Genomic DNA, 253,368 nt, shown 5'->3' with positions numbered 1-253,368 from the left:
AAGGGATAGGAAGAACTCAGAAGCACAGCACTTACCTCTCTTGGGTCCAGAGGAAGGAGAGGGAATATTATGGAGCCTGTAAGGAAACAGAATCCATGCATAGCAGATGCCTTGAGAGAAATGATTAGTCACCTTTGGATAAGGGTCACAGCCAGCCCAAGGCAAGCCATTCCCCTTTTTCCTTTCAATCCCCTTTAACTAAATGCATCCTGAAGCCAGGAACATGGACCCCTATAGGGCAGCCTCAGGAAATGGGAGAAGGATAGAGAGCGAATCCCCAGGAGTAAATGTAAATTATCTAGCATCTCTGGATTTCAGAAACACAACAGAATCCCCTTCTACCTCTATAACTGATCGGTCCCTCACTTCTTCCCCAGATGGTTCTTAAACATAATCATCTCCCAAGTCTGCACACTCAAAGTGCTCCTGCCTTAGTTAGGTTTCTGTCAGTATAACAAAATACCTGAGATAATTTACTTTAAAAAAAAAGTAAAGGTTTACTTTGGCTGTGGTTTTATAGGTTCTAGTTCATGATGGATAGGCCCTATTGCTTTGGGGCCTGTGGTAAGGCAGGGCATCATGGCAATAGTGCAGGGTAGAGCCATACTGCTCATCTTATAGCCAGGAGGCAAAGGAGAGAGAAAGAGGCCAGAGTCCCACTATCCCCTTCGAGGGCACACCCTCGGTGACCTAAGGACTTCTCACTAGGCTCCACTTATCAACAATTCTGCTCCATCCTAATAGCACCACCCTTGAACTCCTGGGTCTTAGGGAGATATTCAACATTCAAATTATAGCTGCTCCCTCTCAGTCGTACTGATGGATTTAATTATTATCACTATGAGGATTCTGGGAATATAGTCCCAGCTCTAAACTAATCCAACTGCCTGCTGAAAAACTAGACTCAGATGGCTATCAGTACCTTCATATCAAACCCACACTCTCAGCTCCACACTGCTCATCCTCCTACCGATACCAACATTCCTCCTGTTAGTCATTCTTACACATTCAGTCTTATACATAACCTTCCTCTAAGCCCAGTGCTCTAAAAAAATAAATAAATAAAACTTGATAACTTCCTCTTACTTGTCTAGTTAGCAGAGCATAATTTTTGTAGCTTGTCATTCTTGGCTGTTTCCATGAGTTTCCAGCTCAGTTTTTCATTCCTTTATCATGCAATTACCCTGTACATAGTCTGTCCTCTACCTAGAATTCCACTGGTGACTGTCCTTATTAATGTCTTTGCAAATGTTTTCTCAAAAAATTAAAATTAAAAAATAAAAGACAGGCTGGGGTTGCAACTGACTGGTAGAGTGCATGGTCAGCATCCACAAGGCCCCAGGTTCAATCCTCAGCCCTGAGGGAAAGAAAAGATGAAAAAGGGCTGAGCGCGGAGCCCGGTGGTGGAATACTTGCCTAGCACACACAAGGCCTTGGGTTTGATCCAAAGCACCATAGAAAATAAATAAATAAATATATTAAAATAACATAAAACTTAGCAAATATTTTCTCTGTGCATGAATTGGCCCTTTTCTCCATCAGTTCTCCAAATTCTCTGTGCTTAAAATCAAAGCATATGCCACAGCACTCTTCCCTCCAAAGATCTTTTATATTTTACAAAGTCTTTCTGGATTTTCTTTAACTGCATAGGATCTTTTCCTTTTTGAACTCCTAAAAATTTGTCCGCTCTTTTATTTTACACTAGCCTATAGAGTATTTCTGTTTTTCATCTTACCCTTATATTATATTATAAGCTTCTTAGAAGCATGGCCTATACCAACTTTTTTCCATTTTATATTTCCTACAATAGTAATGTAGGGTACTTCACAGAAATATTTTTAATTTTTCAGCCACATTAAAATTTTGATTCATGATAGTTTTTTTTTAAAAAGAAAGAACTGACTATATTATACACTGTCCAACATGACTATATTCCATGTGTGATTCCCCCTGGCAGAAAGGTGTGGAGTCTCACTGTCAGTGTGGTCTCTTGTTTACAATGAGGGTGTTTGCCAGAGCATGTGTTTTAGTCAGCTTTTTCGCTGCTATGACTAAAATATCTGACAAGAACAATTTTAGAGAAGGAAAAATATATTTATGGGCTCAATTTCAGAGATCTCAGTCCATAGATGGCCAACTGCATTCCTCGGGGCTTGAGGTGAGACAGAATATCAGGTGAAAGAGTGTAGTGGCGGGAAGCAGCTCAGGATATCACATCAGAAACAGTTTCCACTCGCCAGATTCAAAATATATACCCCAAAGGCACACACCCCCATACCCACCTCCTCCAGCTACACCCTACCTGCCTCCAGTTACTACTCAGTTAATCCCCACCAGGACATTAATTCACTGATTATGTTAAGGCTCTCATAACCCAATCATCTCACTTCTAAATGTTCTTGTAGTGTCTCACACATGAGTTTTTGAGTAACACCTAATATCTAAATCATAACAGCATGTCTCAGTCTTCTGACTCCTTATTACCTTCCCTGTCAGATTAGTAAAAGATAAAGACCAATGAGAGTAGTATATTTTATAAATAAAGCCTCTTGCAGCTAAATAATGTGTATAATATATGTTGAAGAAATGAATGAGTAAATGAAGGAGTTCATGTATATTGTCTTAGTTCAGGAGCTGGGGATATAGCTCAGTTGGTAGAGTGCTTGCATCACATGCACAAGGCTCTGGGTTCAATCCCTGGCACCACACACACACACACACACACACCAAATACATATGAGTATGTATGTATATATATATATATATATATATATAGAGAGAGAGAGAGAGAGAGAGAGAGAGAGAGAGAGAGAGTCTTTGTGCTGCTATAACAAAATATCTGAGACCAGATAATTTATAAAAAACAAATTTATTTCTTTCATTTCTGGGGGCTAGGGGTCCAAGATCAAAGTGCTGATAGGTTCAGTAGACAGAGCCTTGTTGCTGTATCTTTGGATGGCAGAACACTGTGCCCTCACATAGCAGCAAGGACAGAAGGACAAGAAACAAAACGTTCTCCATCAAACCTTTCTACTACAGCATTGATTCATTCATGAGGGCTCTTACATGCCTCCTCAATACCGTGAGTCCTAACACTGTTGCATTAGAGATTGATTTTCTAACACATGAATTTTGGGGGACATATTCAGACTGTAGTACAAATCATGGCTGGTACTAGGCATGTTTTCTCATTATTGTGGTTGTACATGATGCGGAATTACATTGGTCATGAATTTATATATGAAGTTAGGAAAGATATCTCTGATTCATTTTACTTTCCTATTACCACCCCATCCCTTTCCTTCATTCCCCTTTGTCTAATCCAATGAATTTCTAATCTTCCCCTCCCTTGTTGTGTGTTAGCATCAACATATCAGAGAGAACATTCTGCCTTTGGTTCTTTTGGGACTGGATTATTTCACTTAGCCTGATAGTCTCCAGATCCATCCATTTACAAGAAAATGCCATAATTTCATTCTTCTTTATGGCTGAGTAATATTCCACATTTTTAAAAAATCCATTCATCTGTTGTAGGGAACTTGGTTGGTTCCATAGCTTGGCTATTGTGAATTGAGCTGCTATAAACATTGAAGTGGCTGCATCACTGTAATATGCTGACTTTAAGTCCTTCGGGCATATGCCAAAGAGTGGGATAACTGGGTCAAATGGTATTCCGTTCCAAGCTTTCTGAGGAATATTCATACTGTTTTCAGGAGTGGGTGCACAAATTTGCAGTCCCACCACATCCTTGACAACATTTATTGTTGCTTGTATACTTAATAATTCCATTCCGACTGGAGTGAGATGGAATTTCAGTGTGGTTTTTAATTTGTATTTTTCTGATTGCTAGAGATGTTGAACATTTTTCATATATTTGTTGACAATTCGTATTTTTTCTTCCTCCCCCTCCTCCTCCTCCTCCTTCTTCAGACCAGGGATTGAATTCAGGGGAACTTAACCACTGAGCCACATCCCCAGCCCATTTTTGTATTTTATTTTAGAGACAGGGTCTAGCTGAGTTGCTTAGGGCCTTGCTAAGTTGCTGAGACTGGCTTTGAACTGGCAATCCTCATGTCTCAGCCTCCCAAACCACTGGGATTACAGGAGTACCCCACTGTACCCAGCTGTATTTCTTCTTCTGTGAAGTGTCTGCTCAGTTCCTTAGCCCATTTATTGATTGGGTTATTTGTTTATTGGTATTAAGTTTTTTGAGTTCTTTGTATACCTGGAGATTAATGCTCTGAGGTGCTGGTGGTAAAGATTTTCTCCCATTCTGTAGGCTCTCTGTTCACGTTCTTGATTGTTTCCTTTGCTGTGAAGAAGCTTTTTAGTTTGATACTATCCCATTTATTGATTCTTGATTTTACTTCTTGTGTCTCAGAAGTCTTATTGAAGAAGTTGGTTTCTAAGCTGACATGGTGGAGAGTTGGGCCTACATTTTCTTCTAGTAGGTGCAGAGTCTCTGGTCAAATGCCTAGGTCCTTGATCCACTTTGAGTTGAGTTTTGTGCAGGGTGAGAGATAGAGGTTCGATTTCATTCTGCTACATATGGATTTTTGGTTTTCCCAGTATCATTTATTGAAGAGGCTATCTTTTCTCCAATGTATGTTTATGGTGCCTTTGTCTAGTATGAGATAACCATATTTAGGTTGATGTGTCTTCTATTCTGTTCTGTTGATCTATGTGTCTGTTTTGGGGCCAATACCATGCCATTTTTGTTACTGTAGCTCTGTAGTATAATTTCAGGAATGGTATTAGGATGCTTCCCGCTTCATTTTCCTCACTAAGGATTGCTTTGTTAGGCAGAATTGAAAATAAGGACTTGGCCAGATATTTACATACTCTTGTTCATAGAGACATTGATTATAGTAGCTAAAAAGTAGTAGCGTCCAGATATCCATCAATAGATGAGTGAATAAACAATATGTGGTATATACATGCAATGGAATATTTTTCAGCCTTAAAAGGAAGTGATATATGCTACAATGTGGAAGAATATTGAAGAAATTATGCAAAACTAAATAAACAAGACATAAAATGATGAATATTGTATGATTCCACTTACATAAGAAATCTAGAATAGTCAAATTCATAAAGACAGAAAGTAGAATAGCCATTCCCAGGAGACGAGAAGCAATCACAGTCAGTTATTGTTTAATGAGTACAGGGTTTAAATTTGGACGGTGGAAAAGTTCTGGAGAAGATAGTAGTTGATGGTTGCTCAGTAATGAGTATGTACTCAATGGTACTGAATTTTACTTTGAAACAGTGGTTACAATTGCAAATCTTTGTATATTATATCACAGTAAAGAATTCTTAAATAAGAAGTAGAAGTGTATTCATCAGTTTTGTAAATGTTGGAGTATAATAATTGTATAAAATATATGTAGAGAAAACCTACATAGTTTGTGGTAACCAGAATAAGTTTCAAGCTAAATAATGATAAAGGAGTTCTCCATGTGCATATAGGGAATTTCCTAAATTTTGGTCACTAAGAAAGATCTGAGCAGCACTCTCTTATTTTGTTTCTGGTGCTATTACAAATACCTGAAACTGGGTGATTTATAAGGAACAGAAGTTTATTTGTCTCATGTTTCTGGAGGCTGGAACTATAAGAGCATTGGCTTAGTGTCAGTTCAGTGTCTAGTGAGGGCCTCTTTGTTGTACCATAACATGACAGAGAGTCTCACACTTCAAGATAGAGGGAATAGAGAGTCATGTCACCCATTCACCCAATACTTAATCCTCAACAACAGCCCCCAAGTGGTCATCTAACCTATAAAACCCTCCAGTGATAGCAGATTCACTTCTTCCTAGAGCAGTCTATTCCATTTCTGGAGAAGATTTCTAGAGAATTAGTTTTTATTATGGCAGCCTCTCTTTAATTTCACATTTACACATCCGTTTTCAGTCCCAAACTTCGAACCCCAAACTCATTCTGTCATTTGTACTCCTTGTCAACCAAATGTTGCTAAAGTCACAAAAAAAGTATCCATTGGGTCTTCTCCAAATCTGAGTTATTTGCTATTGGTTACCACTCTTAGATTCATACTTTTTGACAGCTTATCAAATTTCCCACTGTGGCTAAAACAAAACTTTATATACTTTCTCAACACTATTCGTATCCCCAAATTCCCAAAGATGCCCTCACTTCCTGTATGTATGTTTGTTTGCTTGTGTGCTTAGTAGATAAGCCTGCCTCTCAAGTCACTGTCTTTTCCACCTCTACATGTTTCTATTTTCACCAATGAAGATGATAATCATGATAAGCATCTATTGCCAATAAATGCCCCATATTTTTTTTCAGCCCAACAAATTCACTGTGTTCCTCTCAGCTTGTCATGTCTCTTCACATTGTCATGTTGCTTACCTATTCTTTCTCCAATCTTTACCTTTTTTAATTGCCCCAAATCATTCTTATCGTAAATCTCTTATATTTAAAAACAAGATGCAAAAGAAAACAATTTTCAATCCCAACAATCACTCTATCAGCTATTCTTTCTCCCCTTTCCTTACAAAACATGTTTCTGGGAGAAAAGATGTATTTACCCATATTAGCATCCTGAAGCTCTTCACCCCTTCATTGTATACTCTCCAGCTCCACCTCTGGCTTAGTGTTGATATCATGCTCTGACATAATGCAAATCCCCCCTTCTGTGACCTCTTCATACAATGTTATATTTCTTCCTACACCTACAATGTGAACCTTCAAAGTTCTGCCTTCTTTGAACTATATAAGCTTTGACTGAGATGTGTTCACCTTAAAGCTTTCATCCTATTCTAAAGTGTTCTAGGGTCTGCTGCTGGACTCATCTGTCTAGCTAGGCGGAAAGTTGTATGAAGGCTCATGTCCCTCCTTGTACTTAGCACATGAAAACAATATCAATAAATACTTGATGAATACTTTTCAACATTTGAGAAATTTACAATATTTTAAGTAATAATGAAGCCATATAATAAAAAGGTATCTGAGTAGCCCACCTCCCTTTCTCCAGTTTTCTCTCTTTCTGTACTTCTTCTCTTTCCCCTCTACATTAAAGAGAGTTTTGATAGCTGATAAAATTTGTGTGAGAAGCGGGAAGTGGTGGTGCACACCTGTAATCCCAGTGGCTCTGGAAGCTGAGGCAGGAGGATCACAAGTTCAAAGCCAGCCTCAGCAGTAGCGAGGCACTAAGCTACTCAGTAAGACCCTGTGTCTAAATAAAATACAAAATAGGGCTGGGGATGTGGTTCAATGATTAACTGCCCCTGAGTTCAATCCCTGGTACCTTCACCAAAAAAAAAAAAAATTGTATAAGAAATCATAATGAAGCCAACTAAAGCTTGCTCAATTTTTTTCTTCCTCTTTCTGGGGTAGTGTACATTTAATTATTCATTAAATCATATTTGGGTATGTGCATGTTATACATAAGTAATGCACTCTTGTTATAAGGGATTCTTACCAAACAAACTAGAACTGAAAGCCTCCTCCATGCTTCTTTAGAAGAGCTAACTGCCAATGGCGGGTTGATGGCTATGTTTCAAATTATTTCTTCTACTCATTTTTTACCTTCAACAAAAACATAAACAAAGATTTGCTATATAAAATCCTGATCAGGATAAACAAACACAGTAGCCATCTGACTTCCTGTTTGTCTTTCACTTTGATTTTTATCTACCATGTCCTTTACGATGCCATGACTCCTGTTTATTGCTGCTAACTCCTTGACACAGAATCCTCATGAAAGGTATGTATCATTCTCATTTTTTACCAAATATACACACATGTTCAACATCTTTCCTCTAAGTGGGGAAATTTATAGCAAATTGAAAATGCTGCATCAGTTCAAGTTTTCAGAGAAGCACTGAAGGACCTTAAGCAAGTACATTTAGCTAAACTGAGCAACAGCAAAATGATCATTTCTGGGGACGATATGACTCAGGAAAATGTAAACTGCAATAAATAGTCTCAAAATTATGATTTTGTCACATGAATGTGATATAAAATTCATTTTAATCATAAAGTGGCTCATTTGCATATGCCCCTATTAAAGTATAAGGCACTCTTCTAAGCACATCACATCCATGATGTGATTTAATTCTCAAATGAACCCAAAGAAGTAGGTGCTGTTGTTGTTCACAGCTTATAGATAGTGAAACTACCCACAGTAAATAGTAGATCAAATAGTCAAATTCCGGTCTGTCTGACTTCAAAGCTCTCATTCAATTTCTTCAATAAATATTAATTGAGCCAGGCATTGGAAAATAAGCAGACAATGGTCCATGTCCACATGGAGTTTACAACCTAGCAATGGAGATAGACATTAATCATTTAGTAAAATAGATAATTATTTGAATTAAAATTGTGATATACACCATGAAGAAAGGGTAGAACATATTCACTTATATATTCCAAACTCCTAGACAGTTTAGATATAAAATATAACTAGATAGTGCCTGTTTCAGATGAATGACAAATATTGGTTGAATATTGAATAAGGATTTTGTGAAGGGACATAATGGGGACTCAGTCCTATCTCAGTGGAGGCCAGGGAAGGCCTTCTGAGAAGATGAGACTTGAAGGATGACTTGAGCTGACTAGAAGATAGGAGAAGCTTACAGGGAAGGGTGTTTGAACAGCCCGACAGCAGTGCTGGAGTCAAGGCAGAACCTTGGCAGATGAAAACAGAAAGTGAACCAGAGAAGACAAGGCCCGGTGGCTGGGTGAGTGTGAATGGCCTGAAACGAACTGTGGAAGTAGGATGAGTTATGCTCATCCAGGGTCATAAGAGTGATATAAATATTTTTATCTTGATTCCAAGGGCAGTGGGTCACCAGGGAGGGGTTTTAACAAGGGCAATGTCAGCAACAGCTTTCCATTGATGTTGTAGCCCAAGCGTGGTCATCGAGGAGGTGAGCTAGTTACCAACTGCAGCAGTCCAGACCTGCACAAGGCTGAGGGCAGTGGAGGAGGCAAGGGAACAGATGACTCATACTCAGCAGTTGACTGCTGGGACCTGAAGAGTAAGAGGGATGAAGCGTCAGTCTGCATGCCTGTGTCAGTTATCTATTGCTACACACAAATCACCAAGTATTCCAAAAGGTAGTGACTTAAAACCATTATTTCATAGCATCTTCAAAGGTCAAGAATCTGGGGGCAGCTTACCTAGTTATGGTGCTGTGTCTTATGAGACCATAGTCAAGCTGTTGGTGGGTGTTGTGTCATCAAAGTCTGATCCGGGGCTGGAGGATCTGCTTCCAATCTCACTTGCATGGTTGTTTTCAGGCCTCAGTTCCTTACAGTGTGGGTCTCTCCATGGGGCCAGCTGGGCATGGAATTTGGCTTCCCCCATGTGAGAATCCAGGAGAGATTTAGAGAGAGGAGAAAGGAGGAGGAGGAAGAAAATAAAGAAACTTTAGAATTTATCTCAGAAGTGACATACTATCTCCTCTACCATATTCTACAGGTCATGCTGACTAAATCTAATACACTTAGGAAGGAACTGCTCAAGGATGTGAATACCAGGAAGGAGGAGGGCATCACTAGGGGCTACCTCCGAGGCTAGTGACCACCACCATGTAGTGATGCTTTCAAGTGAGGATAATTTGTGAAATTGTGTGTGTGTGCGCATGTGTGCGAACAGTTTTGCTTATTTTCTTACAAAGTGGCAGTTTACAAAGATGTATACAGGAGTTAGGGAGACCACAGAGATAATGCAAGTTATTGGAACACTGAAGAAAAGAGACTCATGAAGAGGGGCAGACATAGCGAGTGATGTACTCAAGCCAGGTCATAGGACATATGGGAGGGAGCTGAATGTTAGCATCTTTTACAAACTGTATTCAATGATGTCACATTGGTACCCTAAAGTCAGTTACGGCATATCAGGAATAGTATCTCATGGAAATAAGCAAATACTACAAATCGGAACTTTTTTTTTTTTTCTGCAGACCCAATTCTTAAACATTGACCAGCATACCACTGAACACAACCAGGCTGAGGCAACTCCTAAGGGAGGTTAGCAGAGAGAAATCACACCCAGATCTCACTCTTAAGATTGAGGGAGGACCAGACTCATCCTGGAAGCCAGAGAACGCAGGAGCCCCTGAACGCAGGAGCCCTTATACACTCTATACAAACCAACCCCTGAAGCAGACAGCAAGCTGGAAGAGGATTCTGCTAGAGTAGATCAAAGCAAAGCAAGGCTCCCTATCAAGATGACTCTCCAGCATCTCTAGCAAGCAACTGTAGACAGTGACTCAGTTAACTGAAAGAGAAACAAAGTATCATTTGCCACAATATCTCTTAATTATACTTTTTCTATTAAATACATTTCTGAGGATTGAACTCATGCCTGCTATATTAGTATTCAACCACTAAGCCACATCTCAGTCACCTAATTTTTAAATTATTGTGGTACTGGGAATGGAAGCCAGGAGTGTTCTAATTCTGAGCTACATTCCTAGCCCCTCTTATTTTATTTTTGAGACAGGGTCTCACTAAAGTGCTGGATCTGGCCTCAAACTTGCAAACCTTGTGTCTCAGCCTCCCAAGTATCTGGGAGCCTAGTTATATACTTTCTTACCCACCCTACTCACTCTTGATTTCCCACATCAATGGTAATAAATTTGGCAGACAGTGGAAAACACTGGATTTTCTAGTTTGGTCAGTGAATGAGGTTTTTGTTGTTGTTTTTTGGTAAACAATAGAAACTAACTCTGGCTAAGTTCAGAGAGAATTTATTGGAAAGATATGTGACAGCTCTCTCTCTCTCTCTCTCTCTCACACAAACACACACAAAAAAAAAAAAAAAAAAAAGATCCAAAGAATGATGTTTGGAAAGGACAGCCCTGCATTATTTAAGTAGTAATTGATGATCTCAGGATCATTGTTGAAATAAATCCTGTTCCATTTTTTTAACCAGTTCTTGAGTTACCTTGTTCAATGTACTATCCCTAGAATAAAATGTGATTGGCCAACTTCAGCGTCAGAGACCACTTGGCAAGATGGCAGCAGGGTTCCTTAACAATGGTCCCACTGAACTGCCACAAGGAGGAACCAATAATTCCCTAGCAAGGAATCCAGAGCCCTCTTAGGAGCAGGAGGCGGAATGCATGCTGGGAAGCCAAGGAGCAGCAAATGTCCACTGCAATCTAGGATTCCCATCACTCTGGGGTCCCTCCTGAGTTAGGGGTGCGGGGTAACTTTCAGACATTAATATGGAATTAATTCTTCTTTTAAAAACTCTAGGCATAACATTACTAGTTCAGAATGCCAACCAACTTGACTTTAAGAGGGTAACATTTAAAAATTAAAATCAATGATAATTTAATGAATGTGGGAACTAAAATAAATAGGAAACTGAAAGAAAAGCTGAAATGCACTGATGTTTAAGATGAAAATAAAACACCATTGTTTTGTCAAATCTGGTGACCACACAAGTGTATTCAGTAACATTAGGAATGATTGGAAAACTTAGGAGTTAAAATGGAGACAGGTTATAAAGTGTTATGAGTTTGGAGGAGACTTTCTGGTGTACCTTGGTAGTAAATATGGGTTAAAAGAAAATATTTGGCCTTTAAGGACATGGCTCCCCTGACCTGCAGTGTTCTCTTCACTCCTCCAGAATCTGCTGACACCTTCAAGATTGGGCTCACCTGTCTTCTTCTCTCTGAGCCTTCCTGGACCAAATCCAGCCCAAACCATGATTAAATAATGCTTCTTGTCTATGTCAAGCATTTCATATTTCCCCAATGTCCCCTCAGCTTGTTATTTATCTTTTATGTATATATCCTGACCCTCAACCAGGGCCAAGAACATTGGAGGCAGTGTCTCTATCTCATGATGATAAGCTGGCTCTTGGAAGTTTGATGTAACCTTTTCAAAACTTGGTCTTCCTTCCCTTCTGGTTGCTCTTCTATTTAAACCTTGAAAATACTGACTTCAACAAAGGTTTGTCCCTCTTTCCCCTTTTTCTGTCTCATAATGTTATCTGTGCTTTCATAAGGTTAGTGACAAAATACATGTCAAAGCCCAGGCAGGACTTAACACTCAGATGTTTGAGGTTTTTTTTTGAGGCCCTTCTCACTACAATCATATGCACACCCCTATAATGGTTACTACTCTTAACAGTGCTTGCCTTGTGCTACTGTTCTTCCTCAATGATCTCATCAACTTGGGCAGTTTCAACAGTGATCTTTTAGGGAAGGATTCTCCATCCGCCTCCAGCTGACTCATCTCCCAACCCCAGTCCCATATTTCGAACTGGATGTTCTGTAAACATCTCAAACTCAGCACATCCTAAATCGAACCCATTCCTCTGTGTAAACCTACTTCCTTTTATTGAAACACTTGATCTCCAGTCAGAACTGTGCTAGATGTGGCTTATGCTTGAAGTCTCAGCAACATTTCCAGAATGCCCCTTCTCACTCTTCCTCAGCCATGACTGGTTGCCAAGTCCTGGTTGGATCTGCCATTGTGCTGCAGATGTTCCATTTCCTTTGCAGCCCCATGTTCAGCCTTCATTAAATTTCAATTCAAAACCTGATAGAACATCCTGACTTGTCCCTCTATCTCTGTCCCCACCTCAACCCATGTTCTACAAGGTTACCAAAATCCTTTTCCTGAAACCCTGATAAGATCTTGTCAAACCTCAGTACCCCTTCTCCCTTGACATACATAAAGTTTTGAAATCCCTCTGCTGTGCCATGTAAACAATCCAACTATCTACAGTTTGTAGCCCAACCAAAGTTTCTCACCTTTTCTGTAGTCCCCAAACCCAAAACCACCTTCCTTATTTCACATTCCAGAATAATCTCTTTATCATTACACAATTAACTTTGCTAAGTCATTCCTTTGTTTTGAGCAGTCTTACCATTCAGGATCTTCCTAAGACATCTTATGAATTTTAACAGTTAAAATTAATTATTCCTGTGGGCTGGGGTTGTGGCTCAGTGGTAGAGCACTTGTCTAGCATGTGTGGGGCATTGGGTTCAATTCTCAGCACTGTGTATAAATAAATGAACAAAATAAAGGTCCATCAGCAACTAAAAAAATAAAATAAAAGTTAATTATTCCTTTTATTAGTAATAACTATGAATTATAAATAATTTAATATGTGCCAGGGATAACATTTTCCCCAGGTTTCTTATTGGTGCATTATAATTGTACATATGATGGGATTTGTTACGTATTCATATATGCACACAATACAAATATAACAATATAATTTGGCCAATCTCACTCCCCAGCACTTCCATCCTCTCTTCCCCCCCCCTCCCCTGTCCCTTTCCTCTACTGATCTCCATTTTATTTTCATGAGACTTCCCCACACACCACTACCACCACCACCTTTCTTTTACTTGTTCTGCTCTAGCTTCCACAAAGGAGATAAAACATATGGCCCTTGACCTTCCGAGTTTGGCTTATTTTGCTTAACAAAATGATCTCCAGTTCCATCCATTTTCCTGCAAATAACATAATTTCATTCTTCTTTATGGCTGAATAAAATCCTATTGTATATATATATGACACATTTTCTTTATCCATTCATCCATTGAAGGATACCTAGGCTGATTCCACAGTTTGGCTATTGCGAATTGTGCTGCTATAAACATGACTTTGCATGTATCACTGTAGTATGATGACTTCAATTCTTCAGGATAAATACTGAGGAGTGGTATAGCTGAGCCAAATGGTGGTTCCGTGCCTAGTTTTTTGAGGAACCTCCATACTGATTTCCAAGTAGTTGTACTAATTTATAATCCCACCAATAGGGTAAGTGTTCTTTTTTCTCCACATCCTCTCCAGCATTTATTATTATTTGTATTCTTTTTTTTTTTTTTGTACCAGGAATTGAACTCTGGGGAGCTTAACCACTGAGCCACATCTCCAACCCTTTTTGTGTTTTTATTTTGAGACAGAGTCTCACTAAATTGCTTCGGACCTTGCTAAATTGCTGAGCCTGGCTTTGAACTTCTGATTTTCCTCCCTCAGCCTCTGGAGCCGCTGGGATTATAGGCATGTGCCACCACGCCTGACTTAATTTCTAGGTCTATATCCAGTTGATCTTTGTGCAGGGTGAAAGATAAGGATCTAGTTTCATTCTTCTACATATGGATAGATAACCAGTTTTCCCAGCACCATTTGTTAAAAAGGCTGTCTTTTCTCCATTGTATATTTTCGTGTGCCAGAGACTTTACATATGTTATCACATTTAATCGGGATCATAAACCAGCAAGTAGGTATCACAGGCCATGGTCCTTTATCCAATGCCATGAGGCCAGCTATGCTTATGAATTCAGAATGTCTAATTTTAGAATTATAATAGAGTAGTAGTTGTCTTGGTTTCCCTATCTGTAAAATATGAGCTCAATGTTTCCCTCATGGGAATTTTGTGAAATAAACAATGTATTCCTTCACAGAAAAGTCTAACCAAATGCCCTTTTAAATGCATTTTTGGGGTTTCCTTGACTGTTAAAATAATACTGGCTTGTGAATAATACCTTATCAGGAAAATAAATGGATCTAACTTTTGCAGTTACTGAATATGTGACAGGAAAGCAATTTAAATGGTGGTAAGCACCTTCATTTTGTTGGTGGTGTCTCCTTGTCTTTCTTCATTTTTACTACCTTCTGCTAATTGCTCATCAACCCTTTACTCAGCATTTCCTATCAAAAGCACAGAATTCTACTGGAAGAAGAATGCTTTCTTCAGTTTTTTGGCCTATCTTACTATTAATTCATAATTTTCTCTGGAAAAATTGTTAGACAATCATTCCTTTCTAATCTGGCAAAAACACTTCATGAAAATTATGCTAAATTTCAGGAATTAAATACAAAAACCATGAACAAATCCTTTCCCTTAATTCTTCCATGGGTCTAGATGCAGAAAAAATCAATGATTTTAATGCTGAATGCATCACAGTAGCCAAGACATGAAATCAACTGAAGTGTCCATTGACAGATGAACAGATAAAGAAATATGGTATATACACACAATGGAATATTACTCAGCCATATAAAGAATGAAATCCTGTTATTTGCTAGAACATGGATGTCAATGGAGAATATCGTGTTAAGTGAAATAAGCCAAACACAGAAAGACAAATAACACATGTTCTCATTCATAAAATGTTGATCTCATAAAAGTAGAGAGTAGAATAGTGGTTGGTGGATGATAGGAAGGGTAGGAGAGACGGAAGATAGAAGAAGATCAAATAACAGTTACTAAAACACAGTTAGATAGGAGGAACAGGTTCCAGTGTCCCACAGCACAGTAGGGTGACTGGTTTACAACAATTTATAATGCATTTTATAAAGAACTAGAAGACAATATTTGAAGTTTCCTTCCACACACACACAAAAAAAGATAATTATTTCAGGAGATAGAAATGTCAATTGCCCTGATTTGATTATTTATTATATTGGATTATCCCACTACCCCACAAATATGTACGGTTATTGTGTGTCGATAAAAAATTTTAGAAGATAAATAAGGAAAAAAAAGAAGTTAGTGCTGAAAGGGACCTTGAAGTTCTATTGGTACCTACGACCTGAGTTTACTTATCTGTTCTATTTGGAACAGGGAACTGATGTGACCTTCTCAAGCCCACACAGTTAGTTGGTGAAACAACACAGGCCAGATATCAGCTTCTTCTACCTACCCAAGCAACCACTGATCTGCTTTCTGTCATTACAGATTCATTTGTTTTTTTCCAGAATTTCAGACAAATGAAATCATATGGTATGTGTTCTTTGTATCTGGCTTCTTTCATCCAGCATAACATTTGGTTTTTTTTGGTTGTTGTTGTTATTTTCTTTCTTTCTTGTTTTTTTTTTTCCAACCAGGAATTGAACCCAGGGGTACTTAACCACTGAGCCATATCCCCAGTCCTTTCTATATTTTATTTAGAGACATGATAATTTGCTAAGTTGCTTAGGGCTTTGTTAAGTTGCTGAGGCTGACTTTGAACTTGGGATCCTCCTGCCTCAACTTCCCAAGCAGCTGGGATTACAGGCATGTGCCATGGTACCCAGCTTTTAATTGGTTTTTGAGATAGAGTCTCATTATGTTGACTAGTATGGCCTCAAACCCTTGGACTAAGGCAGTCCTCCTACCTCAGCCACCTGAGTAGCTGGGACTACCGGTGCATGCTACTGCACCTGGCTTCACCCTAATTATTTTAAGATTCACCCACATTTCTGCACATATTGGAAGAGTATGCATTTTTGTCCTTAGGTAGTATTTCATTTTAAAAACATACCACAACTTATTTAGCCATTCTTCTCATTTTATAGCTTTTTAATAATAATTTTTAAAATTAGAATAATTTCTCCAACTTTTTCTTTGTCAAAATTATTTCAGTTATTCTTGGTCCTTTTAGAAACTATTTTTGTCGATTTTTATTTTTAAAAAAATCTTGTTCAATTCCTAGTAACCACCAAGAAAAGGAAAAGAAAAAAATTAACCATCACATTTCTGAAAAGAAGTATTTGGAAACTTTTGATTTCAAAACTAAAAGAGAATTAAAGCCCTTCATTTGCATTCAATGAAGCAATGATATCCAGAGATGTAATGGTTTGATCTAAAATCACATACATTTGTCCATTTATTCATTCACTTAAAAATTCAACATTGAGAATTGAGGATGTATGTAATTCAGGGGAAGAGTGCTTATTCAACATGGGAAAAGCCCAGGGTTTCCTCACTAGCATCACACATTCTCAAAAAAATTCAACATTCATTCTAAAAACATTTACTAAGTGCTTGCTTATCAAATACCTGTCATACAAACTAAATAAAAACTTAAAAACCCTACTGAATTCTACATTTAAACATGTCAGTGTTGTGTTACATAAATGATACTTGAAATAAAGCTGTTTTAAAAATAATAAGATCTGCTGGGCACAGTGGTGCGTGTACACCTGTAATCCCAGTGGCTCTGGAGCCTGTGTCAGGAGGATCAGAAGTTCAAAGCCAGCTTAGACAACTTAGCAAGACCCTGTCTCAAAATTCAAAATAAAAAAGAAATGGTCATGTTGCTCAGTGGTTAAGCACTCCTGGGTTCAATACTTGGTACCTAAATAAATAAACAGCAAGATCCATTTCTTCCCATGAAGTTTAGTGGACACATGAGGTAAGCAAAAACAATTACAATAAAAAGTGAACATGCTGTCACAGACCTGTGTGCTTATCCACTTAACACTGAAGCATCCTGGGACTCAGGCCTTGGACCTCTTCAACTTGTTTTACTATGGCCACTCTCTTCATGAGGTCACTTAGTGTCATTGCTTTAAAACTCAATTGAATTTTATTAACTCCAAATTATTTTTTTATCTCAGTAGATCTCTCTCACACAAACTTGCAGCTCAAACAGCCAAGTGACAATATGACTTCTCTGCTTTAAAGGATAAAAAGCATCTCAAAATCATCATACCCAAAACCAAATTCCTGGTCTTCCCCTCCAAATCTGCTCCTTCTATAAATTTCACCATCTCAGTTGCATCTTTTCTAGTTGCTCAAGCCAAAAACCTTGGCATCATCTTTGATTTGTTTCTTTCTCTCATTGTCTACATTTAATCCTTCATGAAATTTTATTAGTCTACCCTTAACATACATCTAGAACCTCACCACTTCTCACTACCTCCTCTTCTGCAATTCTGGCCCAAGTCTTTATCTTGTTGGATTATTGCTCCCCCCGCACCACCACCCAATAATTCATATTCTCTAACAACCAAAAGGAAACTTTAAAAACATAGCTCAAATCAAGTCAGTTCTCTGATCAAACCCTTCAGTGACTTCCCATTTCACTCCTAGTGAAAATCAAGGTCCTCTCAGTGGTCTCCAAGACCTATAAAATCTGGTCCACTATCTCTATCCTTGAACCTCTCTCTGATCTGCTCCACTGTTCATATTTCTGCTTATTCTCTTCCATCCACCCGAGCTCCCTTGCTATTCTTCAAATATTACTAGTAAGCACCTATTGAAGGGCCTTTGTATTTTATGTCCCCTCTGTCTAGAAAACTTTTCAGCAGATAGCCCCAGTGTTCACTCCCTCACCTTCTTCAAGTCTTTGCTCACACGTTACCTTCTCATTGAAGTCTTCCCTGACCACCCAATTTCAATTCGTATCTCCCTTAGCCCACACATCTTCCCCTGGCACTTCTTCTCACTTCCCTATTCTATTTGTTCCTCAAGCAGTTGTAGTCTCCAAAATACTACATACATAATTTACTGTGTATGTAGTGAAAATCAATTTATCTTATATTATATTTCACTGTGTTTATCCCTACAGAGGCCCATTACATCTTGCCTATTTTGTTTACCACTGCTTTCCAGAATCTAGAACAGTAGACATAAAATATTTGAGTGGGTGAATAAATGTGTCCAATACTCTCAGAAAAGGAAATGAATGGTTTTCTCTGGAACTACATCAGGGTGTTTTTTTACCACTTTGGGGAGGGTGGTGGCTAAAAGGAGGGGAAAGGTTGCTAGCTTGTAGGGAAGAGTTAACTGTAGAAGTTGAACTGAGCTATGAAGGATGATCAGCAACTTTCCAAACAATATAGAGAAAGGCATTACAGGTAGGTGGAACAGTGTACACGAGGCTGGGATATTTTTCAAAAGTACGGCGTAGTGAAGAGTTGAGTAACACATTGGGCAAGTACAGAGCAGGAAAGAGAATGGGTGGGACAGACAAGGGTATAACTAGCAGGAACACTACTAGGGAGGAGCACTAGTAGGCAGCCAGCACCACCTCAGAAGGCCTCTGCCTGTACCCAGTCTCCCAACTTCCTCTCCACTGTCTTGTCTATTGCCCCATACAGTCTCCCTTTTCAGTCTAAAACTTACCTTTCTTTTAGGTTTTATGGGTTGATGTCTTTACTATACACATTTTGTGATCCCAGAGAGTGAGATTTAAGGACAATAGTAAAAATAGGCATATTTGAAAAATATGAAAAAGATTTATACTTTGAAATAGATTATAAATTTTTGATTACTCAAATCCAAAAGACTGAAGCAATTGAAACTTAAAAAGAAATGACAGTTGGTGGTGGCCTGAGTCAGTCTATTTTCATCAATTTTAGTCTGTAGTGGGGAAAAAAAAGCCACACAGGATTGTGGAAATAGATGTAAATTTGGGGGGGATTGAAAAATGTCTTTCAAAGTCTTAGGCAATTGATAACTGACAAACTGAAATTTATCTTATATTAATTATTATGTATTTGCACTATTAAGTAATGAGGAGTAGGAAATTATTGCAAACTGATTATGAACTGTAATGTTGTTCTTTTTATTCTTAAAACTACTCTAATTCTCTTTATTTTTAGTGGTAAAGCAGAAGATCTTGTGCCTTTTTATTACATTAAAAGTAGACAAAATGTACAGAAAAATTATACACTCATTGGTTCAACCCACAACCTCAGGGAATGCCCTTTTTGAGGTGGAGAATTCAGTGTGCCTTGGGTTAGGATACAGAGACTCAGAGCTGAGAATGGGAGCACAGAAGGAAGAAAGCAAAATCTCTGATTCAGGCAGGCAGCAATGAATTTGGGGAGAAAGGCACAGTGTGAGGTACCATATTCCAGGGGGTGGACAAAGCCCAGGAACCAATGGAAGTGAAGACAAGCATCAGGGGAAGCAGCCTGCTACAGAGACCTGTGCTCTGGTCTTGTCCAAGGACAACTTGAGAGCTCTAAGATGCCACTGGTGGAATGTTCCAGTCTCCTGCCAGGAAAAAAAAAAAAAGTATGGGAGATTTTCACCACATATTTGAAGTATGGAAAACAAAGAAGTTTTTCTAAAACTATCCTAGGAGATCGTATTAAGAAGATCTGGAAAATAATATCAGAAGCCTTTGAATTTGAGGGAAAAATAGTATAAAACAAAGTGTACATTTCTGTACACTTCTAATTGAACTAGAATTCTAATTGAAAGAATAATTAAATTGTCAATAAATCCTTTTGTGATCTTAGTTCCAAGTTGATAAGCTCTTCTGGTTTTATTACTCTTATAAACACCTGGCCAAGGTAGGCAATATCTATTTGAGTCAAGATCTATATTTCCAGAGTAGACAAAACCAAGTAAATAGTCCTCTGTTAGGATTCTTTCCTAAAAGAGACTTAAAGGGTATTTTGTTTTGTTGGCCTGGATAAGCAACTGTCCATCTATATAATACCACAATAATTTGTAGATAAGATAAATCATTTAGTGTCTCTATAGAATAACAAATCATGATAGTTCCTTTTTCATGTCAACATAGTCTTGATAACAGACGTTGGTGGAGGCAAAGCAATTGATACATTAGTCCCACTTGAAGAACAGGGAAGCCAGGTGCAGTGGAGCATGCCTGTAATCCCCGCAGTTCAGGAGGATGAAGCAGGAGGATCGCAAATTCAATGCCAGCCTCAGTAACTTAGCAAGGCCCTAAGCAACTTAGTAAGACCTGTTTCAAAATAAAAAAAAAAATAAAAAGGGATAGGGATGTAGCTCAGTGGTAAAGCACCCCTAGATTCAATCCTCAGTACCAAAAACAAACAAATACAAAAAACAGGAAAGAAAGCAAGAGAATTGAGTATATGACTTTGTCACATGGGTGAAGTGTGGTGGTTTGGAGGACTGAATGTTTGCCTTATTCCAGAATTTCTACAGCATACGCAGGATTCCAGCAAAGGCCTCTCCAGATCTGACTCACCGCTTGGGAAGGCACTGCCCACCTCTTAGTATCATAAATTGTTTAGTAAACCAACCATTCCTGAAAGCAAAAAGTTATAAAATTCTGTAAAATTTGTCTTGAGCTCTGAATGAATATATCCAAATAAATATCATTTATTAAGGGAATGCAGTAATATATGACAGTCTTCAAAAAGTAAAGCTCAGCTGAAGCTTCAACTTGTTGCTTGTTTGGCATTTGAAGAAGTCAGAGAAGAGACAGCTTTTTGCTTCACACCACTCACCCTGGGACAGGCAGGCTGCCTCCTGGGAGAGGGCTTCTAAGGCCACTCTTTCAAGCCCATAACTGATTCACCACATCCTGCCCCCTGGAAATGGGGCACAGCCATGCTTTGGCACATCTGCCTTTTTTGAATGCTCCTGAAATGTTAACAGCTGCATCTGGGCTTGCCAAGAGGATGCTTTCCTGACACAAAAGGCCTTTCATTACAATTTTCAATGCCATGTGTGATATTTGAGTTCTTCTATTTTTTTTTCTATTACTCTTATTCTTGAGGGTGCTTTTTGTTTAGAGCACTGTTTTTGTTTACAGCACTGGTTAAAACTTGGGGATTGCACTGGAGGTGTAGTAGTGATAGAGCACTTGCCTAGAATACATGAGGCCCTGGATTTGGTCCCCTAGCATCACAAAAACAAAACAAAACAAAAAACTTGGGGATGTCTTTTCCTTAGACCTGAATTATTCTGTACACACAGACAGATGTATAAAAGTACACTAAATATACCTTTGGAATGAATGATCTTCCAGATGGAAGGAGAACACCTGAGCAATTCAATACAAACTGACATTTTTAATAACTGACATATGATATCTTATGTTTTAGTGTTGTGTCCTTCTGATTTCAAATACTGTTTCTTAAAGGAAAAAGGAATTTAGGGAGATGAAAAGTTTATCATCCTTAAGTGTATGCTTTAGGGTTATTGATTTATTCACTTCGTACCCTTGGTGAGAACAAAGGAAAGAGAATATCAAGCTTACTTAGAAGTTGGCAGGGGTTTTCCCTCTTAACATTTCAATACAATTCATTAGGACAATAGGGAAGCTTTTCATGAAAGTTGTATCTTTGGGCTTAATTCAAGTTCTTCTATCTTAACATGCTGATTACTAATTCCCTCCTATCCTGTCATGTAGCTTTTGATTGGTGACTCCCTGTCAAAAAGCAAATAGAAGATCAGGTTGGTGGTGCATTGCTCTGCAGAATCCCAGCAAACTCAGGAGGCTGAGGCAGGAAGATTGCAAATTCAAGCCCAGCCAGCAATTTAGGGAGACCCAGTCTCAAAATAAAAAATAAAAAATATTGGGCTGGGGTTGTGGCTCAGTAGTAGAGTGCTCGCCTGGCATGTGTGAGACCCTGGATTCGATCCTCAGCACCACATAAAAATAAATAAGTAAAATAAAGGTATTGTGTCCAACTACAACTAAAAATAAATATTTTTTAAAAAATGTAAGGTCAGGCAACGGTGACCAAAAGGAGGCAGATTTTAAAAGTCTGCTGAATGAGGCTTTATTGAGATTTCACTCCTGGCGGAACCCTAGACCAACAGAATGGGTCTAAGGAGAAACACACTGGGGCTTGACTGGACTGGAATTTGTATTGGGCTTAGGGCAGAAAGGGAGGGCTTGGGCCAGGAAAAGGGGTTTTTAGAGTCCCTTGTTCTACTGGGGTTGGTGGGGGAGGGTAGCTGGCTAAGATCCAGGATTAGCCAGGAGACCCCGCTGATGGACAGGCGGTTCTGTCAGTGCCTGATTGGTGGTTCTTTCCAGCCCTCTGGTTGCTTGGTGCTTTGTTCCTTAGCCACCTCCACCAACCTAACAAAAAAGGCTCAGTGGTAGAGTGCCCCTGGGTCCAATTCCTAGTACAGAGAAAGAGAAAAGAAAGAAAAGGAAAAAATAGAGAGCTGGATATAGTGTTGCCTACCTCTAATCCTAGCTACTTAAGAGGCTGAGGCAGGAGGATTTCAAGTTGAGGCCAAAACTGCTTTTAAAAAAGGGCTGGCAATGGAGCTCAGCAGTCAAGTACTTGGCTAGCAAATGAGAGGCCGTAGGTTTAATTCCCAGTACCATTAAAAAATAAAAGAAAGAAATTGGAAACAGATTTCCTAACAGTAAAGTTATGATGTATCTAACACAATAAATCATATTCCTAATTTCAAATTATAGTTTTGATCAAAGGGGAAATATCACTGTATAAATTACTGTTTCCAAAATACAATGTTTTAATTAATTTTTTGATTTTTATTTATCTATAAATATTATTTAGTTTCTGATAATGTCATCTTAACCATATACTCATGTTATGCTTTTTTTTTTTTTAAGTGCTGGGGATCAAACCCAGGGCCTTGCATATGCTAGGCAAGTGCTCTACAGGTTTAGACTGTAGTCTAAAACTGAACTACACTCCCAGCCCTTTTTAGCAGATAGAAATTGAGGATCTGTCAACAAGGATTTTATTAGGCTGGGGATGTGGCTCAAGCGGTATCGCGCTCGCCAGGCATGCTGCGTGCGGCCCGGGTTCGATCCTCAACACCACAAACAAAGATGCTGTGTCCGCCAAAAACTAAAAAATAAATATTAAAATTCTCTCTCTCTCTCTCTCTCTCTCTCTCTCTCTCTCTCTCTCTCTCTCTCTCTCTTAAAAAAAAAAACAAGGATTTTATTAGATAGTGGGAGAAATCAAGTGGACCTATATGAAGACATCTCAACAAGTGATGTTCCACATTGTAGTAGAGGTCATGACTCAGGCTTGCTTCTTCAGGACTGTGACACTTATTTCCCCAGTTGCTGAGAGTAATGGTGACCTGCAGCCTTCAGCTAAGCCTCGTAAAACTGTTCTCTCCCAAAGATGGCTGCCATGCCTCAAGTCATGCTGCTTCCCTGAAAGCAGACTGTGTCCAGCAACTGGTTGATGAGAGGCTGTAGTCCCCAGCCTAGAGAAAGGGTAACTCAGAGGGAACATTCCAGCTCTAGGCCCTGTGGGATATGGTACAGTTTCCACAGTTTAACTCCTCCCTCTGCCCATTCCTAATTCCTTCACTTCCCTACAGGTATTGACCCCAGGGCACTTTCCATTATATTTTCTGTTTGCAAATCTCTGTTATAGGGTTTGATTGCTGGGGGAATCCCAGCTACAACACCTTCAAATACTTACAAAACAAAATTGAGAGGCCCAGGAATCAGTCTTGCTACCACCACCTTAGTTTCCTCTCTCAACTTCCTCAAAAAGGGTTGGTTGGATCAGATCTCCAAAGTAACATAAAAGTCTAATGTGTCACAATAATCATTCAATCTGGATTGCTCTTCTAAAAATAACTACTATCAACTGAAAAGAATGCAGAATCAAAACTCAATAACTTGGATTCAGTTTCCCAAATCAATTACTAATCTTCTTGGCAACATGAATAGAATTCCCTGCAAATATCCATTTGACAACAGAAGAAACTGAGGTAAATCATCTCTATTCTGAGTTTAATTCCACAGCCTTCAGTTTCTTTCTTTCCTCTGTGCTTACAGGAGCCAAGTAAATCTATTCAAATATCTCATTGCCTTGTGGAACCTGGTCAGTAGTCTCATAGATGGTCAGTAGAATCCATCTGGAATCAGATATCTCAGAATCAACCTATACTTTATTAATATGCTTAAATGATGAAATATTAAAGGAAGAAAGGACTTTAGTACAATTTATAAAGATAATATGGAAAAATTGTAATGAATTTGCTAAATGAAATAAATCCACTAATTATAATACACAACTCCCCTGCTTAAAGTCTCAAATCCTTGGAGTCTTATTTTATCATCTTAGATTATTTTTTATGATGTAGATATTGTTAAAACCATTGCAATACTTGTTCTTAGCAGGTGTCTCAAAACAAATTAAACCATATCTGACAGAGGCACATTGTCAGTTGCTGCTACTAGCACCAGGGTATGCTTCCTGTAGTTTTTGGTTTTTTGTTTGTTTGCTTGTTTGTTTGTTTGTTTTGGGGGGAGGTACCAGGGATTGAACTCAGGGGCACTCAACCACTGAATCATACCCCCAGCCCTATTTTGTATTTTATTTAGAGACAGGGTCTCACTGAACTGCTTAGCACCTCGCTTTTGCTGAATGAGTTTGTGAATCTCCTGTCTCAGCCTCCCAAGCTGTTGGGATTATAGGCATGTGCCACTGTGCTTGGCTACTTTTTGTTTTATAATGATGGGTAAAAGTTGGGTCCTGTCCAGAAGAGGCAAAGATGCATGAGAAAATGTGTTGTCTCTCCATTGCACATGCTGTATCTTCTGCCTAGAACACTCCTCCACCACTTCTTCATCTGGTCAGTTCCTACCACTATACACATCCCCAAAACTCTCAGCTAAGACATTACATCCCTATAGAAAAGCTTTATTGATGCTGCAACATGGGTGAGCAACCTTCCACAGTTTTCCACAAATGTCTGCAGGTCCTTAGTATATAGGGCTTTGTCTGTCTCCTCGCACCGATTGGACTTAAGATCAGGATGGTGGCCCTCAGCTCTGCTGCCTTAAGCACAGTGTTTGCTACATAATATGTGCTCAGTATCTGGCAAACAAATATTGGCAATCTTTACAAGCCAAGAAGATTTATTTTTGAACAGCTGTGCCAAACTTTAAGAAGCAAAGATATGTACAGACCACAAATTATCATCTTAAAAGAGTATAAAAAGCCAAACTTTATTAAATCCCTCTTTCTCCCCGCCTAGGTACTAAAATGTTTTGAAAGTTACATAAAAGGAAACAAGTAAGTTAAATGGTGAGAAATTAAATGTCAGTGTTATCTTAGTGAGGTAACCATGGAGCTAGTAACACTAGTTCAAAAAGCCGAACAGACAACTAAAAGATTAGACTCGTTTTTACACAGCATCATCAATTTTACTCCTTTATTAAACTGTGGGGGAAAAGATTAATTTTTTCCACATCAGAAGTATTTTATAGAATATCTTTTAAAATGATAAAGACTCTATAACGGCTCTGGTTGTTATGAAAAAGTAGACATTCAAGACATTCATCAGAGTTAAGTGAGTGGTTTTGGTTAATGCTGGGGATGAATTGCTATGATAATCCCCACTGTGGTTTAGGGTTACCTAAGAATCAAGTGTGTGGGCTTTCTTTGGACCACGTTACCATGTCAACCTGAACTTTCCTCCAGCATGCAGGGAAGACTTAAGGAAGAATGGGTAAAAATGGTTCCTATTGAAGGAAAAGGTTTCATATTTCCTTCCTTGCTTCACCTGCTTTCTGACAATTCTTGATATGCTCCTCCATGTAGTTTGCCATCTGCTCTGCCCTCGCATACACAGCCTCTACCACCCATCGCCAGGATCCACCTGCTTTCTCCCCACCTGATTGCAGAAGCTGGTACACGTTCAGCCAACGAGGCCATAACCATCAGGGTAAAAATGATCCAGGACATTTAATGGGTAGTCTAAGCAAGACTATTAATATTTTGATAGATGAAGCATTTTTCTTTCCTTTTTAAAGTTTATTTATTTTTGTGGAGCCAGGAGTTGAAACCCAGGGCATTGACAAGTGCTAGGCAGGCACTCTACCACTCACTGAGATAATCCCCAGCTACATCATTTCCTTGGATTAAGATGAAGTCCTAATCCAAGGAAATGAATTCCCAATTTTCAAAGTTTCAGGAATCAGTAAGCAAGTGGTTCTGGGACTCTGCCCATGGCAGCTGTCTACTCCACCTACTTAGATGGCTGATGTATCTTGGATCTTAGTCTCTATTCAACAAAAAACAAAAACATTTTTTCAACAAAAATTTGCCTAGGGTTGTGGCCCTTAAAAATAGTACAATCATATGTAATGCTTTGAAAAAAATCACAATCATGAAAACCTCAGGGTAAATCATTCAAATACTTCATATAATCTGACACTATCAAACATTCATATGGTCACAACCTCCCAATCCCTAAGTCAGAGTAAAGGGAAAGCATTTTTGATTCGAACAGATTTTGCTCAGCTAAAATAGTCCTGGAAAAAATATCAGCATTCAATCAAGTTTAGACAAGACTTTTTTTGGTGGTGGTTAAAGATTGTTGCAATGGTTTCCTGCTAGGCTTTCTTGCCCCTTTCCAAATTGTTTACAATTACCCCTCCCTCCCCAGGGGCTTTGGAGTGAATCATCAACTTTTCTTTTTCAAGCACAGTGTTAAATTAGGCTACAGCCTGGAACCAAACATTTGTTCTTACAAGCATTTCTTTCATGTCATCAGCTGTAATGGAAACCAGAAATTTAGTAGTTAGGCCTTATCTCCAGCAAAGCAGAGGCAGGGCAGGAGGCCTGCAGATCCACTGTTGTATACCACTTAAAAAATCATATTTAAGGATTGAAGAATTAATGCTAAAATAAGATTTAGATTTATATGAGGACAACCCTTGTTGGGTCCCCTCTCGCCCCAGGATTTCTGTTTCTATGCACACTTGAATAAATCCTAGTCTTATACTTGCTTATTGTTAAAGAAATGAAATAAACTTACATGAAAATTAATCATTTATTTTATGCAGAAGAAATGTATATTATTTATATTGAGTAAAAAGTGAAAGACAACTTCCTTGAATCTCAGTCTTATATCATATGCCTGCAAAGGTCATCCCACACATTAAAATAAACGGTGTTTTTCAAATTCCAGCTTCAAGAAATCAAAAGATGCTTTCAGTCCATTTTTAATTTCAGGGAGAAGAAATTATTGAATGTAAGAATACATAACTATAATAATGACTACCATTAGTGGTATACTATTATGAAAATCAAGCCTTTATCAAAAGATATAAATGAGATGGCATATATAAAAGCACCTACCATCATTCATAAATCCATTCATCCATTCAATAAACAGTGCTATCACTCTGTCCCTATGCTGGTGACCCGGCGTGCAGTAGTGCACAAAACATACCAAAGACCCTGGTATGTGGAGCTTCTATTGCAGAGAGGGAAGGATGAGACAGATTATAAACAAAATACATCAACAAATAGAGTGGGGCTGGGGATATGGCTCAAGTGATAGCGCACTCGCCTGGCATGCGTGAGGCACTGGGTTCGATCCTCAGCACCACATAAAAATAAAATAAAGAAATTGTGTCCACCTAAAGCTAAAAAATAAATATTAAAAAAACCGAATAGAGTAAGTTATATGATGAAATGCTTTAGAGAAATAGAGCAGGGAAGGAAACTGCAGCGTGATGGGGTAGGAAGGAAGTTACAATTTCAAATAGGACAGTCAAGGAAGGTAGTGTTTGAATGAGGCCATGAATGAGATGTGACTTTGAAGGATAAGAGGACTCCAGGCAGAGAAAAACACAAGTGCAAGGGCCCTGAGGTAGGAATGACTGGCAGAGCAGTGTAAGTGCAGGATGAATAGGGGGAGGGTGTTCTGAGAGCAAGTCTTTGAAGTAAGCTGGGGGTGGGGACAAGCAGGTCACATAAGGTCTTTAGAGCATTGTGAAGCTTTGGCTTTTACTTTGAACAAGGTAGGAAGATTTTGAACAGAGAAGTGACATGATCTGACTAAGCCTTTAAGCAGCCTATTTGGATGCTGTGTTGCAAACAGGTGTAAGAAAGGCAAGGATAGAAGGAGGCAGATAATTGACACTGCAGAAATATTCCCTTTGTTATAAACTGTATTTTACCCTTAAGTTTCCTCTTTTTAATTTTTTTTTGGGGGGGACAACCAGGAATTGAACTCAGGGGCGCTCAATCTCTCAGCTACACCCCCAGCCCTATTTTGTATTTTATTTAGAGACAGAGTCTCACTGAGTTGTTTAGCACCTCACTTTTGCTGAAAGGAAAAAGAAGGTTTACTGCTTTGCTAGGAATAGCACAGGGGACCCCTGTCCCAAAGGCTGTGATTTCTGCCCATCAGCAGGAACAGGGGGCTTTAACAGATGACTCAAAGGCTATATTCCATGTGTTCTGTGTCTGGAGTTGTAATTCACTTGTTAATTTGGGAGATGGTCATTTCTGAGATCTTCTGGTTCCATCCAAAGTCTGGACTACTTTGTTCCTCTGGTGGGTGTGTACTCAAGCACAGATAAATCTGCCTACAATGGGAAGGAAATGTAATCCTGTTTCCCCTGAGATTAGGCAGAGGGAGAGAGGAAGACAAAGAAACCTGTCCATTTCAAAAATAAGTTGCAGTGGCAGAGCAGTTTTTGCTGAGGCTGGCTTTGAACTCACAATCCTCCTGCCTCAGCCTCCCAATTACAGCCATGCACCACCAAGCCTGGCTTAATTTTTTTTTAATTAAAAATTTTTAAAAAATTTAAGTTCCCTCTTTACTTACTCCACCTTTTAAAAATTTTATTTTCTTGTTCTTTATGTATTTGTAGTTGTAATATATTCATATTTGTAAGCAAAACAATTGCATTTCTTTAAAACACTGAATAAGGTTCAGACTTTTCACCATTAAGTCAAACTGGTTTCTCATTTGATGTTTTCTTTTCCTTAATTTGGGCAAAGGATTAAAAGTTTATTCTCCCTGAGAAAAAACAAATAGGCAGAGGTAGATAAGAGTAGCCATAACACTAATGGGAAACATTTTTAAGCATCTCTATGTGCTAAGTACAGCACTAAGCTTTCAACAATGAATCAGTTCATTGGATCTTCACAAAGTGCTTGCTGGAGTTAGTACCATTTTCATACCCATTTTCACAAATGAAGAAAAGACAAGTTAAATTACTATTTGAGGCCAGGTTTGGATTGAAACAGAAGCCATGAAGCTCAGAACCTGTGCAGTTGACTGTAACTCTATCTTACTGTATAGCATGAAGAGCAATATTTGTTGGTCAGGAGTATCCTGACTGCCAGGAGTAAGCAGAGTCTATTGCAGAATGGGATGTAGAGTGATTAACACCCCTCTAATGCCTCTGTACTAGTTAGTGAACAAATGGCCTCTCTGTTTGTAAATCAGCCTTTCGTGAGTTTGGTTTGCTTGAATCAGCCCCAATCCCTCCCCTATATCCCACATCCACCTCAGATTCCACTATTACTCCCTGATCCACCTCCATTGACCAGAGTTTTCATGAAGCCCCCAGGGTGGACTATGATGACTACCAAATCCTGCACCAAAGGGCCAGCTTGCCTTCTCTGTACACCACAGTTCCAAGCAGACTGTTCTAAGTTGTTTACAGCACAATACAAATTTATTTGGGGAAAAGCTTTTAAGTTATTTTTTATGCCATGATTTTGATTTATTTAGGTTTCTCCCGCCTAATTGAAGAAGCTTAGGACATTTTGGTACATAAATCTGATTTGTCATTTTGCACTCTTGATCGGTTACAGCTCAGGAATGTGGGGTTCCTATCTTATTTGCCATCTGACACAGGGGAAAGTGAGGTGGTAGACGTGTATATTTTATTTAGTTAATGTGGCATGGCTTCAAGATTTATATCTTGCTTTAACTTGGTGAGAAAAATGCATTTGGAGTTTAAATAAACTGACAACTGACTCTATTGGAAAACTATAAAAAAAAATTTTTTCAGGTTGGGTGCAGTAGCACAGGCCCGTTGTAATCCTAGCTACTTGGAAGACTGAGACAGGAAGATGGCAAGTTCAAGGCCAACCTGGACAACTTAGCAAGATGAGAGAAAGAAAAGAAGGAAGGAAGGAAGGAAGGAAGGAAGGAAGGAAGGAAGGAAGGAAGGAAGGAAGGAAGGAAGGAAGGAAAGAGTTGGGGAGATAGCTGAAAAGTGCCTCAGGTTTGATCCCCAGTATTGAAAAACAAAAAGATTTTTCAGCTTCTTTTTCTTTTTTTCTCTCTTCTCTTCTTCTCAGGTCTTTGCCTTCCATTGAATTCCTTAGTACTACTTAGCAAATTATTCTTCTCAGAAAAACGTTGATAAATATTTATATATATTGCATATACTTTATGTATCTAACAGCAGGTGTGTATGTATAGCAGACTTCTTTTGTTTAAAAGAAAAAATATTCTGCTCGCTAATAGAACTTAGTAGCTGTTTACAGAAAGAAGAAGGCAGAGGATAAGGAACAGTGGAAAAAAGGAGATTTTATTCCATTGTTTATATCACTCCCCACCTTTAGAAATTTGTACAGTAATTGTAAACTATCTATTCAAGTTTGTTAATTGATTTACTTTTAAAAATAAATTACTCCTCTCTTATGTAGGGTCAAAAGCAGTATATCATTTATGTAGAAATAAAATGATAAACTTCACTGGATAAATGTTGCTTTAGAAAAATATTCCTCACACACAGCTGGGTGCAGTGGCACATGCCTGTAATCTCAGGAGGCTGGAAGGTTCAAAGCCAGCCTCAATGACTTAGCGAGGCCCTAAGCAACTTGGCAAGACTCTGTCTCAAAATAAAAAATAAAAAGGACTGGGGATGGGGCCCAGTGGTGAAGTGCCTCTGGGTTCAATCCTTGGTACAAAACAAAACAAAAAAAACTTGTTAAAGGACTGGGGATTTGAGCGGTAGAGTGCTTGTCCAGTCTGCTCAAGGGCCTGGATTTGATCCTTTCACCAAACCGTTGCTGAAAGCTCAGTTCTGTCCCTGGTGCCAATCCGATAATGAGAACACGTTTTGAGAAAAAGGAAAAAGAAGGTTTACTGTTTTGCTAGGAATAGCACAGGGGACCCCTGTCCCAAAGGCTATGTGATTCTGCCCATCAGCAGGAACAGGGGGCTTTAACAGATGACTCAAAGGCTACATTCCACATGTTCTGTGTCTGGAGTTGTAATTCACTTGTTAATTTGGGAGATGGTCATTTCTGAGATCTTCTGGTACTATCCAAAGTCTGGACTACTTTGTTCCTCTGGTGGGTGTGTATTTAAGCACAGATAAATCTGCCTAAAATGGGAAGGAAATGTAATCCTGTTTCCCCTGAGATTAGGGAGAGGGAGAGAGGAAAACAAAGAAACCTGTCCATTTTAAAAATAAGTTGCAGTGGCAGAGCAGCAAGGGCTATATTCAAACCAATAAGTGGACGTCTGTTACAAAACGACAACAACAAAAACTTGCCAAATGAACCACTTTCCAATAAATATTAAGCCACTGTTTAGTCCATTTTCTGTTGCTATAACAAAATATCTGAGACTGGGTAATTTATAAAGACTATTAGTTTATTTGGCTAATGGTTCTGAAGGCTGGGACATCTAAGAACATGGTGCTGACATGTGCTCTGCATCTGGTGAGGGTCCTTCTACTGTGTCATAACATGGCAGACTACCTTATATGGTGAGACAGAGCAAGCTAGCTCCCTTTTCCTCTTCTTAGAAACCCAGAGTGATATCCTGAGAGCTTACCCTCATCACCTCATCTAATCCCAATTACTCCTCAAACTCAAAACTCCAGATACTATTAACATATAAATTTAGAAATTAAAATTTCAATATATTGAATTTGAAGCATAAACCATAGCAGTCATATTCCAGTAGAAATTAGAGCAATATATTCTAAAACATAATTTATTATTATTATTATTGTTATTATTAATTTTGGTACTGGGGTTGGAACCCAGGGGTACTTAACCATGGAGCCACATCCCCAGCCCTTTTTATTTTTTATTTTGAGACAGGGTCTTGCCAAGTCACTTAGGGCCTCGATAAATTGCTGAGGCTGGCTTTGAATTTGTGGCCCTCCTACCTCAGCCCACCAGCATGCTGGGATTATAGTCATGAGCCAGTACGCCTGGCCTAAATTATAATTTTAAAAGATTTTACAGTGATGCCATGTTTCTTCATCTTACGTCAGTAACAGCAAAATACAAATATGGTAGCAAGTACTGAAAGACATTCATTACTAAATGAACACAAAGTGTTACACTTAGTGGTGGCCAAACTTTGGAAACATTACCAAGAAGTGAAGAAAAATGCAAAGATATTATAATCAACATCATTTTTTAAATATCTGATGAGATAAAATAACAAATATAAATATTGTCAAGGAGAAGCCAAAATTATTATTTGTACATGACATTATGTACTAAAGAAAATAGAAGAATCCGCCCCATCTATTAGAACCAATGTTAGGTGGGCAGTAGCAGACTGTTTACAAGTTAATTCATTAGGTGCTGGCATGCTAGGTATCTACATGCAAAGAAGGAAGTTGGACCCCTACCTTACACCATCCACAAACATTAACTGAAAATGGGTCATCAACCTAAAAATAAGAGTTAAAACTACCAAACTCTTAGAAGAAAACATAGGAGTAAATCTCTGTGACCTTGGATTAGGCAATGGTTTATTAGATATTGCACCAAAAGTACAATAAACAACAACAAATTAAAGGAATTCAACCAAGAAAGTGAAAAGATAACATATGGAACAGAAGAAAATATTTTCAGATCACATATTTGATAAGGAATTCTAACCACTCAAGAGTAAGAAGACAAAAACAAATAGCAAAGGAATGAAATAAACATTCCTCCAGAAGATACATAAATGTCCAAAGAGCACATGACAAGATACTTGCTAGGGTATGAATATTTGTATCCTCTCAAATACATAACATGAAATTTAATCCCCGTCCAGTGGTGTAGGAAGTGGGGCTCCTGGAAGTAGGGCATCTGGAGTCCTCAAGAATGGGTTCAGTGCCCTTGTAAGAGTCATGAGAGAACCCTTTTGTCTTTCTGCTATGTGAGGTCATAGTCAGAAGTCACCATCTATGAAGACACGAGACACCAAATGTGATGTCTGGACTTCCCAGACTCCAAAAGTATTTCTGGGACTTATAAATTGCCCAGTCTCAGGATGTGATAAGACAATGCTTGTTCTGTCTCAACTCCAACTATGTATTCTGCAATTCAGTCGTGACCCTGATGTCCAAAGTTAACACAGACCCCACAGTGAAAGGACACAGTTCCCATCAGACTGTCCTTACATCAGATACCAGCCACACTAGGACTCCCCGTGCCACCTGCACTTCTCAATAACTGTCTAAAAATTCAGAGCTTTCCATGATAATTACTAGATAATTCACTAGAGTGACACACAGATCTCAAGAAAAAGCTATATTTGTGATTACAGTTTTATTATACAGATCAGGAATAGGGATCAGGAAAGCTGAGGAAGAGATAAATAAGGAAGAGGAAATGGAGGTCACTGCTAATGGGTGCAGGGTTTCTTATTGGGGTGATGACAATGTTCTGTAAGTTGATAGTGGCAATGTTCTATAAGCTGATACTTATGAACATTAAAAACATTGATACATACACTTTTGAGGGGTGAATCTTATAGTATGAAAATTATATGTTAAGTTTTCATTTAAAAACCAGTTGTGCCATGTGCAGTGGCGCACACTCTAATCCCAGTGATTCAGGAGGCCGAGGCAGGAAGATTACAAGTTAGAGGCCAGCCTGAACAATTTAGTGAGACTCTCAACAACTTTGCAAAACTCTGCCTCAAAATAAAAATCCAAAAATAAAAAGGGATGGTGATGTAGCCCAATACTTCAAAACAACAAGAACCACTAACAAATAAACAAACAAAAAAATAAAAACACCATTCATCAGGTTAGGTAAGAGTTAGAAAATATAATGAAAAAAAAAATCCCACTTAATAAGAATTGGGGGCTTCGTGTGTAGCTCAGTAGTAGACCACCTACCTATCATGTGCAAGGTCCTATGTTCATTCCCGAGGTAGGGAAAGAGAAATTGTATGGTACATTCTATTTAGAGGGTGGGGTACTAGGGATTGAAACCAGGGATGCTTTATCACTGAGTCTTATCCCCAGTCCTTTGTATTTTTTACTTTAAACAGTGTCTTGCTAAGTTTCTGAGGCTGCCCTCGAACTTGTGATCCTTCTGCCTCAGCCTCCTAAATTGCTGGGATTACAGGCAGGCACACTGCATCCAGCAGAAAATATATACTATTAAAAGAACAAAACAAACAAAAAAGGATGAATTGAACACTAAATCTGCAGGCCTATAATAAATGGAAGGCTAAACTATGTTTCTGGATGTGTGAGTGTGTGTGTGTGTGTGTGGGGGGGGGGGTTATGCAGGCGTGTACGCCTTTGCCCTCTGTGCTGAGTATCAAACCCAGGCCTTGTGCATGCTAAGAGGACACTTACTGAGCTATACCCTCAACCCTTCTGGATATTTTAATTCTGTGAAAAGTAAATTTTTTCTATATTAATGTATAAATTTAGTGGTATCTTAATTAAAATCCCAAAAGAATTGGGAGGGGGACAGAAAATATGCCAAAATTGATAATAAATATACCAAAGAATAGACAAGGCTGGGGTTGTGCCTCTGTGGTAGAGCACTCGCTTAGCACATGTGAGGCGCTGGATTCGATCCTCAGCACCACATAAATAAATAAAGGTATTGTGTCCATTTACAACTAAAAAATATTTTTAAAAAAGAGTAGATATGTAAGATGTAAGAATAATCTACATTTTGAAAAAGAAAAATAGATTTAAGCACTAAAGATAATATGGTTTTTTAAAATATAGAGATATGTTATATGTTATATAGTTATAAAACTATACGAATTAAATGTATTATACAGCATGGGACTCACAGAACAATCACAATTAAAAGTTCAGAAACTGATTTAAATTTATTTAAGAATTTAAGGATAGCATTTCAAATGAGGAGAGAAAAGATGTATTATGACATATCTCCTAATGTTTAGGCAATTGGAATAATTGCCTAAACATTAGGAGAAATACGGAGTCCTACTTAAGAAATATAATCCGAAGTTTGAAAAGTTAAAAATTTTAATATAAAAAATTTAATTAATGCATAAATTCCTGAGAAAAAATATAAAAATATAAATTCTCTTAGATTACTTATACAGTTATTAGCATAGAAAATCTTTTTTTTTCTTTTTGCAAAGCAACATAGGCCAGAAGAATAAAGAAAAATATATTATGCATTTGCCTGGCATGGTGACGCTCACCTTTCATTCCAGCTACTCAGGAGATTGAGGCTAGGATCTCAAATTTGAGGTCAGCCTGAGCAACTTAGCAAAACCTTCAGCAACTTAACTAAGCAAAGCTCTCTGCCACTGACTGAGCTACAGCCCTAACCCTGGATTTATTTTTTTGAACAAAATTTTATACTAGCACAAATAAAATTCTTCATTTTATATTTTATTTTTGTAGCATGATAATGAAGATGGACATTTTAACAAAAATGTGTATGAGGGTTTTACTAGCTTTCCCCAGGGCCTCTCGATTCTTTTATTTTGAACTAATTCTCTGGAAACAACTCTGCTGTCACCATCCTTCTAGATGTTTCTCTGTAGCTGTAGACATCTCCATCTCCATTTTGATATCTAAGAGTCTTGTCAATCTTAACCCGTTATGTCATATAATCATTTATATAGGACACCTATTAAAAAAAAAAACTTAAATTGAGGGCTGGGGCTGGGGCTCAGTGGTAGAACACTTACCTAGCATGTTTAAGGCACTGGGTTGGAGCCTTAGCACCACATAAAAAATAAATAAATAAAGTTAATATAAGGGGAAAAAAAACTTAAATTGAGCAACAAATTTACCACTTAGGGTCACTTTGAAATAAATGTTTTAGAGTTCCACATTTTTTAAAAATTGTTGTTTTGTTTTTTAATGGACCTGGGGACTGAACCCAGGGGATCTTTACCTACATTACCTGCCCTTGTGTTTATTTATTTATTTGCTTGTTTATTTATTCATCCATTCTTTTTTAATGCTATTGTATTTTTTATATTTTTTATTTTATTTATTTATATGTGATGCTGAGTATCAAACCCAGCGCCTCACACATTCTAGGCAAGTGCTCTACCACTGAGCCACAACCCCAGCACCCCCATTCATTTTTTAAAGAAAGTCTTGCTAAATTGCTAAGACCAGCTTCAAACTTGTGATCCTCCTGTCTCAGCCTCCCGAATCACTGGGATTAGAGGTAAGCACCACTGAGCCCAGCTTATATTTCTATTGTTTTAAGAAAAAAATAGGTGAATGCATATATATATGTATATATCTCATATCATATCAACTGTAGGTTATGATTTCTAACCTATTTTAATGTTCCTGTGTCAATTGCATTGAAATAGTCACAGAATTGAAAACTTGGGACTTAGTGGGTTCATGCGTTCAAAACATAACCTCTTGATCCCAGTATTCCCCACCCCTCTTCCCTGCCTCCATCCTATATTCTTCTCTCCTACATCTGCTCAAGGTAAATATCTACAAGTTATCCTTGGTTATTTTCTCTCTTCCACATACTACATCCAATCCATGAGCAAGTCCACTGGCTTTGCACCTGGAAACCACTACCAAATTCTTGCTCCCTCCACCACTGCCTCCCAGGACCAGCCCTATCAGCTCTTGCCTGAACTACTTTAGAGGTTTTCCAAACACACTCCCAGCTTCTACTCTTCGTCTCTCTCTTTCTCTTTTTTCCTGTGTGTGTGGTGCTATGGATCAACCCCAGGGCCTTTCACTTGCACATGCTAGGCAAGCACTCTACCAGTCCCAGCTTCTTCGTTTTTTCTCTATAAACATGTTTATTGGGCTGGGGCTGTGGCTCATCGGCAAAGCGCTTGCCTAGCATGTGTAAGGCACTGGGTTCAATCCTCAGCACCACATAAAAATAAATAAAGGTCCAACAACAACTAACAAAATACTTTTTAAAAAACATGTTTATTTGCTACTGAAAATTAAAATAGTATACCAAAATTTCCTTTTATTGTGATTCAAATTTTTAAAAAACTAGAAAACTAATTATTTGCCCTAATTATTATGTTCCAGTGAAACTCCCCAATGTTTCTCATTCTTTCCCCATAAGTTATTTTGCTTAAAATTCTTGCTGTTGAGTTTCATATCACTCAACCTCTAAAACACAGGGCCATACTTGAGATTTATTGGGCAACTTCTACTCTTATGTTCTTAAAATCCACAGAGCAGCCAGGGTGATTTTTAAAGGGATATTTTTTATTAGGTACAACATTTACATGATCCAGCACTCAACACACTATAGAAAAATAGAAGAGAAGTCTTACACCCCCTCCCACAATCCTTACCTCAACCCTCTGATGATAATCGTGTCCATCTGTTTTTTAATCCTTTTAGGGTGTTTAAGGCAAATACAAGCATATATAAACAAATTTTCTCCCACCTTATTACACAAAAGATAGCCTACTACATACACTCTTCTGTATCTTGCTTTTGTTCACTTACCAATATGTCCTAAAGTTCTTCCACATCCACACATGGAGATCTTCCTGGTTTATTTTTACAATTGCATATCATACCATCATTTATTTAATCAGGTCCCTTTTACTGAACATCACATTGGGTCCATCTTTTTTTCTCTGACAAATAGTGCAACAACAAACAACTCTGTACATGTATCATTTCATACACCAGGAGATGCATTTATGGGAGAGAATCACAGAAACATAATTACAAGATCATATATTTTAGTGTGAAGAATGAAAGATTTAGAGATAACTCTGATTGTTACTTCCTCTGCTTAAAGGCCTCCAAGATTTCTCATATTGATCAGAATGAAAAGGATTAGTGACACTCACAAGGCCCTTGTCTACCTCTTTGATGTCATCTGTTAAAAGAAAAACTTGAGACAAATTAAATTTAGCAGATTTTATTTGAGAAAAGAAGTGATTCATGGATGGGGCAGCAGTCTGGACCAAAATTAGTTGACAATGTCCCACCCCACCACTGTGTAGGCTATAATTAAAGCCAGAAAAATGAGTGACATACAGAAACAGCCTGACTAAATGGTAAATGCATTTGGCATTTACCTTATCCGTGGTCATTTTTTGGCAAGTTTCAGCCTCTGGTTGGCTGGAGGTTCAGCTGCTATGATTGGCTGAGACTCTGCTACTTTTTGACAAGAGTCTACTTCCTGGTTAAGTTATAGTCTGTTTACATATCAAGTTAGGTTAGGCCTGCTGAACACTGCAGCATGCACCTATAATCTCAGCTGCTTGGGAGGCTGAAGCAAGAGGAATCCAAGTTCAAGGCCAGCCTGGGCAACTTATTGAGACTCATCTCAAAATAGAAAGAGTTAGAGATATAGCTCAGTAGTAGAGGCCTTAGGTTCAATTTCCAGTACTGCATAAAAAGCAAAACAAAACAACAAACACATCAAACAACAAAACCTTTTAGGCCAAACTTAAAATATAAACCGCACATAAGTCTTTTCCCCCTTTTCACTGTGGAATAAACATATTAGCTTTCCTTCATCAATATCATAGAATTCTGTACCTTTTGAAGATGGGCAGTTTCACTTGGTAGTTGATTTGTGTTGCATTTGTGCTGCATCATCAATGTGTATAAAAATTCAGTCATCAGCTAGAGATCTGACAAAGGAGCTGACTTGGAAGGGAGAAAGCAATGCTAATGTTTAATGGAAGTAAGTGTTTGGATTTTATAAGCAGTCATTTGACAAGTAAACATATTTAGGTTATGATGACTTCCAATCTTCTACACAATTTCAAATATCAAGGATTCTGATAAGGAAAGCTGAGATACCGTGGACTCTATCATTCTGCTGCATGGTGACCATGGATCTCTGAGACATAAAGATAAAACACTATCCTTCTATAGAAAGGTTAACAAGGTCAGGAAAGAGCATTGGGCTGGAAATTGCAAGTCCTGGGTCCTCTTGCAAAATCTGACACTAAGTAAATTGTGAGGGATGAGACAAGTCATTTAATCTTTTCCTGCTTCATTCTATTGTCTGAAAAGGAAAAAAAAAAGGAATTTAATCATGATTCTTAATTTTTTACTTCCAGTGGATTTATTTTATTTCTCCCCTCATTTCCATATATTGAGAAATTTCTTTCCTTTCTTTTTTATATTATTTGTTGATTGATTGTTTCTGGGGATCGAATCCAGGGCTTTGCACAAGATAGACAAGTGCTCTACCTCTGAGTTACACTCCCAACCCAAGAAATTTTGTCTATTAAAATATGCTCATTTACTACATCAACTAATGTATGATCATTAGTTAACATGATTATTGTTCATTATTAACATTTTAATTGTTGATAAAGATGTACTATATATAATTTTAAATTCTACTTAGCATTAACAACCAATTGCCATTGGTTGAGCTGGTGTAATAATATCAATCAAAGCAAAGAAACTAAGTTTTAACTGGGGTGGTTTTATCCTGTTTAATTCCTAAAAATTGAGAAGATGCACATTAGGAATCTGGACCCAATTGAATATAAATTTCCTTATGAGTCTGAGAGTCATGTTTTTTTATATTTACATTTTTTCCATTATTAAAGTGAGATTTTGTATAATATTTTGAGCTAGCCTTATGTGTTGTCCTAAATTCTTCAAACATCTTATCTTTTTATATTTACATTTATATTCGCATTCATATCTAGTTTGGTGGTTTTCAGGTGAAAGAGTGTCCTGGGGCTCAGCAAAGTGGGCGAGGAGCAGAAATGGGCATGAAAAGGAGGAAACTTAGTTCTCCCAAACCCACTTTATCTAGAGCAGCCTTTGTTCTATGTATTGATCTCTGTTTATGATTTTCTTTGAATAAAGGGTTTAAGGTATTAAAAATAATTAGAGAAAATGTAACTTAACAGTTATCTAGATTAGGAAAATGAGACTTAGAAATGTTAAGCAAAATTTGTCTGATTATAGAGATAAACGGCAGAATATTTACTCAGTCAACAAATATTTGTTGAACACCATGGAAAAAAAACTATAAATACAAAACTTTGATATTATCTTGATTTTCTGTTTTGGTTTAAAAATCCTATGTGAGTCACCATGGTATCTGATCAGAAGTCTTTAAGATGTAAAGCTCTTGTTTTCATAAATCGATAGAGAATTTGAATTGACATTATTTTGTTAGTACTGTTCATTAAAACAAGGAAGAGAGAATAGGAAAATATTTGCATTCTGGTAACTGAAGGAGAGTAAACAGAGGAAGAGCCCTGCTAAGAGACAAGCCAAGCAGGGCGCAGTGGTGCATGCCTGTAATCCCATCGGCTTGGGAGGCTGAGGCAGGAGAATTGCAAGTTCAAAGCCAGCCTCAGCAACTTAGCAAGGGCCTAAGAAACTCAGCGAGACCCTTTCGCTAAATAAAATATAAAAAAGAGCTGGAGATGTTGCTCAATGGTTAAGCACCCCTGGGTTCAATCCCTGCTCCCCGGTACCCCACCCTAAAAAAAAGAGACAGGCCAGATGGGTAAAAGATCTTGCTTCAGTTTCAATCTATGGTGGCTTTGTCAATAATTGTCACATTATTGTTCTTATTGGTATCACAGGGGAGCAATCAGGAGCCCTACTGCCACCCAAGATTAACCTTGAATTTTTTGTTTCATTTCTAGGATTAATCTAATTTATAAGATACACTTGCAAAAGTCAATTTGTTGGATTTGTTCAATTCAAGCTGTTAATAAATTCATTGATCATTAAGATAATTTACACACACCTGGGTTTTGATAATGTTCTCTTATTAACCTGGAAGCTGCAGATCCCTGGGTTCTAGCTTTCTCTTTTTAGACTAATTGAAAAAAGGGATATCTATGATAGATTCAAATACAAACCCTCATTTTTTTCTTAGCATTGGTCAAGAGCCAGCCTTTTCTTAGGCATTGAGGATGCAGCAGTAAACATGTTGGAAAAGCTTCCTGTTTCCATGGAATAGAATTAGGTTGCTACAGATTGAACCCAGGATCTGATGCATGCTAGGCAAGTGCTCTACATTCCTCCACCTTTTAAAAATATTAGTTTGAAACAGGGTCTTGCTCAGGCTGGCCTAGAACTTGCCATCAAGTTCGACTGCCGCAGCCTCCAAATTGAATTTTCAAGTATGGCACATGCCCATCCTAGAATTGGGGCTTTTGATTTCTGGTGTCTTGATTTGCTATTTCCTCTACACTGTGTAAAGGTGAAGGCACATTCTACCGTTCTGCAAGTACCTGTCATTACAGAATATACTTACATCTTCCCCACATAACTTATTCATTTATTCAACAAATATTTATTGAGTAGCTTCTATTATCAGACTCTATGTTAAGTGCTAAGCATCCTGATATGAATTAGCTCTCAGGGAGCTCACAGACTTATGGGAGATTTGTACACAAATTTCATATCAGCGTAACCCAGGAAAAACAAGGTAGCGACATAATACACAACAAGAGCAGATTAACTCCCTCTGGTATGATATTCAAATTTGGATTTGAAAGGTTAGCAGAGTCAGGCAACCAAAGATACGAGGAATGGGAATGGCACCCTGGAAGGTACAGAGGCAAGAGAGAACCTGGCATGTTCTGAGAACTGGACACTGTCTCATATGGAAGGAACACGAAGAATGAGGTTCAGGAGGCAGGAAATTGATGGGCTTTCTATGTAATGGTGTCTGTTTTCTTTGTGAAATAAGAGACTACATTTTTTTTTTTTACAATGAAGGAGGCAGAGCCCAGGTAGGAACTTTGAAGGGAGACTTAAAAGAGCTCCTGCATTGTTTATAAAATAGGATTGGGACAAAGTTAAAGGAGTCTATCAATAGAGGAACGGTTTAAGAGATTTCAGTCCACTCACATGGTGGATCGCCATGTTGTTGGGGGGCAAGGCAGGTGGGGAGAAATGTACTAATATATTCTGGTATGAAAAGATCTACAAGATATAAATTGTTTAGTGGGAAAAAAAGCAAGATCGGGACTGTGTGTGCTGATCTGTTTTGTGCAAAAGGTGATAGGAGAAAAATAATATTTCCTTATAGGCATAAAATATCTCTGGGAGCATACACAAGGAACTAATAGCTTTGTCCACAGGTAGAGAAGCTGGATGGCTGGGTGATAAAAATGAATTAAAATGAAATCACTAAAATCTTCTAGATAAAATTTTAAAATTTTTAGAAGAATAATTTCTAGGAACAATAGAAAATAGGTGCTGGGTGCAGTGGCACACTCCTGCAATCCCAGTGGCTCTGGAGGCTGAGGCAGGAAGATCGCGAGGTCAAAGCCAGCCTCAGCAAAAGTGAGGCACTAAGCAACTCAGTGAGACCCTGACTCTAAATAAAATACAAAATAGGGCTGGGGATGTGGCTCAGTAGTTGAGTGCCCCTGAGTTCAATACCTGGTACCCCTCCCACACCAAATAAAATTAAACAGAATTTGACTTCATGACTATGTTCCTTGGAAACCTTGTACTTAAGCCTAAGTTGGGTAGGCATAAAAGGAAATATTTCTTTTCATTAGGGGTTCCTATTTAGAAAAGGTGACTTGGTTGATCATGGGGACTAGAGTTAGAAAATATCTACAGAAAAACCAAGACTGCCCATTTGGCCCTTTATAGCCAGGGTCTCAGCTAGGTTCTCTTCGCTGTATTAGCCATATTGCTTTGGTTTATAGCAAAGCAGCACCTCAAAAAAGATTCTATTTGTTTTATTGCATTTGTTGGTACCAAACTATTGGTACAAGGTGAGTTAAAAACAGAACTCTGCTCTTTGGGATCTAGGAAACTCAAAAGACCCTAATTACCACATAATACGTTAACAAATAATAACAACACTGACTTTTGCATGTGGATTGTTGTCTTGGATTCATTATTTTGTATTCACACCCTTTTATCGACAAAGAAATATTCCAGGTAATCAGCAATAGGCCTATGAAGTGTGGCATTTGAGCCAGATAATGTTAGCCAACAGCAATACAAGGACAGCTAAACCATGGTCCCTGTCATCTGGGACCACACAGGGCAGGAGAGAGAGAAAGAGAAAATTAGAATAAAATGTGATCTCTTAGAGAGGCATGAACAGAATTCTATGGGAAGTGAGGCAGGGGTCACTTGTCCTGGAAGGCATTAGAATGGTTTCATTGAGGAGAAATTATGCAAACCAAGTCTTAAATGAGGAGTCAAAGTTGAGGGAAGATAAGAAGGGTTTGGAGCTGGAGGCGATACTTACGGGTACAGAACTCCCCTAGCCTGAAAGGCTCTGGATTTAATCCCTAGCACTGGGAAGAAAAAAAAAATAAAAATAAATAAAAAATGTCTTTGTAGGCAAAGAGGATCCTGTTTGCAAAGGCTCAGAGCCCAAAATAACACGGTGTGCTCATGGCATCCCGAGAGTTTGATCTAACTCCAGCATCAGGTGTTTTCAGGGAGTGGCAAGAATCAGGCTGGAAAAGCAGGTTGGGACAGGGTTATGAAGTACCTCATGTGTCTGTTAACAAGTTTAGACTTTATCATGCCAGCAGAATACCATGTCTCAGCGCAATGAGAAGATCTGCCGTTGCTGTCCAACCCTTTTCAGGTAGGCTGTCCTTCCCTCAGCCTCCGTAGTTTTGCAGAAGGATGATAAGGAAGGCAGTTTGCAAATTTGGCAATACCTTCCCCATTCTTCCTTTGTTTTCTTCCTCCTCATCTAGTTACTAGTATCTGTGACCATTCTGTCATAAGCTCTTTGGTCTCAAATGACCCATGGAGACTGCACTTACCTGTTAAGGACTTTGTATACAATGTCTTGTTCAATCCTGAAAACTGCCCTGCGAGGTTGTGTTCTCATAGGGTTCTCAGTAACAAACAGCAGGTAACTTCAGAGAAAAAGAGTTTATAGGATGCTGTCAGGCAATCTCAGCAAAGTGGAGGGAGCCAAGAAAAGAATCAGAGCACAGAGTTAAGATTCCATCTCAGGAACAACTACCCAGGACAGTTTTTATGCCCAGGACACAACAACTGCTATGTTTCTGGACCCTCCTGCCCACCACAGAGCCTTTCTCAGTTTCAAACTGACCATAGTACCTTTGCATGTCTACCCCCAAGTACAGAGAGGTGGTATCAACTGACCTGGCCTTACTGCCTGAGGCAGACAGAGGAATGGCTTGATTCACTCGTATCAGAAAGGATGTTCAGATAACAGAAAACAGAAACTGACAAATTCTCACTTGTGTACTATTATTTTCTGCATTTTTGTGGATAAGGGAATAGATTTAGAGTAGGTAGGTTAGTTACCCAAGTAACACAGATAGCCAGTGGTGGAGCCAGGACTGGAGTCCAAGTCACTTTGTCTGCAAAGCCCACGCCGTTATGCAATCAACTGCATTCCCTTCTCTAACCCACTCTGGCTACATTTCCCACCCACGTGCTAGTCCAGCTCCCATCATCTCGTTTGCATTACTGCCTCCTACCTGGTCTCCCTGATTTGTGCTCCCCCATCTCAGTTCATTCTCTACCCAGTTGCTAAGATAATATTTTTCCGGTACCATCTATTTCATGTCAGTCTCTTGTTCAAAAAAAATCTGTGACTCATACCTTCAAGAACCTGCCCTGACTAATATCATTCCATGTTGATCTCTCACTCAGTAATCAGTCAGATAATGCTGCTGCTATGCCGTCACAGATGTGCAACTTATACTATACTATCTTATACTCATTAATAGTCTCTAGTGGCACATTTATATGTGACTTCACCCAGATCATAGAGCCCGTCTTCTGCTGCTTTTGCAGCTATGATGGCAAATAGTAGCATCTGACACTGTGACTGTCTCCTCTCCAAATGCCAAGAATTTTTGGATGATGATGATGTTGATGATGATGATTTTGGTACCAGGGATTGAACCCAGGGGCACTTAACCAGTTAGTTACATCCCAAACCTTTTTATTATTTTATTCTGAGACAGGGTCTTACTAAGGTGCTTAGTGCCTTGCAACGTTGCTGAGGCTGGCTTTGAACTTGCAATCCTTCTGCCTCAGCCTCCCTGAGCCACTGGGATTAAAGACATGCATCACCATGCCTGGCTCATCTATATATCTATATATCCATATATATGTCTCCACATTTTTTTTTGATACCAGGGATTGAACTCAGGAGCACTTGACCACTGAACCACATCCCCAGCCCTATTTTGTATTATATTTAGAGACAGGGTCTCACTGACTTGCTTAGGGTCTTGCTAAATTGCTGAAGCTGGCTTGGAACTCATGATCCTCCTGCCTCAGCCTCTAGAGCCACGGGGATTACAGACATGTGTGCCATGGTGACCGGTGGCTCATCATTATTATTAATATTATCAATATTATTATTTACAGAGCACTTCTTTTTACTAATTCATTATTAGTTTCCTTAAAATTGCCCAATTGCTTCTTGTGTTTCTGTCATATACATCACACCCTAATAAGAGTAAGTGTATTAAAAAATTGATAATGATAATAATTTTGTTTCATGTTTTAGGAATGTTTGATTCTTTACCCTTAGACACTGTTAATTGAGTAGAGGTAAAAGCGGTATGCTTTTCTCAGAGCTGTGAGGTAAGAGGAAATAGTACGTAGAGTATGCTCCCCTTTTATCGTTTAGATCTTAAAATATCCCCCAAAGGCTATATGCTTGATCCCCAACTGATGGCGTTGTTGGAAGGTAGCAGAAACATTATTAGGATGTGGGGCCTAGTTGGAGGAAGTAGGTCACAGGGGGTTTGCTTTTGAAGGATTATGTTGTCCCTGGCCCCTTTTCTCTCTCTGTCTCTCTTTCCCTTTCTCTCTCTCAGCTTCCCTGCCTCCATGATGTGAGCAGCTTTGTTCCACGACATGTTTCCTGCCATGATGTTTTGCCTCACCAAAGGCCCAAAGGAATGGAGCCAAGTGTCCATGCACTGAAACCTCTGAAACTGTGAGCCAAAACAAATCTTTCTTATTTAAGTTGATTTCCTCAGACATTTTGTCATAGCAATGAAAATCTAATATGCCCCCCCCTTCTAATTTGGAATAATAAAAGTAACAAGCATGGAGCTTAATGTGCACTTAGGTGATCTGGTTGACCAAGTTACCAGCTTGAGGTTTCTATAAGGAAGCCTCTTGCCTGATTTCTGCCTTTATATAGCAGAGGGCATTACTGTCAATAATAATTCCCTACATCCTCAAAGACCTTTAGATTCTTCCACATCCATACGAAGGGGACCACAACTAGAGAGATGCTATTTTATTTCCAGTCTGTCTATATCCCAGTCTTCAATTTATTTTTTTGAGGACTCTTTCTTGAGTATATGATGTCAGAAGAGGTCACACATACACACAGTGAACACCACTTGGTAATTAATACCTCCAGGAGAACTAATAAAACCCACAATGTATTCAAGGGATACTTGTATATCCTCTGGTCATTTCATAGGTGCCAAGGATAAAGATAAATATGACAGGGTTTCTGTCCTCACAGAGTTAGCCTTATATCTGATGAGACAAATCTGTCCAACAAGCAGTTGATAAATGATGGGTGAAGGCAATTAATCAAATCCGTCCCAGGTATAAGAATGACACATTGGCCAGGCACAGTGGCACACACCTCTAGTCCCAGCTACTCGGGAGGTTGAGGCAGGAGGATGGCATATTCAAGGACAGCCTAGGCAACTTAGGAGATTCTGTCTTACAATAAAATAAAAAGGAATGTAACTCAGTGTTAGAGTGCCCCTGGGTTCAATCCCAGGCAGAGGAAAAGAGTGACACATAGGGCAGGGGTGATGGGGGTGTAGCTCAGTGGTAGAGTGGTTCACCTGGCACGTGTGATGTCTCTGGCTTTGATCCTAAAAATAAAAATGAATGACACACAGATGGGAGTGACCTGTTCTATTTGGGGTGAGAGATCCCAAAAGACTATACAGAAAATGAAATACTTGCGCTGGGATTGAAGGAGCAGTGAGAATTTTCCAGACCTCCTCACACCCTGCATCGGTAAAAGACCATCCCAGGGCAGGGAAATAGAACATTGCCTTACTCAGCTCTTTAGCTGTTGTAACTTAAGGACCGCCCCCCCCCCCCACTGCCCCGGCCCAAGGACAACTGTAAAGGAGAAAAAGGTTATTTAAGGGCTCATGGTTTCAGAGGTCTCAGTCCATATACAGCCAGTTCCATCATGGCAGAAGAGTGTGGCACAGGGAAGCAGCTCACATGATGATCAGGAAGCAGAGAGTGAGGCCTCCACTTGCCAGATACAAATATATACCTAAAGCCACACCCTAATTCCCACCTCCTGCATCCACTCAGTTAATCCCTATCAGGGGATTAATTCACTGATTGGGTTAAGACTCTCACAGTCCAATCATTTCCCCTCTGAACCTTCCTGCACTGTCTCACATGAGAGCTTTTGGGGGACACCTCATGTCCAAACCACAGCAATCATGGACAAGAACAGTAAGTAGTTTGGATTCTGGAGTTGCTTGTTCAGCATCCATTCTCTCTTCCCCTCCAAGTTTCCCATCCAGAGAGTTTAGTATAACTGACCTCATTCCCAGTGTCAGGATGGGCCCTGATTGGCCTCAGCTAGTCAGGGTTGTAAACCATTCTCTTTGCCACAGCTGGTTCTCAGAGGCATGTCCTTGGGGACTAAAGCAAATTAGCCATGGTTTGCTCAGGAATATTAGTTCAGGGCTGGGTATGTCCAATCAGAAAGAAGCTAGGGCTTTGGTTTGGGGAAGAGACAGGCTAACTGCAACTGGGTGTGGAAGAGAAAGCATGGAACCCCCAAGAGCTGCTGCTTTTCATTTTGTTACCACAAGGGAAGCTAAACAGATGAGAAAGATGTCACAGAGCTTAGGGGACTGCCAAGAAATGGAGCCGATGACCTGACCAAACTCTGATGAAGTGGCTGCTGGTCTTCCCTTCTTAAACCATCAAATAGAATGACTTGCAACTAATTCATTCTACTCGGTGCCATGTCACCAATGCAGGGTATGAGGGGTAAAAGATGGGGAATGGGACTGCAGAGGGGAGGGGACTGTGGGCCAGATGATGAGTGATCTAGAGACGTGGAAAGCTCTTGAAGGCTTTTAGGTCATGTTAGGAAGTAACATACTCTCACATGGTTTTAGAAAGATAACTCTAGTAGTCATGAGGATGGCTTGGAGGGAGCAGGGCTGGGGACAGTGAGTAATCTAAGTCACATTTCCTTTCCCTTTGGCACCACCCTCAAGAGTTCCACTTCTAGCTCTTTTTTTTTTTTTTTTGCACCAACATCAAAGGGAATTATCTTTTTTTAAAAAAAAATTAATTCATGAATATATGCTATAGGATATGACTCTTTTTTGGATTTTTTTTTAACCCTGGAAGGAAAGATGTATGTTTTAGAATCCCATAGGCTTTTTCTGGGATTTAATATAGAAGCTCAAAGTTTGCAGTATACTACCTGGTCACTAATAATATCTTGGCCTATTTCTGGTTCTCTGTAGGACTCAGAATTTGTTCTATACTCTAGCCGAATTCTTTTTCCTTACTTGTCAATACGGTTCTTTTTTTCCCCCTAATTGTTTTATAGGGTTTTGTTTGTTTGTTTGTTGTTTTTGCCCCCACCCCTATTCTAAGACACAATGACAGTTACAGAAAAAAATATATATAACACTAAATCCTTCAGCACAAAAACCCCTTTTCCCTTGGTATTTGCTGCTCTTGAGGGAGATTAATCTGATCCTAACCAATTTTACTCAAGAGGAGGCATCTTTGGTAACAAACATTAGTCCTCTTCTCTTCTACCTCTATATGATCTGCAAGTAAATTCTATTGATATGAGAAACACAGGTAATGACTGTACTTTATTTCTCTGGAATCTGTTCTGCAAAGATCCTAAGATTCCGTCTGTCCACGTATTTGTCATTAGTGAGCTCCCTCTTCATGCCCTGTGCTGTACTTGACGCCAAGGGAAGTCCAATAGGAGGAGAAAGATGGGTCTCTGTTTATAAGGCATTTATAACATGGAGTCTGAGGATGAAAAATGATTTTCCTAAAATCATGTTGTAAGATCTAAGCATATACAATGACAGCTGGGTCATTTGTAGGATGGCTATGCTGTGTTGACTTTTGAAGCTTATGAAAAGTTTACAAAAACTGTCATCAGATATATCCAAAGAATTCTGGATGCTATTCTCTTAGGACTCCAGTGATAACATTAGAATTTTGGTCATTAACCTCTCTGGCCTTCAATCCTAATCCTAGAGGAGAAAGATGAGATCATTTTTGGTTCAATGAACCATTTATCTCCCTCATGTGTACAAATTTTAGTGTAAAATTGAACAAAAACCAGGAACTTGTTGAAAAATATGTTATCCTCAAAAGTTGTCATAAAATTCAAATTGTCCATTTCTTAGTCAAGCAACTGCAGTTATATTTGTTTGCTTCCAAATGAATAAATCATTTTGCTGAAATGACAATATATCTCACACACCCCTCCTATTTAACTATTCATATGGGCAATCTTCATTCTCCTTAGGTCCCAGTTAATTCCTTCATACTTTCTATTAACCATTGTTGATGCAGAACACTTATAGCATCCCTGACCAAAAAATTAGGCACTACAAACTCAGTATAAACCTGACCTTGTTTTTAAACCAAATGCTTGTCACACTAACTCTTCCTCTTTGCTTGCTCATTGTGCAATAGAGCCTGAGGCCCTCAAACTTGAGAAACAACTGCTTTGAGCTCTGCCCTTGACTTCACAAGAGCTGTTAATCTTATCCAGCACCCAGCATACTCGCTGGCACATAGTAGGCCCTGAACAAATATTTTGGCGGTGGGGGGGGGGAATATGAGAGTGAATGAAGATAATGTTTATGGCATGATGAGTTAATTTGAGTTTCCTTGAACTAGACCAAGGACTTGAATAGATATAAGACCCTTGAATGGCAAAATGAGAAGTGGAGGTTTTCAGTCATGCTTTCAGTTAACCAACATTTTTTAAAGCCACTATGTTCTAGGAATAATAGATTCCCTTCCTCTTGACCAAACACACCTGTGTCTTCCCAGCTCTGTGTCTTCTAAGAAGCAGGCTTCATGGGCCTCTCACTTTAGCCCAGTTCAGGAAATGGTATATGGGAGGGTCTGTAGTAATATGGAAGTTGCTAGTAATGGGAAAGAAAAACAAAGAAGGAACAGAAATGAAAACTCCCTTCCTTCCTTCCCTCTTTTTGTTCACTATTTCACACTACTGCCCTTTCCTTAAGGTTGGTTTTCACTCTCACTTTATTCTACCCTGCTCTGCTAGTTCTTCTGAAGAAAATTCTAGGACAGTTGATTTTATGATTCCCCCCCCCCCCCAGAACTTGGGATCGAACACTCAGGGCCTTGTGCACACCAGACATGTACTCTACCTCTGATCTGCATCCTTAGCCCCTCCTCTGAAATTTAAATAAACCTAATTCTCATTCATTGCTGGTGGGAATGCAAAATGGTTCACACGCTTTGGAAGATAGTTTGGCAGTTTCTTATAAAACGGAACACGTTCAGTCTTACTGAACATCCAGCAGCTATGTTCCTTGGTATTTACTTGAATGAGCTGAAATCTTAGGTCTGTACAAAAGTCTGCACATGCATGTTTATAATTATTTTATTCATAGTTGTTAAGACTTAGAAGCAACTAAGATGTCCTTCAGGATGCAAATGGATAAATAAATTGTGATACATCCAGACAATCGGAATACTATTCAGTACTAAAAAGAAGTGAACTTTCAAGCCATGAGAAAACATGAAGGAAGCTGGGTGTGCTGGTGAACACCTGTAATCCCAGGGGCTCAGGAAACTGAGGCAGAAGGATAACAAGTTCAAGGCCAGCCTTGTCTTACAACTTAGTGAGACTCTGCCTCAAAATAAAAATAAAAAATAAAAAAGGGCCTTGGATGCAACTCAGTGGCAGAGTGTCTGCCTAGCATCCATAAAACCCTGTGTTCAATCCCCAGTTCTGCTAAATAAAGAAATAATTTAAAAAATAATGTACATTTAAAAAAAATGGAGCTGGAAGTGTTTAGCTCAGTGGTGGTGTGTGTTTAGCATACTCAAAATCCTGGGTTCAATCCCCAACACCAAAAATAAATAAATATAAAGAAAGAAAGAGAGAAAGAAAAGATAGACCTTATTGCAGTCCTTTGTATGTATGGAGACTATCTTTGGCACACACTTGCCTGATTTAGGGAGAGTGGGGAAGACTGAGGAAGATTAAGAGAAAAACCTAGCAAAAAATTTGTGCCATCTTTCAGCACACGTGAGGAGAGGAAAAACTACAAGCCACTGTTTTGTTACTCTATGGGCAATAGAAAAGAAACACTGGTCTGGTTGTGAACACTCACTAACAACAGTAGAGAAGCAAGCAGTTTGGCTAGTACTCTCCAAAGTGGCAAAGAAGGAAATGAGAGAAAATGTGCCACGCTTGGAGGCCACACCCTTCGTACTGCTCCTGGTCACTCATTCTTCCTGCGCCCTTCAGTGGATTTTTCAGGGTTGTGGTTCTCAGACTAAGCATGAAAGGTCATGCGTTAAACTCACATGGAAATACATTATTAAAAAAATCAGGTTCTCAAGCTAAGCTCCCAGAAGACTAAATTCAATAGTTCAGGGAGTGGATACAGAAATCTGCATTTTCAAAAAGTCCCCAGGCATTGTGGTATGAAGCCAGACTTCAGAACCATAAAACCTTGTGACTGCTGCCAAGAAGGGAATGGGAAAGGAGGAGGAAGACAAAATGGAAAGATGTTTTCTGATGTTCCTGGTTGTAACTAAAAGATGTTCTTCCAGGGAAACAGTATTCATCAAGGTAGTTATATACCAAGGGGCTGTTGGTTCTGTACTGCAGGGATTTCGTGAGATGTCTGAGAGCTACCAACACACACTTGAGTCAGCAAGAATAGTCACTCAAGTTTAAAACAGTGAATTCTAAAAAAATAGCCTACAAATACAGATGGAGGTTGCCTATAGTTTTCCATTCTTGGATATGGTCTGGCCCAGACTTGTGACCCAGTTCTGATCATTAGATTCCTCCCTTGGGTTGGGACGAACTTATGTCATCCCCAACCCTTTTCTTTGGTCTCCTACTGTGGTACTCTTCTAGTTCCTTTTCACCTTTTCTTTCTTCTTTTGGATACTTGCCAGACACTGGGTTTCTTCTGTCAAAAGAATGATCTTATTTATGCTTTACAACAGTTCTGTAAGATTGGTGCTGTGATTATCCACAGCTACAGATGAAGAAGAGGGGGTTCCAAGAGATTAAGCGATTTGCTGCAGGGTACCCTGTTAAGTGCTCTCCTCCTACCTTGTACCCTGGGCTCAGAACACCAGCTCCTTCAGCCCCAGGGCCCTGCACTGCTTTCTTAAGTTGTCACCACACATTTGAATCTTGCACTTGAACCTCAGCCTGGAGGTTGGTGCACAGCTGTCTGTCAGATGTTTTTCTTTTGCTGACTAAAGGAACACCTCTCAGGGTCTCAGTACACTGTCTGTTCCTAGATTCCTCTTCTTGTGGGTTTCATCAGATGATGTCAGGAGCCCAGGAGCCCTATGCAGCCTTCTATTGCCAGACTAGGTTGCTGCAGATACACCAGAAAAATGCATGCTGTTTACTACTAGAAAGGGCTTTGGAGTCTGTTGTAGGTTTTCTCTCCCTGTCTCATATTCTTCCCTAATTAGCCTTCCAAGGGTGAGGAGTCTATCTAAAAGAAGTCATCTTAGTCCAATTATTAAGAATAATTCCCTTAATCCACCTCCTACCTCAAAGCTCCATCCACCACTGGAGCAGCAGCACATCCCCCCTCCCCCTTTCTGTTTCCTAGATTAGAGGAGTCCAAACTGTGACTTGTGTAACTGGTCTGTGAGAACTTTCTTGCGGTACTTCGACAAGCATCATTAGGGTAAACATTTCCAGATCCTTAACATTTAGAGGTTCTTTTCCCTAAAATCTATTTGTGTGAGGATGGGCCAATGTTTGCATCACATATCTTTTTTTTTGGTACCAGGGATTGAACTCAGAGGCACTCAACCACTGAGCCACATCCCCAGCCCTATTTTGTATTATATTTAGAAACAGGGTCTCATTGAGGTTCCTTAGGGCTAATTTGCTAACACTGGCTTGGAACTTGTGATCCTTCCACCTCAGCCTCCCAGGCCACTGGGATTACAGGCATGAGCCACCACCCCAGCCCATTTCATATCCTTTACCCACTCTAAAATGTACTCTGATGCTTTGCTCTAGGTTAGAGAAGAAAGCTTCCTCAGCAACAACAACAGAATACTAAAATGTTGATTTGGGGAAAATTTTGATGCTTAATGAGGCAACTTACCCTATAGAGCTTTCTGATGTTTTAGTCTTTTAGCTTTTCTATTAAGGGTATTTTGGCTCTCCTTGAGATGTTCTGAATTTAAAAATAAAGGAGAGTGGTAAAAGTAATGACAATTTTCGTTTAATGATTTTGCCTCTTCTATTATCAAAGAATGCATCATTCTGGAAGGAGAGAACTATGAAAGCAAAAGGAAGTGACCTGCGATTAGAAGATGACATGCTCAAACATCTTTTCTCATGCATTTTACAATTTTTTTCTTTTTATATATGACAGTAGAATGTATTTTGGCAAATCGTACATACATAGAGTATAACTTATTCTATTTAGGACCCCACTCTTTTGTGGTTGTACATGATGCAGAGTTACCCTAATCCAATTTTTTTCTTGGTGCTGGGAATTGCTTGTGTACCATAGGCAAGCCTTCTACTACTGAGCCGTCCTCCCAGCCCTTTTTTGCATATTTAAACTGAGCAGCCTTTTCAGTTACTCTCAATACTTGTCCCTAGCATGAGTCCTTAACTAGAAAGAAAAAGACTGCAGAGAAACCCAAGTAGACAAAATTAATTCTTCTAATTATTTTCTGTACAACAAGAATATTTTCTGGTACTACCAAGTTTGCAAAGTACACTGAAAAACACCCACTGTTAAACTTATTTTTTTTTCAGATTTAGTTACTGTTATTCAGTAAGATGGTTATAAATTGTTCATCAAATCATGAAATATTTATGATTAATTATAAAATGATTAATATTTTCTACTTCCTATTAGTAAAAAGCATATTATTATGCTAGTTCCAGAATATTCACTTTTTATTTTGGTGGTGCTAGAGACTTAAGGGCCTCATATATTAAGCATGAGCTTTACCACTGAGCTACAACTCCATTCAATCAGACTAGGTCACTTTTAAGAAGTACGTACCTCACTCTTTCATTAAATCTATGAAAAATTTGATTATGATTTCTAACCAAACTAATGGACTCACTTATGATTTTTATATTTGATTCCTATTTAATTATTCTCAAAAGTTCAACATCAAAGTTCAACAGATACACAATTATCATACATTTTATTGCTTGTTTCACAAAAGTTTATTACTCAAGCTACACATTATATTATACAATAATAAAAGCAGCTGGGCGTGGTGGCACACACCTGTAATCCCAGGGGCTGGGGAGGCTGAGACAGGAGAATTGCAAGTTAAAGGCCAGCCTCAGCAATGGTGAGGCACTAAGCAACTCAGTGAGATCCTGTCTCTAAATAAAATACAAAATAGGGCTGGGATGTGGCTCAGTGGTTGAGTTTCCCTGAGTTCACTCCCTGGTACAAAAAAGAAAAAAGAAAAAAAGCCATATTGGTTTATTATATATCTTAGCAAGTTATTAATAATTGATTAATTATATTAGAACTACATTGTAATCTTGACATTTAATTATTCATCTTAAAAGATAGATTTCATTATTTTTACAATATTTCTCAAAATATAGATTAAAATTTATTTGAATAGAAAAATGAAGGCAGAATTTTTTTGACAAAGTCTAATTTACCTGATTGACTTGACAATATAGCTTGATAATTAGGCTACATGCTACACTTTTTCCATAAAAATCTACAGCTCTAACATTTGGAGAAAAATTTATAGAGATATGTAATAAGATATAAACATTATATTTAAAAATGCAAATTTACCCATTTATTTGAATTTAAAAGTCTAAATTTTCACATTTTCCCCCTCAATATATAGGGCTAAACAAAGTGCCTCTAACTGAAAGAATGGCATGTAAAAGGAATAGTGATATAGTTTTGTACAAGTCTCAGAGATTGAGAAAATTACTTACTTTATGGATTGTATAAAAAATTCTTCCACAGGATAAGATCATAGCACCTTAATTTTAAAACATCATTGATTTTTAAAACAGCAGAGGGGGAAAATAGCAATAATAAAATATTAAATAGTAAAATACATTACTAAAAGAAACCCATAATTGCTGAAAAATATGATAAAAATAATAAATATCATTAAAAATCCTTCCACAATTCAAGTATTTTCCAGTATTTTACTTTCAATAAGATTGTTGGAAATGCATCAGTCAGCCATCAAAAATAGGTTTGGATAATAGACACCATAATTCACATAGCATAATTTTTACCATTTAAAAGTGTATAATCCAGTGACTTTTAGTATATTCAGAGTTGTGCAACTACCACAACAATCAATTTTAGAATATTTGTTTCATCCCTATAAAATGCTGGTACCCCTTAAGCCAAGGTCCTCAACCCTCTTTATCCCCACCCCCTACACACACACACACTGGCAACTGCTAACCTGATTTCTGTCCCTATAGATATGCCTATTCTATAAATCCTTTAAGACTGGTTTCTTAGCATATTGTTTTCAAGGTTCATCCAGGTGGAGCATGTTATCAATATTTTTTTTTCATTCTACTTTTTTTTATTGTTGTTGTTAATACCCCCATTGTACGGATATATCACATTTTATCAATTGACACATATTTGGGTTTCATCAATTTCTTGGCTATCAGGAATAATGCTGCTGTGGATATTCAAATGTTCAGGTTTTTGTATGAACCCAACTTTTTCATTTTTCTTGGGTATATATCTAGAAGTGGAATTGCTGGGTCATATGGTAATACTATTATTTACCGTTTGAAAAATGTGAGATTGTTTTCCAAAGAGGTTGCACCATTTTACATTTCTAACTGCAGTGCATAATGGAGATCCAATTTCTCTACATCCTTGTCAACATGTTATCTGTATTCATTCTTGTACTGTTCTGATGAAATCACAGCTGTCCATTTTCTGTGGAGAAAACTAAAAAGGCTGTATTGCTTCGGAATTGGAAGACAGGACTAAGAGCAGACAGGTCTGAGTTCAAGTCATGGGGCAGGGCGGGGCTAAAGTAACCTTGGCCTAGCCATTCAGCTTTCTAATAAAAAGAGGAGCCTGACACTTCAGATGGTCTCTAAGCTCTAAGATGCCTGTACGAGAAAGTCTCTTTTCCTATGCTTGGTGCACCATTAAGTCGGGCAACAGCCTGACCCAGGGAGTAGCGACGTCCTGCTCAATTAGGACTGCCCTTCACTTTCCAACCTTGGAGGCCAGTCCAAAGCTGAATTGGCCAATAGCTCCGGAGAAGCCGAGCTCCCTAGGCCCGGATCGCTGAGAAGTGGATGACAGGTCATTCCAGGACAAGGAAAGGAGGCTCCAAGAACTACAACTCCCAGGAGTCCGTGGGGGTGCTACCCAGAGGCCTGAGCCAGGTGCCCGCTAGGAGCACTAAGCAGCCACCCCGCCGCGCTTCATTGTTAAGACCACTGAGCCAGGTAACCCGAGCGCATGCCCAGTCACATCCCAACTAGCTCGGCTTCTTTCCTTCCTTCAGGCATCTTCTTTTCCGGTACTGCAGAAGCGCATTACCCGTTCCACTTCCGCCCCCTTGTCAGGACATGTGGAGAGGGCGGGGACTCTGGCAAGCGCGTTGTCAGGGGTGTATACCCGCGCGTTCACGGGCGATTTAAGAGGGAGGGGACTAAACTTTGGGTGTGGAAGGTTTGAGACCGCGGTGAACGGACAACGCATGCGTCCGAGCAGTGCTGCCAAGCTCCAGGAGTTGGAAAGGGGCGGGGCGGAAATGCGCTGTTGGGCTGACGCTTGCGCATTGGCCACCAGTGCCCCGCCTCCTTTTACAGTTTTCCCCTCCTCCTACACCACCCTCCCGGAAGTGGAGCCGCCCTCGCGCCCACCAGCGGCCACCTCTGCGGCAGACCCCGCCCCCTGCCCCGCCCCCTGGCTCTCCGCCCCCTCTTCTGGTGGTGGCTCCCGGTGGCATCCCGGGTAGTGGCGGTTTTGGTGCCCGAAGCCGGGAGCGCAGAGTCGTTCCCGGGCGAGGCGGCCAGGCTATGATTGCGGGTCCCCGGCGTCCCGCTCCGGCCAGCCAGCGTCCCTGTCTCAGCCTGTGCCGGTGCCCGTGCCCGAGCGATTTCCTCAGCCCGGCCCCGAGGCGCGGTTGTTGGCGGCGCCCCTGGCGCGCCCCCTCCTCCGATGGCGGCGGAAATCCAGCCCAAGCCGCTGACCCGCAAGCCGATTCTGCTGCAGCGGGTCGAGGGGTCTCAAGAGGTGGTGAATATGGCTGTGATCGTGCCCAAAGAGGAGGGCGTCATCAGTGTCTCAGAGGACAGGTACGGACTGCTGCCACTTGGTCGCGAGGAAGGCGGGACGGGCCGGCGGTCCCCGAGCGCGCGTGCCTCCACGTCGGCGCGAGTGTAGACAAGCTTTTCCAAGTTTTATTATAATACGCATCCTTGTAGTGCCTGTGTCCACCCGTAAGCTGCTGCATCTGTGTGGCTCCGCGAAGCAGAGACAGGACCCGGTCGTGCGCTCTGGCCTCATCCGCGGCCGGGTGGAGCCTGGGGGATCCGGGATGACCCTTGAGCTAACGGTGCGCCAGACACCGGACCTCGCTGCAGCTCTGGGCACGGGTGGGTTAGAGAGAGAAGCCGCTGGGGCCTGCAGGTGTGTGCCTAGGGAGGATGCTCCGAGCCGCCACCACAAGATAAACTAAAGATTTGGGAGTTGTTCTCTGGTACAGTTCTTAGGGCCCCAAACTGAGAAAGCAAATGCCAGTGCTTTCTCCTAGACATTCTCCCCTAATCCATACTTCCAGGACATCTTACCCTGAATTCAGGGAATATTATAAGTTGTGGAAAGAGTAACTTTGGGCTTCTGCGTGGTGCCTGCTCTCCTCTTATCTCTTCTAGCTTAAGGGGAAGCGCCTAGAACTTGCTGTGGACCACTGCTGCAAATAGCTTTTTGAGTTCCTTCCCTTTGCTTGCTTCCTTTATTTTTGCTTAATTTTGCTTAATTTGCAGAAGTGGAGCTGGTTGTTCTGCCTTCGTTAGACTCCTTTGCATTGTGTTTTTACTTTAAGTTAATTCCCTTTAGTATGCAGAAATGAGGCTGAGGAAGGTAATTTCCACAGGAATGCTGCTTGAATATTATAGTTATGGTAATGTATCTGGAAGTGTTACTCGGATGATATCTCAAACATTCTAAAAATGTAACTTTGTAGAGATACAGGCAAGGATTTTTTTTTTTTTTTTTGTACCTTAAAACAGTAGTTAGGTCTTCTTAATAGAAGTTCAAATTATGCTGATGTAGAGAAAATTTCTCCCATGGTGGCTTCTGCAGTTGCACAGGTAAAGCAATAGTGTTCATTATTCTCTTTATGTTGATTTCAGCACTTTGTTTATAATGTGGCCTTAAAACTTTTGCTTGATAGATATGTTATATCTAGTTAAACTCACATGTGTATTATACATCCTAGTTTTCATCATGGCTCATACAAATGGCAGCTAACTCATTTCCCATCAATATCCAGTGGAAAACATTATAAACATACAGTCTGCAATGAATAGAAGAAATTCAGTGGCTGACTGGAATACATGATATAGGAGCCTTTTAAAATTCACAAACAGGTCTTAATAAGAATATCTAGTTTTTCCATAGGGGCAGAATTCTATTAAAAGAGATTGCTTCTGGACCTACAGATTCTATCTCATAGAACTATTTTATGGAATACATTCAATAAAATATATTGATGTCACTTTCTCACTATAGATTAAATTGATCAATTCCTAACTATTGTAAGAAAATTCTAAGTAAATTCATTGAAATGAGTATGAGAAGGAGAAAAGTAGTTAAATCTAAGCTCCTTTAATACTAGTTTTGAAACTTTTGATTTCCATTCCACTGCATTTACCTTAAAAGAAATAGCTTTAATGGTGTATATTTCAGAGTGTTTGGAGAAGCTAAAATTGTATGTATGGAAGAAGCTGTAGAATCAATTTCATTTTGATTATAGGATAAGAGAAACACAGTGTTTAGCTATATTTTACTTTTCACTTTCCTAGTTTGTAATGTAAAGAATAGAAATTATTTTATCAGCATTACTATTAAATAAATAAGATCCATACAGAAATCCAGTATTGTTATTTAAAAAAAAATTTTTTTTTAGTTGTAGTTGGACACAATACCTTTATTTTATTTATTTATTTTTATGTGGTGCTGAGGATCAAACCCAGGGCCTTACACGTGCTAAGCAAGCGCTCTACCACTGAGCCCCAGCCCCAGCCCCTATTGTTCTTTTTTATATATTTTATTTTTACTCAGATTGGCAAGTCTGCTGCTTTACGTTATGCATTCAAGTCTGAAGACAACTGTAATTTAGAGCTGTTTCACTTACGGTTTTTATTAAGAAATTGATCTATATTCTTGCTTTTCAAAAATCCACTGTTAATGTCACCTGATATAATACTAAAGATATGAAGCTAGAATATTAATGTTCATGAAAACCTATAAATCCATGACCATAACTACTTCAGCTGGTAAATAGTCATCTTCATACTTGAATTATAAGGTTAAGCTACAAATAATGTCATACCTGAACACTGAATGTCTTATAAGTTCTTATGAAACCCTGGTTTTCTTTTTGACCTATGATTCCCTAAAAAAAACACTTAACATTTTCTGTTTTAAACAGTAATGTATATACTTCATGTCTATTTTATCATCTGTGAGTTCTCTAGGGAGTTGTGTGGGTTTATTCACTATAGTATCTGTAGGGCCCACACAGTGGCACAAACTCTAGGAGTTCCTGGATAAATGTTTATTGTTTCAGTGTAGTTTTTAGTTTTTTTTTTTCCCCCTGTGAAAGTGCTAAGATGTGGCGTCTTAGCTGTTGTAGACATTTAATTGGTATTTGTTGAATGAATATTTTGATGACCTACAAAAACCTTATACGGACAAATGTACACTGTGGGAAAAGTGTTGGACTGGGAGGCTTTAAGGTACCTTAAAATTCTGAAAACCCACACATTACTTCATTTATTCCATCAACAAACATTTGAGTTCCTGTTGTGTTATAGTCACATGTATACACAATGATGAAAATGACAAAGTCTTTTGGGATGGTCCCAATACTAATTAGTGTGGAACATTTTATAATAATATTGTTTAATGAAACTCTAAGAGGTAGTATTGAAAGGAAATTTTTCAGATGGGGAAGAATGGCGGGATTCCATAGTCCTTATTGTCCTCTAAGTTTTACTTTCCTTTGGAGGATTATTTCATTTGGATTACCATTTTAACCCTCAGTCAGTATCTTGGGATAATATTACTTAAATTTTCAAGCTCAAGAATGGATGAAAACTATTACCTTCAAGTTCACTTTAGAAAATTAGGACAACCTGGAACTTTTATTGTTATTAAAGGAGGAAACTTAAGGGAATATAAGAACTATAAAAACAATTTGATACATGAGTAAAGATTTCTGGTACTACCATAACACAGAGCCTATTCCCAGAACTCACTGCCCTTTTCTGAGTTTGTTTTGGTTGTAACTATGGTCTATTTTCAAAGGATGCACCAAACTTTGGGTTCCTCATTTCCTAGCATCTTTTGGACTGTCTTTTCTGAGTAAATGCCATTTTACCATTCTGTGCTTAAAAACTTTATCTCAGACATCTTTGCCTTGTTTTGGTTAAGACATATGCTTGTAGTTTATCTGGGTCTTCCTTGTTTAGTGGCAGACTCTTAAGTGATAAAGCCAGGAGGGACTTCTCTCCAGGTGGGATCCAGCCCCATTCAGACCTTTATCTTTATTTATCTTTATAAGTTCTTTATTTGCTTGTCTTCACACAAGACAGCAATCTTACCATTCATACAGAGAGTTTCAGTAACTAGGTAGTTTCTATTGGACATTTATGGGAAATTTTTCTTTCCCCAGGAGATGACATAGTGCTCTGAAGACAGGTACAGAATTGCCTTCTGGAATTGCCAAAAAAAATCTTCTCTGCTTGTGGTAGTTAGAGAAGACCAACAATCTCTTGCCCATATGGTCCTTGCAGGATGAGTGGGAGTTCATATGAAAAAGCTGGGATAATGGAAAGCAGTAAAATGCTAGGTAGAGGGGTCAAGAAAACTCCCATGTATTGAGAAGCATTGGAATGAGTTGATGATGACTGTAGACTGGAGCCATGTTTGTTTGGAACTTAGCTCAGCATTGTCACACTTTGAGCAGTGTGGAAAATCAGTGTCTCCAGGAAAGTAATTGGGTGCAAGGGTGCAGAACTTTTTCTGGAGAGTAGGTACTGTGAAGGGAAATGTTCTGAACCCCTACAGTAAATAAAAGGGGGTCAGATTTTCATCTTTTTTTGTTTGTTTTTTGGTGGTATAGTGAAACCCAACCCAAGAACTCATGCATGCTAGGAAGTGCTATATCACTGTGCTGTAGCCCTCAGATTTTCATCTTAATTGAAGGAGATCTGATGCTCAGTGCCTGGCATAAAGGAGATACGAAGTATATGTTCTTTTAACAAATCAAGAAACAACTGTTTGAATTGAAATGGGCTTGAGGCAGATGAGTTTCCATGAACAAGGACTCGTCAATTGAGCTTGAGAGAAATTTAGCAGCTTGCCTTGGGATAGAGATAGGCTGGAACAAGGAGGGGGTTGGATATTTTTCTCTCTCTATGGCATTTTGAACTACTATGATTCTAAGTGGCCATGCATACTTGACTATTTCTTGAAAAGATGTGTTAAAATTTCATTTTATCTTATAAATCTTGATAGTATTGGTTCATTTACCATTCACACTTCTTTTCATTGTGAAATTGTACTTAATTCTCTGCTTTAACTATTAGTTTCACTAATAATTAGATCTTGGCTCAATTAGTTTAGCGTTTGATAGAACTTTATGCACCATGTATTTTATAAGTTTTGCATAAATTTTTTAAGAAAGTAAGCATAGTTGTGAAATTGAGGACTTCTTGGAGTGACAGAGTGAGGTCTCTGAAGTCAGCAAAATTAGAGCCCATCTAGATCATCTAGATTAAATTTTGAGTGTGTGGAATCTCTAATGATATAAAATTAATAAATTTTCAACTCTGTATTTGAGACTCATCACTTAGCATTAATAATTGCGGGTTTCAAGGTTCTGAAGAGGGAACTTACCCCAAATGGTTTTTGAAAATCAGACTTTATTCTGAATTCAAGACATGCTAGTGAATCTGTCTTGAGACAGAATGCTTGTTTACCTTCTCTAAAGGTCAGCAAGAAATTTGACTTTTTTTTTTTTTCCCCCAATGGACCTTTATTTTATTTATTTATATGTGGTGTCGAGAATCGAACCCAGTGCCTCACACATGCTAGGCAAGCACTCTACCACTGAGCCACAACCCCAGCCCAAATTTGACCTTTTTTTAAAAGGAAAGATTACCGTGGGAAAGCTTGTTTAAGGAGGCTGAGTGTTGGAGGAATAGCTTGAGGTGATTCCAAAGTTCCCAGTGGTTCAGCATTTGTCACATATGTGTTATTAAAAATGATTCTATGCAGGCTCTCATAGATCTCATTCAGTCTACATTCATATTTGAATATTGCAACACCATGAAAAATGTCAGAGTAGCAATTCTGACACTGACACTCCTAGAATGAGCAATTCTCTGATTACAACATACTGAACAGTTTATATCTCAGGCCCTACAAAACTTATATTGAAAAAGAAGAATAGATAAAAATCATAGATTGAAAGTAGCGGATAAGATTTAAGTAGCCCAGTAGCCTGGAAGAGACTTCAGAGAGGTAATCTTTTCCAAGCAAACAAAATTTTTTAAAAAGGGAAATCTGGCCAGGCGTGGTAATCCCAGTGGCTTGGGAGGCTGAGACAGGAGGATCGTGAGTTCAAAGCCAGCCTCAGCAATGGTGAGGCTCTAAGCAACTCAGTGGGACTCTGTCTCTAAATGAAATACAATATAGGGCTGGGGATATGGCTTCCTGGTTGAGTGCCCCAGAGTTCAATCTCCGGTACCAAAAGTAAAAAAAAAAAAAAAAAAAGGAAATCTGATATATTATTTGCACAGCATTTTCCCTGGCTGTCTGTTTTCATTTTGCATTTGGCTGTGAGAGACATTTTTCTGTTTGTTGTTAAGAATCATCTTGATGTCATTAAAAATAATAAAAACATTTTGTGGCATTTAGAAATCAATAAGTAAATTGTGATTTAAGACTATTATAAGTAGTGATCTGTTGATATCTATGCCACTAAACAAAATTACATACATTTACCTGAGAAGAAAATGACCGTAAGACAAACTTTTCTTCCTAGTTATATCATCAGAATAGAAAAAATTCAGGAGGCAACGCTATTATTTTTATATGAATAGGTCTCCCAAGGAGAATGCTACAGTTAATCTAGAAATTCCCTAGCACAAAAAAAACAAAAAACCAAAGACCAAAAAACAAACAAAAAAACATCCTTGTGCAGCTTTAGCAAGCAGATTCTTTAACTAACTTTTTTTATTTTTGTTTCTGCCCTAATGGGGATTGAACCCAGGGGTGTTCTACCACTGAGCTGCATTCCAGCCCTTTTTATTTGTTTTATTTCAAAACAGTTTGCCAAATCTGGCCTGGAAATTGCAATCCTCCTGTTTCAGCCTCTAAGAAGTTGGGATTGTAGGTGGGCATCACCATGCCCAGCTTTTTTTTTTTTTAAAGGGCAAATGCTTAGTGGTCCAACACTTAATTTAGTCGTTAATGAAAATTAATTCAGAGGTGTAGAAACCAACCAATAAGACCAAAAGAGAAAAAAAATCATCTACTTGACCTTGGCAAGAAGTGCTGCTTTGTGCTCTCCAGTGGCTTTAATTTAAGATTCTTGGAAAAGAATTGGGACTAGGAGTCTCAGCCAGCTCTACTCTGCAGTGACCTTGGCATTCATTTCCTAGGGCATTTCATTGCTCAAACCCTCAGTTTCTTCATGTGGCAAAATAGTGAGTTGGACTTCATAGCACAATGATAAGTGTACATAGGGACTACATGAGTGTAAAGTCTCCGTAACTACGTCATCCTGCTATGTGAAGTGGAAGAAAGTGTGCAGAGTGCTTATGTGAAACTGTCCTTCTTGGCTCAGCCATAAAATGATGCTTCCAGAAGTCTTTGAATGGCAGTAGTTATTTGTTGCTGGATTTTAACAGAAGTATTAGTTTTGTACTAGTGCCTGATACCCAGTTGAACTGGATTCACTGCATTCCTGCTTCTAGATGAGTCCTTTATTTTCAAGTACTAAGCAGTTTAGCTCTGGATGGTTTACTTGCCCCGCATTGGTGTGTGGGTTGTCAAGAAAATGCTTTGGAAATTTTTTTGACTGCAAATCATAGTTAGAAATCTATCTGATGTTGTTACCTAAGACCCACATACTGTCACACATATGCACATGTATAACTGAAACAAGTTTTATGAAGTGATAGCCTTTTCATGTGACATGCACACTGAAGTTTGCTGTCCTTTTGTAGCCCATGTAAAATTCTAGTTAAAATCCTTTTCTTCTGGGTATGGTGGTGCATGTCTGTAATCCCAGCAGTTTGGGAGGCTGAGACAGGAGGATTGCAAGTTCAAAGTCAGCCTCAGCAATTTAGCAAGGCCCTAAGCAACTTATTGAGACCATGTCTCTAAATAAATAAAATACAAAAAATGACTGGGGATGTGGCTCAGTGGTTAAGCTCCCCTAGGCACAATCCCAGGTTACAAAAAAAAAAAAAAAAAAAAAAACAACCCAAAACTTATCAATTAAATCATAACACAATAATGGGTCATGCATTAGAGGATATAGTGCATATAGTACATTAGAGGAACTGTTAAAGTTTTGTGCCTTCTTTTTTTTTCTCTATGTAGTTTTGGTTTTCCAGAAAATGGAAATGTAGTTTAACTTGGGGACTGACACCCTACTACCTTACCCAACCCCTGGCCTGCCCTGCCCTTTTGAAATTCCCACTGTGGTTATAGAATTGACCCAGTCTGACTGGAGGCCTCTATCCAAGTCAGGAGTTAACTATTCTAAACCTTTTCAGATCAGAGCCAGAGAATTCACAAAAAAACTAGGACTGCAGCAAAACTTAGTTGTTTGGCTGCATTTTGGCTTCCTGTGATATGTTCATTTATTACTGATTAAAACTTGAAAAAATGATGTATCTCATCTAAATTATGCATGTCATTGCTGACTTCTGTATGACACTCATTTTCCTTTGACTGGACAGTTTATGGAGGTACTTGAAAATATTATGTGTTTCTATTAATTTTTAATTTTTTCTTCTCTTTAATTTTCTAAGGATCAACTTAAATTTTAAGATATCATAATAATTCCTTTGGAGAATTGTTTACATTTTAAATAAAGATAATATAACCACAGTGAAGAATAACTGCTTATAAACCTCTCAGCATAATGCCTGTTAATATCATATATTACCTCTAGTAGTTTTTCTGATGCAGTTTTAAAATGTGATTTTACATAACTTATACTTTTAAATTCTTGTACCCACTTAAAATTGTATCAATAGCTACCTAATTTTTACTCATCTTTTAGGTAGGTGTATATTTTTCCTTTCCTCCAGTGTTTACTCATATTTATTTAATGCTTGGACTATATATACCTGTCCCTGGATCTCTCATCATGAGTGAAGTTTAGACTATATTCAAAGAATTTTCAATATAATGAATATGTTAGAATCTATCCATCCCATATTGTTGACGAGTTAGATCATTTTCAATTTTATAAATGCTATGATAAACATTATTAAGCATATAGACATCCTCCCTCCTCAATTAAAAAAATTTATTTTGGAAAGATTGTAAGAAGATTGCCATATTAGTTTTCAGAAGGCTTGTGTCCCTTTAAAATATTTCTAGTAATATGACACATGAAAATATTCATTTTGCCACACATGACTAACCATGGATATTATTTTTTTAAGTTCTTCATACTTGTTTAAAAATGGTGGCATTTCATTTATGTTTAATTTCTCTATTTTGACTGGCTACTGAATGTTTTTCTGTTTGTTTGTATACAAAATTGTTTTTCCATTTGTGAATCATCTGTTCCTGTCCTTTGTCTATTTCTCCATTAAAGTCTCCTGGCTCTCCTTAGCAATTTCTTGTACATATAGTCTATACATAAAGTAAGACTGTTGATCCCTATGCCTGTTGTATATCCAGAGAGATTTTTTCCACTTCTTTGCCTTTTATTTTTTATATAGAGAAGATTTACCATTTAGTTCTCTGTCTTTTTTTTTTTTTTGCTACCAGGACTTGAATCCAGGGATTCTGGGGGCACTTATCCCCTGAGCCACATCTCCAATCCTTTTTTATTTTTATTTGATAACAGGGTCTCACTAAGTTGCTGAGGCTGGCTTTGAATTTGTGATCCTACCGCCTCAGCGTCCCAAGTTGCTCAGATTATAGGCATGTGACATTATGCCTGACTCTGTCCTTCTTAGTAATAGAAATTTGTTCCATCACTCCTAATTTTTAAAAGAATTCTTTCCCCAGAGATTCATCAAGTATTCATTTTCTGTTCATCATAGTTATATAATTTGATGAAAAATAACTTTTTAATTTATTTGCAGTGCATTTCATTGTGTGGCATAAATTGGGGATTTGTCTAAATTTGCTGTTGATTATTTGAACATTGCTTATTGAATGGTTATGTTTTCTTTTGTGTGTATTTTTGAAACTACCTTTAATCACAAAATTAAGTTCTCATAATCTGCAGGACCTAACTTGGCCTCTGTTGTATTTTACGAATCTCTTTGCCCCTTTTAATACTAGTTCTACAATTTTAATTATTGTAGCTAATGAGTTATTCTTGACTGCTTGCCATTATGTGTCTGCAATAATAGCCTGAATCTCTCTGACATGGTCAGTAAGTTAATGGGAAATCATTTGGCTTCAGACATTGGCTCTTTTCCAACTTGATGATTTCACAGATCCATTTTCCACATTGGGAATAGTGATTCTTCTGAGGTTGTAAGAGATAATCTTCCTACAGCATAGACGGTGCTCAGAAAAGTTTGTTTTATTCTTTGTTTATGATCCCAACACGCCTCTGGGTAGGTAAGTTTTTCTGTTGTGGTTCCAGTAAGGCTTGGCTGTTCTGAGTTACCTTGGATATACAAAGATTGAGCTTTTGAACTTTTTGTTTTTCACAGTCAGCCCTTTTTTGTCTTATCTAGATTTACAAAGGTGAGGTTAACTCCCTCACCCCCCTTTTTTTTAATGCTTATTTTTTAGTTGTAGTTGGACACAATACCTTATTTATTTATTTATATGTGGTGCTGAGGATCGAACCCAGGGCCTCACACATGCAAGGCGAGCGCTCTATCGCTGAGCCACAACCCCACCCCAACTCCCTCATCTTTTTATCACCACTTCTTAAACCTGTCCTGGGAAAGCCAGTGTTGTAGGTGGGCGCTGTATTCTTGGCAGCCTTCTCTGTCTCCATTTACTATCTTGCCTGAAATAGTGTGCTCATTGTCCCCACAGGGCTCCTGGATGGCAGGTGCTTTATCTTCCATGTCTTCTATGGAAATAAATTTAGGGAGAGAGAAAGCTCTAACTAAACTTCAGTTGGAAGACTGAGCATTATAAATAGGCAACTAGACTTCAGTCCACTCTCAGATTTTGTGTGGTCCACACATAGTATTGTTATTTTTTTTCTACTTAGTTTATTTTTTATTCGTTCTTTTTAGTTATACATGACAGTAGAGTATATTTTGACATATTTATATAAATGTGGAGTACATCTTATTCTAGTTAGGATGCCATCTTGTATTGTACATGATGTGGAGATTCACTGGTATATTCATATATGTACCTAAGAAAGTTATGTCGGATTCATTCCACTGTCTTTCCTATAACTGTCCTCCGTCCCTTCCCTTTATTCCCCTTTGTCAAATCTACTGATCGTCTATTCTTCCCCTCCCCACCTTGTTGCATGTGTAGTGTTTTTAGTTTTGGGTTTGTAGGCAAGGTTTAAAATAATGGATTTCACATAAAAATCCAAATTGCCTGTTTCTTTTTTGACAAACTGGAAGATGTAGCTATGCCAGGCTGTGAATCCCCCTCCCTTGGACCCCTTGCTTTTTCTCTAGCCACTTAGGCTAAAGTCATCCTAGTCTGGCCGTAAGAGATATAACCTGTGCCACCCAGCGTGCCTACTGCTAAGAAAATGGCACATGAGACCCACAGAGTCTTCTCCAAGATCTAAAAGGCTTCCCCTTTTATGGAGTAAGTAGTTAGAGCTTTTTTGGCATTTTGGAAGAAGAAGAAGAAAAATGAAATATCAGGAAAGACTGTTTCTAAAAGTCTAAGTGCAGGTGAAGGGAGGAAACACATACATTAAAAATTCAGACACATTTTATAACAGTTCCTGATGTTATACTCAGTAAATATATAAATAAAGGTATGCATTGGTAAATTAGGGCTGGCATTTACCCTCCCTGTTTCTTCTCTGGAGTCTTTGTTTGGGGCTGGGCACTGGAGTCTGGGAATCCTGGGTTTGACATTTAGTGCTGCCACTTACTAGCTAGGGGATCTTAGGCTAGTAAATCTTCTCGGCTGTAAAATGGAAGTTAAAATAATACCTACCTCAGAGGATTTTTCTGAGTGTTCAGTTGTCCCACATTATAAAGGGTTGGCACCGAGCTAGTCTGTTGGTGTTCCTCCCCTTTCCTCCAAACTCTGTTTTTCTAATTCCTTAACTACTGTCTTACCTAATTCTTCTTTGTTCTTTGTCTTTAAATCAGTCCTTGTGTGCCCTTTTCCCTTTTCCTCCCCACTCTTACCTTGTAAATCAGTACTTCTGGAAGAGTCCTCAGGCATCACACTTGTTCAGTGACCTTTTCCTTCATCAGTCCTCATCTGGAAATGACTTCGTACAATTTTTAAATGTAATTTTATTTATTTTTTTGCAATGCTGGGGATTGAACCTGCATGTTAGACAAACGTTATGCCACTGAGCTGCACCCCCAGCCCTTCTCCTAATAAATTGCATAATATTGTGAACATATTTTCTATATCATAAGGTCCTACAAATGTTAGGGATTGTTATTATTTAACTGATCATAAATATGGAAAATGAAAGCACATGTTTCTATCTTCATTTGGAAAGTATTTATGGATGTAATATTTAAATACATTGAAATTCTAATTTTAGAAAAACTTAAAACTACTTTGTTGTTTTTTATTTCCTAGATCTGGATTCATATTTTAATAGAGTCATCCCATGCCTTCCTCTTAGAATTTCATTAATCTGTTTTAGTGTTTATTGACCTTGTTGAACTTTGGAAAATGCTACCTGTTTAACATTTTAGAGGTTGATTTTGTTAGGGGAAAATGAATTGGGAATGGTTCATTTATTTCATTATATTTTTATTTTTGGAATAATTTTGAATGTATAAATGGAATGATAAATTCTCGTTGCATTTTAAAGTTTAGATTGTTAAACAATTGGCGGAATAAATACTTTTTCTTCAGAAGGTAGAGTTAAATTAGGAAGGTTTCTTAGACTTAATTTGAATAGTTAATTGAAATAGCATGCTGTTTGGATGGATTAAATTGGCAAGGAATTTTGGTTGCAATTACTTCTCTTATTTATTTTTCTTGCTGAGCTTCCATTTGGGAAGTTTCTGTTGTTATCAGACATGCATGATGTAGATCTTTGAGCTTTGACTGGATAGGTAAAGGTTGAAGAAACCAAGTTCACTCAATGTGAAAGGTTCTAAGTAGCCTAGGGAGAGGATGAGGCCCTGGCAGGTGTTCTTGAAGGTTCCTGAAGCATGTGTGGATGTGCCTGCAGTTACAGGTGCAGTTTCTTCTGAGTGGACTCCTCCCTCTCCCTATTTTAAGTTTTTTGTTACTTTTCTTTTTAACAGTGTTCTACCTCACTCTTTAATAATTTCTAATGATTAATTTTTAAGAGTTGCATTCTTGAAGTATCAGTATCAGTTTTGAACCCAGAAGAACTATATGTGCCCCAAAATGTTGATCCATTAGGTGAACAGAAGGTTTATTTCTTGAGATTGCTGTATATATTTCTTGAGATAGCTTCCAGTGGTCAGAGACACTTTTCTAAGTGTGCATAGTTTAATTGAAGCTTTTGCATTTTTGGATTATTTATTGCCAAATAAATACTGAGAAATCACATTCTTGAGCATCAAGAACTAAATTTGAACTTGAAGACTGGAAACAATGAACAGTTTTTATATTGCATAAATATGAAGTTTGTCCTTTTGGGGATGCTGCCCTGGTCAGTATTTTCAGTGCTCGGAATTGCTTATTTCTGCTTCTCCAAAACTTTCAATTACAAAATTGATCTGTCTGTTGCTTTAGTTGCAGACTAGTCATCCTTATATATGTGGGAAAATATGAGGTTAATGCTGGTGACAAATGCTTGATGAGTCAACTGGCAGAGAGAATGGGATTGAAATGACAGAAACACTTAGTTACTTGAAATGGAATTTAGCTAGGATATTATTAAATTGAATATTAAATAATCATAGTTGAGAAGAAATATGGTTTGCAGGTTACAACAAGTTACTGTTTAGTAGTTCATGTCCCATGGGGATTAATTAATCCATACCATAAGTGAAGTTCTAAATATTTGAATAAAAAAAATCAGGTAAAAATAGGTAAGATACTGGCAGTTACATCTAAAAAACAAATAGCCATGCTTTTAAGTTGATAGTACATGCATATGTAAAATTCAAAAGGCTGTGCTGAGAAAAGGCAAGCTCCCTCTCTCATGGGCTTTAAGGTTTTATGAAAGAAAACTGATAGGACTTGCACGTGTTCTGACCTGCGCCCTGGTGTAGATCTCTGTGGGCATTTCTGTTTTAACAGCTGCAAATTTTTTACTTAAAAAACTGCTCTGGGGATTAGCAATGCTTGTTGGTGTCCATCCTTCAGTAATCTCCTGCTCCCCCTCCTTCTTCCTGGTTCCTTCACTCTCTTCTCACTCTCCCCCATCCTCCTCCTTCTCCCTTCTCCATCTGCTGATAGCTGCATTCCCTCAGCACACTTCATGTGTTTAATTATTTATCTTCCGCTCTGGTGTTCTTATCACCCCCCCCCGCCCGCACCCCTCGAGTCTTCTAGCTTAGGATTTAAACCTAGTAGGCAAAATTGGAGACATATATTGGAGGTTTGCATTGTGTGAGAGATTGCTGTGAGGGAGGAAGTCACTGTGTAAAAGCATTTGTCTTCTAATGCTGTAGAGTGTTGGAGTCTCTTAATTCAATACAGAAACCAGTTCTTGAATTTCCTGGCAAGAGTCTCAAGTATCTTGCAGAATCTGAGGTCAGGGATGCATGTGAACCTTAGGAATAGAAATAAAGACTGGAGTGGCGCACAGTGGCGCACTCCTGTAATCCCATTGGCTCAGGAGGCTGAGGCAGGAGGATTGCAAATCAAAGCCAACCTCAGAAACTTAGTGAGGCCCTAAGCAACTCATTGAGACCCTGTCTCAAAATAAAATACAAAAAAGGACTGGGGATGTGGCTCAGTAGTTGAGTGCACCTGAGTTCAGTCCCTGGTATAAGGAAAAAAAAAAAAAAAGATTGGAGCACACAGAGAACCAAGGAGTCCCCTCCCCCTGCTACCCATTGGGTCCCCTGTATCTGCTTCATTCTTGTTTCTCTTAGTCACATTGACTTCATATTTTTCTTTCTTAGTCCACATGGCAGAACATGGCTGCCAGCTGCATTGAAATATCACATGTTACAGAATCTAGATAAGCATGGAGACACTGATGTTGAGTTCCCAGTCCTAGTTCTAGAATTCCTTAGGAAGGGACTTGGTGATCCAGCCAAGGTCAGCTGTCCACTCTGGGCTGTGATCAGAAGTGGGTCATGTTGGAGGAATATGGCAATTCCTGCTGCCACCTATGGATGGGGAGAGAAGGGAAGGGGTGAGGCAAGCCTCAGAAAAGGGATATGGTCCAGGAGGTACACACTGCTAGGCTCTGTGGGCATGAGATGCCTGTGTTCTTGTAGCTTGGTTATGTTGGTTGTTGCTCTGGTATCAGCAGGATAATGAATACTGACTCTTGCTTTGCTCCTGACCTTCATTGCTGTTTTTCTTGAAATCTCCTTTTGTAGCACTTGATATGTTCAGGTAGCCATTTTCTCCTATTGTGGATTTGACGTGTGGTCTACTATTTTCTTGTAATGACTATAAAATGAGGAAGGGTAGGTGTTTTACCATGAATGTATATCAAGCAAAAGCCATTATTATGTGACAGATACCACTCCTGTGTATACCACCTATGATAATCATATTTCCCAAACTCCAAATCAGAACACATGGATGGATGAACTTATTAAATTGCATTTTGTGATACATTTAACAAACAAACTGAAATTTTTAAAACAACATGAAACTAGGCTGTCAAGCATTATGGGCACAGTATATATTCTGTCTCAAGGAGAAGACTCAGAAACCTCAAGTTTAATAATACTTAATAGCAAACTTTTTCTGAGCATATACTGTGTGCCAGGCACTGTGTTGAGCACTTTATGTGCTTTTTAAAATTTTTTTATTTTTATGTATTTTTTAGTTGTAGATGGACACAATATCTTTATTTATTTATCTTTATGTGGTGCTGAGGATCGAACCCAGCGCCTCACACATATAAGGCAGGTGCTCTACCACTGAGCTATAGCTCCAGCCCTTATGTGCCTTTTTTTCATTGAATCCTTAAGGTGATTTTGTGTGTCTAGTATTTCACTCTGATTTTAAAGATGAGACAGATGGGAACAAGAAGAGGCACCATGGGGAAGTGGACTACATTGCTCTTCCATTCGCTGCTCTGTGCTTTGCTACCTGTCTATGATACTCTGCGGAAGAAGGTTCAGAAGGTCAAGAATGGAGGCTCCGTGGACATAACATTGTGTTGAAATTTTGAGGGAAAGCTAACAAGTCAGCTAACCAATCAGGATAGACACCACTAAGAAATCCCTTTTATACTCTTGCAACTCCCTTTTTTACTGGCTCTGAATTCAGTATTGGTGTTACAAAACCATAGTTGGGACTATGAATTACATCAGGAATGGCTCTGCATTTAGTGTCAGGTAGTAGGTTTTTTGAATGAGGAAAGCCTTCTAGGCTGCACTGGACCTTTATCAGTTAGATGTAATCAAGAAAAGAATTGATTTTTCTCACATACCAGAACATGCAGAGATAGGTGGTTTTCATATCTTTCTGTTCTACCATCGCTAGTATGTTGCTTTCATTCTTCTAGTGACTCTATGGTTGAAGATGACTCTTTGACCTTCAAAAATCACATCTGGCCATAAGTGTCACAAAATGGGGACATTTGTTTGTTTATTTTTAATTTTTTAAATTTTTTTGGTACTGGGGATTTAACCCAGGGTCATTTAACCACTGAGTCACATCCCTAGCACTTTTTAAATGTTTTGTTTAGAGACAGGGTTTTGTTGAGCTGCTTAGGGCCTCTCTGAATTGCTTAGAGCTTTGATAAGTTGCTAAGGCTGGTTTTGAACTCATGATCCTCCTTCCTCAACCTCCCAAGCTGCTAGGATTACAGGCACACACCTCATTAGTTTATTTATTTATTTATTTTAGCTGAATACAATGACAACAGAACAACTTGGAAACTGGGGAAAGTACTTATAGATAGTCCCTGACTCACTGTGATTTGACTTAATAATTTTTTTACTTTATGGTGGTGCAAAAAGATCTACATTCAGAAGAAACCATATTTTGGATTTTGAATTTTGATCTTTTGCTGGGCAGCTATATGCAGTACAGTCCTTTCTTGGAGCAGGGTAGCTCCAAGTCAGCTAGTGTGAATCACAAGGTAATCACAAGGTAAATAACCACTACTGTACTGTGCTCCACCATTTTGTAGATACAGGTATTCGATAAATTGCATGAGAACACTTTATTATAAGCATTGTGTTAGATGATTTTGCCTGACTCTAGGCTAATGTAAGTGTTCTGAGCATACTTTTAAGTAAGACAGATATTTAATAGGTTAGGTAAATTATATGAATTTTTGATTGGTTGTATTTGCAATTTACCATGGGATTATTGGTGTGTAACTCCATTGTCAGCCCAAGAGAACCTATAGATTGATCTCACATGAGGCCTTTAGCTAGAGGAACTCCTGTGTATACTTGGACCAATGCTGGCTTCTAGGTTTCAGCAGGTTTGTCTCCAAATGGGTCCCATTTGAATTTCATGCCCTGAAAAGTGATTATAACTTCTCCCTCTCCCCAACTCTGCCTTTTTTGGTTGTGTTGTGAGACTATCTTTGCTATTTGGAATCTATTCCCAAATTGGATGGAATGTTGTAATCTAAATCTGTATATCTGGGTACCTGTATATTCTTGGGTTCTTAGATGTAGGCCTGAGACTTCAGTAATTAATGTATTTGTATGTTTTGGCCGAGTACCACCCTGAACTTCATCAGTTAATCTGTCAAATAGAATTAACAGAAAGTTGGCCAATTCTTGACAGCCTTTAAGAATCACCAGAATTCACTCTGTTTTCTTCTTATTTAGACAACAAATATTAAATTGCCAAAAGATTTCTAGGTGTTAGCCATTGTATTTCTAACAGTATTTTCATTCCAGAACATCTGGAGTAGAAGTTCCTTTGAAGGGGGTCAGCCTTCAGGGTTGCTTGGCCCAGTCTGGAGCATCTGGAGTCTGTAGGCTGAGTGCTGTTTCCTGGGAGAAATTTGTCTAGCTACTTTAAAGGACTGAAAAAGGATAGAAGTCACCTCACTGGGGATACTTTTGGGTTTAATGTTACACATACAATAACAAAATCATCAACCTGGCCACATTTTCTCAGTGATATTTTGAGCAAGATAACTGAAGGATATTTTCTTTGCATTATAATGTAAATAATTTGTCCACAGTTTAAACCACAGAATTGTTCTTGGGCTATTGGCAAGCATTGTGCTGTGGTTGAAAGAGCTTTGGAGAAGGATTTTAGGACCTGAGTTAAAACCACTCTGCTCTCACTTATTCTAAATCTTTCTGAGGGTCAACTTCCTAAATTATAAATCAGGAGAATAATATAACCTTCTTCATAGATTTTTGAGAAGAATTAAGTGAAACAATGGGTATGAAAATTCTGTTCTGGTGTGTGTGTGTGTGTGTGTAGTACTAGGGATTGAGTTTGGGGTGCTCTCCCACTGAGCTACATCACCAGCCCTTTTTAATTTTTATTTTCAAGACAGGATCTCACTAAGTTGCCAGCCTGGCCTTGAACTTGAGCACTCCTCCTGCTTCAGCCTCCTAGTAGCTGGGATTACAGGAGTGTTCCATTGCTCTCTTGAAAGGATTTAAGTTATAAGTGTTGTGAGACCTATGAAAAGTCTTTGTGAAGCATTATTAGGGGTTATAGACTGGTCACAGGGTGAAAGGCAGGTAACATAAAGGAGTGTGGTGGCATATTTTGCCTGTGTCAGAGACTGAAGAAGAAGTGGGGATTGTGGCATACTGGAATGCATGTTTGCTCTGTCAGAATGCAGAAACAGTGTCTCTAGATCCCTGGATTTTTCCAGAAGCGCTAGAAATCCAGATTTTCATGTGAAATCTTTTTTTTTTTTTTTTTTAATATTTTTTAGTTGTACATGGATGCAGTCTCTTTATTTTGTTTATTTACTTTTATGTAGTGCTGAGGATCGAACCCAGTGCCTCATACATGGGAGGCAAGTGCTTTACTGTTGATCCACACCCCAGCCAACCAGAAAATCTTTTGATTTTAAAAGTTAGTGCAATTTTGTTTTAAACATTTCACATCAAGCATAATGTAATAACTAGAGCCAGCCCTTTGTGTTATATATATTAATTTTTTAAAACAATGCATTCCGATTTATAATGTTTATTAATAAGGTTTTCAGTTATTTAGAAAAGACATTTTTATTAGGGTCGCCTCCGTCATCTTGCCCCCTTAGAAGTTTCTGCTTCATATTTTCCTCTGAAAGGTATTCTCTGAATGTGCTGAGAAGAACATATCACTATGAAACTGATGCGGAGAGGCCATTTTAATAGTTAGGAAGCAGCCTAAGTCTTGATTTTTAGTTAAGAAACGGAATGTTCCTAAAGCCTTAGAAAAGGGGAGTTTATTATGAGCTCACAGAATAACTCCAGGAAGCCAAGGACAGAGGGAATGGGGCTAGGCCTTAATGAATGCCAAGACTCTGGAACAGAGATACTTGAAGACTGTGTGGAGTGATGCTATGCAATTATTTAAGTTTAAATTTAAATTGATTAAAATAAAAAAATCCTTTAGTGGCATCAGCCATATTTCAAGTGAAATAAATGTATTTCAAAGAGTTATGAGGATTAAGGGATATAATATATAAAGATGTAATAAGGGGCCTGGTAACTAGTAAATAATCAATGGATGTTAGCTCTCATTATTAGAGAGATATTAGAAAGATTTTCACCTTTCTACCCATGAAAGATGAAAGTTCAGTATTGAATGATAGAGAATCATGGTGGATGTGGATTGTGCAAATATGAACAATTTTTACAAAATATGTATGATTAAACCAAAGGACATTCTGTCAGAAATTTATGAGAAGAAAACAACTTTGATGTAAATGAAGAAGCTGTACTTTACAGTTATTACTTGTGGAATTCTTTGCAGGGCATTGTAAATATTCGTGTTAGGAACTAAAGTTACATAACTTATTGGAACCAGAACTCTCCCAGCATTTTTTCATGGTATATTGTTTCCAAAATGACTTTTTTTTTTCATTATTACTCTGTAAGGTTTTTCTTCTCTTTTATTTTGGTATGAATTGCAAATTTTCATTTATTTTTTTTTTTAAAATCCGAAAGCATAAAGCAGAGAGGGCAAAAGGTAATATTGGGTTGTGGACCAACCTGGATATTTCTGCTACTCAACCACTCACTGTGTGACGACTTCTCTCAGAAGTCATTTAAAAAATGAAGTCATTTTAAAAATGCATCATAGTCCTTGTGAGGATTAAAGGACAGAAGGAGTTTGTATGTATGTATGCTACAATTTTTAGACATTAGAAAAATGTGTCCATTCAGATAATATTTGCAATTGAAAAATTTATATGATTTGGTTTTAGGGGGAATTTTGGGTCCCTAATTCCAGGTGCAGCATCAGGTATGTTTTTGTAAGCACTTATATGTTAAATTAATATTCCAGGAATTTATGGACTATTCATTGGAGACAAGATTGCCTGTAGATAAGACCATCATTCCTCTTGCTTATTTACCTTAGTGCTGTATCTAGGTCAAGTGTTTTTTATAACTAGATAATTGGGAAACAAACACTGTAAATGATAGCTTTGTAATAATCTAGAAACTGGATTTTAAAGCATCAGTGTAGAAAATTACCCTTCACAGTGGCACTGGTATTGGGTCTTTTGTTAATAATTATATTTTGTTTCTATCAATTGAATGTGAACAGGAAGGTGAAAAGGCCCAAAGTAGAGTATTCATAATAACACATTCAAAGCATTGACAGTTGATCTTGCCAAAATTATAGAAAGTGGATATAAGAACTAGAAACAGTTTTGGGATTTTTATTTTGAGATTTGGGACATTTAGTGTTAGGATAAGCAACCCTCTGTGTAGGATTATAGCTCCTGGGACATCTATATTTAAGCTATTCAGAAAAAAAAATAAAGAGTTTAGCTTATATTTAAGGACACAGAAGATATTTTAGAAAGAGTTCCATAAAAGTGATAAGGGCTGGGAATTCGGCTCATCAATAGAGTGCTTGACTAGCATACATAAGGCCCTAGGTTTAATCCCCAACATCAGCAAACAAACAAAACAATTAAAAGAAAGAAAATTACAGTGTTCAAAGAGTCTTCTGTTTGTTACCTTGAGAATTCACACAAGAGATTGATTCAGTGTGCTGAGACGTCAAATATATGCATCCATTATATGGTGCATTAACCAACCCAGTTCTCCATCTTTAAAGGCTAAATTTATTCTAAAGGGAATTCCTCAGAGAATTTGTGTGTGTGTGTGTGTGTGTGTGTGTGTAGTACTAGGGATTAAACTCTGGGTTCCTCTACTTCTGAGCCACATCCCTAGCTCCCCCACCTTTAAATTTTTTTTCTTTTATTTTTAATTGGTGCATTATAATTGTACTTAATGGTTGGTTTCGTTGTTGCATATTCATCGGGCATACAATATAACAATATAATGTGGACAGTATCATTCCTCAGTATTTCCCCTTTCCTTTCTCCCCAGTCCTTTTATTTTGAGATAAGGTCTTGCTGAGTTGCCCAGGCTGGTCTCAAACTTTGCAATCCTCTTGTTTCAGCCTTCTGAATAGCTGAGATTATAGGTGTGTACCACTGCATCTGGCTCCTAGGAGATTTGATTTAAGAGTAGCCCTGAAGGTCTACTTGTAGTTTGTTCTGTTTTGTAAACAACCCCAAAGGAGTTATTTTGAATCAGTGTTAATTGTTTAAAAATGGAATTGAATCGTAGGTGCTTATAATTCTTGTTTTTTGTCTGACTTATACCCAAGTCCAGAGGGTAACACTAAAATGGCAGTGACAAGTTCCTCTGTGTGAAAGGCATGATGATTTCTGGGTTTGGGGTGATGAATGCACAGGGCTGGTTGTGCATAGACAGAGAGGGAACATTTCTCTCCTCAAATAGCTGAGAGCTGGGTATGTTCTCTAAGTTGGATTCTGGATGGTGTATCATCATTGCTGTTTTGTCCCAAATTTATTTGACCTTCTTTAGCCTAATAGTCAACTATCTTAATTCTTCCATTGGCGATTTTGTTGTTGTTGTTATTGAGATGGGTTCTTTCTGAATTGCCCACCCTGGTCTCTAGTCATGGGCTTGGGTGATCCTTCTACTTCAGTCATCCAAGGAGATGGGACTCAGGTATGTGTCACTATGTAAAAGGTCAGTGGTGATTTCTATGAATAGAAATTTTCAGGGATTTTGGGAGTACTAACAAAGTTAAAGATGAAGGCTTAAGGGGAGAGTAATAACAGTTTGCCAATTGATTCCCATTTAATTTGTTGTACATATTAATGGAAACAAAGAGAATAACTTTGTTGACACAAAGTAATGCTTTCATACTGTCCTCTACTTTAAACAGATATAGAGATAAGTTGGTATCACCTTGAGTGATTATGTCTAAAATTAAGTAAAGTGAATATCTTAAAATCCCTGCCGAGTGCTCATTTATTTAGGAAATTTATGGTTTTCCCCTAAATAAATGTGCAAAAGTAAGGCATTATGTATTACTTACTATTATATATTCATTACTTATTATGTACACATAAATGTGTATATGTATATATTTATATATGTGTGTGTGCATATATATGTATATGGGTATATATATAATATATATATAAATAATGTGATCAATATCATTCCCCAGTATTTCCCCTTTCATTCATATACATATATTTATATATATATATATATATATATATATATATATATATATATATATTGAACTTACTAGAGGAAATTTTCCTAACTAGAACCCGTTAGAATTCTCTTAAATAGATCCTATTTGAATTCTTGCTTATGCACATAAACTATTCTCATTAAAAAAAAATTTTTTTTAGTCGTATGTGGACACAATACCTTTATTTATTTATTTGTATGTGGTGCTGAGGATCTAACCCAATTCCTCACTGGGTTCACCACTGAGCTACAACCCCAGCCCAACTATTCACATTTTTAATCTGTGTACTTTTGTATCATTTAACTCATAATTTGCAGATATGAGGAACAAAGTTGTTTGCATCCAGTAATGTTACTTACCTTGTTTTGGTGAGGATTAGTGTGAAAGTAACATACTACTTGTAAGATTCCCAGATAAAAGTAGAAAGTCAGATCTACTATTTACAGAAGGCAATCGTGGAAAACATATATTGTGGGTTGTTCCTACGACTGATTCTCTGGTTATCTGTATTTTGATTGCTTTTGGACTATAGATATCAGTGCTATTTTAGTTTCTGCCCTTTGCAAGAATCATTTTCAGAAATGATAGCTGAAATATGGCTCTGCCTTTTGGCTTTAGCCCAAAATTGGGAGGAAAAGACAATAGAGGAATCTGGTTAACTATTCCTTTGTTCTGTTGGTGAATACCTGTCAATTTTTTTTCTAGATTCATAATTTTATTTTTAAGTGGTATAGAAAAGTACACAAAAACCAAAGTTATATAATTAATTTAAAATTATATGTGTTCTAATTTGAGTTCAACCTCTTGGTGATTAAGAGTGCTTGTCTTCAGGGGCTGGGGCTGTGCCTCAGTGGCAGAGAGCTTGCCTAGCATTTGTGAGGCACTGGTTTGATCCCTGGCATCACATAAAAATAAACAAATAAAATAAAGGTATTGTGTCCATCTACAACTAAAAAAATAAAAAATAAAAAATAAAAAAGAGTGCTTGTCTTCAAAAGCACTTATATAGGTAAGTGTATGGTATAAGAACCAACTGCTTGCTATAGTATCCCCAGTGCCTAGAATAGTGCCTGATACATAGTAGATGCTCAGAAAATATTTGTCAAGTGGAAGTCTTAAGTGTACAATGGTTTTATAACCTATTGCTGATGCTTCATTTGCTCAATCTGTGTATATTAAAGAATGCATATATTAGTAGTTCAGACAATAATTTACTAGGATTGAATGATGGTCATTATAGTTTGCTATTTGTGATTTTTAAAAAATTATTCTTTATTTTCAGTGAATCTATTTCAGCATGGTGATTTTGCTGTCAGGCATTTTTTGCAGTTTTTTTTTCATGCTTTATCATTTGATCACAGTACATATATACTGTGGTACTGTGTAGTAACAGGTCCCCAACCCTGTGGATTATCTGCTCAGTTGTCTACTTCATTCTTTCTGGCTGGTTGAACCCTAGTTTTGTTTAGGTGCCCACTCTGGTCCTACAGGACTCAGGACAAATCCTGATTAGTCCAAGCCTGTTATAGTAAGTTCATTTCCTTTGCAGGGAATTGGTTTAGGAGTAGGCACGTGACCAGCAACATGAGGGGAAGGATACTGGGGATAAAGGGAGGAGGTACAGGCTGCCTCCCAGTTTGAAAGGGATTCACTCAGAAAAAATGTTTTTCTGCTGCTTCTAGTCTTGACTGATTGTGACCACCTGGAGCTGCTATAGTAGTGTCACAACTGGGAGGAGAGGTAGCCTGGAAATAAGTTGACATGCTTAATTGGCAGAAAAGAGAGAAGAACCAGCTATCAAATTAGCCAACCTGGAAGTTGCCTTACGGCTTGACTTCTAGTTACTAGAAAATGAATTTTCCTTATTTCAGTTGAGAACATCCTATTTGGTATTGGCATCATTATTGCCATTTTACAGTCAAGGACACCGAGATATGTAGTGCTTTAACTGGAATGCTCATCAGTTGACATGAATTTCCTGTTGAAGTCAGGAGAATTGAAACATGAATACTAATTCCTAGTCTAGGGGCCTCCTTGTTCCACTTTGTAGCTTCTTCATAAACAACCTTGCTGCCCTATGTGGGAGGAACTGGGTTACCAAATTTAGATATTTGCATTTGAAATTAATTTTAGACAGTTCCTAATTTTTGGTGCTTGGTTACCTGTGACAGATATTGCTTCAAATTTCTGCTTTTCTGAATGTGGCTGACATAAATTAAAATGAAATCCTTTTACAGATAATTTTTTTCACTGTTTTCCACATACACATTTCAGAAAGTTTGTTAAACTCTGCCTAAGCTTATAGATATATATTTCAAAAAGTGTATTGAATTCTGAGAATTGATATGTGCCATTTGTAAAATGAAGAATTAAAATAATAATTGCCTACCCCATTGGACTAGATGGGAATAGGGACTTTATGGCTGGCTTTGGAGGCTGTGTTGATCCTCTTTACTATGGAAAGTTTATTGTTGACATGATATTTTATGTGCTGCCATTCTTTGTTGACTTTCTTCTCTGTCTTCCATTAGAATCTTCTCTCCATCTTCCTTACCCATTGTGGGTAGAGGAAAGACTGTGATCAAGAGCATGTGGTACATTCCTTTGTATTGCAGAGGCAAATCAGTTCAGTATTCAGTCGGAGTAAAGAAGTTTTTTATTCATCGTTGAAGAATTTCTGTTAAAAAAAAGTCTAGTGCCACGTGAAAGTGACTTTGATGGGGGGAGGTATTCTTGGTGGAAAACAGTGGTGGCTGCAAAGATGACTGTGATAGTCCCCAGCTTCCTGGAGCTTGCTGTTTGGGAACAGGGGACTCCCAGTTGCCTCCTTTTCCAAGCTGAAGCAACTGCCATGTTGGCTAAGACCTCTGTCCAGGGCAGAATCTGCTCTTCTTTGGGCCCTTTTGCCCCTTCTTAAGGGTTGGAGGCTGGCCAGCTGGAGTGAGGGCTGACACAGGGCTAAATTTTGCAAAACTTCTCCCCTAGAAGCAAGAGTGGTTAAATAGTTCCCTCAGCTTGTTCTTTTCATTCCTCATCTAGTGAAGTACTTTGAAGATTATGATCTTAGTGACGGGACTTTCATTTTGTACCTTCTGGAATATTTTCTGCATTGGAAATTGTTTAATGACAAAAAATTTAAAAATTCAATCTTGTGTAATTGTTAGGAATCCCTCATCAGTGCTGGGGTTGTGGCTCAGTGGTAGAGCACTTGCCTTACATGTGTAAGGCACCGGGTTCGATTCTAAGCACCACATAAATGAATAAAATAAAGGTCCATCAACAATAAAATTTAAAAAAAAAAAGAATCCTTCATCAGATGTGATTTTTGTTTTTCACCGAAAAATCTTATGTTCTTAAAAATTTGTCATAGCTAAAATAAACCATGTGGTATCCTAATAAGGGTATTTTCCCCCCAGTGCTGGGGATTGAACCCAGGGCCTTGTGCATTCAAGGCAAGCACGCTACCAACTGAGCTATATCCCCAGCCCCTGATGAGGGTAATTTTAAAACCAAAACTATACAGGTGACTCCCATATGTTGCTGATTACTAACTTCTCCTTAAGGGTGCTCTTGAATTTCTGTTTGAATGCTTAATGGTTTGACTTCTCGTTTTTGAATTAAATACATCTGTGAATGGAGAACTTGCCCTTCAAGCCAGTATAATTTTTCTTTGAGAACTTATTTCAAGGCATGAAATTGGAAAGGGTGTTTTAAAATCTATATGAAGATGTTGGGTGAATCTCTGTGTGTAGTTTAAATAATACATCTGCTTCAAGGAACAGAAAACCTGACTAACAGTGTCTCAAACAAGGGAAGGGGGTTATTTTCCTCTTGTAACAAGAAGTCCAAGGGTGGCTCAAAGAAGCCATCAGAGACCCAGGCTGCTTCTGTCTCTCCATTCAGCTATCCTTAGTGATCTTGTCACTTTGAAGTCTCATGGTGGCTGCTCTCCAGGCAGCATTGCATCTGCTTTCCAGGCAGGAAGGAGGCGGAGGGCAGATGGCAAAAGGCATGTACCAGCTGTGCCTGTTCTCTTTCAAAGAGCTTCCTGGAAGCTCAGTTCAGTGACTTCCGCTTACATCTCATTAACCAGAACCATGTCATTCTGTCACCCCTAGCTGCACACAGGCCGGGAAATGTTGTTTTGGATGGGTACATTGTCTCTCTGAACATCATTGGAATTCTATTGGAAAATATTTTGAAAAAAATCGTGTATCTCTTGTCTCTAAACCAATGGAACTCAGGAAGAATAAAATAAATGAATGTTTATTGAAAACCCACTACACACTGGGGGCCGTGTTGGTTGTTTTTGAGCAACTTAGCACTTAGACAGGTTATCTGTACATTGATGTAAAAGAATAAAGTGAGCTCAGGGTAGAGGTAAGGAGCTTTTAAAAAAAGTTCTTGGGTTGGGGCTGGCCAATTGCCTAGCCTGTGTGAGACCCTGGGTTCGATCCTCAGCACCACATAAAAATAAATAGATAAAATAAAGGTATTGTGTTTATCTACAATTAAAAAAATATTTTAAAAAAGTTCTCTTAACAGACACAGTAAGCTTGTGGTTAATTTAAAGGACCATTTCTTAAAAACCAGAAACTATAATGGGAAATTTTAACAAGTTTAACCATATTAATTAAGAAAAGGTCTATGTGTTGAAAGTCAGAATTCATAAGTGATGGCTTATAGAAAAACTATTTGCAACAAAGATTAAAAAGCCTGAATATTTATAATAAAAGTCACTATAAATACATAATTAAAAAACCCCTAACTTTGTTAAAAAAATAGGTAGGAGATAACTTTCCAAAGAAAATATAGAGATAATTTTTAAAAAGTTGGAAATAAATAATTAAAGAGAGAAATACTGAAATACTACTTTATGATTCCCATCCAGCAAATATTTTTTAAAAAATTGTTAATATCCAATTTTGTAAGACTCTGAAGAGAAAAGACACTTTCATATACTGTCAGTACTACCATATTTTGGAGAGCAGTTTGGCAATCCCTATTGATTTGAAACATAACGTACCATTGACCTCAGCCAGCCCATTTATTGGGATAGATTTTACATACATGCTACCATGGGTTTACATGGTGTTTACTGTAGCACTGCAATTAAAAAAACAAAACAAAACAAAACAGGTAGAACAAGCTCAAATGTCCATCAGTAGGGACATGGTTAAATTATGTCATGACCATACAGTATGATTATTAACTTCGAAGTTGTCTTCAGACTGTTAAATATGACCATCTGTAGTGAGTACACTGTTTTTGTGGTACCTCTTAAAAAAAAACAAGCTGTGTATATAAAAGAATTTGGGCAAGAGGTATGGTTATTATTCACCTTAATTGGCTACTAATGGAATTGTTTTGCAAGGGTGAATTACTGTTTTTTTTTATGAGGATGAACCATTAACCAGCAATGACTTTATTTCAAAGAATTTTTGAAAATTAAAATATATATATTTATGACTCTTAAAATGTTAAAATGCAAATAGTGATTTTTATGACTTGTTGCTGGGAGAGAATGGGGAGCAAATGGTGTGTGAGGCAAGAAAACAGTCTGGGTTAGTAAAGAACCTAAATTACAGAATATTCGAAAAGAAGGGCTGTCTTCTTTCTTTCCACTACCTACTCGTCACCTGTGTCAGTCAGGATGGGGTGGATTAAAGTGCAACAACAGGCAACTCCCAAATCTCAGGGTCTTAATGCCCCAAAGATTTATTTCCAATTCTTGGTCTGTGATTCTTCACTTATCTGTGACACAGCTGACAGAGCTGATGGGTTAAGCCATCCTCCATCAACCTGAGCATTACTACTCACCATGACAGGGAAAGGGATTTGGGAGATCCTACACTGGCTTTTTTCAAATGCATTTCCAGCTTTCTCTCCTTAGCTATGTTTGTAGGGTTTAGCTAAGTGTCCGTTATGAGCAAGGAAATCTTTTTTAGACAATCCAACACTCAAGAAGTCAAAGAAAGGAGTTCTTCACTTATTGTGATATCTCTCATTTAGTAGAAAGTTGTCCTTATCTGGACATCATAAAGTTCCTCCTCCCTCTGATCTTCTTTCTTTTCTTTTCCCATAATACTTTCATTCTTTTTTATCTTGACCATACTGTTCTGCCAGGAGTGAGCAGACATTTCAAGACAGAACTTTCTCCTAGAATCCAGGAGGTAGGAAATCCCTCCTGCCATTTTAATAACGTGGTGGGTTGAGTTTCAAGAGATTTCAAGAAATGTGTCCATAGTTTGATTCCTTTGAGATACAGGCAGACTTTTAGGTGCTGAAATTCTGTGCTAACTTGTTGACTTACTGGTTTTATTTTTTTTTTTTATTTTAGACATCAAACTGAAAAAGCTCTTTAAGTATTTGCCATACTTAAAGAAACATGTTTATAAAAGATGAAGGTGGCCCATGTGTTTGTACTTATTGTTCATTTCACCTGCAATTATTCAGCAGTCTTGGTCTGATTATAAAGAGAGTAATCACACCTTTGTTGTTATAGACATGTACTTTAATGCCCAAATTTGGGATGTCTCTACAGTACCAGGGATAAGCACTCTCTGAATAGATTCAATAGATTTTCGTGTCATTGTCCTCAGCCCCTTGTGCTTAGTGTTACATTTTGGTAGCACTTCCTTTGAAGTATCAGATCAGTACAGAGAGGGCAGGAAAGAGAATTAGCATTTTTGTTTTTTGAGGCCTGACTATGTGTTAGCACTGTTATTATACATCTTACCTCATTAGAAGTTTGCTTTAGGCTAATAGATGGCCTAGCTCCTCACATTAGTGGCAATGCTACTGATAATAAATGGTACTTTTCTAATCTGTTTCAGCTACTAGCTTCTGAGCTTCTTGAGGATGGAGATTATATCCTGCTCTGATGTATATCCATAGTGGTGTTGCTTGGTGCGTAATCTGTAAGTTACAGATGTCCCTTGACTCATGATGGGGTTATGTCCCAGTAAACCCACTGGAAGTTGAAAACATCTTAAGTTGAAGATGCACTTAATCTCCCTACCCTACTGACTATCCTAGTTTAGCAACACAGCACGCTGCAGAATGCCAGTTGTTTACCCTTGTGATCTGGAGGCTGACATGATCTTGTGGCTGACTCTGTCTCTTGGCTGAGTCAGAGCTGCAGTCCCTGCTGCTGCCCAGCATCCTGGGAGAGGATCAGACTGCATGTTGCGTATCTCTGGCCCAGGAAAAGACCCACATTCAAAGTAGGGTTTCTACTGAATGCATCACTTTGCACCATTATAACACTGATAAATCAGGGATCATCTGTAGTTTTAATGAATGTCTATGTGAATGGATGAATGAATGGATGAGTGGACTTAGAGTCAGGTGTACTTCCTGGTCCTCAATCTGGAGAACTTTATCATTCAGAAATAATTAATGGATTTTGAAAATGATGGATGAATGTTTGAAGAGTTTCCTAATTGGTGCAGTGCAGTTTGTTACCTTGTGTAAAGTGAGCCTGCTTGTACCGGTCATTCGTGACACCATCCCAAACCCTCATTGTTAGTATATAGCATCAGACTGTGGCTGATGAACTCATATTCCCATCGAATGTTGCTGGAATTTCTCTGAACACAGAACATCACAGTTCTAGAAGAAGAAGGCTTGCCAGTGCAAAACAATGAAGGCTTAGAAGGCCTCCTCCCTGCCTGTCCCCATCCTGAATCCTGGAGGAGGGAGTGTGAGGAGGGAATGGGCAGTGCCACATACCTTTCATCCAGCAGCAATCACAAGACTGCTGGAGCTTATCCACCTTCAGTGAGGCTAGAGGAGTGAACAAAATGTGCAGTGCCTTTGGCTGGTGTAAAATGCTATTACTGTGATGGTGAGCTACAGAACTCAAAGTGGGACAAAGCAATTGTACCTTTTTATTTTCTTTTGCATACAGAGGATTAAACCCAGAGATTCATACATACTACTACTAATAAGCAAGTGCTCTCCCATTAGTTACATCCCCAACCCTCACTTTCTTTCTTTGACTCTACTTTGTTTTTGGGTACCCAGAGGCTTTTAACCATTCAGCCACATCCCCAGCCCTTTTTTATATTTTATTTAGAGGCAGGGGTCTTGATGAGTTGTTTAGGGCTTTGCTAAATTGCTAAGGCTGGCTTTGAACTTGAAATCCTCCTGCCTCAGCCTCCCAAGCTGCTGGGGTTATAGGTGTGTGCCACCAAGTCCAGATTCTTTGACTCTACTTTTTTTCTCAGCTGTGTCTTTTGTCTCATTGCAAGACCTACTTCTGCCATCTCCCCAAACAGGTAAATATAGAACTCCAAAATGTGTTTAGTAGAGATTCCTCTTGCCCCTTTCAAAATTAGATAATGGAAGTAAAGCCCTCCAAATAAGGTTGGGGAGTGTTTTCCTAGTTGTATATCATATTGTGAGCAATCAAAATAAGGGTCAGAATAAACAATAGTTACTTATGGAACACACAGGACAGAGAGAATGATTCCTTGTTTTCTAGTCATCTGGGCTGATCTTCCCTACAAGCTCTTTCCCAGCACAGATATACAGGGAGAGAGGCAGTGCTAACAGGCTCATTGCAATAAAATTAGTCTGATACAATCATTTCAGTAGCTTTTAGGTAAACGCTCCTTTTTTAAAATGACAGGTGCCCAGATTCTCATATATCCTCTCCCTCCACATTCTTCGCTAAGATGGTAGATATTTGGATGAGGGGTGTGTGTGTGTGTGGGGGGGGCTGCAATCAGGAGACTATGGGTGGATGGACTCCATTGACTTATTAGTGACTTCTGGATCCTTTTTGGTTCAGCCATGGAACAGCTGCTCTGGCCTGTGGCCTGGATTCAAGATCACTGAGCGATGACATGCCTCCCTGATGCCCTCTGCTGAAGACTCCTGCTGGCTCTTGCCTGTCCCCATCAGGTCATGGCTGCTGATGCTCCTGGTCAGCTCCACTCCATTAGCTCTTGCAGCATGTTTCTTCCCTGGGTTTCTGTTATTCTGCTCATTCCTCATGGTCCCCCCCCCCCCCCTTTTAGCTTCACTGCTCCCCTTGCCTTTGTGGACTTCAGGCATCCTGGCTGAATCTGCTCACTCCTACCTGCCCCCATTCAGGCAGGCTTTTGAATCTCGTGGAAACAAAAGCCAGGGCTGTAGAGGAAGGATAAATAAACTGCAGCCATTGTTCTGACTTTGCTGTAACATTGGGTTTTCTTTGATATGGCTGACCAGGAGGTGGTGTGGTACGCCCTGCCAGGTAATCTTTTCCTGGAATCTCGCCATAGCAGATGCCTTCTGCCCTCAGGATTTCTTTCATCCTGAGAGTGAGCACAACTTCCAGAAGGGAAGGGTAGACACACTTCTCTCATCCACTTGCTCCCCTAGTTCTGGCTTTTTCCTTCCTGTTAGCATCAATGATGAAGTTAAAGAGATTTAGGGAAAAAAAAAAACAACACATTTTCTTATGAGTCTTACCCTAGGCTTCTCTCTTCCTCTTCCCTTCTCCAGCATGTGGTAGTGGAAGCCTTGCCTAGGCAGATGAATACCCTGCATAGATTGGGGGTTGATTGTGTTCAGTACACATTCATACCTTTCAAAAATATTTTCTTATTAGAACTGGAAGAATTAAAGGGCATTGATTACCTGGGAAAGTCAACCTAAAAGCATGTAGGACAATTTTGAATTGAAGATTCCAAAGGACTTCATACATTAAAACAGTTTTGAGAAATAAAATAGAAGCTGCCTCAGGTCTCTGAGTGAAAGTTGTGTGTGTGAGTGTGTTGGGGGGTAATACTGGGGATTGAACATAGACCTTTGTGCATTGAGCTACATCTCCAGCCCTTTTTAAAATTTTACTTTGAGACAGGGTCTTGTTAGTTGCCCAGGGTGGCCTTGAACTTGTAATGTTCCTTCCTCAACCTCTTAAGTTGCTGGGATCTTGATGTGACTCCATCTCCAGGCCACTTTCACTTTGCTTATTTTAAATTATTTATTTATTTTTAGTTATTGATAGACCTTTATTTATTTATATGTGGTGCTGAGAATCGAACCCAGTGCCTCACACATGCCAGGCAGGTGTGCTATCACTGAGCCCCAGCCCCTTATTTTACTTTAATTTAGCCTATGTTCAACAAGTATTAATTGAGTCCTTGACTTTGCTCTGGGCACTATAAATGAAGAACCTTGCCATCGTGGAGCTTCTATGCTTCTACACAAAAATGAAAGTCATGATCAACAAGTGATAAGCACTATGGGGGAAACAAAAACAGAGAACGGAGAATCTAGGTAGGAGTGGGGAGATGGTGACCTTTCTACTTTTAAAAAGGAATGGCCAGTGTACTTATTACTTCTCTCTTTGTTCAGTATTTGAAAAGAAATCTGAAGGAGGGGAGGAGGTCAACCATGATGTTATCTGGACATGAATCTTCTGGCAGCAGAGTCCTGGTGTTCAGCAGGGAGGCCTGTTGCCCTGGAGGAATCAGAGGGGAGGAGAGTGCTGGGAGGTCAGGGGGATGTCACAAAATGAAAGATGATGTGTGGATCATTGTGAAGATTTAGGCTTTTATTCTGGTAAAATAGGGAGCCAGTGCAGAGTTTGGAGCTGAGCAGCACTGAGGTTTCACTTGTTTAGTAGTCTCCACTGACCCTTGTGAGAATGGACCAGGTCTGGGCAGGGTGGAGGTGGTGAGGCTAGCAGCTAGAAGACCAGATAGGAGAGGTGAAGGTGGCTCTGACCAGAGTGATGGTGGCAGAGGTGGTAAGGCTCAGAATGTATATACTTTCATAACTCAAACTTGACTTGGCAACTTCTGGTCAAGTTGTGGTATTGTGAACTACTGTATTTATTTGGTCTTTCTCTCATTTCTTGGCATACAATTGCTAAAACCCTGGGAATCTCTCAAGTGATAAGAATGTCTTGTTTGCTAATGGAATGGCTGGTGGTTATGGTTTCCTATATAGTCTCAGGATGGAGGCTGGTCACCAAAGATGAGATGTGCCACACCTAATCCATATTGGTGGATCCATCCACTGATTAGGTTAAGCTCTCATAATCTGGTCATTTCATTTCTGAATGTTCTTGCACTGAGGACTGAGACTTTTAGCCCCAATCCTGAACTTCCAAGAGGGGCTAAAAGTTAACTAGATCACCAGTGGTCAGTGAATAAACCAAACAGTCTTATGTAATGAAATCTTGTTAAAAACCCAAAGAAATAGGTTTCAGGGGGCTTCTGGATTGTAGAACATGTGGAGGTGCTTAGGTGCCTAGGGGTGGCATGCCCAGGGAGGCAGGGGACCTCTGCATGTCAGCTCTATGAATGCATCTGTTTTAGTCAACTTTGTGTCTCTGTGATCAAATGACCTGACAAGAACAATTTAGAGAAGGAAAAGTTTAAAAGTTTATTTTGGCTCACAGTTTCAGAGTTAGCTGACTCCTTAGCTCTGGGCCCAAGATGAGGCAGAACATCATGGCAGAAGGGCAGAAAGGTGTGACAGAGGGAAGCAGAGAGCTTTGCTCATCAGGGACAAAATATCAACCTCAAAGACACACCTCAGTGACCTCCTTCTTCCCACCACACCATAATCCATATCAGTGGATCAATGCACTGATTAGTGTAAAGCTCTCATAATCTAATTATTCCACCTATGAACATTCACACATGAGCTTTTGGGGGACACTTCGTATCTAACCCTAAAAGTATCTTTCCTATCACACTGTTCACCTGTATCCTTTGTAATGTCCTTTATAACATATGGGCAAAAATGAAGTGTTTCTCTGAGTTCTGTGAGTTGAATTAGCAAATTAATTGAACCAGAGGAGGGGGTTGAAGGAGCCCTGATTTTTAGCTGGTCCTGCAGAAGCACAGGTCATAACCTGAAGCTTAGGACTGGTATATGATGGAGGGAAGTGGTTTTGTGGGACTCGGCCCTTAATCCTGGCATCTGTCACTATCTCCAGATAGAAAGTATTGAAATTGAACTCAGCTGGTGTCTGCTGGAGAATTGTTTGTGATGTCAGAAGTGTTGTGTTGCATGACTGTGAAAAGAGTATGAAATACACTTTATTGTTTTCCTGTCTTAATAACTTAACACAAATATATTCTGGCTATACAGCATTTAAGCCATACACTTTCCTAGGGTGTGGTGTTTCCTTTTTAATGAAGAGGGCATGTAGGGTTGGGGTTGTATCAGGGTGGTAGAGAACTTGCCTGGCATGCCCAGCACCACACACACACACACACACACACACACACACACACACACAAAGGGCATGCACACAGCACTGTGTATGTAAATATTTGGGGGTGCAAAACACTTGTTTCTTGAATTTTAACTTGTTTTCTTTTAAAGCTGGAAAGAATGTAGCTATTCTTAGCCCCAGTTATGTAATAAAAAGGAGTACCTTTGTCTTAAAAGTAATACATCCTTTAAAAATTATTGATGTTTATAATATTCAGAGCAAAATTGGTCTGCTATGGTCTGCCTGATCCTAGGCAACTACCATTAAAATTTGGTACCTGTTCTCAACAAGAATCAATTAAAGGAGTCTTCAATTTGGAGGTTTTCAGAAGTTCAATACAAAAATGGCAGTCATTTATAGAAAAAGTCTCTTTGGACTTGAGAGCTAAGCAAAAATATTACTGAGGCCAACTAAAATCATGTGGAATTCAGCCAAGATTATCTCAGAGAGCTGCTAGCCCTGGCTGGAGGTGGAATGCTGACAGGGCAGGGGTGAGAAGCTGCCAGGCCTGGAGAAGGAAACTGGTATCACTGGAGGGTATTTTCACCTGATGCAGCATTTAATACTTAGTACTCCAGCAAGTTACTTTTGTTTGGTTTAATATTGTTATACCTTATTTATATATTGATAAATAAGTCCAGATAAAGATTTTTAGGAAAACCTTCTATCACAGTTGTGTTGCATTCCACCTGATTAAAACACTCAAGGGTCACTCCAGGGGAACTGGGCTGCATGAAATAACCACACAAGAAACAGAAATACCTTTTTCTTTGGGGGTGCTGTGATGACTCCTCTGACCTTAGGGGTCCAGAAAGAGCGAGTGTGTGCATGCTGACCCCTTTTATTGAGGAGAAGCCATTCAAATGAGGCCAGGGTTCAGGTTTCAGGGGGCTGAGTCTAGCTTCTTGATGACATCTTAGATGTCAGCAGGTTGACTGACATCTAGGAAGGCCACACCCAAGGGCAGAGTAAGAGAAAGGGACACACAAAGGGCATTTCCATAGAGCATTCTATCCCAAACAGGGTAAGGGGTAATATCACAAAGGAGCAGGTGAGAGTAGCTCCACCCATGGGGCTGTAGGAAGGCATGCCCATGCACAAAGACACATTTGGTTGCATTATTTCTACCCTCAAGATCTGGGCTACCTTCTTCAGCCACTTAAAAGTAGCCAAATCACCAGGGTGACCCATAGTGCCTCAAACCAATCAGGAGGGGACACATGACTTGAAGGCCTCCCACACTGTTGGGTGGGCCAGAGCACCATGGTAGCCGGGTGTGACCTGTGCCTCGCCAGTGGTGTGTCTCCCAGTGAGGCTCAGAGCGAAGACAGATGCTGAAGAGAAAAGAATATTTTAGAATTTCACTTGGAGTCTCATACTCTTCAGTGAGGGAATGAGATCCAAGTTTGTCTTTAAAACATAAATGATTCAGAAATAAGGCCCGAATCTTCTTCCATTATTAAGTACTTTTGGCAGTGTTTGTACCCTAGGAAGAAGGCACGGTTTGAGGTAATACTAATACGGTTCACATTCAAGCTTCTCTTTCTGTTATCTGTGAGTCTTGAGCAACTTAACTGGCCAAGTGGCAGTTGTCTTCTTTGGAAAAGAGGGTTTTGAATATCTACGTGTCAGAAGCGTGGTAAGGATTGTACCAGGAAACACACACCAGAATACCAGAGCAGCTTCTATTGTGCAAGGCTCAATAAAAGAGCTCCTTCCTCTTTCTTCACCAGTGGGGCTCAAAGCATTAAGTTTGATGGACAGTTAGTATCTTAGATGTTTATAATTTGTGTAGTTTCATATATGAAGTATGTTACACTTAGTGGATTACATGGTTAATGTGGCAGGGCCTAAAACAAAATGAAATAAATCTAACAAAAATTTTATGTTATTTAATCTTTTTGAATACACTTGGCTGTTTACAAGTCCTGTCTTTAATGCCCCCTGTCATGTTAGTGAAGACAACTGCAGTAACAAAACAGGCAAACACTAGCTTCCATTCCTTGTGGGAGGAGAGAAGGATGAGCTAACAGAGCCTTTGATGCACCGCACATGCCGATTAGCTGCTTAACCCTATGCATTGCATTTAAGTTTTTAATTTTCCTTTTCCCTTTCTTTTCTTTCTTTCTTTTTCTTTTTGTGATACTGGGGGTTGAACCCAGGGCCTCATGCTAGGCAAGAGCTCTACTCCTGACCCCACCTTGCACATGATGTTCAACCGAACGGAGTTTTCTTACCAGAAGATTTCTAATATCTAGAGCCTTAGAAACTGATTGACCAACATTTCAACATAGGGTCACAGCTTTGAGATTGAGCAACAGGATACATTGTTGCAGGGTTCAGACCTCTTTTGAAGATGATATCTTTGTGTGCTGCATGGAGCATTTCTTTCTGCTATATATGTTTATTTTGATGGCTTTAAATTGTACAGTTTCCTTGGGTCTGAAATGAGGAGGTTGAATTGATTATTTCTTGGATGTTCCTCCACCTTTAAAATTGAAAAGCTGAGACCCAAATTTTTAGTTTTAAGCTGGAGAAGACAGACTTGGTCACCTTCTCTGAAACCATTGAAATAAGTGCTGGTCTGCTCATGGGAAGTGGCTCAAGCTGTTCTCTCTGAGTGGAGAAGGTGAACAGAAGGAAGTCACTGGAGCACACTAAATGGATGGTGTGGGCTTCTTCCAGCCTGCTCTGGTTCCTGAACATTCATTTTGTCTCCAGTAGATTCAGGAACACAGATGGTTACTGGTATTAATTAAATATTGGAAAGATTGAGCTCCTTGGGAATTGATGCAATATATGGATTTGTTTTAATATTTCTGAAGTATGATGCATGCTACTGGGGCCGACTGTATTTAAGTTTTCCAATTTAATGTGACTGTGGGATAGGCCCTGAAATGATTAAAGTTTCTAAGTTCTCATCGCAAAAGACTTTGTCTATTTTAAGTTTCCTTATTCATCTATAAGGTCTATTGTCAGTAATGAAAAAAGGCATGTAAAATGCTTGGTGACCTGTTTGGTTTATACTAGTGTTACTCTATAGGTAGAGGATACTCATCAACAATACCGTGAGCTTCCTTTGGGTGGTGGAGAATTAGTGAACTTCATACAGACACAAAACAAATCACATATAAATCAACCTGAATGAATCCTAATTGGGAAACAAGGAAAAAATACCTATGACATTATGGCCAAGGAATAATTGAAGCCCTCCCTTCCTTCCTTCAGTCGGCACATCTCTTTTAGTTCACACACACAAACACACATGCCGCAGTCTGGCTGGGCACAATTCAGGAGCCACTTGTCAAAAGAAACAAACTTTATTTTTAGAACCACACAGGCCAAACAAAACAGCTCCTCAGGAAAAACCTTCAGAGCCCAACTGCCACCACCAGCTTCCCACCAGCCTCTCAACCACCCCCACTCCTTCTGCTCTTGAGGCCCATTGGCTGGGTCGTGTGGGTGGAGCCAAAAAAAGTCCCCCAATGAGTAGCTCCTTAGTCTGAAAGGGCCGGGAAACAGCCCAATGAGCATCACCGCAGAGGAGCCAATCAGCTAGAAGTTGCTGGGGCCGCTGTGAGCCAATCATCAGCTGGCAGTCTGAAAGTTTGCTGGGGCCCCTTCGGCTGTGACTCTCAACACACACACACACACACACACACACACACAGTTTTCTTTTATAGTTTATACAAGTATTACATTCTTATGAAAACATGAAGAGTATAAGAAAAAGTATAAGAAGCAGATTATTAGAAACTATCCTTGATCATGCCATCTTGGTGCGACCACTGTTAGCAGCTTTCACTCTTTTTCTTTGATGTTAGTATATATCATATTTTATATACAGTCTTAAAAGCCTGGTATTCATATAACATGATGTCCCTCAAACTGTGAAGGCAACACAGTGGAAATATGGATTCTCAGTTATTAAGAGATTGAGTTACTCAGCCACTCTGGAACCACCTATCTTCTAGTTCTTATTTTTAAATTGTATCTTTTGTTTAAATCACTTAAGTTGAATATTATTTGCAGCCAAACAGCATCATAAACTGTCTTTAATTTATTAATTATTCCCAGATGTGAATGTTTTACAGATGTGAATATGAATAAACATCTGCAAGTAAAATTTTGGAATCAAAGATGATACCCTTTCTGTGTGTGTGTGTGTGTGTGTGTGTGTGTGTGTGTGGTGGGGGGTGCTGGGTTAAACCCAGGGTCTCATGCATGCTAGACAAGTGCTCTACTACTGAGCTCCACCCCAGATCCCTTTTTTTGAGGATTTGCTCACTTTTCCTGCCAGCTCATCATGAGACTTTAAAATATTTTTTATTTCTGTGAATTTTTTTGTAGCATTTCTTAGTTTTCTTTTTAAAAGTTTTCAGCTTACCACAGTGTCTGAAATGTTCTTTTCTTAATATACACTTTTTGAACAACTATGGCTGTCACTTTTTTACACATTACTTCATTTAATAATCCAGGAAGATGGTGGTATTTTGCTTTTTCACCCAGTTTGTGAGGCTTCTTGTTTTCGAGGGACATTTAACCATCAGTGATAAGAACTGGATGTTCTTAACCCTGGCATCTTGTGTTAGGTTTTCAAATTGCTGTGTTTTCTTATTATTTACCTTTTTTCTGAGTTTTGTTTCACTTTATAAGTTTCCCTTTTTTAAAGAAAGAAAAAAATTTCTGTATGACTTGAGCTATAATTTTTGTTACTCTTTTATTTTATTTTTTTAAAGAGAGACAGAATTTTTTTAATATTTTATTTTTTTAGTTTTCAGTGGACACAACATCTTTGTTTGTATGTGTGCTGAGGATCGAACCCGGGACGCACGCATGCCAGGCGAGCGCGCTACCGCTTGAGCCACATCCCCAGCCCCACTCTGGGACGTTTAAAATTTGAACTTCTTATGCAGTTGAACAGTATTTACGGAGTCCCCCAAAGCCTGATGAGCACCTCAGCTCCTCTCTTCCTTCCTCCTCCTTTTCTTCCTTTTATCTTTCCTTCCCTCTTTCTTCCTTCCTCTTATCTCCTATATTTTGTTGAAATGAGAAATATTTGTGCATACTATTTTCTTTTACAATACCCTCCTTTGAGCATCCTGTCTGAATAATTTCAGCCCTTTAGCATGCATTATTTTAGGCCACTCTAATTTTTTAGCTTTATTTAATATTTTTTAAAAAATATTTTTGTTTATAGATGTACACAATATTTTTATTTTATTTATTTATATGTGGTGCTGAAGATTGAACCCCTTGCCCCATGGGCACGTGTTAGGCAAGTGCTCTACCACTGAGCCACAACCCCAGCCCTTGTTAGCTTGAGTATGCCTGTACTTTTGTGTGTCTTTCTTGATTTTCCCTTATTTATTTATTTATTGCTTGATTGGATAGCCTCCCTTCCCTAAGAATATTTTTCCAGCTGGGATAAACAGAAAATATATTTTTGTGTCCTTTTATGACTATTAACATATTTCTTCTGCTTTATGGTAATAATGGTTACAGTATTGATAATTTAGTTAAATTTAAAATTCATAGGTCACACTCCTTTCCTTGTAGAGTCCTACAGATCTTACTGTGGTCTTTTATCCCTTAGTATAGTCTTGTTGGAGATCCAGCTGTCTATTGGATTTTTTTCCTCTTAGTCATTTACCAATTCTCCTGGGGTACACAGATCATTTTATGATGAATTCTACTAAACCCTGAGTGGAGTAATACTTTGTCTGAAATACTCATTCTTTTTGTTGTTGTTGTTGTTGTTGTACACAATACCTTTACTTTATTATTTTATTTTTTTATGTGGTGCTGAGGATCGAACCCAGGGCCTCACACGTGCTAGACTTTACCACTGAGCCACAACCCCACGCCCAAGAAATACTCATTTTTAAGTTCTGTTTTTCCCATTATGTATTACTTCTCCTTTACTTATTATTTCTTATTTTTTCCCCTTTCTTTTTGAAATTCCTACTGTATAGTGCTGTGATTCAATGTCCCCTCAAAACACATGTTAAAATTTCATTGCTATTGTGACAGTACTAAGAGGTAGACCTTTAGAAGTGTTTTTGTTCTGAGGATTGCACCTCAAGAATGAATTAATGCTAATTCAAAACGAGTTTGAGACTGTGCGTTCAATCTCTTGCTCTCTCTTGCCCTTCTGCCTTCCATCATAGGATGACACAGCAAGAAGGCCCTTGTCACAGGCAGTCTCTTGATCTTTCTTGGACTTTACAGTCTCCAGAAACATGAACCAATAAATGTGTGCTCATTGCAGACTACCCAGTCTCTTGTATTCTGTTAATAGCAGCACCAAGCAGACTACAACCCACATGTATTTGATCTATATGTTCAGATGCTATATATATTTTATACTCTTTCTTGTTATTCCCTTTTCATCTTCCTTTATGATAGCTTTTGTGTTAGTGAGGCAGAGTCCCTTTGAATCTCCCTGAAAATGTATACTTAAAAAATTGCAAATGTATCTTGTTTCTTGCAGTTATGCTAATTATTCAAATTTCCCCACATCTCTTAAAATACTGGGTCTTTTCTCCTGTCTGGTCTGCTAGCTTCTCTGTTTGCTCATCTGCCAAGTGAGGTCCTCATTGGTTTAAAATTGGTAACTGAAATATGCTCTGTCAGAGATTGTGTAGGTCATTGTTCAGTTCTTTTCCAGGCAAAAATGGGGGTAGATTTATTGTAATTTTTTGTTGGCAGCTTAGAGTTCTAATAGTTTGTGTAGGGTAGGGATGGGGCTCTAGGCAGTGGGAGACAGCTGCAGGCAGAGCATGCCTTTGTTCAGAAACAGTGTCCCTTTTGTGTCTGCCTTGGCCACTTGAAGCCCCCTGGGCTAGTCTCCCTTTCCTCCTGGATGGTTGCCTGGAGCAGAATTGCCAGCACAGCTGGTTCTCCAGCCTTGGTCTTGTACCCAGCTTCTGCTCCAATGGAGGAGCTGTCCCAAGACTCTGAAGAGGGGATCCTGGTGGACATGGCCCCTCAACATATAGTGGAGTAATTGAGTTTAAGCTTGAGTCTGATGGCCATTGTGTTCCAGTTCTGGCTTTGCTTCTTATTGGCTTTAAAACACTGGTCATTTTGTTTAACCTCTGAGGGAAGGTTTTCTTACATGAGTAATAATATTGAAATTTGTTGAAGAATGCAAGCACTTAGTAGGGTGTCTGGCTCTCAGCGATTGATGGATGGCAGTTTTTATTGTTTTATTGCTGATCTGGAACTGGCTGCAGAGTAGGCTTTCCACTCAATATGCTCCTTCCTGAACCATTCCCTGATGATTCTAGTCAAGGGTTCAGGTTTATGGATAAGGGTCTTGTTAGTGAGCTGGTCTGTAGTGGAGAATTTTCCTGTAGTGGAGAATTTTCCTATCAAATTAGTTGTGTCATCTTATCCAGAAATGATGACACAAGAGAGTCAGCTATCTGCATCATCTTGGTTGCAGAAATTCATGTTATTCTTTAAAATCACCTGAAATTTATATTAATAAATGGGGTGAGGTAAAGTTCCACTTTTGAACCAAATAATTAAATGATGAAGGCAGCCCCTTTTATTGTATAACTCATCCATTCCCTCATTATTTGTAATAAATTTTTAGTATGCTAGCCACTCCATATACATAGGTCTATTTCTAAGCTTTTAGTTTGTTTGTATATTCTGTTTAATCCATGATATTTGGGTCTTATTCAGTGGTAGGAGAGAGTAGTTGTTAATGGCATGGGATTTGAGACTGGCTTTCTGGGTTTGAATTCTGGCTACTTTTTAATCCTGCGAGGTTAAGTAAATTACTTCTCTGTGCCTGTTTTAGCATCTCTAAATAGTGTCATTTTTTTTTTTCCTTTGGTAGGAGGCGTTGAACCCAGGGCCACTTAAGCATTGAGCCACATCCCCAGCCCTTTTTAAAAATGTTTTATTTAGAGACAGGGTCTCACTAACTTGCTTAGGGCCTCACTAAGATGCTGAGGCTGGCTTTGAACTTGTAATCTTCCTTCCTCAGCCTCTGAGTTGCTGGGTTTATAGACCTGCACCACTGTGCCTGGCAATAGTGTCAATTTTTAAGAGTATTGTAAAGATTAAAACAAAGAATTCTCATAAAGTAATTAAAACTGTACGTGGCTCTGTGTAATAAGAGCCTAATAAATATTAGTGTTACTACATTTCAAAATTTACTACCATGTATAACATAGACTTTTTTGGCAGGAGTAGGGTACCAGGGATTGAACTCAGGGGCACTCAACCACTGAGCCACATCCCCAGCCCTATTTTTATATTTTATTTAGAGACAGAGTCTCACTGAACTGTTTAGCACCTCACTTTTGCTAAGGTTGACTTTGAACTCATGATCCTCCTGTCTTGGCCTCCTGAGCCACTAGGATTATAGGCATGCGCCACCGCACCCGGCATAGAGTTTTGTTTTTGAGTCCAGCTCTCAAAGTTGAAGAGCAAAAAATTGTAGAGTCTCCTCTTTCATGATTTTCTTTCTGTTTTATTTCCAAGCAGCATCTATTAAATGTCTTTAACAACATCAAGAACTAATAGTGTAGGCTTGGAAAGCCCTGGTGTTTTTAAGAAACAGTAGGTGAAAATTTAGTTCTATGGACTCTTGTTTCAGGTTCACATTTTTTAATCCTTCCTTGTGTTTCTAATACTAGGTAAGTACTCCATACATACTTTTGAAAATGAAGGAAAAGCAATATTTCAGACTTTTAATAAAGATTTAAAAATATCATCAATCCAGGTAAGAGTTAATTAAGCTTTTGCATATTTACAATACCTGCCAGCACTTTCAGATTGGAAACAGCTGATTTTTCTTATACCTTGAGTACCTAGAAATAGCTTTACTAGAGCAAGGAGGATTTATTTATTTATTTACTTTTTGCTAAAAATTTTATGTTAAAAAGCAAGTGGGTGTGTTATGGTTGGATTAAGTGAATTTTATCCACACTGACAAAGCTCTGAGTTGGAGAAGAAGTATGTAGGGAAGTATGTAGAGTCCTTCCAATAAGGGAGCCCTAAACCTTTCAAATGGCATAAGAAGAGGTGAGAGGTAGATTATGATGTGATCATCATTTTCCATGGCAGCCAATAAAGAACAGCAGCATTGTTTAACTGAGAGAATTTCACAGTGCAGTTTTTTGTGTTTTTTTTTTCTGTCTCCCGGACTTAAAGGCATATATTAGAAGTGATCAAATCCAGATTTCAATAATGTACTGAGTAAGGTGCTTAAATGCCTATAAGCCATTTTCTTGACTTCCTGGCTTCTGTTTTGTAAACAGTGAAAACTTTTCACCAGACTGCCTTCATTTTCACATTTGTCCTTCTGGTCTGAATTATTTCTCTCTCTAGGTATTCAGACAACTTCCAAAATGGAAATATTGCTTCTCTTTCATTTTCAAAAGCATGTATTGAGTACTTACCTAGTTTTAGGTAAGTACTGTGGTACAGGCTGAGCAATCTTAATTTAAAAACCTAAAATCCAAAATTTTCCAAAATTGGGAACTTTTTGAGCAGCACTATGATTCCATAAGTGGAAATTTCCACATCTGACTGTATGTGGTGGGTCACAGTCAAAATGCACATGACTAAAAATAGTGGTAAAATCACCTTCAGGTTATGTGTATAAGGTATATATGAAACATAAATAAATTTCATGTTTAAATTTGGCTCTCATTCACAAAATATCTTATTACATATATGGAAACATTCCAACATCTGAAAAGAACCAGAAATCTTAAAACAGTTCTAGTCCCAAGCATTTTTGGTAAGAAATGCTGCCTGGGGGTTAGTCTTGGTTCTTCCTGGTTCTGGTATGGGGGAGATCACAGGCAGCTTAGCCTCTCCACAATGTAGTTCTCATTTCTGAAATAGAAACATAAATAGGATCTCTCTCCTAGAACTTTTGTGAGGATTAAATGTAAAGCAAGTAAAGTAAAATGTGTCTTAAATAATGAATGTTCAGCATGTTGTTACTATTTCTTCTCCTACTAGTATTTAACTTTCTCCGCTAATACAGTGCTGTGGTCTGGAAGTATCCCCCAAAGGCCGGCATGTTAAAGGCTTGGTTATTAGCATGTGGCTTGTTTGGAAGGTAGTAGAACCTTTAAGAGGTGGGGCCTAATGGAAGGAAGTTACTTAATTAGGGCGTGCCTTTGAAGGGGCTATCAAGTATCCTGCCCTTTCCTCTTTCTGATTGCTTCCTGGCTACTGAGGAGGTGAATAGTCCTCCTCTGCCACATGCTACCACCATGATGGACTGTATTATTCTTTTTATATATATATATTTTAGCTGTAGATGGACACAATATCTTTATTTTTATGTGGTGCTGAGGATCGAACCCAGTGCCTCACACACTCAAGGCAAGTGCTCTACCACTGAGCTACAGCCCCAGCCCTGGACTGTATTATTCTAAGTGTATCATCCATCACTCTTTATTTGTCCAAAATATTACTCCCCTTTTAGACTGTGAAAATGCCCACATATATTTTATGAGAGTCTGTCTTGACTCTCACAAAGGAAGGGGTACACTTTTGACTTTTCCTGGGTTTTGCTTATTTGGGGTCCAGGGTTTGCTGCAGCTACTGTTGTAAGCCATATTCATACCTGCACACTTGCATTGACACTCTTGCACTCACTCTTAGATTTAAAACTTTCCAATTTTGCAATTATCTTATTTGACCTTATTTTGGATAGTATAAAAAAAAACCCCTGGAAGCCATGATCATTATAACTTGGGACATGTCAATCCTAGCAGAGAGGGCGAAGAGGGAGTTAACCTTGACCCATTTAGGCAAGATGGAAAATAGTTGTTTGGCTTTGTGGTAAGAAAAAGTCTTGTAGTCATGGAAAGCAAAATCATTACAGCAATTACCCTGGACTGGTTAATTGAAAAGACTCACAAGACTTTGCAAAGTGTATTTACCTAAGGCTAATAAAGGCAAAGGATACAATAAAGCAGAGGAAAGAAAACAGGCAAACATCAAGGAGGCCAGCCAGGTTCCAGGTTCTCACTCATTTGCACAGACTGCTCTTTGTCTTTGGATCCTGAGTCCCATTGAGATACATGTCAGATTGCTCAGCCTAGGCAAATAGGTAAGTGGAAAAGAATAGAATGTAGAAAGAGACCCACACATATATGGTCAATTTGATTTTTTTGTGTATATGTGTATGGTGCTGGGGATCGAACCCAGGGCCTGTGCATGCCAGGCAGATGAGCCACATCCCCATCTCTAATTTGACTTTTTTAAAAAGAGAAAGGGCAATTCATGGAGAAAGGATAGTCTTTTTAACAGATCCTGCTGGAACAATTGGATACCCACTTGTGTGAAATGAACTTCAATTCAAACCTAATACCACCCACAGACATGAAAGCAAGTCATAGACTTAAATGTAAAAACTTACATTAAAAAACTTCTAGAAAAAACATAGAACAAAATATTTGTGACCAGAATCTGCAAGATGCCCAGCACATATTTATGGAAAAGAACAGCCCTATAAAGCAAGTGTTGAAGGATGTACTTATAGGCAGATGGAGAAAAATGGGGATGAGAGGTCAAGACTTTTCAGCAGATGGCCAGCAGATACAGGGACATAAAGGTATGATGAGTTGGGGAAGTTCTTTTTTTTTAATATTTATTTTTTAATTGTAATTGGACACAATACTTTTATTTATTTTTATGTGGTGCTTAGGATCGAACCCAGGGCCGCCTCGCACATGCTAGGCAAGCCCTCTACCATTGAGCCACAATCCCAATCCCTGGGGCAGTGCTTTTATTGAACAAGTTCATGTTTTTTACCAGTATGCAAGATAATGTGACATGCTTTTCATGTTTAAATTTTAACTTCTGGTTTTAAAAATTGTAAGATATGTCCTTCTTAACTTTTTTTCTGGTAAAATGAAAGTGGTAACATTGTGATTTTGTTTTTATAAATTTTTTTCCTTGGCAAATAAAAAGTTGGCAGTCTTACGTGTAACTCACCACCCTTTTAGTTGTTTTTCCTGACCTTCAGGATCCAAAAGCTTGGCAGCTACTGATTTAGAGAACTAAGAGCGGTTTGGTAGGGTCTGGAGCTTGTGGGGGAAGGGCAGGAAGAGCAGGCAGAGGTGAAATGCTGAAGCCCCTGGTAGAACACAGAGTTGCACTTGATCCTCAGGATCATTACAAGGTAATGATTATTACAAGGGCTGTAATGTAATTAGATTTACGTTTCAAAAAGATGATGTAGTGGCTAGGTGCAAAAAGAATCAGAGAAAGGTAAAATAGGAGTTAGGAGTCCTTCTAGGAGACTTTTGCAGCTATATAGCAATGAGAGTGTAAACTAAGGCAGTGTGGAAGCTGAGAGAGGACAAGTTATAGCTAGATTAAGGAGGTAGAATTGACAGGGGTTAGCAACCTATTGAATGGAAGCAGTAACTATTTAAATTATTCTGACTTTAAAAATTTTGATGAATTTAGTATGCCCAACTAAAGTCAGTACATTTCTTAAAACTTTTTCATGGATTGATTTAAATGACTATAGAATGATCAAGCTTCTGCGCAGTGTAGTCCCTCAAAGACAAACTCATTAAAATGAGATCAGAGTTAATCCATCTTTACACATAAGTGCCCATTCATGAAAAGCTATGCCGTGTGAGTCAGAAAATGCTGATTTCATTCATTTTATTATTTTATTTTTATTCTTGCGAGGATGCTGGCTAGTAAAAATCCTGGATACTGCTAAGCTTCTCAGACTTTTACTTTTATAGGCCTCAGGTTGATACTGGTGCATATTATGTAGAGCAGTAATTTACTTCTCAGGCTTACATTACAGAATGGCTTCAGATGGCATGGGACTGTTTTTTGTCAGCCATAATTCAAGATTCTTATAGATTTCAGAATCTTTTTGCAGTTTAGTAAAACCTTGAAGAGAATTTTAGGAAATAATTTAGTTGCAGCTATTTTTACCCCACTTCCCCCATAAACACATATATAAACGTTTATTAATAAATAGAAGCCTGCTTTTCTGTGCATTTAATCGATTTACTTTTTCTATAGGCACAGCTTAAAATCAAGGGAGGTTGAGATATAATGAATCTTTTCTGGTAAATAGACTTTTCTGACCAACATGGAGAAACTGTTTTATTGTAGATCCGTATCCACTTTTTATATCATGTACTTTGACACATCAAGAACATCGATACACATTTTTGTAAAAGCTTATAGAGAAAGTTCAACATGGAAGAAAAGTTAATGTGATTTTGATCTATAGGATTTATTAATATTCATTTATTAATATAATGTCATGAGTAGACATTATATATCTCAAAAACTCACAGGAAGAAAGGTTGATTATGGGGGGGAGGGGATATATTGTAGTTTTTCAAGATAACAGAAGAATTTTAACCATTCTAACTCATTACTTTATATTAAGCAAAATTATAGAGGGTGTAAATAGCTACAGTTGTATTTTTTAAAATAATCATTTAAGCTTTTTATATGTATATATGTATATTTATTTATTTTTTAGTTGTAGATGGACACATTGCCTTTATTTTATTTATTTATCTTTATGCGGTGCTGAGGATCGAAACTCAGTGCGAGATGAGCATTCTACCACTGAGCCACAACCCCAGCCCCCAGTTGTATGTTTATTTGACTTGGCAGAGTAAAGATGCAGTATCATTGTCTTCTTGATTTTCTTGTTTTATATTTCCTTTGTAGTAATACAAAGCATGTCAGATGCATTTAAATTTGTGAAAAATATGATTAATCTTACTTAGTTTTTAAAATAGACTGAATTATAGCGGCTTTTGTGATTCCATCTAGAAACTCAGTACTTGTCTCTTTGGCATAAAGGAGAGTAGATTGATGTTCAAAACAATGTAAAATTATTTAACATGGAATCTGAGTTATTTTGAGCCACTTAGTGATATTCAGTTGTGAGAATTTAATTTCCCAAGAAAATATGTATGAGCCCTGCAGAAAGACATTTTCATGTACTCTACTAACTCCAAAGAAGCTCACATGCTATTGTTTTCTTTATATTGACATTTACTACTGTAATTTAAATATATTGAGAATATTTGACATGAGAGCTTTAAGAATTTCTGGCAAGATTATTCTGGTACAAATTTCTTAACATTTGGGCATAAATGCTAGGTAATTAACCTTAACTATTGGAAATTTTTAAAGCAAAGCCTATTCAAGGTTATTTGTTCTTTTTGGAGGAACAGAATTTGTTATCTATAATTAAAGGGCATTTCATTTGTGAACTATTTATTAATATCAACAAAAGATATTAAACCAATGTAAATTGCTAAGTGGATGCCAAGTGCTTAGTACTACTTGAATTAATATTTGCTACTTGTTTCTGTTCCTAATCTCTGTGCTCCCCAAAGAGGCTGTTTATATAGTTACAGACAGTGTTGATATGCATCAAGAGCTCAAGATTTTTAAAAACAGTTTATTATGGACAATTTCAAACACGTACAACATACAAAAGAGTGATATATTCATCACCCACCTTCAGTTATCAGCCTTTGCCAAACTTGTTTCATATGTGTACCCGCTCCACGTATTACTGGGTAGGGATGCTAGAATTTTCTTTAACCAAATTTCAGGGTCAGGGATGTAGCTCAATGGTAGATAGAGCATGTACTTAGCATGCCTGAGGTCCTGGATTCAATCCCCACTCCTCCCCTGCCAAATGTAGGTTTCAATGTTATTTCACCTCTTCATGCTACAGTATAATCTTATGTAATGGATAACTTATTCTGTGGACCACAGTGTCATTATCACACAGAACAAAGTTAACAATAATTTTTTAATATCATGTAGAGAATGTTTGAATTTCCCTAGTTTGAATGTCTTTTCATAGTTGTTGATTTATTTAAATCAGTGTCCAGTCAAGATTCACACACTAGACTTAAGACAGTGGTGTTTTGGCGTGGCTTTCCCCACCATCTATGTGACTTTCATCAAGTTGTTTAATTCTTTTAGAGTCCTGGCACCTTTACTCATTCACCAGGGATGATTATAGCTTTGCTTTTGCACAACTGTGGGTGACTGGTAAAGAGTAAAGAAAACAGAGGAGGGGCAGTTAGATTGGATGAACTTTGTTTTCTGCACTGCTCTAATTTTATTAGTGGAAGTTATATCTTAAAACCATGTTCTGCCCCACTTGGGTCCATCTTATTCCTGGAGCCTTTCTAGTCACTACTGAGGTGATATTTAAAAATGTGTTTGCATGTTTCTTGGGAAAATAAATCCATAGCAAAGAAAAGTGGTGATGATCTAATGATACATGATTGGATTCCTGTTTTCCCTGATGAGGTCCGCATGCATTCCTAGAGAACATGAAGTTCCAAGGTATCAGGAAAATAGAAGTGTGACTAAGTTATGTCTTTATCATAGTCTGATCATTTCGTCCGGGAACGGAAATGATAACTTTGGCCTGTTCAGAGTGAATTTTCTGTTATTCATTATCTTCATTTTAGCATCTTTCAAAAATTTTGTAAGAGTCTGAGCCATTATCTTTCAACAGTAGCCTTTTCCCCCATTCTGTTATTTCTTAGAACTATATGTATCTTAGATCTTCTCATTCTAATTTTTCACTCTATCCTTCATGGTTCTTTAATTTCATAGTTTCCATATTTTTGTCTCTGCTTAGGCCCATGCGTTAGATTGCTTTTCATTTATTTTCTAGTTTATAAATTCTCTCTTCAATTGTATCTCATTGTATAATGAGATACAATTATTTGTGCATTGAGATTTTTCTCCATTTATTTGTTTGTTTTAGATGTCTGTGGCAATAGAGTGTATTTAATTTTAATTATAGTTTTTTCCATTTTCAGAAGTTCTATTCTTTTCCATTTGTACCTGTTCTCTGTCATACTTTTAAGCTTCTCTTATTATTAAAACAAATTTGGTTATTTATTGTTCTATTTCTGTTAATTTTAGTTTCTTTGCCAGTCTCTCTTCATTGTCTTTTATATTCACTGGTTCTGACTCTGTGATATCCAGTTTCCTGTGGGTTTTGTCATTTGTTTGTTATTTAATTCATTCATTACCCTTTGAGCTTCTTTTGGGGAAACTCTTTTGGGGGTCTCTTTGAAGTTGACCAGTTTCTCTAAACTGAATTTGCTTTTGCTTCTTCTGGTTGCTTGAGGATATTAAGCTGAAACTACTTTAATTCTGTGCTTGAAACTTTTTAGATGATACAATTAAATTATACTGAACTTTTATGAGGGCCAACTTTGGGAAAACAGCTTCATTTTTTTCCTCCTTTTAATCCAGAAAAATTCTTTTTCTGTCCCTTTTCTTTGCCAGGAGTGGTGAGATGAGGGGTGGGGGGGTGTTATTTTTCATTCACTTTCACAGTAAGGGTTAGCCTTTTGAGATTTTAGCCTAAATAGATTAGAGTTCTTATCTTGATCTGGATGTTGGCCTTATCTTCTATATCCCATGCCCAATGTGATGTTAAAGTGGATACCTAGGGGCTTGGGATATAGCTCAGTTGGTAGAGTGCTTGCCTCACATGTACAAGGTCCTGGGTTCAATCCCCAGCATCAAGGGAAGAAAAAAAAAGGAAGGAAGGAGGGAGGGAGGGAGGAAGGAAGGAAGGAAGGAAGGAAGGAAGGAAGGAAACCTGGGATCTCTGGGGTTCAGCCTGAGCTCTTAAGGTTAAAAACTTCAACATTGTTAAAAACTCATATTAGCTAGCATTTGGGGGGATCTGCAGATTCCTTACTTTCAAGTAAGTTTGCAAAATTTAAAAATAACAATTCAACCAAATTCCACTACATTTTACTTTGCATTTTGGTTGCTTTAATCCAGAAAGTCTTTTAGAGTATCTATTTTGTCACACTACTGGAAATCAATGAGATTTTTCTAATTCTCTCATGGAAAATTGATTTGACTTTGGGAGGCCTTTTCTTGTTTTTAAAATATGGGTTAACAGTGCTTGCTTAACATGCACAAGGGCCTGGTTTCAATCCGCAGCACCACCAAAAAATAAAATAAGGGCTAATGACATCTGTTGCAAACCTGCTTCTAGACTAGAAAGATTGTAACCACTTTTGGTTCCTTCCCCTTCTCTTGATTTCTTCCTAAAGATATATCCGGAACTTGGTTCTTCCTCTCTGTTCCCTTGCTACTGTTGCATTCTAACACATTGATTACTATAGGAGGCTCTCAACCATCTTGCAGCCTTTAATTTTTCTCTTGCCTAATCCAAGTTGTCCACTACTGCCAAAGTAATCTTTTGAAAACATCCCCTTCCATTATGAAATTCAAGCTCACGTTTTAGAAACTTTCCTTTGTTCATTCCTTTGTAGTCCAATTCCTCCTTACAAGTTCCAGTTGAATTTGAATGCTGGATAGGTACCCGGTTGCCCTACCCTGGACAAGTGAATTCCTTTCATATCTTAGTCAAGATGCCTTTTGTGAATTTGTTCCAGGGCCAGTCTGCCTGCAGCTGTCTTCTAATTGTTATGTCTTTGCAAGTGCTATGAAAAGTACAGTTTGAGAGAGAGAGAGAGGGAGTGTTTTTCTTTTGTTTTTAAAAAATTTATGTCTTTAAAAAAAATTTTATTGTGGATATATATGTATATAAAATAAAAATTACCATTCTAACAATTCTGAGTGTACTTTTCATTGACCAAGTATGTTCACAATGTTGTACAGCCATCCCCACTATCCACTTCCAGACCTTTTCATCATCTCAAAAAGAAACTGTACCCATAAAGCAATAACTCCCTCTTTCCCTCCCCCATGACTCTGCTGTGACTTTAAAGTGACTACCCTGGAAGAGTAGTTACCTGCAGATTCACAACAGAAGCAGCCTGGGGCACTTCTGAATCACTGCTCTTGACTGTTTCATGAAGTCCCTCCTGAGCATTTTTTCTATGTCTGCCACTGTAGGAATATAGTGGTGAGAAAGATGATAATGGCCATGTCCTCCCACTGTGTAGGGAGCCAAGAACAATATTTAAATCTATATTATTCCTCTGATGATGTCACCCATCTTCCTCCTATGGGATAATATTGATGCATACTCCCATATTGTTGAATTGCTTAGGCTGACAGTTTGCCGTTTATACTCACAGTTCTTTTGCCTGTGAGGGACTCTTACTGAGGAGCAGATGGCATCTCTGATGCTGATAACCAGGACCCCGTCAACCTCTGAGCCTCTGGTATGATGCTCCTAGTGCTTCCTTTCACCCATGGTGCCAGTGATGTGTTTATTTTTCTCTTTTATTTCCTGTTCTTTTTTCTTTCTTTTATGTATTTGACCTTTGAAAAACTATTGCTGTGTGCCAAGTATAAAAATCAAAGATGAAAATATTCAAGGTTCAAAATTTGAAAAATCCTCAAGGAATTATTTCTCTTTTGGGAGGATGGACTTGCTCTAACTAGTGTTGACAGTAACTTGTCATGTCCTAACAGGCTTGTGTAAGGTACAGTGTGGTACTGAGCTTAGTTTTGCCTGAGGAGTCCTGAAGGCCTCACAGGGGTGTTTGACATACAGGAGAAATGATATGCATGTCACACTGAAGAAAAGAAGGGACTCTGGGAAGCCTAGCTCCTCACTTACACAGGACAGAAACTGTGCTTATTCATTAGCCACAGAGTCAGATTACCAAGAAAACAAAATACACGAAAGCAAGTTCACAGTACAAGGACATCATCCATAGGCAGAATAGTGCTTATTACTGATAAAGCTGCTCAGAACTAAGGCCTAATGGGTTTTTTTTTTTGTTCTGTTTTCCTCTCAAAGCCCCGTTACTGACCAATAAAGACAATACAGGTGTTTTGTATGTGTAACTTTGTGTTTGGGTCAATTTTGAGGCTTTATTTTTTTATCCATTCCAAAAAAAAAAAAAAAAAAAAACAGTGAAAATAGCATCACTTTGATTGTGTGAATTCTAAATTGTGAAGATTTTCACAGCCTTTGAATTAAGAGATGTGACCCCATTGGTTAAAATGTCGAGGGAAAATATTTGTCATACGCATACCTTGCTGATTGCACATGACTGCAAGTGATCAGAAGGGCTGTTAATGTTTATGGAGCAGGAATGCCATTAAAAAGCCAGGCTCTGTGGTGCATGCCTATAATCCCAGTGATTTGGGAGGCTGAGGCAGGAGGATTGAAAGTCCAAGGCTAGTCTCAGCAATGTAGCAAGACCCTGTTTCAAAATAAAAAACTAAAAGAGATGGGAATGTAGCTCAGTGATAGTAAAGTGCCCCTGGGTTCAATCCTCCCCACCCCCGCCCCAAAGGAATGCCATTACAGCCCCAGGTGGCAGGACACATAACAGCCACATCTTTTCTCCAGCCACGGATTGCAAGACTGCTACAGCTATGAGAAAAAGGAAAAATAAGAAAAAGGAAGAAATCCAAGTGTCTGTAATTCAGCAAAGTTGTTTTGGTCTGTCAGAGCAGAGTCATTAATTTGAGAAACTGATTTGTTGGCAAAGGGGATCAGAAGCTGGACCCACTCAGCTTGAGCCCCTGTCCTTTAAACTCCTGGCTGCCTTAGTGCACTGAGTGTCCACACAGAAGCTTCTCTCTATCCATAGAGAAGCCCTGGATACTGAAGATATACAAGGTTTTACAGAAGATTGGGTTTATTTACTATATGTGATCTGAATATGTTTTTTGGCAACAACACAGTAATCAGAGAAATCTAGTAATCATAGAGAAATAAGCTTTTTTGTGGTTGTTGTTAATCATTCAGGTTTGTTTTCTAAGAATCTCTGCAATATTGTCTGCATTAGATGCAATCCCCCCGCCCATAAACCAAACACTGTAAAAACTATAAAAAAAGGCATTGACTGACAATCTCTTGCCCAAACTTTTTCTTTTCATTTGTAGACAGCCAGCTAGGGGCTGGCTCCTGTTTGTATTGCTCTTGTGGTGTGGGATCTATTACAGAAGTATTCCCTGGAAATCTAGGATCTTCAAAATATGGTGGGATTCACTCCCCACCCCCTCACCCTAAGTTACTTCAGTGGTGGCAAAAATAACAATTGTCCCCTGGGAAATGAAGCTCATCGCTATGGTAACTAATGAAGGTTGCATCATTCTAGGGCACATTTTTAAAAGCCTGGATTTCAACATGGATAGACGCCCTGTCTTATTTTATTCAGTAGCTTAGCAACCTGTGGTATAGTGTTTGTCGCCACCCCCAACCTTCCCTTTTCTCTCAGAAAAGTGACCTATATAGTTAGTATTTTATTGTAGGCACATTTTCACTGTGAAATTGGTTCATTTCTTAGGTATGTTTATGATAATGATGACCTTATTTTCTGGACCAAAATAAGGACACTTTGTCTGAAGGATTGTTCTGTCGTTGGTGACCCACTCTAAAGTCTCTCTGCACACATTTTTCTTTTTGTGCCCCTTAGCTTTTGGTGCTATCCAAGGGTTTCTCACCAGTCTTCTTTTTTATTCTTATTCACTGATAGCTACTACTTTTGTGCTGTGACTCCCAAATCTTAATTTTCAGCTCAGGTCACATCCCTGAACTCCAAATAGGCAGTAGCCCTGACAGGATTGTCTCCAAAAATTGTCTCCAAACTCAGCACGTTCAAGATGATGAACTCAATGTTGCTGTCCACATAAATCACTTATTGACCTTTCAGGTGGTACCTGCAGCCAGTCGGCCCCCAAGCCCAGATTCTTCTACTTCCTGAGTGTTCTAAAATCTGTCCTCACCCTTCTTTTAAGGACTCAACCTTTTTTTTTTTTTTTTTCTTTTAGATTTTTTCTTTTTTGTGAGACTAGAGTCTCACACCTGTTAGGCAAGTGCTCTAATCACTTACATCCAAGCCCCCTTGTCCTGTTTTGCCTGGGTTATTGCTCACTTCTCCACACCATTTACTTGAGGGTAACTAGGTTGTTTCCTGGCTTTCCCCAAACAAACAAATGTGATTGACTCCTTATCCTCAGTGATCTCACTGACCTTAAAGTGAAATTCCAACTCCTCTGCATGGCCTTCAAGGATCTTGATGGCCTTCTATCTGCTCTTTTGTCCAGGCCTGTTTCTCACTATTGCTGCTTGTTCTTGCCTCCCTGGGCTGCCTATTCTGCTCTGTTACCAGGACCATGCTCTCATTCCCTCTCCAGTTTCCACTGGCAAATTTTGATCCTGTATTTCTGATCCATCATCTCAAAGATGCTTCCTCTGATACTACCTGACCCCACCAGGATCCATCCTTGGAGTGAGACCTACATGTGCTCTTGTATTTTGCAGGGCCATCTCCCCACTGCAGCCCTTACCTTGTTTTGTAGTGTTCTGTGACCTGTCTCCCCCAGCAAGCTGTGAACTTCCTGAGAACAAAGGTAGCTTGTTTGTCTGTGGTTACAGTGTGCCATTTTTACCTATTGAATTGTGGTGAGCTTTATCCAACATATAATTAAGAGTATGTTCTTTTCAAAACAGCCCAACTGCCGAACTGATTGAGACCTCTATAAGGGTACCTTGTCTTGATTTTTTTTTTAAGATAAGCATTGCCTCTCCCCCAGTGTCTGCTTTTGCCTAGTGCTAGGAGCTTGGAAGAAAGGAAGAGGTAGGGGAAGAAGAAATAGGACAAGACAAAGTGGATAGTATGATAGGATTGGCGCTGTCAGGTTCCTGAGAATCCAGGGCATTGCCTGGCTTTACATGCATTGTTCTTCCTCAAGAAAATGAGATCCACTGACCTCTACTGGCTCAGGTATGTCTTGTAATCAGTTGTATCCTCACCTTCCAAACACTGGGCCTTACATATGCTAAGCATGTGTTTTTACAATGAGTTAAAGCCTTCTTCCTTAGCCACAATTATTTTCTGAAAAAATTTTTTTTTCAAGGAAAAAACTTTTCACTTACTATTGAAAACTTTATGTGGGGTTTTTAAAATATGTGTTCAGAAAAATTAAAACTTCTAGGCTTTGTACAGTGGAATTTACATCTACTTAGGAAATTTATAGCCATTCAGATTGTATTTTTTAATCTCAAGGATGCAGTATCTTTTTTCTTTTTTAAACTGCTGTTGTATCACAGGATACAAAAAAACAGATTTTTTATATAGTTTTATTTTTAGATGTAAAAATTTGTCAACTGCCCTTAATACAGGTTGGTTTAAGGAAGGCGGTTGAAGGTAGTGTTCTGTATATGTCTGTTGGTCTAATTGGTTTATAGTGTTATTTGGGTCCTCTGATTCCATATTGATCTTCTGTCTAGATGCTCTATACATCATTGAAAGTAAAGTACTAATGAATTTTATTAACTTTTGCTTATCTGAAAATGGCTTCGTTTCTTCTTCATTTTTGAAAGATAGTTTATCCAGATATAGAGTTCTTTCTTGACACTTTTTTTTCTTAGAGTACTTTAAATATAGTATCTCACTGCTTTTAGTCCTCCATGGTTTGATGAGAAATTGACTTGTTCATGTTATTGATAATCTCATATATGTGATGAGTCAATTTTCTCTTTTTGCTTTCAAGATTTTTTCTCTGATATTTGACAGTTTGATTGTAATATGTCAGATCTGGGCTTGTGGTTTAGTGGTAGAATGCTTGCCTAGTGTGCATAAGGCCCTGGGTTTAATTCTCAAAAACAACCCCCAAACCCCCACCCCCACAGTCTAGGTTTGAACCTAGTTGTGTTTATCCTCCTTGGAATTCATTCAGTTTTTTGGATGAGTAGATTCACATCTTTTGTGAATTTGTGGGAGTTTGGGGCCATTTTTTCCCAAATACATTCCTGAACATTTCTCTCTCTCCCTATAGGACTCCTATATAGAACATCAGTATACTTAATGAAGTGTTAAAGGACCCTTAGGCTGTGTTTATTTTTCTTCATTGTTTTCCCTTCTTCTAGACTGATAATTTCAGGTGTCTTATCTTCAAGTTTGCTTATTCTTTCTTCTGCCTGCCCAAAACTGCTGGTGGACCTCTCTAGTGAATTTTTCATTTCGGTTATTGTATTTTTATAAAGCTTCTGTTTGATTCCCTTTTATAATTTCTAGCTATTGATTGATATTGCCTATATGTTCATACATCCTTAGCTCAGTTTCTTTTACTTCTTTGTCTATGGTTTCTGCAGCTCTGATTATATTTAGGACAGCTAATTTAAAGTCTTCATCTAGTAAGCCCAATGTTTGGGCCTCTTCATAAATGTTTTCTGTCAGTTTATTATGTTTTTCTGTGAATCGGCTGTACTTTGTATGCTCTGCAATTGTCTGTTGAAAATACACATTTTTAATATTATAATACAATAACTCTAGGAATCAGATTCACCCTTCTCTCCAGGGACTGCTGTTTTTGTTGAACGCCATAGCTGTTTAGTAACTTTTCTAAACTACTTTTGCCAAGATGGTATTCCTTGTTGTATGTGATCATGGAAGTCTCTGTTGTTATTGCTGTGGCCCTAATGAGGAAAAAGAAAGTTCCATCTCTTCAATTTCTTTTGAAAGACACTGCCCAGGAAGCCCTTTGGTTCTAGGGAGTTGAAATAATGAGGAGCCTGTGCTCTAGTCTAGATTTAACTTCCAGTTAAATCAAAATATATCTCCAAATTGTAGAGGATATGCTTCCTACCCTGCACCAGCAGGCTGCCCTACCAAGAAGAGCCACTATCTCCATTGCCTGCTGCCAGGGGCTGGGGCATGGGTGACTGCAACTATTAAATGCCAGTGTTCACTGAAATTTACCACTTTCTTTTTTATTTCACTTTCCAGGACACTTAACGTTTAAGTAGACATTAGAGTTCTGAAGTAGATGAATCTGCCAACTTAATGGGTATTCTTGCCAGTCTTTTTTTTTTAATATTTATTTTTTAGTTCTCAGCGGACACAACATCTTTGTTTGTATGTGGTGCTGAGGATTGAACCCGGGCCGCACGCATGCCAGGCGAGCGCGCTATCGCTTGAGCCACATCCCCAGCCCTCTTGCCAGTCTTAATAGTTGACTTGGTGGAGGCACTAGTTTATGACGTTTCTGCTCTTCCATATTCTGTGATGTCTTGTCTTTATTGATTCTTACTAAGACGATAGTACCAATATTATAGTGTCACGCTAATAACATATACTATAAGATTTTTTTTAAGAGTGGTATGTCTGAAATATTTGTTTGAGTAGGTTCAGAGTTACTTCTTACAAGGTAGTAACAATTATACTTGTCCACCTCACAAATTAGTGTGGTTGACCAAAAAGAATTTTGCATTTTGAGTTTTCCATGTCAATCTAATGTGTCCCTACATAGTACTATATCATAATTGAGGTTGTTCAGAGAAAATCATATTTCTTTATTGTGTCTATAGTTACTCTAGATTGTTTCTTGCTTCTGGTTTATAGGAGACTCACTGATTCGCTGGGGTGGGGGATATTTAATACAATTTGAAACTTAGTTCAATATGACGACTTCAGAAGTCTCATTAGGTAACAGCCAACTCTTTCTGAGATAAATGCTCAGTCTCTGCTTCTCACCCTGGGATGGTGTGGGCTAAGGTGTATAGCCTGTATGTTCTCCTGGCATTGGGACGCTGTTTCCCTTGGTTTGATATGTTCACTATTTCCTCTGGACTCTGGAATAATGTCCCTTGGTCTTCAGTTGTGTTTGCCTTACTGGCATATGCTGATGATGTCATGACTGGTGTAACTTATTGCTGAGCCTTTCTAGTTGGTTAGAACCTGGTGGTACTCCCTAGTCTCTCTTCATTTCTGGCTTTCTGAGCTCTCCTGGGTGCCTGGTTGCTGTCTGAACTGCTGACCTGGAACTTCATGCACCCTTTGCTCCAGTATCAGTCTGTTCCACAGTGGGCCCCCTGGTCGGCCACTGCCTTAGAAAATCTGAGTCTCAGACCTTACCATTGCTTGACCATGTTTGGAAAACTGTTCCTCAGGATAGGGCATCTCTTGCAAGTCTGTAGACTTACTGTGTAATCCTTCTGTTTGTGTCAGATGCTGTATATTATTCCATTTGATCTCTTTGCACTTTCTTCACTAGAAAAATCTAATGAGTCCCCCAGGAAGATGGATGCTCCCAGCAGACTAGGGCTGTTTTTGTTAGCTCTTTCCTCTCTGTAACCAAAACACCCAAAAAGAACAACTTAGAGGAGAAAAGGTTTATTTGAGGCTCATGGTTTCAGTAGTCTTAGTTCATAGATGGCCAATGACATGGCTCTGGGCCCAAGGTGAGGCAGCACATCATGGGGCAGAAGGCTGCTGAGCTCTTGGCAGGGGCAGGAGGCCAGAGAGAGAAGGGGCCAATGGGAGGGTGCATGCCCCAGTGACCCATCTCCTCCAGCTCCACACCACCTGCCTACAGTTGCCAAACTAGGATGGACTGATCAGGTTATAGCTCTTACAGTCCAGTCATTTCACCTCCAAGCATCCCTGCATTATCAGGAGCTTTAGTGGGGGACACCTCATTTTCAAACCATAGCAAGGGCAAAGGTCAGACCTTAGAAAAGTAAAACAGTGAAAATACTTTTCAAATGCTATCATGATTCATGATTAGACTTGTGTATATACATATATGAGGATGACATTTAAAGAGTCATGTAATTCTAAATGTACAGAAGCCTTAAATTTAAGGATTCTAGGGTGTTTTTTTTAGAGGTATTCGTAATGTCACCTAAGTGTGTGTGTACATATATGTATATAAAATGCAAAGTTAAGATACATATGTGTAGTCAAAATGTGAATATGTATATAATGTTAAGAAGTTTGCTTTCTGTGTATCACTATTTTCCTGTGACTAAAATACTGTGATTTCATGCACATATTTTCTTCTATTGTAGGACAGTTCGTGTCTGGTTAAAGAGAGACAGCGGGCAGTACTGGCCAAGCATATACCATGCAATGCCTTGTAAGTATCTGGGTCTCTGTCTTGAAAAAACAGACCTGTACCCCAACTCCCCTTTCTTTCCAGATTGCCTTCTCTGTGTTTTCTTTTTGAGTAGAAAAGATTGAATGTTGGAATCTCATTATAATGAAAAGTACCATATTAAATCATTTTAGATTTTCCAAAGTTCTCACTATGTAAAGTAAGAAAATTATTCTGAAATTGACTGTATATTCAGTTTCTGAATAAGATCAATGGAAGAAGGACTACAGCACATAGGCTCTCTGATGACAGCAGTCTCCCTCTTCTTGTCAACTTTTTGTTTCACTATTTTGTAAAATGTGTTCATTGACAATTCAAAATTTTATCCAGTGATTACATTTGTGAAGTAAATTTATCCTTGCATTATTGTTGTAGCATTTATTCAAATCCAGGATACTGAACATTGAACATTTAATTAATTCTCAAAAAATTTTTTAGGATTAAAACATTCTAATTAGAAATAGATCTAATTTCCTCAACAGCATATCAGAGAAATATGTCCTTGCACTTACTGACAAATAACCAGTTTTCCAGGGAGAGTTGTATGGTGAGGGAGAACACAGAAAGACAAGTGTCACAGGTTTTCCTTCTTACGTTGAATCTGGGTTTGGGTGGTAGGGAGACAACATGAAAGTAGCAGGGAGACTTTTAGAGACGAAGGGGATCAGGGAGAGGGGGCAGAGTGGTCAAGGGCAGGGAATAATCATCAAGGTATGTTATTTCCATGTCTGAGTATGTCACAGTGAAACCCATTATTCTGTATAATTAAAATGTATAATTTTTTTTATAAAAACGATGTGTTTCTTAGACCTACAAGTGAAGAAGAAATGGCTCCCCAAATTAAGAAATTTATTTTTAGTCTTATGTTTTATCTTTTTTTAAAAAAATATTTTAATTTAATTGCCATTCAAAGTTATGGTTACATTGGTCAGTCCTTTGAAGTGAAGTCCATTTAAAGAAAAGTGGATTGTTTTATTTATATATATATATATATATATATACACACACACACACACACACACACACACGTATATATATGTATATATATACACACACATATGTATATATATGTATATGACAGTGGATACATTACAATTCTTATTACACATATAGAGCACAATTTTTCATATCTCTGGTTGTATACATAGTATATTCACACCAATTCGTGTCTTTATACCTGTACTTTGGACAATGGTGTCCATCACATTCCATCATCTTTAATATCCCTATGCCCCCTCCCTTCCCCTCCAAACCCTCTGCCCTAGAATAGACAAACTCATGTTTTATCTTTTAAATGAATGAAGTGTGAGCATTCTATTCCATGTTTATTTTAATGTCATAATTATTTAAGTTCATTATCAATTGTGCTAAACATTTTCTTTATTCCCCTGCCTTAAATCTTAATTAAAAGCAGCAGAAAAACTCCCAGGTTTGTCTTTTGCTCATATATCCTCTGGCTTGCTGCACCTCACCCTTAATATAAGTATCCCAGTTTGAGAAATACATGCCACTATACACAACCAAAATAAATTCATGCTGAATTATAGATGTGATTAAGTTTATGCCTCTGGCTATAGAATAACAATTTTCTCTGTTTATGAACAAATGAATTATTAAGGATATAATGGTTTTCAGTGAGTTTTGAATTATCTTTGAGGCTTTGCATGACGTTAGAATTTTTAGCATATAGATGGTAACCACAAAGCTGAACCAAATATTCAACTTCCTTTTCTGTGAAGAATAAATTTCTTGGAATTCTTTTTTAAAATTTGTTCTTATTAGTTATACATGACAGTAGAATGTATTTTGGCATATTATACATATATGGAGTATAATTTCTCATTTTTCTAATTGTACATGATGTAGAATTACGTTGGTCATTTAATCACATATGCACTAGGATAGTAATGTCCAGTTCATTCAACTATTTTTCCTATTCCCATCCTCCCTCCCTTGCCTTCATTCTGCCTGGTCTAATCTAAAGTACACACACACACACACCCAGGAATATTACTCAGCCATAAAGAAGAATGAAATTATGGCATTTGCTGGTACATGGATGAAACTGGGGAATATCAGGCTAATGAAATAAGCCAATACCCCCCAAAACCAAAGGCCAAATGTTTTCTTTTATATTCAGATGCTAACTCACAATAGGTGGGGGGATAGGGAAGAATAGATGTACTTTGGATTAGACAAAGTGCAATTCTTAATATTATATTCTCCTTTTATCAGTTGCGCTTCTAGCACACACTATTTATTTATAGGCTCTAGGACCAACATTATAGGTCCCAAAGAAAGATGAGCAATAGCAATGATGAGGGTTCAGGAAAACAGGAAAGGAAGAGAATTCTTCAAAAAAATTTTTCCTGGTTTTTAAGTGTTATAACCATTTTTTTTCCTTGGGTATTGCTTTTGCTTCTTTATCAAACTTGATGTAATATTTAACTGGAAGAGGTGGGGTAATGCTGTAATCTAGCAAGTTGATGTTGGCCCCAGAGATGTAGCTTTCAACTTGTCAGCCAGAGAAGAGGCAGACATAGGTGATAGTTTGAAGACTTGGGAACCTCATGAAGGCACAGGGTCTTAAGCAATTGCTTATCCATCCCTTTCCCTACACATATTTTTATCACTCTGTAGTGTTCTCTCTCTTTTTCACTTTTGGTACTGAACCCAGGGGTGAACCCAGGGGTGCTCTACTACTGAATTACATCTCTAGCTCCAGCCTTTGTACAATTTTTAATTTTGAGACAGGGTGTCACTTAGTTGCCCAGATTGGCCTTGAACCTGTGATCCTTCTGCCTCACTCTTGATTCAGGAATTACAGGCACCTGTGCACCTGGGCTTTTCATGCTCTTTTTATTTGTCCATCTCTAAGAATACAGAGAAGCCTCTAGCTGCATTTTCACCATTAATTAGGCTGTGTGTAAGAATGACTGGCATAGGCACTCTATAAATACTTATGGAAGGATTGAGTCTAATAATAAAGATGATTTTCTCTGAGAATATTATCATCCATTTCCCTAATGATTAAACATGAGCTTTGAGAAACAGGGCCTTCTAATTATTAGCATATTTGTCTATGATTTTCTACTAAAGGGAGTAAAAATGTGACTATTCAAAGTGTTGTTTGTGGTCCAGCCTAATCAACATGACCTGAGAAATTAGTAGAACTGCACTATTGGTTTCTACCCTGGGGCTACTAAATCACAATCAGCACTTGAATAAGATCCTTTCATGATTTGAATGTACATTAACATTTGAGAAGCTTATCTTGTTACATCATAACCAATATATATATATATATATATATATATATATATATATATATATATATATATATATATATTTAAATGAACACATGAAAGCCTCATGGGTATATAATGGTAATTTATAAATATGTAGCTATATGTGTATATGTTAGTAGTCCCTCAGACGTTTACTGCATAACCAGTATAGAGGGACACAGATTAGATGCCAGGATTTGTAGATGAACATGGTCAAAATGACTTCTGTAATTTTTCATTGTTGGATGGTTTTTACTACTGTGTACAGATATAAGTAAAAAGGTGATATTCTTCACAATTGCTCAGAAATTACTTATTTTCCTAGGAATTGTGTGCATTCAGATGACATAGTAACTAACTTCTGGGCAAGAATTTAAACTTTGTTTAACTTGAAAATGGCAGTCTTATTGCATAAGAAAAGAAACTATGTTTTGATCAGAGAACCTGAAATAAAGATTTGAGTTTCCAAAGGATTGCTTTGCAGTCTTTTCTGTTGAAAGGTTTTTTTGTTAAGAGGTTATTCAGTATTATGCTTAAGCAATGTGGTTAGTTACAAATTATGTGGTATTAATTACAAAATAAGTGAAAAGGAAATGGAATAAATCTAGAGGCTATAAAATGGACACCAGAGGCAGATATGACCATGTTGTACATTTATAGTAGTGCATGATAAGTAGTATTCCAAACACAGGAGAAAACATTCTACACATTTAAAATATGGCTTGTTTATTTTGTTAGCTAAAATACATTTTAAATAGAGTATTTTTCATGTTCTGGGCAGGAGAAGAGATGTTTGGTAGCTTTGAGAAGAAGTTTAATGAAGGAAAGGAGCAGGAGGCATTGAATGTGAAGGAATGAGTAGTGAAGGCTACTCATAATGAGTGGATGATGGGAGTCAGCCTGAAAGGACTTTGACAAGGTTGAGTGACCTTGGGGGAGTGGCAGGAGAAAGATGAAGTGCAGAGGGATGCCTCAGGGTAAAACTCTAGCACTGCTGTGGGGTTGTCTCCATGATCTCTTCTGAGCTGCTGCTCCTTCCTGGGGAGGGGAGGAAGGAAGGAAACCTGAGAAACCGGACTTGCCTGGCTGAAGCTGTTTGCCCCTGGCCAGTCTGGTTTTCCCAGGAATTTAGCAGTTGGACCTGGGCAATGCTAGTCTTAGGGCAGACAGGTCCTGTGAACTGGGAACATATAAGCCCAAGAGCTGTGAGACTTTTTGTACCTAGAGAAACTGATTTTCAGAAAAGGAAGGATGAACTCGGGAGGGAGGACCCTCTGACCTCTGAGGGTGGGAAAGCCCAAGCAGTGATTCCTGAAGGTTTTCTTCTTTATCTTCCTAAACTTCACCCCCATTCCTGGCTGGGTTTCTGCCTTTAAGAGAGAGCCACCTCCTGCTGGGTATGCCCATTTGTGTTTAAGCTGGCACAAGTGAGTTTCCCTTGGTTGTAGCTACAAGTATTTGACTAAGCCCAGCCCTAATTGTACAGACCTCCTAATTCCCATCTGTTAAGTTTTTCCTGGGTCTCTGATCTTTCAGTAGGAAGGACTTGCCATGGGTCCTGTTGGTGCCACTGGGGTGTTGAGCTGTACATAGTCTGGGAAAAGTAAGGGCATGTAAAGAAGAAAGGCAGAAAGTAATATTTTGCCCTCTTTCATTTGTTTGAACAGTTCACCAAACAAATGTTAAACTTTTCCTCCATAACGTGACCTATACCATGGCTATAGTGATTAAATATGGCAGCTTGTTCCTTTGTATTCCTTACAATGTCATGGGGAAGCAGACATTAAATGAGTACCAGCCCTGGTTAGTGATGAAGGTGATGACAGGGAAAGAGGCATGTTAAGGACATGGTCACAAAGATTCCTTGAAGGAGGCCCATTTGAACCCTGATCTCTTTAGAGATATATTTGTTTGTTTGTTTGTTGATTGATTGATGGTGCTGGGGATTAAAAAGGACCCAGAGCCTTGTGCTTGCAAAGCACACACACTACCACTCCCAGCACCTCTGTAGAGAGAATTTGGGATAACTGTTGACTTGTTTTATAGTTTCCTATAAGCTAGCTAATTTTATGGATGAATGAGAAATCCAGGCTTTTCCTTATCAAATATTCTTTCAAAATATCCTTTTGGTGTACCCATGTAGTAGCTGCTAATTGCCTATGATAATATCATCTTACAATCAGCCCACCTGGGCCCCTGCCTGAGCTTGTCAAATGGAGAGGGACCTTCCTCTGGGTGCAGTGTTAAGATTTCAGATGCAGCCATAAATGTGATTATTTGTTCTAGGCTTCTTATAGATAGAATTTCAACCACCACATTTGCATCACACTACAGAGAAAAAGCATGTGAAAAAGCACAGGCGTTCCAATTTTCATGGTTGAGATCTTTTAGATTTACTTTACCAACTAGGATTGCAGCTCCTGGTCAGACAAAGAAGAGGCAGGGAGGAATCTGAGGTACAAGCCAGGGTGGCAGGTGGTGGAGGCTGTTCTTATTCTATCAGAGGATTGGGTATCATCTGTGGGCCTTAATTACCAACTTCTCCCCTGGGTATGGATAATAGGTAAAATCACCTTTGTTGCCAAATATGTAGTGAATAGGAGGCTGTTAGGGGTAAAAGCCTTGGTCTGGGGCATGTTGGACAATTGGAAAACCTCTGTGGGTTCTGTTATTTCCAGATAAGGCAGATAAAATTTACTTGACTCCTAAGCTTTTATGCATTTGCCCCCAAAGCAAATCAGAAGACCTTTTTTCAAAGGTAGTTGCAAATGAATAGGTGCACCAAACATAGTCATGAGGTGTCATGTTTTGGCATTTGTCCAGATCTCTGCTTTGGTCTGGAGGGATGGCATCTGTCCAGTCTGAAGTTGTGATTGGGCCCCTCAGTTTTCACACAAGTGTGGCCACCTTAACCTTGAGTTTTCACCGGAGGTGAACACATCATTTTGAATCATCCGCTTCCCAGTTTTTATCCAAAGCCTGGGAGAGAATGGCTGTGGCAGATAGTGTGAATGTCCACCTAACTTCTGCGTGTTCCCAATCAAGTTAGCATTAGCTTGCTGCAGACTGCCTTTGTTCATTGCATCTCACCTCAACGGACAGGTACAGCCACATGAAATGTGTGTGTATTTTTTTTGTTTATTTTTTCTTCTATAATCATGACTTTTTGTTTATTTCTGTTGTTTGGTTTTGTCATATCTGGTTATTTAAAGTGATTTCAAATTCTTTGTGAAATGAGGTAAGGAGTATAATAAATGAATTATATTAGTTAAGATGATTAAGTGAAACTTGAACATGATGAAGTCCATGGTTTATATTAAATTCACTCCAGTCCAAGTGTACTGCTTTAGATTGGAACATTTAAAATAGCTTGTAGGTTAGAACCTGTGCCTAGGTGGAACACTGGAATTTTTTTTTCTACCATTTTGCTGAGTCACTTTGGGCAAGTTCTTTATGTTTGTGCTGCCTTGAGCCCAACAACAGATAAACAGTTCATTTTCTTTATTCTCAAATAACTGTTTGCACAATACTTTTCAAGGCCTGTTGTTTAATCGTATATACTATCATTATTATTAACCCAGAGTTATTCAGAAAAATTGGCTATTTCCTGAGGTTGTAGCTGGGTTGGTTTCCTTTTTCCATTTGTTGGGACTGTAATGTTAAGGTGACAGATGACTTGAAATTGAAGATTTGAAAAATGAAGTTGATTAATATGTTCACATGCTTTTATATATTATATCTGGAATTAAAATGAATTATTTTGTACATACATTTTAAATGTTAATTTTCCCATTAGAGAAGAAAACTTTTATTTTTTTATTTCTATTTTTTTTGGTTCTAATTAATTATACATGACAATAGAATGCATTTTGACACATCATACATACATAAATGGAATATCACTTCTCATTCTTCTGGTTGTACACATATGCACATAGGGTCATAATGGGATGAAAACTTTTGATAATTCTGGATGTGGGAGGTGGTTCCTGTCATTGTTCAACTTTCCCCTCCTTGCCTATCTCTTCTGTTGTGCTGATTTAGTATTTAAAGTTATAAATGTAGCAGTTCTGTTTTTATAAGGTAATTATTGTTTTGGTGACTTTTAAACATCATTAACTCAATTCAAAGTTCCATGGAAGACTGGGGAATCTGTATATGATTGGGAAATGCCTATCGTACTGTTTCAGTTTGTACTTTATTTCAAATAACTCCTTGGTTCCTGGTGGTTGTGAAGTATATTGCTGCATTTATTAGTTTCTTTTTCATAGGGTATATTATGGAACCATTTGCAAACAATTTATATGTGTAAAATTGCATTTTTTAAAACAGTGAGGTAGTGATTAATTCTGTATTTACTAAAAACAAAAGGTACCCAAGAAACTTGCTTTTTAATGGAAATGAAGGAAAACAGATTATCCAAAGTAAAAATATGAGATTAATAATCTGAGTAAGTACAGCATTTATTTAACATACTTTTGTTTGATATTGATCTGGCAGAGCATTATAAAGTGTACTGTAGTTAGATCACTTTATTGTGACTTAAAACTTGCTGGGAGAAAAAGCAACCATTTCTTTTTTAAAAATTTGTTCTTATTAGATATATGACAGTAGAGTGTATTTTGACATATTATACATACATGGAGTGTAACTTCCCATTCTTTTGGTTGTACATGATGTGAAGTTTCACTAGTTGTGCATTCATATATGAACACAGGAAAGTTATGCTGATTCATTCTACTGTCTTTTCTATTCCCATTCCCCCTCCCTTCCCTTCATATCCCTTTTTCTAATCCAGTGAACTTCTTTCTCCTCACTTATTCATGATGACTTTGTTGATATTACTCAGACTAGATCCAAAAAAAAAGGTCAATTTTGGTAGAGTGCATAAAATGTTTGACTTAAATGAAAAATACTTTTTAGTACTAGACCATCAAATTCCTCAATATAAGTATGCTTAATGAAATAAAACATGAGTAGGGTATTGCACATCTAATAAACATTGTGCTAGGACAAATAAGGCTGGATAAAATACTGTCTGTGAATCCAGCCTTTGCTTTGTTTGGGGTGTGTTACTCATTCGAGGTTCAACTGATCCCCTTATTGTGGGATCCTGACATTTAACTTCATCAAGATGCCTTTAATGCTTGAAGTTTTATTCACGGAAGTACCATTGTTTATTTAGTTTTAAAGTTCCAACCAGAACATCTCTGAAGATTAGTGTATCCTGCCAAATAATACCTTTAGCATTGTAAAGCAGACAGTGTGATTGAAATCCAGGACTTAATCTTCCATGAAACTTGTGTTTATTCAAGCAAAGTTCAACTGGTCAGCAAAGGACAAGAATAAATTAGTTATACAATGAAAGAATTAGTGGTATAAACAATAGAAATTAGGAAACTTTTTCCCAGTTATTTTGAAAATACCTCCTCTCAACTACATTTATTTATTTATTTGTGTATTTAGAGAGAGAGACAGAGAGAGAGAGAATTTTTTAATATTTATTTTGTAGCTTTCGGCAGACACAACATCTTTGTTCGTATGTGGTGCTGAGGATCGAACCCGGGCCGCATGCATGCCAGGCGAGCGCGCTACCGCTTGAGCCACATCCCCAGCCCTACATTTTTTTTTTTTTTTTTTTAAAGCAAGCGTAATGGCTTTTTCTTATGCCAATTGTGGGATAACAATATTAGAAACACAAGTCACTTTTTCTCCAATCCATTTCATTATTGACTTGTCGATGTTGGTCTCTTGAGTCTTTTATGTCTAGGGTTCTTGTCTCTTGAGGATTTTCCTCCTTCAAATTATGTGAGCATTAATATAATCACCTATACTGGAGCTTCTCTTTGTTTTAGTTTTCCCTGAACTTAAAGCTGAATGCATGGCTTACATTACAAAGATTTCATTTTAAAACTTACTCAAATGTTACCAAAGTGTTTAAAGGTGAGACTATGATAGGCCATGAAAGTCCTGATACTAATAGAAGAGAATAAGAGGTCCCAGTACACACAGACCTGTACACATTGCTTTCTTTCTTTCTTTTTATAATATTTTTAGTTTTAGACGGACACAATACCTTTATTTATTTTTATATGATTCTGAGGACCAAATCCAGTGCCTTACGCATGGCAAGAGCTATACTACTGAACTACAACCCTAGCCCTTTCTTTTTCTTTTTTTTTTTTTAATACCTTTTGTTATCTTGCTTCCTAAAATTTTGCCAGACACTCCCTTTGGTTATTTCAGACCAAAACAGAAAAGGTCGATGGCAAATCTTTTTCAGATGTGTGGAAAATTAATTCTATACTATTTTCTTGAGAAATTGTGACCATTTCCACCCCTACTACATGTTTTTATAAAACTGTTTGGGGGGGGGAGCGGGGAGTAGGAAGCAAAACCAGTGGCAAGTCCTTGAATTTCAGTTATTTGGTTAATGCAGGAGAAGTCAGGCCATCTGCATATGACATGGTATACCTGGGAGGCGTTAACAGATGGGATCACCCCATAGAGCTTACTTGGTATGCTTATCCTCACTGGGAAAGTTAAAAATGCCATGGAAGGAATGAGTATATCTTCTGGATTGTGTCATGTTGTATTTATGTCATCTAGAGCTCAGGGTTGTGATTTAAATTGAGGAAGTCAGCAGAGGGACACTGTGTTATAATTTTTCAGTTATGATCAGCCACTTCACTCTTTGGAGAAAGCATTTTTAAGGTGAGCAAATAGAACAGTTGCCCAGCCAGTTCATCTCGAAGTTGCACTTTAGCCATGAGATTAGTTATTTCTGTATTGCCTTATGAATTAATAGTTTTATAGCATTTGAAGCAGACTTTAGTAAAGTGTCACATGTTTGCAAACTATAACAACTTATTATACCTAAATCATATTTTATTTGTTTCCACCTTATTCTTCCTGCCCAAAGTTCCCGTTACCATTTGACCATTACTACTTTTACTCTGTCTCATTGTCCTTTCCCAGTTTTGTCCCTTTGATGTTTGTCTTGCATGGTTAGGAGTTTTATAAAGCACTAGCCTTTACAAAAGAGATGGATTTTTTGCGGTAATCTCTGTACTCCTCTCACCCCCAAATAAAAGATTGACTGTAGTTAACAAATTTAGGCTTCAGAATTCTTTTGAGACCATTTGTTGCCTGGCCCTGCCAGGGCTTATGGGTATCCAACTCAAGGTTTGTTCCTGTGGTAATATCTCAGTTGAGAAATCATTGAGGAGCATCAGGCTCAGATACCCAAAGCCTTTCCTTCCCCCCCCCACCTCTCTCTTTCTCTCTCTCTCTCTCTCTCTCTCTCTCTCCTCTACCCCAGGTTTGCCTGATGTTTCCCCATAATACTTCTTTGAAGGGTGGCTGTGCCTTAGGGCATCTGGCAGCTAATGCTATCAGCTCTGGAACATCTTAGGTTCAGGCACATGGGTTATAGAATTTCGGTTAAGATTTCTTTATAATTGCATTTACAAACAACAGGGCTTTTGAATTCTGGTAGTATTTCTTCCTATACATAAAGTGATTTGAACTAAGAAGATGAAATTGAGGCATACAGTTCTTACATGTAGTTGGTATCACAGTCTAAATTTCTTGATGGCAACGGGAATACCTTATGTATCATTGTATCACATGCCTGGAACATAGTGAGCATTCTAAATTTTTGTTGAGTAACAAATGGGGGAATAACAGGAATAAAAAATGGCAATATAAATTTAAGAATAGCTTATGCAGTGTTGTAAAAACGTCTTTTAAATGATGTTTAGGAATCAGTGGATCCTCTGTGGCATGACCATACATGACCTCTTAAGGAATTCACAAGAACATACTTATAGAAGGTCAGGTGGACAGCTAAATGATAAGGTTTGTTCCTGTGGTAGTATCTCAGTTGAGAAATCATTGATAAATGATAAGGTTGTTCTTGGCTAGCATGCCGCTCCTTGGGGCTACAGTCAGATTTTCTTCATATGCTCATGCTTAAATCATAATAAATAATTAGATATTTAAAATTAATTTTAATAAGAACAACAAAGTGACAAGATTAAAGACAGTGTTAAAGAAAAATTTTTTGAAAAAAAGTACGAGGCTTAGTTTTACTACATATTTTTTATGTGTGTGCATAATTCATATAGCTGTATTAACAATATATTTTTTCTTGGTTTTTTTTCCAGCTAACATGGTAATTTTCCATGCAATCAATATATTTTAATTCTGCACACATATGAGATTATGCAACCTGGCATCTTAGCATTTGTGTAGAAATTTTGCCAAATTATTTATATAGGCCAAGGGTGAATAAGACTGAATTTCTTAGGTTAGTACATTAAATATCATTTGATTGCTTTTTTTTTGGCAGTATACTTTTGGGAATCTGGTTTTATTTTGTGGCTAAACAGAAAGAAGATAGTCCATACTGGTGGGAGTTTTAGGGAATTTTTTTTCTTAAATGTATGTTTCTGTTTTCTGAGTATGTCATGGTTGAAATTAGAAAAATGTAAATTATTTATGCAGCTGAGGAGATTCTTTATGTTGTTGATTTGTTCAGGGCCCTTTTATAGAAAAAAATGTTACTAAGTGATGTGTTTACTAGGTGAAGTGAGTCTTTCAACAGAACTTGAAGTTCTTTTATAGTTTGATATTTCTAGATGAGTGTTTGAAAATGGCACTGTTTATTTGAATTATGTCTTTGAACCTTCTCCAACTTTTTTTTTTCTGTGTGACCTGGATGAGACATCTAATCATAACTGAAAAAGTAGAGATAAAAAAATTTGGTGTTGTGATTATTATTATATTGATAAGTTCATATTCCATAGGGCTACTGTGAATAGAGGGAGCATTTAAAAATTGTGTTGGGCTCTTTTGAACAACTTTTTCAGTGTGGGGTAAATTGTTAAGAATCCCCCATTCTTAGGAGGAAGTGTAGATAAAGACGACAGGGACCTAGAAGCTATGTAGTATGTCCTTATTGATTACAGGTTTCTTCTGAGCATAGGACTTAGTAGACATAGGCATTTGGTCTTGTGGATCAGGGAGTCCCAGCCCAGGACTGGGTGTGCTGACTCATCTGGTGTTTTTCCTGCAGTGCCTAGCCCTGTGTTGATTGGGTGTTTTTTTTTTAGCTTGAGAAAGATCTGTCATCATTTTCAACTAGCAGCTTCCACCAAACCTCCTGACTGCAAAGAGTAGAAGACTTGTTAGTTCCCTTGCCCTATATCATTGATAAATCAAATATAGATTTATGTGTGTATATATGTGTGGGCATGGAGGGCTGGGAGTAAGATCTTTCTATTCAGAAAGAGTGGGTTATTTCTATTGAAGATGGGGTTTGAGTGGAAGAGAGAGAGAGCCGTGATTGAAGGCTTACACAGCACAAAGTATTGTTAATCTAGTGGAGCAAATTTAGACTGAATACTGACAGTGCAAGCAGAGACCAGGCCCTTGGGAACTTGTCCAGCTTGAGAATGTCTTACTTGCTATAATCATTAAAAGGACAACTTTAAAAACTAGGGATTGGTTGTAAAATTACTGTATAGTTTTGGTGAGTGGGAGTTAAATGAATTATTTCAGAAAATAGTGGGAAAAAAATAGCCACACATCCTTAGCTAGAGTTAGGCACTCCTGAATCAATGAGAACCGTCATTTTGTTAATTTCATCAACATGTTCATTTCTTTCAGCTCCATGTTCATGCATGTCTTTTAACCCGGAAACCAGAAGACTGTCCATAGGTCTAGACAATGGTACAATCTCAGTAAGTACACATAAATAAGATTTCCAGTTGAAATACTTCCCTTCCTGTGGAGTATGTATATGTATTGTGATGAGAGTTATTTCTTAGTTTTTTTCAAATTAACAGAATCATTTTCTTGCTAAGTAAAATGGAAATTACAGTGAAGCATGTTATGGTGAAGGAAGTGATTCTACATAGGGAGAGCTGTCATCAGTCTACTGACATGCTGACGAAGCTCAGCATGACCTATCACACGTACAGCAGCCAGGCTAGGGAAGTTCGGAGGCAGATGAGTGAGCTGCATGAGTCTGCCTTACTAAGAGCAAGCTGAGATACTGAACTTTGATCAGATGATTAAACATGGTGTTAACTTTCCCACACAAGCAACAGAACCCAAGAGAAATGTCTTTTTTTTTTTTTTAACATCTGCATGTCTGATCTTGTCTTTGATACTCTGTGTTCTCCTCCTTCTACTTCCTGATTTCCCAGCTCCCTTTAGCACGTGAATAGAATTCTGTAAATTTGTATGAATTTGTCAGGAAAGCGCAGAATCTAGGTTTTAGTCTGTAGGATAGATCCAGATTAAATATCAGACCCTTTGATTGTAGATCTTGAGGGAATTGAAGTGATTAGAGATTGGAATTTCAAGTTGTATCTACCTTCTTAATCTGACTTACTGAGTTTTAAGTAGTAAAAAGTCTGCTCTGTACATTCTCTATTTGATTAGCATTGCTTTTAGTCCCAGGCAAGAGAGGCTGTGCTTTGGGACTTGTGAATGAGAAAGCACTACTCTGGCCACACGTGCCCCCAGCATGAAAGGCCTGAGGGCCTGAGGGGTATGACCAGCCTGAGCCTCACTCCCTCTCTCCCTGCATCCTCTGTGCACTGAGACTGTGGAATTTCCTGCCCTCAAATAGCTCAGAGCTCCTTCCAACATCTTCCTGGGCCTTTTCCCTGGGTTGGTCCTTAGGAAGGTAAAACCAGTGAGTATATCCTTAGTTCTGAGGAGTGCCTAAAGGGGAGCAGTTTGAGGTCGTAGGATGTTCACACGTGTATGTAGGGCCCCTCAAGATGTTGACAGAACTTGGGAAAGGGAAGAGCAGAGGGCAGGTTGGCCACAGTGATGCAGAACTTCAAAGAATCTAAGAACCTGTATTGTCAGGTAATTGAAGGTCTGTTTGTCAGTGTTAGAGATGAGGCCACATGTTATTTAATGGTCTAACTTAATAACCCTCTAATTTTTCTTTTTTGGCACTGGGGATTGAATCCAGGCCTCACACATCCTTAGGCAAGTGCTTGGCCAGTGAGCTATTTTCCCAGCCCTTTTTGTTTGTTATTTTGAGGGTCTTGTTAAATTGCCTAGGCTATATTTGTACCAATGATCTTCCTACCTCAACCTCCCAAGTAACTGAGATGACAGTGTTCGCCACTGTGCATGGCTTAGACATATGAAATATGGGCTTCCATTTGTAGTCTTAATCCTAGTCCCTATCAGTGTTAAAGATAGGCCTGAAATTTTCTGACCTTTGGTCAAAACATTTGTGGAGTGGCCTTTATGAAAATATTGAACAATATTGTATATAGGAGCCTCTTGGCAAATATTTATGGAATTTCCGTAATATCCAATGCATTTGGTAGGTCAAATGTCCATATGCATTTGGTAGTTAAGGGAAGATATAATATCTACCTTTATATACTTTAAGAAGAGCCATTTTTAAAAGGAGGGATGTGTTATTTATAGGATAAATTCATTTTTAAAAGATTAGAGGAAACCGGGCATGGTGACATTTGTCTGTAATCTCAGTAATTTGGGAGGCTGAGACAGGAGGATTGCAAGTTGGAGGCCAGCCCAGGCAACTTAGCAACCTGGGCAACACTGTCTCAAAATAAAAACTTTAAAAAGGACTGAGGATGTAGCTCAGTGATAGAGTACTTGCCTAGCATATGTGAAGGTCTGGGTCTAATCCTCAGTATCACAAAACAATAGATAAATAAATAAATATTAAAGGGATTGGATTGTTCAATTTACTAAAGTATTCTTTACAAAGGAAATCTGAAAAGATAAGCTGAGATTCATGAATTACCTAACAGTTCATAGAATCATGTGTATAACATTCATTGTCCCTGAAAAGACTTAGATGCATATTTCATATGGGTGGTTCTTTGCACTTTTGAAATATTGGTGATTAGTGGGAGCTGATAAATGAAGGCAAGATAGGAAACCAAAGCAAGTGATGGAGAGTTCTAGCTGTTTATTGTTTAGAAGAGGAGAAACCATCTTAGCCATTATTCCTTTTAGTAAATGAAACTGCCAGAGAGCTGGAGCGTCTGTTAGGTACAGGGACTTGGTCATTTCCCTGGCTGTCAGAACAGTCGAGATACTAAACCTCACTGTACTTTGATCTTTCAAAAAGGATTGTGGCCCTGGTTTGTATAAGATAATTTCCTTAAAAGTGCCTCCTTTATGTTATTGAAGAAAATGAATTGTACACCCTATCTGAGGAATTGTAAAGAGCTCTGAGTTAAGGGAAGATACATTGAGAGAACAGCATGTTTAACATTCAAGATTCTCATTGATCACTATAATAACACGTTCTTTGCTGAAAATAGACTTTCAGCTGTTAATAGTTTACTTTCTAGACATGAAGCAATCCTGCTTCAGACACTATACATTCTGTTTCCTGAATATAGCAAATTTGAAGAAGAAATACTGGTTAAATCTTTTAAATAAAGAAAAGACACAACCAGAAAGTAAATCCATGTTTCACTTTATTTTGCTAAATACAAAACATATTGTGAAACCTTTGAATGACAATTCAAATTAGGTTACTGAGTAATGGATTACAGATAAAATAGAGATAACAAATGCACCTACTCTTTAAAAAGATCTTGGCCACAGGGAAGGAGAGGATGAGCCCTGGAACTAGTCTGGAGAGGAGACAAATAGCAAGAAAGTACACAAGAATTTGGAGAATTAGCTATGGGCAAGAATAAGGGCAATTTTGAAATAGAAGGGAAAGAGACAAACGTTCAGTTTTTACATGTAGAAGAATACCTTTGCCCTCATGAAGTAGCAGATGAGATCACCTACAGAGAAGAGCTTAAAAATAAAGAGTCTATTTTCATACCACATCTTTTGCTTTTTCTGATTATGTCGCTCAGAATTCTCTTCTTGGTCTACAAAGTCCTTGTTATCTTCTGAGGCCTCATTCAACTGGTATTTTTCCTATTTTATTTTATTCTAGGCATATGATTCCTATACCCTACTGATTAAAATTAATCACATATATTATTCAATAGGTTAGCTATTTGATTGCTTATTTAATTTCTGCTTTGAAATGTTTTCAAGTCTGTCTCTTCTATTAAAGTGTTGAATGTTAAGGATTTGGCCAGTCTTTTTATTAGTGTGTGTGAGTGTGTTTGTGTGTGTGTGTGTGTGTGTGTGTGTGTGTGGTGCTGGGGATTGAACACAGGGCCTTATGCATGCAAGGCAAGCACTCTACCAGCTGAGCTATATCTCCAGTCCATTAATCTCTTCTTCAGCAGATCTTAGTGTGATTCCTTATATGAATTAGGGATTCAATGAATAATTTGTCTCAAATAAATTTACTGACTAGAGTACAAACCCTATTATGATTTATATAGTTAGTTGTAACAAGCACCTGCTTAAATTCCAAGATAGTATATTATTATAATTCTATTACTACATAAATATTTTTCAAATGGAAAAGTTGTACCAGTAGTTTAATTCATCTTGAGTTTTCAGAAATGTCTTGTATCCATATTGAAAGCACTCAAATTATGCTACTATTCATGCCTAAGCAGGACTTTAAAATTTTCTAGCCAACCAACAATATCTAAATATCAATGGTGTACAAAAGGTGAAGCTCAGTTCTAACATAGTGTGGCTCTTGGATTTATGATACAGTGGAGGAAACCTTAAAAATGAAGTATGAATAAATAACCGTAAACAAACAACAGTGCACTAATACTGAGCATGATGTTGGCAGCATAGTAAGGTGAGAGGAGAGAGGAAATGGAGGTCTGGGATAGCTCTCTGGAGACTGGATGTGAGCTGGATTTAGAAGAAGGGCTGTGATTTGATTAGCTAAAGAGAGGAAGGTAAGGTATTTCAGGCAAAATTGCTGACATGGGAGAAAAAACATGGAGGTAAAAAGGGCAGGGAATGCTTGGAGAGAAGCCAACCCATGTGGAAATAGGATTCATGGAATATTGTGAAAGCCTTGACTCAGGATGAGTGGATAGCATTGTGTAAGGAACGAGACCCCTAATGTGGTTCCTAATGTGGAAGAGTCTCTCCACTCCACCCCAAGACTTTCTGCTATATTTAGAGGGGATAATTAACTGGAGAAGAAATGTCAACATAGAAATAAAGAGTTTCTATTATCTTCAGAGCTGTTCTTATCACCTGAGACCAGGATTTTAAACTCAAGATGTTCTATTATATTCGGAAAGCTCAAGATATTACAATAGTTATAATAATCCTAATACCCAGTAGTTCCCTACACAGTTCCACTTCCTAAGGTTTCAATTACCTGTGACTTACTGTGGTCCAAAAATATAAAATAGAAATTCCATAAATAAATAATTCATAAGTTTTAAATAACTTTTGTTTTTTGAGGTACTGGGGCTCAAAACTTAATTTTCACCAATCCTACTGGATAGTCATAGAGATGTTTATGTGTTCATCTTTATGAATATATGTTTTCTTCTCCATCATATGGAGCCAAAATTTTATTAATGTCTTGCCAAAATAAATTTATAGTCATTGAAGAGTTTGTGAACACATCCTTGAAATAATAAAATTTCTCCCTTCCCTGACAATTACTTTTATGTGTGTGTTAGTTGAAGCTTGAGACGAGTAGAAAAGATTCATCTATGTAATAGTTAACATTCAAAACAGAGATTATTGTATAAAAATAAATGTTATTGATCAAGTGTGGATTTGTTGTTGTTTTGATCGCTCCTATGATTTTTATACTCATAACATATATATTACTGTTAGTTCACCTAGGTTATCCAAGGGAATGAGAACTAAATGTTTCTTGAACATTTACCATGGGGCACTCTGGATTGCCTCATTCCAGCTTCACAATTGTCCTGTGATGTAGGTGGGGTGTGTCTCAGAGAAGGAAACTGAGGCCTGGAGAGTTTATAGGGCTTCACCAGCCTATTAGCTAAAATAAACAGCCAGCTGACATGGGAACTCTGTATGTCTTGAAGCCTAGATATGCTCCTCACTTTAGGGGGTCTCTTTTCTTCTTAGAATGGACTACTGTGTCTGCTTCAGTTTTGGGTCCTAAGGGGACCTCTATATATGCTTTGTTAACATGATCAGCTAAATGGATAAAAGATATTTCAATTCATCTTCAGGGTGTGTAAAACAAAATTAAGCATTATGCCAGCAGAATTTTACTATATATGCTCAACATATGACACAGTATGAACAGATCCTGGTTTAAATGACTGGTTTTGACATATAGAAGAATTTGCCATCCATTTTCTGCTTCTTGAAATTCATACTCAGAGATACAGTAAGCAGTCATGTAGGACTGGAGGTAGAACATTTGCTTAGCATATGAAAGATCCTGGCTTTCATCCCTAGGACCACAAATAAATAAATAGAGAGAGAGACCTAAGTAGAAATATAATGTGTTCAGGACAGTTTGTGAGACACTAAAATATGCTACTGATAAGCCATCGCCTCTTGGGCTGGGGTTATAGCTCAGTGGTAAAAGCGCTTGCCTCTCATGTGGGGGGCACTGGGTTTGATTCTCAACACCACATGTAAATAAATAAATAAAGGTCCATCAACAACTAAAAAAAATTTTTAAAAAAATAAGCCATCGCCTCTTTTTCTTTGAAGACTAGAAATCTGATGAACTTTTGGCATTATTGAGGGAATATACCTTCTCACATTTATTATCATTTAGAGGTGCATGTTTTGCTGATTAAATGAACACCTTAATAAGAGTATCACTCTCTTTTCATGTATTTCACCACAGTGGTATTCTTAGATGAAATGGTCTGAAATTGTGTCATGGGGAACTCAAAATGGTCCATCTTGTCAGAGTCTCATAGGCAGGGAATCATATCACAGATGACAGAAGGTACTCACTCAAGCAGAGAGTCTCTTGACGTAACCGCGAAGCAAAAGTGCCCCCACTCGAGCAGTTTCAAGTGAAAGGGATATAGTTTCTCTGAGAGTTTTTCAAATAAAAAGGAGAAATTACCTCTTTGAAAACACAATATTTAACATCGTCTAGAAGGAAATTCAAGCATCTTCAGAGATGTTCTTATCACCTGGGACCAGGATTTTAAACTCAAGAGTGTTTTATTATATTCAGAAAGTTCAAGATATTACAATATTTATAACAATCCTAATACCCAGTAGTCTCTTCTTACCCGGTTTCACTTCCTGAGGTTTCAATTACCTATGATTTACTGTGGTCCAAAAATATAAAATAGAAATTCCATAAATTAACAATTCATAAGTTTTAAATAATTTTTTTTTCCGTACTGGGGCTCAAAACCAGGGCCTTGTGTATGCTAAGCAAGCACTCTACACTGAGCTAAACCCCTCAGCCATTGAATAACTTTTATTATAGTAGATTGTTAAAATTGTTTTATTATTAATTATTGTTGTTAATCTCTTCCTATGCCTACTTATAAGCTATACTTTATCCTAGATATGTATGTATAGGAATGAACATAGTATACAAGGTTCAGTACAATCTTCTTTTAAAGGTACCTACTGGGGGTCTTGGAAAGTTCCTCCTATAGATAGGAAGGACTACTGCATTTCCACAGGAGCAATCAGTACCTGGTAAATTAGTTTTCTAGGGTTGCTATAACAAAGTACCACACACTGGGTGGCTTCAAATAACAGAATTTATTTCTCACAGTTCTAGAGTCTAAAAGTCTGAAATCAAGATTTGGACAGACCATGCTCATATGGAAGCCCATAAGGGAGATTCCTCTCTTGCTTTTTTCCCAGTTCTGATAGTTGCTGGCAGTACTTGGTGTTCCTTGACTTGTAGTTGCTTCAATCCAGTCTTCATGTGCATCTTTACTTTGCCTTCCCTCTGTGTTTATGTGGCTTTCTTATGAGGACACTAGTTGTTGGATTTAGGGCCCCCTAATTCAACATGACCTCATCTTAACTTGTTGTACCCATCTTCAAAATTTTTCCAAGTAAGGTCATATTCTCAGATTCCAAGTGGATATGAATATTGGATTTATCCAGTTGACATTTATAAGTTCTCATCATGTTTGGTCAATGCAGCATTTAGCCCACTATTTGCTATTTCTTTCTGAAATAGTCCCTTTTTGTTAAGTCATCATCGTGTTTGACTTCCCGGTAGCATTTAACACTATTCATTGTTTCTGAAATAGTTTCTTTTTAAATGTCCATGATAATACTTTTCCTGATTTTCTTCCTGTTTTCTGTTTCTATCACAGAATGTTCTTTAACCCCCTTTGGTTCAGTATTGAAGTTTCTCCACATTTGCTCTTCGACCCTTGCTTCTTTTCTCTGTAGGCAGTCTCATCCATGTCATGGTTTAACTTGCTACATATATGACAATAAAATTTTTTTTTTAAAGAGAGAGAGATTTTTAAAATATTTATTTATTTATTTATTTTAGTTCTCGGCAGACACAACATCTTTGTTTGTATGTGGTGCTGAGGATGGAACCTGGACCGCACGCATGCCAGGCGAGCGCGCTAAAGCTTGAGCCACATCCCCAGCCCAATAAAAAAATTTTTTTTTATCTCTATCTAGACCTTTTCTCTGAGGTTCTAACTTTCTTATTTTTTTTCTAACTTTCTTTTTAATATTTTTTATTGAATGTCTTCAAGGGACCTCAAAATAAGTCCAAAATCAGCCTCATATTCCTCCCCACTACCTAGTCGTTCTCAGTGTTCCTGCTTTGGTAACTGGAATCATTGTCTGTCCTGTTGTACAAGCCAAGGATCTTTGGAGTCATCATTCCTCCTCAGTTGTATCTAGTTCATCACTTACTGATTTTTAACTCTTAAGTACCTTTCAGCTTCTATCCCTTCTTCTTCGTCCTCCTCCTTCTCCCCACTTTCCATCACAATCACCCCCATTATTCTGCTCCATAATCTCTTCCTTGGATTCCTCAGTTGCTCCTCTCACTTATCAGTTCACATGCATCCTTCCCCCTCCAGTCTGCTTTCTGTATTGGAATTAAAAGGATCTTTTCAAAATACAAATTTTAACCTTGTCATGTCCCCTGGGAAAACCTGTATAGTGGCTTCTCACTTGCTGTTAGTACACAAGCCAAAATTCTCTGGCCCTGCCCACCTTGCAGCCTTGTTCTGGACAGTGCCTTTTCTCTTGGAATTTTACCTTATCAGCTCTTTCCATGCCTTCTATTCAACATGAGCCTTCTTTTCACAGGGCCTTTAGCATTGCTGCTAAAGCAATTTGCAGCTTTGCAAATTATGTGGCCTGTGCCTTGGATATGCTTCTGTCTTTTCTTTGCCGACTTAACTCTTAGTCTTCATATCTCAATTTATTTTCTATTTCCTTGGGGAAGTCTTCCCTGATCTTCCAGCAACTTAGTCCCTGGATTAAAAGTGTTCTTAGCTGAATGCTGCTTCTTTGTAGCATTTTCATAGTGCGATTTGTGGTCATTGGGGCACTTATTTGACTCATGCATATATTAAGGATAAGCTCCACAAGGCAGGGACTACTTCTGCCTGACTTGCTGTTACATGTCTGGTGCCAGTACAGTGTCCATGCATTTTATGTTCTCTGTGAACATTTATAGATTGAATTAATGAGTGAGTGAGTGAGTAAGTGAATAATTCAGTAGTAAGATGATAGCTGATGGAGGTTAGGAGCACAATTTCTGGGATCAGACTGCCTGAGTTAAATCACAGCACTGTCCCCCTGAAACTGACACACTGGGCAGTTTGCTTTACTGTGTCTCAGTCTCTTTACCTATACAGTGGGGATAATAATAATATCCATTTTATAGAGTTGTTTTAAGGATTATTGTACATAATACATGTAAAGCTTCTAGAACAACCTGTATGTGTCATTGCTGCGTAAATATTAGCTCTTGTCAATGTCACCAGCAGCATCAATCTCTGTTAATTGTATCCAGGAAGCCTCAAAATCTATGTCATACAGATTTAGTAGGCAAGTTCCAAGGGGAAGAAACATTTTAGTGGTGGCATATTCCATTAGATGATTCACCTTATTTCTGTTTTTCTCAGTCTTTGCTACCTCATCACAGTAATTGTCATGTAATTTGAAAAACATGGGCTGTAAAAACATTTGTATTTTTCTGCAGAAGAGTTTCTTATCCAACTTGTTGCTGTTTTAATCATCACCTTCCAGAAGAGAGATGGGCTTGGAAAGAAATACAGATTACTAAAGATATTATGAATGGACAATTGAAGAAGATGTGGCACATTTCTAATCACAGTGATTCCCTTGCTCTAGTGGGTTGAGAGAATAGAAGTGGGAAAGCTTACCAGCCATCAAGGATTATATTTCTGTTGCTTTAGGAATCTGTAGTTGATAGGCTAATACCAGGAGAGCTCTGTGGTCCTACATTTATTTTTCAATAATAGGAACCATAAGTCTTTTAATTATTCCTGTCCAAATATTTAAGAATATCTCTGTATTTGTAAATATGTTAGCTAATTTTTATGCTGATATAATACCTTCCACAAACTAGAGCCAGGCCTTGGTTCTCATGTCACTGTCATTTAGATTATAGGGCTCAGAACCCAGATGGGCTGGTGTGGCATTTCCAAGTTAATCACCTTCAGAGGCATTCCTCTCAGGACAACCTCGACAACAGCTCTCCCAAGAGCTATCTGACATTTATTCTTTTGCTGTGAAGTTTGAGAACCCACTAGAGCCAGAACATGTAAAGTAAGCAGTTGTCTTTGGTAGCCCCGGTGGTTGCTGAGTTGCCATCGCTTGGCATTGGGATCTGAGACAATGTTGGAAAATTCTTGTCCCCTGGCCAGCTAGAAGCTTATGTTAGCAGAGAGGGGATGGTAGTAGGTCTGCATTGGTCCCTAGGACTCAGTGCTGGCCCTGTGTGTCTTTGATTGCACTCTGATGCTGCAGTGACCCCGGGTGGTGGTAACCAGAGTACTTCTCTTTTCTAAGGTACCTGTCCCTCCTGTTTGTGTCCTTCTCCCCCTGTGCTGCTCTGCAGGCTCCATGCCCCACTCATCTCCAGCTTCAACCTATTACAGATGGAGGAGTAAAAGAGCTCTTCTCAGTTATCAATGATAACTTTTTTTTAGCTACATACTCAAGTGGTGTAGGAAGAAAACTATCAGTATTGACCTCAAGCTCATTGGAGCAAATCACGCAGTCGCAGATCACTGCTTACCACATTGACAGGGAGAACAGCACAGCTATCCATCAGCAGCAAGCACACAGGTCGAGCTGGCCTCCTGGATGGAGAGAAGTCAAAACCTAAGGGCAGTATCTTTAGCCCAGAACTTTTCTGATTTGGGAGTGGAAAGAAAGGAGCTGGAAAGGCACCACCCAGCATGTTGAGTGAAGTGATAGCTGGATATTTGGTGTGATTGTCTCAATTTCTGAATTCCCTTCAGATTTCCCTGCTGGCCCCTCCTTCTCTGAAGAGCCTTGGATGTGATGCTCCCCTCCGTGCAGCCCAGCTGCTGTCTACTCTTTCTTGGTGATCTACCCTGGGGCTGAGGACATTGGCTAGTCCTGAGATTTGAGTCAGAAGTATTATAATGTTCTGTTTTTCTGCAATAATTATCTGATACCTCCAGTTCTCTGAACTGTGACCCATTCTGACCTCTTGAGCCTGAGACTCATATTCCACCTGCTTACTTGGTATTTCTGAGATGCCTCTGATCTAGGAGATTCTAATTAGAAAATTTTCCCTCAACATATGCCTTTGTCCTGTGTTCCTTCAGTAAATGGCATTACTGAGTAGCTCCAATCAGAAATATGATCCACATTTTCCCTCAGCCTCAGAACTGTCTCCAGTCTGTATCCCTTTTTGTCTCTGCCCACTAGACATTTTAAAATTTCCATCCCTTGCAGCTTTTGCTTGGACCATTGCCCTAGACTGGCCCTACTTTCTATTGTCTCTATTTTTTTCCAGCTACTCTGCCATCAGATATCCAGAATTCTGGTGTAATTATGCTACTCCACTGTGGGTAGACTCTCAACAACTTTCGAGAGGACAAAGTCCAAAGCCCTTAATTCCTTCCCCCTTTGTCTGCCTCATCTATCACAGCTCTTACCAAATAACAGACTTACTGTTTGGTTGGCCCATCCTGGCCTGTGTATGTGAGTCTCGCTGAATGAATAGTGTTAGCTCTCACTGACCTGCTCCCTGGAACTTCTGCTTTTAAGAGTGACCCATAAGCCCAAATCCCATTCCTGTGAGAAGCCTGTCCTCTCTAGGGCAGGGTTTTTCTTTTTCCTTTTCTTGTTCTGTCGTGCTGCTAGGCAAACTCTCTACCACTGAGCTGAGAGGAGGCTCTTATAAGGCTTCTCAGAGTAGTGGGTTCATATTTCTTCTTTAGTATTTATATGATAATTACTGATTTAGATATATACTTCACTTATATATTTGTATATTAAAAAAGACATCCCTGAGAGTGTTTGGTGAACAGGAGGAATTTGGTAAGTGCCAGCTGGACGGAGCAACTTGAAGGTAGGAAGCATGTGGTGTTCACTGGCATTTTCCATACCTAGTAGAGAGCCCCAGGAAGAGTGGAACTTTGGTGATGTCTTTTTGAAAGAATAAATGAGTGTCATTTGTTTCCATCCGTTAGTTCTTCCTTCCACCTTCATTCTTGAAAATCTGGTCACCCTGCTCACACAGCCCTTGTTTCTGCCAACTCTGACGAGGAGGAACCAGTTGTCTCCCTCTTTTCCCTCCTCACTTTACTAACTGGCTTTTACTCACAGTTCCTGAGAGAAACCATTATTAATATGCTTTGCCTTCCTATAGAAGGGGCGGGTGTCAGGTGGTTGACATGTGAGTTTTCCTTCTAGGGAAGTCTGTATCTGCTCTCCAGCTCTGCCATCTTTTGGTTAGATGATCAAGGACAAGATGGCTGACTTTGCATAAGCCTCAGCTTATTGTGTCAACTGAGAATAATAGTGGGTGAGATTGTGGTGGGGATGTGCAAGTGCCTTACCTGAAGGTCTTGGCTCCCAGTGAGCTGAATTGGAAGAAGGGGGCAAAGGTCACTTCCCGGCCATGCTCCTGTTCAGCCAGTATACATTAATTGCTGTTATCTGTGGCTGGTGGCTCTTCTGATTGGTCAGTGTCTGTGGCAGACCAGTTGGTCCTTCTTCCTGGTTCCAGACTGTAATAACAGGGGTCATGATGGGGGCATTAGTGGTGTGTGGTGCTTAGGCTTATCTCTCAGGTGTGTTGTAATATATTGTTGTCTGGATTCTCTGATAAGTGTAGTGACCTCAGAATTTCACTGTAATATTTTCCTTTGCTCATGAAAATTCAATGAGACATTCTCTCAGGTTTCAATATCATTTTGAGGGTTTTTTTTTTTTTTTTAAAGTTTGTGTGAATCAGAAGAACAGTAGATAAAAAAATCAAAAGAGACCCAAGTTTTCAGCCTGGGCTGGGCAGAGGTAACCTTGGAATATATCCCTGAGTGTCCTTGAGCTGGATAGTTCAAGAAAATTGTCCTTAAGATTCTGAAATTTGCTAGAGTTAGTCTTGGAAGTGGCTGTATCCAAAGGAACACGTCTTTTCTCTTTTACCCTCTTCTATTGTCTTGAGAGAGATATTGTTGAAAAGCCAGCTGCATCTGTGTCGGGGAGTTTGGGGGGTGAGAGAACACAGAAACATTGAAGAGAAAAGACATATAAACCTTGAAGCACCCGGGCAGACTAGAGGGGTAGCCGCCAGACAGTTAGGCAGTTTATATGTGGAGAAACCTTGAAATTAATGGTTCACTGTTTTGCATGTAAAACTAAATTTGAGGGAGAATTTGTAGAAAATGCTGTTTGCCAGCTTTCCATCACTTGACAAAGTACCTGAAAGAATCAACTTTAAAAGGAAAAGTTCCTTTTGACTTACAGTTTTGGAGGTTTCAGTGCATGGTGGCCTTGTTGGTTTGGGCCTGTGGAAACACATATTTCATGGTATATCATGGCAGGAGCATGTGGCAAGCAGCCTGTTTACCTCATAGTGGCCTGGAAGCACAAAGAGACACAGGAAGAGGCTGGTCCCAATAGCCCCTTCAAGGACATGTCCCCAGTGACCTAATTTCCCTCTGCTAGGTCCCATTTCCTGGAGGTTTCACTAATAATGCCACCCTGGGGACTAAGCCTTTAACATGTGGGTCTTTGGGCAGGGGGCATTCAGAATTCAAACTATAGAAATTTGTAAATCTGACTTTGTTTCTTATAGGTGGAATTTTGAATCTGGAGACCCTACTAGCTGCAGCTGTTGCCTACACCCCAGTTTTCTTATCTTCTCTTGTTCCGGATGCTTCTGGTGATTGCAGCATATGTTAGTCTTCATAGAAGTGTGACTAGAGGCTTCTTACAAAATCAGGAACTGAGACTGAGGGTTTGCAGCTAAAGCTTTCTTTCCCCTCTCTTCTCAAAATACACATAGTCAGGAAAGATCAGGTCAATAGTCCTTTGACAGGAATGAAAAAATGCACCTATCCTCTCAGTTCTGGGTAAAATAATGTCCCATTGTTTGGTGGCCAGTGAAGCCTCTTTTTATTATCATAAACAAATAAGAATAATTCCTTGAACTCTGCAGGCACACTGGCAGAATCTGAAATGAAGATTAAGTGAAACCTAAAGTCACGTTCATCTCTGAAACCAGTGGTTCTCAAACTGGTCCATCAAGTGGAAGTCATTTCATCATAATTCCAAAACTTTATTTGCCTTTTCCACTCCATTTGCTAACAGTCATACAGATTGAATTTAGAACCAGAATGAGGACCCAACTGTCTTCTCTTAAGAAGACATTAATGAGATTTGCTAAAATGGAAAACAGTGCCACTCTCGTCACTAAATTTTTTGTTTTGCAGAGAATCATTATCTTTCAAAGATTATCATTTATATTAATACATAATAAAATCATTATTTTAGTGAATTAACATTTTAAATTTTTTCTCAATTTTAATTTCTAATATGATAAATGTCAACTAATGCAATTCATGTAAATAAAAGCCTTTCAGAATCCTAAAAGATTTTTAACAGTAAGGGGAACCTGGGACCAAAAAAAAAATGGAAAGCCACTGATTTAAACAAAAATATAATTAAGGGTTACAAGTTCTAGGCTTCTGATTGTATGGAGACAGCCATAATTAAGAGGCCTAAGAATTTTGAAGCTTCTTCACATCATTTTAGGGGATTTGAGGGTGTTTTTATAGATTTCTTTGGAGCAGTGTTAGGTTCACAGCAAAACTGAAAGTGGCACGTTCAGAGATTTCCTGCATACTTCCTGCCCATCCCATGTGTAGAGCTTCCCCTTTATCGGCATCCCCCATCTGAGTGGCACCCTTCTTACAGTTGATGAATGTCCACTGACTGCCCTTAGTTTACATTAGGGTTCAGCCTTGGTGTGCACTCTGTGGGTTGGACAGATGTAAAATGACACATATCTACCACTGTAGTATCATACAGAGTAGTTTCACTGCCCTGAAAATCCTCTGCTTTGTGATGGCCACATGGAAGTTCTAGTGATGAGAGAACAGAAGCTGAGATGTCAGAAGAGACCAGGTGCCGAGAAGGACAGTAGATGATTTCACTGACAGAACAGCAAAGATCCCCAAGCTTGCAAGAGACAGAGGCTGGCTAGCACAGCTTCCTTGGTCTATATCTTTTCCCTTACTGCTGCTGTCTCTTCCAGTAAATCCTCTTTTCTTTAGTGGCTTGAGTTCCTTGCAACAAAAAGCCTGTGTGAAACTAGAATAACCCAAATATGCATATTATTAGGACCAGCACAGTCTGTATGATTATGACTTGAATTCGGTTCTGAACTTCATGGTAAGAGAGGCGATAGGGAGACACTGCTAATTTTGAAGACATACAAAAAAAAAAAAAAAAAAAGAGGGCCGTTTTCAAGTTAGTAATACTTGCTTAATGCCACTTTAAGTCAATCACCCTCTTATATATGGAGGGTCCTCAAAAATTAAAAATAGAGCCAGACGCGATGGCACATGCCTGTAATCCCAGTGGCTCAGGAGGCTGAGGCAGGAGGATTGCGAGTTCCAAGCCAGTCTCAGCAACTTAGCAAGGTCCCAGAACAACTCAGTGAGACCTTGTCTTGAAATAAAATATAAAATCCCTGGTACCCGCCCCAAAAAAATTGCCATATGATCCACTAGTCCCACTTCTGGGTATATATCCAAGGGAATTGAAAGGATCTGGAACAGATATTTGTACACTCATATTCATTGCAGTATTATTCACAATAGTCAAGAGGCAAAGCAACCTAAGTATCCATCTACAGATTATTGGATTTTAAAAAAAATGCCACACACACACACACACATACACACAATGGAATATTGTACAGTCTTAAAAAAGAAGGAAATTGTGTCACATGCTACAACATAGGCAAACCTTAAGACCATTGTGCTAAGTAAAATAAGCCAGATGAAGGAAGGGAAGGAGGGAGGGAGGAAGGGAGGAAGGGAAGGAGGGAGGGAGGGAGGAAGGAAGGAAGGAAGGAAGGAAGGAAGGAAGGAAGGAATTTCTACAAGGTCTCAAGTAATCAAAATCATAGAAACAAAAAGTAAAGACTTATTACCAAGAGCTAAGAGAAAGGAGGAGAAAGAATTAGTGTTTAATGTTTTGTTTTTAAAATACATACATACATGGGGCTGGGGTTGTAGCTCAGTGTTAGAGCACTTGCTAGTATGCGTGGGATACTAGGTTTGATTCTCAGCACCACATATAAATAAAATATAATAAAGGCCCATCAACAACTAAAAAATATTTTTAAAAATACATACATACATACATACACACACATATAGATCATTTACATTTATTTCAATTAATGGTTGAGACATTGGCAATATCTTGGACATTTATAAAGAAGATACAGAGGTGGATTTTATTTATAAATGTAAAGTGAGAAATTTGCCATTATCAGGCTTCCCAATCAGACTTTGTCTTTAGATCAACCTCTCTTTTATGGAAACAGATGCAGAAAGAGGACACATTGGCCCCAATCTGATTGTCTCCATAATGCTTTTGGTATTATTCCATAATATTTCTGATTCGTGAAACCTTATATGTGTTTATCTGCTCCTTCAGTAATGACTTTGTGTAGGCTCAGGTATATAATTATTTCAGAGCTGAGTACTTTTATGCAACACTTTTGGTAGATAAACAGATTACGTTATTTCTACCTTCCTTTATGGGGGTGAGGATGAAATATACTAGGAATGAAACCCAGTGCCTTGCACATGCTAGGCAAGTGCTCTACCACCAAAATATACCCCCAGCCCTTTTTAAAATTTTGTTTTGAGACAGGGTCTGGCTAAGTTGCCCAGGCTGGCCTTTAACTTGTGATCCTCCTGCCTCATCTTCCCAAGCAGCTGGGATTACAGGCATGTGCCACTACACCCAGCTCTCTCTTCATTCTTTGTAACATTTGAAATGAGGTCTTGTTTAATTTTTTTGGATGATCTTTCTGGTTAGTTTGAGATAATTTTTGGAGAAGAGAAGAATACTTGTATGGGGAATGTAACTACAGGTCAGTTTTCTTCATAAAAATTAAACTTATCAAACATTCAGTGTATGTCTCTGACATGTAACAAACATGACAAAGAATCAGTAGCTGAAATTTTAATCTTAGACTCTATTTCTATTCCTAAAGTACTGCTGTGTTTTAGGAAATAAGATATCATTGGCAAGCTTTCAAATAAAGCAAGAAATTAATTTTTTAAAGGATTAGGAATTCTTGAGGATCTTTTTCATTGACTCAGTGTTAGTAGGTGAGCAGGCAGGCAGTGTTTGGAACTGTGTGGTATTCCTTGACTGGTAAAGAGTGGAAAGTCAGGGTGATCATGGGAACAGCAAAGGACCCAAGCTCATTGCTTTCTAATTAAATTATTATTGAATATTTTAGTGTTATGTTTTGCAGGGGTTGAATATTAGAAAGAACTGGTCAATAAAGGTTATTGGCCTTGCTGCACTGACTTGTACATGAAATTGAGATCCCTGTGGGTGTTGCTGCTATAATAAATACCAGAGACTGGGTGATTTACAAACAGTAGATTGATTTCTCATAATTCTGGGGGCTGGGAAGTTCAAGATCAAAGTGTCATCAGTTTTGGTGTCTGGTAAGGTTAGTCTGGTCTCTGCTTCCAAGATGGCACTTTGTAGGCTGCATCCTACAAAGGAGATGAACTCTGTATCTTCTGAAAGGAATGGAGGGTGAATTTTCCCTTGTACCTCTTTGATTCAGGCTCCTAATATCGTTTAAGAGGACTCTGCCCTGTGACTTAATCCCTTCCTAAAGTCTTCATAAATACCATCACATTGTCAGGTAAGCGTCAGCATGCAAATTTTGGGAGGGACACACGTTCAAACTGCACCGCACCTCAGACCAAGCTCGCTGGATGGGACCAGAGGCCACAACACAGCATTTCAACCCTAGTCTTCCTTGCTGTTCCTTCCTGCCTTTCACAGAAGGATCCAAGATACCACCGAGAACTTACACTACACAGGAGCCTAGGGATGACCAGAAAACATGCATTTGAGAAAAAACATATAGTACTGCCTGTTAACTTGTGTAGACTGCAAAAGCTGAGTACCAGTTTGATTCAGCTAAGGTGACCTCTGTCACAGACAAAATCCCTGGCATCTACCTGACAGGTATATTTTTGTTAGAAACTATTAGAAAATAATGACAGTTCTTATGAAACATTCCACAAGAGGGTTGTGATTGGCATGTGATGTGTGTACTTAAATATGAGCCTGTTGTACTTTCTTTAAGGATAGGGCATGCTATCAACTTTTAAAAATATGTTGCCCGATTGATTGATTCTGCAAGGCTGAATTTTCATAGGAATTCAAAGAGACAAAAGAATTTAAAAAAAAAATCCACACATTGATAAATGTTCAAATACAGGTGGTACTTTTGGGCCAAGCTGAGAAATAGTGATAGCACAGTTCCTGGAAGGCTCACAACCTCGCTCCCTTTCTCTATTTTTATTCTTTACACTTCTCTAGCCCAAAGTGTTGGCTACTAATAATGTTGCAACTTAAATAACCTCACCATTTTTCTTCCTCTCTTCTCTTTCCTTAATTTGATCCCAAATAGCACAATAGCCTTTTTCTTTTCCATCTAAATTTTAGGAATAGAATGATGCTCCATTTTGCCTGTAGAGTTACCAGTGTGTTAAGTGTTCTAGGTAGCCAGTGCCTTATCCAAGATCCATTACCTCTAACTGCCATGAATCAGGATATTAAGTGGTAGGTAGTGAGCCTCCCAGGAACTGTGCTATCACTATTTATCAGCTTGGCCCCAAAGTACCATCTATAAATATGTCTTTTTTTTTTTTTTACAAGTTGATCAAGTAATAGGAAAATGATCCCATTCACAAAAGTTAATAACTTCTTAAGTCTAGAAATAATTTCAAAAAAAGAAATATGTGCAACTTAGATGAAGAAAATTATAAGTTTGTTAATATACATTTAAAAATATCTTTAAATGTCAGTAATACCCAGTTTGTAGGATTAATGCAGTTCCAATAAATGCTCTTAATATGATATTTCTTTTTTGTTATTTAGAAAGATTATTTTACTGATCACCTAATTACATTTTTATTGGTCTAATTACATTTTTAAGATGGGAAATTAGGAAATATATCATTTATGTTAATGCATATTTTTTATTCATAGCAGTCAAATCATTTTTCTTGTACCAAAAAAGATTAGCAGTCAACAGAACAGAGTTAAATGACATCTAAACAGACTCAATTATGTGAAGAATCTAAGAAAAGGAAAAGAAGACATCTCAAGTGTGGATGTGAAAAAGACTTAATAAATGGCATAAGGCCGTTGGTTCACTCTTAAGAAGAAGGTCAGTTTAATCCTCTCCTTATGTCTTATGCCAAAATGAATTCCAGGATATTCAGAGTGGCTCTATATGTATAAAACAAGGCCTTAAACAAAGAAAAACCAAAACCAAGAAGTAAATAAAGTAGACACTTAACCTATGACAAGCAAAAAAAAAAAAAAAAGTCATTGAAATTCTATAGAAGCAGGAAAAAAAGCTGGGGGCAATGCCAAGGACTAATAAATACTGATGTGTTAAAAATTTTTAAGTTCTTTTTTATCTAAGTTGTGATTTTAGAATGTACATATTTACTAAAGTTGAATAAAATAGTCACTCTTATACACTGATGTAAGGGGACTTTAATAGGCACAATTTAGAAAAGATGTTAGTAATATTTATCCAGAGTTTTAGAAATGCTGCACCTTTACATTGGTAATTTAATGTCTGGAAAACCACCCTAAGAAACTAACAATATAAACACAAAATATTATTAATAAGTATATTGTTATTTAATAGTAAATCATTGGTGTCTTAGAAATATAGTAAGGACTAATTAGATCAAAATCCTATATGTGGCCTTATTAGCTGATATTATGTAGCTATTAATACTTCTGATTTCAAAGACTATTTAATCACATGGGAAATGCTCGTGTGACAATGTTAGGTTAAAAGGGAGAACTTCAAAGCAGCACAATGTTGGTATAGATACCAGTGGTGTCATGGTCTAGATAGGAGGTGTCCCCCAAAAGCTGATGTGTGAGACAATGCAAGAATGTTTGGAGGAGAACGATCAGGTTCTAAGAGCCTTAACCTAATCAGTACATTAATTCCCTTGATAGGAATTAACTTGGTGGTAACTGTAGGCTGGAGAAGGTGGGTCATTGGGGTATGCCTTTTAGGTATATATTTTGTCCTTGGTGGGGGAAGTCTCTCTCTGCTTCATGGTGTCATGTCCTGAGCTACTTTCCTCCACCACACCCTTCTGCCATAATGTTCTGCCTCACCTAGGGCCCAGAGCAATGGAGCCAGCTGTCTATGGGCTGAGACCTCTGAAACCATGAGTCCTAAAAATTGTTCTTGTCAGGTCTTTTGGTCACAGCAGCAAAAAAGCTGACTTAAGGGGGAAAGATTAAAGAGCTGAATTTTCTCCAATTCTGAGTTTTTCAGTTTTATTTCAGAGAATTTTTAAAATAGGGACAGCTCCTTAAATTTATTGTACAAAAGATAATATTTATTTTGCTCTACTCTTCGTAGAATATGTACTTACTATGTACCAGATACTGCTTTATATGCTTTATAAACATTACCTCAGTCTTCACAATAGAGGAAGAAAATGAAGCAGAGATTCAAACAGCTTGTCTAAAATCATATTACTAGCATGTGTTTTAGCTGGGTTTTAGATCAGACAGTTTGTCTCTAATTGTTCAAGCTCTTAACCCCTGTTCTGCTTTTCTTAACTTTAAACCAAAACCCCAAAAAGCACCAAAATGGAAAACTGCAGACCAATAATATTGTGGACAAGTGTGTGTGAAAATTCTTTTAAAATATTAGCACATGAACTTCAGCAATACAGTAATAGAAAAGTATACACCATGGCAAGTTGGGATTACTTCGGGAATTCAAGAATGAGTCAGTGTTAGGCAATTTATTAGAATAATTAATTCTATAAATTGAAGGATGTTTTAAAGTTTGTGTAATACATACCAAAAACACATTTAATTAAATTCACCAGCTACTATTAATGAAAACTCTGGATAAAACTAAAATAGAGATGAGTACCTAAACTTGGCCAAGGTTGTTTTTCTGACATCAACAATCAATGCCATATTAAATATTATGATAACATACTAAAATATGTGTTATTCCAAAAGCTGTTTTTAGTATATATGAAGTTGAAATGAGAAAAAAAAATTTCTTTCTAACTAGTAAAGAAAGATTGTGTTGAACAATCTGAGTACATTCCTCATGGTAAGCAACTGAAATTCAGTTTTTTCCAAAATTAAAACTTCAAACATCTAGTACAATTTCAACTCAGAATGCTACGATTATTATTTAAAAATTTTCAGTACTGCAGAATATTTATTAAGTAATATCAAAGGCCAGAATATCAGGAGAGAGAATATTGTCAATGTATGTATTATGTAAGGGATTACTATCCCTAATAATCAAAGACCACCGGAGACAAAAGGGGAAAGGAAGTGCCTAGGCCACGCCATATCCCCTGCTTCCGATTTTCTCGACTTGTTTCCTAGACCCTCTGGGTTTTTTGTTACACCCTGAGCCTAAAGCCTAGAATGTCTGGTTCCCCTGCTACTTTCTAGATGCACAGAAAAGAGCACTTTCAGAGCACAGCACTGCTAGGCTGAAGATCTGACTTCCCCAGTGGCTGCAAACGGACTAGGTAGTACAACTTTCTAGAAGGAGGGGGAAGCTAATCTCCCCTGAGCTATGATCAAAATTCAAAGGGAGAAGGGAGAGGGCTGGCAGATAAATTTCTTCTCCATCCCTCCATCCCTTAGTGAATTCTTTTCAGACCTAGTGTTTCAGTTCTGTCTATCTAGAAACCTTCCGTGAGCTCAAGAATAGCCAACTTGGGAGTGATACACTGTTCATCTTTTTCTGCTTTGCTTTGCTGTTCCCTCACTTACACTGCTGATATTGCACCTCCAAACAAAGCATTCGACTTAAGCTTTGCCTGAGGGAACAAAATAAAACAAGATTTGAACAGAGATATCATAGAACAAGAAATTAAAGAGGCAGATAAACATTACAAAAAAAGTTCCAGTTTATAAATGGAGTAATTAACACCCATTAAACCACAACCAGGTTCCTTTTGTGTGAATATGTGCATCAGTTTGGCAAAAATTGAAAAGATGGGTAACATCCAGTACTAGTGAGATGTGGGAAAATATGCCGTCTTACAAAATGGGTAGGGGTAAATGACTACGGCACTTCCTAGAGAATGATCCAGCATGTTTAATAAAACACTAAATGTACATAACCTTGAGCCAGCAATCTTTCCCACATCTGCATTAATTCATATGGGTATATGTGCAGAAACCTTTCCAATAAAAAATGGTAGATGAGTGGAATGTCCATTTTAAGGAGCAAGGACTTGAATAAAGTATGGCATATCCATTTTGTGGAGTATTATAGAACCATCAAAAAGAATAAGTTAGAACCATGTGATTTCTAGAAAGGTAGCTATGACATATTTTAAGTGAAAACAGCAAGATAAAGGTACCATCTATAATGTGATCCTAGTTTTGTACAACAAAACGAAACCCTATCTACATGTGTATGTTTATAATATGTCTAATAAGTGTTTAAAAAATGGTGTGGAAAGATAACACCAGACTGTTAACACTGGTTCCCTCAAAAGGAGTGAGATTGAAGGTAGAGACAATTATTTACTTTTCCTTTGTATATCCTATATTGTCTTATATATTAGAATGAACATTAAAATTAATTGAGTGATAGACTGATAAACAGTTGGATAGTAAGGAGGAAAAGTAGAATAGAAGAAAGAAGAATAGAAATTATTTTTATCCAAAATAATTTAAAATAATTTAAAGTGTGTGAATGTTTGATCTAATTTTTCTTTGATTGGTCAATCCTAAGGAAGTAAACTAATTTATAGTCAGGCTTTTATATTATATTGTTTGAATGTTATTAGATACAGTCTTTTTAAAACTCAAATTTAGCAATGTCTATCAAAATTTTAATGGTCATACTCTGATCCAAAAATCATGCTACTTATAGAACTTTTATAGAACTACTACTCGATTTACATAAAAAACAAAATACATTTAAATGAGAAAAATAGGAAACAATATAAATATATTCCTCAGGGAAAGAACATTCCAGTATTTTCTGTGCATTCATTAAAAAGAATGAAGTTTATGAATACGTAGTCCTTTAGTAATACACATGATTTGTTAAAGGTAAAAAGTATGTCCAAGTAGTTTAACATTTTGTTTTATTATAGGTATTATTACAATAATACTTTTCATAATATCTTATCTAAACAAATGGTACCACAAGGGACCTTTAAATGATTATCCTTGTAGATTTTTTAGAAGAGCGTATGGTTTCTGTGATCAAAAATAATAATGGAAAGTGACAAAATCTCCCAAATTTTATTCATGATTATGTATTTTTATTATAGGAAAAGCAAATGAACAAAAAATTGGGTTCACTAGTGTCATGAAATGGTAATATTTAATTTTGTATGTATATTTTTAAATTCTAATGTGCAAACCTGCATTGAGTTCTTTTATTTTGTATTTTGCCTTGTTCCAAGAGGAATTGAGGTATCTTTGCCCAGCCAGAGAACCCTTTCAGTATATTTAAAATAACATGAACTTTATGAACTCAGTAAACATTTGTCCAAATAGTAGTATCTTTGGATAGCAAAAATAATGGGGTGGGGGGATAGTTCTATATAGCACACTATATCTATCCTTTGTAGGGACGCATAAAAGGTGAGTGTGTGGGGTTTCACCCAAACATCTGTGTAGACAGTGATGCACATGTGGAAGTGTGTTTGTGTGTGTATGTGTAGATATGTGGGCCCTCTGACATGTGGTGCTCAGTGCTGTGACCCGTTCCATGGAATGAAAGGTTTCGTAATGAGCTGCTTCTTGGGCCTGTGCAACCTTCTCTACCCACACTGTCAATCAGCTCCTTATGGGCATACTACTTTATTTCTTTAAAACTTAGTCTGCTCTGCTCAGTTGTGAGTCTAAACTCTTCAGAAATGAGAAATGGATATGGTGCTACTCCTTGAAGGAATAATGATATGAATTTAAAAAGTGACAGGTTGAATAATGTTATTACTGAGAAAATCATTGTGAAGGAAATCCATTTGTAGACAGGCTTTGTAAGAGGGCTGGGATGGGAAAGTGGAGAATGAAAGAAGCGTGGTTGCCTGGTATATTCTCTCACATCACCTCCTGCTTTATCTTTGTGACATTTATCACAGTAACAATAAAATATTTTTTTCTAAAAAGTTACATAATCTGTATGAACTCAGTAAATACTAGATAGCAATAAAGGAGTTTATGTATCTGTCCTCCCACCTTTCTTTTTAAAAAATCATCAGAGAAAAATTCTGGATGCTTCCAAATGTTGTGAAAAGATTTATTGTTCTGTTTTTAAGCCCGGATGAAGGCATTGCTTTATTACACTTTGCAACTTTCCTTGTGTTTGACAACTTTTTTTTTCTTTTGAAGAATAAGTGAATATTTTGCATGTGGGAGAAGCTAAAGGAGTCAAAACAGGGCTGGGCCTCCTGAATATTTGGTTGACTTCCACATGTGCATCACTATCTACATAGATGCGTGGGTGAAACCCCACACACTCACCTTTATGTGTCCCTACAAAGGGTGTATACAATGTGCTATATAGAACTGTTTATCCCCCCAGTATATTTGCTATCCAAACTAATCTCATTGGATTGGGAGGCTGACTAATATTGATCTGTTACTTACTATGCCAAGGTACTATGTCATGCACCCCAGAGATACAAGGAATGAGTAAGATGCAGTTTCAAGAAGTTTATAGTAAGGGGAAATAAATTGCTAACATTAGCAATATCTACTTTATTTCTCTAGTAGAAAATTGCCATCTATTTGCTCACTGACCAGAGCCTTGCAAGTTTTCAACTGTGGCACCATTGAGAGGAAAGGATTTGAATACAGTTTAATCTTTAAAATTGACCAACATCAAGACTCTGAACTTGATTCAGTTTTCTTCTCTGTATGCACAAAAATAGTCAACTTAAGAGTTGTAAGATAAAAATTATGATGCTTACATGGATCATAATTATGGTTGCTTTTAGAAACGAAAATGCTGAGGCAATTGGCAAAATAATGTTAGGTATAATTCTGAGATGATACGGACTTTCTGCAATCTGATTTTGCCAAATCATACTTATTCACTTAAAGAATTTCCTTTTGATTAATATTTTTCTTTTCTTTTGCAGGAGTTTATTTTGTCAGAAGATTATAACAAGATGACTCCTGTGAAAAACTATCAAGGTAGGGAGTTAGTGTTTTATTGCCCAGACTTTAATATATTACTTGGTGATTTTCACTGCCACTAGAAAAGACTTTCTTGTCATGGTCAAAGGAACAAAGCAGAGCAACCTTGGAGGTAAATATCACAGTTTGTGAATTAAGTTGCTGAGGCCCAACAAGTTTGGGTGACTTGCCTGTGATCCTGTAGCATTGTGTCTCAGAGGAGACTTTGGACTTAGACTTTTGAGCAGTGCTAAACGTTAAGATTATGGCACTCTTGGAGATGGACTATATTTTGCATTGTGAGATGGACATGAGCTTTTAGGGGTCAGGAGTGGAATGTTATTGTTTGTTCTAAAATGTCCCCCAAAGTTTCATGTATTGAAAGCTTGGTCCCCAGTGCAACAATGTCCAGAGCTGGAAATTTGGAGAAGTAATTGTATCATGAAGGATCTGACCTCATCAGTAGATTAATCCATTGATAGCTGAATGGATTACTGGGAGGTTGTGGAAAATATAGGCAGGTGGGGCACGGTTGGCAGGAGTGGGTCACTGGGGGCATGCCCTTAAGCCAGGGACTATCTCTTGTCCCTGACTTCTCCCTTGTGAGCATGTGCTTGCTCTCTTGCATGCACACTTTCTTGCATGCACTCTCTCTCTCCTTTTCTCTCTCTCTCTTTCTTCCCCCTCCCTCCCCCCTCCCCCCTCCCTCCACTCCTTCCCTCCACTATGCCTTTCCACCATGATGTTTCTGCCTTGGAGCTAGTGAAGATGGATTTAAGCCCCTGAAACCATGAACCAAAATAAACTTTTCTTCTTCCAAGTGATTTTTCTCAGGTGTTTGCCACAGTGATGAAAAGCCAATGCAGCTGGAATAGCTCTGTTAATATCAAAGTATATTTCAGAGCAAAGAATATTACCAGGGATAAAGGATTTTGTTTCATAATGATAAAGGCCAGTCTGCCAATCCATCACAATGTCATAACAGTCTCAAGTATTTATGTATCCTATAATATCTTTATGTGAAGCAACACCTGATGAAACTTTAGGGAGAATTGAATACTTCCACAATTATGGTCTGAAATTTTTAATAGTCCTCTCAATAATTTGTTGAGTATATAAATATTTGGTATGACAGATAAGCAGAAAATCAAAGTATAGACGACTTGAACAACAAAGCCAATGATCTTGGTCTAATCGACATCTGTAGAAATTCCATCCAACTAAAGCAGAATATGTGTTATTTTTAAATGTACACATAGTGTTTACCAAGACAGATAAATTTGATGTCATTAAAAAAGGTTCAATAAATTTTGGTGGATTTAAGTCATATATATATAAGGTATGTTCTTTGATCAGAATGAAATTAAAGAAGGAGTCAATATTAGAAAGATCTCTGGAAAATTCCCAAATATGTAGACACTAAATAACATTGTTGATGGGTCAATGAATAAAACAAAAGAGGAATTAGTATCTTGAACTGGATAAAAATGAAAGCAAACATACCAGAATTTATATGATGCTCTTAAAGCAGAACTTATAGGTAAATTTATAGCATTAAGCACCTGTATTAGGAAAGAAGAAAGATCTAAATCAGTGACTTTGGTTTTCACCTTAAAAAAGGGAAAAGAACAAAAGAAAAAAGGACAAAAGAAGAGTGAGAGAAACAATCTAAACACAAGAATGAAAAGATAATAACAGAAGTTCATAAATAGAAAACACAGAAAAGTTAATGAAACTGAAAGCTAACTTTTATAAGATTAATAAATGTGATAAATCTCTAACCAGACTTATTAAATTATCTGGAATTTAATCTAGTACTGGAAATAATCTAAGTGACATTACTACAGAGACTGGGTATGTTTAAAGGAAAATAAGAAATGTTATTAATGGTTTCGTGCTGATAAATATGAAAAACGAAATGAATGAGTCTTTGAAAGCACAAACTGCAAAAAGACATTCAAGAAGAAATAAATAATCCTAAAAGCTCTATGTCTATTAAAATTAAATAATTTATAATCAAAATATCCCTACAAAGAGAGCTTCACTGGTGGATTTTTGAAACATTCCAGGAAGAAATAATATTATGTATACACAAACTCTTTTGAAAATTGAAGAAATTAAAGACTTTCCAACCTGTATCATTCAGCTATTTGTCATTGTGAACAAAATACCTGACAGGAACAACTTTGAGGAGGAATGGTTAATTTGGGGCTCTTGGTTTCATAGGTTTCATTTGTGGTCGCCTGACTTCCATTGCTCTGGGCCTGAAGCGAGGCACAAACATGGCAGAAAGATGTGGCCGAGGAAAGCTGCTCAGCCCTTGGCAGCCAGGAAGCAGGGCTGTGACTAGATAAACCCTCTCAGGGCAATTCCCAGTGACCCACCTCCTCCAAAGTACTACTACCTACTATCTCCCAGGAGTCAATTCACCTGTCAATGGATTAATCCAACAAAGAGTCAGAGCTATAATCATTGCCTAAAAGCCCCACCTTTGAACTTTGCTGGGTCAAGGTCCATACTTTCAAAACATAATCTTTTTTTAATATTTATTTTTTTAGTTATAGGTGAACACAGTGTCTTTATTTTACTTTATGTGGTGCTGAGGATCAAACTCAATGCCTCACGCATGCTAGGTGAGCACTCTGCCACTTAGCCACAACTCCAGCCCCAAATGTTTTTTTTTTTGTTGTTTTTTTTTTTTTGAGGTGGGGGTGGATCTAAAACATAACAGTATTTCCTAACACTAAAATTATACAGAAACAACACAAGAAAACTATAGGCCATCGTTCTCCATGAAAATAGATGTAAAATATATTATCAAAATTTCAGCAAATTCACCATTATTATCAAGTGAGGTTTATCCCAGGAATGTTGTGTCAGATTAATACTCAAAAATTATTAAGTGGTATATTCCCCAAATAAGTGAAAGCAAAGGCTCAAACAGATACTTGTATGCACTTGTTCACAGCAACATTATTCAGAATAGCCATAAGGTGGAAGCAACCTGAAAGTCCACTGAGAGATGAATCGATAACAAAATGTGGTATATTCATACAATGGAATTATTCAACCTTAAAAAGGAAGGAAATGCAGACACATGCTACAATCTGGATGGACCTTGAAGACAGTATGCTCAATGACATAGCCAGTCACAAAAGGCCAAGTAGTGAAGGATTCCACCTCTGTGAGGTACTTACTTCAGTCCCATTACTAGAGACAGAAAACAGAATGGTGCCTGCCAACAATTGCAGGAAAGGGGAAATTGGGAGTTAGTGTTTAACAAGTTCAGAATTTGTGTTTGGGAAGATGTGGAAGTTCTGGAGCTCCAAAAGTGGTGATTGTCATACAACAGTGTGACTGTAGTTAATGCTACAGAACTATATACTTAAAAATGGTTAAAATGGTAATTTTATGTTATGTATATTTTACCACAATAAAAATATTTTTGAAGACTGCATATGTAAATTATGTAGTGCAGATGTAGTGCAGTACCTAAAACATAGTTGAGTTTTTCAGTAAATATTGAGAAATAAATCAGTGTAGATTTTTTGTTTGGGGGTTTGGGGGTTCACATTTGTTTATATGCTTGTGTGTGTGTGTGTGTGTGTGTGTGTGTGTGTGTGTGTCTGCGCGCGTGCACTGAGGATTGGACTCAGGGCCTTGCACATGCAAGGCAAGCATTCTACCATTGAGCCATATCCCCAGCCCAATAAACCAGAATTGACAAGAATGTAGAGAAATTAGAACCCTCACACATTGCTGATGGGAATGTAAAATGGCATAGCCACTTTAAAAAACAATTTTTCAGTTTCTTAATGAGTTAAAGCTGCCTTATGATACAGCATTTCTATTCCTAGTTATATACCTGAGAGAACTGAAAGCATATATTCTATAGCATGAACGAATGCTAAGAAGCCAGACACAGAAGGCCACATATAGTATGAATACATTTATATGAAATGTCAAGAATAGAAAGATCCATAGAGACAGACAATAGATTATTAGTATTTGATTAAGGATGGGGGAATAGAGAATTGGGGATATTCCATATCTTTTTTTAATATTTATTTTTTAGTTATAGGTGGACACAATATCTTTATTTTATTTTTATGTGGTGCTAAGGATCGAACTTAGCATTGCCTCACGCATTCTAGGTGAGCAATCTACCTTTGAGCCACAACCCCAGCCCAAAGGCAGTATTTTGATCTTGATAGTGGTTGGGACTCTGAAAAGGAGGGATGTATTGTAGAGAGGTCACAGTATTAGTACTTCCATATCTTCTAAGATTCTCCATGTTTCAAATGTCAGGTTTCACAGTATCAGGCATTTGTTGAAATGAGTATCCATGGGTGTTCCCTGTGGTTCTGACTATATTGTATGGTAGCCAATCTAAAAGGGCCATCTTGTGAACTTCGGATTTGTTGTAAAATCAGAGCACCCACTTTGCAGGGTAATTGTAATGATTAAGAGACAGAATGCGTTTAAATACCTGGCACCTGTTAGGTGCTCAGAAATTGGCAGATGGTGTTACTGCCAGCAGAGTTGCATTTATCTCTCCGGACTCTCTGTGTGGTAATCAAAATGGGAAACTTATGTCTTCACTCACTAGCATGCTCCTGCCCCATTAGACTGCCAGACAGGTGATGTTCATTCCAGTCAGCTCTGCAGTGACTGCAGTCCTCTCCACCTCACTCTCTGGAATCGTATAATAAGAAAGCAAAAATCCTCCCATCTGTTTTGGTAACTGAGAAGCCATGAGACCTCAGCCTAAAGACTTCGCTTTATTGTTCCTCACTTTGCCCATGTGTGAAATAGGGAGATGTATACTTTGGTGTAAAGAATATTTTATTCTCTTTTTATAATTCTGCCCTCCTTTCTAAGCATTTGATTTCCAAGAGAAAGCTGTTTATCTAGAATTTTGTTGAGTTTATAAAACAGTCTACATCAGAAGAACAGTGTGCTCTTTACTGTTTTTGGAAGTGCATATAAACTGACTACAGTGACTGCATTCAGAAGTCATCCCTGATGTGTTTTGTGATCATATTGGATCTGATGCTTTCTAGTCCAGCAGCCCTACTGTGTTGAAGGTGGTGGTCTAGACCCTCTGGTAAAGAACTTTCTGAGTCAGTAATTCTTGGATTATTGACTCTTGGATTGGCAAAAGAGGGATAGAAGGGGAGCATTGGGAAGAGAAAGGATCATTTTTAAAAAGTCATAAAAATTCAGGCATGCCTGTCTTTAGAGGCACATTCCTACCTCCGACCGCAGCCACTGTTATTCCCTGTCCCTACAAACAGCTTATATCGTCAGCTCTTTCCAGAATGGGGAGAGGAGAACAATACAACTCTGTGGACCATGCTATTCCAAACTCTTTGGGTTGCTTTATAGGTTGTCTTCTTGTCTCTTGGTTTTCAGCACATCAGAGCAGAGTGACGATGGTCCTGTTTGTCCTGGAGCTGGAGTGGGTGCTGAGCACGGGACAAGACAAGCAGTTTGCCTGGCACTGCTCTGAGAGTGGGCAGCGCCTTGGAGGTTATCGCACCAGTGCTGTGGCCTCAGGCCTGCAGTATCCTTTGCTGGACAGAATCCCTCGGTGGGAACTTAGCTGTTGACCTCTTTGATTCTTGAAAATTTGAAGTATGCACAGTTTGAAAAGTTTTGGTGCATTATTTGTTGAGTTGTCCCCATGTGAATAAGATGCTCAGAGACTTTCTAAGACATTAGTCATCAGGGCGTCCCCAGGTGGAGTGGACTGAGGTAACTTCATTGGGTCAAATACAACACACCCACATCTGTAAGCCTCAGCTATCAGAAAAATTATGGTCCATGGAGAATAAACAATCACCAAAATACAGACTTTGATTTTTGTCTATGAGTAATTTATATATAAATGTGAATGTTGTAAGCAATTCCTTAGTGCTTGGGAAAAGAGCCACAGGATTTCTATTAATTTTTAAAATATTTATTGAGAAGCTGCCATGCTGGGACTAGAGTGGTTTAGCTGGTATCTCTACCTGTTAATGCTACAAGATTTGTTCTGGGCATGAAACTTCTCCAAGATATGTGGAATAATATTCTTATCTCCCAAGCTGCTGGAGTCCATTTTCTCAGTATGAAGCCCTGCTAATGCTGGATAATCCCCACTTCTGGGCTCCAGCAAGCAAAGTGTCAACTAGCGCAAAGCATGTGTGAATTATGCTCCCATGGCCAGGAGTAGAGGACTCTGGGATTCTTAGTTTAAAAAAGTAGAATCTCTCCATCTTCTGACAAATGAGGAAGTAAGTGGAATCAGATCACCTGTCAACAAAAGTAGGACGGCCTGTTTTTTTCATTTTTATCTCCATATTTATGAAACACCCAGTCGTTGATGCTCAACAACATGACAAAGTACATTGCAGTTTCTTTGCAGATATATGGCTCTAAGTATATTTAAGTGTATGTATATAAGCCAGTGTCATCTTACTTTTCTCACTGGAAGGGCAAGTAAAGAAGCTAAGAAAGAACATTGTAGAAGGTTATAAAAATGACAAGTTAAAAAGATCAAAGGCAAGGGAATGGAAAGCAAGATAAGCTTATCTTTGAGAAGTTAGTACTACCTGTGAATACAAGAAACTCCAGACTTGACTTTCCTAAAGCCAGTTCAGATAAGTATGATGCTTCAGTTGAAATACATGAATTCTCATGTCTGTAGATTAGTGATTTCTTATAGTTCTAATGCTGGGGCCCACCCTCTCTGTCTTAGTCCAAGTTGCTTTAATGAATTACCATAATTCATTAAGTGGCCTCTAAACAATACAGGTTTATTTTTCATAGTTCTGGAGGCTAAGATCAAGTTGCCAACAGTTTCCATGCCTAGTGAGGATCAGCTTCCTGCTTCATAGATGACTATCTTCTCATTGAGTTCACACAGTGGAAGGGGCAAGGGAGCTCCCTGGAGAAAGTCTCTCTCTCTCTCTCTCTCTCTCTCTCTCTCTCTTTAGTTGTAGATGAACATGATTCCTTTATTTATTTATATGAGATGCTGAGGATGAAACCCAGTGCCTCATGCAAGCAAGTGCTCCACTGCTGAGCTACACCCCAGCCCCACCTGGAGTCTCTTTTATAAGGACACTAATCCTGTTCATGAAGCTCCACCCTCATGACTCAGCACATAAGCTCTACCTTCTAATACCATCATAATGGGAATTAGGTTTCCACATGTGACCTTGAGGGTGGCATACTTAATCCATGCACACCGGTGAACATACACACACATTCACGCACAAAACTACGGATGGTGAAGCATGTGTTAATTAATTGGATTATGGTAATCATTGTACCATATATACATTTATCAAATCATGACAGTATGCCTTGAATGTATACAATTTTTGTCAATTAAATATATATTTTTTTAAAAAACAGGTCTTTAACTCCCTCATTTTTCTGATGAGCCAGTTGACACCCAGAAGGTGTCCCTTGCCTTATTTGAGACCATCTACCTAGTAGCTCGGAGATTTACCACCAGATCCCAGGTCTTCTGCCTTGGACTCCTGCTTTTATCCCATTGTACTGCACTGGCCTAAAGAGAGCAGAACTACTGGCACCTTAGGCTGGCTTCTATGTTACTAGCCAGACCTAATGATGCTTCTTCCCTATGTCTTTTGTTTCACTTACCCAAGCAACGGAGTGTGGGAAACACTGCAGGTCTTATCTTCAAGATGGTGACTTTTTAAACCATCTGAAAATGAAAAACAAAAACCAAATAAGCAAGAATTAAACTTGCACTGACGGTGATAGTCTATGGTATAAGATTATCACCACCAGATTCAAAAGTCATCATTTTGTAACTTTTTCTTTTGGCCATACCGTGTGACTTACCATGCAGAACATCATGTTATCAGATGTCAGAAGCCTGTGCCTGTGTGTGTGTATTTGTGTACGTGTGTGTGTGTGTGTGTGTGTGTGTTATAGTCAGGTGGTGGTAGTGGTGCTGGTGCTACTGGTGGTGGGTTAAGCCTCTGGGCTTCAGTTCCTGGGCTGTGACCATCTAGCTACCCTCACTGTGAAGGCAGAGGGGCGCTGCAGTACTGCTGCAGACAGGCTCTTACAGAAGGTTCCCTGACCCCTGCAAGCTTTGCCTTGCCAGATCCAATTTTGGAGCCATACTGCCAATCCTTGCTCCTGGCTATTTTTCCAAGGCTAAACACTGATGGCATGATAGTTTTGTGTTTTTGCCAGAGGTCTGAGCCAAGGACTGTGGGACTTTTCTAAAGCTGGAGCTTTTTTCTTGCAGCTGGCAGGTGGATGGGTAGTTAATGAGCAAGCTACTATAGTTGTAGGGTTCACCCCTCCTCCTTCCCCTTTTCCTGCCATCCCACTATTTTACAGAGTTTTTAAAATTTTGTTTGTTTGGAGAAGCAAATATGCATTTAAAAATAGTCAAAGTTCAGGCCGGGGTTGTGGCTCAGTGGTAGAGCGCTTGCCAAGCATGCATGAGACACTGGGTTTGATCACGGCACCACATAGAAAAAAAATGAACAAAATAAAGATATTGTGTTCATCTACAACTGAAAAAAATTTAAAAAAAAAACAATCAAAGTTCAAGTAGAGAGTAAAGGAAGACAAACAGACCAACCATTTCTCAAATTGAATTATGAATTTCTGAATAACCTTAGATACTTTGGTTCTTTGGCTACATATGTGAAGCTTCAAATATTAAGTGATCTAAATAGTAATAACACAATTAACAATCATAATAAGGAAGAAAAGAGAAAAGAAGAGGAAAAGGAAGAAAATATATATATTGCAGTCCCTGAGAATATATGAGGTGATTTTACATACATTACTTCATTTACTATCAAACAATAGTGTGCAGTAAAGATGAAATAACCTTATCGTCTGTTTTTATAGTTAGCAACTAAGGCTGGGTGAGAATGAGACTCAGGAAGGTTACAAGTGGCTTGCCCAAGGCAACGACTGTTAACTGGCAGAACTAAGATTAGAACTCGGGAATTTTAATATTTGGGCTAGTCTTTTGCACACTGGATATAGCAGAATGGGGATATTTCCCAAAGATCCAACAGCAAGGAAGTGGCAGGAAATAGAAACAAATGTATTCCTTCCCTACTTCACTTACTAATCTTTAAATTTGTAAATACTTTCTGTAATATTCAGAAAGTATGATAATGGATACTCTCATCCACTGTTGATTCTTCTCTGCCTCTTTGCTTTCTGCCTCTGTTTTCTTTTTTATTTACATATGACAGCGGAATGCATTACAGTTCTTATTACACATATGGAGCACAATTTTTCATATCTCTGGTTGTATACAAAGTATATTCACACCAATTCGTGTCTTCAAACATGTACTTTGGATACTAATGATCATCACATTCCACCATCATTTATAACCCCTTGCCCCCTCCCTTCCCTCTCCAACCCCTCTGTCCTATCCTCCCATGCTCCCTCTCCCTATCCCACTATGAATCAGCCTCCCTATATCAAAGAAAACATTCAGCATTTGGTTTTTTGGGATTGGCTAACTTCGCTTAGCATTATCTTCTCTAACTCCATCCATTTACCTACAAATGCCATGATTTTATTCTCTTTTATTGCTGAGTAATATTCCATTGTGTATATATGCCACATTACTTCTCAGAAGATGATATTTAATCAACAAATATATGAAAAATGTTCACTATCACTAGCAATTAGAGAAATGCAAATCAAAACCATCCGAGTCAGAATAGCAGCTATTATGAAGACAAACAACAGAAAGTGTTGGTGAGGATGTGGGGGGGAAAGGCACACTCATACACTGCTGGTGGGACTGCAAATTGGTGCAGCCAATATGGAAAACAGTATGGAGATTTCTTGGAAAATTGGGAATGGAACCACCATTTGACCCAGCTATGCCTCTCCTCAGTTTATACCCAAAGGACTTAAAAACAGCATACTACAGGGACACAGCCACATCAATGTTAACAGCAGCACAATGCACAATAGCTAAACTGTGGAACCAACCTAGATGCCCTTCAGTAGATGAATGGATAAAAAAAAAAATGTGGCATATATACACAGTGGGATATTTCTCTGTTTTCTAGAACATTTTAAAGCATATTCTAGACCTGAAGGAAGACCTGTTGGTATCTTATTTTTGACAGTGTTTTGAACATATTTTTTTAATGTTTTCACAGAAAAGTAATTCAAGAACTCTTCATTTTAGGATTTTCTTCATGTTGGAGATATTTCCAAAATGTCACTCTGTATGGGCTAGGGCTGTGGCTCAGTGGTAGCACACTTGCCTGGCATGTGTGAAGCACTGGGTTCGATTCTCAGCACCTCGTGTAAATACATAAAGGTCTATCAACAACTAAAAAAAAAGGTTACTCTGTAAAGTGAAATGTCTTCCCACCAAATATAATCTCTTAGATTTATTCATAGGCAGATACACAGTTCTGAAAAGCTATTAAGATTATCTCAGTTTCTTCACATCATAGTTGATGGCAGTCACTCTAAGCTTTGAGGTTGTACTACCATTTTATTCTAACCCTTTTATAAATAGGTTTTGTTGGATTCATGACTTTTACAGAATAATGCTATTCACTTGTGATTGTAAAGACTATTTAGTGTCAATTGAGTTTGTTTTCATCTTCATTCTTATAATTAAAATAAATGTAAAGTGGTCATTTTCCTTATCAACCTTATTAACTATTTTACATATGTCTGATAACTTTCTGGCTCATCATGTCTTAAGATCATCTTGTCCCTTTTTTGTACCAGTCATGTAATTATCTGTTATTTAGTGAGGAATAATAATCACAGATATCTATGAAATAATACATATGTGTTACTTTTTTAAATAAAATAACTCATTTTTATTTCTAATTCAAAATTTCAAATTTAACATGGTAGGATTTTTAATATATTTATTTTTTAGTTGTAGATAGACACAATACCTTTAATTAATTAATTAATTAATTAATTTTTATGTGGTGCTGAGGATCAAACCCAGGGCCTTGCATATGCTAGGCGAGCACTTTACCACTGAGTCACAACCCTAGCCCCACATGATAGGGTTTTTACTTCATTTTTGAACTTGTTTCTTTGATCTTGGGCTGAAAATCTTTATTCTTAAAACATCAACATAACTCCTTATTTGCTTTATCCGATGGCATTATAATGACAATAAGACTACTGAATGATATTTTGAGGTTTAGATGTTCTTTTATCCTCAGAGTATATTCTAAGTATGTACATTCAAAATGTTGTGTTTTAAAGTCGCGTAAAATAATTTCACTCAACTATGTGGTTATATCACCAGTTTGGTAGTTTCATTTATTTTGCTTTGTTTTCAAATTGGGAGATTTTACATATATATATATATATATTTTACATATATATATATATATATATATATATATATATTGCTAAGCACTGTCAACCAGAGAAGCTTGTAAGAATCTCAGTGTCTAGAATTTTTAGTGAGGGCTGGTCATGTAGACAGCTTCCACCTGGCACATACCAAAATTCCTGATGCACAAAAGGAAAGCAGGTATTCAGCATAAGCTAGTTGGAATAGTTAAGACACATTGAACCACTCGTATCAGTTAATGGTGGGAACTTGCCCCAAATCCAGGTTCCCAGACACAATGCCAGCTTTGTAAGCAGGCTTGCAAAGGATAGAGTCTGCCTGCTGGGTTAATTCTTTTCACGCAGCACCATTTTTATTTCTTCTTGAACTATCCATTCAGAGTCCCATTCAGATTTTGCCTATTTTTCTGTCAGATTTCTGGTCTTTTTTTCTCCTTGATTGCTCTTCTATATTAGGGATTTGGGCCCTTTGTGGCAGAAGTTACAAATGTTTTTTCTAATGTATCTTTTGTCTTTGTTTATATTATTTGTTTGTGTTTCTAAGGTATAGCTTTTCCTACCCCAAAGAAACCCACTCTCTGGAACTTAATATTTTCATTTCCTACATGGAAGTTCCTAATTGATTTGGAATTTACCTTGGTATGTGATGTGAAATACAGTCCCATTTTTTTCCCCCAAATACATATGTAGTTTGTGCCAACATCATTTTATTTCAATCCATCTTTTCCTTACTCATTTGAAAAGCTGCCTTTACCAGACATGTACTAGATTTCTGTATGTCTATTTCTGAACTTTCTCTCTGTTCTCTTGTCTCTTCATGTCCCAATACCACCTTTTTAACTAAAGGAACTTTAGTTTAGCAAGCAGTGCCTCTAAAAAGAACAACTACTACACTTGTGGTGGGGATTTTGCACTATTTCAGAGGCCCCAGAGAAATTACAGACTGCAACAAAAGCAGGGGAATTTCATTTGTACAGATTGGATTCATGACAAATTTACCAAATTAAGAATTTCAGATCAAGTGTTTCAGCCTTCACCTACAGATCAAAAAATTAAGGATACACAGCACCCTCACAAACTGCATATTGTTAACAGAATCAAAAGTACAAAAAGGTGTCCACTTTAGGGAAAAATATAATAAAGATGTTTGGATTAGAAAAAGCACATACCCCTCACATTCATAAGAGTATCACATCAGTGAATGCAAAACTGAAAGTGGTTAAGTAGGTGATCAAAGTCAAGCCTCTTAAGTGGCCACCAGGACTTTGAGTAGAGGAGGACATGTCTAGTGTGTGCCGGAAGAGCACTAAGGAATTAGCAGTGCGGTGGCATCAAAACTTGTTGAACAGCAAGCAATTAAGTCCTAATGCCTCAGCAACCCAAGAGCCGAGGCAGGAGGGTCACAAGTTTAAGGCCAGCCTAGGCAATTTAGCAAGACCTTGTCTCAAAATAAAAAGGGCAAGGGATGTAGCTCAGTGGCAGAGAACCCCTGGGTCCCTGGATTCAACTCCCAGTAACAAAAAAAAGCAAATCCTTTTTATTTAAAATTGGGTGAGAAAGTGTTATCCTTAAAGTATATTTTAATTACCCTTAAGAGAGAAACTTTATAACATGTTTTAATATCTAGTAGGGGTGACTTCACTTCATCACACCCATATTATTTTCATCTCAAGAGTATTCCTTGCTTCTCTTGCTTATGTATGTTTCCACAGGACCCATGGAATGAACATAGCTCAACAACATGTTGATATTTTTACTGAGATTATATTAAATGTATGTTAATTTATTAATATGCTAAGAAGTGACATCTTTGTCATATTGAGTCTTACTGTCCAGTAACACAATATGTCCTTCATTTGTTAAGTTCACTTTTGTGTCTTTCAGCACTGTCTTCAAGTTCTCCAGTGTGGGATTTGTACATCTCTTGTTAAATTTATGCTTTTTTTTTTCCCAACTGTAAATCCCACCCCACCCCACCCCACCCCTGCTTCAATTTTGAGAAACAAACCTTAATGCTTACATGATAGATTTGATGTTGAAACCCGGCACGTGTTTATTGGTGACCACTCAGGCCAAGTAACAATCCTCAAACTGGAGCAAGAAAACTGCACCCTGGTCACAACATTCAGAGGACACACAGGTAGGATTGAAAGCAAAATCACCACGTGCTAGCATCGCCTTATGTTATCGCCTATTCTATACTACAGTGTTAAGAAAATATGTTTTGAAAATGACAGAGTACAACCTGTGCTCGTGAAAGATGCATATGATATGCTTGACTGATTTCAGGATGGTGTAGTAAGAGATAATGTCAAAAGTTTTCTCCATAATCCAAACAAAAGAGGAACCAGTCTCTTTTGAAAATGTTGGTAATTTAGTTTTTCGTCAGATTGCACTAAAGAAAACCAGTGTTGGCACGTGTTCATGGGACAGTCTTTGAGACTGCATGGCAACTGCTCAAACCACAGAAGGCTGAGAGGACAGATGCCTCAGTCTGGGAGTGAGAAGGTGGTGTGCAGGAAAGATTCCCCCATCCAACACGAGTGAAAGATACACCATCGTGGGTACCTGGCCTAATAAAAAGTGACAAGTTTCCCTTCCTTTTCAGGTTCTTTTCTGTGTATAACCCAAGGGTCCCCTTTGTGTCACTGGTTTGTTCCAGGATTATTTAAGCAAGGTGACATAAAATAGTCATTCTTAACCTTTGAAAGACTTGAATGATGATGGTGATGATGACTAAAAGTTTTACTCATGTTTTTAAGATGTGACATTGGCTTGAGAAAATGTCAACCCTGAGAAATGAGCCACTGTCTATTCTCAGGGTCCTTAATAGGCTTTTCTTTTTTGCAGACTATCAACCCAAGCTGTAGTGTAAAACGAGGATAATACTCTGCGTGGATGTCATATAAGAACAGAAATAGGGATGGAGGATATCTAATTGCAATCATAAAGGATTTCATAAAAGGAAAAATATAGAGTGCTAGGATAAAACAAACAAACCAACAATAAAGGGAAAATTGAATCCAAGGCAAAAGATTCATAAGAGATCATCTTTTGTCTGTGCCTTTGCAAGGAAGAATTCATAGAAATATTCCCTGTGGGTAGGACCCCAGTCTTTCCTCTTTGGATGTGTGTGTGTAGTTACTGGGGATCAAACCCAGGGCCCTTGCATGCTAGGCAAGTGCTTTACCACTGAATCATACCCCCCAGCCTTAGAGGTCTCTTTCTAGCCTCCTGTACCCTGGCCAAGCCTGGGCCTGGTAGGGACCCAGAGCTGTCTCACTTAAGAAATCTTCTGCTTCACTGCTGACTTCAGTCTCCTCATCTTTCCATCCCTAATTTGTCTACTTCACTGCATTTGTTGATTCCAGTCTTGCACTTCCTTGGTGTCTCAGCCCCTGTATCCCTTCCTTCCTGATGGGCATCTCTTCAGCCATGTGCTTCCCAGCATTCTCCCTTCTATGATTGAGAGGGTTCTTCTTCGTAGAATTGGAGTCTGTGATATAAACTAACTGTCCACATTCTTGTGCAGTCAGCGGCTAGGGCAGTAAATCATGTTTCCATGAGACTTAGACCATCATTAGCATTGCAAGGTCATGATTTCCCAACTAGACTCACAAAGTTGCCTAATAATTCCTTTACACTTCTGCTGCCAATTCCCTAAAAACCTTCTGCAGATTTTTACCCCAGCCATCTTCCCAAAAGCTATCAGATTGGTTGGTTGGTTTTTAGTTCTGGTGATCCTAGCTACACCCCAACTCCAGATAGAAGCTCTTTTAAAAAATGTATTTCCTGCCCATCTGTACCCCCCACTTTGTGACAAATTTTTCCTGTATCTCTCCCTCCTCTGAGATGAGGAGGCTTGCAAGAGCTTGCCTTTCTCTTGCCCCAGGCGAATTCTTTTCAGGATCTCCTCACTAAAATGGATCCCTTTTGTCTCCCTTCTGACTAGCTTGTGCTTCTCAATGTATTCACATGCTTAAGTATCTTGTTTCCCTGCAAAGAAAACAAACCCAAACCCTGTCAGTCTCATGACCTATTGTAGCAATTTCCATCTTTTTCTCTTAACAACAATGGTACTTAAAAAAACAAGACTAGTTAAATACATATAACATAAAATTTGCCATTTTAACCATTTTAAATGCCCTCCTATTTAGTGGCATTGAGCATATTCACATTGTTGTGCGACCACCACCAGCATCCATCAGAGTAGTTTTCATCTTGTGAAGGTGCAGCTGTGTGCCCTTGCAGTACTGAGCCCTTCCCCCAACCCCTGGCAACCATCCTTCTATGAATTACTCCAGGACTCTGGTGTAAGTAGAATCATACAGTACTTGTCCATTTGTGACTGGCTTATTTCACTCAGCATAATGGCATTAAGATTCATCCAGATTGTAGCAAACAACAGTGTTTCTTAGAATATAATTTTCCTAACTTCTTCAAAGTCGTCATCTCCCATTTTCCTTCCAGCCCCTGCAATCTGGTTTTTGTCTCTACTTGAGGAGTTCTTCCTGAGGTGACCTGTGATCTGCTAGGACATGTTTAAACTTTTTCATACTTGCCCTATCAGCAGCATTTTACGTTATGGCCATTGTTCTTGCCATCACTAATATCCTTTCACTTCTGTGAACTATCTTCTCCCAATTTCCTTTCTGTGCTTTATGCCTCAGTCTGCCCTGGGGATTCTGGGAATGGATCCTCTTCTCTTTATACTCTATGCTTTCTCTCCCTTGTTCATATCAGCCACTACTGCCAGTCACAGAAATAAAAGGCATAGTCATTGTCCCCGATTCCTCACAGCTCAGTGAGAACACAAGCTAACTGTAATTATGGTGCATGGTGGCAAAGCAGGGGAATCAAGCATCAAGCACTTCCAAGAACACAGAATGGGAAAATTACTTGGAAGGAGGAGGGGGAGGCAGTCAGGGAAGGTGTCCCTAGGAGAGATGTTACCTGACCTGAGATCCTTGGGGATGAATAAATGTTGAGTTTTTGGAAAAGAAGTAAGAAGAGCAGTCCAGACAGAAAACCAGCACAATTCAAGGCACATGGAGATTTGTAAGGGCGTGGGCACTGGTGGTCACCCTCTCGTGGCTGGAACACTGGGTATGAAGGTGGATATGGGGAAGAGGTGGTGGAGGGGGAGCCAGAAAGAAAGGGAGAGTCACTTTAGATTCTTGAGACTCAAAAAAAAAAAAAAATTAACCTGATTAGATTTTAAAACTTGGTTCAGGCATTACAGAGTATCATCGGAAAGCCAGTGAGAACCATCCCGGGAAAGCAAGGAGTGGCTGAAATCAAAGTAAATATAGGAGGTTGCAAAAAGCGGAGGAACACACAAACAAACAAACCAACAGGAGCTGGGGAATGGAGCTCAGTGGTGAAGGATTTGCCTAGCAGTAGGGCTCTGGGTTCCATTCCCAGTACCACAAAAAAAAAAAAAAAAAAAAAAAAAAGAGGAGAAAGAGAAAGAAAACCGTTCAGCAGGCTTGGTTTCCCAGGTTTGATTTAGACAGAAGGGGAGTTAGACAAGATAATCTGGACTCATTAGGAGTCGGTCATTGACCATGTGGTGGCTGATAGTAATCCTCTGAGTTTGGTATCATCTCCAGGTCAAAATGGGTAAGTAAAGCTTCTAACCACTGTCTTGTCAGCCAGATGTAGCTCAGGGGACTCATGTTTTGCAGGCCTGTTTGAATATAAAATGTTTCCTTGGCATCGAGTCTTATCTCTCTCAAGGAGTTGAAAGCATTTTCATTTCATTTTTATCTTGAAATGTCTTCAAGGCAGACAGAACGTAAAAGGTCAGTAACTAACATGAAGGCAAATGGAGCAATGAGGTATTTAACTTGTGATTGTCATTTGTGGAGAGTAGGATCTGCCCAGCACTAATCTGGCTGCAGTGCAGCTCATTCATTTAAAGATACAGTGAGGAGGACATTGACAGTCCATGGTGATTCAGAGGCACTGTTGAGCTCTTCTATGGTAGGCCCATTCCAGGCTCAGGGTTTCAAAATGAGCCAAACAGTTTTGAGAAAGGAGTTTTTGTAAGGAACAAAGACCTTAATATAAACCCCAATTTATAAAAGATTTTATTAGTCCAGATCCAAACTCAGAAACAGATAAGTCTTTGGTAGATACGTGTTTGGAGTCATGGCCTTTTGCCTCATCAATCTCTTACACAGTATAGACAGCCGTAAGAAACATGGATTGATGATGGAATTGGCCTAATAGTCATGCCCAGAGACCAAAACATAACGTTTTTTCATCCATAGGGATTTAGAAAACTAGTTTTAGATTCTTATGCTCCCTCTGCTGGTTTTCTTTCTGGAGCTAAATGCCAAGTATCATGGTTTTTATTATTTCTACAGAACTTTGAATTTCTTTGTACCAAAAAGCTATAAACTGACTTAAACAAAGCAAGGGTAAAAATCTTACTTTGCCCTCTAGAAATTAATAACACCAATAAAAGCTCTGTTTTCTTTTATTTCTAAGATTTTTTTTATTAGCATGAACATGTTAGAAATAGGACTTCAATGTAAATCTCCCAAAGCATACTAATTAGTGAAAAATCAAACATAGACTTTGTTATTAGCTATTGGGAGAATTATTAAAAAGAACAATGTAACTATAATAAAAATAAACAAACCAAGAAAGTTCAATGCAAATATGCAAGTTCACATAATTAAATTGAGAACTTTAGTGTTTGTGTACAAGGGAAACTTGCCTGCAGATCCGGTTTACATCAAGTGCAAGTCAATAGTTGCAGACTGCCATCAAATCAGGCAAGCCCTCAGCTCACTCTTTTGTGATGGGGGCTGCTGTGTATGTAGGTAAATAAAAACGAACATGATCTTTGTCTTTACTCACTTCTAGTCCAGCATGGAATACACATATTAGACCAATAATTCTAGACAATTCCCGACAATTCATCAAGATATTCTGTGAGTAGCAAGTGCTGTCAGCCCCTGAATGCCATTCACTGCCCGCTTGGAAACAAATAACAGGAGGGCATTTCCTTGTGCAGAGTCATAGAGAGGCTTCCCAACCCTTCCTTATCTCAACATACACTGAAATGTCACAACCAAGAGATCAGATATTTTAATCAAGAGGCTCTGTGGTATGAGCACTAACTCAGGCTCTTCTTTAGTCACACATTATAGCCTGTCCACCTTACCCTTGAAGTTGTGGTGTAGTGCTCTTGTTGAGTTACCACGTCACTCCCTGGTAAAGGCAGACCCAGCAGTCACCAACCCTGATTTTGCAAACTTTCCGCACAGGTCTTTCATTTTTACAAGGTATGCTATAAAATCTTAAAATTTTAGTTCACCAAGCATTTTGGTCACGTTACATTTCTGAAAATATTTATATGCTTTGATTCAGTTCCACATTTGAGATTCTCTTCTAACTAATCAAAAGTTCATTATTTGATTAATCAAAAGGAGCTAGGCATGGTGGAGTGCCTATAGGCCCAGCTAGTTGGGAGGCTCAGGAAGAAGGATCACTTAAAGCCCAGGAATTTGAGGCCAACCTGAACAACATAGCAAGACCTCATCTCTTATTTAAAAATAATTCACTCTCTAGTCATTAAAGGATAACTAGTAACCTTTATTTTAAAGACTAATTTAATTAAAAGTCTTGTAGGTCATATCATAGAGGTCAAAAGCAAGCCAAAGTATAAAAAGAAACACTGAAGGAGAGTTAGAAAGATGAATTAATTTGGAACAAAATAGAATTAAATGGAAGAAATTATTTTTGTCATTTAAAATATCATGAACACTGGAAAACCACAACCACAGTAGCCCTTGGCCCTGCCCTTGTTGCTGGCTGGGGCATGAAGTCCACGGGACCTAGCTCCTTGCAACATGAGTTCCCTGCAAGTGATTGGCTTTCCCCGACTGCCCATGTGTTGAGGAGAAAGAACTACTATGTATCAGGAAGTCCCGTCTGCAGAGAGACACAGAGAAAGTTCCACAGAAGGATGAGGCTGTATACTACAGGGACACTGCTACATCAATGTTCATAGCAGCACAATTCACAATAGCAAGACTGTGGAACCAACCTAGATGCCCTTCAATAGACGAATGGATAAAAAAAAAATGTGGCATTTATACACAATGGAGTATTACTCTGTATTAAAAAATGACAAAATCATGGAATTTGCAGGGAAATGGATGCCATTAGAGCAGATTATGCTAAGTGAAGCTAGCCAATCCCTAAAAAACAAATGCCAAATGTCTTCTTTGATATAAGGAGAGTAACTAAGAACAGAGTAGGGAGGAAGAGCATGAGAAGAAGATTAACATTAAACAGGGATGAGAGGTGGGAGGGAAAGGGAGAGAGAGGGAAATTGCATGGAAATGGAAGGAGACCCTCATGGTTATACAAAATTACATACAAGAGGAAGTGAGGGGAAAGGGGAAAAAAAACAAGGGGGAGAAATGAATTACAGTAGATGGGGTAGAGAGAGAAGATGGGAGGGGAGGGAAGGGGGGATAGTAGAGGATAGGAAAGATAGCAGAACACAACAGACACTAGTATGGCAATATGTAAATTAGTGGATGTGTAACCGATGTGATTCTGCAATCTATATACGGGGTAAAAATGGGAGTTCATAACCCACTTGAATCAAAGTGTGAAATATGATATGTCAAGAACTATGTAATGTTTTGAACAACCAACAATAAAAATTTAAAAAAAAAGATAGTGAAAAAAAAAAAGAAGGATGAGGCTGTTTCCATCACCTGCTGTCCCTCCTGCTTTTCTCTGTGCCTCCAGGACTCACTGCACAGCCTTGCCATCAGCCTCACCCCCAAGGCTCTCTCATTTATTATTCCCCCATTCCTCTCTGCCATCCAGTAGAGTGGGCCAGAAGAGTAAGCATTTATTGATCACTTCTTGTATACCAGGCACCATAAGCTGTGCTCAAATACAAAGATACAGAACCCAGAGTCTACCGAGTCTACCTTGAGCACAGATTTATAATCCAACAAGTTGAGTGTAGTGGGGTCAGTGTAATGACAGAGACATGCACAGAGGCTGGAGCCTCACCTGAATTGAGGGTGTTGAGGAAGGTTTCCTGGAGGAGAGGGCATCTGAACTTGGAGAAAAGGTTACTTAGGTGATAAAGGGTAGGACAGGCAGAGAGAGTAGCCCCATGTCCTAGAGAGAATGGTTCCACCATGCAAATTGTGTGCTCTTCTTGTTCTCTAAAATAATTCTATTGTCTTCTCATTGTACATTTGTGGTGGTAGAGGGTCCATGTCTTCAGATAGCCCACCATGCAGTGTTCGGTGCATACTTGTTGATCTGATTTGAAATGGATGTTGTGGTTTACAGTTTGTAAGCCAGCTTTCAGCAGGCCTTATTGTTAGGACATGCACTTAGAACTGGCCTGGGACCACAGAGTTATTTGCTTTCCTTCTCTCTCTTATCCTTTTTTTATGAGATCTTTGAGAATCTGATGAATATACCCTGCCATGTGTTAACTATGTTATCAATTTTTCTCTTCCTAACAGCCTGTGTTACTAAGAATTCCCCTTCCCAGAGGGCCCTTTCAGTGGGATGTAATGGGTAAAATTAGACATTGGTCCAATTTCTAAAACTTCAGTTGATCTCATGATGGCTGGGATAGCATGGAGACAAGCTTGTCACTAAGACTAACTCAACAAAGCACACCATCATGGGGATTGTATAGGTGAGGTCTTCTGCCCTGTAACCGTAGCTGACATTTATTGAGTGCTTCCCATCACTGGGCACCAAGTTAAGGGCTTATTTTAGCAACCCATTTAGTCACAAAACTGTGAGTTAGGTACTGTTATCATCCCTGTTTTACAGATGGGATTTCTAGGGCACAGTGACATTAAAAACTTGCCCAAGGCCACATACCTTATAAAGATACAGCTGGGATTCAGACTTAGAATATGGTCCCAGAGCCTGTGCACTTACAATACCATAGCTAAACTTTTACCATAAAACATCTTCATTTCATAGAAGCCAGCAAAGAAAGCCAGAGAGCCTGTGTCCTGATGCAGCATTTGTAGATGTGTAGGTGGATTGATTGGCAGGAGTGCAGGGTAGAAGTATGTATCTCCTGGCACACTGTAAACCTTATTGAGGTATTTCCATATTGATTCTGATTTGGTGAAGAGCACCTCCAATGAAGTCTTTAAATGAGTTAATTAAGCCTTTATAGACATTCTTCCTACCAGTGCTCGCCTTTATTTAAATCTAACCAGGCATGGTGGCATTAGCCTGTAATCGCAGCAGCTCAGGAAGCTGAGGCAGGAGGATTGAGAGTTCAAAGCCAGCCTCAGCAACTTAGCAACTCAGGGCCTCTCTCTAAATAAAATATCAAAAAAGGCTGGGAATGTGGCTCAGGTTCAAGGCCCCTGGGTTCAATCCCTGGTACCAAAAAAAACTCCAAAATAAATAAACAAATAAACAAGAAACCTAAGGTGGTGCTTTAAAAAAAACAGGGCTAGGGCTGGGGTTGTAGCTCAGTGGTAGAGCATTTGCCTAGCAAATGTGAGGCACTGGGTTCGATACTCGGCACTACATAAAAATATAAATGAATAAAAAAAACAGGGCTACCCACTTTACATGTCTTATAGGGGAAATCATGTATTTCTCACCTTTCTCTTATCTGTCCCCCTAGTTATAGTGGCACCACTGGTTGAGCAAGACTATCTCAGAGATCCTCCTTGAGAACCTCTCACCTAAAGATAGAACAGACAAAGGCATCATGTCAACAAAGCTGGTCAGCCAGGAAACATCTGTCATATGCGTGTTTCATCTGCTGAGAACAAGGCCAAGAGCATTTCTTCACATGCTTCCTCCTTCAGTCAGTCATTTGAGCATCTGTGCAGGCTTATTGAATACCTGTGTGAGCCAAGCAGAGTTCTAGGAACTGGGTGTACTCTGGTGAACAAGCCACAGCTTATATTGTTAAGCTCTGATATTGTGGCCTAATTATATCTGATGTTTAAGATTAAATAGTCTATAATAGGTATTTCTCAAAGACAATCAACCCACCAATTTGAGGGAAAATAAAAACAATAAGGAGAAGAGTGGTGAGGTGAAGGAGGGTGTCTCTAGAGAGCAGGCATTTAGGCAAGGACTTGCGTGAAGTGAAAGAAAAAGGTTTTTTTTTCTTTCATTCATCTGCTTCTTTATTCATTCAACAGCCAGTGCCAGAGCCTGTCTGCACCAGTACTGTGCTGACTGCCTTTATTGGGTGAATGATGGTGGAAGGGGGTGTGGGCTGGGAGCTATAGTGGGTGGTTAACCACATATGCCCAAGGGGCAGTGATGTTTTTCTTCCAGGATCAGGAGTGTTTGCAAGCAGAATGGTGTGCAGTATAGGAGGAAGCTAGTAAGCATAATTCAGAATAGTGGGGTTTTTTCTTTTGGTCTTTAAAAAAAAATCTGAGACAATTATGAGAGAGACTTCCCAACATGCACTTAAAGTAGAATAACTTGATAATCTAAACTTTTAAAATGTCAGATTCCAACAAATAAGAAACTATTTTGCATCCTTCTCAGAATATATTATTTTTCAATAACATTAAAATAATAAGTATTTCTGACATTCATAAGTATTTATAGGCTCTGTGAGCATGTTATATGGAAAAACTTATTACTGCTCTCAGTACACAAGGAGTTTGATTTATAAGGGGACTACCAAAGAAGAAAATATGTCATAGAATTTTGTAGCTGCACCACCAGAATAATTCTCATAACTAACATCTATACAGCATACTACAATTTACAGAGTGGGCCTGTGTAATTGATCTGATTATTACCACAGTCCTAGAAAGTGGGTAATAGGATATTATCATTAGTAGGAATAGTTGTAGTGGTCTTAGTGTTACCATTATCCCCATTTTACAGTTTGATATTGACACTAAATAATATAAGTGATTTTCAAGGAATGTATAAATTCAAATCCCAAAAAGAAAAGGTAATTTTAAGTTTTGATATTGTGGCCTTATTATATCTGATGTTCAAGATTAAATAGCTATAATAGGTATTTCTCAAAAGAAGATATACAATCAATATCACTGATCATCAGGGAAATGCAGACCAGAAGCAAAATGAGATGTCACCTCACTCCAGTTAGAATGGCTATTACCCAAAAAACAAAAATAACAAATGTCCCCAAGGATGTGGAGAAAAGGGACCTTTGCACACTGTTGGTAGGAGTATAAATTAGCACAGCCATTTTGGAAAACAGGATAAAGGTACCTTAAAAAATTAAAAGTAGAACCACCATTATGGTCTAGCAGTTTAGTTACTGGTATGTATTCAAAGGAAATGAAGTCAGTAAGTTGAAGAGATACCTGAATTCCCATGTTTATTGCAACACTGTTCACAGAAATGGAAGCCATCTAAGCTAAGAAATGGAAACCATCTAAGTATTCATCATATAGAAAATGTGGTACATATATACAATGGAATACTCTTCTCCCATAAAAAGAGATGAAATTTGTCAACAATATGAATGACCCAGAGGACATTAAGTTAAGTGAAATAAGCAAAACACAGAAAGAAGTACCACAATTTCACTCATGTGGAATCTAAAAAAGTTGATCTCATAGAAATAGTGAATAAAACAGCAGCCACGTACAGGTGTGGTGGTCCATGCCTATAATCCCAGTGACTCAGGTAGCTAAGGCAGGAAAATCCCAAGTTCCAGGCCAGTTGGTAAGATCCTGATTCAAATTTTTTTAAAAGAACTGGTGATGTAGCCAGAGGTTGAATGCTTCTGGATTCAATCTTCAGTACCTCATACACAAGAAAAAGAACAATGGCCAGCAGAGACTGGGGTGGGTAGGAGGAAAGAGTGGGAGAGGTTGGTCAAAGGGTACAGAGTTGCAAGTAGAAAGGAAGAATCAGTTCTGGTGTTCTGTTGCACTGTAGGGGAAATGTGGTTAACAGCATGGTAGTGTTCATCTCAATACAGCTAGAACAGAGGATTTTGAACGTTCCCACCACAAAGAAATGATAAATGTTTGGGGAGATGAGTATGCTAACAACCCTGATTTGATCATTACACCATGTATACTTGTATCGAAGCATCACATTGCACCCCATAAATATGTAGAGTTTTGTATGTTAAAAAAAAGGAATTAAAAAAATCTAATTGAGCATTTTTAAACTCCATTTACTTCTCATCTGTTATTGTCAGAGTAGGAGGCAGGCAGCAGTTAAGAAAATATGGTTAATATTTCCAAATAGTGCAACATTTTCCATTCTTCTCAGAATTATGTCTAGTTTTTGAAGGTCAATTAATTGTCTTTTTTTCATTTCCCTTTGGTCTTTATAGTAATTGATTTTATGGTACATTAACTTTTGAAGTGGGGGGGCTGGAAGAGTAGAATTTTTACTCGTGGAGCCAATTTTTCTCTTTTGGGATCTACTCATTTGTTCTTTAAACAGACATTTATTAGATGCTGGGAACTGCACTGCGTCCTAACTCTTTTGCATTCCCATTTTGTTGATGAGTAACATTATTATGTTGTGAGTAATACCATCTGTGTGTGTCCTTCCAGGTGGGGTGACCGCTCTCTGTTGGGACCCAGTCCAGCGGGTATTATTCTCCGGCAGTTCAGATCACTCTGTCATCATGTGGGACATCGGCGGGAGAAAAGGAACAGCCATTGAGCTCCAAGGACACAAGTAAGTCTGCTGGTGCTTTTTAAAAATCTCTGGAAAAATATTCCTGGCTGAAAGGCGGGACAGAGGAGTGCGGTCCAGTCTCAGTGGGGGACCTTCGAGTAACAAGGAACATGTCAAGAATATAGTAATGGGGCTGTGGCTATGGCTGTGGCTCAGTGGTAGTGCACCTGCCTGGCATGTGTGAGGCACTGGGTTCAGTTCTCAGCATCACGTCTAAATAAATAAAATAAAGGTCTATCAACAACTAAAAAAATATTTAAAAAAAAGAACATAGTAATGGCCACCTTGATTTATGTCTGTACTAAAGTGTCTTTATATATTTATACCCTGTTTTATGTCACAGGATTTGAGAGTGCTTATGAAACCATAAAATGAAATAATGGCAACAAATAAATAAAAGGTAAAAATTAGAACCAGGGAGAATACAAAAGTACAAATTTGAATAAGAGGGGGGGGAAAGAGCTTAAAAATACAAGCCAGGAAGCCCTACAAAATTTCCATAATTGAGTTCAAATGTGGCTTGAAGCTCCCTGGCAGCTTGAGGAAGAGATAATATCCTTACACAGTACATTTTGTACTTCACCAAGTATTTATTGAGTGCTTGCCTTGATTCCTGTCAGACCTTCTTCCTTGAGGGTTGGGCTTTCACAGGCTGTGGAGAGAGCAGAGAAGCCTTGTTTCCTTGGAGCTGATCTCACACTTGGCTTTGTACGAAGAATCATTGAGGAATTTGTTAAAAAGTAGATTCCAAGCTAAGATTCTGGTTGTTGGTCTGGGGCTGTGGGAACCTGTTTTGTGACAAGCCACCTAGGCAACTCTCTGCTGTGACCCTCAGACCAAGTTCAGAGCTGCCCACCATCTGCTGCTACTATCCTGGGGGTAAAGCCCAATATTTTGCAGAAAAGATAGATCCGTGTACAACTGCAGAGCTACTGTGAATTGTGTTTTACTTGTGAAGTTTTCAAAATGATAATAAAAGTGACCCTAAGCAATTGTTAATAAACATCAGTAATGTTCTTACGAGCTAACTGGTTTTAGGAAGCATTAGCCTTTCCTGTATATCTGCCTAGAAACACTAGTTTCCAGATATTCTCCTAAGTGTTAAAGCTATGATTTGGGACTATTGGGTAATAACCAACTAAGTTTTGGAGGGCCCATGCACAGTTATGTCAGGTTTAGAGCTTAGCTCTTTTTTCCCTCCTTCGAGAACACACGAGCTCTGTGAGTCTCTCCTGGTGTGTGGGGCTACATAGGCCTCATCAACTCATTAGAGCAATTGTTCCCTTATATTTATCTCCCTAACAAGGGGACAGACATCCAGGTCATATAGAAGGAATTTACATCATCCATGTAAAATAGAGAAAGAGAGAAGTCAAAACATACTTCCATTTAATAACATTCAGTTATTATCTAAATTGCCAGATAATTCCTGCCAAGTCAGCTTCTCTCAGAGAAATAAAATGCAAGTTTTGAATGAAGATCAGTAACATTTGTTGGACTCATTCACTTTAGCTCCTAATAGTTTTTTTCTTTTTACTCCATAAAGAGCAAGTGTACAGTCTTGCACAATTTCAGCCCTAAGAAATTAAACCTTGCATTGCTCAACATCAGCACTGCTGTATGCAGAAAGCCCTTGACCTGCACTAAACTGTGGCTGTGGGAAGCTTAACAGTTTGTTTAGAAAGGAGATATAAGGTTTAGATACAGTTTCTCAGTCCTAGAAAAATAAAACCTAGCTGGAGATAGGCCCTCCAGCTTCTAAGGTATACAGACTTTTCATTTGAGAAAATAGAATCTATTTGGAGTTCATTTTGATAGGATTGTACCCTTAGACCTTAGATTGGTGGGCAGGCAAGCCTACTCTTGGGATGGGGAGCCACCACACAGAACTAGCATTAGTGTCATTATTATTATTTTGGTACCAACCCAAGGATTGAACCCAGGGTCAGTTGTTCAACTACTGAGCCACCTCCCCAGCAACCCCCACACACACTTTTTTGAGATAGGTACCATTACATTGCTGAGGCTGGTCTCAAACTTGCAATCCTCCTGCCTCTGCCTCCTAAGTCACTGGGATTACAGGGATACACCACCACGCCAGAACTGACTTTAAACAGGAAAAATGGCAGCAGGCCTTTGTCTGGGGCCTTATTTAATTGAAGCCTAGCAGTAAATACAGTGAGATCTCTGAGGCTCTTTGTCTGCAAATCTTAGCCTTCGAGGGATTGCCCTAGTGTCAGGGAGCTGGAGAAATGAACTTCCTTTGATCACTCACTGTCACGCTGTGTCTGACTGCCAGGTGGGGATCGGGGCTACTTGGGCTGCTAGAAATAATAGGTTGAGATTCACAAAAGACTGAAGGAACAGTCAAAAGAGCACCAGGCAAGTAGTCCTGGCCCTTTCTCAGCAGCCATTCCTTCCCTTGAAAATGGGCCACTGGAGTGGCTTTCGGTGATTCTTATATTTGAATAGCACCTATGTTTTGTCAAAGATCTCTCAAAACCTGAAAACCCCTCAGTTTATTCTTATAATCATCCAAAAAGAGAGGCCAGGTGCTATTTTTAAGATAGCGCACCAAGCCTTACTTCTCTCAGACCCAGAGCTACCCTGCTTCTGTGGCTCCAGCACCATGGGGCTGCAACAGTAAATGTTGGCCAACAAGTGCTATCTGCTGTGCCTGCGGATGTTTTCTGTTTCTTTTCTGCTTGAGGCCCAAGGCTGTCCCTTCCTCTCTACCAGTCTTAATTTTCCTTCCTTTCCCCAGGGGCATTCATGGTCAGAGTTCTAGATCAGGGACATACTGGTGGGAAATGGGGAGAGCAGGGGATCAGCCTTCCCTTGGCATGGAAATGGCCACTATTGTATTGAGGGGCAGCTCCACTGGTCTCCCGTCCTGTGCTGCAGCAACAGATCCATGGTTAGAACTAGTCATGTGCTACATAGGGACGTCTCCTACACCATGGTAGTCCTGTGGGATTATAATGGAGATGAAAAATTCCTTTGGCCTAGTACTTTTCTGTTTCTTGTGTACATTTAGATATGCTTGGATACACAAATACTGTTAGAAATCCCTGCAGTGTTCATTATAATAACAGGTGGTGGCACAGGTTTGTCACCTAAGAGCAGAAGGCTCCACCATATACCCTAGGTGTATAGCAGGCAACACCATCTAGGTTAGTGTATGTGTTCTCCATGATCCTCATGTGTCAACAAAATCACTTGCGATTCTCAGAACATGACTGTTGTTAAGTAAGGACTCTGATTTGATTTGATTTGCTGTTTAAAAATCCCATCAAAGCAGAAACTTTTAGCATTAAATACATTGCTTGATGACAGTGAAAATGTTTCTAAGTCTGAAGGGAGAAAGCTAAGAAAGTATACTTTTACACAGTATTATCTGCATCTGAACAGTTTTGGCATTTTTATTCCCTGTGCAAGTGGAATGTGGTTGTATGTTATGCTGGTGGTGTGAGAGGAAAAGCACAAAAAAAAGGCTTTAGTTCCAGGGGCCGGTTACATTTTTCTGCCATCAGCCACCAGTTGTATGGATATTAGAGAAGCATAACCCAAACGCTACTGTGCTGTGCATTATCTAATAATGGTACTTGTCTTTTTTTAGATCATTTTTTATTCCTATATACGACCTGTCATTTCATGACCAACTTTGTGACTGTGATTTTTCTAATAGTATAGTTTTGGGCCTAAGACTTTTTGGAAATTTAATATAATTTTATTTAAATCACTGATAAAGACCTGTGCAGTGACTTATGTTGGGTCCTTCCACCAAGACTGGAACCTACAGGTTGCATGAATCTTGGTCACAGCCACGACTCAGCACCTGTGGCCTGTGTGTTTGCTTCCTCTTTCTAAAATTCCAGCTCTTGGTTTGTCTCTTTTAAGACTTTTGTTATGAGTGTCTGCAGACCTTTTGGTAAAGAAATGAGCAGCTTGTAAATAAATATGCATTGGGAGGATTTGTGTTTATCCTCTTATATCAAGTATTGCACTTAACATTATGAAAGGAGTAGAACTCTTGCAATTCTTCTTGAGTTTGGGGCAGGGAAGGCAGGCAGGGATCAATGTGTGTGTCATCTCTCCTTGCAACTCTCTGGGATTTAGGAGTATTTCTCAATGTAGGATTAGGAAACTAATAGGCAGAGGAGAAGAGAGGTTGATATTTCTAATTATTTAGCTAAATGCATAATAGAATAAAAATTGGATAGTAGTTTTCATAGAGGGTAGACATGTCATAAAGTGGGACTGTCTAGTGTGTTTCTTTAATGTGCAGGCCTGGGGCCAAATCAGACCGTATTTAAGCCAGGTCTTCTGCTAGCAGCCATGTAGCCTGAAGCAAGGCACATCACCTCTCTCATCCTCCATTTCCTTATCCCTAAAATAAATTAGAAGAAAACCCCTCACAAAATTATCTAAAAATAAAATGATGTAATATGTGTTAAATAATCAGCCCAGGAGTAAAGTCTTAATAAATGGTAGTTGTTACAATTATTCTTTTCTTAAAAATTTGTTCTTGCCAAGCACAGTGGCACATACCTGTAATCCCAGCGGCTTAGGAGGCTGAGGAAGGAGAATTTCAAAGCCAGCCTCAGCAAAAAGCGAGGCACTAAACAACTCAGTGAGACCCTGTCTCCAAATAAAATACAAAACATGGTTAGGGATGTGGTGCAGTGGTCGAGTGTCCCTGAGTTCAATTCCTGGTACCAAAAAAAAAAAAATGTTTTTATTAGTTATGCATGACAGTGGCATGTATTTGGCTGGGGGGGGGGGCGGGATACTGAGGATTGAACTCGGGGATCCTTGACCACTGAGCCACATCCCCAGCCATATTTTGTATTTTATTTAGAGACAGGGTCTCACTGAGTTGTTTAGTGCCTTGCTGAGACTAGCTTTGAACTCCTTCTGATCCTTTTGCTTCAGTCTCCCGAGCTGCTGGAATTACAGGTGTGCACCACTGCACCAGGAGTAGAATGTGTTTTGACATATAATACATATGGAGTATAGCTTCCCATTCTTCTGGTTGTATATGATGTGGAATTATATCGCTCATGTATTCATACATGCACATAGGAAAGTAATGTATGATTCATTCTACTCTTTCCTATTCCTGTTCCCCTTCCCTTCGCTTCATTCCCCTTTGCTTATTCCAAAATACTTCTATTCTTTCCTACTACCCCCCTTAATGTGACATAGCATCCACATATCAGAGAGAACATTCAGACTTCAGGGTATTTTTTTGTTTGTTTGTTTTGTTTTTGGAATGGCTTATTTCACTTAGCATGCTAGTCTTCATTTCCATCCATGTATTGGTAAATGCCATAATTTCATTTCACTTTATGGCTGAGTAGTATTCTATTGTTACAATTATTTTTGTTAGCAAAATTTTAAGTCAAAAAATCACACTTTTGGACATAAATGTTATATCTCTGTTTGTAGCATATCCTATGGAAATATTGCCACATGCATCTAATCCTTCTATTCACAATTCGTTCAACAAATGTTTGTGAGTTCCAGCTGTGGGCTGGACTTTGTATTAGGCACGTAGGACATGACAGTGAGTAAGGAAGCAATCTCACCATTATGGAGCTAGGAGGAGGAAAAAGGGTAGTATGGGACAGTTTGTCAGTTTTACTAGAAAGAGGGTGCATCAGGTGAGGTGTGAAGACGTCACTCTTGAGTTGGATCTCAGGAGATGAAGAACGTCTCTGAGTTCTCAAAGCTAGGACATTTTCCAAAACAGATCAACATGAGTTAAAATACAGTGGGTTCAAGAGATAGATGCAGAAGGACAGAGAGGCAGTATCTTATCTGAATTTCCACTCTCACCAATAAACTACAGAATGTTGCCAGTGCTCACCAGGGGTCCCAGAGTTCCCAATCAGTTTGGCTGTGGCCCAAGGATCGCTGTGGAGGCAGATCCATTTGACATGGGATGACCATAGGGAACATTATCTGGAAGACCTCACGTATATTCTTTGCTCACGAACCTTCCTTTATTCCTTGGAAGTTTGGGTGACTTATGAATATAGGAGAGAGAGAGAGAGCTCTGGTGGCAGATGCATAACTAATTGAGCTTTAACTATATCATGTAGACTTTCATCACAGAGATGAAAGATGCTGTACATCGAAGTCCCCACAAATCCTCCTGGGAAACCTCTAAAGCAACCTTTGGGCAGACTGTGTCTGTTTCTGTAAGGAGAATAAAGGCTTCTCTGTGCTTTCCCCTCAAGCTTCAGATGCAGAGTGCGCATGAGTGTGTGACCTGTGCAGTCCCTCAGGCCCCCTTCTTGGAAGGGCCCCATGCTTGGTTTAAAGCCTCGTTGTCACCTGCTTGCACTAAATATTTAACAAGGGGCCTTGTGTTTTCATTTTGCACTGGTCTCAAATGATTCAGATGGACCCAGTCAGTCATATGTTGACCTTAGGATTGGTAAGAACAGAAATGAGGCTATCCTACTAAGTGTAGTGTTTATAGAGTGCAGATCCTGGTGCTTTGAGAAGTGGGTTTTTGTGCACAATGAGAGCATTTGAAGTGCAGTACCTGGAACACACTCATCCACAAAATAATAACCAGTTTTGAAATGGCTTTCTAGTGTAAATGCTGCAGTGATGTCATATGAAACATGAAAATAGAAGAGGGTACCTTTTCATTCTCTGAACCTGGAGGGACATTCCCTCACCTAGTTTTTGACTGTGAGGTGGTTACATTTTGAATTCATACATCATGACAACCCTGAGTAGCTTTATCATAAAGCTTGGAATCCAGTATTCATCACTGTGTTCCACACTTCTGTGTTGGAATATTAACAATCCCAGAGTCCCATAAATTATGTATTTGTTGCTGAATGTCGCTGCCAGCTATGTGTGGCAAAGCAGTTCCTTCTGCAGAGCATTTTGGTTTGACAAGATCGCTAATGTGTGTGAGGGTGCCTTAGCAAATGAAATGCAGTTCAAATCACAGTTACGAGCCTGTTAACTAGGTAGATTTTCCTTCTTGTCCTTTGAATGTCAGAAGGGTGGCACTCCATACTTTTAAAAGTGTGAAATAATAACCAGGAAAGAGTGAGAAAATGATTGACTTTTAGAAAAAAATGAATGCATGTCAAAGATTTATAGTAGCAGTTAATAAGAGAAACCCGTAAGATGTCACAGCTAGCCCAAAGGTAAATATCCAAAGAGAGACACATACATAGGTAGTGGTGCATGCTGGGGTGCATTTGTAAGTAGATGCCCAGCTGGCTTCTTCCATGGGTGGGCTGGGGCCCAGGGATAATAGTGTCTTCACTGGATAAGACTAATTTGCAGTGATGTCAGTTTTCTATAACACAGAGTTATAAAATAACCCAGTTAAAAGTACTGAAACCCTTATAGAATCAGATAACCTAGAAAGGTGTGCTAAACACCTAATATTCCATTGGAAAGTTACCTAATGATCTCTTTTGAACCATTTCAAGTCTTTCACTGTCTCTTAACAGTCATTTCTTCCTCCTGCCCTGTGATCATAATAATTGCAAAGATTAGTTTTGATCACACACACAAAGAGGCTGGCTTTATAGGTTTGGTCTGATTATTTACATTGGTGCAGTATTAATCAACCATATAGGCTTTATTGGGCTTGCTTTGCATATCTAGAGCCACATAGTATTCCACAGCTGTTAGTTAATGCCTGCAAAATTAGCCTTCTCCTGGACTTTGTTACAAGGGATCAAGGACTGAACTTTTCAGAGCCTCTGTTATTTGCTCTCCCAAGGCTAGGAAATCAGGCCTTGAAAAATCTTCCACTGTATTTCACCTGTGGTTCTTAATGTTTTGGTAGAATTCCTGAAAGTTTCCCATATTTGCTGAGCTCCCGGTCTGGTACCTTCCTTACTGCCTAGACAGCCAGGACCAGCCAACCACGTTACCATGACTGTTTTTCTAGGAGGGCTTTGTAGGCCTTAGCTCCATGAGTTCCTGAAATAGAGGCTCATCTCTGATTCAGTGACCGTCATTCTAAAATAGACACTCCAGCAAACGGTTTGGTCGTACAATTGGTTTGCCCATTTTTATCTTGGGGCTAGATTCTTAGTAGACCTATGCAGGTAACTATAGTGCCATGAGAATTAAGGAGACTCAGTAACAATTTTGAATTCTGGGTAATTGATGAGCATTAGATAACATTTTTTTAATATTTTGATTTCAACTATAAAAAAGAGTTTACTAAATTGAGGTTAGAGATGACTTAAAAAATAAGAGAGGGGTTGGGGTTAGGGTTGTGGCTCAGTGGTAGAGTGTTTGCCCAGCACGTTTGAGGCACTGGGTTTGATCCTTATTGCCACATAAAAATAAATTAAATAAAAGTATTGTGTCCAACTACAACTAAAAATATTTTTTAAAAAAGTAACAGCTGGGCATGGTGATACATGCCTGTAATCCCAGCAGCTCACAAGGCTGAGGCAGGAGGATCAAGAGTTCAAAGCCAGCCTCAGCAAAAGTGAGGCACTAAGCAACTTAGTGAGACCCTGTCTGTAAATAAAATACAAAATAGGACTGGAGATGTGGCTTGGTGGTTGAGTGCCCCTGAGTTCAATCCCTGGTACCCACCCACCCCCCCAAAAAAAGAAGGAAAAAGACATCCTCATATATCCAGATAATAGAATATTAAAACACTATCAATAGTATTCCAGACAAATATACACAATAAAATTTCCCTCTTCTGTTCCTTCAGTCCTGTGAGTGAACTGTAATTAATTCTTATTCTACTGGTTCTTGGCTTAGCAGTCCTCATTGATGAAGTCATCTACATCCAAACAAAAGTCCAGAAACCCTGACTCAGTTCATTGGCATAGCTTAAAAATTGTCTAAGCAATGTCAGCTCAGTGGTATGTGCCCAAGAGTATTATTTGAAATATTGATATGTTAAAATACCTGGTACATTCTGTCCTTTTCCATGAAAAGAGGTTCTCTTTGCCACAAACTCTGGTCCTTGTTACATCAGAATCTCATGCAAGTATCAGACAGTAATATAAAAGTTATCTGTAGATTAGTGACTTGATGGTTAATATGTCACTGTGACCAATAATATCAGAATGGGAATACAATTTTGTACTAGAATATCGTATGTAACTATTTCCCAAGAATTTTGAGCAGTATGTACCTGTAGGATAAAAACCATATTAGAGACAATGAGGACATTGGCAAATCTCCAAGATCTTCCCACAAGCATAAAATTTCTGAAATATTTATATTCATAATATTTTACTAATACTGACTTAACCTAGGAAGGACTGAAAACTCCTTCTATGTATTCTGTTTCTCTGGTGCTAGAGATAGAGTCCAGGGCCTGGTGCATGCCAGAAAGGTGGATACCACTGGGCTACATCCCCACCTCCAACTCTTAAAATAGTGATACATCAAATACAATTACATATAGCATCTCTCTTTTTTTTTTTTTTATTAGGTAAAGGAACAAATCTTCATGGTTGTCCAGGATCTCTCTGTCTCATAAAGAATTTTAGTCATACAGCATACTCTAAATACTTTATTTCTTCAAAATAGAGAGTTCAGTCTAAAAAAACAAAGCCAAAGATTACTCAGAGGAGTCTTAAATACTTGGTTAGAACAATAGCACAATTGAAGATCAATAAAATATTTTAAAATTGACATTGAAAGTAACATTTTTTAAAAAAATTTTTGTCTTCCCTTTCCCTTCTAAAAAATATCAAGGACGTTAATCCGTCAACATAAAGCACTAGAAATAATTCTGGTGAGACACAGAATCTCTTCTAGCTAGGCAGATTCCACAAAAGGTAAAGAATTTGCCTTTTCATTATAGTCAAAGGCATTAATCAGTTAACCAAGGAAGCAAGTCATCAAAACCAAGAGAAATGCTTTTTCTAACCTTTTTTTCAGACTCAGATATTATAAACCAAAGCAAATAAAATTCTCTTTCCAAGTTGTTTTCTCCATGTTTCCCTTTCATATTCTGGAACAGATTGACACTTTAGGATTGCCTTTGAGCATCCTATTCTCTCAAAAGTATACAGCAGAGTTTTTCATAGGCTACATGATGAGTGATATCATTATAAATGCACAAAAATGTGAATATCCATCTCTATCCATTAAGCCAGACATTAGAAATATTTGCAAAAACATTAAAATGACATTTTTCTCAGCAAAAATTTTTTTCTCAAAGTGTTTTTCACAAAATACATGTAAAGTTAAAAGGAATGGATTCATTAATGCAATTTTCAAATGAATCAGTATCTTTAAATTGTTCAGTTTTTATTTAAAATACAGTAAATTTTGGTAGTTATCATTTATTGAAGCTCTTTGATGTCCTGAAATAAGTTCCAAGAGTCTAAAGGGGATCCTCATACCAAAAAAATTTGAGAACCACTGATTTAAGACAAAATTATTCATACAAGATATGGTGATTCAGGGGGATGCTAAACTCAAAGCTAGCCTGGGTAATATAGTGAGACCTTGTCTCAAAAAAAAAAAAAAAAAAAAAAAGGATACATTCACACTTGTATTTCTTTTTCACTATTGCATCCAGCATAATCTTGATCACTTATTCCAATTATAAAAATTACCAAAACAACTCACTTCTATTTCATTCAAAAAAATTGGGAGGAGAGTGGGAATAGACAGTTGACAACTGTTCAGCCTAGCAAAGCTCAAGGACACACAACCATGTGATATAGCATTACCTTTACATCACCAGTCTGGATATTAAAGAACTGGTCTCCTTCCCAATGAACACACATTTCGTAATGGATTTGAGCTCAGAATAGACAAACAAGCCAGACATGGTGGCACGTGCCTGTAATCCCGGTGACTTGGGAGGCTGAGGCAGGAGGAGCATAAGTTCAAAGCCAGCCTCAGCAAGTTAGCGAGGCCCTAAGCAACTTAGTGAGACCCTGTCTCAAAATAAAACATAAAAAGGGCTAGGGATGTGGCTCAGTGGTTAAATACTCCTGAGTTCAACCCCTGGCACCAAAAAAAAAAAAAAAAAAAAGAAAAGAAAAGAAAAGAAAGAAAGGAAAGCAATAGACAAACATACAAACAAAATGTCCAAGACCAGATAACCCTGTTCTCTCTTTCATCCAACAGAGGATAGATCTCTTTAATCCATTGCTAGCAATCACCAGATTATCAAGCCATAAAACTGAATTCTCCTCCATTTTTACCACTGAGGGGGAATAACTTGTCAGCCATGCACAAATGAGAAGGAAAAATAAAACAAAATGAATAAAAACTAGAGACAGAGTCAGTGAAATTCAAGTCTATTACCGCTTTGGATTTATTCTGGGAGCCAAAAAGAGTGGCTGTGCAGCTACCCAACTTGGTCAGCTAAAGCCTGTGGATATCTCTAGGCTGACCTCCAAAGTTCTTAAAGGGTAAGTTTTTCAAAGGTAAAATCATAAAATGAACATGTGGATTTTAATAAAGAGGAGAGGAACCAGTAAGCTATTACATCCATTCGTCTTTGATCAGCTTTTTCCTTTAAGTGTTGGTAACTGACAGTAACTACCTCCTTCTGGGGCCTGAGCAGGTGAAAGCAGCATTTAGACTTATTTTACATATTGGATATGCTTCTCACTGACAGCATGTTGAAAATTCCACCAGGTTTCTAAGGTCTACACGTGGGGCTTGGGAGTGTGGACACACATTGGCTGATTTTACTGGGGTTTCAGTCATTAGACCCATCATTTGCTGTCCTAAACTGTGACCAACTCTTGGTTTTTTTCAGTGACAAAGTCCAGGCTCTCTCCTATGCACAGCACACACGACAGCTCATCTCATGTGGTGGTGACGGTGGCATAGTCGTCTGGAACATGGATGTGGAGAGGCAGGAGGTAGGTGTCCCAGTAGGCAGGGTTTAGCCCTGAGGTCAAGCTCTACCTCCCTCCTTATTTCTTGATACCTTATAATTAAACCATGTAATAAGACATGTTAGAGAATTTTAAATTATGGTGTTAAAGGAGCTCTTTTTTTTCCCTGCTCCTTACGAACTGGCATGTTACATTAATATGATTACTTTAATATGATTTCATGAGAATTTTCACTGAGACTAAGCTGTTTAGACTTTAAATCTGTTACACCATTCACAGCAAAAATACAGGTGAGAAAAATAACCATCTAATTTTTGGTGATTAGTCCCAACATAAAATGCCCCAGGGACACCGAGAGCTCATGTGCTTTCTGTCATTGAAGGAAACAGTGGTTAAGAAGTAAGGACCTTTAATTTGGTATTAAGAGAAGTGCTAGAAATAATTTATTTGGTGCTTCTTTTTGAGTCATGTTCTAAAAAAATCCCCAGTTACATATTCTTTGTCTTTTTTAAGCACACATTTAAATTTTATCAGTACTCTTTTCTTAAATGAGTTTTGCTTTTAATCTTTGAGCATCTTAACTAGTATGTTTACTGAATCCCCTTTGACAAGTACTTTGAAGTTAACCATCTTCCCAGTACCCTAGAATGTCTCTAGGTAGACTTTCCCTTCGATAGTGCAGTCTTTGAACTTATTTCTGGCAGGATGTAAGAATTAGGTAGAAAAGAAACACTTTGAAAAGACAAAAGCAATTTTCCAAATTCTTTCCATGCCCTTACCCCAGTCTTGTTTCAAGAGGGAATTTTCTGTTACCCACAATGTAATGCCCTTCAAATGCTAGTAATTAAATGCTTAAGAAGATTAAAGCTTTATTTGCTCAAACCATAAATCCACAGGAGTTCTATTAGTAACTAATTAAAATGATCATTACTGTTAGGAAGTGGGGAATTGTAGAATATTGCTTTTGAAAAGCACTTGGCACCATCCATAAAAAGCCAGGGAATTGTTACCATGAGTGCTGGTCATGCTAACCAGGCTCCCCTGTGGGCGTCCCAACTTGTGTTGTGCATGATAGTCTGCCTTAGGTGAAAGATGTCATGCCTCATCTGGCCTGGCTTCTTTCCAGGCCTAACTGACCGGACCAGGGGAGGGGAGAATGGTAGGTTCTTTTCTCTCAGTGCAGGTAGCCTCCATCCTTTATGAACAGAGACCCAAAGGTAATTTCCAGAGGTGAAACCAGGTAGTTGACAGGCAATCCTTTGAACCATCTGGCTTAAGTTATGCCTCTTGACATGCAGATATATGAGCACTGGATACTTGTTGATGGATTTAAAATCTTGTTGAGTAAGTCGAAGTTCTAAATAAGCAGTGGAAATGGTTCCATCCATCTTTTTCAAGTGTCATATTTCATAAACCTAAATCTCCAGAGATAGTGTTTGTAATTCATTATCTGGGGAGCTGCCTGCTGGCTATGGAAAAGACTGTGGGGGGCTCGCCTTGGGAGGCCTAACACTATGATGAAGCAGTCCCTAACCCGAGGTGCCAACAGATTTTCAGAAAGCTTCAGAATGCTATTAAATTGTATAAATAATGAAATTACAGTCAGTGTAGGAAGAACATCAGTGCTGGGTATTCAGAAGGGGCATTAATGTCATTGGCCAAGGTTATCAGGGAAGGATTTATGGAAGGACATGATGCTAAAATATTAGTAGGACTGGCCGTGTTCTAACCAGGAGTTTCGTGGGCTTTGCAGACTAAAAAAAAAAACTCCAGAGTAAGGACAGGTGATGTGAGAAGAGGTGTGTGGTGCGTTAGTGCTCATGAGCAGGTGGGCAGCAGTCAGAGATGAGAGAATGGCTAGGGGCAGATGATGGAGGACCTTGAGTGGCCAGATGCAGATCAGGTCAGCATTCCATATGTTAAACCTGTGTTTTTCTATACAGTTAATAAACCCATTTTTATAAATGTTCATCATTTTATTTTTTACATATAACATTTGGATTCATTTTGACATAAAAGCATGGAATATAATTTGCTGTAATTCAGGCCCCAGTACCCACCCCACTTTGCCTTCCTTCTCCCTCTCCCTATTCCCTTCCCTCTACTGATCTTTCTGCTATTTACTTATAATTTGTTTGTTTGTTTGTTTTTTCCACTTAGTGTTTCTTGGATATACTTGATGGTGAGATTCACTGTGGTATATTCATATATGTATGTTGGAAAGTTAGGCCAGATTCCTCACACTGTTCTTCCTTTATCCTGTTCCTCCTTCCTCACCCTCAGTCCCCTTCTTCTACTCCCCAGATCTTCTCCCTACACCTTACCTTTCCTCTCCTCCCATCTCCCCTCCCCTCCCCTCTCCTGTTCTCTCTCTTTCTCTCCCTCCCTCCCACCCTCCCTCTCCCTCTCCCTTTCCCTTCCACCCTCCCTCTCCCTTCTTCTCCCCGCCCCCTTATTTTGAACTAGCTTCTGCGTAACAGAGAAAATATTTGATCTTTGACTTTCTGGATCTGGCTTATTTCACTTAGCATGATGTTCTCTAGTTTCATCCATTTATCAGCAAATGCCATAATTTCATTCTTTCTCTCTGAGTAGTGCTCCATTTTGTGTGTGTGTGTGTGTGTGTGATATTTTCTTTATCCACTCATCTGTTGATGGGTACCTGGGCTGATTCCATAACTTGACTATTGTGAATTGCACTGCTATAAACATTGAGATGACTGCATTACCATAGTATGCTGATTTTATGGATAATATACCAAGGAATGGGATAGTTGGGTCATATGGTGGTTCCATTCCTAGTTTTCTGAGAAATCTCCATACTGCTTTCCAGAGTGTTTGTACTAATTTGCAGTCCCAAAAAAGGTTTAAGTGAGTGTGCCTTTTCCCCCACATCCTCCCAACACTTCATATTATCTGTATTCTTTTTTTTTAATATTTATTTTTTTTTGCTGGTTGGACACAGTACTTTTATTTTATTTGTTTATTTTTATATGATGCTGAGGATTGAACCCAGGATCTCACACGTGTGAGGCGAGTGCTCTACTGCTGAGCCACAACTGCAGCCCTTTATTTGTATTCTTGATAATTGCCATTCTGACTATAGTGAGATGAAATCTCACTGTAGTTTTGATTTACATTTCCCTAATTGCTACATTTATCATTTGAAAAGTATGTTTTATATATACTACATGTTATATACATAGGAAAGTTAAGATGCTTATTAACAAGTAGAAGCCAGGTCAAATACTTATAATACCACTACCTATAAATGGCAAAACATTATATTTCCTTACATTTTTCTCTGTATGTACATGTGTACAAAATTTTTTAACAAAAATTAGAATGCTAATATATAATGTTGATTTATTTTTCCCCTTTCCAGATCATTACTCCACTTCCTTCCTCTTAGGCACCCACATTTGATATGTGTCCCAAAGAAGTATGCATGTGTGTGTATGTGTTCAAGTTTACATAAATGATAACTACACTACAAGTCTGCTGTTTCCAACTATTCCCCTCAAACTTTTTTGGAGCTCTGTGTATCTTGAGGTGCCTCTGTATAGGTTCTCATAATATATATCAGTCAAATTTTACCTTTCTGTTCCCCAAAGGGCACATAGATAGATACAAACTCTCTGGTACTACATACAGCACCAGATGACTTATGATACATGTCCCCTCACCAACCTGTGTGGGATCAATCCAGGTATATTCTTGATTTTTGCTAAGTAACAACCAAACTACTGTACCCACATATGTTTCTAGAGGAGAGAACAATGTGAGGAATCTCTCCCTGATACTCCACATCCTCACCAATAGTTATTGTTACCACATTTCTGGTTTTGCCCTATTGGAGACAGGGATAAATAAATGTCTTGTTTTTATTTGCATCTCTGCCTAATAGTAAATTTGATTTCCTCTTTGTATATTTTAGCTATTCAGACCACCCTGGCTATGAATTGCATGGTTGTATCTCTTGCATCTTCTGCCAGCTTTTCAACTGTTCCTTGTCATTTTCTTATTGATTTGCAGGGGTTCTTTGTATATCATAGATATTAGAAGGGATTCTTTGTTAGTTACAAACTTCATAAATATCTTCTTTTATTCTGTTAACTTTGGTATATATATAGTACTTAATACCTGGGGGGTTTCAGTTCATTATATATTGGACATTTTCCCTGTCTTTAAATATTTGTTTCTACTACATAATTCTTAGTGGTAAGAAAGTGATATTTGAGAATGTTCCATAAACAGACATTAGTGCTGCCCCCTCAATTCTCTAAGAAGCATGTTAGTGTGTTTTTTACTATGTGAAATGAGTTGCTAATTCAGTTTTTTCAGGGCCCTAGAAGTTCCTGATTAACCCAAGTCTGATTATATACTATAAGCATTACCGTTTTGTGTCACAAAGAAGTCTTTGCTTCTTCTTTTTTTAAAATTTTCCTGATTCTTCCGCATCATATGTTCTGAAAAAAAAAAAATCACATAATCAGTCTTTTAGGGGTAAGATGCCTTTAGCTAAAACTTTGTGTTATTATATTAAATCTGTTTTTAAATGGACTTGGTCATGAAAATTACAAATCAAATCAAGGTTTACTCTTTTTCTTTCGTTTAATAAAATAAAGAACAAAAGTAAAGTACTTGAAAATGTCCTCTTTTTATTTTGGGGCAAACTAGGTTGTTGGATTTTTTTGTTTGTTTTGTTTTGTTTTGTACTGAGGTATGAATCGTGGGGTGCTTAACCTCTAAGCTACATCCACAACCTTTTTTATATTTTATTTAGAGACAGGGTCTCACTAAGTTGCTTAATGCCTTGCTAAGTTGCTGAGTCTGGCTTTGAACTATTGATCCTCCTACCTCAGCCTCCTGAGCCACTGGGAGGGAAAACTGTAGTTTTAGGTTTGTGTCTGCCTGAAAGGTAGAAGAAGCTAAATCCTAACATCTGATCCGTAGCAGATATTCCTCAGAAAAGGGTCACATCGACCCTGAATGGACTTCAGAGCTTGACCATGCTCCTGTCTACTGTGAATGTCTAGAGGAGTAGGCTGCTGTTTATGACATTTCTCAAACTTGTTTGCTCTAAGGCCTCTTTTATAAAAAGAGAGTGTCCCGAGAGTAGGATGTTCCCTGGAATTCACTGTTGGGAAATCCTAGGTTGGATATATTTTCAAGGTTCTTTGGGTTCTGTGCTATATGGAAAGAGATGATTTCCTCTGCCAAGTAATAAAATCTGGAGAGTTGGACATGAACTCTGGAAGCAAATGTAGTTACCATTTGCATAATCTATAAAGATTGCTAAAGAATAGTTTTAAGTGAAACTCACTTTTAGAAAAAAATAAAAAATAAAAAAAAAAGAAACTCACTTTTAGAACCTGTCTGGCATAATTTAGAAAAGTTATGACAGGAATGAGAAATAGTGAACAAAGCTAGAATATCGTGTGACCTGTGAGCCAAGGAGAGAGCCTGAAACCCCACGGTGCCCTGCCACGAGTAGACAGTGGACAAGTAGCTTCCCTGAGTATGTGCTGGAGTCAGGTTCTGTGTCCTCCGACGTGGGGGACCATGTGTGTGTGTGATGTTCAGTTAGACATCATTGTATGTGATTGGAGCAAATGTAACTGCATCCATTCAGAGAACAGGAAATTTAGTCCTAAATCTTCAGCAAGGCTGCCAAGTGCCTGTGTGATATGGCCCGGGCTGAGCCCTGTGCTCTCATCCCTTGTTCTCCCATCTGCCCTCCAGCATCCTGACATTGTCCCAGCCCCTTTTCCCAGCCTCCTCCACGCAGCCTTGGGTCTCAGCTTTCTAGCATTTGTCAGAGGACCTCAGCCTGGGTCTGAACCCCCTGTCACACCTCCACCATGGCGCTCTGCTTCCCCTCAGGTCCTTGTACTCTTAGAGTTATTGAATAGATATTAGTAATAATATTTCATGACCACTCTTCTCTGGAAATCATAAACTCCAAGACAATAGAGATTGTTTTATTTGCCACAACCTCCCATCCCGTCCCCAGGGCCTGACACATAAGAGGCGTTCCAGTAAGTACTTTTTGAATGGTTGAGAAATCACCCTCTGTTTTTGATAAACACATCCTGATTCCAAAAGTTTCATCAGTGTCACTGGTTCCATTGTCCACACCATTTCTCACTGTGACCTGTTGTGTGCTTTATTTGACAAGACACCTGAGTGGCTGGACAGCGATTCCTGCCAAAAGTGTGATCAGCCTTTCTTCTGGAACTTCAAACAAATGTGGGACAGTAAGAAAATTGGCCTAAGACAGGTAAGATGATTTGGATTCTTCATCAAAATACAGTTGTGTGGAAATAACTTAACCTTGTAATCTTAGAAGAAGTAGCACCCTGGGTGGGAGTGTGGTAGAGGTAAATTATTATTCTGGAATTGCCTTCTCTACTGTAGTTCATTCCAACTCGATTCTGTTTTGTGTAGTGATTTCGTCTAGAAAGTAGTTGAGGGATACAGTTTTAGAATTCTAATGGCATCTATTGAAATACATCTTAAAATCAGAGGTATCACATGCTTAGCTCACATTGGTTCCAAACCATTAATTTAGACAAGTGGTATTTATTTCTTCTTAATTATTTTGCTTTCCTTCCTCCTGATATGGTTTTAGTTATTTAGATCTGCTCATAATATAGTTTTCAATCAGATTACATAGTTCAGTTTGGTCTTCCCTAGAGAAATCAGATGTTAGGTCACCTAGGTTGACCATGGCCAGAGTTACAGACAACAGGTTGAATCAGTTCTCATCCACATCCTCCTTCATCCAGGCATGATTTCAAGAGATGGCACCCAACCCCAAAGCCCCTGGCCTCTGTGGCTCAACAGCAGTGGTACTAGCACAGGGTAGAGGACCAGGAAAGGAGGAGAGGGGAGGTGGCACTGTCTGGGATGTTTCCCAGCAGTCCTCTTTCAGAGCACAGTCTGAAAAGAGCTGGTGTGCTCCTGCTAGGGTTCTGGGGCACTCTTGCTTGGCATCTTCACCTGAGTGTGGTCACTCACGTGAGTATGCCAGGAGAGTGGCACTGAGTCACAGCCACCTGTTTTCTGTCCCTCCTGCAGCACCATTGCCGCAAGTGCGGGAAAGCTGTCTGCGGAAAGTGCAGCTCCAAGCGCTCCTCCATCCCCCTGATGGGCTTCGAGTTTGAAGTGAGAGTCTGTGACAGCTGCCATGAAGCCATCACCGATGAAGAGTAAGTTCCAGGGGGTCTGCAGGACTCTCTAGGTGGAGGAAAGAATCCTGTCTGAGAGCAGCACTCAGCGCTCCAACCATGACTCCTGAGGCCCTTGTTCCTGCCAGTTTAGAGTGTAGACCATGGCAAAGAGATTTTTATCTTTTACTGGCACATTATAATTGTAATAGTGTGATTCATCGTGTCATATTCATACACGCAACAACACAATTTGATCAATCTCATTCCCCAGGACCCTCCTTTTCCCTCCCTCCTCCCTCAAGAGACTTGTGTTATCTTGAGAGATAAATGAAGAGAGAATAGGCTTGAAGAATTCATCTGTGTACACTTCTTAATCTCAGGGAAATGTGCATTTAAAGTAGATGCTCTCCACACAAATCCTTCTGCCTGCTCATTTTCTTGAGAATTGCCGAGGGGTGCAGGGGCCCAGGATTTGCTTTATAGCCTGAGCTGCCGTCTTTACAGGATTTGAATCAGCTTGGGGCTCTAGAAGGTTTCAATTTCTAGGAAGAGCTAAACTGCTTTACCTAAAAGGCAAATACTCCCAGTTGCTTACTACTCAGCTGGCTGCCTCTCAGTCCTGCCCAGTATCCTAGGGTCTCAGGTGTGCTTTGGAAGGTGAGGCAAATCTGCATTGTCTCTTTAATGTTAGCTAATTAAAAATTGTCCCCAGATGCAAACAGAATGATCTGGAACAGGTTTCCCTGTTGGTAATTTACCGAAGGACCAATCTCCTAGGAGACTTTTCTTCCCAATCCTCCCAGCACCTTTTAGTACAATAAAATTACTTGAAGTATTCTTTGTATACTTATATCAAACAAAAATTAAGATGACCTTTTGTAAGTAAGCATTTATACTCATTGGTTATTTTCCACTCATCATGGTTGTATGTGTGTGGCAGGCGGGTGCTGGGGATTGAACCCAGGGCCTTGTGCATGGGAGACAAACACTACCAATGAGCTACATTCTCAGCTCCAGTAAGAGTTCTTATTGAATAGAGTGCTGCAAGAGACTTCAGGTGGTCCATTTTAATTCTTTTTATAAAGACATAGACAAAACAAAGAAGAAGAAAACTGTCTTCAGGGAGCCCACTGTGGCAGAGTGGCACCCCTTAAAACATGACTGGAGAGCAACCCTCTATTTTCCCCTCCCTGACCCTTCCTAGGGAATCACTGTGACTTCTGCCTCACTTGCCCTACCCCTAGAGCACTCTAGGGACACTTGATAAACCTTCCTTCAAAACAACCAAAAAAGCATAGACTAAAAATGCAAAACAGCTGGGCATGGTGGCACTCACTGGAGACTGAGGCAGGAGGATTGCAAGTTTGAGACTGGCCTCAGCAACTTAGGGAGACCCTGTCTCAAAAAATAAATTAGAAAATAAAGGGGAGACTAGAGGTGTAGCTCATAAGCACCCCTAGGTTCAATCCCCAATACCAAAAAAAAAAAAAAAGAGAGAGGAAAAAAAAAAGAAAAAAAAACACAAAATAGTGATGTTTGTTTCTACTTTGTTTCACCTGTTAAAGCTTTAGAAAGAGAAAAACTTAAGTCAGCAGTTACACCAGTGAACAAAGAAAGAGAAATTGATGGATTTCAAATAGAATGACAGTAGTATCTTAGGTATTTTAACAATTATGCCTTTTTTTTTTTTTAAATGGGCCACTTAACCTGCAAGCCCTTCCTTCTGAGTGCAAACTTAGCAAAAAGCACTGTGGTTTTTAAAAGATTTCTCAAAAGGTGCAGGTAGAGATTTTCAGATCATCAGAGCAACATGTGTGGGGGTTTCATCTCTCATTTTGGAGAATAGGGATCCTTTTGCCTTATTATCTTGTTAAAATCTTATAAGAGATCACCAGAGAATAAAGGCAGATCTGGGAAGTGATTCTAATAGTGAAGCAGTTTTAGCCATTAGCCTAAAAATTAGAGCACAATGTCACCTTGATCTCTGTAATTCCTAGATCCCACCTTTTATCCTCTCCTTGGTCTTTCTAGACGTGCACCCACAGCTACCTTCCATGATAGTAAACATAATATTGTGCATGTACATTTTGATGCAACCAGGGGATGGTTACTGACTTCTGGAACCGACAAAGTCATTAAGGTAAGACACCATCTTAAGCTTTCCATTTGTGGCCTTATGCGAATACACAGGAGCCCCGAACACGTGAGGCTGGGCTCGCAAGGTTATCCTTGGCACTGAGCATTTTTGAGAGCCTAGTACATTTATGGCTCCAAAGTGCATGGAACAGATAATCTACTTGGGACATACTCTTTAAAAGACAAATAGTAGGTCACACATACAGCAGTCAGAAGATTCACACAGACAAGTTCCATCAGCGGGGCACAGTGGCACATACCTATAATCTCAGCTGCTCAGGAGGCTGAGGCAGGAGGATCACGAGTTCAAAGCCAGCCTAAGCAACTCAGTGAGACCCTGTCTCTAAATAAAATACACAAAAAGGGCTGGGGATGTGGCTCAATGGTTGAGTGCCCCCAAGTTCAATCCCCAGTACCAAAAAAAAAGTTCCATCCGGGAGACAGAGCTGCTGGAGCAGGCTTCCTGGAGCAGGTGGGAGTGCGCGGAGCACTGAAAGGCAGGACAGGAATAAGCCAGCAGGTAGTCACGTCTTTTCCCAGTGAAATCAATTAATCCAGGCACATTCATCCAGGGCCTCTCTGAGGACTGCGGTAGACCACATGGATTCAGTGTCACAGCAGAGGCACAAACAGAAGGGGGCCTTTGTGTCATTTCTGTCCTATTCTTAAGGGCAGCAGTGAGATGATGTAGTTAAACTACCCTGTTTGAAGCCCCCTTTGTGACTTGGAACAAGTTTAAAGCAAACTCTGGGAGCCTTGATTCCTTTATTTTCGAATCTTATAGAGTTCTTTGGAAGATTGGCAGAGACATATGGAAAGAACACAGCCCAGGCTTGGTGTGCAATTTGTTCCCGTCACCCTTAACTGGCTCTGATCTGCCTTTATTCTCCACACCTGGGTCAAAATTTCAAGCTGCCCTTGTCATATTAGTGGAGTATGTAGATTCTTCTCTTTATGTTTTTTTTGGTACCGGGGATTGAACTCAACCACTGAGCCACATCCTCAGTCCTATTTTGTATTTTATTTATAGAGACAGAGTCTCACTGAGGTGCTTAGACTCACTGTTGCTGAGGCTGGCTTTGAACTTTCGATCCTCCTGCCTCAGCCTCCCAAGCCACTGGGATTACAGGTGTAGATTCTTGTTAAATGAAAAAATACTCTCTTGGCTTCAATTATAAGGACTGTTCATCCTCAACCCAATTTGATTTAATTCATTTTCTACTTTTTCTTTTCCCAGTTGTGGGATATGACCCCAGTAGTGTCTTGATGACTCTCCCAGGAATCAGAAAGATGTAGTATTTACTAAAGAAATGGTTGTTCTGATCCACATGGCTACTGAAGCACCAAAGCTACATGCAAGAAGTAAGAGAAGCTGAAGACCCGAGGTGAATCTGCACCCTCCCTACACAGTCAGTGGGAACTAGCAGAAGGACACTCAGTCCAACTTGTTCATATGATATAAAAGAAGATATTTTTTTAACAAATGGTTTATACAGTCTGGCTGTGCTACATTGTTTTGAGTATACTGAAAAATCTGTGTGGGGTGTTTCATTTTTATATTTTCCAACCCTCCATTTTACTTGTTGCTTTGTGTGTTGGAGAAATAAGAGAATCGTCTCCCTGTTCAGGGGGCGTTGGTCATTATAAAGTAGTTTCCACATTTTCCTCACCTCGGCATGTGTCATGTGGTCAGCATCTTTTCTCCTTTTCTGTCTTCATCTGTTTGCACCTTCGCTGCTTTTCTCCAGAGTAATTGTATTTACACTCTTCACTCCCAGTGTTCCTACTTTCGTGTCCTCCTCCGTGGAGAGGAAAACCGTTTGTGTGGATCCGCCAGCCAACTTCTTGAGTCCCCTGAGGAATGAGCCGTCTGTCTGTTCTGACCTATTCATGTTCTTGCCGAGTAGGAGTGCCCTTGCATTTCTGCCTTAGTTTTCTTAAAAAATGCTGTGAGGAAGCTGCTCCCGACCATCGTCATCCAGAAGTAGATGATAGGACTCAGAGCTTCAACCATCAGTGCCTGGATCAGTTACCATTCAGCTGGGGCCTCCTGAGCCTTCTGGGTTTTAGTTTTTTTGGATAGCCCTCCCCTCACAACATTCAAAACCAACTGAAACCTAAACCTAAATAAGTGTCTTTAGGCTATTTTTCGGTGTGACATCATCTCTGAACTTGAACCTTTATTATTTCAAGATTGTCATCCTGCTCTATTCTTCACTATATGTATTGTCTTCCCCTTTAAAAAACAGTCATTCAGACATCTTTATCTTAAGGTAATTCATCAGAACATTTTGCACACTTTTATTTTAAGACCCTATGTGACCTGAGACACAAAGGTACTGAAATCCTACAGTTTGTGCTGTGTTCCTGCTGGGAACTTAAAAGAGGACTTTAGAAACCTGAAGAAGTCTTACTTCTAAGGGAATCCTAGCAAGCTTGATAAAATGTAATAAGTGATGCACCTAAGGATATTGAATTCCTATTTTAAAATCTTACTTTCACTCATAAAAATACAATTAGATTTAGTGGCGAGGATATGCCGGGGACCTGTCTCACTCTAAGCACTTTACCACCTCCTCGGATCCTTACCTGGCACACATACTGGGGGATCACAGTCTCTTGAGAATCACCTGTCTAAATAAAGTCTTAAAACAGGCCACCTGTTTGCCCTTCCCTATCTGTGTCCTACCTCCAGTGTCTTTTTCAGTTCTGATTTGAGTTTGGGGGTGGTAGGTAGGAGTTGAGTGAAATTGAAATCCTCCCTGTTGTTTTTCTTTTTAGGTTCAAAAACAGTTTTCCCCTCATGATCATTCATTACCTTCCTAACTGGGGGACATGCCACAGGCCATACTTGGACAGTACCCCTGGTATCCACCAAGTCTGCTTGCTGGAAATGGGGCTTCCTGCAGATGATTCTGCTGGCCAGTGTGCGTGTTTCACACAGCCACTGACGACACTGTCACCGGAGTCTGGAACTCCAAGGCTGTATTCCCGCACATGCGTGCACTCACAAGTCACACCTCTTGTGGCTTCACTGCCCCTTTCCTTGCACTTGCTTGCACTCAAAGTTGCTATTACTGCATGAATGCTCTGTGAGAGAGCTTTCAAAAGGGAATTACATTTAAAATATTCGAATATCTATTTTGTAGTTTATTACTAGAACCTGCAGCCACTTCCTCGCTGTACCTAATAGAGAACTGCATGTTGGAAGTAATGGAAAGGAATCGCTTCATTTTCCCTTCCTGAACTTCAGAGTAAGGCCTGCATACAGAGAGGGTAACCTAGGATCAGGGAGGCTGGGGTTCAGGACATTGCATGGATTCCCAGTTAGGTACACATGAGTTCAGACCTCCCTTGGGACGCCGAATGGGCCCATTAAGTGACACACATACACTCGGCTGCTCTGTTCCGTGTCCCTGAGCTTTGCTTCAGCCACCTCCCTCCCAGCACTGCTCTGGCCCAACCCACAGAGCCACTCACACATTGAAACCTCACTGATGATGAGAATCATGATCAGAAACTAGATAAGTCAAGATAGCCCTTGTTCTGCCCTCTCCTTTCCTTTCATCTATGTGGGAGGTGGATTTGGTGAGAAGTATTTGGCCAATTGGGTGCATGAGTTTGTGATACTGTGAATTCTTGAGTTTTGTATTAAGTATCTTCACCATTTTTTGCATCTTGTGGAGAAATACGTGCTGGTGTTTGGTGTCTTCCACACAATTTGTGGAAAAGGAGGCTCCATTTATTAGGAGTGAAAGCGGCTCCAGCACTTGGCTTTTCTCCTGTGTCTGAGAAACCCTATTGGATTTGTACTTTAGATTTATTTTTGCTCTATTACTTAAACTACAGCAGCTCTGGCAAATAATACCTAACATGGCTATGTTGGGAAAGTGGCAAAACTGTACATATCATACACAGAGTTGTCCCCTATTTGGTAGACCCATCTCATGCTCTTGGTTCCTGTAAAGGAATGATGTTACTAGAGCCTTCAGCTGCCTGGGTGTGTGTCCATAGTAGCAAAGATGGTTTTAGATTGAGCACTTGGAATCTTGTGTCATTTTATATGAGGTCAATCACCCATAATATGCTTCTCATTGAATTGTTTGAAGTAGTCAGAGAATCATAAAATCACAAAACTGAAAGGGATCTTTGTTTTTTGGTACTGGGGATTGAACCCAGGGGGACTTTTCCACTGAACAACACCTCAGCTCTTTTATTTTTTATTTTGAGACAAGGTCTCTCTAAGTTGCTGAGGCTGGCCTCAAACTTGTGATCCTCCTACATAAGCCCCTGGAGTCCTTGGGATTACAGGTGTGTGCCATCATGCTTAGCTCTAGAAGGGATCTTGAGATCTAGAATGTTCCAAGCTGAAAACACTTTAGTTATATTAAGCAATTAGCTATAACTGGCATGTAAACAAGAAAAAATAAGAGAATATTAAAGGAACAATTGTTTTTTGAAAACTACTTAGGAGTGATATGAGTGGGAGAAGCTGTGTCAGCACCCTGAGACTCGGAACTCTCTGGAACCGGGTTTGTTCCTCTCGGTTGTAAGCATGTTGGACACACTTTTGGACCTGCTCTGTGGTAATGAGTGGGTGAGTCCTAGATCAGCAGACAGTTACTGCAGTTCTTCACCCACATATGTTCATCTCCACACTGTCCCCCTCGACCACCTCAGGGGCAGGATCAACTTAAAAATCCAGGGCCCTGAAAATACACACTGCCCTCATTGTTGAAGGCTGGTCTCGGGTCCCCGGGGTCTGATGCATTTGTCCTTCTTGTGCAACATCACTTTTTCATCTTCTGAGTCTCATTTCTAAAAGCATAATTATTTTTGTTTAACATCAAACCTTAAAGCTTGATTTTCAGCTTTTAAAAAGTACCAGAATAGCTCTAAACTATATGTCACTGTTAGTGGACATAAATATTCATTAAGTGAGATTTCTTTGGTTTTGCCTTTTCATGGTAGTTTAATTGCATGTCAGTGAGCTTGTTCAGTCAGATTTTTATTTTAAAATGGAAGAAATTCATTTTGCCAAAATGTTTTCTCTTTTAAAAATAATGTTAGGTTGAGGGGCTGGGGCTGTAGCTCAGTAGTAGAGCACTTGCCTAGCACGGGTGAGGCACTGGGTTCTATCCTCAGCACCACATAAAAAATTAATAAAGAAAAACTAAAGTTATAAAAATATGTTTAAAAAATAAATAATGTTAGGTTGAATTTTACCTGGTGTGAAAGTAAATGTTTAGCAACTTGATTAGAAAACACAAATCCATTTCCAACATTGAATTATCTAGATGATCCTTGAGATTCTAGTCCAGATCATGCCACTTTCATTGAGGGGTCACCAGGTCTCTCAGCCCCTCCCTGGTTTGGCAAAAGCCACACAGATGAGTAAATGGGTCGTTTCAGCACTATGTGATTAGTGTAATGATAGAGGTGTGTTTGGGGTGCCGCCCCAGGGGGTGCCTCTAACTCAGCAGGCAGGGCAGGAGGAACTTGGCAGAGGAAGGGAATTCTGCGCTGAGTGTCACATTATAAGGAGTGAGACAAGTAGGAGAAGAAAGGGAAATCCAGGCAGCAGAAACAGAGCAACCAAGTCCTAAATCTGCTCTCCACCTGGTGTGCCCAAGGACTGCAAGGGGCTTGGCATTGCCAGGGAACTTGCGGTGACTCAGCTGCAAGCCTGGAGCCTGAGCCCATGCGGCTCTTAGACGCTGATGTTTCAGAGCCTCAGAGGGAGGGCAAACACAGTTTCCATGATAGGTGTGCTCAGAGCTCACCCTGTAGTCAGTGCTAGTATCAATTTCTTTTTCCTTGGAAATCCCAGAATTGGTATCTGAAAATGACCTGTGGTAACTAAGTTTGGGATCTTTCCAGATGCACTGGCTTTCACTGGAGGCTGTGAGGTGGAACAGGGACCATTACATGTGCAGCCCTTGCCTGGAAGAATCCAGACTCATCCATAAGTGGGCTGCACTCAGCTGCTCTGCTTTACAGAAGAGAAAGTCTGGACCTGCCCTACTGTGGCACAGCACTAAGTGTCACAGGGCATGAACAGGCAGTTGCTACTCTCCCTGTCTTAAGCCTCAGACCACTCTCAAAAGTCACAGGTCATTTTAGTACAATGTGGTAGAGGCGGAAGGGCCTCGTCAGGGGCGCACCTGCCAAGTGAAATAGAAAGATCTTTCTCAACTTAGAGTGGAAGGAACTCACTCAGCAGCCGCCATCTAGGGGACCCTCTCTGCAGAGGCAGGAGCACATGACAGGGCTTGGAACAGCTATTTCTTGCTATTACACTTTTTGCCCTTTTTTAAGACTCAAGTATCATATGTCCATAACTGAATTCTAGAACATCTATGTTTACGTTTAAACTTTAGCTTAGCCTTACAACCAGGAACCACATATCAAACCCTCAGTGGTTTTAGTTGACAGTTCTACCTACACATTAGCCTTTCCACCACGAAGCTTCTTTAGGTCTAACCTGGTAGCAGTATCTAAAAATTAGATCTGTGCCAATTGGAATAGAGTCCCTCCCTTATGTTTTCTGATTCAAGGGAGTTTTTAACAGTAGATAGCCCTTGTCAGAGATGTTGAAAAGGAGATTAAAACTTTGAGTGAAATATGAATTTGATAGTCCTTCTTAAGGTCCCTTCTAATCTTGTGATTTCATGATTCTGTGAATGTTCTTTATTACTGGACTAACCTCAACAGTTACTAGTCACATGGCTGATGTCACTCAGACACATGAGAGCATATCACCGTACCTTTTTTGGTTTCTGTCACATCAAATGCATTACTTTCTGAATTTTTCTGTCTAGAACCTGATAGGTTTGGTTTTAGAAAAAAAAAATGGTGAAGGTAGAAATTAATCATGGTACCATCTCATTAAAAATAAATACCTCAAAATATTCACCTTTATTGAGTCCAGAGTATCTGACTTCCTTGAGAGAAGTGTCTAAGAATTTCCAGTTGGTTCAAAAGTTAGATTTGGAAATTGTCCTTGATATTTATGATTGTTAAAAAAATTCCCTTGGTTCTCTAGGATGCCTGAGAGGGGAGCTATAACTCAAAAAAGAGGAATCTTGTTTAAAAAAAAGCATTTCTCATATATATTTTGCAATCACTTAAATGAAGGTCAGCTGTCTGTCAATAGCATACACCAATATGAAGAATGGACCAAAACACTTGTGTCGCTGTTAGCCATTGTTCTCAAATACTCATGTCTTATATGCCATTTGCCTTGCTTTTTAAATGACTTTGTTTTTCAAGGTACTGTCAAATTGCAAAAGAAAATCTTTATATAGAAAGTATAAAAACTGTTCCTAACTGGACGACAGGGAAGGTGCTAGCTAGCCCCACATCAGTGCCTGCCCACCACTGTGTTCATAACCAGGGTTGCTTTTCCATGCTGCACAGCCATCAGGCTGTGGCCCACATCTGGACCTGGCTGCAGCAGGCATGTTACTTTATGGTTTCTTTTTCCTTTTTCTGGAATGAGATTCTCTGAGGGGTCAGGCTGAGGATGTCATAAGCCTGAAGCTGGACCAGCTCTCTCCAGGGTGGTTCTGGCCAACCTCCCGTGCTCTATGCCACAGATTCCCCCAACCAACCCAACCAGTCCTGACATTGACCTCCTGATGAAGTGGTATGAGCAAGAAGGTCCTGTGATGTTGAGATGCCTGCATCCAGCCCTCCATTCATTGCTGCTGAGCGTTGTGAGTGTGTTCACTCTGCTCATTTCCCCACTGTGCTGCCCTCTAACCTCTAATATGTACATGTAGCCATTACCAACATTAAGACTCTCATGAAGAGTTGCCTCCATGGTTTAAAATAAATGTCTGTGAATACCTGCCTGCAATTGTGGTCTCATCGTTATTGTTACATATGACTGCATAACCCCACAACCCTTGTGGGTTCTTGTCCCTGAGGGTGGGTGAGCTTCTGCTTCTGACTCTAGACCTCAAGGAGAGCCACAGGCTGGAGACACAGGTGAGCCAACATCCACCGTGGATGTGGTCACGTGGTCTTTACCTTTCATATAAGTCTGCTTTTACTGTTTTAATAAACTTTCAAAATGAGAACAGACTTCAGGGAAAATGCAGCCAGGGAAAGCCTCCTCAGAACTGATAACGTCAGGGCTGGGTTGTGGCTCAGGGGTAAAGTGCTTGACTAGCATGTGTGAGGTCCTGGGTTTGATTCTCGGCACCACATATAAATAAATAAAATAAAGTTCCATGGACAACTAAAAAATATCTTTTAAAAAAAACTGATAACGTCCATTTTGTGGAGAAGAAAATTGATGTAAAATCAAGTGACCAGTTGGCCCCTGGTATGGAAAAGCCAGGAAGTAGGGTGACTCGGCTCTCCAAGGACCCTGTTCCTGGTCCTGCTGGTTCAGCCTCAGCCACACCCAGCACTTCAGAAAGCCCTGTCTTCCTCCTGCAGACAAGGAAGGAGTGAGGCTGATAGTGGTTCTGGCCTGGCCTAGGAAGCCCGTACTTGCTAGGTGGTGTTGTCACTTGTCAGATAGACACTGGCCTTCCAGGCAGGTGCGCCAAGAAAAATCTCTTTGTTGGGGTCTCTGTTGGCTGGTGGTTCCCGGATGTGAACGTCTCAAACCCCACCAAGGAGCCACACCCATCTGGGTTTTCCTCTTGTTGTGGGACTAATCATATTTATTTCACCTGAACACCAAAACTTACAAAGATGGGTCAAAATCTGTTGGTTTTGTTTCAACTTTCTCTGCAGTGCCTAAGAGATACACTGGTGTAACTTAAGAGCTGTTATCAAAGTCCAGCACCTGAGTGCCAGGTGCATTGTTGAAGCTACTCCTGATCTTAAACAAATGTAAACCAGGCCTCATTTAAATTGTTTATATTAAAAACACATCTTGCCTTAGTTATTCTGTCCTGGGGAGACACATGGCCAATACTGTTCCAGTCTTCTCTCAGGGTACTGAAGTAGTCGCACAGTGAGCAGCCTCTGGGCCTGGAGGAGTCAAGAAAGGGGAGGAACAAGAGTCCAAGGAGGTGGTGCATGGTCCTCCCACCTGTGCCCCCTCTGACAAAAGTGGTTAAACTTCAACTCAGAAGACTACTTTCTGAAGCTGCCTCAGCAGATCAAGTTTCACTTGCTCAGACCCCCAGTTATACGTATTTTAAAGCAAACGTTCCCAGGCTGAGGAGGTAGCTCAGTGGTAGGACTTCTTGCCTGGCATGTGCAAGGCCCTGGGTTCAATCTCCAGTACAGCAATCAAAAAATAAAATACAGATATAGCTCAGTTGGTGGAGTGCCTGCCTTGCATGCATAAGGCCCTAGGTTCAACCCCCAGCACCCCAAAGGAAATAAAATATGTTCCTGTTCCTCATTGCTACAGCAGTGTCTTCAGGAGGAAGTGGAAGTGGAGCCTAGTCCACACCTTCTTGTATTTTCTCAGGTGATTCTAGCCTGATAGTGGGTCTGGCCTGGCCTATTTAAATCTCTGAGCCAGCTGATCAGAATCTCAGTGGGTTTCTCCTCTCCAGCCAATGAGGAGGGTGCTATAATAGGCAAGTGTGTAAAACTGGCTTCTGATTTAAATATGAGAGGGAATGGCAAAGATACATGAGCCCCTGCAGCCTGCCATGTCACTGACACCTGCTGGGGTGGGGTGGAGGGGCCACCCACCCAGGAGTTAGACACTGTCCCTTCCCTCAAAGGTGCTATGCATTACGGGCCACTGTAGCATTGTGGAACACTAGCGAAGCTAGAACTGCAATGTGTTCATAGATGTTCTTCAGGCACGGGTGGGGTTTGGGAGCGAGGGTTGGATGGAGGAAGCACATATGGGTGGCCAGTGGGAGGTAGTTCTACTATCTTGGCCACCCCAGAGGTCACTCAAGCAAGGGTGATTGTCAACAATAATGACAAAGAAAACCCGAGAGAAGGGGCCGGCTTGCACCTAAGGCCAAGTGTTCTCTTCCTACCATGTCTACTCTTTTAACACCTGCCTCCCATCTTGGACGTGCACCCTTAGGGGCCCACCAAAATAGAGAGCAAAACCTGAACAGGTAAACACTTCCGAAACACAGGAGCACTGTCACGATTCCTTCATGTGGCTGCTATGGACAGTTCCTGACCCCCTGGGACTCTAGGCTTCCTGGACGTCCTCCATCTCCAGCTAGGATTCCCCTCTACCCCATCCCCACAGGATCCCGTCTTGCCCAGCACCTGCACACCAGGGTTATCACAGGTCTTCAGGTGAATTCAAGTTCATAAAGATAAATGGAAAGGGAGGGGCTCCAAAATCAGGATGAAACCCCTTCCCAAACTAACCCCAGTAGGCAAAGAATCCTCTCACCATTGAAGCCCAGGCGCAATCACAGGAAAGCAGTCCCACCCTGTTTCCTGGGGGAGAGAGCACCTTGGAGGCAGAGCTGCCCAGAGCCCTGTGTCAACTGTTCTCACAGCCTGGAGGGAGTCACCTTGCAAGAGCAGCTGCTGGGCTGCAGGACTGCTGCAGGGGAAGGCGGGCTGCAGAGCACAGCCTGTCCCCAGCCCTGCATGGAACCCCAGCATGGTCAGCCTCACAGCTGGGAGAAGGACAGGGCAGGCTGATGAGGACCGTGTTCTCCAGTGAAGGGATTCCATGCAGTTGACTTCTTGTTAATCCCAAAAAAGTATCCAAACAGTTGAAGAGGGGTTGTGAACTGCCCTCTTGGTACCTCAAAATAGCATTTATTCAAGCTGCTCAGAACTTAGAGCAAAGAATCTTGTTCTAAAGCCCCTGAGATTCCACCAGCAGAAAATGATGCTCTCCACTGCCTGAGAGTGTGTTGGCCCTCGTGTCCCCCTGGGTTCCAGAGCACCTGCACCTAGATCAGCCCCTCCCTGCCAGCAATCACCCCCTCTTTCTATGCTAAGAAGCAGGGACTGTAATGAGGGGTGAGGCCCAAGGAGATTAAACAGTCACTAATCCCCTCCTCCTGCTCTGCCAACTTCCCTGAGGATGCTGGCCATTGGTTTTGTGGGCCGTTTTAGTATTTTCTTCTTTTTAGGGAGGAGTATAGTAAGAAGAGGAAGAATTTGTTTGCTTCCTCTGCGGAGCTCCTCTGCCTCTCCCTCCCTCTGCTCGCCTGCACGCCTCCCTGCCCAGGCCCTGTACTACAGGGGGCCCGCACACCCACCCATCTGCCCAGATGCACCACAGACTCTGCCAAGCTCTGGCTGTAGGCTGCACCCCCACCCCCAGACCTCAGGGAATGCAGTGTCTCCACCAGGAACATGTTGGGAAAAAAATAGTTCTTTCTCAAAGCCAAGAAGAGAAAGGAAACCAGGGAAAGAAAATAAACCTTTAAGGGCCTGATTGAGATCATAGAATTCGAGAGAGAAGGAATCATCTGATCCAAGGACCTCATTTCTCAAATTAAAAATAAACATTTTTTTTCTTTTTGCAGAAAAGAAAAAAATACTTGTTTACCATGGAAAAATTATGATATACTGAAGAGTTAGAAGAAGGAATTTGAGACTCTCTGTAGTACCCCTCAGAAAGAATAGATGTCCACATGCTCCAACCCCTGCCCAGCACTCTGGGCCTCTTTGGCCACAGACAGGCCAACAACACAAGAGGCCCATCATTCCTCGATGACCTGGGGATGACAGAAGGTGACCTGCACCATCTAACCTAGATGTTAGATCCCAGCAGTGGACGTGATGGATACAGATGTAAACACACAAATAGATGCTGGAGGTGTCAGGATGGTGAACTTGAAAGTGTAAGAGGCTGGGACGGGATGGGAGGAACTAAGCATGTGTCCCACTAGGAAGAGAGAAGAATTGAGAACTCACCCTCTCAAACACCCACAGCCTCAGTCTCCCCAGATGGCCAGGAATATCCTCTTTGTATGCACGACACCAGGCTGCAAAACCTCCTCACTTTGTGCAGCAGAGGGCTGAATTCTGCCAAGTCCCCAGGCCAGGTCTCCCTGGGATGCTGCACTACATCAAAGTATACCTTTCTATAGGGGTGTAGTTGAAATTAAAAAAAAAAAAGATTATAAGCTGTGTACTATTTAAAACATGCTATCTTCATTTAATGATATGGTGCACTCAGGGTTATTTTTTTTTCTCCATATATACTTATCAAACAGCAGTTTTCAGCCTGAATAGGTTTCCTTTGCGCCGGTATTCCAGGATTTATTAACTTCTTCTCCTCCCACCAGTGCTGGGAAGAGCAACTTATTTTCCATAACTTTATTCCTTAGGATGAATTCCAAGGTGTCTGTGCAACATTAAGGCCTAACACATAAAAGCTTTCGGAGAGGTCTCATCAGCAGGGGACAGGAGAGCCTGCTTCCCCAGAGCTGTGGCAGGACCGTGGGGTTTCCTAGCCCCTCCGTGCCCCTGTTTACTCATCCATAAATGGTACCATGCACTGCATGCCCACCTCACAGGGGCTATGAAGCCACCCAAGTTAGCACTGAGACCAGCACTGCTTTAGGAGGGAGAGGAGAGCTGCAAGGAGCCGAGGTGAGCTGCCCAAGGTCATGGTCCACTGTGGTGAGCAGATCCAGCAGGGTATCCTGTCCCTCACTGGTGCTTCAACACACTTCCAGATATTTCCAGCTGTCTAGTTTACCTTATTTTCCAAAACCTGGGGAGTGGTAAGGTGGCCTGGGATTGTTCCCAGGTCCCCAATCCCCTGACTTCCCTCTGGCCCTGCTCATTCCTGTCTAATACAGAGGTTAACAAGGTTCACAGCTCCCTCCCTCATCAGGACTTTACTGTGAAGATGTGGGTACATGAGGGCAGGGTCCCCCAGGGAAAACCCAGCCACACCATGTGCCTTCCCTGGCTGAGACGGGGACAAGCTGAAAACAAAAGCTCTGTCCCTGAAAGGAGGTGGCTCCCTCCCTTGTCCCAGCGCACCCCCCCACCCCCCCACCCCACCCCCTGTCAAATGGCAATGAAGTGACTGGGTCCTCATTACACAGGTTTTAGGTCATTCCTGGGGAGTTTCAATCCTGCGGCTGCTCAGATATTTTTAGATGAAACGTAAGCAGCTCAGCCATAAAAGAACAGGACAAAACTGAAGTGCCAACCCAGCCAGGAGGCACTGGGGGAAACGGAGAGCCGGGAGGTCTGGGCCAGGTGCTTTGGAGCCTGTCACTCAGGAGTGAGAAATGAACCTGGAGGTGTCAGGCCAGGGAGCTGGCAGCAGGTGCCTGGGACAAGCCCTTCCTGCCCTGCAGGGACTCTGGAATACCTGTCACCCCTGGATTTCACCTTACTCCTGAATCCGTCTTCACCCAACAAGATTTGTCTAGGACGCAGTGGTAGCGCCTGCCTTCTGTGGGAGGCAAGAATAAGCAATAAGCAATATGCCATGAAAAGAGGGAACCACAGGCTGTACCCCAGAAACTCCCTGACCCCCTCATCCTCCAGTGAAATTAAATACCCTCTGCACCCAGATCTTCCTCTTCTCAAGCCATTTCTGTCACTATTCTTTGCTGCTCAATGAGAGCAGGACTGGAATCTGACCTGCTGTTCCTCAGGCCCCCAGCACAGGCTGGCATGGGGCAGGTGTCCAGTTAACCTGGGAATTAGCTCCTGCCCTGGAGTGTAGCAAACAGACTGTTTTTATATAAACAGGCTAGTGCCCTCCCAGGCAGTTGGACCATGCTTTGCAAAGAAATCCAGCTCTGGGCCTCAGTTCTGATCAGTGGTTGGTTTATTCCCATGTCCTCTTGAAAAACTATAAAAAAATTATAACTCTTTCAGATGTCAAGATATGGAGTCATGACAGAGACTTGGCCTAGACTGGGGGAACAGGAGCTGGTAAGCAAAAGTGGGACACACCAAGGGCACACAGTGGGTGGAGGTGGAGGTGGGGAAGGCACCTGCAGGGCTACCTACCGAAGGCACACAGCACCAAAGGAACTTTTCAAGCACTGTGGGTGCTCAGGTGAATCTGAGATAAAGAACAGGAAGTGGGGAAATTGTATATACTGTAGTTTCTCTTTAACCTTAGTTTTGTTTTTTTCTGTAGTTTCAGTTACCAGTAGTCAGCTGCAGTCCAAAAATAGTAAATGAAAAACTCCAGAAATAAACAATATAAAAATTTTAAATTATACGCCTTTCTGAGTAGCATGATGAAATTGTGTGCTACCCACTCCATCTCTCCAGGATGTGAATCAGCCCTTTGCCCAGAGTTTAAACTCTGTATATGCTACCCGCCCATTAGGCACTTGGTAGCCATCTTGGTTATCAGATCAACAGTTGCCATATTGCAATGCTTACGTTTAATTAACCCTTATTTCACTTAATAATGTCCCCAACACAAAAGAGTAGTGATGCAAAGGAGGTACCAGGGCGTAACAGAGAGACAGATGAACTCATACTATGTGCCAATGCTGCAGGGCACATAGGAAAATCATAGTTATCAGAATTTGGTCCATCTGCAGTTTCAGGCCACCATTGGGGGTCTTGGAACAAATCCCCCATGGATTAAGAGGGACTGCCATACCAGGATGCTAAATAGAGCTGTAATCAGCTGAGAGGTGGCGTACAACTTACTGTCCATTAATAACAGACACAGAAACTGAACACTTGCCTTTTCAGATCTTGAAAATCCAGGGAACCTCCAGAGGTTCTTAAGGCATCTGTCTAGACTACCCAGAGCACAGAGGAGTGACCATCCACCTACCTTGTTCCCTACCTTGCACAGGGCAGAGGATACCCCTGAGGGGCTGTCCTTTCATTGGTTACCAGTTTTCCCTATTTTCTGAGCTGGTCTGGGAAAGATGCAGAAGACAGGCAGTAGTTTTAGTGGCTGTTCCCAGGATGGTGCTGAAGGCCCACCTGGGCCTGAGCAGAGTCATGCTTGGCTCCTAGTGGAGATGAGGGCTTTCTTCTTGGCCTGAGACATGTCCAGGTACTACTGTGACCTACCAAGGTCCAAACTGACCTGCATCCTAGAGTTCACCTTGGGTAAGAGCCCATGGGGCACATTAATAAATTCAGCCTTGGGAAAACCAGTTCCCTTGCCCTGTTTTGTGCCTGGGCATAGTTCCATTAATGCCATCCTTGCTGACTGGAGATCATGGGGTTCCATGTCTGAACAACTCTCCTCCAGAGGATACTGGTGTCTGCAGTACACATAACAGACTTACAAACATCAATTTGTGGCATCTCCCATTCTTCTCTACCTGGAGCAGTGTGGGGTTTTTGTTGTTGTCGCTCTTGTGACAAATGACCAAAACAGAGACTTAAAATAACACAGCTTTATTCTTCTGGAAGTAAAAAAAATCTAAGATGGGATTTATGGGGCTAAAATCCAGTGTCCACAGAGCTGTGTGCCCTCTGCAGGTTTTAGAGAATTCGTTCCTCACCTGCTCCAGCTCCTAGCAGCTTGGCTTGTGGCCACTTCACTGTGACCTATGCTTCCATTGTCACATCTCCCTCCCTGACTCTGGCCCACCTGCCTCCCTCTCACGAGGACCTCTGTGAGGATGTCAGGTCTGCCTGGAGAATCCAAAATGCTCTTCCCATCTCTAGGTCCTTAACTTCAATGTCTCTGCCAAGTCCCTTCTGCCCTGTAAAGGTGACATGGTTACCAGTTCCAGGAACTAGAACAGGGACATCTTGGTGTGGCTGAGGAGGGGTCATTATTCTGCCACCCCAGCAGAGGAGAGAAGGCAGCCTGACTAAACGGCCTCCTCCCCGACCTCTCTGCTCTGTCCTTCAGACCGGCTCAGGAACAGGCTCCATTAGCCAGTCTCTTCCCTCTGGTCAGAGTGGACCCAGGAAGCACAGCTGCCCTCACCTGAATGCCTCCCCAGTTGCTCTTGACCTTCAGAAGCCTCCTCCCATCTTTGTGAAGAGAAGCTCGGTGACAGCAGGAGGACCACCTCCAGAGAGGGCTGGGCTCCTAAACACAGCTCTTGGCCCAGTCCTGCCTTTCTTTTGGCCCTTGGACAGCCCTGGGGTTTCCCTGTGGATGTGGACAGACAGCCCTCTGGGACAGATGGGCAGCAAACCTAGGTCAGACTTCCCAGGGGGAACAAAATCCATTAATCTCAAGACACTGTAAAAGGTCAACTCACCGCTCTTGGATCGTGTTCTTTTTCCAGCCCGGGGATCAGGGAGGTCACGAGAACATACACACCTGGGGTTGCAGAAAGCATCTTGTGGTGGTGGGATTCCCCTGGAGCCTCTAGTCGGGGAGCCCTGCGGGGAGGGGCAGGAGGCAGGAATGTCCATCTGCCTCCAACTCAGCAGAGGGCAAGCAGCCATGTGAGGTGCAGTCTCCCTCCCCTAAGGACTCTCACTCAACCTTGGAAGAAGCGGGGTGAGCTGTGGCTGGCTTTTCCGATTCTTCTCCTGTTACATCAAGTTCTCCTTCTGTAGGATTGGAAGAAAGACACCTCAGAGCCCCATGTACTGAAAGGAAGAGACATTCTTGCTACAGGAACGCAGATTGTGGAAAAGCAAACTCTGAAGAGCCCGCTTTGTGGAAGGGAGATTGATATGTGAGGGAACAGACAGACAAGGATGGTGGGAACACGAGGTTAAGAGAATAATTCTATAAAATGGGCCCACTGTGCTGACTCTCACATGCTTTCTTTTCCAAGAAGCAATTTACCTGCAGCCCTCCCTGCCTGGCCTCTGTGAACAGGATATGTTGCATTCCTCAGCAAACTACCTGTTCACTGCAGGAGAAATGCAGGCCCCAAATAATGCTGATAAGAGGAACCCATGTTACTGACTCCCAAGGAGACTTCTGTGCCCAGATCCTGAAACTCTGGGAGATAAGGATAGTTCCTCCGAACCATAAAATCTCTAAGAATGTATGGTTAAGAATCCAATTAGAACTGCTCAGCATGGGCGAAAGTGACCTAGAGCTGCCATGACAGTGGAGACTTGAAAGTCTGATGTCACCCTGCTGTCAGTCAAAAGTCAAGAGGTGGACCTGGGCAGGACTCTCTGGAAAGTTCCCTGGGATCACCAACAAAACTGGAATGCAGGAGAGGTACATTGTCCCTCTCCTCTCTGAGAGGATCCACTCTCTGCCTTGAGAGTATCCCTTTCCCTTTTCCTATACCTTTAATAAACTCATTCCTTTTACTCTGAGCGACATGTCTGAAATCTTTCTGATTTGATTGCAAGATCACAAGAATTGGGATTTGAAGAGGGGCTTAACGTTGCCTCAGTTTCTTGGAAGACCCCAGTTCCATAAGATTTGTGTGTGTGTGTGTATATATATATATATATATATACACACACACACACACACATACATATATACATATATATATGTATTTATACAGATAAAGAGATACATGCACACATTCACATATACATGCATGTGTATATATACATGCATATATGTCTAGTCTGTGCATAGAAAAATATGAATGTGAAATTTAGCAAAATAGCTTACATCTCAAGGGTGGGACTAAGTAAAACTTTCACTTCCTTCCTCATACCTTTCTGGGCTGTTCAGAATTAGAACTTTTTTTTGGGTGGATGTGGGGTGGTATTGGGGATTGAACCCAGAGCCTTGTGCATGCAAGGCAAGCACTCTACCAATTGAGCTAGATCCCCAACCCAGAATTAAGAACTTTTACAATGAGCTAGCTTTTCATTTTATGACTATTCCTGCAATCAAGAAATACACAGACTACATTTTAAATGGGTGAAAAAAAGTGGTGACATGTATTCGACAGGGAAAGCCACTCAACATATCCTGAACAAGAAGCTGCAGAACAGTGGGGATATCACCACTCTGTTTTTGTGAGGAAAAAATGGGTCAAAATGAAGGGAACATTTCCATAAGGATGGTGTTTGGGGCACAAAAAAAATGTTAAAAATGCTTATCTTTGGTGGAATTATCATAAGAATTATGGTCTTATACCTTTGTATATTTTTTTCTTAAGCAATGAGCACACATTGCTTTGGGTTTAAAGTGTGTATGGGGGCAGTCAAGACCCTCACCCCATGCTGAGGTGGGAATCAAGCGAGGGGTCTGAGGAGGCAGATATTGGAGGTGGAGGATACTGGAGGTGGAGGCAGAGCCTCCGTCTGGGCCTGGGCCATGGGGTGACCGTGGGCAGTCACGGCACTTTTGGCCTTGGTCTCTACTTGTACTGTGGAAGGAAACTCTCAGCCAGCACCCGCCTCATAGGATCAAAGGGTTCTGTGATGAAATAAAAATATGTATATGTCCTGGAAGACCCCGAAAGCTCTCTGGGCAGGTCAGTTTTGTCCTCGTTTGCAGTTCTGGGTGGTGACTTCCACCCCAGACAGCTTTCCTAGCTGCCCATAGCCCATTTTACTTACGGAGGGGCCCGTCTTCTTGGATCTGTGGATTTTGAAAGTCTCCTGAGCCCTTGGTCTCTAACAGCTGTTAACCTTCATTCAGCATCTTGGACATTTTTCACACTCTCTGCTGGAGGCTTTCTCTGTGATTTAATTTGTGGGAAGGAGAAAGGGAAGCTGTCTGCCCCTCAGCCTGCCCTGAGGGAGTGCCACAAAGGCGGCCTTTGAGGAAGCGAAATGAGGGCTCCAGGTTGGCCGGCTCCTCCCCCTGCCGGGAGGCCCAGCCTCTCTCCAGGAAGGCAGGGAGAGCCCCTCCGCCCCACTCCAGAGGTGCTCCCTTGCTGCTCCTGCCTCCTCCTCGGTGGGAATACAGGTTATCAATTCAGAAATTAATAGTCACCTGCAGGAGGATGAGCTGGGCCAGGGGCCCAGGACACAGCCAGGTGGCACAGGTCACAGCCAGGTGGCAGGTGCTTTTTAACAATGCCACCCGCCTCCCGGGAAACAGGCCTTCCAGATCTTTTTAAATTTCTCCTTCCCAGTCTGCAAAGGGAAGTCTCTACCCTTTAAGAGCTAAGACAGCATAATTTCCTTTTCTGTGTTATCTTTGTGGTCTAGGGACCACACGCAGAAACTCTCGATGCTAGGCCAGTGCCCTACCTGTGCTGCACCCAGGACAACATGTATCTCATCCCCTTCATCAGCTGGGTGACCAGAACATGCTTGTTGTCTCCCCACCCCCAGTTCAGGAGATCAAACCCACGGGAACTCTATCACTGAGCCACGTCGCCAGCTCTTTTTATTTTTTATTTTGAGACAGGGTCTCACTAAGTTGTTGAGGCTGGCCTCAAACGGGCGATTCTCCTGCCTTAGCCTCTGGAGTCCCTGGAATTATAGGAATGGGCCATCCCGCCAGCTTGGAAGGCACATAAGTCTAAGGCCAGCAGAGTAAGCAGCTTCTGTCCAACTCAAGCTATGTAGAACCTCTACCCTCCCAGCTGCCTTCGAACCCCTATCCTCCCAGCTTCCTTTGGAGGCCCTTCCTGTATACCCTTCAGGGTCACTTTTGGCCAGCAAAGGGAAACACAATAACAACCTATTGAAATAATCACATACAAATATGTAAGACTGCATGTCTATGTATGCATATATAATCTGTTATTCAAAGAATTGTAATTGTAGAATCTCAGGGAGGTTCAATGACCATCCAAGGTCCCCACAGGTCCCCACAGAGTGAAAAACAGTTGGGACATCTCCCTTTTCTTGAACCAAGAGAATAGGAAGGTGTCCCACTGCTTGCAAGTCACGGCTCCCTCAGTGAACATGATGCCAGTTGCTCTCTGCCTGGCTCCAATCTGTCATATGAATACACAGCCAGTGAAACCCCACATCATGTTCAACCACAATCCTGTGAGCCAGTGTCACTCCTGCTCCCAAAGTCCTTCAACATTCCAGATTCCCACCAAGTTAAGCAGACAAACGCCGCAGCACTACTTCCTTTGGAGACATACCCCATCCCCTCCCATGCCCCATAGCCCTCCCAGCAACCTGTGTATATAGGTACATAACAAATCATTTTTAAATTCTTCTTTGTTCTTATTAGATATACTTGACAGTAGAGTGTATTTTGACATGTTATACATACATGGAGTGTAACTTCCCATTCTCCTGGTTGAACATGATGTGGAGTTTCACTGGTTGTGTTTCCATATACAAATATAGGAAAGTTATGTCCAGTGCATTCCACTGTCTTTCCTATTCTCCTCCCCTCCCTTCCCCTCATCCCCCTTTGTCTAATCCAAAAAGTACTTTTACACACACACACACACACACACACACACACACTGCTTATTGTGTGCACACAACCAAATCTTGACCCTGGGTCAGGCACTGTGTTTGTCCATGTGGCCTTGACCCCAGAGTGGATTGAGCCAGGGCCAACACCTGATCTGAACTACGCAGTAGTGGCACCCTCCCCTCAAGAGTGTGGCAATGAGACCTTGAACCAGGGCAGCTTGGCCCCTTGGCCCCTTGGCAGCTGCAACTGGCCCATTCTCATGGAAAAACAGAGTTTGCTCCCTGAAGGGAGAAAATGAAGCCCTTGCAATGAGTCTCCGGGAACAGTCCCAGACAAGAAGTTCACCCCATTGCTCAGGGCCTCCTGTCCTGGCCCTGATCCTCCCAAGGCCCAGCTGTGCCTCTGCTTCTCTACTTCAGAGTTCTATGAGCGCTACTTGTAGCTTATTGATAAATTATTTTGTTTAGACTGCTTGAGTGGGTTCCTGTTACTCATAGAGTACAATCCCTAAGACACCTGGCTTGTCTTAGCCAGAAAGTCCAGGAGTTCATTTTATTTTTTATGGTACTGGGGACCGAACCCAGGGATGCTCTACCACTGGGATTACAGGTGTACCCACAAAAAGTTCAGTTCTCCAGGGATGATCAGCTACCTTTTAAAATATGAATGTCTCAGTCAAATGTGGTGGTCCATGCCTGTAATCCCAGTGACTCAGAAGGCTGAGGCAGGAGGATCTCAAGTTTAAGGCCAGCCTCGGTAATGTAGTGAGGCTGTAAGCAACTCAGTGAGACTCTGTTTCAAAAAAAGAAAAAAAAAAAAGAAAGAAAAGAAAAAAATCAAAAAGGACTAGGGATGCAGCTCCATGGTAACACCCCCTGGGTTCAAGTGTCAATATCTAAATAAATAAATAAGAATGTCTCTAAAGACACACACACTGTGCATGATTGGGAATGGCTAAAGGGTGCTTTCAGTCATTCACATTTTATGAACTAGATCAGGAATTTCCTTTCCTCCAAGACTTCCCCCAGCTAATATTGGGGACATTATGGGATTCAGGGATTTGAAGAGAGAAAAGCAAAGGACAAATATTTTAGGGGGAAGGCAGGCCAGGGTGTAGGACAGGCACCATCAGCTACTGGAAAACTTGCCCAAAATTAGTCCTGCTTCCAGTTATAAGGCAAATAATTCGTTATCATTATGACTCATTGGTATTTTTAATTTACACAATGCCTTCCTTCCAAAGAACTCATTATGTCGTGGAAGTTCACAATGAAAAGGAGATTTGGGAATGAAATTATGTTGGACCTAATCTTCTAAATATGGCAACAAGAACTTTTATTACATGGATACATGACTTGAAGCAAATTTCTCAATAAACTAATTAAGAAGGGGAGTAAAACTGTGTCAAGCCCTCAGTAATAGAGAAGGAAAGATTCTCACAGTTCTTAAAGCATCCTCCAAATACTAAATTCACAATGACCCTGAAATTAGATAATATCTCAGCATAGTTGATTTTAATAGCATTATAGACAATTGGGTTTTTTAATTAAAAAATTTCATTTTATTTATTCACTTTTTATGTGGTGCTGAGGATTGAACCCAGTGCCTTACACATGCTAGGTAAGTGCTCTAACACTGAACCACAAACCCATCCCAGCAATTGTTTTTTGATGGTAAAAATATTGCTATTTTTAAATTTAGCAAAGAAAAACCAATCGGAATTTCTAAGAAACCATCAAATCTATCTTGAATTAAAAGTTACTTTGGGGGGGTTAGGGTTGTGGATCAGTGGTAGAGAACTTGCCTAGCATACATGAGGCCCTGGGTTGGATCCTCGGCACCACTTAAGAATAAATAAATAAAAGAAAGGTATTGTGTCCATCTACAACTAAAAATATATATATTTTGAAAGTTACTTTGGTTACTATCCATTGGGTTATATGTTTCTACCAATTATGCTATCTCCTGGGGAAACTCATTGTCCTTCTATCCCTGGGAAGTTATTGGTGTCACTTCAAAGGAGCTGACAGCTACACTGGCAAACACCATTTGGTACTTCTCCTTTGGTACAGTAACAGAAACATCCCAGAGTCAGTCCCAGAGGATTCACACACTGACCTTACAAATTGAATAAAGACGAGTTCGAAGATCATATTACTTGAGGGAAGCCAGTGGGACAAAGTCCCAGAAAAAAAAAAAGAGCCATTCAGAGCACTGGAGTCATGGGGCATTCTGGGTCTGAGTGAGAGAGTGTCAGGTCTTCCCTTACCGCCAACCTCAACCCACCCCCCTTATCCAGTTTCATTCACTCAACAGGAATCTGTCAAGGGCCTGCTTATGGGAAGGACACAGTTTGAGAGCACACAGTACTCACCAGGCCTCAGGCTGGTCTTACCAGGTGGCCAGGCTGCGCTCCCCGTGCAGCTCAGTGCCAGGCCAGCAGAGGGAGCTACTGAGAGCACACGGTGGGGCCAGGGAGGGAGGCTGTGCAGCCCAGTGAGCAGGCAGACGGCCAGGCTGAGCCTCAAAGGCCATCAGAGACCTCAGCTCCTGTGAAACCAAGAGTGAACCAGGGCAGAACAAAAGAGATGTGTGTTTACGGAGCCTCTGTCCACTTCGGATAGGAGGCAGGCACCAGTGAGCACAGAGAGCCTGGGTTACCAACAGCACCTTGACCGAGGTGCTGGGACAGAGCTGTATCAGTGGCACTGAAGAAAGGGAAGGAGACAGACTAGAGACAAGTTATGGAGGCATCTCAAAAACATGATGACTGATGGTGCGTGGCAGAGGACAGGGAGGTGGCTGCTGTGTTGGGGACAGAGGCTGGCTACTGAGGTGGGGACCGTTGGAGAAGCAGCATTCTGAAGAGGGATGATGAAGGTTCCATTTGGCCATGGCGAGCTTTAGGCATTTGAGATCTGAGCTCAGAGGAGAGATCTGGGCTTGGGGGAGATTCCGGGAGCCTGGGCGCAGGACAGCACTGGGGCTGGAGGCAGGGATGAGGTCCTGATAGAGCATAGAGGAGAAGGGGAGGGCACAGGATCTGGCTGTAAATGCCCAGGGAGGAGGAGCCATCCCTGAGCGGGTGGCATCACAGGCCTGTATATAAGGCCTGCCTGTCAGCGTGGGCCGCTGTGGCTAGTGCTGCCCAGGGAGCAGGAATGCAGGGGGGGAGGCTCACTCCCTGGATATAGCACATGAGGGTATGGGCGGCCTCAGAAAGACAGTGGCCAAGGCTGGGGAGAAAATCCAACTGGGGCGGGGGGAAGGTTGTAGCAGGACTCATGGAAAAGGTGAGACGGGGCTGCATAGAAGTGCTGTCACTCGCTGTCCTCCTAGGTCATCCACCTCAGGGAGGCCATGGGTCAGCTCTTGGTGTCAGGACCTTGCTCCTGCTGACTTGCAGTGGGGGCTCCACAGGACACAGGAGAGAGCACGGAGAACTCTGCCTGGGCACGTAGGTCTCGGCTCATTGAAGGACCATGGAGCTTACTTGGGATTTTGTTTTAATTATTTTATTTTATTTTTTTGTAATGGCGATTTAACCCAGGGGTGCTTAACCAATGAGTCACATCCCCAGCCATTTTATTTCTTAATTTAGATACAGGGTATTGTTAGTTGCTTAGGGCCTCACTAAGTTGCTGAGGCTGGCTTTGAACTCACGGTCCTCCTGCCTCAGCCTCCTGAGCCAATGGGATTATAGGCGTGGGCCACCACACCCATCAGGATTTTGTCTTTAAATCTCCCCAGATGAATGCCCATTGGTGGCACTCCTTTGGGAACACTCCCTGAATCCTAGCCAGATAATTGGACAAGATCCTGGTGACAGGATGACTTATTGGGGTTGGAGCCGCGTTCCTGGTGGAGACACCAGATATGGAGAACAGTCCCTAAGAGCCCAGGGAGGGCTCAGACGGACCCAGGAAAGGGAGGCAGGCAGGGAGGTGGGTCCCTGCATGGTGCTCACCTCTGGGAGGCTTTTCTATAGCATCAAAAGCAGCTCGATGGCTGGCAGGAAGTTGAATGCTACTGACTTCTGAGTTTATAAACTGTCTCCCCTCAGGACCTTCACCTCGATGGGGGCTCCATGTCCCTCTGGAGGACAGGGCTCCTATTTGGGGTTTGAGGAGCTCCCAACCCTGGTCTGAAATCTGCCCCCCACCAGATAAAGAGGACATGGTTCCTGTTTCCAGAAGCTCACTGATCACTAAGAGAGGGCTCTAAAATACCACCATTTAAAAAAACCCCTTGCTTCTTACTAAGAAATGGATTCACTATGTGCCAGGCATGGTCCTGGGAGTTACAGTTCTTTCCTTTCTGTTTTCTTTCCTTCTGCATACCTTTGTAACATAGAGCAAAATTCTGTGCACACGTGTGTGTGCGCGCACGCATGTGTGCAGTTCTCTGAGTTTTGACAAACGCACAGAGTTGGGTAACTCCATGCATTACACTGCGGTGTGACACGACAGTCCCCTCAGCCCAAGCATTGCCACACAGTCACAAACCCACCCCCAACTCCAGGCAGCCATGATCTGCAATCAGTTCTTTTAGTTTGCCTTTTCTAGAATGTCACAGGACGGAAATAGGCAGGCTGCCTTCTGACTTAACTTCCACCAGTGTATTCAGGATTCGTCCTTGTTCCATATATCAGTGTTTTGTTCCTATGTGTTGTTGAACAGCATTCAGCTGTAGAGAAGCACTGTGGTTTATTTACCTGTTGAAGGATATCTGGGCTGCTTCCAGTTTGGGGCTTATGAATAAAGCTGCTATTACATGCATCCACACATTCGTGTGAGAACACAAGTTGCTTTCCTCTGGTAAATAACTCCGACCTATGCAAGTATCATTATCCCCATTTTACAGAGTGGCCAAGGAAGGTGGAAGAGGTTTAAGTAATCTGTACCTAGTCACGTGCCTGGAGGAGCTGAGAGTCAGCGGCTCAGCTCAGTTAGCACTCATTGAGCTCCTCCTGAGAGCCAGGCAGCTCCCCTGTCCCCATGGTCCAATGTTCTGTGCAAGAGCCAGCGTTGTAACTGATGTCTCTCTGGTGCTATGGTAAATGCACAGAAGGTGCAGTGGGAACCTGACCCCAGAGGAACAGTCAAAGCTCACCAGGTGGGGACACTGCAGGCAGATGAGCAGCAGAGACAGAAACACAGAGGTGGCATTGCTGGTGGCATGTCCCCCAAATACTGGGCTGAAATCTAGAGGATCCATGGGGAAAAACAGTAGGAAATATGTTTGGATAGGTAGGTGGGGTCCAACAACAAAGGGCTTCCCTTCTGGGTTAAGGAACTACCATTTCTGCACCACAGTCCTGCGTTGCTTATTAACTGGGGTCTGAGAAATGTCACTAGGCAAGTTCATCCTCGTGTGAGCATTGTGGAGAGCACTCACACAAGCCCAGATGGCGCAGCCTACTACACACCTAGGCTATGGGGGTAGCCCGCTGCTCCTAGGTTGCAAACCTGTACCGAACACTGCAGGCACATGTGACACAGTGGTAAGTATTTGTGCAACTAAGCATATCGCAACACAGAAAAGGAGCAGAAAAACACTAGGCCACGGGAGTTTCTCAGCTCCAGTATAATCTTGTGGTAGGTTATTGTTCAATAGTGCTCACTCCCTCCTCCAGCCCTCCAGGGGAGAAATGTGTTCCCCGAGGCTTCATTTTGAGAACTGTGAGATGATTCGCTTCAGACAACTGGAGGTTGGCAGATGTGAAGTGAGGAGGGGGCTGGTATTTCTTACACACTAGGGCTTCTGCCATAGCCACGAGAACACACCCTCACCTGCCTAATGGTCCAAGGAAGATGGAGGACATCTGGGACATACTCCCAACCCAACCTGCTCCCCAGAGACACATCCAAGTCAAGCTGAGACCATCCAGCAAATCTGTGGAACTTAGCAAACGATATGTGCTTAGAAACTTTTGCTTCTAGATTTTGGGGTTATTTGTTATGTAGCACTAGCTGAAAGATACAACCCTAGACTAAAAAGACCCTACATATAATTGTGTTGTCCTGTATTTAGGAAGGTGAGTCATAGACTGTTGTTAGAGTACCTCTGACCCTCAGTTTCCTTATCTGTAAAACCTGTAAAATTGTTTTGAGGACTGGATGACAAAATCCAAGGAAAGCATTTAGCACAGACCCTGGCACATGGAAAGTGCTCAGTGTGTGCTATTATTATTAAGGGGTTTTTGGACCTTGGGTCCTTGTGCTGAACACCATTTAGCACTGGATATGGGGATATGCAGTGAGTAGAGAGTTCCATGTGACAGAATGTCAACAGACATAATTTACTATAGACAGAGGTACCCCCTTATCTGTGGGGATACATCCCAAGATCACTAGTGAATGCCTGAAACTGTGGATAATGTGTACTATGTTTCTTCCCTATACATACCTATGATAAAGTTTAATTTGTACATTAGGCACAGTAAGAGATGAACAATGACGACTAATAGGACAGTTGTAACAGCATACTGTAATCAAACCTCTGCAAATGTGGTTCCTCTTTCTCAAAATAATAAAGGCAAATATCAATATTTTCGGACCACAGTTGACTCCGGGTAACTAAAACCACAGAAAGCGAGATCGTGGATGAGGGGGGACTGCTTACTGACGTATGTCCTTCTGAAGTGACCTAAAGTGAATTTCTCCACCTTCTGCCAAAGCGCTAAGGCACTGCGGCCTGTTTATTACAGTCCATTAATTGGTGACACAGCTGTCCTGCTGAAGGCGGAATTCATGTCCTCATCTTGTGTCCTGTGGTGTGAGGGAGGCAAAGATGGGGGTGAGAGATTTAATCTGCTAAAGCCAGGCTGTGGCAGGCTGCCAGCAGGGCACTCAGCATGGTGTCGCCACCCTGCCCATCTGTCTCCAGGGACTCTTAATGCCACTGGACATTTTAACAGCCCAAACGTGTATGAATGGGGAGGACCCAAAACACAGGGGCGAGACCAGCAAACACACGGAATCGCTCTCCTGTGGCCTCCTGCCTTCCCTGCCCCTCCCCAGCACAGCTTGTGTTTGTCCCTCAGTAGGATAAAGCATGAAAATCTCTCCATCCCCAGCCACCCCCACAGAAGGTTAAGGAAAATGATTTCCAAACTCCATCTAATCCATATACTCAACCAAGAGCTGGGTGCAGGCATGGGCTCTGAAGGTATCTTGCGTTTAACTGATCCACCAGCTCCCAAACCCTGAGGATTTTGCTGCAGTCTGGCTGGGCACAATCAGGAGCCACTTGTCAAAAGAAACTAACTTTATTTTTAGAACCACACACGCCAAACAAAACAGCCTCTCAGGAAAAACCCTCAGAGCCTCAACTGCCACCACCGGCTTTCCACAAGCCTCTCTCTCCCACACAAGCTTCTTTCCACCTCCCACAATCCTCCTGCTCTTGAGGCCGATTGGCTGGGTCACGTGGGCGGAGCCAAAAAAGTCCCCCAATGAGCAGCTCCGTGGTCTGAAAGGGCAGGGAAACAGCCCAATGAGCATCACCGCAGAGGAGCCAATCAGCTAGATGTTGCTGGGGCCGCTGTGAGCCAATCATCAGCCGGCAGCTGGAAGTTTGCTGGCAGCTGGAAGTTTGCTGGGGCCCCTTCGGCTGTGGCTCTCAACATCTCCCCCTCTCTGTTTAAACAACAAGCATGTGGCTTAGGGACCGTGCCTGCCTTAGGTTGTCCAATAGTACATATGGTCCTTAGGTTGGTACCATTGCAATTGGATCTTACCCGTCACTGACTACCGGTCCAGTATACAGCCACACCTGTGGAGAGGTCTTTGTACCAGCGGGGGGGTGAGGTTCTTTGCCTCACCTCTGTTGGCCCCCAAATTTTAGCTGGACCATCATGACAAGCAGAAGGGAGGAAGATACACCAAGCCAATTGATGGCTCCTTTTGGAAAAATTGTACCACCAGTGACATCATCAGCAAAAATACCCCAACACTACCACAAGTCGCTGCGCCAACAGATAGTTCACAATGCATACAGGTGAGCTCACAATGTGTCCAGGCAAGTTCTGCAACCAGTTCAGTGATGGCTATTGTAGAAGCTGTAGATTGGTTTTATCTTTGACTTCACCAGCACTGGGATGAAGATAGGAATTCTGGCAATAATGGCTAAAGAAAAAATTATGTAACATTACAGAAGGCACTAAAAGAAAACAATTTTCTTAACAATTTACATTATCTTTAAGAGAATTATTAAATATAATGAAAAGGAAAGGTGAAAGTAAACAAACAGATCTGTTAACCTTCTTTTTTGTTTACATATTAAAACAATCCTCAACAGTTGTTTACCCAATTTAAATTAAACCATATAAATCACATGAAAAAAAAAATATTTGGATCCATTTTATCATGAGCGCTCATCATATATGATATATGGACATACATACATTCAAACATATAACACAAAACACAAGTGTGCACACATAATATAATACATACAACACATAACATTATAGTAAAGGCCTTATAACTTTTTACAGGTGAAATCTCCATTGCAATGTTTAAAAACTCTATAGTCAAAAAATAGAACTGATCAGCAAAACATTAACCCAGGTCTGTATGAGCTCAAAAAACAAAATAGAACTTCATGATATGGCAAAGGGCAATAATAAAATAGATATTGAAAAAAGCATCCTGGTTCTGTTGCAGATGTAAGAATAGCCAAACTGGAGTTTTGGATATCAGTTGTTATGGATTTGAGCCAAATCATCTTCTTTTTGGTCTGTAGAAATTGCTTTAGTTAATCTTTCTGGAATCCAAATCGGCTGCTGTTCTCCCTGTGGAAACACATAAACAGACCCCCGACTCCAGACAATCACTGGGTGAGGACCTTGGTTAATCTCTCTGGAATCCAAATCGGCTGCTGTTCTCCCTGTGGAAACACACAAACAGACCCCCGACTCCAGACAATTACTGGGTCAGGACCTTTCCATTGTCCTGTTAGAATATCCTTCCAAAGTACCTTGGGCTTATGTACATTTTTTGGACACATATGCCTTTCCGCAGCACTAAGTCCTGATGAATCCAAATTTAAAAAGTTTAGAGTAAAAAGGGTTATTTTAAGTTTATCTTTGGGGAATATATACCCCTTCCCAATTCCTTCTTTTTGCTTTAATAAGTACATTTTAATAGTTTGATGAGCTCTTTCAACTATGCCTTGTCCCTGTGGATTGTATGGGATTCCTGTTATATGAGTAATGCCAAATGTTGAGCAAAATTGTTTAAAAGAGGTAGAAGTATAACCAGGGGCATTATCTGTTTTTAACTGTTTTGGAACACCCACAGTGGCAAAATTTTGCAAGCAATGAGCTATAACATCTTTAGTTTTTTCTCCGGCATGAAGGGAGCCCATCAAAAATCCAGAAGAAGTATCAACTGTAACATGCAAATATTTTAATTTTCCAAATTCTGGCAAGTGTGTGATGTCCATCTGCCAAATATGGTTAGGTATCAATCCTCTAGGATTGATTCCAAGATTAACTTGTGGTAAAAAGGTCACACAATTTTGACATTGTTTTATTATTTGTCTAGCTTGTTCCTTAGTTATTTTAAAACCCTTTTGTAAAGTATTAGCATTGACATGGAACTTTTTATGAAAATTTATAGCTTCTTCTAGTGTAGAGAAAATATGTATGTCATGTGTAGTTTTATCTGCTAAATCATTGCCCAAACTAAGGGCTCCAGGCAATCCTGTATGTGCCCTGATATGTCCTATAAAGAATGGATCTTTTCTGTCCCAGATTAGACTTTGTATAGTGGAAAGCAAAGAGAAAACAGTAGAAGAAGGGGAAATCCTACCAGCATCTTCAAGAGATACTATAACATTAACTACATACTGACTATCAGAAAATAAATTAAATACAGAATCTTTAAACATCACAAAAGCTTGTAAAACTGCATTAAGCTCTACCTTTTGAGCTGATTGTTTGGGTACTAAAAATGTAAAAGTTTGATCAGGGGTAACTACTGCTGCTGTACCATTATTTGACCCATCAGTGAATATATTTGGAGCATTCATGATAGGTGTTTTTCTTGTCATTTTTGGAAAAATTACAGGATGCAATGACCAAAAAGACAATAAAGGATTAGATGGTAAGTGGTTATCAAATGAAACATTAGATTTGCACATGATTATTGCCCAAGTATTTAACTCATTAGCTAACTCATCAATTTGATTCATAGTATATGGAGTAATAATTTTATTGGGAGAAATTCCAAACACTCCCTTTGCTGCTTTTATTCCTTTGAGTATTAATTGTCCTACAGCCTCAGGATACCTAGTAAGAATAGTGTTAGGAGAATAAGATAAATGTATCCATAATAATGGACCTTCTTGCCAAAATACTCCTGTAGGAATATTTTTTATTGGTAGTACAATAAATAATAAAGGCAAACTTATATCAATTCTATCCAAATGTATATTTTCCATATATGTTTCAATGATTTTTAATGCCTTTCTTGCTTCAGGCGTTAACATTCAGGGTGAATTTGGATCTGATGGACCTTTTAGGATATCAAATAAAGGTCCCAACTCTCCTGTTGGTATACCTAAATAAGGCCTTATCCAATTTATGTCTCCTAATAACTTTTGAAAGTCATTAAGTGATTTGAGTTGATCTACTCGTATTTGAATTTTTGGTGGACGGACCATGGTTGAGGATAATAGAACTCCTAAATAATTAATTGGAAAATTTAATTGTACTTTATCTATTGCTATCTCTAGATTATAATTTTTTAATAAGTTTGTAAGTGTGGCATAACATTCTAGCAATGTGTTTTTATCTTTGTGTGCTAATAATACATCATCCATATAGTGAAATATTTGTAGTTCAGGATTTTGATTTCTAAGTGGCTGGATTACTTTGTTAACATAAATTTGACACATAGTTGGGCTGTTAGCCATCCCTTGAGGGAGTACTTTCCATTCATATCTCTGATCAGGACCTTCATGATTCAGTGCAGGGATAGTAAATGCAAAACGTGGACTATCCTCAGGATGAATTGGAATTGAAAAAAAACAATCTTTAATATCTATAACTAAAACATACCAGGTTTTTGGCAAAGCAGATAACTGAGGAATCCCCGATTGAGCAGGTCCCATAATAACCATCTCATTATTAATGGCTCTTAAATCTTGCAATAATCTCCATTTACCGGATTTCTTTTTGATGACAAAAATGGGAGTATTATGGGGAGATACAGAAGGATGTATATGTCCTTCTGCTAATTGTTGTTTGACCAGGTCATGGGCTGCTTGTATCTTTTCTTTAGTCAGGGGCCACTGAGGAACCCATACTGGTCTTTCTGATTTCCAAGAAATTTTTATTGTCTCAGTGGCCCTTTCTGAAAATCTAACCCATGTCTGTCTGTTCCTTGATCTATTTGTATTGGTGCTGTTATACCTTGTTCTTGTTTTTCTAATCTTTTTCCTTTCCTAAAACCTTGTCTAGTCATAATAGTGGGTGCATTTTGGTTGATGTTATTTGTTAATGTCAAACCTAATTGATCTAGGACATCTCGTCCCCATAAATTTACGGGAAGATGATCCAATACATATGGCTGTATAGTTCCTTCACATCCTTCAGGATCCTTCCAATCTAATACCATTGCACTTCTATGGGGATTAGTTGCCACTCCAAGGCCTCGAAGCGTTTGAGTGGCTTGTTGTAATGGCCAATGTTTTGGCCATTCTTGACGAGAGATGATGCTAAGGTCTGCACCTGTATCCAGTAGTCCATTAAATTCATGTCCTTGAATATTTAGTAATAGCATGGGGGGAGAATCTAAATTTAAAGAAAGCATAGCCCAATCTACACCTGTGGAGCCTAATCCCTTGGAACCTCTTTCTACAGTACGACTGGAAAATTTATCATGTAGGCTGGGTATTATTAGTAACTGTGCTATTCTATCTCCTGGTGAAATTACTGATATACCCTTTGGAGAACTGTTTTCCTTCTCTCTGTCTGAAATTACTTTCAATAATTCCTCATGAGGGGGGAAAGAAGATACCTGTTGGTAATTTTGTTGCTTAAGCTGCTCAATCTGGGATTGAAACAATTTGTTTTCATCTTGTACCTCCTGTAACAGCTTTGTTTTGCTAGAAAGATCGCTCTCCCTCTCTTTTAGCACAGCTTCTACTCTCTTCATTTCATTTTCCTTCTCTTTCAACATAATTTCAAGCTCTTCAAATTGTGATGTAGAATACGCCTCCTGCAAGTTATGTTGTGCTGCTTCCTGCATATAAGTCTTCAAAGATTCATTTTCTTCTTGCAGATCCTGTAACCATTTCTCTCTATTGGCTAGGTCTTTCTCCTTCTCTTCTATAAGAACCTTCAAATATTACTCCTTCACAATCACCATCCTTAAAACCAGGAGGCTGGTGAGAAATGCTGCAAATACCCATGTATGCTCTCTCCTCCGAGTCCCAGGAACCTACTGGTGTTTGGCTGGGACTGAAAATGTTTCTGGAGGCTCAAAGGAATCTTGGAAAACAGAAAACAACCTATCCCACATTACATAAGAGGGCTGGGGAAAAACATGTTTCCTATTAGAAAGGCAGCCAGCAATTTCCCAGGACTCAGACAGTGGTCTGGGTTTTTTCACTTGGCCCTGGACCTGCTCAAGGATGACAACATTTTAACCTCCCCGCATCTCCTCATCGCTCAAGCACAGACACACCAAGCTGCCCACGCTCCGTGGTTGGTGGCCTCTTCAGATATCATACTATGTCTCTCATGGTATCAAAACAAAAGAACTATTATGCTTCTCAGAGAGGATGAAAGATAAAAAAAACATTTTTTTAAACACAAATAGGAAATGAAAATGAAGAGATGTTAAGGTTCTTAGGAGCAGACAGGATCTGTCCAAAAGCGCAGTGCCACCAGCTACATAATTAAAAAGCAGTCCCTTGCTATCATGAGTCTATCATGCCTGCCCATGTCCTCAAGTTACTCAAAGGTCCCCAATTACCCTCCTCTTCATCTTTACTGAAAACCTTTGGGCTCCTCCAAGAAGCAACGCCAGCCCTGACCCAGTCTCCCCTGGCATGGCTGGTCACCCGCTCCCCGGTATTCCTTTTAACACCTCTTCCGTGTGAATTCAGTGGCAGGTGTGCTGGAGGAAATGCTGGGGTGTCAGAATTCTGTACTGGTTGGAAACACAGGCTGTGGAGGCAACCAGACTTTGGTTCAAATTCTGGCTCCTCCACTTGACCTTGGGCATGCTATATAACCTCTCCATTTCAGTTTCCCTCATCTGTAATGTAAGAGATAGGAACACCTCCATACCTCCATTGCAGGGTGATTGTGAGGGTTAAGTGGAATATGTGTTTGTAAAACTTGTACTAGCACTCAGCACATAGTGAGCATGCAGTGGAATTTTCTGGGTGGTGGGTGGGAAGAGGCGGCAAAGTCGGGCATCCTGTGCAGGTGCACTGCATTTGATTTAGTGCTCTGTCGTCACTGTGCTGAAATCCTTTGTGATTTTTTAACACAGACCTCCACATTTCCATTTGAAACCGAGGTCTACAAATTATGTAATCAGCCCTGCTGAGAGGCCACATGGGAGGCTAGCTGTGTCACCCTAGGAACATCTGCCATCCTGAAGAGAACCAATCTCTGGCAAAACCCCAGATACAAAGGCACATTTTGGCACTTTTGGTGATTTGGGCAAGGGTATCAGTTTGGAGTAAAGTCAGTGATGGAAATATTTTGTACTAAAGCTGTGCCACTTCATAGCAAGCTTCCAGGTATTTATTCGAAACAAAGCCACCTCCCCACAGGGGAGAAAGCTTCTTCCCCACTCCTAAGGTTTAGGATGATCCTGGCCTGCCTGGGCCCTTCCTCCCTCCATGGGGAAGTGAAGCACTTTTCAATAGCAAATTTAGCTAATGTGGGAACAAGGAACTGAGGGTCCCCAGCTTTGATCCTCCCTTTCTTCTCTCCCTGGGTGAGCCTTAGGTGTCAAGGAGTGGGGTCTTTCCAAATCTTGGGTTCCATATTAGGAAACCCATTTGGCGTGCACATGGAACCACATCCTTCAACTCGCCCTCTCGGAAACAGGGGTATTTTGGCTTTCATCTGTTCCTCCATCATCTGGCTCCTCCATATGATCAGGAATGGGGCAGAAAGAGGGAGGCTACTTCATGGGCACTCTCAATGGCTCCAGCAACCACATGCACCCCTCCACCCATCTTTTGTCTTAGTAACTAAAACACCTGGCTAAATGCTTAACCTATCACAGGTACTGGTAGTACGCACCATAGCTGCAGGTACTGGGTGGGATATTAGATTCATTGTGTCTGTCAGCTGAAAGGCACAAGAGCTCTCCAGACCTCTTAGTTCAAGAGGGAGAAAATCCAAAGGCATATTGGTTCTCAAGCTTCAGTGTGCGTCAGAATCATCTGGAAGGCTTGTTGAAAAGGATTAACTCTCAGTCGCATCCCAGGGTTTCAGGTTCAGTAGCTCTGGGGATGAAACCCAAGAATATGCCTGTGTACCCTAGTCCTAGGTGATGCTGCTGATGCGGGAACCCCACTTGGAGAACCAATGGACTTACATAAAATGATTCCAGCCTGTTATTACAGAGCAGCAGCCTAAGCCCAGGTATCGTGTGCTTTAGCAGGTTGCCCTTCTCAGTCCATCTTCATCTAGTAGTTGTGCCTTCTCCAGCCCCAGCCGGAAGTTCCCTTGACTATATTCTTATATTTTCACTCTCCCTACTTGAGCTGAACTTGTTTTTTTCTTCAAAATAATGTCTACAATGAGCCTTGAACTTCCTAGAAAAATACAACTTAATAAATACTATTTCTGGCACTGAAATAAGAATCATGAAAAGAGAAGGTGTTTTATGAAAAAAAAATCTAATTAAGGATGGATAAACTTAAAGCAAATGTAATTGTACCAAGGGCCCAGAATACAAAAAGTTAGCCGGGTGTGGTGGTGCACACCTATGATCCCAGGGACTTGGGAGGCTGAGATAGGAGGATCAAGAACTCAAGGCCAGTCTCAGCAACTCAGCAAGACCCTGTCTCAAAAAAAAAAAAAAGAAAGAAAGAAAAAAAAGAAAAGGATTGGGGATTTAGCCTCATGGTAAAATGCCCCTAGTTACAGTCCCCAGTTAAAAAAAAAAAAAAAACTGCATAGAATATTAGTAGTGAAATTTTTTTCCCCAAGTCCATTTTCCTGCATTATTGACTTAGAAATTCCAATGCCCATTTCAAAATCAAGAAAAATAAGGCCAAAGGGCCTCTTTCCAAACATTCACCACCCCCTTGTCCCAGATGGCTCTTTCTTCACATGCAAGTGATAAAGACAATTCTGCTCAATTTCTTGAAAACCTCTTCCAAGAAAGGCCACTTGTGCCACAGAACTGTGCAACAATCTCCAATTAACTGGGTTTGCCTGGGCCACTTAATTCACAAGCATGTCCTCTGGGAATCTCTCTAGACCAGCGATGTCCAATACAAATATCTAATTGCCAGTTTTCTAGTATCTGTGTTCCTAAGGTAAAAAGAGGGGTTGGGGTGTGGTTCAGTGGTAGAGTACTTGCCTGGCTAGCATGTGCATGGCCCTGGGTTCCATCCCCAGTTAAAGAAAAAAAGGTATAAATAAACATGTAAAATAATTTTAATGACATGTTTTATTTAGCTAAATATAGCCAAAATAGCATCATTTTGACATGTAATTAATATTTAAAAATTAGCCAAATAGCATATTTGCATATTTTTCCACATTAAATCTTCAAAATCTGCTGATTTTTATACTTAGAGCACATCTCAACTTGGACTAGCTACATTCCAAATGCTCTATAGCTACATTTGATGGTTCTGACCTGGCCCCAGATAACACTATGGAACACATTGGAAAAACGATTTGGCAGTCATGACATGCCTGTAATTCCAGCAACTAGGAAAGCTGAGGCAGGAGGATCACAAGTTCAAGGCCAGTCTCAGAAATTTAGTGAGTCCCTAAAAACCTCAATGAGACTACGTCTCAAACTTCAAAAAGAAAAAAAAATTAAAGAGCTTGAGATGTGGCTCAAAAGTATAGCACCCTGGGTTCACCACCCAGTCCAAAAAAAAAAAGAAGGAAAAAAGAAAGAAACTCTTTGGATAAAAATGTAACCTCACTCAAGCTGACTACCTGGAAGGGTAAACTGGCTATCTTCCCACCAGAGTTCTCCCAGGCTTTCTGTGCAGTCTTACACTGATGAATTGATGATGTTACTAACAGGTTTGCTTCTCTGTAGCAGTAATCTTTTGAACTAAGCTTTTTCTTTTTCCCTAAGCCTCTAATTTTGATACACCAATCCCTAAATCTGTAGAACCCATGAATAAACAAATCATCACTTTATGAAAAATAGAATGCACTTGTCCTCCCATGACACCTACCCAGTGGACAGTCCCTTGCTTCCCTCTCAAATTTATCCAACAAGCTGGGTCGCCTCTTAAATCCAACAAGTAAACCTACTTATATATGAACAGGTACCACTGAAAAGATTTGAAGATCCATACATCAAGACACACCAACACATATAACACTGCCTCCACACCAATCAGAAATGTGTAAACTTGAACTTTATTCTCTACTTACATTTACAAAGCCCACCAAAATATCAAGTTTATATTCCTGCCTGAAATCTTCAATACATTTCCAGATGTTCTTGGGATCAGACAAGTCCACAGTGCATAGAAAGATGTTCTAAACCCGAGAGCAAAAAAAAAAAAAAAAAAAAAAAAAGACATAAACTCGTACATGAACAGAGAAGTCAAATGCATGGGCATGTGATACACACCTGTAACCCTAGTGACTTGGAGGCTAAGGCAGGAGGATCACAAGCTCAAGGCCAGCCTAGGCAACTTAGAAATCTGTGTCGCATTCCCGGGGACAAAAACACTCAGGGTCACTCCAGGGGAACTGGGCCGTGCAAAATAACCACACAAGAGACTGAGATACCTTTTTCTTTGGGGGTCTTGTGATGGCTCCTCCAACCTTAAGGGGAGAGAGAGAGAGAGAGAGCTGACCCCTTTTATTGGGGAGAAGCCATTCAAATGAGGCAAGGGGTGAGGTTTCAAGAGACTGAGTCTAGCTTCCTGATGTCTGCTGTCAGCAGGTTGACTGTCATCTAGGAAGGCCACACCCAAAGGCAGAGCAAGAGAAGGGGACACACAAAGGGGGTTTCCATGGAACATTCTATCCCAAACAGGACAAAGGGGTAATATCACAAAGGAACAGGTGAGCATAGTTCGACCCTTGGGGCTGCAGGAAGGCACACCCTGCAAATGCATGAAGACACATTTTGTGATATTTTTATGACTTTCAAGATCGGGGCCACCGTCTACAACCCATTTGATGTGGCCAGACCACAGGAAATGACCGACAGAGCCTCACCAATCAGAAAAGGAAAATGCTGGTCATATAGCTCCATGGCCTCCCACAAGAAAGATCCTATCTAAATTTTTTTTTTAAAAGAATACGTTGGAATGATATAAAACAAAAAAATAAATAAGAGTCCTACTCTTCAGAAGTAAACCATTGTTCACAGTTTCTTACAAATCATCTGAAAAAATTTTGTATGCTACAGAGAAATATTTAGACACAAACACACTATGTATTTTTTTTCCTACAGAGAGAGGACCAGACAGTATATTGGCCTACATCTTCCTTTTTCATTTAACAATATCTTTTATTTCGTTGTGATGATGACACTTAACATGAAATCTACCTTAACAGATTTTTTTTTAAAGAGAGAGGGAGAGAGAGAGAGAGAGAGAGAGAGAGAGAGAGAGAGAGAGAGAGAATCTTTTTTGTAGATGGACACAACACAATGCCTTTATTTTTATGTGGTACTGAGAATCAAACCCGGGTCCCGCGCATGCAAGGCGAGCGCTCTACCGCTGAGCCACAATCCCAGCCCCCTTAACAGATTTTTAACTGTAGGACAAATTGTGTTGATTATAGATACAAGGTTATACAGCAGATCTCTGGAGAGTATTCCTCTTGCCTAACTGAAACTCTATGCCTGTTGATCACTAACTCTCCTCTTCCCCCTTCTTCCAGTCCCTGGCAATCACTAGTCTACTCTTGATTCTACTAGTTTGACTATTTTAGATAACCTTGTTTAAGTGGGATCATGCATCATTTGTACTCCTGTGACAGGCTTATTTCATTTAGCATTATGTACTCAAGGTACATCCATGTTGTCACATAAAGCACAGGATTTCCATTTCTTTTTAAAAGCCAAAATCAATACTCCACTGTATACTGCACAATAATATCCCAATGTATTTATTACATTTTCTTTATCCATTTACCTACTGATAGACATTTAGGTCATTTCTGCATATTGCTATTAGCTCTCTGGAGTCTCGATGTCAGTTCTTTTGGGTAAATACCTGGAAGTGCAATTGCTGGATCATATGGTGGTTCCTTCTACTTTCATTTGTAGAGGATCTTCCATGCTGTTCCCCATAGTGGCTGCACCATTTTACATTCCCACAGTGTGCAAAGGTTCCAATTTCTCCTTGCTTATGATGTTTATCAATTTCTGCTTTGGATTATGGGTATCACTGGGCACAATGACCTCCCCCAGGAGGTGTGGAATTCCTTGATGAAGTCATATCTACTTCCCCCCTTTCTCCTACAGTAGCACCTTCAGCCATGTGTATGGTAAATGATTAGTATGCGCTGGTTGTGCCCAGTGCATGGATCCAAGGATATTCCTTCGGGAACGGTCCGTAGACATATGTGACTTATCACCAACCCACGGCAGAGATTCCTGCTATTGCAGAGACTGGAGGACAGAGCTTACAGACAAGGATCTGAATGAAAGTCACATCTCCTTTGATAAAGCAGAGAAGGCAGTGCCCTGCCTCAGTTTCCCTGTTAACGGAACCCAAAGTATGGTCAGAATTGATTTCTACTGCTTTTAAGATATATTGCTTTTCTCACCCTGAGACAAAGGCCCAGAGATGACTCAGAATGTCTGTAGTCAGCTTGAATACCATATTTGGCTGAAGTGTGACACAACAGAATAGTCTACCTTCAAAGGATAGGGAAAGTATTGTCTGTGCAGGACTGGGCTCTTTTATAATGTCTGTCATAAATATGTGCAATTATTATGTGTCAATTAAAAAAGAAAAATAAAAGGTGTGTGAAGGCCCTCACCCAGCCAGAGCAGACACCAGGCTGATGACTCATACCTGGGTCAGTCCTGAGCCTGCACCAATGACTGCAACCTGAGTCTAGACACCTAATCCTTCCTCCTGAGGCCTTCTCCGCAGCTCCCTCAAACCCCTGCCACCCAGCAACTCGGCACAGCACTTATCCGAAATTCAGGTTAAAAACCACCACCACCCCACGAGTCAAGTGAACAAAACCAATTTTGTTCTGAACACTCCACAAGCTCCCTGAACTCTCTGGAAGCATCCTACGTGTCTCAGAATGAAAAGGAAATACCAACAAGGAAGAGAGAATTATCATCCTAGACAAAGAGCCACAGAGCCTGGGGAAGTGAAGCATCCCGTGGAAAGATGAAGGAAACCATCTGTCTCCCTCCAGGAGGACCTAGAGGAGAGGCTAGCAGTCTGTCAAGGCCAGATCTGGGAACTGAGGGACTATGTACAGAAATCCCAATCTGCAGATCCAAGCAAAAGAAAGACTGATCCCAGGAGCCACTGCGCCCCTCTGTACTAACTTTTTAAACCCTGGGAGCCAAGTGTGGTTATTGAAATGGAAGAAAACTCAACTGGGATCCTTTCTGTTGGCAAGCCATTACCTAGCTTCCATGTGGCCCGGAAGTCATGAGGTAACATCATAGAGGGGACCCACATATGTCAGAGCAGTTCCCACAATGCTATAGTCTGAATACTGAATGTCCTCAAAGGCTCCCAGGTGTTGAGGCTTGGTTCCTAGAGTGGCACTAATGGGAGGTGATGGGGACTTTGGAAAGTGAGGCCTACTGAGAGGTCTCTGGGTCATGACCTTGAGGGGTATGTGGGACCCTAGTCCCCCATTCTCTCTTTTGTTTCCTGGCCATGAGGTGAGCAGTTTTCCTCTATCATATGCTCCCACCATGATATACTACCTTACCACAGGTCCAAAGCAATAGAGCCAACAGATCACGGACTAGAACCTCCCAAACTCTAAGTTTATTTTGACTTTTCTTTTTATAAGTTGATTATCTCAGGTATTTTGTTATAATGATGGAAATCTGACCAACATATTTAATAAGCAAATGTCAACAATGTATGAATGTGTTCTCAGAAGTAGAAATCACTATGCAGGGATGAAGCAACATTTAATCTTAATGTTGAGTACCTGGGGTGCTAAACCATTCTCGAGAAGCTGGAAATCCATGCTAACTTGGGACAACTGAAGAGTAGAACTCCCTAGTTCTCATCTTGGTGTTTGATGTTGATGGGGCAAATCTCCCAAAATACTTAAGGCATTTGACAGGACTTTCCATGCATATCAGGAGGGTGAAATGAGTTAAAGTTCTGCCCAGACACCTGTCCCTTTGAGATCTTTCCCTCTAAAACCCATAACTCCAGTTTAATCACAAGAAGGACATCAAGCCAGGCATTGCGATGCACATCTATAATCCCAGAGGCTCAGGAGGCTGAGGCAGCAAGATTGCAAGTTTGAAGCCACCTTCAGGAACTTAGTGAGACCCTGTCTCTAAATAAAATACAAAAAAGGGCTGGGGATGTGGCTCAGTGGTTAAGAGCCCTGGGTTCAATCCCTGATACAAAACAAACAAACAAACAAACAAAAAGGCCAATAACAGATCCTAACTGAGGGATATTCTACAAAATACCTGATTATTACTCCTCAAAACTGTCAAGGTTCTCAAAAACTAGCAAGTCTGAGAAACGTTAGAGCCAAGAGGATACAAGGAGACCTGACCACTAAATGTAATGTGCATCCCAGATGGGAACCAAAAACAGAGACAGGATATTAGGGGAAAACTGAGGCGATCAGAATAAAGTATGAAGAAGCTGGCTGCAGGGTAAATGGGAACCCTCTGTACTATTTTCACAATTTCTCTGTGCAACTAAAATTCCTGTAAAATAAAAAGGTTGTTTTAGAAAAAACTGCTCAGAGAGGTAACTTCCAGAAAGAGGTCTGATATCCTCCTATGCAGGTAGTAAGACGGTGATTAACCGTAACCAGAAGCTGAAGAAGGATCCACCTGGTTCCCCCCAACCCCCGCCCCGGGAGCATTGCGCCAAGTGGACAGGTGAACAGGAAGTTTGCTCTGTGAGAACAAGCTCATGGCCACACACAGCCACTCTAGAAAGGTCACCTTGGCATGGTATTTACCCTTCCATAGGTCCGCATATCTGATCTTACTAAGCCAGTGTGGACAAGAAGCTCAGCTCTCCACGACCTGAAGTCTTATCTGGTGTCCTTCTTTCCATGCTTACCTGACTCAGCTGGCCTGCTGCATACCAGCCCCCAAGGGACCTCTGATCCTTGAGGTCCACTCAACCAGGCATGTGGCTGGACCAGCCCTCCAGTCTCTCACTGCTGGGCCACACATATCTTCTGCTCCGGGTAGCTCTCCGGCTTGCAATTCCCACAGAGCAGGGCATCAGCACTAACTAAAGGGAACTCGAGAACTAGAGGCAGGGTATGTAAGGTGGGGAGTGGAAATATCAGTGTAAACAGTAATGCTGACACCAGTAAGACAGGCTGAGTATCCCTAGTCCAAAAATCCAAGATGCTCCAAAATCCATAATTTTTTGAGTGCCAACATGCTGTCACAAGTAGAAAGTTCCAGGCTGGCCAGGGTGGCACATGCCTGTAATCTCAGCTCCTAAGGAGGCTGAGGCAGGAGGACTGTAATTTTGAAAGACTCCTGATCACATGTGACAAAGTCAACATGCAGGGGATTTAAAAATATGTATAAGATGTCCCTTTAGCTCTATGTATAAGGTGTATATGAAACATAAATGAATTTTGTTTTAGGACTTAGGTTCCATTCCCAAGATATCTCATTATGTATATGCAAATATTCCAAAACCCCCAAGAAGTCTGAAATCCAAAACTTTTCTGGTCCTAAGCATCTTGGATGAGAGATGCTCAACCTGTAGTAACAACAGCTACTCCTCTTGACGGAGACTGATACCCTGAACACCTAATGCTGTAGCTTTTATCATGATAGGTCAAGATCTAACAGAAATCACTGTCAAGAGAGGGAACTGAATGCAGGGGATACAGGATCGTGTTATGGTCTGAATATGAGGTGTCCCCTAAAAGCTCCTGTGTTAATGCAGGAATATTCCAAGGACCAATGATTCAATTATGAGAGCTGTAACCTAATTAGTCCCTCCTTGTTTGAACGGTCTAACTGGGTTGTAACTGCAGGCAGGTGAGGTGTGGCTGGAGGCGGTGGGTGCCCTAGAAGGGGACATTTTCCCTGTGGCCCCTTCCCCTGGCTCTCTTTACTTCTTGGATATCATGAATGGAGCCGTGCTTCTTCACTTCGCCCTTCCACCATGATGTTCTGTCTCCTTTAAGTTGTTCTTGTCGGGTATTTTTCTCACACCAATGTAAAGCTGACTAACACAGGAGGTGAGAACTCCCATGGAGATGGATGAAATAGCCCAGAGATTTAGATAACAACAGAAAGCTTCCATCAGCCTAGATCAAGGACCAAAGGAAGACTTCAGTGTGACTGGAGCCCAGAAGCCCAGAGAGGAGGTGCAGCATCCTAGGGAGGGTGATATCCTGGTTTCCCCTTCCTCCCACCTACCAATCTTCCTCTAATACTTGCCATTCATCAAACCCAGCCAGAAGCTGCCTGCTGTATGAGCTGGAGGAACAGGGGTGGGTTGGGGTCCGTACCATCTGTCCCCAATGCATCCCTGCTGTGGGCAGGCACACATGTTCCAGAGAAATTGCTCATTAGTCACTTGTTTGCTGCACAGCACTGTGAGGGGCTGTCTCTTTTGTTGTCTCTGCCTCCAGCTCCTAGCACACTGCCTGATGTATGGCTCACATTCAAATATATGTTAAAAGCTCAGTAAAGTTCTTAACCCCTGTTTTTCAGATGAGAAAACCGAGGTTCAGGGAAGCTAAGGACATGGCCCAAGCTCACAGGGCTATGGAGTGCAGAGAGCCCAGCTTTTTCCTGCAGGCCATGATTTGTGTGGGGGCTCCTACTCATGGGAGAGCAGGTGAAGTAGTGGAGGGGGGCCCCTTCCTCAACAGGCAGGAGAGCCTATGGCTGGCAAAGCCTGGAGGAGCCGCAGAGTCGGGGAAGCCACATGCACAGGTATGAACAGGCACCCTGAGCCCTGAAGCTCTGAGTGCCAGAGGCCACTTACAAACACAGCAGTGGACTGGAGCTCCCGGAGTGTGTATGGGGGCCAGGGGGGCAGGAGGGGTGGGACTCACCCTCTTCTGGCCCCTGGAATCAGGCTACTCCCCTCTCAGTTCTCTCTCCCTCCCAAAGATGGTGGAAGTGGTTATAAAGATGGCTCAATATGATAAATAGAACCATATTATCATTGTTTTCCATATAATTTACTTAAAAAAAATATGTCCCAAACCACAGTGGGCTGGAAGCCAGGCAAACCTTCTGCCCACGGCCTGAGATTAGTATTCTTGTTGTGTCGCTTCGCAGCGCAACTGAAAGTTATCAGCAGGCAGACAGCCAGCATTCAGCCCCAACCGCTGCGCCCCGCAGACATTAGAGGAAGATTTAGAGACCCTCGTAGTCACCACCAGCAGCACCAAGCCTCTGTAAAGCATCTGATGGTGTGAGACTAGGGATGCCTGTGAGAAGGAAAGAAACAGCCACTGGCTTGGAAAATATTATTTAAAAAATAATAACCATCATCATGAGCCTTGCAAAATGTTCCATTTGAGATTGGGACATTTTTCTCTTTGGGGGTGCTATCTGCCCCTCCTTGGTCCCCTTTCACTCCCACGGGCTCCCCAGTTGTGGGGCCTGCTGGACAAGGAAGTTCTCAGGACAGCTCTGGAAATGGAATGGGGTGAAGATGCTCTTGAGTGGCAGTGAGCAACCAAGGTGACTGACAGTCGTCTCCAGAGGCCCCTTCTCTCCACTCTTATAGTGGAGGAGGGGCGTCAGGGTTTCCATACAGGGCCGGCCTCCCCAGCGGGGGCACGATCCATATAGCTGCCCAGGCCCTGTGCTCAGAAGGCCCTGCGGTCAGAAGACCCTGTGGTCAGAAGAACCCTCGGCCTTCGCTGCCTTCATGTTCTTTTTACATGGTATCCCACAATTTCATTTTGTACTAAGTCCTGTAAATTCTGTAGCCAGTCTTGGTTCTGACTCTTTCAGAAGAGAAAGACCACAAGATGTTGGCCAGGTCTGAAAGCTCTTAATAGAAAGTGGCTCTCTCACATATAGAACGGGAGAAAATCTTTGCCACCTGCTCCTCAGATAGAGTATTAAGCTCCGGGATATAGAAAAGACTCAAAAAACTTAACATCAAAAAGCCAAATAACCTAATCAATAAATGGGCAAAGGAACTGAACAGGCACTTCATAGAAGAAGAAATACAAATGGTCAACAAACATGAAAAATGTTCAACATCACTAGCAATTAGAGAAATGCAAATTAAAACCACACTGAAATCCATCTCACTTCAGTCAGAATGGCAAGTGTTGGTGAGGATGTGGGGGAAAAGGTATACTCATACATTGCTGGTGGCACTGCAAGTTGGTGCAACCACTTCGAATGGAACCACCATTTGACCCAGTTATCCCATTCCTCAGTCTATACCCAAAGGACTTAAAATCAGCACACTATATTGACATGGCCACAACAATGTTCATAGCAGCTCAATTCATAATAGTTAAGCTATGGAACCAACCTAGGTACCCTTCAACAGATGAATAGATAAATAAAATGTGGTACATATACACAATGAAATATTACTCATTCATAAGAAGCATGAAATAATGGTATTTGCCAGTAAATGGATGGAACTGGGGACTATCATGCCAAGTGAAATAAGCCAATCCTCCAAAAACCAAAAGCTGAATGTTCTCTCTGATATGTGGATGCTGACTCACAATAGGTGGGGGTTGGAGAGTAGAGGTTCAATGAATTGGACAGGAGAAATCGGGGAAAGAAAAGGGGGATGGGTATGGGAAAGACAGTAGAATGAATTGGATATAACTTTTTCATGTTCATATATGAATACATGACCATTATAACTCCACATCATGTACAACCACAAGAATGGGAAGTGATACTCTATGTATGTGTGATATGTCAAAACGCATTTTACTGTCATGTATAAAGACCAAAATGCTGTTGGTTATTTCTCTTCATTATAAGGTCAGAGGACCAATCAATGTATGGCTTGGCTTGATACCTGAGTCACCCTTGATGTGTCATTGACATGGGCTCCTTCTGGGATGGAAAACCTGGACCACTGTTCAGTTCAAGGCTTGGCCTCTGCTTGTTGGCCATGCTGGCTTCACAGGTAGCCCAGGCCCACAGGTCAGATTGCAGCCTCCCAATAATACTAGGTCAGATGTAGCTGTTCAAGTGGGGCTCAGTTCTACAAGAGCTGTGGCTGCCTCCAGACCAAAGCACAAACACAGGCATTGTCAACCTAGAGAAAGTGGGCAAGGGCCCAGCCTCCCTGGAGTTGAACACCGAGGCAAGAAACCCCAGCAGGAGGGGCGGAGAGCAGTCCACTTGGTAACCACTCTCCTGATGATCTCACTTCTGGCACCTTCGGCTCTTCCTTGATCACAAACCAAGTGAACTGTGCCACCTGGTGGAATTCAATGAAACCATCTGTGAGTGACAGTGTAGCTAGGGAAACCAGCTTCTCCAAAAGAAAGATTAATAAGACACATGGACCCACAAAAAGAATATGTGAGATTGAGACTATTCTGGAAAATCTAGCTGGTCAGTCCCCACAGCTTGAGCAGAAAGAGTAATAGTAAATAGTGAGGGTGACACTGGAACCTTCTCTCCTGCTTATCTAGATGGAATGACAGCATCTGGGATCAGGTCCTAGTTTTGTTAAGGGTCTGAACACATGAAGGATAAGAAATGTCAATCTGGACATTTCTATATCCCTAGCAACTAGGTTCACACCTAACTCAGAAGCTGAGCCTGGAGAGCTTTTAATGATCCAGATGATAGGCCCTGGCTCCCTTGTGATCTCCTCTTCAGCAAAACTGGAGAATCACTGGCCTAACAAGCAGTAGGGACCCAACAGTTATTGGATTCTGAATGCACAAATGGCCCTCGTATTCCAGAAAATGCCATACAATAACTACTCAAGGTTTCCTTAATGGGAGTTTACTCCAATGTTCACTTCCAGGGCCAAGGAGGCAAGTAAATATTATGGAGTCTGCTTTCTTCAATAAAAATAGCACAGTTTATTAAAACTGGGCCTGTTTTATGGGAGGTTCTGAGTTCACTGCAAAACCAGCCCCTCTCCCTACTTCTCTCCACAACTCTTCTGTGTGATTCCAAGTTGCTAAGACATAGTCTTTCCTCTCCTGGACTTGGCAGATAATTAAACAAAGCTCCAAATGATAAAACAGCCCCCTGAAAAATGCCTACCTTGGTTTTAGAGAGAGTGGGATAAAGGAGGGAACATCTTTAGCATCTTGAAAAGTGATAAATTACCAATCTATTTCGCCAACTTCTGCAGAAACATCAATTTCTCCTGGAGAAGAGACTCAGGAGAGACACAGCAAGCTTTTCCAGTGACCACAGTGCCACTTGGTGACCCAGGGAAATGGGTTCATGCAGGAAATTCTGGCATTTGTGCAATTCTGGAAGACTTCTGCTGATTGAATAATCACAGGGCACCTGGAGGGCCTCTTTGCAGGTAATTTAGGAGGTGGAAGGTCTGCTCTGTCCCTGGAGGCTGGACACAGGCAAGGAAGATGTTACCTTGATGCACCCCAAGAGGAGTTATTTGGGGGGCACCTGTTCTTAAATAGGGTCCACATTCAAACCGCACTGGACTTCCAGGATTCCCCTTCATGCTCACTACCCATCCCTCAGATTCTCATTGAGGATACATGAGGTGGAGACCAGGTACCAATTGTCTTTAGTCCCATTGGTGATTTTGATGAACAGGGTCAGCCCTCACTTTTAATCAGAAACCATGGCATGTGTGCAGGACTTGAGCTTTTCTATGAATTAAATGTCAAGGAAAGGACTCCAGTTACTTCCTTTGTAGCTCAACATGAAGCTCCGAAGGTGAGCAGCTGTGCCCACAACCAAGGGATTGCTGTCCAAAATTTGCTGACCTACAGGTGACATGGGGTGCTCTCCCCTTTGTGGACCAGCTGCAGACTGGTCCCAGGGTTCAGTGGACACATGGTTAGCAAGCTGCCCACCTCGCTGCACGGTTTCAGTGGCAGTTACTTTCTCTGGTGATCAAGAAGGCTCTTCTGGAACTTGACCTCCAGGTCACCAGGACAAAGATGCAGATTCATGGCCACTCCTGGAAAGAGCAGACCCTATTGAAAGAATGGCCCTGGGAACTGGGACCACAACCCCTGCCGGCAGGGAGAAAGCCTGGAGTTGGGTCATTGCTCCTTCCAATCCCTCCTTCTTGGTCTCCCTGCTTTCCCTCCAGGTCTCACAAACAATGGTGTCTTCTAGGAGCCTAAATTTTCTGGGCATTTATCTTCTTGAACTTTTGGAAATATTCGGAGATTCTAACGTTCTGGCATCTCAATTATCTTTTCCTGTCTGCCTCTGATAATGGGAAGGGCCTCTTTCTCTCCTGCTCTGTCTCTGTTTCTCTCTCTCTCTCTCTCTCTCTCTCTCTCTCTCTCTCTCTCACACACACACACACTCCTTGATAGATAGCTTCTTCCCATTTGGGTGAGGAGAAATTAATTTAGGAGACCACTAGCATCACGCTTATTGCATCTCACACACAGAAACCCTGACCCAGCTGGAGAAGCAGAGCAGATTGACAAGTAGGGAATGAAAAAGGAGAAAGGGAGTGTTATCGAGCAGCTCTGCACCTGCTCAGAGGAAGCCAAAGCTCCTACGGGGCTCCAGGGTATGTGTGGCACAACTCTGGGGTGTGCCATTAGGATCACAGTGGTAGGGAACTTGTGTCTGAGCAATGATCATTTTCTGCCAGATAACAGCGAAACACATTGAGCATTTTTCTAATTTGCACGGAGGCATCATACTGAATAGATGTAACCCACAGTTTCTTAACGGTTTCTCCCCTTCCTTCCCCTTCTACCCTTACTTTTCTAGTATTTCCTGGTTACAAAATTGGCTGAAGCCAGTGGAGGCAGAAGGGAGGGACTGGCAGGAGCCACCCCCTGCCCGACCTGCACAGGCAGACAGGGGCCCCAGAGCTTGTACCTCTCACCCATAGACCCTGGTGAGTTCTCCCCCGCAATGCAGAATGGGATTCTAAACTGAAGGTTCCCAAGTGGCTGAGGGCCTACTCCCCGCCTCCCTGTTTACACACACATTGCCAGTAGCTGGCCTACTGCCCGACGCCCTGGCCTGGCACCACTGCCAGTTATACACCCTAGACACGGGGGAAGAGGCCAAAGGATGTTTATGAGCTTGGGTTTGGTTTAGAAGTTATTGCCATAGGGCAAGCACTGCCCCCTGTCTCAGTCAAGCCAGAGAGACTTAAGAGAACAGGAATAAAATTCCTGTTTGTATCATCTATAGCTCTCCAGACCAGGGCCACTCAGAGAATGCCCTACCCATTGCCGCCTCTATGAGAAGCCAGTTAGTGGGACAAACAAGATTTCTTATTCCAAAGTCTTCCTGAAAGTTTGACTTGAAACTAAAAATAGTATCAATAACAAAGGCTTGGTCTAAACAACCTGGGTTAAAATCGCAGCTCTGACTCTTACAAAGCTGTGTGAGCTCATGTGTTGATTTAACCTTTCTGAGCTCCTGTTTCCTCCTCTGCAGAAAAGTGATAAGAAGAGTTACCTCTTGAGTGGCTTGAACAAGATCATGTATGTAAGTCACATAGTATAAAACTTGGAACATATTAAGAGCTCAATACATAGTGGTTACTATTATTACTATTTAATAAAGATACTACCTTCCATGTTCAAAATTGAACTCATTTGCCCACCCTACCCCTATTTTCAAGTCAGTAAGGAATTTGAGAGCATTTAAAATATAAACAATGATGAAGTGGGAAGATTCATTTTCCCCTGAGAGCAGAGTTGTCCTAAAATCTCTGTGAAAGGTTTTTCTGATAGAGGCCAGGGGGTTATCAGAAAGAACCAAAGGCCTGTGTCAATGAATAGGGAACTGGTCAGGAGCAGGTATTGTGAGAATGAATAAAGACTCTCCCAAACCACAGCAGAGCCAGAAAAAAAGAGCAGGCCACAGGGAACATTCTGGAAGGAGGCCTGGAGGATATCCCCTGTAGGAAGGACAGAAAACCTTCTCCTGACCAGCCAGAGGAGACATTAGCCTCCTGGCTACCATATTTATCTGCATTAGAGTTTGCTGAGGGTGGTTCCTGTAGATTAAACTTCTTCCTAACTCCAGGCTGGGAGCACTGCCAAGCAGGCAGTGCTAGGCTGGTCTTTGGGATGTGTCCTGCCTGCCCTCTGTCCTCTGCCTTAGATCTTTGCCTTTTATACCAGAATTCCATCCTAGTCCAATCTGCTGTTAAAATAAGACTTGCTTTTTATGTATCCTCATGCCCCCTTTTGGGGAAGATTTTATCTTCACAAATTCTTGACATCCTTTATTTTCCAATGCAGACAGATATAAATGACTGCCTAAGGTCACAAGATTGTAGGTGATAAAGCAAAGGAAGTTTTCCCTTTCATTAAACACTCAGCCTAGGTGCTCGAAAGGTGTGCCCCAAACCAACAGTGTCAGCCCCATCTGGAAACCTGCTTAGAAAAGACTTTTCCCGTGAGTCAGACACCTCAGGATGTCACAGCAATCTGGCTTCACACACCCTCCAGGTGGTTTTGATCCAAGCTGAAAGAACCCTTGTCCTTAGTGTTTCCTGAACACCAGATGATAGGGGGCAAGCTGGAAGGTATCAGTGTCTCCCATTTACCCAAATAAGGAATCTGCTTGGGTCTCACTTACCCCTGCCAGGCTTAGGAGTCTTTTAAAACTGTTCCAGATAATGACTAGGTTCAGACAAGTTAGGAAACAGTGACTAGATCCTGCTTCCTGGGGAGGCTTTATAAAAATCCTGGCAAGCCCAGAAAAACATCATAAACCCTATAAGCTTCACCTTGAAATCCAAAAAAGGTTGCCTTTCCTTCCAATTAACTAAGTGCACAACAACAAGGAAACCCTCTTAGATTTGCCATTTCTCTTTCCCTTCCCTGAGCCGCTCAGGATGACTTCTACCTTCAATGCAAGGTGTGAAAATCTGAAGAGTCCAGAGTACAAGGGAAAGATTTTTACAAGCCCGTTTTCGCTGGGACCAGCTCCAGCTCTGGGGTTGGAAGCTGATTACTGTTCTGTGTAACATGGAAATATCCACAAACTGTGGCCACTGCCAGAGGACACTCCTTTGAAACAGAGTGGTTGCCACTAAACTCAGGATAGGGCTGAGGGATTATTTGGGAAGCAGGACTAACAGCTACACTTCTCACCATTCTTTGCAGGACTGGGTCCTGCGGAAGGTGTGAACTTTTCCCAAAAGGATGTGGATGAAAAGAACGAGCGTAAACCCGATTATAACGGAAACTTGCCCAGGCTGCCTTAGGAACTGATAAAACCTTAGTGCAGGGAGGAGAGAAAGTCTCTCAAGAGATGAAAATGCCAGTCTAGGCCCCATGCAGACCCATAGCATCATCATCATCTCTAGGGGTAGGGCCCGAAAACTGTATTTTTAATTCTCTGCCAGTGATTCTGCCGAGCAGGCAGGGCTGGGAA

General features: G+C 39.9%; 1 protein-coding gene across 1 annotated transcript; it reads left to right on the top strand.

The window, feature by feature from the left end:
* The first annotated feature begins 57,515 nt into the window (after window positions 1–57,515).
* On the top strand, window positions 57,516–210,238 carry Wdfy2 (WD repeat and FYVE domain containing 2). Its single transcript, XM_046454076.2, has 12 exons — window positions 57,516–57,892; window positions 118,004–118,071; window positions 131,049–131,122; window positions 156,164–156,218; window positions 161,616–161,766; window positions 169,583–169,695; window positions 181,109–181,235; window positions 192,985–193,090; window positions 199,248–199,349; window positions 200,150–200,280; window positions 202,273–202,381; window positions 203,615–210,238. The coding sequence occupies exons 1-12, from the start codon at window positions 57,756–57,758 to the stop codon at window positions 203,642–203,644; spliced, it is 1,203 nt and encodes a 400-aa protein (XP_046310032.1). The 5' UTR covers window positions 57,516–57,755; the 3' UTR covers window positions 203,645–210,238.
* Window positions 210,239–253,368: the final 43,130 nt, after the last annotated feature.

Source organism: Marmota monax, unplaced genomic scaffold (assembly GCF_021218885.2).
Source record: "Marmota monax isolate L192 unplaced genomic scaffold, Marmota_monax_Labrador192_F-V1.1 WCK01_AAM20220418_F8-fsc00011, whole genome shotgun sequence".
NCBI lineage: Eukaryota > Metazoa > Chordata > Mammalia > Rodentia > Sciuridae > Marmota > Marmota monax.
The sequence above is the reverse complement of the archived record's forward strand: the minus strand, read 5'-3'. Positions and strand labels throughout refer to the sequence as shown.

Bases quoted from the DNA above. Each gene is read 5' to 3' on its own strand.
- Wdfy2 (XM_046454076.2), top strand. From the start codon at position 57,756: ATGGCGGCGGAAATCCAGCCCAAGCCGCTGACCCGCAAGCCGATTCTG. The intron at 118,072-131,048 runs GTAAGTATCTGG...CATTTCTTTCAG, and splicing joins CATATACCATGCAATGCCTT to CTCCATGTTCATGCATGTCT. The intron at 161,767-169,582 runs GTATCCTTTGCT...CTTACATGATAG, and splicing joins GCTGTGGCCTCAGGCCTGCA to ATTTGATGTTGAAACCCGGC.